General features: G+C 46.7%; 1 long non-coding RNA gene across 1 annotated transcript; it reads left to right on the top strand.

Annotated features, from left to right (window-relative positions):
• Window positions 1-86,572: 86,572 nt before the first annotated feature.
• Window positions 86,573-194,980, top strand: LOC146857860 (uncharacterized). The gene is made up of 4 exons (XR_014979623.1): window positions 86,573-86,668; window positions 97,513-97,643; window positions 106,032-106,163; window positions 194,755-194,980. It is a non-coding gene; the product is annotated as an uncharacterized LOC146857860 (long non-coding RNA).
• The last annotated feature ends 30,015 nt before the right edge of the window (window positions 194,981-224,995 follow it).

Here is a 224,995-nt window from a genome sequence, read left to right as displayed (position 1 = left end):
ACGAGGGCATGGGTAACTGTCCTTCTGGTACCGGGGGGGGATCCAACTGTAAATCTTGCGGAGCATGCGGATGGTCTTGAAACATGAGGAGGAGACGGCGTACACTTGATGGGTCATTGACAATGAGAAGTCTAGGATGATTCCCTGGTTGCGTGCGTGGTTAAAGGGCTTCAGTGCAACTCCTGGTGCGGACGGCCACTATGAGTCATCCCAGGCAGAGGGGGTGGATCCGATGATGAGGAACTCCATATTGTCCGATTTCAGTTTAAGGCGGCTGTTTGTCATCGGTTTGGAGTTGGCCTTCATTCCTTCGTTTTGGTCGATTTGGCGGTGGTGGGGGCCTTGGTGAAGGAGAGGATCAGATGGGTGTCGTCAGCGTATGAGACGGTGTTGAGGTGGTGCGATAGGGTGATGTTGGTGAGAGGTGCCATGTAGATGTTAAAGAGTGTCTGGCTAAGGGACGATCCTTGGGGTTTGCTTGTGGTACGTATTACAGAATAAAATCAATACATTTTCAAGCTAACCTTGAAAATCAACTAATAATAATAATTACATTCAAAATCTTTGAATAAACATCATATGCAACTGCACAACACAAAAGACTGAGCAAAAAAATAGGGGTCTAATAGGATAGCAGAAAAATGGTTGCCTCAAGGCCGGCGGTAGCAACCACCAAGCCAGCGGCGGCCATCCGTCTGCGAGCGAAACCCGAAAAATGGATGGTCACATTAGCATTGCGGTGATAAATTCCACAGGCCACTTTTCCGCAGTTAGCAGTCCTCACGCTTGCATGGTGGGCAGAGATGGACCGCTAAAATGGTGCATATGCAGGGGGAGGCTCTTCCGGCACTATTATGATGACAGCGGAAGCCAGCCTTTCCCCAGCATTGGAACCTCCATTGAAAGGATGGCGGAGACATGTTCCGGTAGGCCAATTGGCTGCCCCAAATGTTTTGGGGGGGTGTGGGTGCGCTGGGGGGCTAATATGTACCTGTACCAGGTGGCAGGCACTGTGCAGTGCCTGCCACACAGTGCATGGAAATCAGGACATACCCCTTTTGATATTGCCGCGGTGCTGCTGGCAGCAGCAAGCAGAGCAATGTTAAAGGCCAGGATTGTACCGCGGAGGTCGGATTTGGACTGCGGAGCGTACTAATTGGACCGTTGGTAATGCCGCGGTCCTTGTGGGCGGTCTTTTTCCGCTACCATGAAGGTCGGGGTGATTTTGCGACCTGCATCCTAATGACCCCCATTGTGAAAAATTGTAGTATTCAATTGACATACATATTTCTCAAATAAATAAGTAATACTATCCAAAACATAATAATTAACTTCAATTCATTACATACCTTCACTATCTATACACCTAAAAAACACATGCCGCTAAATAATCTTTATTCATAAATAACATTTAATTATATAAGCGACAATTAATGTTTATTTATATTTAATAAATTTTATATATTAATAGTTTGCTGGTGAATTATAATTTATTTACTATCCACCCTAAATGGTTATGAACCACACAACCATTCTGTATTTTAACATCACAAAAATAATAAAATGTAATTAAAAAAATTTATTACATTTTAAAAACACTAATAGAGATAAAAATAAGAAAAAACATTTTATAACAGATAAAGTCAGAAAACATATTAAAAAAAAATCTTTAATATTCTTACATTTCAAATTTATGTAAAATATAGAAATAATTTCAATAATACTAACAACTGTATTAATTTCATCAAAAGCAATAATTCTGATTCTTATATTCTAGCACAAATTATTTCTATGTGCCAATATTTAATACTCGATGTTTATGCATGGCAGTATTTTATGTAACATATTTTATTCAAAAAACAAAATATATTGAATACCTAGATTGTAGTGAAGCATACATCTGAGAAAGAATGTGTGTTGCTGTAACTTGAACTGTGTCTCCTGTAACCCGACCAGGAGCCCTTGATTAGGACCAATATACAGTACAAGGCACCAGAGGACAAGCATTGGTTGGGCCACTAACTGAGATTCTATTTGGTATTAGAATGCTGTATTAATTTGCTCTACACAGGTACTCTGTACAGACAGATATTAATCCGTGAGAGGAAATTTGTTGAGAAACTCAACTGCCTGCAAGCCAAGTTGGTTGAAACAATGCAAGTGGTTGACTGACATGATCATTTGCCTGAGTATGGCACATAACAGTTTACCAACCCACTCAGTACATATTGAAATTAAAAAAAACCAAGATCAATAGAATCACTTATTGTAAGGAGTTAAAAGAGAAAATAAATTTTTTCTTCAAGCTGCGAATTTTAAAAAAAGGATAAAGGCTGGATGTTGATTTGCTGCAGAGTTTTACCATGCTCAGTTGTGTGCAATGATAAAAACAATAAAATAAACGTGATATGCCAGTAACTGGCAAGCAAGAAAAATTGCGTAAATATGCAATTATTAGCAAGGCACTTACCTACTTAACTAGGCAATAACCTTCTTTAACAAAACTAGTGTTTCAATAAAATTCACAATTACATTTCCAAGAACGCAACTGTGAAGGACACGGGAAAAAATAAATTTTTCCAATTGCATTCAACGAACAGACTTAAAACATTATAATGCATTTTTAACATCAAAATGATACTGTGTATATCCAGCATCCCAGATAATCGTGCATTATTAAGTAGGGGGCTTATTTCCTTATTTGCATGCCTATCAAAAAATTGATGTAAAAAATATAGATCATTTAAAAAAGGTTAAAATAAAAAGCCAACATATTAATTACCTATACCTTAACAGGTAAATTCGATAAATGTTGGAAAAAAACTAATTGAATTTAAAAATATTGTTCTGAAAATTATATATGTATGTGTATATATATATATATATATCTAATATTTTATATAGATATTTTCTATATATATATCTGTGTGGGAAATAAATTAAATATATATATATATATATATATAATTAAAAAATTCTTTTTTTATTAAAAAATAAAAGTAATAAACTTTTAACAACATATACCTCATAAAAATTAAGGTAAAACAAACATACATAATCAACAATTGTATAGATATTAACTTTAAAAAAAAATACATTTTTGTTTTTTTAGTTTTAAATTTATTTCGAAATATAAACACACACACACACATACACATATATATATATATATATGTATATATATATATATATATATATATATCTCTTCAAACCTTGTTTCGCGATATCCTCTGCCTCAAAAGGGTGGCGGGCTGCCAGCAAGGACGCGACCCTTAGTATTCCATCAATCAATCCTTTGCTCATAAAGATTGCGCCGAGCCCCAATTTGTTTGTAACAGCGTGCTTTATTCCATCAAGTTTGTGGCAAACAACTCCCGACGCGTTTCGAAACCCTACGGTTTCTTGGTCACAAAGAAACCGGAGGGTTTCCAAACGCGTCGGAAGTTGTTTGCCACAAACTTGATGGAATAGAGCACGCTGTTACAAACAAATTGGGGCTCGGCGCAATCTTTATGAGCAAAGGATTGATTGATGGAATATATATATATATATATATATACACATTTCAATAACATAAAAATAGTAAAAAATAAATCTAAAAGTCTTTTAACTATAATATAGTAATACAGTCAGTGCAACAGTAAGGAAAATGTTGAATAACAATGGAGTTCAAAGTACTATTCCCAATCTATGGACTGCAACAATAGTAAAAGTGTTGGATAGCGGAGGTGTTAAAAAAACTTTTCACAATCGAGTACGTGTATCAGCAGGTGAAAGTGTTACATAGGGGAGGGGTAAAAATTACTGTTCACACTCCAGTAAAGGCCCGATTCTGGTGCGGGTTGGAAAAGCTTCCCAAACAAATCTTTTGGGAAAACGTTTCCGACCCACTCGGATCGGGAGAGTCCAGCCGGCAGAGTACGATGCATCCGGATGCTTCCAGATACCATATGGTTGGACTCCCCTGGACTTAAATGGGAGCATATGTTCCTAACCGCATCATAATTGGACCCTTGGTCAGGAAAACACGTTCCTGATCCAATTTGGAAGGAGCAAATGCCATTAGGAGGAATTCCTAACCGCATCAGTGGTGAAAGTGTTGGATAGTGGCGGGGTAAAATGTACTGTTGCCAACAAAATGAGTGCAACAGTAGGGAAAAAATTGAATTTGCGAGGGATAACATTTACTATTCCCACTACAATAATTGAAACAGTAGTGAAAGTGTTGGAAAGCAGAGGGGTATAAATTAAGCTTCACAATAAAATGAGTGTAACAGTAGTGAAAGTGTTGGATAGCGGAGGGGTAGAAATTTACAATTAGAAATGCAATGAGTGCAACAGTAGGGAAAGTGTTAGATAGTGGACTGGTAAAAAATAATATTCGAACTCCAATGAGTGAAAGAGTTGAGAAAGTGTTGGATAGCAGAGGAGCAAAAATTATTATTCATACTCCATTGAGTGCAACAGTAAGGATAGTGTTGGATAGTAGCAAGCTAAATGTTAAAATTCACACTGCAATCAATAAATAGAATTAATATTATCACTACAGTCAGTAACAAATTAAAAAGAATAAAAATATTAAAAACAGCAAACTTATTCACAAAAAATATATATATATAAATCTGATAAAAATTCAATTGAAAATATATTTAATATTACATATTGAGCAAAACATATACTAAGGATAAATGCATATATCACATGACTAAATATTATATTGAATTAAAAAAACTTAAGAAATTGGCTTGACCCAAAAAGAAAGAAAAATATTAATTTTTACTTAAACGTACTTATTTTTATTATCTCCCCTATAAGACTATAAAATTTGAAAAGCCACCTCTAAATTTAAAAAAAAATAGTACTTACCTAATACACTTAGGTGCCGATTCCGACCCGTTAAAAATATTCCCCGTACGAATCGGATCCGTGTTTTTTTACGTACGATTCGTACAAGTCCCGCACAAACTGGCAAGTACGATTCGTATGTGAAAAACTACATATGAATCGCATTGGGAAAATTTCTCGACACGTCGTCGGATTGAAAAAAGTCCCCAACACGTCCCCGTACATTTTTACGTACAATTCGTAAAATTGATGCCCAAGCGTGCAAGTACGATCCGTCCCGTCCGTCCAAATATACAACCGTATGAAAAAAACACCGTACGGAGCGAACTCCAATAGCAACCATGCAGATGTCTAAACATGTGCCCGCATATGCGCTGAACACCCCCCCCGTATGTACGCGCCGTACCCCCAGCCCCCGTATGTACGCGCCATACCCCCGGTCCCCTGTATGTACGTGCCGTACCCCCAGCCCCACCTATGTACGCGACGTACCCCCAGCCCCCCCGTATGTACGCGCCGTACCCCCGGTCCCCCGAATGTACGCGCCGTACCCCCAGCCCCCCGTAAGTACGACCTGTACCCCAGGCCCCTACACCAGCACCCTCACCTAGCATCGTGCATTTACGAATCGTACCAAACCATTGCAAATGTGAGCACTGTACAACAACATGGCCGATGTACGCACCTTACAGACGCAAAAAACACTCGTACTGAACCAGGACACTGCAAAACACCACAAGGAGGGTCAATTCGAATCGCACAACACCACAAAACACGTCCAACAAGCCCAAATACATGGAATACACTGACCTGCAACATCCAAACAGGTAAACAGAGGCCCAAACCACAACCACATCTTATAACACACCCACCCAAATTTCAAACACAGCCACACCCACAAATGGACCAATAAAAAGGGCCCACACACACAAACCATGAGCCTTTGCAACAGACCCACTGCTGACAGACCCAACATACAAACCACTGCACCATACCTGAATCCTGACTACACCTTACACTTGCACACCTTCACACAACCACCTTCACAAACACCCCCTAATCACATTCACACACACACCGTCACAACCACACACCCACAACCATCCACACCCCACACCATGCCCACAGACAAGGATCCAAAGTTCACAAGGGAGGAGCTGGACATCCTTGTCAACGAAGTCATCAGAGTCGAGCCACAGCTCTTTGGAACATTGGTCAGACAGACCAGCATAGCGGAGAAATCAGCCATGTGGCAGAGGATCGTCGATCGGGTGAATGCTGTTGCGGCCATCAGAAGGACCAGGCATGAATGCCAAGCCAGGTGGTACGATCTGCGGAGGGCGGTAAAGAGAAAAATGAATGAATAGCACGCCCAGACAAACATCACTGGAGGCGGTGCCCCCCGCAGACCAGTACATTACCATACCTGGGAGGAGAAGGTGATGGGCACGCTTCCGCCGGTGGGAGTACATGGGCTTGAAGGAGTCGCATAGCCTGGTGAGTACACAAACAACTCACGTTACATGGGGGAACCGCATCCGCAAGCCAACTCCAAATAATACACGCAACTACCTCAAAGCCCACACCAGACACAACCACACTAAAAAAAAACCGCACATGCCACTAACGGGTCCATGCCCCATTCATCAAGCAAGGCCATGCCAAGTCACAGGCCACACAAAATACCAACACAAGACTGGATGTCCGCAATGCCGGGAGGGTGGGCCTCTCAAAACACATTGTGCAACTCAGAAGCAGACACCAATGCCCTCAGCCCATATGGCCTAGGGCAGAGCTTTCCAAACAGTGTGTCCCGACACAGTACTGTGTCGCCTGCAAATGGTGGGCGCGTCGCAGGATGACATCGGTATGAACAGCCATTTTGCACATAACAGCAGCTAATGAAGAGGCATCCCTTTGAAAGAGTGTCAGCACACACCGACGCAGCAGCGCAGACTCAGAGACACTCTGCTCTATGGGGGCCGGGAGATTCAAAACTAAGCCTCATGAACAAGCAAATGGCCTGTGAAAGACCTGCAAAGTGTGTGTGCCCAGGAAGCTGGGCTGAGGTGACAGAGGGTGACAGACAGACGGAGGGAGAGGGAGATAGAGGGAGGGAGACAGACAGAGGGATGGAGAGAGGGAGACAGAGGGAGACCAAATCCCCCTTGGGTGGTTTGGGCTTGCTCGCTCGTCAGCAGGTGGACTATGTGCATGGTTACAAGGTTTGGCAGTGCGTGAACCAGCCCTTCTTGTGTTGTAAATCACTGGGGCATGTGTCAATCTGTGCATGAGTAGATTCTTGCTTCAGAACAAACCTAACCTTACACACAGTTTTGCCACTCACTGTGTTTGTTAAAACTGATTCACAAATACATAAGTAACCTTCCTGCTTACTCTAATTGTTTTGAAAATGCACCATTTGCCCACTTAAAGTGCAAACCGTCAGGCGGTACTGCCTCGCTCGCTAAGCTCGCTCGCTAAACAGACTTACTGAGTCCCAAAATGAAGCATCTACAAAAAGTGTGTCACCAACAGGAAAGCAGTGGCCTAGGGACATACCCATGCACCATGCTCAATGCACAGGGACTTGCCAAGTACAGACAAGGTAGATGACACTTGGCCCTGCTGTAGACAGCACAAGGACCTCCTGTGACCACTGTACACTCAAACACCAACTCCACATGCCTCTACCTACCACAGGAACTCACATTCACTGTCATGCCAGCATGCACCATGAGGGGATAGAGACATCACCTGGTAGACCCAATGACAAATCACACCACACCCAACAGCATGCCCGGTCAAACCCCCCCCCCCCCCCTTACACAAGCACACACCCCCATGGCAGGCAACGGATTTTGACACTGACACAATGGACATGTGACACAACAAGACCAATCCATAGCCAAATAAGCATCCTACCACTCATTAGACAGGCCAAAGACTCAGGAGTACATATCAATCTGTCCCCCGCAACATACCCATCCACAAGTGTACTTTGAGAGGAATGCTAGCCATATCCAACTACCTAGAGGAACTGTGCCAACATGAATATGTATCAATCATGGATGTCGCATGAAACACCATTAACATTGTCTCTCTCTCACACACAGGGCAACGTCGTCGATCTTCCCCCAACTCTGGGGGGGGAAGAATCACAGGCCCAGGCTCCGCGTGACGATGATCCCACCGGCAGCGACGACTCTCACCACTCCGTGGTTGACCCCGACCAACCTGTACCCTCTGGTGCCCAAGCCCCTTCAGCACCTGCATCAGGTACAACTGTGCCAACCACCACCCCCATTCCTGCCACATCCCAGGATACACCCAGGAGCCCTGCTCGCACTGGACAACACAGCCAGTCTGACCAGGAGGGACAAGGTTCTCCGGGCACCCAGGAGGAGGCAGGCGACCCCGCAAATGCCATCCCTCAGGGGTCCCGTAGACCTGATGTGCCCACAACGGCAGGCCAGGCTCGTGTGGGCAGGGGTGGTGGGAGTGGAGGACGGCGGAGGCGAGCACCTGACCAGCCAGCTGAGGGAACCGGTATGGCACACGTACGCCACATCCTCGACACATACCAACGTGACACCAGGGCCATCAGCCAGGTTGTGTCGACCCTCACAGACATCAAGGGGACCCTCGAGGAGATGAAGACCCTGCAGGCCGAGCAACATGCCAGTCAACGACAACACCAAGGACGGATGGAGGCAAGAGTGTCTGAGCTCGTGGCGGTGCAAACGGACATGAGCCGTTCACTCCGTCGGATTGCCGACAACATGGGCAACCCTCCCTGTGCCACCAGGTGAAGATCACCACCAGCCACAGGGAGGGATGAGGAGGAGGAGGATTCGTCCGACAGAGCATCACAAACATCGTCGCGGCCTGCATCTGAGGGTCCCCAGAGGAAGGTGGGTCGTCCACGGAAAAGACCGTGAGAGTCAGCGGACCATCAACATCTCCCACGTCACCTGGCCTGGCACCTGGCCCTCTGGCGCAACAGCAGCACCTCATCCAATGACATTCTCTGCCACATGGACTTGCTGGTCACAGTCTGACCAATGATGACCAAGACTGTGCCATGGACTTTGCTGACTTCCAATGCCAAGGATACCAACTCCCCCTGTGAACTTTGGATTCTAGACACCCGGCGAGCACCTCTTTTCATCCACCCAAACACGTACCCCAACACAAATAAAAATCCTCACAATCATGAGATGATGCCGTCATTTTGCATTATTCCATTACATGTGTGTTGTAATGTCAAACAATGCCTGAATGTTGAAGTAACTCCAACCATCCATACCCTGGGATCTGAGTCTGGCACAGGACACACATGGGTTACAATGTATCATTCAATACAGACATGGAGCACTATACTCACCCGTGATGGGCTCAACCTGCTGAGGGGGGGCTTGCACAACTGTGCGGACAGACCTATTTTGAAGAGCATCATTCATGCGCAGAGGTCAGGGCTCATGTGGAGTGTCCTGGGGTGGGAGTCCCAGGTATATGTAGTCAGGTGCGAGAACTGTGCCCTGCATGCTGGAGTAAGGTGGATGTGGAGAATGGTGGCCAGGCCAAGGTTGGAAGCATGGAGATGGCACAATGGGGTCTTGGATGACAGTGCCACAAGGTTGTTTTGGGCTCGTGGTCGTGGACTGCATCCTGAGTGTGGGTGTGGATTGTGAAGGTCATCCTGCAGCAGACAGTGATCCATTGCAGCTATCTCTGCTGGACGGTGATGTGGCAGGGTCGCCGGATGTTGAAGCACAGCTGTGCAGATGCACCCTGGATGTGGACAAGTATAATGGGAGTGGTAATTTACTTGCTCCGTAGAGGGCAGGGTAGGATTTGGCACGGATGTTGTAGTGGACCTGGAGGATGGTCTGTCTTGCCTTGAGGTGGATCGAACTGGGGATCATGTGCATAATGCAGAGTGCGCTGCAGCATGAGGTACAGATGCTGGTGATCAGCATAGCACATGTGATCAAGCAATACATGATGCACACCAGCTTGTGTGCGTGGCCACTGGGTGCTTGTGCAGGGCTCTTGCGGGTGGGACACAAGCAGTTGACCCAGCTGTAAGGGGACAATCCGCAGATGATCACCTCAGTCCTGTACAAGTCCAGCCTCAGGTGGCTGATGTTCAGCCATCTGCCAATGGATCTCATGCATTATTGAATATGAGAACTGGCAAGGTCAGCGTCTTTGGGGAGGGTGAGGAGCACCTGGCTGTCAATGGCACACGAGATGATGATGAGGTGCTGTGCGCATGTGATGGTGTAGAGGGGGATCCAGGACACATTGTAGACTGACACGCTGAGACATGATACCTCTGCCATGTGTCCGACAACGACACCATACTACATGCAGAGGCCTTGAGTACCACTCCCATGGGCTTGTTGGGGTACATAGCCGGTGCGGAGTAGGAGGGACATGACCTGGTTGGTGTGACAGGGCCTGGAAGGCGTGCCAGCGCTGTGTAGGCAGTTGGAGTTGCACACTCATTATGCAAAGGTGTCGTGTGGGCGCTTACTGCATGCCTGAGTGCAGGGGACAGATGTTTTGGATGGACATTGCTTGGAGGGTGGCTGCAACATCATACTGTAGCATGATGTGGCTCATGCAAGGACATGAGGCTCGTGCAATGTGCACGTAGCATGTGCAGACGGTCCAGCCTTTGGCACCGCGTGGTCGCAACTGTGTCACACACAAGCTGATTACACCCAAATGAATGGGTGGAGGGAGGAAGGGAGGAGCATCTTAGAGGCGTGTGTGTGAGGCCAAATATAGAAACTGTGTGCCCTTGCTGCAGGGCCTGCACCAGCAGGCGGCATGTCCTGAAAACCATGCCACAAGTTTCACACAAAGACAAGGATGTCAGAAAGGACTACTGCAAAAGGTGTATGTTAAGGAAGAAGTGTCTGGTTCAACATGGCACACACAGAGACAATGGATGCACAATCAGCAAAGATGACTGACAATGGATCAGGAAACTGAAGGGCGAGATGCGCAGAGGAAACAAACACTCAGCAGGTGTTGAGTGCCCGTTGTGGGGACAGAGATGCAAAAATACCTACACAGCCATGGACTTCATGCACAATACAGATTCTAATCCCTGACAAACAGCCTGCATCTTGCTACTCTGCACATAGACTCATATGCACAATCTCTGAAAACAAAACAAGAGATGCCGCATGCACAGTGGCAAGAGACCTGCATTGACAGAGATGCGGCACCTTGGAGCATGAGGCACACCTTTATTATTCATGCTCGCATGAAGGCAAATGCATCAATATGAACAGACGCACAGGTCAGGTGGATGAACATGTGGGGCCTACACTGGCACCCCCCTTTGCACCACAGATGCTGGAAATCCATTGAACTGGCACACAAGTGACAGGGTTGAGCCAAACACCCCCTGCTGGTCACAGAGAGGCTGCTATTCACCATTGAGCCTCTAATGGGGATGTCCCACACTATGTCAAGCCGGTGCATCCCGTATGTTTCCGAGGGCAGTGTGACACACATTGATGCCTTCATCACAATCCACAGTCCCATTACAGATGACTGTCACCAAGTGTGACTATCAATTCATGTGAATACTGCCACATGTCATGTGCCCCATGCTGAGTCGACATGTATGCATAGTAAGAAAACAAGCACAGGAGCAGTGCACACACATTGTAAACAAATACCACACCCAAAAAGCCGTGCTGCATCCTATACCCAAAGGAGACTTTTCACCATGTCCTTGCATGTAACGCTGATTCAGCACAAAATGGTTTGAATAATTGGTTGATGATTATTTGTACCAAAAATTATACAAAAATGTTGAAAAAGTAATTAAAAAAAAATTTAAATATAGAAAAATAATTTATGGATAAAATTTTTTTATGTATAAACCTGTATTTCAGGTTCAAGTGATAAATTAAAAAAAATATTATTTAAAATTATAACATAATTTAAGGGATGATTAGCATTCAGCTGTAAAAGCCTCCGACCCTTCATCAGAGCCTTTAAAGATGCATCGTAATATGCCTGTAAGATTACTTTACGAGTGCCTCATTTTCATGATAGCAGTCGTAATGGAATTCAAACGGTCATTCAGGCTAACTTAGAGGCGTAAAAAAAAAATTATGCCAATTCTGTATTGGACACCCGACCAAGTGAGGTATCATTTTACTCGGAAGACTGAGAGGACTCTGTGTGGTAAGACATTTGTGCCAGCATGGTGATCACACACAAAGGTGCTGATTCCGATCCGGTAAAAATAATTAGCGTATGACCCGTATCCGTATTATTTACCTACGAGTCGTACAAGTACCGTACAAACAGGCAAGTACGAATCGGTAGTGAAAAATAACTACGAATAGCGTCGGGAAAAGGGTACGACAGTGCGTCGGATAGTTTTTACGTCCGAATATAGTCGGGAAAAGTGTACGAGAGTGAGGCGGACATTTTTAAGTGCAAATCGTAAAACACAAGTCCGAGCGCGCAAGTACGATCCCGACGTCCGTCCGAATACACATTTGCACGTAAAATGGCCCGTACGGAGCCAACGCAGTAGCACACATGTACACGGTAAACTAATGCCCGTGTATGAGCCGTACAGCCCCCCCACTCCCAAATATGTCAGCACCATACACCACCCTGTCCGCACTGTACCCCAGCCCTGCAACTGTACATGCCGTACCCCCCATGTACGCGCCTAACCCCCCCTGTCCGCACTGTATACCAGCACCGCACCTGTACGCGCCATACCACCACCCCCATGTACGTGCCTTACCCCCCCATGTATGTGATTAACCCCCCCATGTACGAGCCTTACCCCCCCATGTACGCGCCGTACCTCTGCATGAACGTGCCGTAGCCCAGGGACGCACGTGTACGCACCGTACCCCCACCACATGTACGCACCTCACCCCCCCATGTACGCGCTGTACCCCCAAATGTACGCGCTGTACCCCAGGGCCGCACGTGTACACACCGTACCCCCACCGCATGTACGCGCCACACTCCAACACCGTACCCCAGCACCTTCACCCAGCATCGCATATATACGGATCGTACCTACGCGAAAACTAGTCTTACAGAACCAGGACACTGTAAAACAGCACAAGGAGGGTCAATTCGACTCGCACAACACCACAAAACACGTCTACATGACTAAATACATCTCAATGACTGACCTGGCACATCCAAACAGGCAAACAGAGGCCCTAAATCACAACCACCTCTTATAACACACCCACCAAAATTCAAACAGAGCCACACCCAAAAATGGACCAATAAAAAGGGCCCACACACATAACCCATGAGCCTTTGCAACAGACCCACTGCTGCCAGACCCCACAGAGAAACAAATCTACATTACTCATACCTGCACTACACCTCCACTCACACACCTTCACACAACCTCCTTCACAAACATCCCCCTCTTCACATTCACACACACACCGTCACATTCACACCCACACACCCACAACCATCCACACCCACACGCACACCCCAAACCATGCCCACAGACAAGAATCCAAAGTTCACAACGGCGGAGCTGGACCTCCTTGTCAACGAAGTCATCAGAGTCGAGCCACAACTCTTTGGAACATTGGTCAGACAGACCAGCATAGCAGAAAAATCTGCCATGTGGCAGAGGATTGTAGATAAGGTGAATGCTGTTGCGCCCATCAGAAGGACCAGGCATGAATGACAAGCCAGGTGGTACGATCTGCGCAGGGCGCTCAAGAGGAAAATGAACGAAGAATATGCCAACAGTAACATCACTGGAGGTGGGCCGCCCCGCAGACCCGTACACTACCATCCCTGGGAGGAGAAGGTGATGCACCTGCTACCGCCGGTGGGAGTACACGGAGTCGAAGGAGTCGCAGAGCCTGGTAAATACACAAACAACTTACGTAACATGGGGGCAATGGGGTCCACACCACATGTACACCAAATGCACGCAACTTCCCCAAAAGACCTTACCGCACACAACCACACTCAAAAACCAAGCTCATGCCACTAACGTCACCATGCACCCTTCACAAATCAAGGCAAAGCCATGTCCAAGGCTACAGCAACCACAAACACAAGACTGGATGTCCGGGAGGCTGGGAGGGTGGGCTCCACACAACACATTGTGAAAATGAGACGCAGACACCAATGCCGTCAGCCCACATGGCATAGGTACATAGCCATGCACAATGCACAGGGACTGGCAAAGTACTGACAATGTAGCTGACACTTGGCCCTGCTGTATGCAGCACAAGGCCCTCCTGGGACCACTGTACACTCAAACACCAACTCCACAAGCACAGGTATCTAGCACAGGCACTCACACTCAATGTCATGCCTGCATGCACCATGAGGGGACAGACACATCACCTGGGAGACCCAATTACACCTCACACCACACACAACAGCAGGCCCGGTCACAAACCCCCCCTAACACAAGCACACACCCCCTCGGCAGGCAACGGATTTACACACTCCCACAATGGACATGTGACACAACAAGACCAATCCACAGCCAAATAAGCATCATAGCCAACAATCTACAGGTCAAACACTCAGGAGAACATCCCAATCTGTCCCCCGCAACATACCCATCCCCAAGTGGACATTGAGAGGAATGATAGGCACATCCAACTACCTGGAGTAACTGTGTCAACTTGAATATGTATGAAAGATAGATGTCGCATGAAACACCATTAACATTGTCTCTCTCTCACACACAGGGCAACGTCGTCGATCTCCCCCCAACACTGGGGGGGAAGAATCACAGGCCCAGGCTCCGCGTGACGATGATCCCACCGGCAGCGACGACTCTCACCACTCCATGGTTGACCCCGACCAACCTGTACCCTCTGGTGCACAAGCCCCTGCAGTACCTGTGTCAGGTACATCTGTGCCAACCACCACCCCCATTCCTGCCACATCCCAGGACACACACAGGAGCCCTGCTCGCACAGAACAACAGAGCCAGTCTGACCAGGAGGGACAAGGTTCTCCGGGCACCCAGGAGGAGGCAGCCAACCCTGCAAATGCCATCCCTCAGGGGTCCTGTAGACCCGATGTGCCCACAACGGCAGGCCAGGCTTAAGTGGGCAGGGGTGGTGGGAGTGGAGGCAGGCGGAGGCCCGAACCTGACCAGCCAGCTCAGGACACCGGTATGTCACACATACGCAACATCCTGGACTCATACCGGCGTGACACCAGAGGCATCAACCAGGTCGTGTCCAGACTCTCAGAGATGCAGGGGACCCTCGATGAGATAAAGAACCTGCAGGTCGAGCATCATGCCAGTCATCAACAACAGCAAGGACGGATGGAGGCAAGACTGTCTGAGCTCCTGGCGGTGCACAGGCACATGAGCCAATCACTCCGTCAGATCGCCCAAAGCATGGGCAACCCTCCCTGTGCCACCATGCGTAGACCAGCACCAGACACAGTGAGGGAGGAGGAGGAGGAGGATGAGTCTGACGGAGCGTCCCAAGCATCGCCAAGGCCTGCATCTGAGGGTCCCCGGAGGAAGGTGGGTCGTCCACGGAAAAGACCGTGAGAGTCAGCGGAACATCCACATCTCCCAGGTCACCTGGCCTGGCACCTGGCGCAACAGCAGCACCTCATCCAATGACATTCTCTAACACATGGACTTGCTGGTCACAGTCTGACCAATGATGACCAACACTGTGGTCTGGACTCTGATGACTTCCAATGACAAGGATACCATCTCCCCCTGTGAACTTTGGATTCTATTCACCCGGTAGAGCCCCTATTTTCATCTACCAATACACGTACCCCACCGCAAATAAATATATTACTTTGGTCATGAGACGTTCCTGTCATATTGCATTATTCAACCACATATGTGTGTGGAAAAGTCAAACTATGCCTGAGTGTTGAACTAACTTCAGCCATCCATACCCTGGGATCAGAGTCTGCTACAGGACACACATGGGTCACAAGGTATCATTCAATGTAGGCATGGAGCACAACACTCACCTGTGATGGCCTCTGGCTGCTGAGTGGGGGCTTGCTAAACTGTGCGGACAGACCCATTTGGGAGAGTATCATCAAGGCGTAGAGGTCATGGCTCATGTGGAGGTTCCCAGGGGAGGGAGTCCCAGGTATGTGTGGCCAGGTGGGAGGACAATGTCCTGTATGCTGGAGTACGGTGGATGTGAAGAACGGTGGCCAGGGCAAGGTTGTATGCACGGAGATGGCCCAACGGGATCTAGGATGACAGACAGTGATCCATTGCAGCTATCTATGGTGGACGGTAAGGTGGCTGGGGTGCAGGGTGTTGAAGCTGAGGTGTGCAGATGTGGACAACTTTCCTGGGAGTTTGGATGTACTTGCTCCGTAGAGGGCAGGCCAGTATTTGACACGGATGTTGTAATGGACCTGGGGGATGGTCTGTCTTTCTTGGAGTGGATCTATCTGTGGATCATGTGCATAATGCAGAGGGCGTTGCAGCATGAGGTACAGATGCTGTGGACTACCATGGGAAATGTGAGCGAGCCAAACATGATGAACGCCATCTTGTGTGTGTGGCCACTGGGTGCTTGTGCAGGGCTTCTGCGTGTGGGACACAAGCACTTGACCCAGCTGGAAGGGGACAATCCTCAGATGATCACCTCAGTCCTGTACAAGTCCAGCCTCAGGTGGCTCGTGTTCAGCCATTCATCAATGGATCTCATGCATACTTGAATAATGGAACTGCCAATGTCTGTGTCTTTGTTGAGGGTGTGGAGCACCTGGCTGTCAATGGCATACGAGCTGATGATGAGGTGCTGTGCGCATGTGATGGTGGAGAGGGGGGTCCTGGACACTCTGTAGATTGACATGCTGAGAGATGATACCTGTGCCATGTCCCAGACAATGACACCATACTAGATGCTGAAGCCTTGAGTCCCACTCCCATGCCCTTGCTGTGCTACTGAGCCGGTGGGGAGTATTAGGGACGTGACCTGGTTGGTGTGACAGGGCCTGGAAGGCAGGGCAGCGCAGTGTAGGCAGTTGGAGTTGCACACTCAGCATGCAAAGGTGTCGTGTGTGTGCCCAGGGTATGTCTGACAGCAGGCGTCAGATGTGCGGATGGACATAGCTCGGAGTGTGGCTGCTACATCAGACTGCAGTGTGATGTGGGTCATGCAAGGACAGGAGGGTGGTGCAATGTTCACCTTGCATTTGCTGATGGTCCAGCCTTTGGCACCGCGTGGCGGCAACAGTGGCATAAACAAGCTGAGGACAGCCAAATGAATGGGTGGAGGGAGGAAGTGAGGAGCATCTTGGAGGCGTGTGTGGTGCCAAATCAGGATACTCTGTGGGCCCTTGCTGCAGGGCCCGCAGCAGCAGGCGGCATCTCCTTGCAAAATGCCCGAATTTGCACACAAAGACTAGGATGTCAGAAGGATAACTGCAACAGGCGCATGTGTAAAGTAAGGAGTGTCCAGTGTCACATGGCACACCCAGAGACAATGCATGCACAATCACCAAAGAGGCATGACGCCGGATCAGGAAACTGAAGGCCGACCTGCGCACAGGAGACACACCCTCTGCAGCTGTTGATGGCCCATTGTGTGGACCAACATGCAAAATAACATACACGACCGTGTACTTCATGCCCAATATGGAGCATAATCCATGAGCAACTGCATGCATGTTGCTAAACTACACATGGACTCCTCTGCATAATCTTCCACAACTATGCCAGATATGCCGCGTGCAAAGTGTCAAGAGACCTGCATTGACAGAGATGAGGCACCTTGGAGTGTGACGAACACCTTTATTACTCAGCCTCACACTAAGGGAAATGCATCAATTGGAACAGACTCACAGGTCATTTGGCTGACCATGTGTGACCTACACTGGACACCACCTTCAACACAAAGATGTGGCAAGTCCTACAGAGCTGGCACACAAGTGAAGGGGTTGAGCCTAACACCCGTTGCTGCACACGGAGAGTCTGCAATTCCCCAATGAGCCTCATATAGGGATGTCCCACACTATGTCCACCATTAGCATCCCATATGTGCCTGAGGGACGTTTTACACACATTGATGCCTTTGTCAGAATCCACAAACCATTACAGATGACTGTCAGGAAGAGTGACTATCAATTCATGGGAGCCATGTAACACGTCATGTGGCCCATGGTTAGTCGACATGTATGCATGGTAACACAACATGCACAGGAGCAGTCCCCACATATCACAAACACGTACCACCCACAAAATGCCATGCCACACTCCTTCCCCCAAATGACATTTCACCATGTCTGTTCATGTTACTCTGATCCAGCACACGTAGCAATACTCATGAGGAATAGCAGGAGGGCAATGATGACATGAGCAGACGACCGGCGCAATAACCTGTGGAGGACAGACACACAACAAGTCAGCAAAGAGCTAGTAATCCACAAGGAATGATGTTGTGACCATGCTCTTAATAATTTATTGTCCCAGCAAAAAGGTGTGGAATGACATCATCACTTTAATGACATCAGAACACAACTCCAAGTCACTTAGCACACAGTCAGCTGGACACACACATTGCAACACATGCCACACAAGGCTCAAAGACACAGGGACTCACCATAATGAGAAGAAGTTGCAGATAAGCTGACTCCGGATGTCCTCATCCTCATCCTCATCCTCATCTTCACTTGCCCAAGCCCTTCATCCTCCACGGGTGGATGATCCTGCTCATCGGGATCCAGGATGAGTGGCACGGCCTTCTCCACTGCCATGTGGTGCAGCATGCAGCACACAATGAAGATTTTGCAGACCTTCACCGGGGCATATGGGAGGGCGCCGCCGGTCCTGTGGAGGCACCGGAATCTGCTCCTCAGGAATCCAAACGTCCTCTCAATCACGCGCCTCGTCTGCCCATGGGTGTCGTTGTACCGGTGTTCTGCGCCTGTTCTGAGGTTGCGGAGAGGCGTCATCAGCCATGGCATGTTGGGATAGCCAGAGTCCCCTACATGGAAACATCATGTGAAGAAGTGGGTCAGGAGATGCCGTACGATACAAAGATAGCGCTAAACACAGGACTAACAGAGTATACCCACCAACAAGACATGCTCGTTCCGCGTGCAGCTGCAGCATCATTTCTGGCACCCTGCTACGCCTCATGATGTATGCATCGTGTGCGGACCCTGGAAAACGTGAACGGACATGGGATATCAGCATGTTAGCAAGACACACCACAAGGGCATTAATGGAGTGATAATGTTTTCTGTTCCTATAGGCTACCTCCTGTGCCTGTGGTGGTACCAAAGCCACATGTGTCCCATCAATGGCCCCAATTACATGAGGCATCCCTCCCAGGGCATAGAACTCACCCTTGACACGTGTCAACTGCTCACGAGTGGGGAAATGGATGAAGTCATCCAGGTGCACCAACATGGCTTCTAAAACATCATGCAGGACACGGCTGAACATTGTCTGGGACATGCCACAAACATCAGCTATGGTCAATTGAAACGTGCCGGTGGCAAAAAAATGTAGGGCTGCCATCACCTTCATTTTGGGGGTCAGAGCCGTAGGATACCTGTGTTGTGGTTGGAGGTGTGGTGCAAGCCGGCGGGTCAAGTCCTCTATCAACTCTTGCGAGAAGCGGTATCTGCGTATGCAGTCATGTTCACGCATGGCATCCAGGTCTGGCATTCGTCTGGGGAGAGGCGGTGCCCTGCAGAGATTTGGAAGGAATAACAAAGAGTGAGTACATTACCACACCAATGTCACTGAGGTGAGCACATGTTCAACAGCTAATACACATCTGCTTAATACAGAGTCTGGCCTGTGCAATACATCCAGGACACGTAGGCCAGCCAGGTAACTCCTACGAAGTGCCAGCCACAATAGTTGCATGACAATGTTGACGTGACATGCCATTAAAATAGCTGTGTGCCAGTGTAAGTGACAAGCCAGACACATTACATGAGTTACAGACATCCACATATCAGCATTTGAAGGATGTCATATCATACAGACAGCTGCCGGGAGTCTAGACGCGCAGGTCACATGTCATCTGTATAAGGACAGATAACACACATTTCCATGAAGGGGTACATGTCAAAAACTGATGACACAGACATTGAGAGAACGCAGATCTTGCCTCATGTCAGGAAGTCATCTTCGAACCATCATGACATATGCAAAGTGTGAGTCCACATGCGGCATGGTGTGCGTATATGTGTGTCATGCACATATGCACACAGACACATGTTGGATGCTGCAACAGCAGATGGAGTTGACGGAACACCAACGCCAAGCTCATGGGAAGACATGACACACACATGACAGTCACATCGTGGCACGCTGGTAGTCACATGTCAGGTGTAATTATCCATGTACCTTGCATCAGGGGACAGTTGCGGGTATTGCTGACTGTGCCATACCAGTGATGCAGTGCTTGACACGTGTGTCCCACATGCACACATGTGCAAAGTGTGAAGGGGAAGTGTGCCACGTAGTGCCCCATCACACATGACATGTGTAAACAGCTAATCACACATCTATTGTGCCACTACATGAGGACACATGTGCCGCATCACTGCCTGACACACCTAGGCCCTGCACATGAAGGACTGCACTGACAATGACTTGATGTCCAGCCTTGTGCGAGTCTGACACCTCCATTCCTTTCGTGTGCGCCTCCTATCACCAGTGTAAGCTGTGAAACGCATTACACACGCTCTGAGGGCGTGTGTACGGCCCGTACTCACGCGTGAGTACCTGCCGTACACGCTTGAGTACGTGCTGATCACTCTGCCCTACAGTAACACAACTATAGTGATCAGTGTTCGGCACGTACTCACGCGTGTACGGGCCGTACACTCGTGAGTACGTGCCGATCACTCTGACCTACAGTAACACAACTATAGTGCTCAGTGATCGGCACGTACTCACGTGTGTATGGGCCGTACACGCGTGAGTACGTGCCAATCACTCTGACCTACAGTAACACAACTATAGTGATCAGTGATCGGCACGTACTCACGCGTGTACGGCCTGTACACGCGTGAGTACGTGCCGATCACTAGGGCCGACGGTAACACAACTATAGTGATAGGCACGTACTCACGCGTGTACGGCCCGTACACGCGTGAGTACGTGCCGATCACTGATCACTATAGTTGTGTTACTGTAGGGCAGAGTGATCGGCACGCACTCACGCGTGTACTGCCCGTAAACACGTGAGTATGTGCTGATCACTCTGACCTACAGTAACACAACTATAGTGATAGGCACGTATTCACGCGTGTACGGTCCATATCACTGTAGTGACGGTGCCCTAGGGGTACGTGTGTAACGCGCCGTACCTGTGTGGGGATGTAAGAATTACAATGGAGACACATGAGGGACAAGTATTAGGGTCTAAATGCATGCTGGTTGTCATGGATACCGAGTTTCAAGTTCAAATTTTTACATCATGTGGTCTGGAAAAATCAGTTGGCCACATTATACATTGTTGAAAAGTGGTTGTTGACTTGACATGATGCTGCAAAATCGAAAGATGCAAAGGCTGTCACTGGTGTAGGTTTCAAGGGATTGGAGGAAACGTAGGATGCAAATGAGTCTGACCAATCACTCTGTACTCCTGTAAATGAAATAGGCCAGCAAGGCAGATATAAGGCAGGCAGAACCCATGAGAGGGCACTTGCCTGCACAACATGTCAGTCGATACCACTGCTGCTGTATTGTCTACCTCTGGCACCATGTCAAGAACTGTGGAGAGGGCCCAGCCTTTCACACAGGAGGAGAACCAGGCCCTGCTGGATGTGATCCTCCCACAGTACCCCATGCTGTATGGTCGACCAGGGGAGCAAGTGAGTGCTGACTCCACTACCTTTGCCTGTGCACCTTTATTGTGTCTGTCACTTCTGGCATTGTGTCCAGGTGTGACAGACATGCTATGTTGGTTGGACTGGGTCCCAGGGGGAAGGGGTGGCTTATGTCTCTCATGCAGGGCTTGATGTAGTTAATGTGTGCACTCATCACTTGCATTGTGCTTACTGTGACATTCACTGCTTAGTGCATGGCACATTCAGCCAGCCTAATCCTCTTGGGCATTCTTGTTCTATTGTCCTGCGGTGATGCAGTGGTCACCCCGGTGTGACAGGTGACTGCACCCACAAATGTGTGTGAGAGTTGAGTGGAGCTGTGGTGAGAGTGGTGAGTGTCAAAATGATGTGTACGCCCCCTGAACATTGATGTGTGTGAATGTTTCTTGTCATGTGGGTGAGTGTCTATGTGGAGTGTTGCACCACAGCTGCATAGTGGATGCAACTGCTAAATCCATCTGATGTGTGAAGTAAGCCGTGCTGTGTGTCTGACTTGCTGAGCTAGCCCCACACCTGTGACCCCCCCCCACCCCCTGGCAAGTGGCACATGTGCAGAGTGATGTTTGCATCCGCTGTTGCCAATGGCTGGTGATTGATGTGTGCCTGTGTGTGTCTGTGTACTCTGCTGAGGTTAAGTCAGTGGCCTGGGGCATGTGACTGCTTGGAGGTGCTGTCCATCAGCCTTGTGTTGCTTGGGATGCACAGTGTGTGCCATGATCAGGGATTGTTTGGCACCCCTCATGCCACCTGTGTACTTACTATGCCATGTAGTGCATTGTAGCGTCTCCAGTGGAATTAGTCCCTATGACTTAGGTGCTATTACTTGCCAGCATACTATGCCCTGTTCAACAAATAAAAGATGTTCAAATGTGTGTCTCTGTGACATGGTGCAGGTGTAGTGATGTTGTCCCACTTTGTCATCCACACAGGTAACCGCCTACCACAAGGGGAAGATCTGGAAGGACGCCGTCAAGGCCGTGCAATCGGTGGAGGGTCGCAGTCGGCGCCTGGCACAAGTGAGCAAGAGATGGCAGGACATCCGGTGCTGGACCCGGAGGATCGCCCGGGTCATGTTGAAGGATGAGTCTCCTCGCAAGCATGGCGGGCACCGGCGCCTGACCCACCAGATGATGCGTGTCCTGGCGGTGGTCTTCCCTGACCTGGATAGGCGGATACAGGAGTTACAGCAGCAGGAAGGGGGTAGGTACATGTGTGTTTGTTGTGTGTCGCCAGCTTTTGTACATTTATATGTACTTACTGATACGCCATTTCTGCCTACCAGTGGCTGATTTGAATGAGTCTGGCAGCTCCAACAATGACTGTGTACATGTAGTTTGGTGTGCTCATCCTTGTGTGACTTATGCTATACAGACACATGTGTGTTATGTTCACAGAGTGCCACATTCACACATGATAGACATGTCCATTGTGTGAAGGGTTGTGATTCTCCAGGAGTCACAATGTATTTCGTTGGGGTGTCAAAAGTACTCACAGGTCTCTGAGTGTGGGAACACCTTCTGCATTGGCATGTGGTATTTTGCCTTGGGTGCGACAATACTGTTTGGTTCACAGTGCACAAGAGGTGGCATGCCTTCATAGTCTTGCTGTGCTCAAATGATCCCAGACACTAGCTTCTCATGATCTTGGTATTTCTAGTTTTTTGCTGTTGTGCCCCAATTTTCATTGTTCCCAAGTGGCATGGTGGGTCATACAACTGGGGAGTGCAGGGCTTACATATGTGGGGAGTATTCTAGATGTTACTCATGATGCCTTTCCTGTTATGCACTGTTGCCTATTTTGTTTGGACTCATGTGTCAGATGTATACAGGTGACTGATTTCTTCCTGTCTCTTCACCTTGCCCACAGAATCATCGGAGGACACCGAGGGAGACACCGGCACGGACATGGAGGAGGGATCGAGCACTGGTGCCGCCAGTGCTGTGGAGTCGGCGGAATCAAGTGGCACGGAGGGCGAGGGGAGTGAGGCGGAGGACCTGCCCAGTACCAACACTGACTACGAGGCAGACGGGTCTGAGGCTGAGCTCCCAGGGGGGGCGGAGGCTGCTCCCACAGCTGAAAGCAGCAGTACATCTATGGCTGCCCCCTCCATTCCCATCAGCGCCCTCCCACTTGCTCGGGTCCCTTCTGTCCGTGCTAGGCCACAACGTGTCTCCTTCGTGCCAGGCACCGCACCCCCTGCCCCTGTCCCCCCTGCTGCCCTCACTGCAGAGTCTGTGGACATTCAGCGGCAGTTGCAAGTTGGGCAAACATCGATCCTGACTGTCCTCCATGGCCACACCAGACTGCTGACCCAGATGGTGTCGTACATGGAGGGCATGTCATCAGCGATGTCTGACCAACGGATGTTGCTGAGGTCCCTGGACTCGTCACTGACGGCAGTAGCGAGTCACCTGCAGCGCTGCCTCCCCCCCCTACCCCTGCCCCATCCACAAGTCCCACACCAATGCCTGTCCCAAGCACAGCAAGACATCCACACACACGCACCCCACCAGACACAAGCAGCACACCACCACGTATGGGCAAACGCACACCTCCTGACACGCACACTCAGGGGTAAGCAGGCACACCCATTTGGTCTGGGGCACACAGGCAGGCACGCAGCCACAGTCCTCGTCCACATGACTCACTCCCCAGTCCCTCCGATGTCACTCCCCTTGGCTCCCCTGCCCCAGATTTGGAGAAGGAGGCCTACTTTGCTGGGCTGGGCCTCCGGCCCACTACTTCACCTGGCCGGAAACGGTCAAGGCACTCCACGGGTAGGGGAGTTAAGTCCCCCAGCCTGCCCACCACCTCCCCCAGTAGCGCTGCAACACATCCCTCCGACCCACCCCCCCTACTTGGGGCCTGTTGTTTCTCCGGGTGCAGGGGAGACGCTTGAAGAACTGGCAGAAGTGTGCAGCGCCGAGCTCACCTCCACCTTTGGCGCTGCCCCTCCCCCTGTGGTGGAGTCGTCCGTCCCTGCACCCACCACACCTACCCTTCTCCCTCCTGTCCCTGCGGTGCCTGGTCCTTCCCCACATGATGCCCCCCCCCCAGTCGACGACACAGAGTCTTCTGTTGTGCAGACAAGCTAGGGGAGACGCATGGCCATGTGTCCCCCCCCGAAGGACTGATGATATGGACTGGCCATTGGCCTTTGTGAATAGTCTCGTTTCCACATTATTATTTTCATGCTGAATAAAGCATTTTCTATTTTCGTTCGAAATGTCTTGTAAATCAGGTATTGATGTTGATGCTGATGCTACAGGAGTGGGGGTTGTGGGCATGTGTTATGTTTCAGGGAAATGTTGTAGTCTGCTGCTCATGGGGTGGAACCTGGTATCTGCGTGCCATCACAAGGTCTCTGCAAAGATTCTTTGTCGTTTATGCTCTTTGTGTTTGGAGACATTGTCCGAAGGAGTGTTCCTTCCTCTGTGGCACATGTCATCTTCCCTGCAGAGAGTTGCACAATCTTTGTGTCGCCCTGTGTCTACATTTCCTTTGTTGGTGATGGATCCCTTCTACTCTGGCCATGCCTGCTCTGCAATGTCTCCAGCTGCATCATCTGTGCCATCCTTGGTACTCACTGTACTTGTGTATTGAGTATTTTGCCATGCCTTCATGGTGAATTTGTCCTTTTTCCGCACAATGCATGTGTGTAATCCCAGGCTAGCACACATATGGGACTTGTTCTGCTGGGTATTTGAACACCTGCCTGACAATTGTGGGCATTGTATGTGTAGGAACTCCACCCTATTCCTTCCATGAGAGACAACATCTTGGTGGCTGGTCCCGGCACCTGAACATTCCTATCAGTCCTGGGATGTGCGTGACAGTGTGTGTTCGCTTTGGCTCTCTTAGTTTAGTGGGCAGTGACATGAGTATACAGTCTTGTGGCATGATCTCAGTGTGTGTATTGTGCTGCATCTGCCAGGGGTGGGTATGCATGTGTTATTTGTCTTCACACCCACATGTGGTGTGTCATGCAGTGGGGGAAAGACATCCATCATCCTGGGAGTGGGACACTGCTGTCAGTGATGTGTTGTTATGGCACTATCATCATTGTCCAAAGTTAGGGATGCGTACATACACCCATGGAGTTGTGGTCATCTGATAATTATGTACACCCCCCCATGTCCCTGTCCACTGCTGGTATTCCTCTGCACCCACCCCCATGTCTCTGTCCACTGCTGGTATTCCTGTGCACCCACCCCCATGTCTCTGTCCACTGCTGGTATTCCTCTGCACCCACCCCCATGTCCCTGTCCACTGCTGGTATTCCTCTGCACCCACCCCATGTCTCTGTCCACTGCTGGGAGTCCTCTGCACCCACCCACCCACCCACGTGCGCCCTTGCTGTGGTACACTGCTGTCCTGGGCATACTCTACCCCCAATTTATAGCTGGTGTGCTACACCAAGCCGTACACCTACATCCGTGGCGGGTGTACGCCTTGTATCCATCATGTAATGGGACTGTAGGGGTACGTGTGGTACGGCCCGTACCCACGCTCTGGGGGGCGTGGGTACGGGCCGTACCACCATTGTGGCGGTGACGTAGGGGTATGCGTGGTACGGCCCGTACCCACGCTCTGGGGGGCGTGGGTACGGGCCGTACCACCATTGCAGTGGTGATGTAGGGGTACGCGTGGTACGGCCCGTACCAATGCTCTGATGGGGCGTGGGTATGGGCCGTACCACCATTGCAGTGGTGATGTAGGGGTACACGTGGTACGGCCCGTACCAACGCTCTGATGGGACGTGGGTACGGGCCGTACCACGCGTACCCCAATGTCACCGCCACAATGGTGGTATGGCCCATACCCACACCCCCCAGAGCGTGGGTACGGGCCGTACCACCCTTGCAGTGGTGATGTAGGGATATGCGTGTACGGACCGAACCCACGCTCTGGGGGCGTGGGTACGGTCCGTACATGCGTACACCTACATCACCACTGCAATGGTGGTACGGCCCGTACCCACGCTCTGGGGGGCGTGGGTATGGGCCGTACCACCATTGTGGCGGTGACATACTGGTACGCGTGGTACGGCCCGTACCCACGCTCTGGGGGGCGTGGGTACGGGCCGTAACACCATTGTGGCGGTGACGTAGGGGTACGCGTGGTACGGCCCGTACCCACGCTCTGGGGGGCGTGGGTACGGGACGTATCACCATTGCAGTGGTGATGTAGGGGTACGTGTGTACGGACCGTACCCACGCTCTGGGGGCGTACACCTACATCACCACTGCAATGGTGGTACGCTCTGGGGGGCGTGGGTGCGTCCCGTACCACCATTGTGGTGGTGACGGGTACGCGTCCACTTCCATTGTGGCGGGACGTGGGATTGGTGGACACGCCACCATAAGTGACCAGACCATGGAGGTAATTAATGCGCAGGATATATTTGTTTTTGTTGGGGTGTGGGTTATGTTTCATGCCCCTTGCACCCCCCCCCCTTTGCCAATGGGGATTGCTCTGACATTCTGCGGCGTCTGCGTCGGTTTCTGAACACGAGGTCGTAGGCTATGAGGGCCGGGATGATGCGTAGGTTGGGGTCCATCGCTGTCCGTCGCGTACCGGTGCTCCTTGTTCGCGTCGTCCTCAATTTCCCGACAGTTTTTGTCTCCCGTAAAAAATGCTACGTGCGGAGTGACGTAGGCACGAATCGTACTTGCTGGTCCGTAAAACGCTGCCTGACTCCGTCCGGACGTCGCGTATGCGCCGTCCAGATTCAGATTTGTATGTATTTTTTTGCCAGTCGGTCTTTTGTACGACTAGTACGGAAATGGTATTTCTGTGCGAATCGTACTTGCGTGTTTGTAAGGTGTTTTTCCCGGGTACGAGTCGGACGGAGAAAACGCTCCTTACGACCATTTGTACCCGGGTTTTACAGGATCGGAATCGGCACCAAAATATGTGGAAAATGTGATTTTTAAAACTAAAATTGAGGTTTGCACGGAATTCAGGTCAGGAATATTTTTTGGAGGATACACGCAAGCCATAAATCCCTGTATTCGCCCAGATGTCTAGTTTTGAGACATGTTTAGTTTTAAACAATGTATAAATTTGCTAGGTTTCGCTAGGTGCAAAATCCAAAGCTTGGCACTTGGAAAAATAAGGGTCAGTTTTCACTTTAAAAATGTGGTGTGTCTACATTGCATTTTGGGACATTTCCTGCTGCAGGCACTAGGCCTACACACGCAAGTCAGCTACCATTTTTATCAGGAGAATTATGGAATACAGGGTGGGTAGAATTTTGTGGGCCAAGGCAGATTCAATAACTTTACATCCCAGTAGTAAGAGGAAAATGTGTTTAATTTTTTTTAAAGTTTAAGGTTTGCAAGGGATTTTGGGACATAGAACATGAAGAGAGACACAGAAGTGACCCCATACTGGATTTCACTTGGAGGCTCATTAGTATGTCGTAACGTTCGACACCGCCGAGCCTGCAGTGGCGACCACCACCACATCGTAACAACTTAAACCAACCGTCATATTACAATGGCGGGGGTTCCCAGCGGATGCAAAGTGCGTCTGCCGCTTTTGCGCCGTCAGGCAATCATTCCAAATGCCAACTGGGCATAATTGGCCCCTAATATGTTGGAGGTGCCTAGCAGGCACCACCATCCATATTAGGATGGTGTAATTAGAAGACCTATCCATGGCGGCTTCACCACCATGAACAAGCTGGCGGGAATTGCTTTGGGGGTCTAGGGGTTAGAGGGGTGGGGGGCTGCACTTGGGGGCTACCTATGGTACCACCCTCATTGTCAACTACAAGGTGGCAGGCACAAAGAGGTGCATGCTACGTTGTGCATGGCAATGCAAGACATGCCACTTTGGCTTTGCAGCGGGTGCTGCTTACAGGAGATGTGCAAAACACACTGCTTGTAAAAGCTATATTTTGTTTAAGAAATATTTGGCTTTCTTTTGTACCTATATTTATCTGTTTATATTTACCAAATGAATTGCGATAAACACAGTACACAATGAAACAAGTAGAAGATGCAGCTCAGTTTTTGGATCTGTGTTCCGCGGGTTCTTGGTGAACCTATAAGTCCTACATATCCCAAAAAAAGAAGGGTTAGGCGGATTCAAATATTTAGACAAATGTCCCCATTACTTAATTCATAATTTTGTCTACTTTTCAGAAATGTCTAGTTTTCGGGGCTCCATTTTTGTTTTGAAAACCCATTCCTACCACAGAAAGATTTAAAAACTTCAAAGAAAATTTAAATTACTGTCAAAAGTTTACTTGCCCCTGAAATCAGAGATGATGAAGATTTTATCACCACAAGCACATTGTTGATGCCATTTACAGGAAACACAGCAGACCCTTTCGAATGTAGATATTTTTCATTTAAAAAGGCAAAAAATTAAAATATTTAGAAAATGTATGGGTACCTTCCAGGGGAATTAAAAAACCCTGCGTACCTTTCCAATACTGCGGTTGTTGGGAAAAAGTGGAAAAAATTAACATTGATACCTTATGTGGACAAAAAGTTACAAGGGCCTAAGTGCGAAAAAACACAAAAATAAAAAAAAGAAGGATGAGCACAGGGTGGTGGGGAAAGGCACTATTATATTTATGTATAAATATATACATATTTGTAGAAAAAATTATGGCATTACTCATTCACGAATAAACTCCTTTTTTCAAAATCTAAAAATACTTTAAATAACAAAAATTTCGGAAAAATAAAGATGTTCAAATGCCTGATGCATATGCTACATATGAAAATATATTCAAAAGTATTGCCTAAAAAAGGAAAGGTTTTCAGTCAGGTAGGTAAAATAGCTGCAGCGCTTTAGGGGAGGCATAGACTTATGGCCAGGCACCAACAAGCAAAAGACGTAGGGGGAGCACATACCGATGGGGGAGCAGAGCTCGATAGCTTTATGCTATATTTGTAAGCTCCCCTCTGACGTAGGGGGAGCAAATCCCGATGGGGGAGCACTCCTCCTTAGAACACCGGCATGTCAACTACCAAAATATATATCTATAGATTTGCTATTCTTTACTCCTCGTGTATGCAAATTGCAGCTACATATTGTCAAGATGAATATATTCATACATCTGGGTATTATATTTCATTAGCCTGACACAAGGGCATCCCGAAGCCCCCGCTTCAGCATCTTGAGCAGGGGTGGGTGCCACTGGGCAGTTCTGATTGCCGTAACACATTAAACGTTCTATTTATAGGTCTCCGAATAGAAATTCCTAAATACCAGTGTAGGAGGATAGTATGGTAAAGTTGTGGGGTCGGAAAACAAAAGAAAGAAAGCCGGGAAGGAAGGGAGGAATGAGAGAAAGATGAATGGTTGGAAGAATGGATAGGTGGACAGAGCGGTGGATAGGTTGTGAGATGGAAGGCAACATGGATGGATGGGTGCAGAGATGGGTGAGGGATGGATGGAGAGAAGGATTTGATGGATGGAGAGTATGGATGGATAGAAGAGGACTGGCTGAGAGACGAGTGAATAGAGACAGAGAAAGACGAATGGATGAAGGCATGGCTAGCTAGACTGATTTAAAAAAAATACAAGGAAAGATGTTTGGATGAGTGAATGAATGGATGGAATAGAAGGATGAATGACATTCCTCGAGCGGCGTCTGGTACTCCAAGCAAACAGCTTACTCGACATTTGACAATTCTGGTCTTAATGGGTAGAGGCTGCTGAGTGACCTCAGGAGTTAAGGCTTCAGGACGGTGAAGGAAGAAGAGGTCGGTACTGTGGCACTGCAACCACAGTCTTCGGAGAGGAGCCCAGATCAATTGACAGACAGCAGAAGGAGATCGTCAAAGGAGAAGGATGGGGGGGCGTGGCCTGCAGCCTACGAAGATGGCCGCACTCTAGCGCAGCTCCGGAGCCCGGCGCCCGAACCCGCACCGATCCTTTATTAATCCTGCCCCAAACCGGCAAATGAAGCAAGTGACCCACCCTCGCCACACCCGGGACACTTTGAGGTGATGGGGGCCCCCTCCGAGGTAATTTTGGGGTCTCCCGCAACGGACGATTGGCCTGGCAGCATCGGCAGAGCCGGGGCCTCGAGTGATGGCGGCGCCGATCTGAGGCAGTCGGAGGGGGCGTGGCCTGGCCCCGAGGCGTCGGCATCGGAGCGCTGAGCTGAGGGCCCCGCAACGAAGGAGCAAGCGAGACAGCAGGCGCTGGGAGCGAAGGAACGGCAGAGCCCCTCTTGAGGCGAGAATGGGTGGCGCTGAGGCGGAGGGCCCCGCAACGACGGAGCAAGCGAGATAGCAGGCCCGGGGGTGAGACGTCCCCCGGCATCTCTCCACGCCTGCAGCATCTGGCGGTGAGGGCGAAGACACGGCAAAGCCCCTCTTGAGGCAAAAACGGGTGGCCTGGGTGTCTCGACTTTCCCCGGGGCCCCGTGAGGCCTCGCGGCGGTGACTTGAGCGTGCCTGGGACAGGACGCGGCGTGTACCAGGGCGGCAGAAGCAACGAGGGACCCGGTAAGGAGCTGGTGCACGGCCAGAGGCCCGAGTGCTGCAGGGACTCCAGAGTGGGGGCGTATAAACCCGGGGAGCGGCGGATAGGCGGCAAATCGGTGCCCCCGGGGCATACGGCGACATCTCCTGGCCCACCCCACTCACGTATCAGAAGACCCCCGGATCCCCCTGGGCCTGGACAGACCGGGTGCGGACACAGCGCGCGCCAGGCATTATGGGGGGGAAGGGCCACTGCGGGGGAGCACAGGCGAAGCTTGAAAAGTTTGCATTCCACAAGGATCGGAATGTGTCGTCCCCCCCCTGACAAGACTAAAGAGTTTACACTGGCGGATGTCATGGCCACGCTGACCCAGATGCAGGCCTCAATCGGCACGATCTCCACAGACGTTACGCTTCTCAGAGCAGACGTCGCAAAAATTAATTCTAGACTGACCGAAGTCGAGGCTACCACGGCAACCCTCACCCACGACACGGCCCAGCATCAAAAACAGATACACACTCTTGAACTGGTGCAAAAACAGCTGTTGGCCAAGCTGGATGACCAGGAAGGCAGGTCCAGGAGGAACAACGTGCGTGTCGTTGGGGTGCCGGAGAGTGAACGCGGCCCGGCATTAGACCTCTTTGTGGAAAAACTAATCACCGAACAGTTGCAGCCTCGTGGGCTCTCAAAATTTTTCTCAGTGGAGAGGGCGCACCGAGTACCAGGTGGGAGGCCTCGGCCTGGGGCCCCCCCACGCCCGATCCTGGCCCGAATTTTTAACTTCCGCGACCGGGACGCAATCCTCCAGGCGGCGCGTACCGCCCCCCCCCCTGCGGGTGGACAACAGCACAGTCACCCTCTATCCAGACTACACCGCGACAGTGATGCGGCAACGGAGAGACTTCATGGCGGTCAAGGCGGAGCTCCGCACTCGAGAACTTAAATATGCGATGTTGTATCCGGCGAAGCTGCGAGTGGAAGCGGAGGGGCGCACATGGTTCTTTGCATCGCCGGCGGAGGCCTCGGAGTGGCTGGAGGGGTGGCGTCCGGCGAGACCGAAGGGCCGAGCGGAGCGGGCCCCTAGCGGCCATTCCGCCTCCCCCGATAACCTGGATGTCGAAGAGTCGAGAGCGGAGGGTGGCGCGCCTTGAAGCTGAGGATGTGAGGGTACGATCAGACTTGATGACGGTGCGGAGCCTGGGGCCTGAATGCACCGGGCGGCCCGGTGAGGCCCGGAAACGGCAGGGGGATTGATGACTCTAGACCTTTTTGTTTTTCCGGACAGCCGGTTACCTGAAGGGACAAGCATATGGTGCGGGGATCGGCGGCGGAACTGTGAGCGGCTTCCCCCCATACACAAGTAACAAGTTAATGGGAACTAAGCACTCTGCTGAGTTGGGGTGGCGGGTAGTTCTAAATCCGCTGGGCAGGGAGGGGGGTAGGGGGACGGGGGCATTTTTGTAACGTTGATTTGTGTTTTGTTTCAGGTTCAGCAACTGCTCGTAGGTCTATTAGGCTGGCTAGGCTGGTATGGGACCACAAGGGGGACGCACGACCACGCACGCTTCACACATCTGCCCACGACGACGGCATCACATAGCATGACCCAAGGGACCACTGATAGATTAATAGACGTACATACACAGCAGCGCTGTCCCTCTTTCAGTGTTCTGTCTTGGAACGTCAATGGATTAGGGGACAAGATCAAACGGGGGCTAGTGCTACAGTATCTCAAGCGTAGAGGACCTGCGGTGGCACTCTTGCAAGAAACGCATTTAGTGGGCACGACCACCAAAGCACTAGATAGGATGGGGTTCAAGATGGCGGTACATTCGGAGTTCACGACGGGGTCCAGAGGGGTGGGCATATTAGTCAACAAACGTTCGCCCCTGATTCTTGTTGACTCTCGTAGGGAGGAGCATGGCCGCTTTGCGGCACTGACCTGCCAATGGGAAGGGAAAATGTACAATTTGGTGACCGTCTACATCCCCCCGACACTACACCAGACCTCCTTTAAGGCATTGGGTGAATTCCTGCTGGCGCTACCACAAGGGGAGCTTATCATGGGCGGGGACTTTAATGCAACCATGGACCCGACACTGGATAGGTCATCATGAAGGGAACATGGAGGCGCCACCCCCGTTCTGCGAGAATTTACGGAGGCACTGGGCCTCGTAGACACCTGGAGGGCATATATGCAAGAGGAGAGACAGTACACATTTCATTCGGGGGCACACAACACCCTTTCCCGCATAGATTACATTTTCACGTCACCCGCGGGGCTCAAGGGAATGACTGAAGTGTCGCACTTACCCAGGGGAATTTCGGACCACTCGCCTGTGGTCATCACGTTTGCTACCACTGACCCGCGTACACGCACTGTGTTCCCGATCCACCCCGGCTATCTCAAAATCCCTGAAATCAGCAAGGCCCTTAGAGCGACGACCAAGCAATATTTCACTGAAAATACAGATTCCGTCAGTAGCCCGACGACGCTCTGGGAGGCTTTTAAAACAGTCCTCCGCGGTCAGGCAATCTCCATAATTACCGATCACAAGAAAACCCAGCGACGCGCGGTGCTGGAGCTAGAGCGGGGTGGTGAGTGAGGCTGAGGCACTCCATTCAACACAAGCAGATGATGATTCGGCACATAAAGTCCGCATTGCACAGCAGGAATACAGGTCCCATCTTTGGGAGGGAGCACGAGCTAAACAGGTGGCGACTCAACATACGATTTATGAACTGGGAGACAAAGCAGGCAAACTGCTGGCATGGCTTGAGAGGGGGGACCGCACGGCGCGGTGGGTGGCACGGATTCGGCTAGACACAGGGGAACTTACGTCGGAGCCACGGCAAATAGCGGGGGCCTTCGCAGCCCACTACAGAATGATATATACGCCTGCGGCCTCCTCTACCGTTGCAGATAATGAGACCTTCCTTCGGGACATAGCAATGCCGCGGCTGACCCCATCGGGGGCCGAGGCCCTGGATGCGGACCTGACGGCTGAGGAGCTCACACTGGCGATTCTGGCCCTTCGCACCGGGAAGGCGACGGGGCCAAATGGAATTCCGATTGAATTCTATAAGCAGAGCTCCTCACTAGTGGTCCCACACTTACTTGCCATGTATAGGGACAGTCTGTCGGCCGGGATCCTCCCTCGCGATCAGAGGATGGCTACGATAGTGGCGATCCCGAAACCTAACAAACCGACGCACGAGTGCGCATCTTATCGCCCGATTTCGTTGTTGAACGCAGAGGCGAAGATTCTAGCCAAGGTACTGGCGACAAGACTACAGCCTTACCTCTCTACCCTGGTACACCCGGATCAGTCCGGATTTATGCCCCACCGAAACACAGCTCTGAATATACGGCGCCTCCACGGGATTATTGCGTGCCGCTCCTCGATTGAGGAGGACGCGGCCATCCTGTCATTGGATGCACGGATGGCGTTCGATAGGGTAGAATGGCCTTTCTTATTTGCCGTTCTCCGCCACCTGGGACTTGGCCCCAAGATTTGCGCGTGGATCTGGCTTCTATACACCCAGCCACTTGCACAAGTGGTAGTAAACGGCCACGTCTCGGACGCCTTTCCATTGGGGCGAGGGACGAGACAGGGATGCCCCCTGTCCCCGCTCCTTTTTGCTCTGGCTCTGGAGCCTTTGGCGGCGTGGGTGCGTCAGGACCCAGTGATCCGGGGCCTCAAATGGACGCAGGGGTGGGAAGATCGTATCTCCCTCTACGCGGACGACGTCCTACTATACCTGGCCTCGCCTACACGCTCCATCGCCTGTCTCCTCGACATTTGTGCGTCCTACGGGAAAAGGTCCGGCTATGAGATCAACTGGGAGAAATCCATCGTTGTACTGCTCGATTTTCCCGGCCTTATTGTGTTGAAGGGTGATTAATGTGACTTCAGTCTCTTTCCATCCAAGTCTAAGGGTTAGAGTAGTGTATAGAGCCTATTTACTAGGCACTTCGACATGATCCTGTGTTCTTCCCCATAGATCAGGGTTTGCACACATATCCTAGGGGATAGATTTGTTAGTATTAGGGGTAATCTGTTCTGTAGTGAGGGTATTTCATGGAGCCGTGCTGAATTCAGGCCTGGTAGGCCTTAAACGGGAGAGACTCCATCTTTCCTCCTGCTCTGGCAGCTTGGGATGCTTCTAGGTCATAGGCAGTGTTTTAGTTAGGAGGTGTTATTCGCTTGGAGAGAACCGGTTCAGGCCGGCCCTTATCGAAGGATTGTATTTTTCTTCATGCCGAAGACACTACATCAGGCCGGCCGGCTGGGAACGTGTCCTTGGCACGGGGAGGTACAAGAATTTGGTGGGCGGCAGGTTACGGGCTGGAATTTTCCATGAGAAAATGCACATCTATATTAGTGAAAGTCTGAGGCAGACACTGGCACTTGCTTTTAGTCCGTAGGCGGCACCTGGCCGTTAGCAGTAAAGCTACTACTTATTCCAGGGAAGACAGATGACAAACTTGAAGGTGGAGAAAAACCGAGAGACAGATATTCTTCTAACAGAATAGCCAAAGAGAAGAGAGTAGCCGATGAGGAAGAGGTCCCAGTGACTCGGAGAAAAGAGAAGGGAGTAAATCTGTGACTGTGGAGGTGTGACTTCCAGGCAAAGCCGAGGCGCAGACGAGAAGGGAACCTAGATGACCATTGAGTGCAGGCTACATACGACCAAGGTGATGTCAACCCCTTTTTATTAGAGTGTACAACTTAATCTTTCACTTTTCTTTGCAGGTTATATGTCATAGTATAATGTTATGTGGTTACGTATGTAATGAGTAATAAAGTACCCAGTTTGTAGTGAATCAACATGTGCTGCGTGTTCTTGTATAAGAGGGTAGCCTATTCTTCTAGTCAGCTGTGACTTGACATGAACAGATGTTAATCCTGATCAGGTAAGTGGTAACTGAATAAGGGAGAAAGGAGCCCCTCGAACTGGGGAACAGGTTGTGCTCAACTAGCAGTCTTTGTGTGATCTGATACATAGTCCCTTGTTGTATGTCCTGGTAATTATAGGATGAACTCGTAATGTAATGACTGAATAAAGTATCCAGTTTGTAGTGAACCAACATGTGCTCTTGCATGAGAGGGTAGCCTATTCTTCTAGTCAGCTGTGACTTGATATGAACAGATGTTAATCCTGATCAGGTAAGTGGTAGCTGAATAAGGGAGAAAGGAGCCCCTCGAACTGGGGAACAGGTTGTGCTCAACTAGCAGTCTTTGTGTGATCTGATACATAGTAACACTGGTTCCCTTGTTGTATGTCGTGGTAATTATAGGATGAACTTGTGCTAAGGCTGCCGTCTGGGCAGGAAATCCTGGGTCCGTTTGGGACCGCGAGGCTAAGGCTACCGTCTGGGCAGGAAGTCCTGGGTCCGTTTGGGACCGCGAGGCTAAGGCTGCCGTCTGGGCAGGAAGTCCTGGGTCCGTTTGGGACCGCGAGGCTAAGGCTGCCGTCTGGGCAGGAAGTCCTGGGTCCGTTTGGGACCGCGAGGCTAAGGCTGCCGTCTGGGCAGGAAGTCCTGGGTCCGTTTGGGACCGCGAGGCTAAGGCTGCCGTCTGGGCAGGAAGTCCTGGGTCCGTTTGGGACCGCGAGGCTGAGGCTGCCATCTGGGCAGGAAGTCCTGGGTCCATTTGGGACCGCGAGGCCGCCACTTGTATTATAAGAGGTCTTGATATATATATATATATATATATATATATATATATATGAGTAGGAATTCCCTGTCCTTAGGTGGTATATATATATATGTGGTTTCTTAGGTGTGAATAGGCCCTAGGGAGGGGGTAACGTTCTGGCTGGGTTAGAGAGGCTCTGTTGAGCGGGTTCTATCTGATCCGAAAACCCAAGCAGAACAATCGTCTATATGCTCCGAGGCTCCCAAGGGGCTGCGATATTCGGGTGGCCAATGTAGGAATCAAATATCTCGGCATCTATGTAACTGCGGATCACGACAAATTTGTGGTTGAAAATCTAATGAAGCCCCTGCAAAGGCTTCGTACTGACGTCAAGCACTGGTGCTCCTTGCCCCTGACACTGCTGGGAAGGGCTTCTCTTTTCAAAATGTTGGCCCTCCCTCGATTCCTATACGTGCTACAAAATACCCCTTTCCCGGTTGCGCCTTCTTATTTCGCGGCCGTCAACGCAGAGGTCACGGGCCTCCTTTGGGAGGACAGGGCGCCTCGGATAGCTCTCCACAAGCTCACCAGTGGGTGGTACGATGGCGGTATAGCCCTCCCAGACATCAAAACGTATTACTGGGCGTCGCAACTTATGGTTATAAATCAATGGCTGCATATGCCAGGAGCTGACCCTGCGTATCGTATGGATAGGCAGCTGCTGGGGGCGAAGGGGGTTATGGGAGCACTTTATAACCCCAAAAGAGGTCTCGTTCCGGCGGGGCCCACAGCGCACACCCTCCGGATATGGTTTGCGGCACAGCGAACAATGGGATGGGCGGGGAAGATTACTCAGGCTACGCCTCTCTGGGAGACAAATCAGCTTGGGGTGCTACGCACCACCAAGGGGTTCCACCAGTGGGATCTAATTGGCATCTCCAGGGTCGGGGACCTCTGGAAGAAGGGAGAGGTGGTCACTTTTACCCAACTACAGGCAGACTACGACTTGGCAGACACCGAACGTTTCCGGTACTTGCAAATCCGCCACGCACTTCGGGCGGCGATTCCACCTGGGACACGGCTCCCGGAGTCATCGCCGCTGGAAGACCGACTCCTCACAGAACACCTAACTCAAAGAGCGACGTCCCTAACCTACCGGAAAATAATAAATAATCGCCCTGATCCTTTCTCGACCCTTAAGAGTAAATGGGAGGCTGAACTGGGAGACTTAGATGAGGCGGAGTGGCAATCGGCGCTCTCCTCCCCAAAAGAGGTGGGCATATCGTCCAGACTAAGGCTGGTCCAACTTAAAATTCTGCACCGCACATATTACACCCGTACACTCCTATTTAAACTACAACGGGCGGAATCTCCGCTATGTCTTAGGCAATGTGGACACGAGGGAACTTTCCTTCACACCCTCTGGGAGTGCCCAGTCATAGCGCTTTACTGGAAGGGGGTGTTGCACACGATCTCCCGGGTGACCAAAGTCCTGACGCTCCCGGAGCCTCGGAGGTGTCTCCTCAATATCTGGGAACAAACAGACCACAAGAGAATGACACAGCTCTGGGTGACGTTGGGGCTCATGCTGGCAAAACGCAATATAGCCCAGAGATGGGGATCAGGGCAGTCGCCTACCCTGGCACAATGGATCCAGGACATGGACTATGTAATGGTGGTTGAAAAAACTGTATATATGCATAGAGGTTGCCCCAAAAAGTGGTCCCAGGTGTGGGGTGGGTGGAATATATACAGAGGAAACATATGTGAACCCCCGCACGATGCCTCAGATTCTGAACTCAGTGACCGAGAATAGCCATCTTATCGCTGACACCGGTTGGGGATGGGAACGAAGTTGTGGTGCGTCTGGAGGGTCTTTGTGTCTCAATTGTGCCTGTACTGAGCTGTTGCAATACTTTTGGACTAATTTCCTGCTGAGCCTGATACGAGATGAGTTGTGTTTTTGTTTGCAAAAACTTAATAAAAATATTCCAAAAAAAAAAAAAGGAGAAGGATGGGAGTTTGTGAAATAAGACCAGAGTGAGTGGGTGGAAAGAAGAGTAGGGGAAATACCATCTCCATTGGATGGGGAGGAAGTTGCGAGGAGAGAATGAGAGGAGCAAAAGGAAAAGTCTCCAAGAGAATGAGAATGCGAGACCCAACTGTCAGGCGGGCAGAGACTGGATATACAATAAAGGCAGCATAGCGCAAGAGGCAGCAGCTCTGCTGGGGTTTATTTATTTATTTATTGGGTGTTTGATATAGCGCGCACAATACCCAATGGGTATCTGAGTGCTTCACAATTATGTAGTATCAATTTTTATGACAACCAAAGAGAAAGGCATCAAGACATAGAAAAACGAACAGCTTGAGTAGTCTTAGTAAAAGCCCTACGGTCACAAGAAACCTGTAGACACAATGTTGATAATAATATCAAAGTCCACACAAATGTACTTAGAAACAATTATCTACATTAATGACACCGTGGGCATATTCACCTGAATGGTTGTTGTGTGATTTACTCCCAAATAACAGAATTTTCTGTTATGCTCTATTAAGGGCAATATTGTTATGATAGAAGTAGATGGAGAGAGCAGATGCCATAACTAAAGGGCTAGAGGGCAATCTTTACTAAACATTCATTGAGTAAATTGTTCAGCCGTTGGCTATTGGCTACGGTAGGAGCGTGCTCATAAGGAAGATCTTAGAGTCCTTCCTTAAGGCCGAAGTAGTCTGAATTCTTCTGAGGTTGTTGCATTGTAGGTTAATGTAACACATTTTAGTGCTGGTCCCTGCATTAGAACACTAAAATGTAAAGTCACACTTACTACACATCCCTCTGAGTGAATTACTCGAGGCGCTGAAGCCCTGGCAGAGAGAGTTCTCTGCTGTGTTTATGCACCAGGCACAGTGTGAGCTGGGTCCAGGCGCGAGGAGAGGTGGCTGATTGCCATGGTTACTAGTCATCGCCACCTGGGCCCGGCCTCTTACTTTGTATCTGGCTTCCCTTCCTTACATGACATCACACCAGGTACAGCAGGCACCGATCGGAGGCAGGGGGGTGAGGGAGGGTGGGGGGGGAGGACACGTGAGGTAGGGGGGACGATGCGGGGGGAGGGTAGGACGCAGGGGAGGTGGCTAAGAAAACATTTAATTAAAAACTTACCTTTTCGCTGCCTCCTCGCCCGTCTCTCCTCCGTAGTCCTCCCTCGCTCGGAGTTGGTCGTAGGAAGCACACCCAGGTACCCAGCCGTTTTTCGGCGCTAAAAACGCTCAGCTCATTGGAGGCCTGGGCATGTTCTCCATGTAGGCTCCCATGAAGCCTGCATGGAGAACATACGAAGTAAGCATGACTGTTATGGGGGACCGAGAGGACTGTACAAGCAGTCACTGCGGACTTTAGGAGGGTGCAACCACTCCTCCCCTGCCCCGCCCCTCACGAAAAGCTGTGGGTGGAAGTAGGAGAAAATAAAATGATTATAACCTCTAAGTTATTATCATTTTATTTTCTCTGTTTTCAGAGCAAAAAAGTAGTGGGGCAACGCTCCGCCGCCTTAGCGGAGGAGCCGCCACTGCACTGCTTCGGTGAACACACACCGGTGTTTTCGCTGTCCTCTCCATCACATAGTTGCCCAGGAGTGCCCGGGGAGCTGCGAGCTTCTCTACCCCCCCCCCCCCCCCCCCATTCCCTCCCCTTGCAGGATATTCCGAACTGCTCCAGACCCTAAATTAGACCCCTGTGCCGTGTGTTTATCATAATCCTTGCTTTAAACAGCTTCCAAGCTGCTTTTAACTGCCTGCTTCAGTACCTTTTCTGGAGGCGAATCATGCTTGCTGTTGCAACATCCTTCACTTTGGATGTAACTACAGCTGACCGTGCCGGACTTTGAAAACATGCTTGAAATGGAAATGTTAAAGCCCAGCACACTCTGAATAGATGCTTGCAACTCAGCGCCGAAATGTCACAGACTTTTATACATTGCGTGGGCCCCCTGCTGCTGAGAGTTTTCTGTCCTCGTACTGCTAATAAGATGCTTTCAGTTTTACAGGCTAGGTTAAAAAATGTTGTTCTTTATTTATTACATGTGTGTTTAAGATTCATCATTTTGGAACAGTTTCTTTGCTGGTGACAAAACAGGAAGTACTAAGATCGCCCTGTACTTTGGGGGCTAATGTACATATTTGCAATATTCATCAGCTGCTTGAGTTAGAGGGGGCTATAAAAACGGGTACTTTTATACGTTGCAGAAAGAGTTCCACTCTGGCAATTAGATGTCTGTATCCCAGCCCCCCTGATACGGACGTCTAGGTTAAAACTGTCCTCTTTAACTGATCAGAAAAGAAAATGTATATATATATATGTTTTTTTACAAATGCATTGGAAATGATAAAGATAGTATTGCTCCCGTGTAGTGAATGGCACTTGACGTTTGGAAGTGAGAGCTGCATTTCAACCCCACGGAGGTGCCTCCAGGATAGCGGTCGGTCTTTCTTACTGATTCTAGAGCCTTGATCACTTTATGTATATACACGCACAAATATGTGCTCGGGTGTATGCCCGCAGCGCCTTGAAACCAGCTGATTCACTGAGTTGTATTAAAATTATTATAACTTGACACCTGCTGATAACAGAAGCAAAGCTGGCCACTTAAAATACAAATCTGCATTTCATATGTTGGGCTTGGCGGTCGGTACTTTAATCCTCTATGCAATTTATAAACAATGAAAGGAGAGAAACAATTTTAAATACCAATTATGAATCCATTATTCTATGTCACTCAATTACTCCACTTCACAGGCAGATTATGTTTCGTTGTTGAAGAGACTTTTATTCGTTAAAGTTCATTACACAAAATTCTTATTCTCCACATTTTTATGGATCCATCCATGTTTTCTAAATGATCAAAAGCAAATTTCTTAACAATCTCAGCCCACTCATTTTGTCCTAACATAGGACTTTATCAGGGCTGATAAAGTCCTATGTCATTCAAGTAATTGAGTGACATAGAATAATTGATTCATAATTGTTATTTAAAATTGTTTCGCTCCTTTCATTGTTTATATGTTTAGAGTTAGTGGACTTACAGCAGTGGGCCACTGAGAGTGAGCGTAGTAGAGTTAACGTTCAGATAAAAAGTCTAGCTTGTGCACACATAGTTCTATAACCTTGACCGCTGATGGTGTCTGATGAGCCTCTATGCAATTGTATGATGCATAAAACCTGTGACTAGAATCTAGACAGATTTCTCAAGCAAGTGCATGTAGGTTTCTGCAGTGCTTAATTTGTAAAACAATCGGTGCCAGGTCTCTTGTCAAGAGGCCACTGCAGCTTGTATCACCGATTGGCCTTGCGATCGCTGCCAGTGGGAGTACCAACACCAGCACATATACTTATCCAGTCAATCAGGAGCTTGTAAAGCGCGACTACTCACCCGTGAGAGTCTCAAGGCGCTAGGGGTGGGTGGGCTGCTAATCGGACTGGGTGGTGGATCATTCGAAAAGCCAGGTCTTGAGGTCCTTCCTGAACTGGGTCAGTGATGCTGATTGCCGAGGTGTAGGGGCAGGGATTCCCATGTCTTGGTGGCGAGGTAGGAGAACGATCTTCCTCAGGTTCTGGTCTTGTGGATCCTGGGGATGGAGGCGAGTTGGGAGGATCCGAGGATCCAAGTTGGCTGGTGGGTACTTGGAATATGAGGCGGTGGTTCAGGTATGCTGTTCCTTCGTTGTGTAGGGCTTTGTAGGCGTGAATAAACATCACAATCCTACAAGTGCGACAATTCAGACTATTCCAGGTCCTCAAAGCCATAAGAATGGCTTGGCGGCAGAAGTAATTTTTAGTGTATTTTGAATTAAGAGATTACTATTGTTCAATTATTTCCAAATAAACAAACAGCGCCACCATGTGGCAGACTAGCAAAGTGCTGGTTTTAACAATTAAGTGCCAGTGTTGTCAATTAAGTGCCGGTGCCGAGCACCGGAAAAGCACCAGTTCAAAATAATCACTGGCCGTTTCTAATCTTCCATTTCAGGGGTTATGTAGCAGTTTCAAGAGCCTTTTAGAGGTGTTCGATGCCCAAAAAAGGCACTTTGCGATATTTTTCTCTTTTAATGGACTTCATTGCTTGGTTTTACTCACAAGACAGTGGCACTCAAGTGTCACACATTTGACAGTAGAATGTCACACATAAGTACACTGAAAGCATGGAAATGACACACATAAAAAATCTGAAAACTTGGCAGGTATTGACAGGCAATATGGGACAGCGGGAGGGGGGCAGCAAATAAGTAGCCAGAAACGGCCCAGGAAAGCAATGGCAGGAAGAGGAGATGCACCAGTCTGAGAGCGAATCATGTTGATTGGGGGACTGGGGAAAGTACAGTGACTGGGACAACGAGGAAGCAAAGAGCAAGTGAGGAGAATGACTGAGATTGGCAGGAGGTGAGAGGTTGGTCACGTTTCAGAAAACACTTTTTGAATAATGGGAAAATTGTTTAAAAGACAAAAGTAGAGTCTGTAGCTAGTGGTAGTAAGGAGAGAGAAAAAAATCAAGAGAGACATGAAGCAGAAAATGCAAAGGCTACAGGAAAGGAGTACCAGGATTTAGGCGGGGAGATGTATGGCAAATGAACTCCTGGTACACTAACCGTCCAGGCAAAATAGGAGAAAGAAAAAGACAACAAAATGAGGATAATGAAGGGAAGGTGGACAAGAAACTGCCATACATGAAAGTACAGAATGGTTTAGGTGTCCATTTGTTGATAAGTACTAAAGAGAAGATATGGGCGGGTGAATACATTAAGATATTTAAACTATTACACAGAGCAAGATGTAAGGAAGGGATAAAGGCAGAGAGGAGGGAGCTAGCCAAAAGACGCGGTGAGGTCTTATAAGTATAGATAGATGGGCAGCGTTTTTCTCCATCTGCAATGATTAGGTGCGAAAAAAACAAGAAGAAAGTGTTGGGCTCTGGAAGTCTTCAGGCGTGATTAGGATGACCAGTGTCAGTTTTTGCAGCCTTGTATGGCTTCGGTATGATGAAGAGTTTCTTTCCAGAAAAAGTTTGAACCAGGCAAAAGCATGAGGGAATTGGATTATGGGATTGGACAACTATTGCTAAAACAGATGCACCTGTTATACTGTCACCTACACAACACACAGTGAGTAGTCTCCTGCTTTCCAAACAACATTTTCCAGTTTGTTCTACATCAGGAATGTGGAGGGTGGTGGAGGGGGCAGGACGGGGAGTTGGGGGGGGGGGGGTGAAGAGACAGACAAGGAAGGCAGGACCCGTTGGGACTTGTTAGAACTTGAAACTGCAATAAACGGGTTTGTTATATATACCTCTGCACGTTCAAGCACAAATGCCAGAAATGCAGTGGGCAGGACCCTCTAATACAGTGCATTGTGGGACAAGGAGCACAGCAAGGGGGCAGAGGTAAAGGATTACCTTTAAAAGGCAAATGCGCCAATTAAGATTGGAATATTGAAAAGATGGTAGCAATTATACCCTGACCACGAAGCTGCAAGGTATTTGGAGCGGGGTTTCTTGTAAGGTTGCAGGATACCATACAAGGGGGCAAGAATCAGAAGGTGGGTGACTGGACAATTTAAAATCTTGTAGGGGGAATGAGAAGCTAGTCCAAGAGAAACTTGACAAAGAGGTGACAGGGTGTAGGAAGGCGAAGCCATTTGAGTCACTGACAATTGAGTATTTGACTATATTCCAAATTGATCTGTTTCCCAAAATGACAGAAGGAGAATATTGACGGATTCATCATCTGTCATCGACAGAGGGCGGATCAATTAATGATTACATTGATCCAAAATATTGTTTAATAGTATATAGTAGCACTGATGAAGCAGTAGATTTGAATACAATTTGTTGAACTGGAGAGGAAATGACAAAAGTAGACATCCAGTCAGCTTTAAGACTGTTACCAGCTCATCCAGGTGACATGCCTCTGTTTGGAATTCAATTTCATGGACAGTACTATATTGATGGCGCAATTCCCATTGGTTGTGCAGTAGTTTGTGCAACTTTTGAGACATTTAGCTAATTTTTGGAACGGACGGTGAAGAAGCCAGCAAGATAAGAGCATTTGTTGCACTACCGAGATAATTTCTTTGTGATAAAGAAGGGTGAATACAAAGGTGAATGTTTACAGTTATTAAAATCATTTAAAGAAGTGACTAATCATTTGTAATTACCAGCAGCTGAAGAAAAGACAAAGGGCCCTACTAATTGTTTGGCATGTTTAGTCATAGAACTGGAGTCAGTAGTTATGGAATGGCGCTTACCTGCTGACAAGATACAAACTTTACAGGAGTTGCTAGAATATGCATTAACTAAAAGCAAATATGAACTTCATCTAATTCAATAGATACTGGACATCTCAACTTTTCAAGTTGCCCCACGCAGACCTTTTACAGTGAACTTTGCTTTGGCAAAGAGACGGGCATTCCAGACCTCGTCATACGGATCGCATAACAGAGAGAGTGAGGGAAGATTTATTGATGTGACAACATATAATGGGGTGTTTGTGTGGCAACTTGATGGTCGTCTTGACTGGACACGGGGGGCCCGATTCACAGAACTAACTTAAGACAAAATCCTAAACTTACTACCATTTTGGTATTCACTGAAGGCACTTACTATTTTGGTAATCACAGAAGGCACTTACTCATTTTGGTATTTACAGAAGGCACTTACTCATTGATGAGCAAGTGCCTTCTATGAATACCAAAATGAGTAAGTGCCTTCTGTGAATACCAAAAACAAGACACTTACTCATTGATGATTAAGTGCCTTCTGTGAATACCAAAATGAGTAAGTGCCTTCTGTAAATACCAAAATGAGTAAGTGCCTTAAGTGCCTTCTGTGAATACCAAAATGGTAGTAAGTTTAGGATTTTGTCTTAAGTTAGTTCTGTGAATCGGGCCCAAGATATTTTCTGATGCTTCTGGGAAAGGGGTTTGGGCTCTATTGGAAAGGAACATGGTGTGCTGAAAATTGGCAAGCAAACTGGAGGAAAGAGAATTACAGCATTGCTGTTCTGGAAGTTTGTCTATTATTAGTGACAGTCAAATAATGGGGGGGGGGGGGAGAAGTCAAGGAAAAAGTTCTATTTGTATAAACAATGAATGAATACTGCATGCCATAAGTCGTCAAACTATAAAAGACATGCATGCTCTTCATTTGTGAAGAGAGGCTGTCCTACGTTGTTTGCAATGGAACATTTGGTTCATAGCAAAACATATTCTGAGGTTACAAAACCAGAGAGTAGATGCTCTGTCTTGTTCTCAGTGGGACAGGTACTGTAGTTTGCCCCTGGAGCAGATACCAAGGAGACAGAAATCCTAGGCGGAAGGAGCTTGGTTAAGAGCGAGAAGTCTGTTGTCCATTCATTTTCACTTTGAACTTTTTCAGTGCCTTATGGGTTTTGAAGGTAGTTGAGTCACCAGACTTGAAGGGAAATTCAGAGGGAAGATGTGCAGATAAAGTGGGGGAAAATTGATATTTTGAAGGAGTAAAATGGCTCAAAGAGGGACAAGTACATGGCTATCAATGAGAATAAGAAGGGGGTTTGAGAGATGTCCTTTGTGAGAATTGAAAAAATGGTTGAAAAAAAAGGGGGCAAGAAAAGAGCCTGCTATATGTACATGCTGATGGGAATTTGGTGACACCTGGGGAAGCTCTTTGTGTTTTATGACTTTCTTTAAGAGTGGTGGTTTAGAAGACACTGAGTTCGGATCGCAATTTTTTATGGAGAGGCGGCAATAATAGGTTTTCAAGAAGGGATAAACTAGAACGAATTTAAAAATAGCTGAGTAGGTGGAAGAGTGATTGCATATGGGGATATGTGAGACTATAAAGCTATGGATTATAAATGATTATCAAACTTGGCAAGTTTGCAATGGATACAAGGCTGTAAAGAGTAAATATGAATATGTGGACACACTATAACTCATTGGGCTTGAGTGCAAGCGGAACAGTAACTGCATGGAATACAACTGGGTTTAGACCAAGACAAGACCAAAGTCAGATGGTTTGCAAAAGTGGGATGAGTTATGAGCAGTTTCTGTCAGAACTATGGAACATCAAGGAGTTGGGGGTACAACTGGATATATTGATTATACACATTGGAGAAAATGATCATTTGCAGATTATGGGCCTAGAACATTTAAACATGATAAAAAGAGATTTGAGAACTTTCAAGGAGTGTTGGCCAGTAGCTCAGATATAGTGGATCCAATTGCTTCCTAGAAGGGTTTACACAGGGCAAACAACCACGGAGTACTTCTGGTTGTGTTTATAAGAGTGCACAGGAAAAGATTTGAGGTATCAGGGAAGAGTGCAAGGCAAGGTTAAGAGGCAAGGAGTAAACAGATGGATAGCATGGTTGGAGCATGATTGGACAAACCAGCCAGTAGTGAAAAGCATATGGGACCAGGGGAAAAGACAAAGGAGCCTCAGGGAGGCAAAAGGATGGATTTAGTGCAAAGGAGATGAAACAGGGAAATGTAAAGGGTGGATGAACCATTCAGCCGAATGGGAGAGTTTGTAATAGCTTAGTTCACTGTTAAGGACATTTTATTTCATATGGCAAGACGCTGAAGGATATTTGTGTTGTGTTGGCAGGCCTAGCTTACTCTCACTAAAGTAGACTTTTATACCTAAGGAGCACCTGTAATTTCTCTCTCCTCCAAATTGAAGTGTAAAGTCTGATTCTCCTGGGATGCACTCTAATGCCCTGGGTCAAGCTTGAGCTATATAAAACAGTAAAAAAAAAACTCAATGTCGTACAAACTGTCACATGGAATATTCATTACTCAAGGTTCTGCCCCATAAGCCAACATACAATACCGAAGAAGAAAGGGATGGAAAAAGGGAGAAGCAATAATGAGGTGTACAGGAGACTTGGAAATTCTTACAAACTGACAAATATGTAAGTTTCCTAGAGCACATATCTTGAATAGCCAGACACTATACAAATATATCGATCCAGCTCTCCTCAGAGTAGTTGCAGCCATATAGGCAGTACTTCAGCACGGCAACTCATAGGAAGTGTAGAGACATCGCAAAACATTTTTTTAAAGTTACAATTTATACTCTGCTCAGCAGTCTTTAAAAGTCAAAACATGCTGGCTTTTTCAGCCTGTTAGAACCAGGCTGGGTTCATTGTTCTTACTCGTCCGACAGTTGCTAAAGAGTGCCTAAGGAGGAATGTAAAATGTTTGGCACAAAATGGCTCACACAAAGCGCCACAAGAGTGTGAGCTAAGACAGCATGGATTTGGTACAGGCTTGGAGGGCAAAGACGGGCGAGTTGACTAATGGTGGGGGTGACAATGACGCACAAGAGGAGGTTGGGGGGGAGTGCACAATCGGGGGCTGAACCAGAGGGTGGTCAGGAGCCAGTGCGGACCGGTTTTTAAAGTCGTTGGATGGGTACAGACTGGGCGGTGAAAGAAAATGCATAATACATAATGCTGGGGACGTACACCAGACATGGCGGGTTGGGGGGGGGTTCTAGTAGACGGTGGGGGGGAGTTTGGATAGGGGTTTAGTAAATGCTGGAGGGTTTCTAAAGTTTGGAGGCATGGTCTAAGGTAGACACTCCTGGGGTTGGAATCCGACGAGATAGCATGCATGGTGGCAGCCATGTTATCTGTGTAGGTCGATTGTTATACATATGTGGAGTGTACTTTGATCATTGTTCCTATGTTGATAATAAGTTATTACTCCTCTGTAGATGGCTACAAAATGCTACATGCCTACTCTATATGGTTTGTTATAAATGTCAATAAAGATATATTAAAAAAAGAAAATACTGCATTAATTTTACTCCCCGACTGATGACAATTTTTTATAATTTGTGTATGAAATTGGGTTGTTTGTTGACTGGTTTATGAGCTGTGGTTCAAGCAGCAACCACAATCCTTGTCAGGGTGAGCACAAGCCAAACCTAAATTAAGCTGTGCTCAACTCTTTGGTAGCTTGGCACAGAGTAGTCAGGCTTAACTTCGAGGCAATGTGGAAAGTATTTTTGCAACAGTTCAAACAGTTATAAGGTGAAAACACCACAAAAAAGTTAGAAAAACAGAACGTAGTTTAATAAATAAAACAAGACCAAAATGACAAATCCAATTAGTAGAGGTGGAGATGTGCAATTCTGAAGATTTTAGTGAAAGTAACGCCGAATAGCACAAAGAGCCAACTGTGGGTATCTGGTCGCACCGGACCTGGCCAAAGTCACAAGTTCAAGCCAACAGTGAAGGAGTTTGGGCTGGCTCCAGGGACCCAGTTAGGCCCGCTGAACAGAGTACCTTAAATCCTGGTTTTTGGAGCATTGCAAGGATCAGCGTCAAAGATGCATCGTGCAGCTGAATCGATGCGTTGGTTCTGAGATGCAGCGAGGCTGCGAGGCAAGAGCCTGCATTATCATCGAGGATCCCATCGATGGGGCTTGCAATGCAAAGTCCGGCATCGAGCATGCGACACACCGTCAGGGCGATGCATTTATTCCAAGGAGATGCGAGGCTGCGATGCGGAGTCCTTCATTGAAGCAGCCGTCTATGGGCCTGCACTGAAGATGAGTTGCGCAGTGGCATTTCGGATGGGCTTCGGTGGAGATGTTGTTCTTTGTGACAGGTCCAATCCATGCAGCACTGGAGATGCGCTAGTTCTGCTTGAGGTTGCACCAGTTCTGCTGGATCCATAGAGGCTGGCAGAGCACCTTAAGCCCACTTCCAAGGGTCTGGGACTGAGGTGTGAACACTTGGCAGGGTAGACTCACAGATGGCAGAGTCCAGATGCAGGTGCAAGGTTGTTCTGAGCTTGTTGTGTCCCTGAGACGTCAGATCAGGAGATCAACCATCAAGTCATTAGAGTCACTCTGGGTTTTAGGTCCAATTGATGCAAGTTCAGTCCTTCTCACCCAGGCAAGAGGGCAACAGACAGCAAGTGAGCACAGCAGTCCTTCAGAGCAGCAGTCCAGCAGAGTGGCAGTCCTTTCAGCAGCACAGCAGTCCATCTTCCTGGCAGAGTATCCATCGGTCCAGTGTGTCTACTGAAGTGGTGGTGTCTGAGGTCCAATGTTATACCCAGTTTTGCCTTCGAAGTGGGGAGAAGCTTCTAGAGGCATCCCTTTGAAGTACATAGGTGTCCCGTCTTCCTGGCCCTGGCACCAGACTAACTACCTGGGGTATGTACTATAGTTCTTTGTGTAGACACAGAATCCAGCCTATTCAAGTGTAAGTGGAAGAGGTGTGGTGCAGCAGCCATGGCGGCTGACTCTGGAGCACGGGAGGCATAGTTCGATCCCGAGTGCCGGCTGCAAGTTAGCCCAGCACCATTTGACTCTGGTCAATAGCTCGCTTAATCTTCCCAACGGCCCCCAGCGCCTTGACACCCTTAGGGGTAATTGTTCGTGCTTTACAAATACCAGTATTTAAGTGGGACTTGGTCAAGCTCCTCCCCTCCACTCTGCCGGGGATGGTCATCCAGTCACAGCTAAGCTCCCCATTGTGCGTGGCTGTCTAGGAGGAATACAGAAAGCCCAACTGTTACTCACACCCAGCCATTTGACCCAGAGACAGGCTGCAGGCAACAAATGGCTAAGGCAAGGAACTGTAGCTTTCTAAAAGTGGAATTTTCAGAACGGTAATTTGAAATCCAACTTCACCATAAGTTAGGATTTTAAGTTATGGTTCCAGAGACATCAAACATGAACTAGTTCCCATTTGGAAATAAGAGTTATCAAATGTAATAAGGTAACTCCAATGCTATTCTATGGGAGAGGTAGGCCTAGAAGTAGTGAACAACGAATTTAAGAGCTTTTCACTTCCAAGACATTTGAAACTTAAACAGGCATGCCCTACCTTTTAAATACATTGTACCCTGTGTGCTGGGCTGTCCAGAGCCTATCCTAGGGTTCACATATATGTATTACAAAAGAAGGGCTGAGCCTGGCAAAAGGTTTTTTTTCCCAGGCTGAAATGTAAGTTTAAAGTTGCACATACAAGGCTGCAAAGGCAGATCTGAGAAATGTTTAAAATGCTATTTAAGTGGATGGCACAATCAGTGCTGCAGGCCCACTAGTAGCATTTAATTTACAGGCCCAGGGCATAGGTAATGCCACTTTACTATGGTCTTACAAGTAAATTAAATATGCCAATGGTATAATCCAATCCAATATGTTTTAAGGAGAAAGCACTTTAGCACTGGTTTGCAGTGGTAGAGTGCGCAGAGTTCTAGGGCCAGTAAAAACGGAGTCAGCAGAAACAGGAGGTCTGAAGGCAAAACGTTAGGGGGAAACCACGCCAAGGATTCAAGGTCTAACAAATTGCAAACATCTGAAGAACTGGGTGGAAATAATCTGATCTATCTCCCCCAGCATGCACAAAAACATTCTGTCACAAAGTAGTTGATTTTTTTTTATCCAAGAAGATAGTGATCATGCCTAATATTATTTGATATAAAAATGCCAAGGAATGGTGGCTTGCTCCATATCACCCTGGTGAACTTGAATGTGATTACCTTTGAATATACAATTATAAAAAGAAGCAAGAGGCATGCATTATCTTGAAACGGATGTATGACGTTACAACGCACACTTTTACAACGCATGCACTTACAACGCATTTTTTACAACGCATAATCCATTACAACGCATAACATTACAACGCATGACACTACAACGCATTTTTAAAAACTACCTTTACAACGCATTTCCATTACAACGCATAATACCTTTACAACGCATACCATTACAACGCATAATATTAAATTGCATTTAAGGTAAGTATTAGATAGTATAGGGGTAAAAGTTACTTTTCTAACTCCAGGGGGTGCAACAGTAGGGTAAGTGTTGGATAGTATAGGGGTAAAAATTACTATTCTAACTCCAGGGGGTGCAACAGTGGGGTAAGTGTTGGATAGTATAGGGGTAAAAATTACTATTCTAACTCCAGGGGGTGCAACAGTGGGGTAAGTGTTGGATAGTATAGGGGTAAAAATTACTATTCTAACTCCAGGGGGTGCATCAGTAGGGTAAGTGTTGGATAGTATAGGGGTAAAAATTACTATTCTAACTCCAGGGGGTGCAACAGTAGGGTAAGTGTTGGATAGTATAGGGGTAAAAATTACTATTCTAACTCCAGGGGGTGCAACAGTAGGGTAAGTGTTGGATAGTATAGGGGTAAAAATTACTATTCTAACTCCAGGGGGTGCAACAGTAGGGTAAGTGTTGGATAGTATAGGGGTAAAAATTACTATTCTAACTCCAGGGGGTGCAAGAGTAGGGTAAGTGTTGGATAGTATAGGGGTAAAAATTACTATTCTAACTCCAGGGGGTGCAACAGTAGGGTAAGTGTTGGACAGTATAGGGGTAAAAATTACTATTCTAACTCCAGGGGGTGCAACAGTAGGGTAAGTGTTGGATAGTATAGGGGTAAAAATTACTATTCTAACTCCAGTAGGGTAAGTGTTGGATAGTGTAGTGTAATATTATGCGTTGTAATGGTATGCGTTGTAATGGTAGTATGCGTTGTAATGGAATGCGTTGTAAAGGTAGTTTTTAAAAATGCGTTGTAGTGTCATGCGTTGTAATGTCATGCGTTGTAATGGATTATGCGTTGTAAAAAATGCGTTGTAAAGGTAGTGCGTTGTAAAAGTTGCGTTGTAAAGGTTGTTCCCCTCTTGAAACAGACGACAAATCTGAAGATTAGATTTATCTAGGAAAGACATGCAAAAAGACATACAAGGGTTTAAATCTAAATAAGTATAGGAAATTGAGAAGGACCATCATCCTAACTAAATTGGAGAACTGAACAGCAGCAGATGAAAATTATTCCATTTTGTTAGGATTCTAGTGCAATGACTCAACATTGTGTGATAATTACTGTAGAACTTCCTATGTTTAAGTCTATGAAAATTGATGGTCACTTGCCAACAGAATCTGGGTATTCAACACAATGATACTCTGTACAACTTCTAAAATTGAGTTCAATTGGCTTGATGACATCAGTGCTCGAGGTAGCTGTTGCATTGCGCTTTCAGGCTATTCCAATCTACAGAGACCCCTAAAGGTGGTGAAGTTGAAGGCCACTGCAAACATTAAGAAGACCACCCCCCTCCTCTTCAGCTGCATTTGTCCTGAGATGCACTGCAATATTCAGTGTGCATAAGAAAATCAACATTGATTTCTCCACCATAACTATCAAGACCCACCTGATGCACAATTTACCCTCTTCTGGCCTGAGAACTTCAAAGCTAGTTTGTCGTCTTGTGTGATAGCCAAGGTCTCTGCCTCCACATAATGATCATCCCATGTGCATGGATCGATTAAACATCCTTCAAATAGATGGAAAAGACATTAGGAAGCATTTTATATTCCTATCATCAATATAGCATCATGCAACCCAGAGGGACCATGTGCAGACCCACCTCCCTCCAGAAGGGAAGGTCTGGGAACACCAGACTCCAAACCGTGAACGTCTTCCAAGTGTTCACAGAGACGTGTGTGAATTATAATACTGTAAGCAGAATTGAAATTGGGGTTCTCAAAGTTTATCCCAACTGTTAGACTTGTGCATAGGACAGGGCATGGATGTTTGGGGTGCTCGTTCTTGCTGCACAGCCAATAAATGCATCAATGGAAGGAAGAGTAATGCCCAATAAGAATTTGACACAACGCGTGAGGCCTAATGATCTGCAGCTCGTGTGTACAAGAATGCTTTGAAAGGCAGTGTGTGAAGCTGTTTGTCATGGACACGTTTCCTAAACTCTTTCTATCCACTCCTTACATTATGCACGTGTCTGCCTAGAGAAGCCAGTTTCCAAAGAAACACCCTGTAAAGAAGCTGCACGGTATCATACTTACAAGCTACATTGCACAAATGTACTCATGCTGTACTCATGCTGTGTTCGACCTATAGCATAACCTAAAACAGCGATACATGTTCCTTAACCAGGACATTGGTAATAAGCACGTAAGCATTCAGCAATAGTTGCTGACAGTGATCCCCAAGTCTAAGCACTGAATGAATGTGAAGTTTCATGGCTCCTTACTTCAGCTTCTGCCAAGGCCTCAAACTGAAGGCCCTGATTCCAGACTCAAATTCTAAACTAAATGTAAACTACTGCACTGACTGATTTCCTTAAACTGCCAACACTCCTAATCTTCTCATGTTAGCTTGAGTCTAGTCTCAAGTCATCTATCAGAAGGGTACAGAATTACAATGTAAAATGAATACATTTAAAGATAGTTCTGCAATGTCCAAACCTGTGCATTCAAATACCTGGAATTCGGATACAATACTGAGAATTTGCAATACAATGCAAAGCATAAAACAAACCTGGAATGTTTATTAGAGATTCACCTTGTTCGAGACATTGCGGTCACGTCCTTAGCACTAGCCCGACAGAGAGTAGGGATTTCTTTGAAATGGAAGCTCTTTCGCGATAAAACGTGGTGCCCTTTAGTTCAGGAGACAGTTAATCTAGCTGAAAGCCGGTGTGATTTTCTCTTCCCAGAAACCAAGGCCATCACCATCTCCAGTGTCTTTAAATCATCCTACTAAAATATTTGTTTAAAAGTGAAAGGAAGCAAAGCAATAACATTCCAAAGGTTACACCACTAAGAACTATCAAGATGAATTCTCAATGCCTGCCACCAACACACAAACTGAATGAGCATATGGGCGCGGGCCAGGGAGAAGGCTGCAACAAATAATGCAATGAAGCCCAATCCAATGTCGTATATAGCAATCGACAGGTGATGGTGGCAACCAAATCTGCCAATAGCACAGAGAGGCCAAGAAATGAATGTATGGTGTGCTATGGACGAAATATGTAAGAATACAAAACTGCACCACATGTGTAAGACTAGATGCAGAAAATTTGTTATCACAGTTGTTTAACCTTTGAGGGGTGAATGACCTCCATTTCTCTTTCTTTCTTTCCTGATGACATCATACAACTGGCTGTCAATCAAAGAAGATCCTCATAGAGCCCAAACTAGAGCCGTGCATGTCCATGAAATGCGAAAAATCTGGTTGTTCTTGGTGCTGATTATGTCTCACAGATGTCAAAACAAGGGGCCATATTATCAAGAACGGGCAATAAGATTATCACCGCTTTAGCGGCAGGAAACTGCTGCTAAAGCGGCGATAAGGGGCTTGATAATATGCCCTATAGAATTCCAATAGAAGCACATGTTCTGGAGTGAAGGACATCAAACCTGGGCTTCTATTGGAATTCTATAGGGCATATTATCAAGCCCCTGATTGCCGCTTAAGCGGAAGTTTCCTGCCGCTAAAGCGGCGATAATCTTATCGCCCGTTCTTGATACTTTAGCCCTAGATGTCAACAGTAGTTCGATCATGAGTAAAGCTCGCAGTTTGAAACCTTGAAGACTACTCTTAGCGTTGCTTGTATGAGGCTCTAAAGAGCCAATATACACCCAGCGTAGAAGAGGAAAGAGAGGTTTACATGAGAGTGAGTCACTGGAAATCGAAAGTTTTTTCTCTAACTTTTTTAAAACTTTTTTTTTATTGTCCTCATTTGTGCAAAAATTGAGATATAGAAAGACAATAATCCCTCTTATTGGGTCATCATTATCAGCTAGGGATTTTTTCTTACCTCGTCTGGTAGTAGGGAATGCCTTCTCATCTTAAGGTAAGATTGTGTCTTAAGATCTCCAAATTCACCAGGATAGTCACTCATAGTGATACCATGGCGACCGTCCCAAAATTTGCTTTGTTGCATTATATGAAATTATCGGACATCCCTTCCTACCCTACCACTACTCTCCGTCTTGGGGTTTATTACTGTCCCATAAGTCCCAGAATTTTGTCCAGTTACTTTTCTCTCTGGATTGGTCCAGCTTTCTAAATTTACCTACAGAAATCAGCCACTCATTTAGTGTTGGAGGGCAAGCAAGTATCCACTTTATACGTATCTCTCGTCTAGCAAGTAGGAAAGTAGCGACTCCTGGAAGGAGTGCTGGGGGCGGTGGGGTGGGGCGGGGGAGGGGCAGAGTGGGGGTAGTAAACTCTGGCATACGGCCGAACAGAGGTAAGTACATGAATAATTAAATAAAACAAATTATATTGAGCATGCTGCAACGCCAAATGGCGATGCAGCGTGTGCAATGTAATTTGTTTTATTGAATTATTTATGTACTTACCTCCGTTCGGCCGTATGCTGGAGTTTACTAACCCCCACCCTACCGCTCCCCCGCCCCGCCTCACCGCCCCACACCACTCCCTCCAGGAGTCGCTACTGAAGTAGGATTAGTACAAACAGTAAATGTTTTTGTTTATTGTTTAGGAAAAGAGGAGAACCATTATTTTCCACCGTGCCAAAAATAGTAATATTTGTGCTTAACTCGATGTCCTATCCTAAAGCTTTATTTATAGTCTTACCCACGTTGGCCAAATATAAACAGAGTTGAGGGGACTGATGAAACATGTGGATGTCGTCCACTTTTGTTTCACCACATTTTAGCCAGCTTCTCACCACATGCTTGTTCATCTTAGTTAATCTTTCTGGGGTCCAGAATGCCCTGTGTAGAGTAAAGAGATGGTTCTTCCTGAGAGGTGCAGATACTATTACACGCCATAATAAAGAAAAGGATACTTGCCATAGATGTTGCAAGTCTTGTGTTGGCAGGTCTTTCTTCCATAAATCTAGTGGTAGAACAAGATGGATCATGAGCCAATACCATTTAGATATTTCTTTTCTCGCTGGGTCACTTTGTAACTCTTCTTCCATCTCCATGTTCTCCTTTTGAAAGTTCCCTAGGCCTCTTGTCCAGCTTATGAGTTGGTAATATTTGAAGCCAGACAGTTTCCCAGCTGTACTTATTAATAGAGAAGCCCAGTTTATCGGCGTTCCTGCTTGTATCAGCTGTCCCATCTTTATATTAATTGCTTTCTTTATAGGGGATGCGAGAGCATCTTTCAAACATTCAGGAGTTCCAGGTGACTCCCAGATAGGTGCTAGGCTGCTGTAGAATCGAATATTTAGTGTTTTCCTTATCTGATACCAAAGTTTGCAGGCTAAGCCTGGGACCTTTAGCTTTATTTTCTTAAAGTGCTTTGGGTGGCCAAATTTGTATAAACAAAAGTCCCCCTCTGTTACTACTTTAAAGTAAGGAGTGTAGATAGAGTGTGTTTTAGGAAGAACTCTGATGTCCTTGAACTGGAAGGCTCTATAATAGTATAGAAGGTCAGGGCTAGCGATACCACCTTGGTCTCTCCTCCTGAGTAGTTTTTTCCACGCAATCCTAACTCCTTTCGAGGCCCAGATAAACCCATCAATCTCGCCATGTATCTTCTTAATCCACTGAATTTTGAATTCTAGTGGAATAGCGTTAAAAATAAAAGAGAATTTAGGTAGAATGGCCATCTTTATAATGTTGGATCTACCCATGAATGAAAGCGGTAAGCCACTCCAGGATCTTAGTAGCTTTCTTGTCTCTTTCACTTTTAGGACGAAGTTCACTTGAGCAATATCATCGATGTTTTTTAATATCTCAATCCCCAGGTACTCAATTCTGCTTTTTACTATTGCGGTTGATAGTGGGGAGTTCCATTCCATAATCTCTGTTTTTACGATTGCGGTTGATAGTGGGGAGTTCCATTCCACAATCTCCGTTATTTGGTGGTTAACCTGGTACCCCGAAACCTTTCCGAACTCATTTAGCAAATTGGTGATGGTATTAACATGTAATTCCTTCAAATTACATGTTAATACCATCAGATCGTCTGCATATAAGGCCACCTTTTTTACCCAACTGTTTGTTTCTCTGTTTGGCGACACTGTGTGTTGCGATTATGAAATGATTTTTTCATGGCACTACATTATTTTTGCATAATTACTTGACTGCTTTATTATTATGTCCTTTTCTTAGAGTCCGACACATGATCCATACCCTTTAGAGTAGGGACTCACTTTTTTCCTTCTTACTTTTTTTCACCTTTTTTACCCATCATTTAATATAAAGAGGATAACACCTTGTGACTTTCTTATAGAGTTGGCTAGTGGCTCTATGTAGAGGTTAAATAAGTAAGGGGAGAGTGGGCAACCTTGTCGCGTGCTTCTTTTAATTTGGATTTCTTTAGTGAGGCTACCATTTATGAGTATTATTGCCACCGGAGCTGCGTATATGTTTGTTAATGCTTTTAGGAATTTATCACCTAATTGATATAGGGATATTACTTTGCGTAAGAACATCCAATTTACTCGATCGAATGCATTCGCAGCATCAAATGTGAGAACTGCGATCGGGATGTTTTCTTGGATGGCTATGTCAATAGCTTCAATCAGTTGGTGAGTGAGGTCATGCATTTGTCTCCTCTTAATCAAACCTTTCTGGTCTCCATGAATGAGATGACTTGTAATGGAACCTCATCTTGTTGCTAAAATCTGTGTGTAAATGTTTAGGGTCATTGTTTAAGAGAGATATGGGTCTGTATGATTCACATTTCAAGGGGTCTTAACCTGGTTTTAAGATTAAGCTGATGGTGGCATCATTCCAGGATTTTGGAAGAGGTAGGTGTTGTAATTAAATGAAAGTCCGGTAGCCAGGTTAAGTATAGGTATGCTGTAGGTTTATTCTCAAGTACAGCCTTAAGTAGATTACTGGAAGTCCAGGTGTTGCCCCACCAGGAGCAGCCTCCCTGCTGCTCAGCCTGCTCACTCCAACTGGCACTCACAGCCTCACCAGGCACCCAAGCATTCCACGACATCATCAATCATCCAACATTCCAGACATTACCAAGCACACTAACTCTCATTCTGGCTGAGCAGTAGGGAAGAGATACATAGGCAAAGGGGAACGGCAAACAGTAGATTATAACACATCCCCCTTTCTAAGGAAACCAAAACACAATAAAAGCAAATGGAAGTACATCAGGCAATCAAGATAGGAAATACATTAGAATATCAAAAATGCATGAAAAGACAATGAGCAATGAATCAAAGACATATCAAACAAATTAAATGCATGACAATTCATTTAGTCAACAATTCACGCACCAACCATCACTAAAAGTCAAATTAATATCTCAAAGGTAAAACCAGAGAAACCACGTTAGACTCATATCAAAGTAAACGCAGAATCCTCGTAAGACTCATAACAAGATAAATATAAAGAAGCTTCATAAGAAGGTGTCTTCTCAAACCAGGAAAAACATTCACCCACACATTCCAAACAGTGAGGGAACTAACAAAGTCATGTCAACCATTTACCACAAATCAGTGGCAACACAGAGAAGCTTCATAAGAAGGCGTCTTCTCATAACTAAGGAAAAACCACTCACCCACACATTCCAAACAGTGAGAGAAATTGACAAACTCATGTCAACCTTTTACCACAAATCAGTGGCAACACAGAGAAGCTTCATAAGAAGGCGTCTTCTCATAACTAAGGAAAAACCATTCACCCACACATTCCAAACAGTGAGGGAAACTGACAAACTCATGTCAACTAATTACCAAATAAGAAGTAACACAGAGAAGCTTCGTAAGAAGGTGTCTTCTCATAACTAAAGAAAGACCATTCACCCACACATTCCAAACAGTGAGAGAAACTGACAAACTCTTGTCCACTAATTACCACATATCAGAGGTAACACAGAGAAGCTTCGTAAGAAGGTGTCTTCCCTTAACACAGTCCAAACAGTGAGAGAAACCTTCCACTCACACAGGTGACACACTAATCTCAACCAAATAACCACAAAAATGGTTAACCAAAGGCTAAAAGAATACTAGGGGTGAATACTCTATCCCCTAAACTCAGGATCCAAATAGTGAGAGAGACCTTACACTCACACAAAGTATATTGACTGCTACACACATAAAAATAACCTGGAACACTACACACTCACCTCCCCTTTTCCATACAATAACAAAATCAAAGACAAACCACAACTCAAAAGGAAGACATTCCCATCATAACAAAACCTAAATGAGACATTCGAGTAAGTAAATAGACACATCAACCGGTGAGCGATATCCCACCCTCGTCGCCAGTGTTGTAATTAAATGAAAGTCCGGTAGCCAGGTTAAGTATAGGTATGCTGTAGGTTTATTCTCAAGTACAGCCTTAAGTAGATTACTGGAAGTCCAGGTGTTGCCCCACCAGGAGCAGCCTCCCTGCTGCTCAGCCTGCTCACTCCAACTGGCACTCACAGCCTCACCAGGCACCCAAGCATTCCACGACATCATCAATCATCCAACATTCCAGACATTACCAAGCACACTAACTCTCATTCTGGCTGAGCAGTAGGGAACAGATACATAGGCAAAGGGGAACGGCAAACAGTAGATTATAACACAAGCCCTTTAATGAAAACCGTGTTTAGTAAGTAAGGCAAAGTTTCTTTTAGAACCATGTATAGTTCATTGGGTAGTGCGTCCGGACCTGCTGCCTTCCCTCTCTTCAATCTTTTTAGCCATCCATTACTTCCTCGATGGTTATATCTGAGTTCTATGTTTCCCTATCTTCTGCTTCTAATCCTGGAGCCGCTGACTTACTCAGATAAGAATCAACTAAATTGCTAGATACCACTAGGTCTTCGTCATATAACGACTGAAAAATATCTGTGAAGGCCTTCTCAATCCCCAGGTCATCTACACCTGTCCTCCCAGGTTGTCTCCCTGTTTTGCCACAATTTTATTTCTGTTTGTTAGTTTTAATATTCCGCGCAAAGGTTTTTCCACAGCCTTCCCCATATTCATAGTCTGCTAATTCGCTCGCTTCCAATCTTTTCCTAACTCTTTCATCCAATAAATTAGACAGGTCATTTTTCTTTTTGTATATTTCTTCCTCCGCTTTTTCTTGTTCTATGTTGGACACTGCGGCCTCCAGGTTCCTATGTTGGTCTAGGATTTCCGCCTCTAACTGGCGGATTTTGTCCCTAATCTCTTTGTTTCTTGAAATCACCAGGCCAATGAGTGCCCCCCTAATTACTGCCTTATATGCATCCCAAACTACTTGGATGGGGGTTTCCTCGTTAATGTTGTTTTCAAAGTATTCCTCAGTTATAGTTTTCAGTTTATCTGTGACCTACTTATCTAAAAGGAGAGTGTGGTCTAGGGTCCATCTGTAGCCACCTGGGGAATCCCTTGTTTTATTTCTATAAAGACTGGGGAGTGATCAAGTAGATGTGCAGGTGTGTGTTCGACCTTGTTGACATTATTATTTATTGTTTTCTCTATCAGGAAAAAGTCAATCCTTGATGCATGACAATACTTTTTATTTTTATAGGTAAATCTATTATTTCGGTTACCCTTAGTCTTCCACGAGTCCACCAAGCCCAAGTCCTCTGTAAATCTGTTCAACCATTCTCTCATTTTAAGGAGGTTTAAAGCTTAACCCGGTGGGCATCTGTCACTTTTTGGGTCTAATAATAAATTTAAATCTCCTCCCAGGATAATTGGAGCAGATACTTCTATTAGTTGGGAATATAGAGCTTGGAGCGTAGCTGGATCATCCGTGTTAGGACCATAGTATCCAGCAATAGTATATGGGTTTCCCCATATTTTTACTTTGACAACTACCCATCTTGCCTTCAAGTCAGTTACCTCTTCTAAGATTACCCACCGCAATGGAGCGCACACCGCTAGCTCCTCCTCCGGGTTGCCCCATGGGAAGCTGGTACATGAAGTTCTTGAGTGGTTCACCCCAGTGGGTGCAAGTAAGTACTTGTTAAACGGATAATCTCTAGACCCGATACATGTCCCGGGTTTTAAAATATCGCCCGAGACATGGCTCGGGTTTCGGGATAACTTCCCTCCTCAGTAGAGAAAATAGTTAGGGGTGGAAGAGAGGGCCGCCAAGCAACCGTCAAGGGCCTCAGTGCCCGCACAGGCACGCAGGTGCGTCGTCCAGGAGCTCGTCAGCTCAAAGCTCAAGGGAGCCATTTAAATAAACCACCGCAATGGAGCGCACACCGCTAGCTCCTCCTCCGGGTTGCCACTACATTAACCACAGTTCCTTGGGGCAACTTGCTGGTGTGACGAGCAGGGTGCGGCCTATTGGATTTGATTTATTATGGCTCCCTTGAGCTATCGGGCTGACGAGCCTTAGACCTGCACCTGCGCGCCATGAGAGGTACTCTACCTGTTTTAATTACTTTTTGGCAGTCCACGCAGCACCCCTATACACTTACCTGCTCCCTGCTGACGAGAGGCAACTACCTCGAAACACGTGTCCAGGGATGGCTAATGCGACACATACTTTTTTGTAAACACTGTGGCACAGGCGTACTCGCCGTCGCCACTACATTAACCACAGTTCCTTGGGGCAACTTGCTGGTGTGACGAGCAGGGTGCGGCCTATTGGATTTGATTTATTATGGCTCCCTTGAGCTATCGGGCTGACGAGCCTTGGACCTGCACCTGCGCGCCATGAGAGGTACTCTACCTGTTTTAATTACTTTTTGGCAGTCCATGCAGCACCCCTATACACTTACCTGCTCCCTGCTGACGAGAGGCAACTACCTCGAAACACGTGTCCAGGGATGGCTAATGCGACACATACTTTTTTGTAAACACTGTGGCACAGGCGTACTCGCCGTCGCCACTACATTAACCACAGTTCCTTGGGGCAACTTGCTGGTGTGACGAGCAGGGTGCGGCCTATTGGATTTGACCTCTTCTAAGATTGTTGCTTTTGCTGATCTTTTAAAAAGGATTGCTACACCCTTAATACAACAAGATTGATTAGTACAGACACAGCTGTCAACCCACTTTTGATGTTTCATTATCTTACTCTACTCTGATTCTAAGAGGTGTATTTCTTGTAAGATTATGACTTCACACTTTATTATTTTTACATATTCCAGATTTTGTTGATGTCTCTTCTTTACTCTGAGGCCGTTTATGTTCCAGGACATGATGTTTATTGTGTTGTTACCCAAAATTTTGGCCATTGAATTTATTTTTTTCCTTTTTTGAAAACCCCTCTCGTTTTGTCGGGATCTTGTCAAACCTGATGTTCAACACATCGAACAACATTTTTTTGTTTTTTTCCCCCAAATGCTCACCACCTAGTAGAAAAAGTGTGCAGAAAAATAAAAAAACCTCCCCCCATCCTCCCCCGAGAACCCTCCCTGTTATCATTGTACAAACCTGGTTTGTCCTATTTGAGTACAGTCATCACGAGGTACTGGTTGTGCTTCACTAGAGTTGACCCCTAGATTTGTCTCTACTTCTGTTGCGATCTAATTTGCTCTATGAGGTTAACTACTTCTTTTGGGTCTTCGATGTTATACATCTGATTCCTCCACATGATTCTCAGTGAGGCTGGGAATTTCATTTGGACGGTTGCCCCTTGTGACTTGAGTTCCTGCATGTGGTATCCCAGCTCCTACTGCCTATCCTGTGTGGCTCTTGATAGGTCGGAGCAAATTCTGAAGTTGTAATCTCTTTTGGCAAAGGTGCCCACTTTTAAAGCTTTGTTCAAGATGTTTTCCTTCAGAGTGTAAGTTTTGAACTTTACTAATATTCTCTGTGCATTTTTCCTTAGTTTACCTAATTTAAAAGGGTCCCTATGGACTCTTTGGATATCTTCCTCGAGCATTTTATCATCCATCCCAAGGATGTAATCTTTCAGCAGATTAATCAAAAAGCTTTTATGTTTTGTCATTCCAACCCCTCTGGTATATTTAATATTCGCAAGTTGTTTCTTCTTGCATTGTTTTCCAGCGTTTCAGTTCCTTCTTGTTTGTCTTTAAGGTGTAAATTTCTCCCTGACAGTCTTTAACGTCTTTCCCGATTTTTCTACTATAGTTTCCACCACAAATACTCGGTCCGTGAACGAGTTTACTTTAGTTTCGAGCACTTTGCAGGATGCCTGGATCTTTTCTTGGTTTTTCTCAGATTTAGCGAAGTTTGCTCTCTTCTCGTCAATCAGAGTCCCCAAAAGGTTTCCCATCCCAGCTTGTATGGATTGTTCTGGAACATTTTCTTGCCTAGTTTGAGGTGTGCTTTGACTTATTGTCTTCTCGACCTCTGGACCCTCCTGGGGAGCTGTTTGGGGGACCGCTCTGACCTCGTCTGGGTCTTCCATCGTTAAAGCTTGAAATTGGTTGTGCGTGTCTACTCTTTCATCCCTGGGGGATAGCACCACAGTTTGCATATCTTTGGGACCACCGGGAGGGCGTCACCTTGATTTTCACCCCTTGTTTGGTTTGAGCAGCCTTGGTCACTAAAGAGGTAGTATTCCCCCCCCTGCAATTTCTGAGTGCCCTGCTTATCTCCCGAATTTCTGCTAATGTACATTATGGGTTTGTGAGGGTTAAAACTTGACTATCCCTTGAGGAGCTTAGACCCGCTTCCTCTGCGATCTCGGTGACAAAGTGCCTGCTCCTTAAACAATAACTAATGCCGTGATTCTGTATTTTGGAGGGGTCTCCTACGGATGGGCCTTTGGTTCCCTTGTGTTTTTCAGGGTGATTAAGTGTGTTGTAGCCTAAGATGAATGCTCTGCTGAGGGTCTAGCTGCATGATCACTCTTTTTACCCCTCCCCCTTCCCTTTACCGGTGTCATGCATGCTGACTTCTTTACTTCCTTGTTCTCCGTCTCCTTGGTTTTGTTGCAGCAGCCCTTACTACTTAAGGGTAGGCGGTCACTCCAGTCACTGGTGAGTCCACAGTGCATGATTCGAGCCGTAGCTCTCTGGCTCCAGTGCAACTCCGCTGCAGCTTCTGCCCACACACTGCCTCTGTGCGTGCGCATCGCTCTCGGGAGTTCAGGACGCTGTTCTCTGATAAGTCTCACTCCGTGGTTATGCGAGTGCCGCGGTCCCGGTGTACCACATATCATGGGCACGACTTTGCTTCCTGAGTCGCTCCTTGAGCTAAGGTGAGGATTCTTTTCTTTTCTGATGTATTTCCAGAGGATTCAAATAGCGGGGTCTGTTACGGGCTTTGTCATGCCTCGCTGTAGACAGTGCTCGCGATCGGACCGCTTAGCCGGCTGCCATGTTCTCCCCAATGGAAGTTTTTTCTCTCACTGTAGCATTACCACATTTAAAATAATACTAGATGGCACAAACCCAAGTTACAGAGACACCTGGCACACGTGGCAGACTTAAGAAGCAATTGATGTTCATTCTGTTAAAAACACATGTCTCCCATAACCAGTTCCTTAATTTGTACACCAATCTATTCTCAACCTTTGTCAGTTTAGGACAGCGGTTAATTTCTAAAAAAACAGAAGTGCTGGGGCTCTCGTCAGGAGGCAACTTGCATCAGCCAATTTCTCCTAAAACAGAACCAATTACTAACCATGAAAGTTGGGAGAGGATGTGGCAAAGTGGCCAGAGCTGCCTACTTCGGAGCTGGGGAACAAGGTTCGAGCCTCCCCGTTGGTTCAACATCCTGTGTTTTTGGACAAACCATGTAATCTCCTTGTAAATGAATGTGTCCTTAACTGGTGCTCATGAAAAGTGCAGGTGTTGATGATTAAGTGCCAGTGCTGAGCAACGGAAACCACCGGTTCACGTTAAGTACTGGTTTAGGACTAATGCCTTCATCCATCATTCAACGTGTACGCTGTGCATCATGGGGCTTATTTACAAGTCTCTTGCGCAACTGGCGGCACATTTTACTGCCCCATATTTACAAGGATAGGAAAAGCCACCCTGCGTGGCTTTGCGTGTAAGGGGCATTCCATGGGTGTTGCTGTGGGTGTTTGCACACAACACCTATGGAACCTGACACATTTCCAGATTTATGGGATATCATAAACTTGGAAATGCATCTGAATGCTAAGCCTCCCTTGGGGAGGCGTGGGGAGGGGCAACAAGAAGAAATTTATTAATTTCTCCTTGTTTTTTTCCTCTTTCTATGCGTGCTGCATTCTGCAGCACACATAGAACAAGGTAATCCCCTCTGGTTATTGTTTATGTACAGGAAGGTGTCCCTTCCTGCACATAAACAATCAACCCCGAGATGCATGCATCCTTGCACCATGGTGCAAGGGTGCCTGCGTCGGTACACGGCAGCCCATGGTGCACCATATTTTGCAACCCTGTGCTTTGAAAGTGCTGCAGTGTGGTGCAGCCAAAGGGCTTGTGGTGCTGCACTGTGGCATTTTCTTGTAAATTAGGCCCCCTATGTCTTATCTTAGAACTTGTTATTGTTAATGTGTTTTCTCACTTTCATTTTATCTCTTCACTTCTCTCATTAGTCTACCTACCTTTCCTTGCATCCATTCTGCCAATCAAGTGTTTTCTTTTAATAATCCTTCTTGCAAACTTAGGACCTTTAACATTGCAACGAATTGACCCTCCTAAGTGTGGCAAAGTTTTAGCCCATTCCTTTGATATTGTTTCTTTAATTTTTAGTTTCTGCAATATATAACTGACTTATGGTAAAGTGCCCTGTTTTGTGAATATCTTTTTGTTGTAATTTTTTAATCTTCCACCAGTCAAGCCTTTTGATGGGAGCTTTTAGTCAGCCCTATTGATCAACTGGTCTGGCCAGCTGCCATTCAGATTTCTCTTCTGACCACAGCAACATGGGGGATGGGATAGCCAACTTGAGCCACTGGTTGCTTTCTCTGCGAGTTATGGCATTCTGCCCAAGCACACTTTCTTCACCAAAGAGAGGGAGGATGGCCAACTTTGAATGTTCTTAAAAAATGTTATTACTAAACCATTCAAGGCAGACGGCCTGTGGGTACACACAAGTGTGCAAATTCACAAGGGACCTTCTTTAAATGCTTTTGTGAAATTTTATTAGAACACTATTCAAATGTGAGTCTTCATGTGTGTAATGAAGCTTTAAAATAACATTTAAAAAACATTAGCAATGTCAATAGGGTGGTGGCCAATGCCAATCCCATTGACTTTGCCAATGCTTCTTTATTCTTCAGAACAGGTAGGGCTGTGCTCTCATTGAACCTGTCACTTGTGTTAGTGTGTTTTGCCCAAGTTTATTGCTTGTATTGGCTTGGACCAATCAAGCGTTCTTTCATGTTCGTGCCAGTGGGTAACGCCATGCATGTTTTAATAATGTAGTTTGATCCCTGTTATTGGTGTCTCATATTGTGTAGTGTTCCACCAGACACTGTTCTCTTACACAGAATATTATCCAGTTTGCCCTGATATTGCTGCCCCTTGCCTGCTGTTTTAGATGTAATTGAAGCCCATGTTAGATGTGAAGGACATCTAACATGGGCTTCAATTGGAATTCCATAGAGCATATTATCAAGCCGATTATCGCCGTTTTAGCGGCAGTTTTCTGCCGCTAAAGTGGCGATAATTTTATCGCCTGGCTTGATAATATGCCCCCTAAAGTGAGAGAGCTTGGAGTGATCTGGAAGGCTATTCATAGAAAGGAGCTTGGCTACTTGGCAAATGAACTTCAGTTTTGTAAGCCACAGAGTGCATCTTGCTCATCTTGTATTCAAACCTTAATGTGTCTAAGTTGCATCGAACTTAGGGGCATATCATCAAGACAATTATCGCCGCTTTAGCAGCTGTTTTCGCCCGGAAAGCAGCGATAATTGTAACGCGGTATCAACAAGGACACGCTAACAGGGTTTAGTGTGTGTTTCCTTGTATTATCACCCATTTCACTAACGCCTTGCATCTCATCGCTAATGAGATGCAAGGTAGGCGTTTCCGACTGAAATTCAGCGAAAATAGTCGCTAACACAGCTCCTCTCTATCAACAAGGATATCGCTAACCCGCCTAGCGACATGAAAAGTTGCGCTAACCGCGTATATCGCCCGATTCTAACACCTGCTAATTTTCTGACTTACCTATATGTATCATGGGAGGTGAATTGTGAAGCTAAGTCCACATCTCCCTATCAACAATGTTTTCCCTATCACTGTTTTTTATTGCTGGAAATCCAACGATATTGCCACTATTGCTGGGATTTCTATCGCCTCGGCGATGCGAGTTGTTAAAAGTGCGCTAACCGGGCGATACAATCCGTCGATAGACGGCGATAGAAATGTTCACGCTACACGTGGCCAGCGATAATTATCGCTGCCACTTGATGATATGCCCCCAAGACAGGTAGGCGAATGCACGGTGTAGTTGAAACCATTCACCGGAATCAATTGTCAGTGCAACACTGGATAATTTGATCTGTTAATATTTTAAATGTAAGCCGAGAACCAATTTAAATTTATAGACATTGGGCGGTTATGGTAAAGTCTTTTTGGGGGATGTCACTATTTTAAAGTAAATGTATTTAATTAATTTTGATTCAGTTGTTTTAAATTGTATAATTTGTGTTGTAACTTTAGGTACTAGGCACTGTTGTAGAGTGCACTGTTTTGTCTGTCAGCAGCGAAGAGCTGATTTAATACTGACATTGTTTGTACTGCAAAAGTAAATTAATACAAATGCAAATTTGCTTCGAATGTGTTTTCTGCTTTCATTGAGACCTCACTAGACAGTGTGAAGTGCTAGCCTTGTTCTCTCACAATGAGCCAGATCTGACCGATAGGCTTTCGCCTTTATGCCATGCTTTCTGGTAAATTTATGAACAGAGAGCCTTATTTAGAGTTTAGTGGAAGGGATATTCAATAACAAACATATTGATGCCCTGTCTCACGTACTACAGAAAATGTACTATGGCAGACAGGATATTCCCTAAATAAAGCTCTGAGTTTTTAAATAAATTCACAGCCAGAAAAAATCTCATTGTTTCTTATAGATCCTGCTTTGCCCAGGTAGACTTAGATCTCAAAGCTTCAGGTAAGATCTGTGGTTTTCCCAATGACGATAATAGCTGCCCGTTGGGCGGCTACTCCAAGCTTTTGCACAAAGTATCTTCACTCTGTTTTCACAATCCTCCATATTATTTTGAAATCCTGTTACAAAATGTTCATTTTTTTATTTTTTTCAACAATTCAATTCCATGAACAAATCATGTATTGCTTTCAAATCAAGAGTTCATCAGAGCAATCTTTGGAGTAAAACATTCCATTGAGAACTTCTCAGTCATACATTTTGCAAATGCATTTCTGGCTCTTCTTGCCGTTCATCAGGGGTGGGGGGGGGCAACTGTAAACAAACCAATAGACCACTTTTCTAAGAATTAAATGGACCATAAAGGACACCGCCTTATATATAATGGAGCCTATTTAAAAAACACCACTCTGGGAATATACACTCATGCTCACTAGACCAAGGATTGAAAAGAATACCCAAGTGTTAAAAAGAAAAGAAAGAACAGAAAATCCATACTAACTGCTACCTGTGAGTTTGTTCTGTTAATAACCGAGTTGAGTGACACAGTGCATTTCGCTCCATACACCGTCAGTCTAGACTGGACAATTAGATCTGTTAATATTTTAAATGTAAGCCAAGAACCAATTTAAATTTATAGACATTGGGCGGTTATGGTAAAGTCTTTTTGGGGGATGTCACTATTTTTAAGTAAATGTATTTAATTATTTTGAATTCAGTTGTGTTAAGTTGTACAATTTGTGTTGGAACTTTAGGCACTATGCACTGTTGCAGAACGCACTGTTTTGTCTGTAAGCAGCGAAGAGCTGATTTGATACTGACATTGTTTGTACTGCAAAAGTAAAATTAATACAAATGCAAATTTGCTTTGAATGTCTTTTCTGCTTTCATTGAGACCTCACTAGACAGTATGAAGTGCTGGCCTTGTTCTCTCACAATGAGCCAGATCTGACCGATAGGCTTTCGCCTTTATGCCATGCTTTCTGTTAAGTTTATGAACAGAGAGCCTTATTTAGAGTTTAGTGGAAGGGATATTCAATAACAAACATGCGGATGCCCATTCTCACGTATTACAGAAAATGTACTATGGCAGACAGGATATTCCCTAAATAAAGCTCTGAGTTTTTAAATAAATTTACAGCCAGAAAAAATCTCATTGTTTCTTATATATCCTGCTTTACCCAGGTAGACTTAATTCTCAAAGCTTCAGGTACGATCTGTTGTTTTCCCAAGGACGATAATAGCTGCCCGTTGGGCGGCAACTCAAAGCTTTTGCACAAAGTATCTTCACTCTGTTTTCACAATCCTCCATATTATTTTGAAATCCTGTTACATAAGGTTTTTTTTTTAAAAATTTTTTTTTCAACAATTCAATTCCATGAACAAATCATGTATTGCTTTCAAATCAAGAGTTCATCAGAGCAATCTTTGGAGTAAAACATTCCATTGAGAACTTCTCAGTCATACATTTTTCAAATGCATTTCTGGCTCTTCTTGCCGTTCATCGGGGGGGGGGGGCAACTGTAAACAAACCAATAGACCACTTTTCTAAGAATTAAATGGACCATAAAGGACACTGCCTTATATATAATGGTGCCTATTTAAAAAACGCCACTCTGGGAATATACACTCATGCTTACTAGACCAAGGATTGAAAAGAAAACCCAAGTGTTAAAAAGAAAAGAAAGAACAGAAAATCCATACTAACTGCTATATGTGAGATTGTTCTGTTAATAACTGAGTTGAGTGACACAGTGCATTTCGCTCCATACACCGTCAGTCTAGACTGGACAATTTGATCTGTTAATATTTTAAATGTAAGCCAAGAACCAATTTAAATTTATAGACATTGGGCGGTTATGGTAAAGTCTTTTTGGGGGATGTCACTATTTTAAAGTAAATGTATTTAATTAATTTGAATTCAGTTGTGTTAAATTGTACAATTTGTGTTGTAACTTTAGGCACTATGCACTGTTGTAGAACGCACTGTTTTGCCTGTAAGCAGCGAAGAGCTGATTTGATACTGACATTGTTTGTACTGCAAAAGTAAAATTAATACAAATGCAAATTTGCTTTGAATGTGTTTTCTGCTTTCATTGAGACCTCACTAGACAGTATGAAGTGCTGGCCTTGTTCTCTCACAATGAGCCAGATCTGACCGATAGGCTTTCGCCTTTATGCCATGCTTTCTGTTAAGTTTATGAACAGAGAGCCTTATTTAGAGTTTAGTGGAAGGGATATTCAATAACAAACATGCGGATGCCCAGTCTCACGTGTTACAGAAAATGTACTATGGCAGACAGGATATTCCCTAAATAAAGCTCTGAGTTTTTAAATAAATTCACAGCCAGAAAAAATCTCATTGTTTCTTATAGATCCTGCTTTGCCCAGGTAGGCTTAGTTCTCAAAGCTTCAGGTACGATCTGTGGTTTTCCCAATGACGATGATAGCTGCCCATTGGGCGGCTACTCCAAGCTTTTACACAAATTATCTTCACTCTATTTTCACAATCCTCCATATTATTTTGAAATCCTGTTACATAATGTATATATATATATATTTTTTTTACAATTCACTTCCATGAACAATCATGTATTGCTTTCAAACGAAGAGTTCACCAGGGCAATCTTTCGAGTAAAACATTCCATTGAGAACTTCTCAGTCATACATTTCGCAGATGCCTTTCTGGCTCTTCTTGCCGTTCATCAGGGGTGGGGAGGGGGCCACTGTAAACAAACCAATAGACCACTTTTCTAAGAATTTAATGGACCATAAAGGACACCGCCTTATATATAATGGTGCCCATTTAAAAAACGCCACTCTGGGAATATACACTAATGCTTACTAGACCAAGGAAAACCCAAGTGTTAAAAGAAAAGAAAGAACAGAAAATCCATACTAACTGCTACATGTGAGTTCGTTCTGTTAATAACTGAGACACAGTGCATTTCGCTCCATACACCGTCAGTCTAGAAAAGATACAAAACAAAATTGCCCCTGATAGTAATCACCACCAAACATCAAAACTATTAGTAGGGACCAACATCACCATGAAACAAATGTCTCTGTGTCAGTTTTTGTGGAACTAAAATATATTGCTTTCTGAGCTTGATAAGTGCATGAGAGGTGCTCAAAAGACTCACCCGCGGTCAATGATTGAATGACACTTATTAGAAGTCATCTTTTTGCCCTGTTCACCCCCATTCTTTTGCTGAATGATACTGGGGTAACTGACTGTGACTTTACCCTGGAGTTTACTAACCCGGCCGAGGCCAGCGCTATGTGTAAGAAGGTACATGTAATAGGGTGCACTTACAATTGACAATGACAGACCATATAGGTCCCTAGTAGATAATAGGGTCAGGGGGTGCAACCTACCTATAAGTCCCTAGTATATAATAGTACATTGAGGTTTAGAGGCCCAGCAGATTTTCTGCACTTGCATGTGTGCACTGCTGAGTGCCTGCTGTCATTTTAAAGGCAGCCTGGCCTTGCAACTGTTTGAAAAGTAAAATTGTGTGCAAACTCGACTTTGGTGGTATGGCCACGTTTAAAAGTGACAATCTACCTTATTTGTACATTTCAGGTACCTCCAGCGTTTCCTGTTGGTGTCCCAGGAGTGGGGAGGGGGGTCATGTAACTATACGCAGGGGCTGGATAAAAGATGATTTATATGGCCTGGTGATGTAAAACTGCTCGTTTAAGTTTTCCCCATACTAGTTACCTAGCTCCATAGGCTAACATTGCAATATTTAATTTAGTTATAAATATTGCTAGGAAAAGGAGAAAAAATATCATTCATGTACTTAAATGATTGGTATGGATAAATCCATTAACTTGCCATTGTTGAATCTATCATAACTATACAGAAGAGAAGTTATGGAACTTTCTTTTCTGTAAGCCAAAATTCAGCCTCCTAGTGCTCTCTGCTGATTGGTCAGCTTTAATAGGCTTAGCCAGGCGGCTTTGATTAGGTGATAAGTGACCTGGCAAGAGCAGAGGTTATCTGATGGAGAGAGCTCTGCAGCTTGGAAAGATGGGGCCTGCAGAGGGAGCTGGGTAAATCAAATTGAGCTCAAAGAAAGAGCAGATAAGTAAGGAATGCAGGCGTACCTACCCCCACATCCTGTGCCGGAGCCAGATGGTAGGTTTACAACAGGAATTTGCAGAGGTCAGGGAGAGGAAAGCTAATGAAAATGAGCCACACTGTAGATTGGTTTAGCCAGCTCTTACTCCTCTGGAGGGAAATCATCCATGTTGGGTTTTGGAGGTGCAGTGCTTTGTGGGATAAAAAGACGCTACACTTTGGAGGAAGTTAGCATGCTCTTGGTGGCACCCAGCATCTCAATGGACAGAAGTGCTCCCTGCTTGCTGCCACAGAACACTGAATAAATATGTGAGAGATGCATAGTCTCTCAGATCTGCTGACTGAACCTACAAGGAAAAGAAGGATTGCCCTGCTGGAATCTTGATTTGCACCTAAAGGCCTGCACTCTGAATGTGAATGACTGCGCCTGCTGCACAATCTGGTACTACAGCCCTAGGGACTTGCCTTGCTCTAAGAAGTATTAAGGGGTTGACTACCTGCAAGCTACAGGTTCACAGAACCCACTTGCATCAGCTCCACCAAGAATCCCCATCCTGGAGTGCTTCCAGTGGACTTTTAATGACTTGGCCGTATGCATGGGAATTGTCGTCCAGACATCCAAAAACCATCTAGGAGATTCCAGACCTTGTGATTGGTGATTTTGACAATTTTAATCTACAAGGAGACCTTCAGGAAGCACCACCTGAAGTTTGGAGAACTTTGGAGAAATTTTATGAAAACGCTCCATGAGGTGACAGACCCAAACTCGTCAAGCCAGCAACCTTGAACCGCAGCCCGGCCAGGATTTCTAGTTCATCCTGCTGAAAGCTCTGGAGCTCCAAACTTCCAGGATTTGACTCTGGTCTCACGAAAAGTCAAGCTGGTGAACCCTCTCTGAATCCCGCCTGCTGTCCAGCGCCGTCGAAAAAAAAAGCTCAAGAAGTTTTTTAATGTGAAGGTAAAATTTTGACCGGGGCCTCCTGCTTAGTGTATCCAACCAGGGCTCCATCGCGGTGAGCCTCCAACTGTAACTTTGTCCCGGTCACATGCGACCACATGTCCCAGAGTGCCGCTTCATGCTTTAAGCTCTATAACTATAAAGTGGCTAATCTTCAAAAATTCATATCTCCGCTTTCCTACGTTGGATTATTGTCATTTTCGTGTCTAATTACTTTGCCACTGCTGATCAGTGCTAAAGTGCAAATGCTCTCCATGTAAATTGCTATGATGTATTTGTGATTTCATGATTGGCTTATATGATTTACCGGTATGTCCCTAGTACAGTGCACTGTGTGTGCCCGGGGCCTGTAAATGAAATGCTGCTAGTGGGCCTGCAGCACTGATTGTGCCACCCACATGAGCAGCCTGTAAATGTAACTTTGACCTGCCACTGCTGTGTCTGCGCACAGTTTGGTACTGCCATGTCGACATGGCCAGTGCTCCCACTTGCCAGGCCTAACCTTCTCTTCCCTTTTAATACATGTGAGTCACCTCTATGGTAGGCCCAAGTTACCCATGTGGGCAGGGTGCAGTGTATGTGAAAGGTAGGACATGCCCTAATATGTGTGGCATGTCCTGCTAGTTAAATACTGCCAATTTCGTTTTTCTCTTTTGAAAGGCTATCCGTCCCATAGGATAGAATGGGAGTTTATTTATCACATCTTATCACATCTTATAAATATAACTTTCCATTGGTACAAGATAGGAAGATGAAGTTCAATATGCCTGAACTCAGAATGTAAAGATGCATCTTTTTTGTGAGGGTGGTTTTTACATTCTGTGTTTGCAAACACAATTTTTAGAAAGTAGGTATTTTCTTGCTTAGGCGTTGTGTGTCACTCTGCTGGTTTGTGTATTGCCTATCTGGCTTAGATAGGCAATACACAAACCAGCAGAGGGACACAGAATGCCCAAGCAAGAAAATACCTACTTTCTAAAAATGGTGTTTTCAAACACAGAGGTGCCGATCACGATCCGGTAAAAACCGGGTACGAACCGTCGGACGGAGCATATTCTCCGTCCGACGCGTACCCGGTCGTCAAAATTTACAAACAAGGAATTACGATTCGCATGGAACACCATTTCCGTACGATTCGTAAAAAAGCCCGACCGAACAAAATAAACCTACCAATGCGATCCGGGAAAGCGCTGACCTGACGTCGGGACGCTCGCAGCCTGCCATTCACGAACCAGGAATCACGATTCGCACCGACATCATCCCGCACGGTGAATATTTTCCGGCTGCCAAAAACTGCCGGGAAATCAGGACGACGCGAACAAGGACCACCAGTACGCGACGGACAGACAGGACGACGCGAACAAGGAGGACCAGTACGCGACAGGACGACGCGAACAAGGAGTACCAGTACGCGACGGACACACAGGACGACGCGATCAAGGAGGACCAGTACGCGACGGACACACAGGACGACGCAAACAAGGAGGACCCGTACGCGACGGACAGACATGGACCCGAACCTACGTGTCATCCCGGCCCTCATAGCAGTCCACCTCCTCTACAGGTTACGACGCAGACGCCGCAGAAGGTCAGAATAACTAAGGGAGGGGGGAAAGTGGGGTGGGGTGGGGGTGGCAGGACCAGGGCAGGCCACAAAACCCCCACCAAAGTCACACACCACACATGCCCAGGACATACCTGACACCCATGCCCTGGTCACTACGAGGGGGTGGGGGCGTGTCCAGCTAAGCCAGCGACCGCCACAACGGAAGTCCGTCACCACGCGAACCGGCAACACAACCAGACCGGTACGTCCCGTACCCACGCCTGAAGAGCGTGGGTACGAGACGTACCACGCCCACACCCACGTCACCCCAACAATGGCGGGACGGATCGTACCCACGTGGCAAAGGCCTGGGTATGGCCCGCACAAGCATCACATAGCGTGGGGAAGGATATGTACGGACCCTACCCCCACCCGCGTACGTATGGAGCGTACACCCACCCCACCAGTGTAAGTACGACTCGCACCCTCACCTGCGGACGTACGGACCGCACCCCCACCACACCAGTGTAAGTACGACTCGTACCCTCACCCGCGTATGCATGGAGCCTACCCTCACCCCAACAGTGTAAGTACGACTCGTACCCTCACCCGCGGACGTACGGACCGTACCCCCACCACACCAGTGTAAGTACGACTCGTACCCTCACCCGCGTATGCATGGAGCGTACCCCCACCCCAACAGTGTAAGTACGACTCATACCCTCACCCGCGGACGTACGGACCGTACCCCCACCACACCAGTGTAAGTACGACTCGTACCCTCACCCGCGTATGCATGGAGCCTACCCCCACCCCAACAGTGTAAGTATGACTCGTACCCTCACCCGCGGACGTACGGACCGTACCCCCACCACACCAGTGTAAGTACGACTCATACCCTCACCCGCGTATGCATGGAGCGTACCCCCACCCCAACAGTGTAAGTACGACTCGTACCCTCACCCGCGGACGTACGGACCGTACCCCCACCACACCAGTGTAAGTACGACTCGTACCCTCACCCCCGTATGCATGGAGCCTACCCCCACCCCACCAGTGTAAGTACGACTCGTACCCTCACCCGCGGATGTACGGACCGTACCCCCACCACACCAGTGTAAGTACGACTCGTACCCTCACCCGCGGACGTACGGACCGTACCCCCACCACACCAGTGTAAGTACGACTCGTACCCTCACCCGCGGACGTACGGACCGTACCCCCACCACACCAGTGTAAGTAGACTCGTACCCTCACCTCGAATGCATGGAGCGTACCCCCACCGTGTATGTTCCAAGCATACATATCCAGAAATAGGAGGTGTGTGTGCAGAGTCCTCCCAGCAGTGCCCTGAGACAGGAGGGGTGGGTGTGGAGTCCTCCCAGCAGTGCCCTGAGACAGGAGGGGTGTGTGCCTATCACTACCAGCAGTGCCCTGAGACAGAAGGGGTGTGTGCCTATCACTCCCAGCAGTGGCCTGAGACAGGAGGGGTGGGTGTGGAGTCCTCACAGCAGTGCCCTGAGACAGGAGGGGTGGGTACAGAGTGCTCCCAGCAGTGCCCTGAGACAGGAGGGGTGTAACACATGTGTGTGAGGCTGGAAGTACCCACATGCATACTGCCTACAAGGGAACATGTCCCCATGAACTCATGTCAACAGACTCCACACACAAGTACAGTGATCACCAAGGATGCCACGAATGTTGCAGGTGGAGACATGGCCCTGCATGCATGGCCAAAGTAGAAGGGCTCCGTCACACACACAGCTCATGTAGACACAGCTCTGCGCTAAACATTGGGAACACCCTGCAGGGAAGATATCAGGGTACACAGAGGAAGGAATACACCCTGGGACAATTGCACCATGCAGTAACTGCTTACATGAACAAAGAAAGTAAGCTAACACCTTGTGATGGCACACAGATCCCAGGGTCCCCCCAATGAGCAGCACACTACTACATATCCCACACACCCAACACATAAACACCACCCAAAACCATGTAGCAGCCCCACCAACACCAATACCAGCATAGCAGTAGTGTTATAATGAAAAAAAAATTAAGCTTTATTCAGCATGAGCACAATGTCCGTGGATCGCAGGCAGTTCAATATTCACAAAGCCCATAGGGCAGTCAATGAGTCTCAGCTGGATGGGGGACACAGTGGGATGCGTGTCCCCTACCTTGCCTGCACAGTTACATGCCATCGTCTTCCACAGGGGTGAGGGCATCATGGGGGGGGAAGCAACAGGCACCGCAGGGACATCAGGGCAAAGGGGAGGCGTTGTGGGTGCAGGGATGGAGGACTCCACCACAGGGGGTGGGGCAGGGCCAAAGGCGGAGGCCAGGATGGCACTACACACCTTTGCAAGGTCCTCCAGGGATTCCCCTGCACCCGAAGGATACACAGGCCCCAAGGAGGGGGGGGGGTCAGAGGGATGGGTCGCAGCGCCACCGGGGGAGGGTGTAGACAGGGGGGGAGAATCAACCACCCTGACCGAGGACTTCCTTGACCGCTTGCGTGGTGGTGTCACTGTGGGGCTCAGGGACAGAGCGGCCATGAAGGAGTCCTTGGGGGAGATGTGGCCAGGAGAGCTGAGGGGAGGGGATTTGGAGGGAGTGGACTGGGTGGAATGCGGACTCCCACTATGGCTGCGTGTCACACGTTTGCCCCCCGACCCAGTGGGTGTGCCTACCTCACCCTGTGTGTGCGTGTCAGGAGGAGTGCGGTGGACCTTCCCTGCTGGTGTGGTGCCTGTGTCTGTTGATGTGGGTGCATGCCGACATCTGGGTGTACGTGGGACAGGCATGGGAGTGGGAAGTGTGGATGGGGCAGGGGTAGGTGGGGGGAGGTCGCGCTGCAGGAGACCCACTGCTGCAGTCAGTGTGGAGTCTATGGACCTCAGCAAGTTGCGTTGGTCAGCCTGCGATGAATGAATGCCCTCCAAGTATGCCTCGATGTTGGTGAGGGTTTGGCCGTGGGCATGGAGGACATTAAGGATCGCAGCCTGACCAACCTGCAGTTGCCGCTGGATGTCCACAGACTCAGCATTGGCGGCAGCAGTGGAGACAGGGGCAGGGGGTGCGGTGCCTGGCATGAAGGAGACATGCGGTGACCGGGCACGCTGGGAAGGGACACGAGCAAGTGGGAGGCGGCTGATGGGAACTGAGGGGGCGGTGCGAGATGTTGTTCCGCTGTCAGCTGCTGGTGCAGCCACCGCCCACTCGGAGACATCCTCCTCGGACCTGTCAGCTTCGTATTCTGACGTGCCAGTCGACAGGTCCTCGGCCGCACTATCCTCCGCCTCTGTCCCACTCGATATGCCAGCCCCGATGTCACGGCTGGCACTGGTGCTCGGTCCCTCCGCCTTGTCTGTGTCCATGTCTCCCTCTGTGTCCCCCGACGATGCTGTGGGCAGGGTGGAGAGACAGAAATTAATCAGACACCTGTACACATCTGTCACATGAGTCCAATCTACATAGGTAACATTGCATAGCCTGAAAAAGAAGATCCCTAACATCTACTAAACAAGGTACCGATGTAGGGCATGAAACACACAGTTGGTTGAGCCACCATGCCACTGAAATACCATGGAGAGCATGAGACAATAGCTAAAGACAGGAAACGGAGTCTGACATAGCACCCAGGCCCTGGGGACAATCCAGCACTGCATCTGCACCACACAGCGTTGTCGAAAATACCGATGACCAGGGACCATATCCATGAACTTGAGACACATGCTGCATAGGTAATGCTGAAAACATGCCCAACATGACTCGGTCACTGCACCTTGCGTGTGTGTCCAGACAAACATCACACACTGCCCAGACCCAGCAAGTAGAAATCTGGATTTGACATATAGGCTTTGCCCGCCCCAACCACCCCCTACACGAGGCAAATAGTTGAGACACAGGTGGCACCAACATCTCATAGTCTGGGTGATAAACACAGGGGCAACCAAAATGCAAGATTGGACGCCAAACAGCCAAGGTGCGCCTGTACAAATAATGAGGTACCAGTGCCCATCCTCAGATGAGTATAACAAGACACACAGGCACTAGCAACTGTGAGTATGAAGAAGGACATTCAGGTCAGGCTGCACAGTGGACACCTGTACAAAATAGCACGTCTATATACATGGTGCCAGGGGACAATGGCACAGAGCACAACCTACGCTGTAGACACTGAGAGTGTCCACGTTTATGATGACACATACAACACTGATGAAAAGGTGCCCCAGGAGACAGTAGTGGCCACGCAACTCCATGCTCCTGAATGGTAATGACTGCAACACACGCCACCATCCCTGCACTATGCGTATCGCACACTCATGCACATCATGTCACAGGCCACTACATAGGACATGCGCGCTGTAAGGCATGACACATGAGAGACCAACTCCCATGTCTGGAGTCAGCATCAGTGCCAACTGACATGGAACCCACATGCAGTGAACTTGACAGGGCACAGCCAAGGTCCCAAAACCTGTTACACACCACCCCCACACATGATGCTACAGGCATAGTTCTCGTGGACAAAGCGCCAGCCTACATTACCTTGTGAAGGAGTGACTACACACAGACCAGGGAACACATTGCAAGGAGGGGAAGGGTGGCAGGGGCGCAGCGCTATACTGGGGCAAACTGGATCTGCACAGCACCTTTAAACCCTGGCAGTGAATTCATGCTACTGTGCTCTTACAAATGCCGGTGACACACAACAAACACACATGTACCTACCCCCTTCCGGCTGCTGCTTCGCCTGTAAGCGCCTCTCCAAGTCTGGAAAGACCACCGGCAGCACACGCCTGTGGAGGTGGCTCAGACGGCGGCGGCCGCGGTTCTTGTGGCTCTCAGGTGAGTCCCCCAGCAGGACCCGTGCAATCCTCCGCATCCAGCACCGGATATCCTGCCAGCGTTTCCTCACCTGGGACAGGCTCCGCCTCCGACCATCCACACCCCTCACGGCACTGACGGCGGTCAGCCAGATCTGCTCCTTGGCAGTGGCGCCTACCTGTGAGGAAGAACAAGTGACACCACATCAATACACCAGCCACATGTCACAGAGAGACATATGAGAACAAATTAGCTGGTAACAACAAGGCATGTCATGCAGCCAACGCATTGCACCTTTGTCATAGGGACATGATCCTCTGGTGAGGGAAAAAGCAGTACGTGCCATAGTGGGTACACAGGTGGAATGATGGCAATGTCACAATCAATGATCAAGGCTCACACTGTGCATCACACCCACCCCTCCTGTCTCAGGGCACTGCTGTTAGTGATAGGCACACACCCCTCCTGTCTCAGGGCACTGCTGTGAGGACTCCACACCCACCCCTCCTGTCTCAGGGCACTGCTGTTAGTGATAGGCACACACCCCTCCTGTCTCAGGGCACTGCTGGGAGCACTCTGTACCCACCCCTCCTGTCTCAGGGCACTGCTGGGAGTGATAGGCACACACCCCTCCTGTCTCAGGGCACTGCTGGGAGTGATAGGCACACACCCCTCCTGTCTCAGGGCACTGCTGGGAGGACTCCACACCCACCCCTCCTGTCTCAGGGCACTGCTGGGAGACATCAGGCATCCCCCCCTGGGACCCCCCCAACAGTACATGGCATGTGTGTCACACCAGGACACAATGCCAGAAGTCACAGTCACAACATAGGGACAGTCTGTGCCAGTGGCCTATGCACTCACCTGATACCCTGGTCGCCCATACAGCATGGGGTACTGTGGGAGGATCACATCCAGCAATGCCATGTTCTCCTCCAGGGTGAATGGCTGTGACCTCTCCACAGCCCTTGACATGGTTCCAGGGAATCAGTAGCAGCAGCTGGGTCGACGAATTCAAAGATGTGCAGGCAAGTACTCCCTCATGGGACCTGGCTGCCTTATATGTGCCTTTCTGCCCTGTCTCATGCACAGGAGTACAGAGTGATTGGTCACTCACATTTGCATCCTATGTTTCCACCAATCCCTTCAAACCTAGCAGTCTGTGTGTACTCTATCTGTTTCATTCTCCTGCATGATGTCAGCTCCACAAACACATTGCAACAAAGTATTTTAATTCCAACTGACTTCTGCTGTTCACCTTCCAGAAGAAATTCGAATTTTGAAGTTGGTCTCCATGACAACCAGCATGCATGTAGGCCTTAATACTTGTCCCTCATGTGTCCCCTATGTAATTTGGAGCTTCACACACAGGTACGGTGCGTTCCGGGGCCCTAGGGCACCCCAAATGCATTGCAACGGCCCGTACACGCGTGACTACGTTCACTATCACTATAGGTGGCCTCGCGTATGCGTACTCGTAGTGGTACGGGCCGTACACACGCCTGTACGCTCCCTATCACTATGAGTACGCATACGTGAGGACACCCATAGTGATAGGGAGTGTACAGGCGTGTGTACGGCCCGTACCACTATGAGTACGCATACGCGAGGCCACCCATACTGATAGGGAGCGTACAGGCGTGTGTACGGCCCGTACCACTATGGGTGGCCTCGCGTATGCGTACTCGTAGTGGTATGGGCCGTACACATGCCTGTACGCTCCCTATCACTACGAGTACGCATACGTGAGGACACCCATAGTGATAGGGAGCGTACAGGCGTGTGTACGGCCCGTACCACTACGAGTATGCATACGCGAGGCCACCCATAGTGGTACGGGCCGTACACACGCCTGTACGCTCCCTATCACTACGAGTACGCATACGTGAGGACACCCATAGTGATAGGGAGCGTACAGGCGTGTGTACGGCCCGTACCACTACGAGTACGCATACGCGAGGCCACCCATACTGATAGGGAGCGTACAGGCGTGTGTACGGCCCGTACCACTATGGGTGGCCTCGCGTATGCGTACTCGTAGTGGTACGGGCCGTACACATGCCTGTACGCTCCCTATCACTACGAGTACGCATACGTGAGGACACCCATAGTGATAGGGAGCGTACAGGCGTGTGTACGGCCCGTACCACTACGAGTACGCATACGCGAGGCCACCCATAGTGGTACGGGCCGTACACACGCCTGTACGCTCCCTATCACTACGAGTACGCATACGTGAGGACACCCATAGTGATAGGGAGCGTACAGGCGTGTGTACGGCCCGTACCACTACGAGTACGCATACGCGAGGCCACCCATACTGATAGGGAGCGTACAGGCGTGTGTACGGCCCGTACCACTATGGGTGGCCTCGCGTATGCGTTCTCGTAGTGGTACGGGCCGTACACATGCCTGTACGCTCGCCATCACGATGGGTACACATACGGCAGCACTCCCATAGTGATATGGGAACGTACACAGGCCCTCTTGGCAGCAGTACAGCGGTTTTCACACATCACAGTGGTGACAGGCGGCACACAGGTAGGGATAGGGCGGACATACTTGTCCATGGATGGACATACTTGTCCATTAATTGACATCGAGGCATCGTCTGTGCATCACTACATGTGTGGGGCACAGGTGTGACGGCCTGTGATGTGGAACATTACTCCTGAGTCGAGAAGGCACCAGATGTATGATGAGATGTGTACAGATGTACTGTGTGATGGTGCGATGTGTGCCAGGCATGCCCTTGACTCCTTTGACATGTGTGCATGTCGTACTGCGCACTTGGGGTGAGCGTCACTGGCATGGCACGGACACCAACACACGGAAGTGTCCCCTGATGCCCGGTACAGGGGTTATGACACCTGACTTGTCACTACCCACGGTGCACAATGTGACTATGTCATGTATGTGTGGGGGCTTCCCATCAGGTTGATGTTGGAGCACCCTCAAATGCTGCAGCCGTTGCAGCAACCAACATGTGTCTGTGTGTAGATTGTCATTGCACACTGTTCCGCACACCATGCCACATGTGGTATCGGATGTGAGGTGCACATGTATGCATGGGACACGGAGTAGCGTGACAAGGACATGTCAGCATCCTCACAAGGTATGTGTGGTGAGTCATGACATGTGCACCTTCATGGCAAGGTGTGTGGGCTGTCCTAGTGTAATGTCATGTGACCTGTGGCTCCAGTGTTCCGCTACCAGTCTCTGCAATCGGCATCCTACTGCTGCTGATGTGTGGGCGTATGTCACTCCTGTGTTGCGTCTGGCTGTTCACTTGCACTGGGACACAGCTATTCCCATGGCGTGGCATGGGGAGGTTCTCAATCTCCGTGTGTAGCTGGGTCTTGGAAGGAGTGTCACCTTGCATCCATACGTGTCCTGGCCATGTAGCACATACCTGACTCCCTATGTCGCATGTGTGTATTGACAGATTAACATGTGCTCAGTACACATGAGTTGTTGTCGTAGTGCACTCACTCTTCCTTGTCACTTCCAAATTACTGCAGAGCGCCGCCTCTTGCCCGAAGAATTCCAGACTTGGCTGCCATGCAGGAGAATGACAGCATCCGGCTCTACCGCTTCACCCAACCGTTGATTCTGGAGTTGACGGCGAGACTGGCACCACACCTGCAACCGCAGCACAGGTATCCCACGGCACTGACACCCCAGCTGAAGGTAATGGCTGCCCTACATTTTCTTGCCACGGGTACCTTTCAAAATACCATAGCTCATGTTGGTGGCATGTCCCAGAGCACGTTCAGCGGTGTGCTGCATGATTTCTTAGAGGCCATGTTGATTCACCTGGATGACTTCATCAAGTTCCCAACCCCTGAACAGATGACTGAGGTCAAGCGTGGATTCTATGCCCTGGGAGGGATGCCCCATGTCATTGGGTCCATAGATGGTACACATGTAGCTTTGGTACCACCACACGCACGGGAGGTGGCGTACCGCAATCGGAAGCACTACCACTCCATCAATGCCCTTGTGGTGTGTCAGTCCAACATGGTGATTTCACATGTCTGTGCTCTTTTTCCAGGATCAGCACACGATGCCTACATCATGAGACATAGCGGGATGCCTGATATGATGATGCAGCTGCGCAACGAACGGGCATGTGTTGTTGGTGGGTACAGTCTGTCTGTCCTGTATTCTGTATAGCCTACCAGCACGACCGCTTCACCACTTCTAACGATGACCATGTGCTTCCCATGTAGGGGACGCTGGCTATCCCAACATGCCTTGGCTGCTCACACCTCTCCGCAACCCCATCACGCCGGCCCAGCTCCGCTACAACACCGCCCATGGCCGGACAAGGCGAGTGATAGAGAGGACGTTTGGCATGCTGAAGAGCCGATTCAGGTGCCTCCACAAGACCGGCGGCGCACTCCCATATGCCCCGGCGAAGGTCTGCAAGATCTTCATGGTCTGCTGCATGCTGCACAACATGGCAGTTGAAAGAGCTGTGCCACTCATCCTGGATCAACATGACGAGGACCATCCACCCGTGGAGGACGAAGGGCTTGGCAATGGGGCTAGTGATGTGGAGGATGTTGAGCCGCAAGAGGACATCCGGACTCGGCTCATACGCGACTTCTTTGCTTAGTGGTGAGTACCAGTGTCTGAGTGTGCACGCATTTGGCCCCGTGTGGCATGCGTTGTGATGTGTGTCTCCACCTGCATGTATGGCACGTGAGTCAGAGGTGTGTGTGGGTGTGTCACTGGAGTGATGGTGCCAGTGATGGTTGTACTTCCCCAGTCATAATTGTGACCTAGCATGTTGTCATCCATACATGTGTCGAGTAAATGCACATGCAAGTGGCTGTGCTTTTTGTGGCTGACTTCTTGTGTGTCTCTCTTCCCCAGGTACTTGCGCATGCCGTCTGCTGCTTGCATTGTTGTGGCACTGCTATTCCTCATGGACACGTCATCGTGGGATGACTCAGCGTTACAGGCACGGACACGTTTGGAAGTCTCCATAGGGTAAGGGATGCATCAGGGGTGTATTGGGTGTGGCAGTTGTTCACGATGTATGCACACTGCCCCTGTCGATGTTTGGTTCCTCTGCAGCCATGTCGCATCCCCATGGGACACGACATGCAGCTGTGTACACCTGAATAGATGGTCTGCCTGGTTGACAGTCATCAGTGATGGGATAGGGGATTGTGATGATGGCATCAATGTGTGTGACACTGCCCTCGGACACATACGGTTAGCTTTGGCTTGACATGGTGTGGGACTTCGACATCAGCGGATCTATGGTGTATGGCAGGCTCTCCGTGTGCAGCTGTGGGTATTTAGCTGTTAGCCGACGCTTGTGTGCCAGTTCCATGGCGAACACGCATGTGTGCTGCTGAAGGGGGGTGCCAGTGTTGGACCCACATGTTACTCCACATGATGTGTTCATGTGTACTTCGAGTTGCCTCTGCAATCCCGAATACATGACTAATAAAGGTGTCCCTATGCCTCCAAGGTGCCTCTTCTCAGTCAATGCTGGTGTGTTGCCACGGTGCATCCTGCTTGTCTGGCATGGTATTCCCTGATTGTGGCTATGTGTCAATGTGTCGAGTGGCAAGATGCAAGCTGTGTGTGTGGGCTGAGACTGTGTTTTGGGCATGATGTCCATGACTGTGTGGGTATTGTGACATGTGAATTACTGGGATAGGGATGCACACCTTTTTTCCTTTTCACAATTTGTCCATTATTCAACTGAGTACGTTAAATGATGTTGAGCAGTTCAACTTATTAGCATATCAATTGATGAATATTCGATGCAATGAGAAGTGTAATATGGTAATATTTGCTCTTTTATTTTGTCATTGTAGTGACCCCCGACGAAGGGCACCCAGTTGCCCGAAATGCATTGGGTTTTTTAAAATAAATAACACTGCCTCTGACGAATTTGCATTATTCGTGGTTTTTGCTAGAGGTTCGGATGGCCCAGCATTATCATTAGAAATTATGAAAATTGGCAAGCACCACTCCTCGTGTGGCGAGACTAACAATGTTGATAACGAGTTCAGTCAGCATGTTGTAAATATGGAGAACATTTGGAATACATGGAGAAAATGTTTTGAAAGAAATGACTGCCTAACAGGCGAACTCAGCTGTGCATTTGGTTGGGACAGAGTTCTGCTCCTATTTGGATCATGTTATTTACTTGGTGCAGTTTGGGCATGGCACCATACCAAATAGCACGCACTCAGTTGAATAATGGACAAATTGTGAAAAGGAAAAAAGGTGTGCATCCCTATCCCAGTAATTCATGTTGAAACACATGCCCTACCTCGGGATAGCACCCATTAGAAGAACCGAAGGATAAAAGAAGATAAACAACGGACATTGCTTTTACGCCACACGGCAGGCGAAACATTGTGGATCGTCATTATGGACAGTGTAGAAAAATATATGAACTGGAGAAACCTTCATGAGCACTCGAAGACAATGAACGTGGTTTTGTTTGAATCAATGATACTTTTCCAAGTGCTTATTATGTGTAATTTGAGGCTTTAACAATAGCAATGGTTTATGGGAAATGGAGTTCTGATAACTGATTTATGTTAAGCTGATGTCATTCTGCCGGCGGAAAAAGAGTTGACCAATAGGGTGAATCACACAGGTTTAAATGACGGTTGGGAAGGTGGGAGTTTATTACCAGAAAGGAGAGCAGAGGATGTCTGCGTGGTAACGGTTGTGGCAGGTAAGGAACGGTGCGAGAGTAGAGCTGAGATTCTAGTGATGGCAGTGCACGGTTGGGTGAGAAAGATTGGATGAGTTACGATAGAGGGTAGAAAGGGATGGGTTTGTTGGTTCAAGTGTGAAAGGGGTTTGAAAGATGTGAGAAAGTGAGTTTGTTTTAACACTGTGTGTGTTTAGTTTTGAGCGTGATTGAGCAGGTGGCTGTAAGGGGGTGCATGAAAGTAGATAGAGGTGGGATCGTAAGAAGTTGGTAATGAAAAATGAGGTTTGGGTGAGTGGGATATTGCGAGGATTATAGTTCAGTGGGCGTAACATATACATCAAAAAGCAGAGTATATATACGCAAAGTCGAACGGTGACACGCTAATACAAAGTAAGCAGATGGCTGAGTTTAGGAGCTGCGTGATTGAGGGAAACAACATTACGGGTTGAGAGTTTTGGAATTCCGTTCTTTTTCAGTTTTCAGACACCCTCTGTAGCAGTAAGCATTTATTATTATGTATGTTAAATGATGTTGAGCAGTTCAACTTATTAGCATATCAATTGATGAATATTCGATGCAATGAGAAGTGTAATATGGTAATATTTGCTCTTTTATTTTGTCATTGTAGTGACCCCCGACGAAGGGCACCCAGTTGCCCGAAATGCATTGGGTTTTTTAAAATAAATAACACTGCCTCTGACGAATTTGCATTATTCGTGGTTTTTGCTAGAGGTTCGGATGGCCCAGCATTATCATTAGAAATTATGAAAATTGGCAAGCACCACTCCTCGTGTGGCGAGACTAACAATGTTGATAACGAGTTCAGTCAGCATGTTGTAAATATGGAGAACATTTGGAATACATGGAGAAAATGTTTTGAAAGAAATGACTGCCTAACAGGCGAACTCAGCTGTGCATTTGGTTGGGACAGAGTTCTGCTCCTATTTGGATCATGGTATTGTGACATGTGCCATCCCCATGCATCCAACGTTGGCCAGGCCCCCATTCTCTGCTTCCACCGGACTCAAGCTTGCAGGACATGGTTCTGCCACCTGTCTACACATACCTGGGTGCCCCCCAGGACACTGGACTGGATCCCTGACCTCTGCGCATGACTGTTGCTGTACTCAATGTGTGTGTCAGCACGGTTGTTCGGTAACCCCCTCAGCTGGTTGGGCCCATCACGGGTGTGTATGGTGCTCCATGTCTGTCTTGCCTAATACACTGTGACCCATGTGTCCTGTGCCAGACTCAGGCCCCAGGGTGTGGGTGGTTGAAGACAAAAGATGACTCAGGCATGTTTTGACTTTACAAGACACATGTTAGGTAATAATGCTACCAGCAGGCATCTACTCTTCATAGTGTGATTTATTATTGGGGGGGAGGGGGGGGACAAAGTGAGGGTCTTTCCGGGATTTTGGAATCCAAAGTTCAGTAGGGGAGTTAGTGTCCTTGCCATTGGAAATCCTCAGAGTCCATGCCACAGTCTTTGTCAACATTGGTCAGCCAGTGACCAGCAGGGCCATGTGGCAGAGAATGTCTCTTGATACTGTGATGCTGTTGCTCCAGTGGGCCAGGTGCCAGGCCAGGTGTCCTGGGAGATGGTGATGTAGCGCCGACCCTCACGGTCCTTTCCGTGGACGACCCGCCCTCCTGCGGGGAACCTCAGCAGCAGGCCGTGACGACAACTGGACTGCTCCGTCGGATGTTTCCTCCTCCTCCTCCTGATCCCTCCCTGTGGGTGGTGATGTTCTCCGCCTTCTGGCACAGGGAGGGTCGGCCATGTTGTCGGCCATCCGACGGAGTGTAGCGTGAATCCCCTGGAATGCCGTCACTTGCTCAGCCTGTCTGTCCTCCATCCTCCGTTGGTGTACCAGTAGACAGGCATGTAGCTCCGCATGTTGCTGGGCCTGCTGGGTCTTTATCTCATCGAGGCTCCCCTTGATCTCATTGAGGGTGGACACAACCTGGGCCATGCCCGTGGTGTTCTGCCAGTATGAGTCCAGGATGTTACAGACATGGGAAAATACCGGATCCCCAGCCAACTGGTCAGGCTCGCGCCTCCGCCGTCCTCCACTCCCACCACCCCTGCCCACTTGCGCCTGGCCTGCCCTTGTGGGCACATCGGGTCTCCGGGACCCCTGAGGGGTGGCATTGGCGTTGTCGCCTGCCTCCTCCTGGGTGCCCGGGACACCGTGTCCCTCCTGGCCAGCCTGGCTGCATTGTGGTGTTGGGGCAGGGATCCTGGGTGTCTCCTGGGATGTGGCAGGAGTGGGGGTGGTGGTTGGCACAGTTGTACCTGACGCAGGTGCTGCAGGTGGTTGGACACCAGAGGGGCCAGGTCGGTCGGGGTCGTCCACAGAGTGGTGAGAGTGGTCGCTGCCGGTGGGATCGGGCTCCTGCAGATCCAGGTCCTGTGAGTCTTCCCCCCCTGTGTTGGGGGGTTCACCACGATGTTGACCTGTGTGTGAGAGAGACAATGTTAATTTTGGTCCATGCAACATCCATGTTTCATCAGTTTCAAAGTTGGCACATTTCCTCTTGGAATTAGGATCTGTCTTGCATTCCACTCACAGTGCACTTGTGCATGGGTGTGTCCCTTGGGCACCACTTTGGCCCCTTTAACTATGTGTGGCACAGTCTTACTTGCTGCGTCAAGTGTGACTGCAGTCAGCAGTGGAGTGGGCAGGTGTTGCGAGCCATGCATTGGCGCCTTCCGTGTAGCACTGTACATGTGCACATGGAGTGGATCCACACACTTATATGATCCAGGTAGCTGTCGTTGTGCTCGTGAACAGGTTGTGACATGGCCCTGTGTTTTGCCATGGTGAAGAGGGGGGGTTCTGGGACTGGCCACCCTTGTCTACATGCACGCAGTCTACCTGCTGACGAGCAGACATTCGCACACGCCACACGGCTGATTTGCTCTCCCTGTGTCTCGCTCCCTCTCTGTCCCCCTCTCCCTCCCTCTGTGTGTCAGCCTCCTCCCTCTGTCCGTCTCCCTGTGTCTCCCTCCCTCTCTGTCCCCCTCTCCCTCCCTCTGTGTCCCCATCTCCCTCCCTCTGTGTGTCAGCCTCCTCCCTCTGTCCGTCTCCCTGTGTCTCCCTCCCTCTCTGTCCCCCTCTCCCTCCCTCTCTGTCCCCCTCTCCCTCCCTCTGTGTGTCAGCCTCCTCCCTCTGTCCGTCTCCCTGTGTCTCCCTCCCTCTCTGTCCCCCTCTCCCTCCCTCTGTGTGTCAGCCTCCTCCCTCTGTCCGTCTCCCTGTGTCTCCCTCCCTCTCTGTCCCCCTCTCCCTCCCTCTCTGTCCCCCTCTCCCTCCCTCTGTGTGTCAGCCTCCTCCCTCTGTCCGTCTCCCTGTGTCTCCCTCCCTCTCTGTCCCCCTCTCCCTCCCTCTGTGTGTCAGCCTCCTCCCTCTGTCCGTCTCCCTGTGTCTCCCTCCCTCTCTGTCCCCCTCTCCCTCCCTCTCTGTCCCCCTCTCCCTCCCTCTGTGTGTCAGCCTCCTCCCTCTGTCCGTCTCCCTGTGTCTCCCTCCCTCTCTGTCCCCCTCTGCCTCCCTCTCTGTCCCCCTCTCCCTCCCTCTGTGTGTCACCCTCTGTCACCTCAGCCCAGCTTCCTGGGCACACACTGTTAGCAGATCTTTGAGTGGCCCTTGGCTTGTTGATGTGAGTTTGTTTCTGATCTCCAGGCACCCATTGGGTGTGATGTGTGTCTGTGCGCTGCTGCTGTGGTGGTGTGTGCTGCCACTCTTTCACAATGTTGGCTGTTCATTAGCTGCTGTCATGTGCAAAACAGTGCCTTCACCCCCATGTGTTGATGCAAGGCGTCCGCCATTTGCTGGCAAGTCATTCCTGTGTTGGGACACACTGTTTGTCTGGCTGTGACCTAGGCCATATGGGCAGAGTGCATTGTTGTCTGCTTCGGAGTCGCACTATGTGATTTTTGGTGCCCAGCCTCCCGCCATCCGGGTTACCGTGTCATGTGTTGTTGTCTTCTGTGGCCTGTGACTTGACATTGTCCAGCTGGGTGCATGGGGCATGGTGGCAGCAGTGGCATGTGCGTGCTCATGGAGTGTGGTTGAGTCATGCGATGGCTTATGGTGGTTGCGTGCCTGTTAGTGATTTTGGTTGTGGATGCCGTTCCCCCTATGTGAAGTGCATTGTTTGTGTACCCACCCGGGTCTCGGAGTCCTTCTAATCCTTCGACTGCCTCCACCGGCAGTATGGCCATCACCCTCTCCTCCCAGGGATGGTAGTGTATGGGTCTGCGGGAGGGCCCTCCTCCGGTGGCGTGGCCTGGTCGTGTTCCTCCTGCCTCTTGGCTCGGACCCTCCTCCGCAGATCGTACCACCTGTTCTGGCATTCCTGCCTGGTCCTTCTGGTGTCCGCAACAGCATTCACAGCATCGACGATGGTCTGCCACATGGCTGTTTTTGCTGCCAGGCTGGTGTTTCTGACCAATGTTCCAAAGATCTGTGGCTCGACTCTGAGGATTTGATCAACAAGGACCTCCAACTCTCGGTTACTGAACTTTGGATTCTTGGTAGTGGGCATGGTGAGGGGTGTGGGTGGGGATGGTGGGGGGGGTGTGTGGATGTTGGGGGGGGGTGGATGGTTGTGGGTGTGTGTGTGTGAATGGGATGAGGGGGTGTTTGTGAAGGTGGTTGTGTGAATGTGTGCAAGTGTAAGGTGTGGTGTAGCTTGTAGTATGGTTCTGTGGTGTCTGGCAGCAGTGAGTCTGTTGCAAAGGCTCATGGTTTGTGTGTGTGGGCCCTTTTTATTGGTCCATGGGTGGGTGTGACAGTGTTTGAAGTTTGGGTGGGTGTGTTATAAGTAGTGGTGGTGTTTTGGGCCTCTGTTTGTCTTTGGCAGTTGCAGGTCAGTGAAGGTGTTTTTGTAGTGTTTGTTGGCCATGTTTAGTGGCTTTGTGCCATTCGTATGGTGTATTCTTGTGTTGTTTAGTTTTGGCCTGGTTGCGTACGTGCGTTTTGAGCGTGTGTACGGTGTGTACAAGGGCCATTTGGTTGTACGGTGCTGTCCTTGTGTGTGGGTTGGTACGACTCGTACATGCGGTTGTGATGTTGGGGCCTGGGGTGCGCTCCGTACTTAGGAGGTTGTGTTGGGGGTAGGACCGGAACGTACTGGGGTGTACATAGACGGTGGTACGACACGTACAGGGGTGGGGGTAGGACTCGAACGTACTGGGGTGTACATGGACGGTGGTACGACACGTACAGGGGTGGGGGTAGGACTCGAACGTACTGGGGTGTAGGTACACGATGGTATGACACGTACAGGGGTGGGGGTACGACTCGAACGTACTGGGGTGTGGGTACACGGTGGTACGACATGTACAGGGGTGGGGGTAGGACTGGAACGTACTGGGGTGTGGGTACACGATGGTACGACACGTACAGGGGTGGGGGTACGACTCGAACGTCCTGGGGTGTAGGTACACGATGGTACGACACGTACAGGGGTGGGGGTAGGACTCGAACGTACTGGGGTGTGGGTACACGGTGGTATGACACGTACAGGGGTGGGGGTACGACTCGAACGTCCTGGGGTGTAGGTACACGATGGTACGACACGTACAGGGGTGGGGGTAGGACTCGAACCTACTGGGGTGTACATAGACGGTGGTACGACATGTACAGGGGTGGGGGTAGGACTCGAACCTACTGGGGTGTACTTAAACGGGGGTATGACACGTACAGGGGTGGGGGTACGACTCGAACGTACTGGGGTGTACATGGACGGTGGTACGACATGTACAGGGGTGGGGGTAGGACTTGAACGTACTGGGGTGTGGGTACACGGTGGTACGACACGTACAGGGGTGGGGGTACGACTCGAACGTCCTGGGGTGTAGGTACACAATGGTATGACACGTACAGGGGTGGGGGTAGGACTCGAACGTACTGGGGTGTACATAGACGGTGGTATGACACGTACAGGGGTGGGGGTAGGACTCAAACGTACTGGGGTGTACTTAAACGGGGGTATGACACGTACAGCGGTGGGGGTACGACTCGAACGTACTGGGGTGTACATGGACGGTGGTACGACACGTACAGGGGTGGGGGTAGGACTCGAACGTACTGGGGTGTAGGTACACGATGGTACGACACGTACAGGGGTGGGGGTACGACTCGAACGTCCTGGGGTGTAGGTACACGATGGTACGACACGTACAGGGGTGGGGGTAGGACTCGAACGTACTGGGGTGTGGGTACACGGTGGTACGACACGTACAGGGGTGGGGGTACGACTCGAACGTCCTGGGGTGTAGGTACACGATGGTACGACACGTACAGGGGTGGGGGTAGGACTCGAACGTACTGGGGTGTACATAGACGGTGGTATGACACGTACAGGGGTGGGGGTAGGACTCGAACGTACTGGGGTGTACTTAAATGGGGGTATGACACGTACAGGGGTGGGGGTACGACTCGAACGTACTGGGGTGTACATGGACGGTGGTACGACACGTACAGGGGTGGGGGTAGGACTCGAACGTACTGGGGTGTAGGTACACGATGGTACGACACGTACAGGGGTGGGGGTACGACTCGAACGTCCTGGGGTGTAGGTACACGATGGTACGACACGTACAGGGGTGGGGGTAGGACTCGAACGTACTGGGGTGTGGGTACACGGTGGTACGACACGTACAGGGGTGGGGGTACGACTCGAACGTCCTGGGGTGTAGGTACACGATGGTACGACACGTACAGGGGTGGGGGTAGGACTCGAACGTACTGGGGTGTACATAGACGGTGGTACGACACGTACAGGGGTGGGGGTAGGACTCGAACGTACTGGGGTGTACTTAAATGGGGGTATGACACGTACAGGGGTGGGGGTACGACTCGAACGTACTGGGGTGTACATGGACGGTGGTACGACACGTACAGGGGTGGGAGTAGGACTCGAACGTACTGGGGTGTAGGTACACAATGGTACGACACGTACAGGGGTGGGGGTACGACTCGAACGTACTGGGCGGTGGGTACACGGTGGTACGACACGTACAGGGGTGGGGGTAGGACTCGAACGTACTGGGGTGTGGGTACACGATGGTACGACACGTACAGGGGTGGGGGTACGACTCGAACGTCCTGGGGTGTAGGTACACGATGGTACGACACGTACAGGGGTGGGGGTAGGACTCGAACGTACTGGGGTGTGGGTACACGGTGGTACGACACGTACAGGGGTGGGGGTACGACTCGAACGTCCTGGGGTGTAGGTACACGATGGTACGACACGTACAGGGGTGGGGGTAGGACTCGAACGTACTGGGGTGTACATAGACGGTGGTATGACACGTACAGGGGTGGGGGTAGGACTCGAACGTACTGGGGTGTACTTAAATGGGGGTATGACACGTACAGGGGTGGGGGTACGACTCGAACGTACTGGGGTGTACATGGACGGTGGTACGACACGTACAGGGGTGGGGGTAGGACTCGAACGTACTGGGGTGTAGGTACACGATGGTACGACACGTACAGGGGTGGGGGTACGACTCGAACGTCCTGGGGTGTAGGTACACAATGGTACGACACGTACAGGGGTGGGGGTAGGACTCGAACGTACTGGGGTGTGGGTACACGGTGGTACGACACGTACAGGGGTGGGGGTACGACTCGAACGTCCTGGGGTGTAGGTACACGATGGTACGACACGTACAGGGGTGGGGGTAGGACTCGAACGTACTGGGGTGTACATAGACGGTGGTACGACACGTACAGGGGTGGGGGTAGGACTCGAACGTACTGGGGTGTACTTAAATGGGGGTATGACACGTACAGGGGTGGGGGTACGACTCGAACGTACTGGGGTGTACATGGACGGTGGTACGACACGTACAGGGGTGGGAGTAGGACTCGAACGTACTGGGGTGTAGGTACACAATGGTACGACACGTACAGGGGTGGGGGTACGACTCGAACGTACTGGGCGGTGGGTACACGGTGGTACGACACGTACAGGGGTGGGGGTAGGACTCGAACGTACTGGGGTGTGGGTACACGATGGTACGACACGTACAGGGGTGGGGGTACGACTCGAACGTCCTGGGGTGTAGGTACACGATGGTACGACACGTACAGGGGTGGGGGTAGGACTCAAACGTACTGGGGTGTGGGTACACGGTGGTACGACACGTACAGGGGTGGGGGTAGGACTCGAACGTACTGGGGTGTAGGTACACAATGGTACGACACGTACAGGGGTGGGGGTACGACTCGAACGTCCTGGGGTGTAGGTACACGATGGTACGACACGTACAGGGGTGGGGGTAGGACTCGAACGTACTGGGGTGTGGGTACACGATGGTACGACACGTACAGGGGCGGGGGTAGGACTCGAACGTACTGGGGTGTACATAGACGGTGGTACGGCTAGTACAGGGGTGGGGGTATGACTCGAACATACTGGGGTGTACCTAGACGGGTGGGGGTGTACATACACGGGGGGTACGTGTCGGACGTACGGGGGCTGGGGGGAGTGTTGGGCGCGTATGCGGGCACATGTCTCCATGGTTGCTATAGGGGTTCGGTGCGGACGGTGTTTTTTCCATACGGTTGTACCCTCGGACGCACGGGATGGATCGTGATTCCTCGGTCGGACTTGACTTTTCACGTTTGTACGGTAAATCGTCCGAGGACGTGTCGGACACATTTTCCGACCCGAGGACGTGTGGGGAATGATTCCCAATGCGGTTCGTATGGACTTTTTACCATGTGAATCGTGATTGCCAGTTCGTACGGCACTTGTACGATTCGTACGGTTAAAAGACCGGATACGAGTCGCACGGGGAAATTTTTTACCGGATCGTGATCGGCACCAGAATGTAAAAATCCCCCTCACAAAAATATGCATCTTTACATTCTGCACATACACAGGACTGTGGATGTGCATTCTCTCAGACAGCCACTGGGGTGTTGGTGTGTGCCCTGCTTTTACTGAATGACTCAGGGCTGAGAAAAATAAACCTGGACTGCATTCAGAGTCGGAGGAGAAGTTCTCACTAGCACCTGATTAGGCTTGGTCTGCGTTTAGAGTAGTGGGAGGATATTTCCTTTGCACCTGAATAGGCCCTGTCTGCCTTACACAATGCTGTCTCCACCTCCTGCCAGGAAGCTGCACCAGAGAGAACATAACTGGTTTTGGCTGGGCAAAGAGCTCCTCTGCCACTAGAGAAGAAAGGATATTATGCTATAAAAGTGGGGCCCAGACCCCTGAACTTTTGATTACTGCTGAGCTAAGGAACCTGCCAGGAAGAAGAACTGGGAAAGCTGGAGGAGGAGTACTGTCCTTGTGCTGTGTGCTGTTGGGGTTGGCCCGCAGTGGTTGCAGTGGTTGCTTCTGTCTTGGGCAGGGAAAGGACTGGGCTGTGCTTTCATCTTCCTGCTGTTAGAGTTTTCTTCAAGGGCTTGAAGTAGAGCTTGCCTCCTGTTGGAAGTCATTTGGACAGAAAATACTTCAAAGATTACTTTGAAGAAAGGAAAGGAGAAGGACTTTGCTGTGTCCCTTACTTGAGGAAGTTCTCCAAGGGCTTGAAATAGAGCTTGCCTCCTGTTCTGAAGTCTCAGGGACCCAAAGACTTCATCCCCAAACCCCCTGAACTCCTTTGTTGGGAGTTCTGACGCGCTCAGAGGTGCCTGCCAGTGTTCTGGACCTCTGGAGGTTGTTTTTGGACTTAAAACTGCAAGAACTATAAAAATAGATGCATCCCCTGTTTCTGACTCATCGCAGCGGTGCGAGAAGAATTTTTCAATGCATCGCCGGTGCCGAAGAATCAACACAGTGCTTGCTCGCGGCTAAAGTGTTTGCCGTGCTACGAATTCTGTGCTCCGACGTCCGAGATCACCGCACCGATTCTGAAGCAGGTCCTGTTGTAGAAGAACTGACACATCGAGGGGATGCAGCTAAAATCATAGCAGTGCATCCCGGGTCTTAACACATTGCATCGTACCAGATTGTCACGCATCGCATCGAAGCATCGAGTCTGTTGTTTCGTTGGGGGATGCAGTATGTGTAATGCGGCTGAAACCGATGCATCACCTCCTCTCCAGTAAGGAACCGGAGCATCCCCTCCCCTGTGCAGCAGTAAGTAACCAACACATCACCTCCCCTGGAGCAAGGTACCAACGCATCACCTTTCCTGAGTGTAATGAACGGACGCATCACCTTCCCTGCGATCCTTTTTTCTTGCTTTTTCCAACACATTGAAGATACGTTGTGTAAAAGTTTTCTTGGAACAGAACGGTTTTGACCTTTTAAGAATCATATTTTTAGTACTGTATTGTGGATTTTTGTCATTTTGGTATCGTTTGGTTTAGATACAGATTACTTATTTTTCTAAATTGGTGTGGTGTCCATTTGTAGTGTTTTCACTGTATTACTGTATGTGTTCAGAAATGCATTACACACTGCCTCTGAGATAAGCTTGTCTGCTCGTGCCAAGCTACCAAGGGGGTGAGCAGGGTTTATTTTAGAAGTGTGTGTATCCCCCTTACCCTGACTAGGAAGAAGGGTCCCTAATTGGACAACGGTGCAATCCATTGCCAGCTTTCTAACATTATCCGTATATTACTTTTGTGTTTGGTCATTCTCACTTATATCTTCCTTTCAATTTTTCCTGCATATTTAAGGCTACAAGGGCACTTCAAAGCATAAATGTAATTTCTTGAATCAAAACTTGCAGAATGTGTAAGGGCTATTTTATTGCATTGGCATGAGATTATCACTGTGTTGCCTAGAATTGTATTATTGCAGTGTAAACAATTTCCACATTTCATAGTTCCTTTGTGTTCACATTTATTGGGTGTCCATTTTTTTCTCTTCTTTTTTTCCAGTGACTATACTAGTTGCCAGGATTTCCTGTCCCAGTCTGAATCAATCATCATGAACCTGGCAGTTACAGCCTCCTGTGCCTGGTACCTGAAAGGCTACACTTGATGAACTAGAATTTTGGATCATTCTAAAGGTATACTAAATTTAGGAATACCTCATATCAGACAAACCTATTCCTATCAATGGAAGAGATCAGTCATTTGTTAAGGATTTGTGTGCATTTATGCTTTTGTGCATTATTAACAGCATGCAAAATGTGCTTTTACACTCAATTAAATATGTACACACCAACATAACTACTTTATCAGTCTATTTGTCTTACCCCACATGAATTTCTTATGATGTAGAAATGTGTTTTCCTGATCCTTGTTAACTAGGCTTCAATGGGGGCCTAGAAGTTATCTTGTTTAAAAAGGAAGCCCTCCCTGACTTCAATGGTGACGGATATCCCATCTGCTGAAATATAAATCCCATAGGATGTTATGGGATTTATATTTTTGCGGACAGGATATCCGTCACCGTTGTGGCAGAGAAACCCATCTAAATCTAAATGGTTCCTAAATTATAACTTATGTCAAGTTCTTTATGCTAGCTCACTGTACTCTATTCATTCATAATAGCTGCATGTTTTTCATATATCTACTTTTTTCTACCAATTCCAGACAACATTAGCATAGAGTGGGCAGAAGCAATATTAATATGGTTAGCTACCACTTCTGTGCTAAGGCAACATGGCCCTTAGTAAAATTGTGTTCTGATTTACATAGAATGTAACACTTTTGATCATGCCACAATAATTCTGCGGTTAGAGTAATTTAATATATGAAAAAAGTGTATATACACCCTCTATTTAGGAGGTGAATATGAGCACTTTCCAATTCTAATAGGGGTGATGTCCATTTCCGTTCTGATTTTGTTGCCCACTCAGGAATTAGAATAATTTTTGCTTTTGTACTTTTCTGAAATTTCCTATTTGCTGAACAGCCTTCATGGCAATAACTATGTACCACATCTTTTGAATTTTGTAATAAAATCCTTACATTTGTTCTGCTGATCTAGAACTCATTTATAGATTGGACTCTTTATCTAATTGTATTTGTGATATTTCTGGTGTATTGGAAGGGGCCTTATTTCATGGACACATTGCTTCATGAAATTGAGGTTTAACACCATCGAACTGGGGGCACTATGTTGAGGTAGAGTTCTGGGTGTCAGGATGTTGAGCCTCTTCCCTCCCACACACACAAATTGTCACAGAGAAAACCCTTGCAGAGTGTACATATTGTAAGTATTTCAATCAGCTAGGGCAGTTACCTAGTCACTTCAAGAGATAAATTGCAACTTTGTGCCATTACTTTGGATTAATATGCAGAAAAATCGTTCTGCATTGTGTCAATGGTAAAGTGACTAATGAAAAGTTCACGTGAAGCAACATCGCTTACAAAAAACTATTATATAATAAATTGTTTAAAAACCCGTACAAAAACTGGCATGAGTGACATGACCATAAACACACTTTAATGTGCAGAGTGAGGAAAGAAAGAAATATCAAAACAATTCGATGTCTCTAATACTCCCCAAACCACAGTTTTATCGTCCTAAGACTTATAGTTGTCAAGTATTGGCTTCAAGGGGTTGAATCCCCACATCTACTGCCCAAACGAACCTTTGTTTATTGAAAAGACATTGATACATTTTTTTTTACATATTAGACTTTAATTCCTGCTTGCTGCTTGTTTCTGTTTTGACAGAGCGCTATTTGTTTCTCATTTTCAACATACTACGAAATTTTGTGCAATACACTACTTCTTTATGCTCTCAATAGAGATCGTTGCATCCACCAGGAAACTCCATGAAACATAAATCTACTTAACTGGCAATTCTTATGTAGTTTACCTTTAATGCAAACTTGTGTTTCCATATTCGAATCCTTTGTATTTATGTAACAAATCATTGGTTTCTGGGAGTTCATTGCATTATTTGAGTCAAAAGAACCAACTGGACAACTGCAATCTAATTTGATATATATTGTAAAAAATCAATTTCTGTGCTATTCTACAAGGATGCAAAGTGGACTTCTGTGCATACCTTCACATGCCTGCCAAGTTTATCTTGCTAGAGATTCTATAGTTTCCATCCTGTCAGGTTATTATCATTGCTCTGAACACGTAATTTAACAATATGTGTCCCATACTTTTCAGTGATAGATGTGAGATAACATGCTTGTTCACGACTGCTATTTTATCAGCACCGATGGAGGAACAAGTGTGAGTGTAAGCCCCTATAGTGAAGTGGTGACAGAATACTGACTGCTAATGTCTCCTACCTATGAAGTCAGAGATGCAAAAAGTGAAGGTCTCTCCATTCGGGCATCTACATATATACAGGGAATTATTTAGGTATTCGCCAATTACTGCAGAAGTTGCACGTGCATCTCATTATATATTCATATTTCATCTTGAGCAATATAAAAAGGCTGCATTTACCTGTAAACATTTGTCTCTTAGTAATCAAAGTATTTTCCAACCTTTCATTATACACAAGTATATGTAGATATATGCACTTTTGTCCCTTTCAAATTGCTTTACAGCAACCACTACTAAGAATGTGTAGTTTTGATCTAAAAACGTTTTGTAGAGTTGTTACCCCATCAACAATACAACACTCCAGGACACACTTTTCTCCACAATAGGACCCAAGGTATGTTTTACCTTTGTAAAAGACAATGGCATGGCATAGCATGGTGTGTTTCAAAAGCAGTTTCAGTCTAAGCGTTAATGGCGTAAGCAGTGTCTAAAACCGTGTATACCACTGCGACACATGACTGCGGCCCTCAAAGCTATGCGTGGAAATCAATGCGCACATGCTTTTGACGCTGAATGTGACAGTTATTATAAAAAATTGTTTACCTATTTCTTGCATTCTTTGCCCTGGGTATGCGGTATTAAATATCATCATTCTGAAGTAAGGTTCTGATGATGACATTGTCTGTTGCACAGTCACAGATGAATCAATGTTTGATAACACTTCTTATTCAGTTGTCTCAGTTCTAAAGAGAGCAGTGGAGAGGGCAGTGGAGAGGGAAGTGGAGAGGGAAGTGGGCCTCCTTCTCATTTTCTCTCCTTGTCTGAGCCCAACTACATCTCCTTTTCACTCATGCAAAGCCATGATTAATTACCGATAATCATTTTAGTGCAATTCTATCTTCCTCATCCGAGTCCTTACTAATCATAGGTGAGGTCAGCTTATCGATATTGACGAATCACAGACACAATATCAAAATCGAAAATATTGTGTAACACGTATATATTGCGTTAAAAATATTGTTTTAAAAATATTGTGGCCCTTTCCTTATATTGGAAGTACAAAAATATTGAAAACAACCACCCGGTAATTTCACACTAATATCATTAAAAAACATACACAAATATTGTTTCTAAATATATACAAAGTTTAAAGTAGTACATCTTAAATATATTTATAAATACTATGACTATGTTAATTAAAAACATCTAACTAAATGTAATATCATATATAAATATATTCTTACATAATCACACTTACTTATATATGTGTGTGTATCTTTATATATACTTATATACATGTACATCATATATTTATAATGTAACACTATTATTAAAATATATATTTTACATTAAGTTATATTTTTTTATTCATTTTTCACATTTACTACCATAATAAGCACTATCTATAAATATAAATATATATATATATATACATATATAAACATAAATATCTTAATATGAAACATAAAAAAATTAACAATTCAGTTTCAAAACATTAAATAAATTACCAAAGAAATAATCTATAAAAAAATAAAATAATTTATACAAAATATTATAAAAATGTAAAAACAAATAAAAATGTACACAAATAATATAAGATTCAAATTAGAAACTAATATTAATAATAACTATATTTAGCCAATATTAGGAAACGCATTGGAGTCTGGGAGTAATAGATATAGTATTCCCTCTCCCGTTTATACAACATTAGACAAAGTGTAGGACTTCAGAGAGTTTACATTTATTATAACAGCACAATAGTAGGGAAAGTGTTGGAATTCAGAGTGGTATGATGTACTATGCTGACTCCAGTCTATGCAACAGTAGGGAAAAGGCTGGACTTCGGAGGGGTTAAATTTACTATTCCCACTCCTGTCTCAGCAACAATAGGAAAAGCATTAGATTTTCAACAGTTTACATTTACTATTCCCACCTTAATCAGCAGAACAGTTGGGAAAGTATTGGACTTCGGGGTGTTAGATTTACTATTCTACTCCAAGCAGCACAACAGTAAACAAAGTACTGGACTTTGCAATGGTTACATTTACTATTCCCACTCCAAACAATGTAATGTTAAGAAAAGTGTTGGACTTCAGAGGGGTAATATTTACTAGTCCCATTAAAGTCTGGGTAACTATTCGATTCTCACATAGGTTGGGTAGCAAGTCCATTGAAGAAATGCTAACTCTGTATAACGCCAAATGTATCTCAGCATGACATATGGGGCAGGCATATGGAGGTATTCAAATTTCTTTATCCTCCAATGGGCAGAGAACAGTTTCATCCGCAGATTACTGAGGACTCCACCGGAGACTGCCATGCTTGTCTATCATGAAGAACTAGGACCTGGGTACCTAGAAGATAGGTTGGGACTTGCCCTGCTTTTATTATGGACTAAGATGTGGATTAACCCGGAGGCCCACTTGGTTAGGTCTTGTATTCAGGATTGTTTCGCCCTAGATGGTGTGGCCCGTATTCCATAGATCATATACCTGAAACAAACTTTTGGGGCCATTGGGCTGAAAGAGCTGTTTGAAAACCCTTGTCAAATTGCTATTAAATTTAAGAGGAGGCTAAAACACGATTTCTTACATATTGCTAAGACATAAGACTAAGGAAAGCACAGTCTATGGTTTCTTTGAAAAGATATGTTGAGCTTTCCCTCAGAAAAGTGTTTGAATGCCTGTTTTATCTCTGTAATTCTGATCAAGTTTCCACACGAAGCACAAGTCCCTATATATAGTTTTGACCCTTGTATATTGATTTAAGGTGAAATGATCTAATACCTGATTTAAAGAATTCTAAACTGAGAACGCATAAAGAAGGCGTGGTCTTCCACACAGAAACTTTCCATCTCAGAGATATGCCATGCTGAACTATGGGCCTCATTACAATGTCAATCGGAAAGCATTCTGACAGACTCGGTTTCGAAATGGTTTACAACAGACTAGGTTTACGGAAGTCCAACCATACGATTAAGATTTTTCCGAACACCATTCAGTCGGACTCCCATTGAGTTCAATGGGAGCCTGTGTTCTGACTGACAACACAGGCTCCTATTGAAAAATTGGGTTAGCGGGCAAAACCTTGCACCCTGTGACGGGCACCCCATGGTACCTGCCACACGGTGCATGGTTGGAAAGAGGGGACTCATGGGTACCCCCACGGGCCCCAATGGGATTCCGACAGCCGATCTGTGTCAGACAGACCGATTCGGAAAGGCTGTCCGAATCCGACATCATAATCGCTCGGTCGGAAACGCGGCCCATAGTGACGTACGAGTTGGCTCCGACTGACTCAGTTTCTCCGAATGCGGTTCGGACGCAAGTGGAAACCGAGTCGGACAGTCTGAACGGTTTCTGACCATCGTAATCAGCCGGTTGGAAACGTTTCCGAGTCAGTCGGAAACAAAGCTTCTGAATCGGATTCGGACCAATTGAATGCCGTGCGGAGCCCTTCTGACCGACATCGTAATCAGACCCTAAATGTTATCAGGAAGGCTCTTGAACTAAGGAAAATACATGAAATGGTTGCACTATGATAATACTATATTCAAGTATCTTGTGAAGCTGGGGTCTCTCTGTTGATTTACCCCTTGTTATTCTTCATATGATTGTGCTCTAGATAATACCAGAAAATGCATAACTTGGTGCAATATGAGTCTCGGTTTATTTTTATTCAATTGTAAATGAGTTTAAATGCTTAATATCTAAGAACCTTTATGTATGTGTATTTATTGACTTTTGTGGCCAAATGGCCGCATAAAGTATAGCTTGATTACTAGATGAACACCAGGGGAAGAATACCCTGAAGCACTCTTGTGGAACTGGGTTGTGATCACATAAACTGCAGGTCTCAGATTGATCAACTTTGCAATACCCCCAACACACAGGACCAGACACATTTAGATCAGACTCCAAAGACCCCCACATAGGACAGACTGTTTGGAAATTACAGGAGGCCCTCTAGTTCACAGTGAAGAGCAGAGACCATCATTAAAATAAGGGTGGAAATCAATAACTAGAGCCACCTTGGTCTGCATGACCCTGAACCCATCTAAACATGTTGTAGAATGAAGTGCTTTATGGAAGTCATTCTCAGGGTTGCCTGTGATGCAAGCAGTGAATGCAGAGAGGCACTCTACTCTACTCTTTCAGACAACTAATGTTTATAGAGGCAGCGGGAAATGCCAAAATTAATCCTGGCAAGAGGATGCAGAGTCATAGTGGAAGAATAAACATGCAGAGGCTGAATCAAGAAAGAGATGTCCCTAATAGCAAGAGTACGCCCTGAACCACAAAGAACCTGGTATCTTGTGCCTACTTAGAAAACTCCAAGCCCTGAAGGTAAACAACACAAACACTGCCCACTGAATTCTTCCTGTAGATCCAATCTCAAACTCAGCCCCATAACCCATCCAAACCTGTTTACTATGACAGATGAATAACAACATCAGAGTGATATCCAGTCAGCAAACAAGGAGAAACTAAGGGATACTACCTTATGGATTACTGTGGGGTAATTCACCATCAAGAACAAATTGGGATGAACTTGAAAGGTCATTGCAAGCTTGCCTCAACTCATCTCAGAGTCCAAGGATGAGCAGGAGATTTTGGAATAATCACTCCATCCTAGGAAAGTTATCAAAGCGTTTGAAACATTTTATGAGAAGCTGCAAGAGCAGCATCCACCGTCTTCAAAAAGAGACTCAGCTAGTTACACTATGGTACAATATACTGGAGCCTCAGGAGAAAATGTTGGAAGTAGACACTGTATTAAAGTACTGGCACTTCTTTAATTGAAAGAGACATTGCTAGCATCTCTCTGCAGTGTAAAACTTTCAGTGGGAGGGTATCTGCACTCCTCAGTTATAAACAGGTCCACTGGTAGGTTAACATCTGCACTACTCACTCTGAGATGGAGAGAATCTGTACCTTAATATTATTCATTCCAATTACTGGTAGTAGAGGGAGGGTAACAAAAAGTAGACAAGACCACATCTTAAAGGCAGGGTCAAAGGGCTCTGAAACCATACCCTCCTTAGATAAATAGGGAGAAATGATCTTAAGACATGGGGACTTGCAGGTGCATCAAAGAGAAGCTCCTAACAGGTTTCAAGAGTGTACCTGTACAAGATACATCAGAACAGGAACGTCTGTGGGGAGAAGCAGACAGAAGGAAGGAAACCAAATTCAAATGCATGAATCAGGGGCCAGACGGAGATGACAAAGAAGTTGTAGATCATCTACAGAGGAGGGAGAGGGACATCATCAGACACGTAAACAAACATGGCATTGCTCCACACAATCTAAGAATGGAGGAGCATCAGAAAAAAAAGAAAGCAGCTAAGGCCAAGATGATTTCCGCCATACCTGTTGGGACCCTAGCAAAGGAGTCGGCACAACACCTGAAGCAGCATAAGTTACTCTTGGAAGGCCAATCCATGAACAGGAAGCTGCTGAGAATTATATCACACCTGATCCCAGACCACCTGAAGTACAGAAGCCCAACCGTCTGTGCTCCTCATTCCAAATGGCAGAGAGAATGCCATCAAGCAACTCACACCCTCCTGCCACAATGAGAGGAGATTTGCCCTAGCATTTCCATCTTCGGGTACTTTCCTGTGGAGAATGAAACAGCTGCTCCCACCACATAGCCTCAGATGGATGTGTACTACTGACAGCAATTCAGAAAAGGGGAAGAAATTACATTTAAAACTGCTACCTCTAAAATAGCAAATAAAGGATACATATCACCAAGAAATCTAGGAAGAAACCCACAAAGTGTCAGGGACATCAACACAATAAACATTAGTTGTGGTCAGGGCAGGAGAGGATTCATCATGCGTCAAGATAGATGGGCATAGGCATTAGGGACATTTATGGTTCCTTACATTTAGTCATTCAGAAAACGTATATTCTGAATATTGATTTCATGTATTTAATTTCAAATGCAGATTTAAGTAACATTTTATACTCCTAAGAAGGAAATGAAAATTGAGGGCGTCTGGTATGTCCTTCCCAAAGCAAGACAGCATCTACAGGGCGAGAGTCACATTCCAAAGGTAAACAAATGTGAAAGAGAATGTGTCAGCCATCTTTGAACACTAGTATATCGAGGCTTTCCCTGTAGAACCTTTCTTCCCTATGTCAATTTTTTTATCTGCTCGTGTATTGTTTAGTTTGGAGTCTGAATTACGCTCTGATAATCTGCAGAAAATCCTCTTTGGGGTATCATCTGAATGTCTTCGGTGGAAATGACTGCTGTTGGAGTATTGCCATTTGTATTTCCTTGGACTTGGACATTTCTTCCAAGCAGGCATTGTTCCATGACTGATTCTATTGAAGGTATGTTTTCATCTGTGGAATGTCAATCTCTCATTGTTTCCAAAGTCTTTGAACTACACAATTGATTTGGTTTTCTGAGAGTATAATAAAGTGCATTCACTATTTCTCAAGGTAGTTGTTGGATTAGATTCATCACACCTCAGAAGAGTTAGACTTTGAACTAACATTTCATATTATATGTTGCAAGCCGAATGAGCCGGCCAAACATTCATGCGCACTTAGGAGAGTTCCACCACTCCTCCCCTCTGCACAGCCTATCCCCGCCCCACAAAACTGCCCCGGAACAGAAAAATAAAATGATAATAACAACTTGTTCTCATTTTATTTGTCCTTTTTTGCCATGCTGAAAACAGGCAATGTGGCTTAGTAGAGGAGCTGCCCCAGGTATCTTCTAAAGCTAGACTGGCCGTACTGGGCATGGGAGTTTCCCCAGGAGGCTGGAAGGGGGATGGTGGGTCTTGTAGCAGTGCAGCAGATTTAAAAGCAGCGTAAAGTTCTTGTTTGTCAAGTAGTTTTTGGGCCACAATAAAAGATTCAAGATAACTCTGGTGATTAATGTGTCTTCTGGAGAGAGATGAGAGTTTTGTGTAGTGTTAGTTTCAATTCATCTAAGGTAGTGTAGAGTGTTAATATGCCTACTACAAAGAAAGTGTAATATGCATTTCAAAGAACAGTATTGTATGTGCACAGTTTACTGGGTTACTGCTTTTGTAACAGAGATTATTTTTTTACTGTACAGTTCAGAAATTGCAATCATAATCTAGCACAGTGAACTATAAACTGCTATCAAAGAGCTGCATGCAAACTGCATGGTACAGGTTAGAAAGTTATGTTTTTTCCTAGTCTTTCATTCTCATGATGTTGCTAAAAATGGTTTCTTTGGGTAGAAATAAATACTTATTAAAGTCAACCCTAACCACTGTGTTAGGTTCTGAATCCTGACTTTGTGCATCTCCACACCAAGCACTCTTAAACAATGCCTACCAGTATGGATGGCATTTGAATCCTATACCTTGTAGTTCACTTTGCCTTATGTAACATTTTTCTATACACTGGTTTCCACATGTATGATTCATTGTCTCTGTATTTGTGTGTGATGTAAAGTGCCTCGACAACCTACACTGGTATGAGAGATGCTATATAACAAATTAATTGCAATTGAAAGAGGGCCATGGAGAGATGAGAGGCACTGTTGGAGGGTGATAGTGAGAGTCATTGAAGAGTCCCAACAAAGATTGTTGTATCCTGGTGTGCAGTAAGGTCTTCATTTACTAGGCTTTAAAAGCTAATACAATCGAATAAATAATTACATGTATAGTAGAATGCACCATTTGTCTCCAATTTCTTTGGGAAGGTAACCCCCCAAACCCTTGTAGTGGTCAAGCTCTCTCGCTGCACTCGTTTTGCGTCAAATGAGGGCAGGTCTGACATAATTTGCCAGGGCTGCTCTGGGATCCCAGTCTGGCACTGGTGCTTTCTCTATTCCTTTCCAGGAGATGGGGGGCAGTACTGGAGGGGTATATTTAAAAGCAGGTGTTTTCACTGTTATCTGAGTCGCCAATGGAAGAGTGTTATTGAAGAAATGTGCCTTAGAAAAAACTGATGCCACTTATTTAACCATCCTTGTAAAATATTGCAATAATTGGCATTTCCAAACTTGTCCCCATTCAACCCCAACTATACGCCACCCATGCAGTCTATATAGAAAATGCCTCTCGTTAGGCACTAAAAGCAGTAACTTGTACATAGTCATGTGGACTATGCTGACGTTTAGGACTATTTTGTTCTGGCTCTTTTGTGTGGATGAGTCACTATTTTCTGGTAATACAATTTTCCTAAAATTAAAAGCAATAAAGTGCATTGAATTAAAGGATCGATTTCTTGATGTTGTTCATATTTCTTGAATCTTATTCTTGCGCTCTCAAAAACCAGCACAGGAAGGAATATCTTGCGCAGCTTCTAGAAATCTACCATTATTTTTAAAACAGTGCTTGAGGAGAACAACTAATAAATCTGTGCCATATTGTGTTCTTGTTTGAAAAAGAATGGCTTTATAGTCCCATCTGCTTCTGAAGCTTTAGGCTCATTCTTTCCTCACAGACTCGGATGTTTCAGAAATCCATCTTTTCTTATCCCAAAATAACAATTTCCAAGGCAAGCTGCAGATCCCACTGCAGACACCGCATTGCCCCTGATCAGAGCAGGCTGTCGTGTTCTCTTCTCAGAGAGGGCTCGAGGCCTCCATGGTTACAAGGCCTTTCATCTCTGCCTAAGTCATCGGTGGTCTAAGTGTGTCAGATTCAGTATTCATGGATGTCTGAGTCACTGGCCTCAGCTCAGTGCCTAGTGGCCTGGAGATATCAAGAGATTGCAAATAAGCCAACTATCAATGTTGATAACATTAATGGTGGAGAGGTCAAGTTTCGTTTGTGCATGCCATAAAGTAAAATTCGAGTTTGTTTTATATGGCGCCTGGAACCACAGATTAGCCCATTTCTAAATGCTCCAAATTTTTGTAGCTAAAGGAAGTGAAGCACTGAAATATCAAGTTATTGAACAAACTCAGACAATTTGTTATTGGTGAGAACCCTCGGTTAACTATCAGGCCTCCAAGATTGAGTTTTGGCAACTTAGGCATGCTAACACTACTCCACCGAAGGCAAGTATTCACTTCATTATAAAATCCCCCTCACATTCCAAACTTTGTGATGGTTTGATTTTTAAGTGATGCTTAAGAGTTTACTGCAGCACTACAAACACCCATACGGTTTCGTGGCACTGAGTAGGTATCTTGGACTGGAGACGTAGAGGATCTTACAGATATAGTTGAAAATGCCAGGCCTTCAGTTTCCTGCGAAATTGAAGGAGATTCGTAAATACCATCAAGATGATGGGTTGACCGTTTCTCAGGTTAGGATCAAGCAAGGAGAAGGCAGGCGTCCTGAATAAAAGAAATTATTAGAACGAAGTGGGCATTAGGGGTGTGTCTCTTTAATTAACTCTGTGGAAACTAGAAAGTGACACCAAGGGCAGCACAACCAGAAGTAGGCATTGCGATAAAGTAACACCATGGGGCAGATTCATGACGACTGGCGCATCCCTGCAAATCAGCAGGGATGCACCAGGTAAGATGCGTCACGCAAGTTTACCCTTGCGCCACCACAGATGCGCCGCATTTACCATGCGGCGCATCGTGGCGCAAGGATAAACAGATGCATCTCCCATCGGAAGGGTGGCGCATTGCTGGAGTCGTGTCGCAAGTGCGACGCAAATCCAGCAATGCTCGTGGCATGCCCATGCATAACGTGGTGCGTCATGCCCTACGTCTGCTTCAAGCAGGCGCAAGGTTTTGACGCAGCGGTGACGGAAAAGGGACTGAGTGGAATCTTGTAGATTTCACTCCGTCACTTTTCCGAGGCTTTACTGCACCGGAAGGCCCGCCCCTGCGCCGGAATGCCCACATGAAACCTGACGCAGGTTTCATGTGGTGCAGGGCTTTACAACGTGACGCATCGCCCTAGATGCGTCACGTTGTAAATAGGGCGCAACGTGACGCATCGTTTACGCCGCTGCTGCGTCACAGAAGTGACGGTGGCGCAAAAGTGGCGTATGGGGCTTGTAAATCTGCCCCCATGTGATTAGTGGAAAACACTGCGACCGTCTAAGGTAAAATATGTCTGTGAACATGTCTTGCCGACATTTTCTGGCTGGCCAGTATCGGAGATAAAGCACCCTTTGTAAAACCCAGATTAAAAAGGTTACCATAATCTACACTGATAACCGCGGTAAATGACAAGTGGATACCTTTTGACATAAAAAAATAAAAGACTTTTTGAACAATCAGATTTGAAGACCAAGTTGTGAAATGTCTGTACTGGCATTAGGCAGATTCCAGGTTCCACAGGTCAGAAGCTGTGCAATTTAGGATTCTAAGGACCATCAACCACTATGAGTTCCATTTTGGATAAATTTATCTCCAACCGGTTTAATCGCATTTACAGGTAGATATCTTTCATACATATACAGAATATCTCAGCAGTAACAGTCTGGGTTCCCTCCAACTACAATAACAGAAGAATACTCTCAACACACATGTAGAAACACAAAACATGAGACTGAATTAGGGTCCCAAAGCATTCCATACACACTTTAAACAAGAATGGTGATGAAGTGGAACCTGAGAAACTCAGGGAGAGTTGAAGGGAGAGTTGAAGGGAGGGATCCGGGCTTGCTGGGTGGTGTTCTTTATGAAGGATTGAACTACCCCGGCACACAGTCCTCTATGCCCAGGGCCTTAATAAGTGCAGTCAATAGATCTGCGTGAAGCATCTGTAGATCAGAAGATGGAACTGTTCAATTGTAACTAATTTGCAGTGTGAGGAGAATGTGGTACCCACATATGGTACCCTAGAAAAGGCAAGTGAGCTACAGAAATTAACAAACACAGAAACATGACATTGAAAATAGAATGCAAATTAGGATATCCAACTTCTTGGTGTATCATGAGGTCCTTTCTAGATTTGAATGTGGTAACACATTTTAAACCCATTGATTTTGCACCATTTATTTTATAGTCTTAGTTTGCTGAAAAAATAGAGATCCTGGCAACTCTATGAGCTTAACGTTTATTCAATAATTCGAGAATAAAAGAACACTCTGGCTTTTCATTGTAAGATCTAGACGTGTTTGTGGCCATCATTATAGCGTGACAAGGATTTTAGGTCCTAGTTTTCTCATTTTAAAACCTTCCCTGAGCAGTAGTTTAACATGAAAGAACAGAGTGATTCATAGGGCAAGCTATCCTGTTATCTTTGCCGGTTATCAATGTTGCTTGGTTGGAGCAGAGCTGTTTTAAGATGTGGGCAATGTGGGCAATCGTACAGGGCCCCACCTTCCTTTGATAGGAAGTTTAGTTAGCAAGTCTGACCTACCCAAACTTAACCCTTGCACTCTCATGCAGTAAGCAGCAGCTAATTAAAAAAAAATGTCTCATGTTCCTCCTCTTAATTTACTACATCTCTTCTAACGGAAAAATGACCTTTACAACGTGGTCAAAACACCGCAATACATTTACATCACAGTTTTTCCAACGCAAGTCGTTACAAGGACTTGCGCTGGATTGCACTCTAGACTAAGAAATAGTGCGATTTACTATTGCAACACCTTCCATTCTGTTACGTAGGCTGGAGTTGAAATAGTAAATCATACTATTCCTAAGTCCAGCGCCCTCCAGCGCAAGTCGCTGTAACGATGTACGTTGTAAAAACAGCGATGTAATGTACCGCTATCTAAATGATCGTGTTGTATCAATCAATCAATCAGGGAATTGTAGGCACGCTACTCGCCCGTGAGGGTCTCAAGGCGCTGAGGGGGGGTCCGCAGATCTGTTTAGCCAAAAAAACAGGTCTTGACGGTCTTCCTGAAGGTGTTCAGGGAGGGGACACGTCTGATATCTGCCGGTAACTCATTTCAGGTCTTGGCTGCAATGTGAGAGAAGGATCTTCCGACCTGCTCTGGCTCGGTGGATGCGTGGGGTTTCGGCCAGTGCGAGGTTGGAAGATCGGAGGTTTCTTTTGGCTACGTGGAAGTTGATTCTGTCATTGAGGAATTTGGGTCCGTTGTTGTGTAGGGATTTGTAGGCGCGAGTGAGGATTTTGAAAGTGACTCTTTTCTCCATGGGGAGCCAGTGGAGACTTCGTAGGTGTTGACTGATGTGTTCGTGTTCTGTATTGTCTGGAGTTTGTGGAGTAGGGACTTGTTGATGCCGACGTAGAGCGCGTTTCCATAGTCCAGTCTGCTGGGGATGAGTGCGTGGGTGACTGTCTTCCTTGACTCAGGGGGGATCCACTTGAAGGTCTTGCGGAGGATGCGGAGGGTGTTGAAGCAGCTGGAGGTGACGGCGTTGACCTGTCGGTTCATGGTGAGTGATGAGTAGAGTACCATGCCGAGGTTCTTGCCATGGTCTGAGGGGGTAGGTGGGCTTCCGAGGGCAGTCGGCCACCAGGTGCTGTCCCATGCAGAAGGGGTGGTACCGAGGACGAGGACTTCTGTCTTCTCGGCATTGAGGTTCAGGCAACTGTTGGTCATCCAGACTGCAACGTCTTGCATTCCTTTCTGGAAGTTGAGCTTGGTAGTGGTGGGGTCTTTGGTGAGGGACAGGATGAGCTGGGTGTCGTCGGCGTGGGATACGATGTTGAGGCCGTGTTGTCGGACAATGGCTGCGAGGGGGGCCATGTAGATGTTGAAGAGGGTGGGGCTCAGGGATGAACCCTGTGGGACTCCGCAGGTGATTTACGTGGGGTCAGAGAGGAAGGGTGGGAGTCTGATCCTTTGGCTTCTTCCGGTAAGGAATGATCGGATCCAGTCCAGGGCTGTTCCTTGTATGCCTGCGTCGTGTAGTCTGGCGACTAGTGTGCGGTGGGAGACGGTGTCAAAGGCCGCTGATATATCGAGTAGGATGAGGGCTGTGGAGTGGCATTGTTCCAGGAGGGTGCGGATGTCATCTGTGGCGGCGGGTAGGGCGGTCTCTGTGCTGTGGTTGCTTCGGAATCCGGATTGGGACGGGTCGAGGGCGGAGTTCTCTTCAATGCATCGTGACAGTTTCCTGTTGACTGTTTTCTCTGCAACTTTGGCTGCGAAGGGAAGGAGCGAGATGGGCCGATAGTTCTTGAGGTCAGTGGGGTCAGCTGTGGGCTTCTTGGGCAGAGGTCTGACTTCTGCGCGCTTCCAGTCGTCTGGGAAGGTGCCTGTTTTGAAGGTGGGGTTGATGGTGCATTGTAGTTCGGGTGCGATGGCAGCCGGGGCTCTGTGGTAGATGTGAGGGGGGCAGGGGTCAGTGGGGACCCCCGAGTGGATGCTTTTCATGGTCGAGGTGGTGTCTTCGGCCGTGATTGGTGTCCAGTTGAAGATGGTGGGCTGGCTGGTGTTTCTGGGGAGCGGGGGCTGTCTGTGGCGCCTGGTGGATGGTCGATGATGTTGTCTTAGAGGTTTTTGATTTTGAGGTGGAACTAGGTTCCAAGCTTGTCGCAGAGGTCTTGGGATGGGGTGATGTCTGTGGCTCTGTGGAAATTTAGCTTACAAACTGAACATTATCTGTGCCATCTTGCCTCTCCCCAGCGCCACGCACAGCGAATGCACGGCTGCCATTTTAGGCACCCCACTCTCTCCCCGCTCATTGTCAATCGCCAGCGCGTTCCCCTGACGCTGCAAGCATCCCCCGCGCGCCGGCCACCCCCGCTCTCTCATACAGGCCATAAACCCTCTCCTTCTGCGCGACCCTGCTACGGAACCACTTCCGACCGACAACCCATACATGGTCATGCCTCTCCCTTGATAACCCCCTTCCTCTGCGCCCCATTGTCCGAACTGGTCCCAGGCCATCACCTAGCCCTGCGGATGCAGTTTATTGCCCCTACTGTAAGGGAAACACCCCACATCAAAGGGATTACAGTAGATCAAAGCCCCTACTCCCTGAGACCCGACCGGTCGCACACACCCCCAGGAATTGGCGGAATACCCTGCTGCGTAATAGCCATCTCCTACTGTGGGTGGGGTGGGAACTTCTACTGTATCTATGTGTGGGAACGGATCTGAACCGGGGCTTCAGGGGATATTCCCCCGTACATCAAGGGAATCTCAAGAATGTACTATGTGTAATAAAGCAATAAACCAGTGTATAAGAGACCAGGTCTCAGAGATGCAGTTAGAGCACCTCGTGACGATACCTTGCTGTCTGATCTGATGTGTTCTGCTCCGACGGAATAAAACTTTGTTTCCTGCCTTCCAGTCTCCGGCGCCTGCCTCTTTTATTGGTAAATTATCGAGTGGTATGAGAGGCGATTACCGCCGGGCAAATACTTGAAAGGTTATCGACTGAAACTGCCGCTACCATTTAACAATTGGCGTCCCAAACGTGGGGCCCATCAGCGACACGTGGATCCAGTGGGAGAGGTCCCGACGACAGAGTGAACGACTGCAACGATCGGGAGAGCTCCTGCCCAATAGACCCTCGTCTGGCAGCCGATCATCCGAACTTCACTGGTTCCGAGCAGACCTCTCTCGAGTGATCTACGGTCCTGACTGGGAACCATCAGGAGTGCCGCGGCAAATACGGAGAGTAGAGGACGATCGGGCGCTGGAGGCGGAAGACGCGAAACTGTCCACGCGGTCCGGGTAAGGTCGTGATACACGACAAATTGAGAAATAATTGATTGATTGTTTGATGCTTTGGAAATACTAGTATTGCTCATTGATTGTTCTTTTTGAGATATTCGCTGTCTACAAACGGGGAGGAGTAGAAATACTCTCTCTCTCTCCCTTTGCAGATAGTGAAGGGTAGGTAACGCAGACTTTTGTCCCCGTTGAAACCCGTCGTGCCTATCTTTATCTCCCCATTGATTGATTGTCCGAACATTGATTGTTTTGAAGAATAGTGCTTTTTGAGATATTCTCTGTTTGCAAATAACGTAGAATAGGAATATTCTGTCTAGTCTTTGCAAATAGTGAAGGGTAGGTAACGCAGACTTTTGTCCCCGTTGAAACCCGTCGTGCCTATCTTTATCTCCCCATTGATTGATTGATTGATTGTCCGAACACTAGTTGTTCGATATTGGTTCTTTGGAGGTATTCTCTGCTCACAAATAACGAAGAATAGAGATATTCTGTCTAGTCTTTGCAAGCAGTGAAAAGATAGGTAGTGCTGACTTTTGTCCCCGTTGAAACCCGTCATGCCTATCTTCTCCCCACTGATTGGTAGTTGGTTCTGCCCGGACCGCTTATTAGAGGTGAACCACCCGGCTCCACTGGAAGGCACCCCTAATAAGGACATGTTCACTAAATATGGACTAGTCGCCGTAGCTTATAGCAAGCTGTGGCATAAATATACCAAGAAGGACCCCAAAAGTCAGTGGCCACTGATGGGATCCTTCGACGACCATAAGATAGAAGCGCTAGAAATAGCTCTGCGTAGCAATAAGACGACGCCTACTATGCTTGACAGTATCGGCATGTGGCGCAAAGAAGCAACGCAACGGAAAAAGAGGGAAGAAGTAAAAGCAGAAAAGGAATTACGAAAGGCAGCTCACCTTGCCGCTAGAAAGTTAGAGGAAGACATAAAGGAGAGAAGGGAAACTAAACTAAGACAGGAGCCCGAAACCTCAGGCCAGTACGCTGTTAGGACCCCTTCTTTGCTCTACCCTGAGTTGTCCTCCAAGCAGCGAACGAATGACGAATTACTGTTAGGTCCCCCGATCATTTACATGCCCCCTCCGTATGCACCCTCCCAATCAATAGTGCAACACCCACAACCCCCGAACACGAGCGAAAGCAGTACAGGGGCCTCGGCCCTCACGGCCTCCGCGCCGGCTGAGCCTCTTGTGCCGAACCCAACGTCGACTACAACGCTAGACGACCATGAGATAGGAAAGAAAGAGTCCACCAGAATGAATCGATTAACTAAGGATGAACGAGCAGGAATTGACAAGATAGTAGGGACGCTGGTGGAACGAAAAGAAAGTGAGGAGTATATAACAGACGTGTATAACTCGTACGCCGACAGCCGCAGACGACACTTCGTCGTACGGCTCTGTTATCACGCCCTGAATGCATATGAGGATAGGTACCACGATAAAGGTCCCGAAGGCTTAGCGGCCCTATATAGGAAGGTAGACATTGGGGAAGAAAGAGAGGGCGATGTAACGAACCTCTTCACTCGTACACTCGAGGTCTACCGACACCTTAAAGAACATGGACAGACCACCAAAACAGAAACCCCCATAGCAACTAAGCCCCAGGGAGGAAGGGCCGATGCCATGATGCCCATTAAAGAAGCTGCCCCCTACTGGGTCCCCCCACGGGGTCAGGGAACACACGACGACATCAACAACCCAGATGCGAAGGGAAGGGTTGTATATAACTGGGTCTATCAGCCGTGGGACCGGCAAGATATTTTGACTTTTAGAAAGACTCTACCCGACTTAAGAAAGAACCCGACTGCCTTCTACACGGAATTGGGTACAGCCTTAGGCTCAACGATAATGACGTTAGCAGATATCGACTTGTTCTTTGGGCTATGTCTGCCGGCTGATGTGTGGAAACAAATCCGGAAAGTTGACCACGCTGAGCCGTTCGGATATACCTGGGTACAACTCGATACCATAGATAAACAGCGAGAACCAGGACAGAAACCCCCGAAGGCCATCTTAGAGCTCCCAGACAAGATTGTACAAAAGCTGAAGACTCTAATCCCAGAAAGAAAGGTAGACTGGTCGATAGTGACGGCTTGCCGCCAGAAACCCCAAGAGGATGTGTCTGAATACTTCTCCCGATTCGAGACTGTGTTCTCCGATTACAGTGGCCAAGACATGACCACCGCAACCGGACATCACCTCTTTGTCCAGAATTATGTAAAGGGTCTGTCGCCAGAAGTTTCCCAGAAACTACAGACCAGCGAGAGTAGTTGGGCAGCCTCCAAACCCGCAGCAATTCTCCAGATGGCCCAGTACTACGAAAACCAGAAGAACAAGAACGATAGGGCATCAGAGAAGAAGAAAAAGGAATTAAAGGAGAGGGTGATGATAGCACAGTTGCAAGGGGTGACCATAGGAAGGGAACCCCCAAAAGAGAATTACCAACCAACCGCCCCTAGAAAGCTACCCCCTAGAGACCATACACCTACACCCTACAACGGACGGAGAGACTTAGATGGGAATCAATGCGCGTTCTGTAGAGGGTTCGGACACTGGAAATCCCAGTGCCCGGTCCTTCTGGAAATGAACAAGAATAGGGACCCCAGAGACACAGCATATGACCCCAGAAATAGAGGACAGGGACGAGGGCACACGAACAACACCATCAACGACAGGCCAGGCAGACCAAACACCTTTGATCGCCCCCGACAAAACCAGTATCAGCAGTCCGGCTACGAGAGCACCCAGGACTTCGCATAGGACCGCCAGGGACAAGGGAGGGATCCAGTCGAACTCCGTGTTGACCAGCAAGGTCCTTACGTCACCGCTAAGGTCTTGGGCACAAAATCTCCATTCCTGGTAGATACTGGGGCGACACGTAGTGCGTTATCTAAACGACTGATTCCTAGGGCACCCTTGTCTGGCTCACACGTAACCTCAATAGGCTTTGACGGAACGCCCTCCACTAACCCCTTATCAGCACCAATCTCCTTTGACTTAGAAGATAACACCACTGACACGACCTTTCTGCTCTCCTCCAACACCCCCGATGCTATTATGGGGCTCGATTTGCTAAAACATTTTCGAGCCACCATCAGATGCTCCCCAGACGGAGTTCGAGTCATCCTACACGATAACCCAGATCGATCCAGACCCTGTCACACACGACGTATGCTCTCTATAACCGATGCTGATACGTCCCTACTCGACACATTACCTTCACATCTATGGGCTAAAACCGACTCAGATGTAGGGCGCATGGTGATCGACCCGGTACACATAACCGTCCGACCGGATGCAGTGCTCCCAAAGCTTCCACAGTATCGGATATCACCCGAAGGCGAGAAGGCATTGGTGGAAATCATCGAGTCCCTGGTCGAGGCAGGAGTGGTAGAAGAAGTAGTCAGTAATGTTTGCAACAGCCCTATCCTACCCATTGTAAAGAAGCAAGGCGAGGGGGATGAGAAAGCCTACCGTTTCATTGTTGACTTGCGAGAGGTTAACAAAGTAGTCATACCCCAGTACCCCGTAGTCTCAGACATCACCACCATCCTCACCCTGATTCCATCCACTGCCACCATCTTTACTGTTATTGACCTCAAGAACGCATTCTTTTCCATCCCCATCCACCCAGACAGCCGCTACCTGTTCGGCTTCACTTTAAAAGCCCGTTCGTACAGATTCTGCAGGGCACCCCAAGGCTACACTGAGAGTCCCAGTATTTACAGCCAAGCCCTCAAGAGGCAACTGGATGCAGTCCAACTACCCGATGGAGTGGTGTTGATACAGTACGTTGATGACATTCTTTTGGCGGCCGACACCACTCCTCTTGCCGTCACAGCCACCATTCACCTCCTCCGCTTCCTTGCGGAGAACGGTCACAAGGTCTCCAGAAAGAAATTGCAATTCTGCCAGCCCCAGGTAACGTATCTAGGCCACCTACTATCCAAAGACGGGAGGAAACTTACCCCTGACCGAATTCAAACCATCCTAGAAACCCCCGTTCCCAAAACTCAGAAGCAAGTACGATCCCTAGTGGGCCTCACCTCCTTTTGTCGACAGTGGTTGCCAAACTTCAGTCTTACCATAAAGCCTCTGCTTTCCCTGCTGGCTAAGGATGTCCCCTTCCCCCTCCCCTGGACACCTGAATGTCAATCCTCCTTCAAAGAATTACGAAACGCCCTCTGCTCGGCCCCAGTCCTAGGAACCCCAGACTACACTAAACCTTTCTCCCTCTACACCCACGAAAGGGAGGGATGTGCGTTGTCTGTCCTAACCCAGTCCATAGGCCCTAAGCAACGCCCTTGTGCCTACTTCTCTGCCACCCTTGACCCCGTAGCCAGAGCTCTGCCCGCCTGCCTTCGAGCAGTAGCCGCCGCTGCTGTCTCTATCCGACAAAGTGAGGGGATCGTGCTCTCGAACCCCCTCACGGTATTGGTACCCCATGCTGTTGACACCCTCCTGAACCAAACCAAGACTCAACACCTGACTAGCGCACGACTGACTGGTTATGAACTGACTCTGCTTGCACCCCACATCACATTGAAACGATGCACCACTCTGAATCCAGCTACACTACTGCCTCTCCCTGACGCTGACCCCAATGCATCCCCTATACATGATTGCGTGACCCTCACCGACGAACAAACCAAGAGTAGGGTTGACCTCCGGGATACTGCCTTCCCGGACCCTGACGGAGAACTGTGGGTGGATGGCTCATGCATCAAGCTCCCCGATGGCACCACCTCGGCTGCCTATGCAGTCACCACAGCCCGAACAGTTGTTGAGACAGCCCGCATCACACAGCGATCCGCACAGGCGGCGGAACTAATTGCTCTTACACGAGCTTGCATCCTGGCAGCAGGGACAACCGCAAACATTTACACAGACAGTCAGTATGCCTTCGGGGTAGTTCACCACTTTGGGCTCTTATGGAAAGAAAGGGGATTCTTGACTTCTCATGGCACACCCATCCTGCATGGAGATCTAGTCTCTGCCCTGACCGAAGCAGTCCTCCTCCCCACACGGTTAGCTGTGATCAAATGCCAGGCACACAAGAAGGTGACAGACATTATAGGATAGGGAAATGCACCAGCTGACATTACTGCCCGGACCACAGCCGAGAATAGGTCCACGACCCGTATGTACGTGACCAGGTCACAAACTGAAAAATGGAAGGATGCTAGGGAAACAATTAGGGATATCCAACTAGCCAGCACACCACACGAGTTAACTGAATGGGCCCGGGTGGGATTGAAGGACGATGACGGTTGCTGGCGAACCAAAGACTTGAACAAATGGTTGTTACCAGATTCATACTTGATCCCCATGCTGACCATGGCTCACTCCCCCGCACACATAGGGTCTGCCCCCATGATCGAACTCATCTCTAAAGTCTGGCACAATGACAAAATACCAGACTCGGCCAAACGTCTAGTCCAACAATGCCTAGTATGCCTCCAACACAACCCTGGGAAAGGAACTGCTGTACCCCGGGGAGGGTTTGGGGTCCCCAATCACCCCTTTGAAGTCCTACAAATGGACTATGTCCAGCTAGAAAGGTGCCAGGGTTTGAAGTATGTACTCGTCATTGTGTGTGCCTTCAGCAAGTGGGTGGAAGCCTACCCAACCCATGACAACACCGCTATGACTACCGCAAAGGTACTACTGAAGGAATTCTTCCCCCGATACGGCCTTTGTCGAATTTTGTGGAGCGACAATGGCCCCCACTTCGTAGCCGAAGTTATCCAACTCATCTTAAAAGGGTTGGGTGTAAAACAGAAGTTCCATGCGGTTTTCCATCCCCAATCTGCAGGCCTGGTTGAACGACACAATGCCACATTGAAGCTTAAGATAGCAAAAATAGTCGCCACCACAGGGCTAAGATGGCCAGACGCTCTCCCACTAGCCTTGCTATCAATGCGTTCCACCCCCACCAAACACCACTTAACCCCCTACGAGGTCGTCTTTGGGCGGCCCATGAACCTTTGGACTGCACCAAAACCAACATCCATCCACGACGTCCCGGACGTCCTCATGTCTGATTATCTGTACAATCTAACTAAAACGTTGTCTATCATCCACCAGCAGGTGCTGCACGCCATTCCCGATGTTTCCAGGGGCCCCGGGCACGACATCCAACCAGGTGACTTCGTCTTAGTGCGTAACTTCCAGCGCACCAAGAGTCTGGAGCCCCGGTGGACGGGCCCCCTGCAAGTCCTGATCACCACCCGAACAGCTCTTCGAGTGGAGGGGAAACGCAATTGGCTGCATGCACACCACTGCAAGAAGATATCACCGACCCTGACAACCACGGACAACGTCACCGCCCAAGAGGAACTCCTGAACAAAGACCGACCATCCCTGAGCCGCTGCCCGGATACAGAGACACTTGAATTGATTGAATATCCCGATCCCACTGTGCCATCCAAAGAAGGGTATAACTTGCGACGAAAGGAGAGAACTTCGGCTAAGCAGACCACAGGCTAAGTGGAAATCTCAGAGCGGTAGCCTAGTCACTTCAAAGGCCACCAGGAGAGAAACTAAGCAAAGTCTGTGGTTCTGCCCGCTACCGAGTCTCTCGAAGGTGATGGAAGCGCCCGACATGAAGGTGATGGAAGCAACCGGACGTCCGAAGATCCCCTACAGAAACCCAAAGACTGACCGAATGCACAGCTTTAAGACTATAACACTTTTTATTACCCTTCTCTTTTGCCTTCTCCTCATGGTCACCTTCTGGATCATGGAGGAGAACACACCCGCTCATAAGACATTGCTGACCACCGTTCAACCTACCACCACGAAGGAGCACCATATGATCTCACTTTCACCCCAACTCCGAGAAAGGCGTAAGGAGTTCTGGAATAACTCTTTTGTGCAGTTGCTCCACCAACACAATCTTGCCACCAACGCCACTAACTGCTGGATCTGTGGATTGCTACCGCATGCCACTGGGCACTCAATCCCTTTCATCCCTTCACCTTTTTCTGTCCATGGTTCCTGCCTCGCCTGGCTGATCCTTCTGCAGGAGAGCTACAAGGACAATGCCACTTCCGGCAGAACCATGTCACACTTCTACCATGGGTTCTGGATGAACAAAACTGGTAGAACTTCCGCCCTCTTCTGCCCTCTGAGATCGAACACTTCCTTTCACATGGACATCCCTGCCAAAGAACGAGTTGAAATGCAAGTGTTCAACAATCCAGCCAGACCCACCTTCTCTTACCTCCGAAAACGGACGGCCGCCACCCTAACAGTGGCCCTGTCCGTCATCAACATCACTGGATCTGTATGCCTCGAAGGCCTGGGGGCACAGCTGGTGGGCCACAGCTCCTGCCTCATCACCCGAACATTGGATTCAGTTGACCCACCCTCCTTTGTTGCCTCCCCGAATATGTACTTCGTCTGTGGTACTAAGGCCTACACCTGGCTCCCGAAAGGTTGGGGAGGCACCTGCTACATCGCCTTTGTCCTTCCTCCAACGTATGTGGCCCCAGCAAACCATCACCGACAGAAACGGGCCAAAGACATTGTGCAGGCCGACTCCACCGGAGCACAGTTCATGGACGCAGTCAAAGGCCTTGTTCCACTCTGGGGCCCAATGGCAAACAGCCGTGCCATCCGCCACTTAACCCAGGCAGTCGAAATGGCAATGAACATTACGGCTGGCGCCCTCGCCAACAACACCGCCGAGCTCCAGGCCGTCCGCTTAGTGGCCCTTCAGAACCGCCTCGTTCTAGATGTGGTTCTGGCTGATCGTGGAGGAGCATGCCGCATCATTGGGTCCAGCTGTTGCACCTACGTACCAGACAACTCACCCTCAGTCTACAAAGCAATTGAACACCTCCACAGACTGTCCACAGAGGTCCATCAAAAGCAAGAAGAATGGTCGCTGGGGAGTTGGTTTTGGGACGCTATTAAAAGTTGGGGATGGAGGCTGTTTTCATTTATCCTAATACCGATTGTGATACTATGTGGATGTTGCTTGGGGATTCAGTGTCTGCCACCTTTATGTTCGCTTTTTATGAACTGCGTCTGCCCTAAGACTTTGAACTTTGAAACAGAGCGGATGAAAACCCTTTATGAGGTGGAGGTCCGTAGTATTATGGGGATAAATCCGAACTAGACAAGCTGGCGAGATATGTTAAAAGGGAGGACTGTGGAAATTTAGCTTGCAAACTGAACATTATCTGCGCCATCTTGCCTCTCCCCAGCGCCACGCACAGCGAATGCACGGCTGCCATTTTAGGCACCCCACTCTCTCCCCGCTCATTGTCAATCGCCAGCGCGTTCCCCTGACGCTGCAAGCATCCCCCGCGCGCCGGCCACCCCCGCTCTCTCATACAGGCCATAAACCCTCTCCTTCTGCGCGACCCTGCTACGGAACCACTTCCGACCGACAACCCATACATGGTCATGCCTCTCCCTTGATAACCCCCTTCCTCTGCGCCCCATTGTCCGAACTGGTCCCAGGCCATCACCTAGCCCTGCGGATGCAGTTTATTGCCCCTACTGTAAGGGAAACACCCCACATCAAAGGGATTACAGTAGATCAAAGCCCCTACTCCCTGAGACCCGACCGGTCGCACACACCCCCAGGAATTGGCGGAATACCCTGCTGCGCAATAGCCATCTCCTACTGTGGGTGGGGTGGGAACTTCTACTGTATCTATGTGTGGGAACGGATCTGAACCGGGGCTTCAGGGGATATTCCCCCGTACATCAAGGGAATCTCAAGAATGTACTATGTGTAATAAAGCAATAAACCAGTGTATAAGAGACCAGGTCTCAGAGATGCAGTTAGAGCACCTCGTGACGATACCTTGCTGTCTGATCTGATGTGTTCTGCTCCGACGGAATAAAACTTTGTTTCCTGCCTTCCAGTCTCCGGCGCCTGCCTCTTTTATTGGTAAATTATCGAGTGGTATGAGAGGCGATTACCGCCGGGCAAATACTTGAAAGGTTATCGACTGAAACTGCCGCTACCATTTAACAGCTCCACTGCGTGGGCTGGTGAATTCTTGAATGACACTGAAAAGTTCCTTGGAGTTGGTGGAGTTGGCCAGGATTTTGTTGTGGATGAAGTTCCTCTTGGTGGCTCAGATCTGGTTGTGGTAGTCCGTCATGGTGTCCTTGTTGGTGGTGTGGTTTTCGGTTGTCTTGGTGTTTCTCCAGTTCTTCTCCAGGCGTCTGCAGGTGCGTCTGGCTTCTTGGAGAGCGGTTGTGAACCAGGCGGCTTTCTTGGGGCGTTGTCTGTCGGGGTTGTGTAGCGGGGCGAGCTCGTCTGCGCAGTCGGAGAGCCTGGTGTGGAGTTCTCTGGCTGCGTTGTTTGCGTCGGGAGCCCAGGTGTGGTTGTCTTGGGTGAGGGTGGAGTTAAGTTGCTCATCGGTAACCTTGCTCCAGTTCCTTCGTGGTGGGAGTGGGGCTGGTTTGGGTTCCTTGGGTTTGTTGATGGCAAAGTGTACGCAGTGGTGGTCGGGCCATGGCGGCTGCGTTGTGTGGCTGAATTGGATGCTGTTTCCTGCCGCGAATCGTCATATTGTATCGTCATACATTCCTTCTATCGTTATCACAACTCTTTCTGTTTCACCTCGCTCTCTCTCTCTCCCAGCTCTCTACCAATACGCCTCACACTCATCCACATCTCTCTACATCTATATTTTACAACCTCACCTCACCACCATATTCCTTTCCTACTAACTCTATTTTGCTTCCTCTTTTACTCAATCAAAACTTTTTCTATGCTGTGGTGTGCTGTGTGATACTACAAGTGCAGTACAACCAAATGCAAAAAACCTAAGAAAAATTAATCAAGAAATGGTGTACAACACTTCATAGGCCCTTGTTCCGTTTCATCCCTCCAACTTCTTAGTACCTGAGCATACCCCAAACCAACAGTGATTCTTAGCCACCTTGTCGTTCTTCATTTTCAGAATCCTAAGAGAGGGAAAAACATGGAAACCCGGCAACTTCTATGCCTCAACAAAGAAGAACATTTTTTGGTTTCTCCTCCAACTAACCCATAATTCTGAGGCAACATGTTTTAAATTTACACACAGTCACATCTGGCCTTTTTCTGGGATCTAGTATTTTAATATGTCTGTGCCAAAAAAGCTCCTATGTGATTGCATCCATGGTGCTTTCTCCAGCCCTTTCTAGGAGATAGGGAGCAGTCCTGGATGGGTATATTTAAGTCAGATGTGTTAGAAATGGTGGTCTCTAGTTGGCAGGAATTAACTAAGTGTGTAATCCCTGCTCATCCACTTGGTAGCTTGGCACCAGACAGGCTTATCCTAGAGGCAGTGTCAAATCAAATCAAACCAAGGGACATTTATAAAGCGCACAAATCACCCAAAAGTCTCATGGCGCTTGCGGACAGCTCGGGGGTCTGCTTGAAAGGGAAGGACTAGTTAGTTGTCAAACAGCCATGTCTGTGTGTAAAGTATTTGTACAAAACACGAACAGGTACACAGTGAAATACTACAAATGGACAACGCACCTGTTTTGAAAAATTAAGTATTTTTGATCTAAACCAAACTAGGTGAAAATGACAAAAATCCAACATACACACCCAAAAATATGACTTTTAAAAGGTTTCAAGCAATTCTGTCTATAGAAAACTATGGGTGCAGGATTTTTACAAAAAGTATCTCAAATGCGTCAAAATCCACAAGGCAAAACAGCTTCAGAGAAGGGGAGCATTGAAAAACACAACAATGCGTCAGTTCCTGAGTCCTTGGGCAGGTAATGTGACAATTCTGTTGCATGCAGGTGATGTGTCGAATCCGGACTGTAGGGGGAAGTGATGCGTCGATTTCCCAGGCAATTCTGGTCTGCGGGTGTTGTGTCAGAAAAACCTGCTGCACAGGTGCAACGCGTGAAAAATTTCAGGCGCTGCGCGGATTTCCGTTGACACTGACAAGTGATGCATCGATTCTTTTAGCCGCACAGCGGGGCCTGCATTGGAGTTATGTGTGGTGGTTTCTCGGGCCGCAGGAAGGGGCTGCATCGATTTCTTCATCTGCATGGGCTATGCATCCGGAATTTTTCTCGCACAGTGGTGCTGCATCAGAAAATTCAGCCGCAAGAAGAGCGAAGCATCAATTTTGTACATTTCTTCAGTTCTTCACAGCTTTCTGTAGCAGGAACAAACTCCAGGGTCCCAGAACTGGAATAGGCACCCATAGGCAAGTCAGAACTACCAGCAGTGTAGTTCAAGAAGGCTGTAGGTGAAGTCTTTGTGTCCCTGAGACTTCAGAATAGGAGGCAAGCTCACACAAGCCCTTGGAGACTCTTCTCAAGCAGGTTTTGCAGCAAAGTACAGTCTTTGTTCTCTCCTTGGGAGAAACAGCAACTGCAGGCCAACTCAGCAGAGCAACACACAGCAAAGGGGTAGTCTCCTCCTCATAGCTCTTCTCCTCGGCAGAGGTTCCTCTTGATCCCAGAAATAATCTAAAGTCGTGGGGTTTTTGGTATAATACTTAAACCCCTTTTTCACATTGAAGCCTTTGTTCAGGAAGTCTCTCTTACTCAGTAAAACCAGTTCTGTCCTCTCTGGTACAGTTTCACTACAGGAGGTGGAGACAGCATTGTGCAGAGCACCCACAGCCTATTCAGGTGTCAGAGACAACTCCTCCCACCACTCTAGCCCAGAATGACCCATCAGCATATGCAGGACACACCTCAGCTTCCTTTGTGTGAGTGTCTGAAATGAATGCGCAAACAGCCCCTTTCAGTTTAAAACCAGACGGTGAATCCACAACCAGGCAGAGGCACACAGAACGGTTAAACAAAAAAACGACTTTCTAAACACACAATTTAATAAACATCTTTACTAAAAGGTGTGTTATTAAACTCTGAATTCAGATAGCCTAAACTCCAAATATCTAGCTATTCCCAATTGACAGCAACACTTGTAAATTGTTATAAGGCCGCTCCTCCAATGATAGCCAATGGGAGATCTAGTCCTTGCAATAGTGAAAAATAAAATACACAGTGGCAAGTCTGAGACACATTTGAAAGTCTACTGGTGTGGGTGGCACAATCAGTGCTGCAGGCCCACTAGTAGCATTTGATTTACAGGCCCTGGGCACATACAGTGTACGTTACTAGGTACTTACCAGTAAATCAAATATGGCAATCATGGCTAACCAATCATGTTCACAATTTACATTGGGGCACTTGCACTTTGCACTAATCAGGAATGGCAAAGTGTCCAGAGTACCTAAACCAAGAAAAACAAAATCTAGGACACTGTCAAAAGTACAGAAGATAGAGGCAAAAAGTTAGCGGAATCCACGCCAAGGATGCCAGGTCTAACAAGGTGTTTTCACAGTTTTTGAGGAAATGTGCGTTAGAAAAAAGAGATACTACTTCTGTTGAACAATCCTTGTTACATATTGAAATAATTGGCACTTCTAAATGAGGTTCCACTCACTCCCAACTACATTCCACCCATGCAGTCCACATACAAATTGCTTCATACTTTTTTTATAATTATGTTTTTTTAAACATATGCATCGTACAATCCATCATCAATAGACATGGCAAAAGTGTATAACAAGCAAAACAATGCATGGCTGAATCATCAATGTCAATCAGGTACAGCATATCAGCGTTTCACATAATATGATAAGGTAACACGCTTAATCATGCGTTAATCACACACTTAGTCGTCCGAGTTCTTTGGGGACTTAGTTTGCTCAACTGATCTCAAGTACTGTAGCAACAGTTCCCAGATATCATGCGGCTTAGAGGCAGTGGGCAGTTTCTCCGCATAGAGTACCAAGTTATCGCGGCAGGCAGCCAGATCTCGGAGCCACGGTACTCTCGATGGTCCAGCTGTGTTTTCACACACCATCGCTACACACCTCTTAGCCATGAGTGGAGAACTTTTTACCAGGTTACCCGCAGCACCTTTCACCGAGGGTACAAGACCCAGTAGGCACACATGCGGTGAGCATTGTAGTTCGAGGCCGATAATTTTGGAGAGTGTGCAAATCACACCCTCCCAGAACCGTGCCACTTTGTGGCATTCCCAAGAAAGATGCCAGAAGTCAGCACCAGCCCCGCCACACCTCTTACACATGTCAGTGTCCCGGAGCCCATATTTGAACAGCTTGTGTGGGGTATAATACACTTGGTGTATATATATTAGAAGTAAATTATCCGGAGATTACCGTTGGATATGAGGGGCCCCGTTAGTTGGCAACAATACTCCCAGTCCCTAGGAGTAAGCGGCGGAATCAAGCGATCATTCCACTTGTCTAAACTGTTATCATGTGGCATTTGTTTCTCCTCCCTAGGAGAGCGGTATCATTTGGTGAGAAGTTTGTGATGCGTGGGGCTGACCAGTAGGGTGTGTAGGGTTTGCAACGTAAAAGGCTCTGCAGGGAAGGTATGGTAATGAGCTTGTATCGCCTTTTTGAGTCTGTGGAATTGAAATATGAATAGAGGTGTTTTATTCTTTATGAAACTTAAGTCGCTGTCAGTCAGAAAGACCCCGTTTGGAAAGAAGTCTTGCATCTTAACTAGTCCCACCTGCTGCAGAACACGTAGAGCCCCTGCGTCATGAGTCACTGATAAATTTGAATGATATGCTAGCGGCAAAAGGTGGTAGTACAGTGGTAATTTCCAGCCATATGGCCTAAAGCCTGCCAGGCCCCTATTGTGGCATCCACTGTGTTGATCGCAGAGCGTGGAGTCTGTCGTCTGCAGTGTGTTAACATAGATCTCAGCGGGATGGGATAGGAGTCCCCATCCTCCACTGCTACGTGTGAGATGAATTTGTGTGTGCCAAGCCAGTAGTGTGTGTATTGTGCGTGAGCACACAGATAATACAAATAAAAATCTGACACACTAAATCCACCATGTTTGTAATCCAGTGTTAGTGTTACACAACTCACCCGGGCCTGCTTGCCTCCCCAGACAAGCCTAAGGAGCAGGGATCGCACTGTTTTAAAAAAATGTTTCGTGAGAGTGATCGGTATGTTGCTGAATAGATATAAAAATTGGGGAAGCACCACCATTTTGATTAGAGCAATACGGTCAGCCAGCGAGAGCGGTAGTTTCACCCATTTGTCTACCTGTCGCTCCAGTTTCGCATATGCAGGGCCATAGTTTTTGCGTATAACCATGTCGGGATCTCTCTGTACCCACACCCCGAGATATTTCACTGAGTCCGTTGCCCATTCCAGCGGGAAGTCTAGTTCATACAGAAGGGTGCATTCTATCAGCGAGACCACTACCGATTTGGACCAGTTAATATGTAGGCCGGAGAACAGCCCGAAACTGACATATTCTCGGAGTATTGGCGCCATGTAGGTATGTGGTTCACATATAAAAAGCAGCATGTCATCCGCATATAGTGAAATGCTGATAGGAGAAATTGCTTCATACTTGCTACATGTCTTTCTCGTCTTCTTTTTCTCTATTTGAACTTTTCTATGTTGTTCAGTAATACTACAAGTGAGGTACAACTCAATGCTAAATAAACCTAAGTAAAAGTAATCAACAAACTGCGGAGACAACACTCTGTGTGCACTTGTTCCATATCATCTCGCTAACTCCCTAATTACTTGATTGTTCCCCAGTACCAGACAGATCCCTTGTCAGCTTGTCCTTCTTCCTTTTCTAATTTCTGCACCCATTTTATTTATTTACGGAGTTTTATATAGTGCTTGCCAGACCCGAGGGTATCGGAATGCTTTACAACAGATTATAATGCAAGAGACCAAAAATAAGGCATAGGTATACAAATTGGTTCATAGCGTCTCGGCGTGTGATGCGACAAATGAGGTGAGGCAGTCCTGGGAGCCTCGCACCCTGTCATGAACGGAAACCAATTGCAGGGAGGGGGGTAACAAGGAGGGCGCAGGGGCACTTGGAGGAGGTAGATGATGGTGAGAAAGTGCCATGGTGCTGCAGAAAGTCGGCAAGTGTCCAACAGCGAGGGTTAACTGTTCGGGAAGGCGCGGTTGAGGAAGAGGTCTTTTAGGAGTTTTTTTTATTTTACAAAGGACGGGATAGCCCTAATGTGTGCTGGGATGGAGTTCCAGATTTTGGGTGCATTTCCAGCGAAGGATCGAGCAGCGGATTTTTGTTTGCGTGTTTTCATAGGGATGAGCAGTAGGGAGTTGGAGCTCCTGAGGTTCCTTGTCTGGCCGGCCTTATTGAGTTTGGAAGCCAGGTATTCCCGTTTCCCTGTGTGGAAGGCTTTGTGCGTGAGACAGGCAGTTCTGAAGCTGGCACGCATCTCTACTGGGAGCCATTTTAGGGGCATATCAACAACAACCGGCGATAATTATCGCTGAGCGCACTTAGCGCCAGGATAATTATCGCCGGCTAGCGCTGATTTTTATCGCTGAGATAGCGTGCTATTAGCAACGCTTATCTCCTCAGCGATAAAAATCCTGGCGCTAACTGGCTAACGTGAGATTATCGCTGGAAACCCAGCGATAATCTCACGTTAGCTTGTTGATAGGGACTCACAAACTTAGCCATGATATCCTCCTTCCATAGGATATCATGGCTAAGTCAGTCCTGAAGCAGGTATTATGAAAGTAGCGATAACCGGTGTTATCGCTACTTTTCCTGACGCTATGCTTCATAGCGTTAGGCTTGCTGATAGGAGAAATGTCGCTTAGCGACATTTCTCCTGTCATGCCAGGTCAGGAACACTCACTTTGCATCTCATTAGAGATGCAAAGCTGGGCGTTAGAAATCCTGACGCTAAAGCAAGGTTTCACGCGTTAGCGTGACCTTGCTGATTAGGCGATAAAATTATCGCCACTTTTTTATCGCCTGCTTGTTGATATGCCCCCAAGATCTTTGAGTGCAGGTGCAATGTGCTCAAATTTCCTGACTCCGGTGACCATTCTGGCTGCTGCGTTTAGAGTAGTTTTGAGGGAGGGCAGGTGGAATTTCGCTGTACCAGTGAGGATAACATTTCCAAAATCAAGTCTGGATATCACCAAGGATTGGGTGGCTTGTTTGAGGTCTTTGGGTGGGATGAAGGTTTTTATTTTGTGGAGAAGCTTCAGATTGAGGAAGGCACTTTTCGCGGAGTTCTTGATGTGTCTGACCATGTCCAGTTTAGGGTCTAGGGTGATTCCTAAAGATTGTATGGTGTTGGCCGGGATGAGATTACCGTTGAGAGCATCGATTACTTTTATCCATTCCTTGGTTTGGGGATTTTCTTCTTTGTTGGAGATGAGGAGTATTTCGGTTTTGTCTTGGTTGAGTTTGAGGTGGTTTATGGCTAGCCAGTGTTGGACTTCTTTGAGAGTGTTGTTTAGTCTCTGAATATCTTCAAAGGAGGAGGTTTCCAGATAGATCTGGGTGTCGTCTGCATAGAGGTGGAAGGTGATATTGGCTTTTTTAAGTATGGAGGTGAGGGGTTCCATATAAATGTTGAACAGTTGAGGGGAGAGCACTGATCCTTGTGGGACGCCTCTGTTGACGGGGTGTGAGTCGGATGTGAAGGATTTGAGTTTTATGTTTTTGGGAGCGGTTTTGTAAGAAGGAGGAGAACCATTGTAAGACCACCTCGTCAGCACCTGCTCTGTCTTGCAGAGCCTTGATGAGTAAATTGTGATCCACTGTGTCAAAGGCTGCCGATAAGTCCAGGAGGATGAGTAGGCAGCATTTGTCGGTATCTAGAGATTTGTGCATGTCGTCCACGATGTTTAGGATCACTGTCTTGGTGCTATAGCCTTTGCGGAATCCCAATTGGTGGGGATCTAGAAGGTTGAGGTTGTGAATGTGCTGCGTTAGTTGTGAAAGAACGCATTTTTCAAGGATTTTAGCAAGGAGGGGGAGGTTGGAAACGGGTCTGAAGTTGTACAAATCATTGGTATCAAGGCCGGGTTTTTTCAGGAGAGGTGTGACTTGGCCGACTTTGAGGCAGTCTGGAATGACGCCGGAACTCAAGGAGCTGTTTATGAGCTTGCACCAGAATGGAGCTATGGAGAGTTGCAGTTTTTTGTTCAGTTGGGTAGGTAAAGGGTCAAGTGCATGAGATGCGGGTTTGGAGGTGGCAATCAGTTTGAGAATCTCGTTTTCAGGTACAGGGTTGAAGGATTTCCAGGATTTCGCAGGGTATTTGCATGTGTTGGCTTCGGTTTAAGGGGGAGGGATTGTGCATAAGGGGTTAGGGTTGATGTAAAGTGAGAGCTCGATCTTGGAGATTTTGTCTTTAAAGAAGATGGCGAAGTTGTCGCATAGGTCTTTGTAGGCTTGGCCAGGGGCAGCTGAGGGCTTGGGTGCTTGTTGTCTGATGATGTTGAATAGTTCTTTCGGTCTATTTTTCGCGGAGTCCAGGGTGGTGCAGAAGAAGGTGGTTTTTTCATTGTTAATGTGCTTTTTGTATTTCCTTCGGTTTCCTTGAGTTGCTCGAGGAGGAAATTGGGCACCTCCTTCTCTGTTTCAACTCACCCTCTCTACTTCATCTCTTTCTCTTTACACATCTCTCTCCATCTCTTCTGTGTGTCTACCTCACCTCTCTCTCTTTCTGCCCCCTTTTCTATATCCCTCTACCTCACCTGTGTTTCTGGCTATTTCTCTACCTTTCCCTCGCTCCACATTTGTATCACCTCCACCTTTATTTTTCTACCTAACCTCTGTCTCTCAACATCTTTCTACATCTCATCTAATTTGCTACCCTTCACTCCATTCTCTACCTTCTTCTCTGTCTCATTACTGTCTTTACATGTCCTGTCTTTCTTATTATGCCACTCTCTCTACAATACCATTCACTCTCTACCTTACACACCATATTTCTCTCACTACCTCTTCTCTCAATCAATCAATCAGGATTTAAAAAGCATGGCTAATTATCCTATAGGGTATAAAGGTGCTTGCAGGCCCCTGAGGCTTATTCAAGAAACCATGTCTTGAAGGCCATTCAGAATTCCTAAGTAAGGTGATGGTCCGGTGGTGCGTGGGGAGGCTGTTCCAAGTCTTTTCTGCAATGTGGGAGAAGGAGTGTCATCCACTTCTGGTTTGGTATATGTGGAGAGTATGGGTAAGTGAAGGGAGAGAGAGTGTAGTCTTCTCGATGGTTGGTGGAATTTCAGGCGGGGGTTAATGTAGGCTGGTCCATGGTTTTGTAGAGCATTCTGTATGTGGATCAGCAGCTTGAATTGCCATCTCTTCTGTACAGGGAGCCAGTGGAATTTCCTCTGGTGGGGTGCAATGTGGGTTTATTGGGGAAGGCTGAGTATAAGTCTGGATACAGCTTTCTGTATGGTCTGAAGTCTCTGTAGAAAGTGTGCTGTGATTTTATGTAGATGGCATTGCCCTAGTCCAGTCAGCTGGTGATGAGGGCTTGTGTCATGGTGCCTCTCTTGTGTAGTGGTAGCCACTTGAAGATCTTACTTAGCATGCAGAGAGTGAGGAAGCAGACAGAGGAGACAGCATTGATCTGCGATTTCACGGTGAGTTTCCTGTCAATGATGAATCCGAGGTTTCTGGCGTGGTTGGAAGGAGTGGGTGCGGGTTCTAGGTCTGATGGCCACCAGGAGTCGTTCCATGTGTTGCTGCCTTTGCCAAAGATCAGTACTTCCATCTTGTCTGTGTTCAGCTACAGGCAGTTGTTCTTCATCTATTTGGCGACATTTGTCATGCCTCTCTGGAAGGTGGTTCTGGTGGTGGTGGGGTCGTCGGTGAATGAGAGGATGACTTGGGTGTCGTCTGCGTAGGAAATTATGTTGAGACCTTCAGATCTGACGGTGTTGGCCAGCGGGATAATATATGCGTGGAATAGCATGGGGCTGAGGGTTGAGCCCTGGAGGACACTGCAGCTGATCTCCTTGGGTTCAGAGGTGAAAGGTGGATCCTTTGGGTTCTTCTGGTGATGACAAAGGTGATCCATCTGAGTCCATCCCCTTGTATGCTGATGTGGTGGAGTCTTTCAATCAGTGTGTGGTGATATACAGTGCCTAAGGCTGCCAAGAGGTCGAGGAGGATCTAACCTGCTGTTTCTCTTCAGTCGAGGAGGGTTCAGATGTCATTGGTGGCTGCTATCAGGGCGATTTCAGTGCTGTTATTGCTGCAGAAACCGGATTAGGAGGCGTTGAGTAGCTGATCTGCTCCAGATGTGTCATGAGTTGATTGTTGATGATCTTTTCTAGTTCCTTCACTGGGAATGGGAGCAGGGAGATTGGCTGGCAGTTTTCGAGTTCACTGTGGTCGTCCTCTCTCTCTCTGTCTACACTTTTCTACATGCTACTTTCTTCCTCTCTCTGCCTCTGCATCTCTCTCTATGGCACCTATCTTTCTACCTTACAACTCGCTATCCTGATCCCTTGACGTACCCCACCCCTCTTATTCTCTCTATATTTCCTTTTCCTATCCCTCTGCCTACCTCTTTACCAAGTCATAAAACCTTACCCATCTCTTTACTTATCTTTACCAGTCTCTTCGTACTTCTTTAACATTCCTTTTGTCTACTTCAACTTTCTTTACTCACCTCTCTACATACTTCACCTATTTCTCCTCCTCATCTCTATCTTCCTTCTACCTTTAATTCATCTCTCTTGCTCTAGTTTTCTGTTTAAGTCTCTATCCTTCTCCCATCACTCTCTGCCCAGCAAAGTGGACACATTGAAAGAGGATAAGAGTGAAAAGGCAGATGATGCAGCTTAAACAGACAATTATCACATTTCATCCAACAAAATTATGAAAGCCAAGTTACAGTCCTTTGATTTTCACTGTTGTACTGAGAATACCAGCTGTGACAGATAATTTATTTGTAATTTCGAATATCTGGCAATTAAAGCTTCAACGCCAGTTACTTTGTCACAAATTGTATTTTAATAATATTCTCTAGTCCATTAAGCATCCACCAAGCCACTCTTACTGTGTCTTTCCTACAGTGGGCGGAACATGTTAATTAGACAGTGAATTCCAAGAAAAATAGTGTTATTGCAAGACAAAAGAAATCTAGACTCAAGGGCAAAAATAAATGGCTTAATCAATGCATGTTAAAGTTTTCATTTGGTACTGTTTGGCTAGCAGCTGCAGAGCAACTTTAGCTTTCAGCTTTCCTTATTTGAGCCCGTTTCTGAAACTGTAACAATTACATTCTGTTTGGCATCACACAGGTCTAAATTAGCTGAAAATGCGTTGTTCCAAACAAGGGCCAACAAATTTTTCTTGCCTGGGGTCCTAAAAATCACTCTTCACTCTAGCATGTGCAGGATCCTGCCCAAATCTTTTTTTGTGATATTGTTGTTTCAGGTTAGATAGTTTAGTTTTCTACTCCAAACTACTGATGGGACTCCATCTCAACTCGATCATAATGAAAGATGGTATAAAGGGTCTCTTTTATCCATAGCCTGCATGAAATGCAGGTGCTGAGGACAAGTAATGCACAACACAGTTGCATCTTCTTGTTGCCCATGATGACAGTATCAAGAATGAACGCTACCCACATATGGCGAAGCAGAAGATTAGATTGGAGGGAAATACAAATATTTGAATTAGGAGAATAAGAAGATGAAGAAGGGAACCCCTAGAAATTACCAGTAAATTAGGCACATAACTAGGGAATCATCAGAAGAAAGAGCACAGAACACCTTTCATCCATCAGTGTGGTTTTAGGGCCTACTGGTGGCAGTATATGAGTTTGAAAATATGTTCTTACTATGCGCTTATTGAAAATATTTTATTACAGTTTCATAATCTAGGTTTCTTGATGTTGCAGAACTTGAATATAAGAGGTTGGCTAAATTTGTTCAATTAACTAGTCTCATAACACAGACATGCACATGTGCATAGATAAATGATTTTGCTATTGTGCTAATTAAACTTTATTATTCCAATTCCTCATTACCCATGCATGCCCCCCACTGTTTTTGGCATGGCAAGCCTTTCAATCTTATTGGTGAGTTGCGAAGGGCACCATCACATTTTCCAGGGAAAATGCTAATACGCGCAACTCTGAATGAGTGGATTCAGGTACAATTGTCATATAATTCATATAATTACCTCCCCATTCACAAGATGGTACTAACAGACCACAGCACCAGTTTACCCGCAATAGCAGGTGCAAAAAATATTGCCACAGAGGATCACCGCAACTATCGCTAATGAGATGCAGAGTGGCCTTTCCCGTGCCAAAAGCCTCGACCACACCTCAAGATTCTCAACGACCAGACAGATCGGCGATAAAAACACAAAACAGGCGATAATGCGCGTTAGCACCAGGAAATCTACACCTGCTCTAACTTGGTGTTAAGTCAGATGGCAGCTAGCAGGAAAAAAGGGAGACCAGCCCAGGGCCACATCGGAAGGGCAACAGATGCCATGGAGCCACCCATCATGTGGCCCGGACACCCAAGAGGGCCACAACACCCACCAACACCACCTACCTGACCACCCCTCCCTGGCACCCCCCCAACAAAGACCCCCATCAGCTACACAAAAATATGTACAATATATTCTGCATGATGTCGCACAATCACAACAGTTGAAATGCATATGTCGTCACAGAAATGAGCATCACACATTCACTTTCGAAGAAACAAATAAAACTTTATTAACATGAACACCGAAATTAAAAGACACATGGCGACTCCCGGCGGGCCAGTCCGTAGGTCACAGCCTGAAAGACAAAAAACATGATGAGAAGGTGTGTCCTGCGCTCATCAAAGGACAGAGAGAGAGCGAAGGAGAGAGAGCGAGAAAGAGAGAGAGAGAGAGAGAGAGAGAGAGAGACGCCCTGGTGCACCCAGGCCACACTGCTCACCTGCTGCCACCGGTGTGTCTCCAACCACGTGCTGGTATGTAGAGCAGTACACCAGGACACACATCTGAGTCAGAGCCGTCATCTGAAACAGAGATTCCAGACACATGACTGACACAGTACACACACTTGCACAAGACAACAGCGCCTGCCCGCCCATGCACACCCAGGCAGAGGCATCACAAAGTCACCCGCCGCCCACGGAGCATGCCCACCCATGCACACCCAGGCCTCACTGCTCACCTTCCGCCACTGGCGTGTAGACTGGATGTCCCACCACGTGCCACTGCAAGCCACAAGCCTGGGGTCCACAGACATGGCACCCTCCACACCATGCAGCCACGGTCCGCAGGCCAACAGGTCACACGTTTGGTGCTGGGTCATGAATACTCCATGGCAGAGGACATACCAGTGCACCTGGCAACATTGCAGGCTGCACACCCGCTCAGTTTTGATTTGTTCAGCATTACGTACATCAATTTTGTGTCTTTTGCACACCCGAACAGCCCAATGGGTGCCACAAATTCTGTGCCCAGAAGTGAGGCCACGAGGCGGTAGGCCCACGCTGCCTGCTGGCTTTGGCCTACACCACGGTCCAGCAGGGCACCTGAAACCTGAGTTGCCCAGACCGCCGGGACGGGGCATCATCGCAGGGTGCCCACCCGCTCAGCAGCTTAAGGTGCCACTGACTCAGTGCACCCAAAGTCACCGGCCCGTGGCGGGGTGCCTGTGCCGTTCGCAATGCGCCGGGTGCGGCTAACCCTGTGCAACCCTAGTCAGCGCCACATGGTGGTCGGTCCGTGCCTTACTCAGGCCTGGTTTTCCACTAACCCTGTGTGCAAACAATCTCTTGGGCCCTTCATGATTGGGAACCGTGGCGTCCCTCATCCAGTCGCCACGGTCAGAGGAGAATGTGACGTCGTCGGACCCTTATGTTGGCAGAGTCACATGGCCTGTGACGCCTGTGCCCGATGGGTGTGGTGTGCGTGCAAACCTGCCCTCAGGGAGTGGCTGTGACATGCTGACAACTAGACCAGTGACCTGCACACCACCAGCGAGTACGCCTGTGACGGGTAGCAATGAGCGTAAGCAAAGTGGTCTGGACTGCCATGCACCGGACCAGCGCAGGGCTTGCCACAATGACACGTGGGCTCTGGGCGTGGTTCTCTCCATGTCTGGACATGGAAGTGAGTGATGCATGTGTCCCTGTTGTAGTGTCCAAGGGACCCGGTACACAAAATGCAATGTAGCACCCTCTGACTGGCATCCCACAGGATGAGCATCATTGACGCAAGGGTAATCACTGCCCCTACATTCATCCACACATGCATACATGACTGATGAAAGACGTGACACAGCAGTGCGTCAATGGATGTTTATTGCACATCCAGTGCAGTTATGCAGCTGGAGTTGTTCAGGGCAATGCCCAGCACACCACACAATATGGGCCCGTGGAGGGCCAGCTAGAGTCTATGCGGGGATAACAAGTCCTGCTGAAGGGAAGGGTACAGTCCACAGCCTGGTTGCCGTGTCATTGGTCACCAATCCGGAAGTGGCGGCCCATGTCGCTGTCCAAGGTGAGTGCAACGGAGTGTGTCATGGGTCAGTGTAAGGTCATGAGGCCATGTGCGGGACCAAGCAGAAACAGGCCAGGTGTTGGTAATGAATGCTAGTGCCTGGTCCTTCTGACCACAGTCCCATCCGCATCCTCGTCCCTGGGTGTGTGCCATATCCCACCTGTGGGTGTTGCAGAACCGGCTGCCGCACTGTGTGCCACTGACACATCAGGGGCCTGAGTGGATCCGGCTGCCGCACTGGGTGGCAATGACACACCTGGGGGCGGGGATGTGGATGGTGTGGGGACAGCAGTATTCATTCACCTGCGCCACGCCCTGTGCCGGCAATGCCATGGTGGAGGTCAGTAGGGCATGATAGATACCAGCTACATTTCGATGATGTGCAGTGGTGGCTGCCATCCTTTCCACCTCCATACGCACCATGTCCTCCATGAGCCTCCGTATGTGTGCCAGCTCACGGCTGGCATCGCTGGAGCCACCCTGAGCGGACAGGTGTTCTTCTCTCCACGTCATGACTCCAGCGATGTCAGTCAGGGCTCGTTGGAGACCATGGGGCAGACATAGACACCCAAGGATGGCGTCCAGTTTGGCAACCATGATGCTGAAGCCCACCCACACCTGCTCAGCCGTCTCCATCTGGCCCTCCAGCACACAGTGTTGGAAGGCCATGTGTTGTTCCTGGAGGTCTTGGGAGGGTGCCAGGGCTGTGGATGCCTCGTGCTGGGTGGTTTGGGTGGTGGGGGGGGTCTCATCGATGTAGCTGGTCTGCCCTGAGCCTGGAGGTGAGTGGCGGATGATGTCAATAATGCCTTGGATGGTTTGGGTGTCGATGTTGGCGTTGTCCTCCTCGTTATCCGTGAAGAGTGGCTGGGACTGCTCTGCTGGAGGTGTTGATGGTGCCCCTGCGATGTGAAGGGGAGACGGTGTATTACAGTGTGTCCACATGTGTTTAGACGCATGGTACCGGTTGACATTCTGACAGCATGTCATTGAACATTGTGAGAGTCTGTGGATCTGGGCAATGACCCAGTGTCATTGCGGGTGTGTACTGTGCCCTGCTTGATTGTGCATGTGTGCCATTGTGCCCATCTCCACACGTCCCCCCAGTACCTGGTGGTCACTCACCCTGTTGCGGTTGTGTTGTGTCCTGTCGAGCAGTATCCGGTCCCCTGACTCCGGCCACAGTCTCCACACTGAGGACTGTCGACACCAGCTCCTCCATGTCATCCAGCTCCAGTTGTGGCACTGGGCCCCCACCTCTAGGCTACATTGCTGCCTTCTGGTTGGTGGAGAGTTTCTCCTTGGTCTTCCGCTTGATGTCATTCCATCGCCTCTTGACCTCGTCCATTGTCCGCTTGTGCTCTCCGACGGCATTCACCTTGTCGACGATGTCCTGCCATTTTGCAGTTTTGGTGCCCAGTGACACGTTGGAGGTGATGAAGTGACTATGATCCTGTTCGATTGCGGACTGAACTTTGTCTTCCTTGTCTTCTTGTCCTTGCCCTTCCCTGTCCCCGAGCTCCCAGGCTGGACATCTGGGGTGCTTGTGGGTTGCGCTCGTCCTCTGCGCCTGCTTCGTCTGCCTCCATGGTCCTTGGGTGTAGGTCAGTTTGTCTGTAGGTGTTTTTTCTGCTTTTATGAAGATTTTTCCCACCCGCCAGGTGTGTGCTGCAGGCCTGGCACTGGTTATTGCTGATTTCCTCATCGTGCTTTGGCCCATCGCAGGTTTTTTGGTGTTGTGGTTTGTGTTTTTATCTCCATCAAGGTGGTTTTATCGCAGACATTGTCCGCGGTTTCGGCAGACTATCGCATGCTACCGCCTTGTTGTGAATTCCACATTGTCACAGGGTATTTTCCCGCGATGGGCTGCGATATTGGAAGTTGCGTTATGCTACTCTTGCGGTAGTTATCACACGTTCTTGTGAATATACCCCCAAGTTGTCAAACATTTGCTGAGAGTCTTAGCCAGGGACACATATGTCCTATGATCTCTGTCTCCTGGGTGCCACTCCTGATGGTTTCATTGATAGCGGCAAACAATGAGGAAGACACATCTGAAATTTCCTTTCAAACATCAAGTCAAATGGGCACATCAATATGAATTGTTTCAACATTACTTTAATACCTGACACAGTGCTTTCTCCATGAAAAAACTTTGGTCTACTTTACCACTTCCATTCCCAGCTCGCACTCTTGCTGTCGGCCACCGAACAGCCAGATTCTCTCCCACCTTGTCCCTCGTTGTTCGTTTATCCAGATTCTGCCTTTTCTGCCATTTTCCGCTACCTTTCATGTCTTACTCAATGCCTGTGCCTGTATTTCCTTCTTTGACTTTGCCTTTGTGAGCCTTTTGTGGGCCTTGTTTCACTCCTTTTCTGCCTTGCCCTTTGCACCTTTTTATTCCATATCATCTGTGACTCAATTTTCCCTCCTTTTTCTCCCACTTGTTTTGCGGCCTCCTGTTTCCCACCTCCTGCTAGCCTTGCCTTCCACCACCCAGTGCCTACTCCTCCCAGGCTCTACTTAATGGATGCCAACAACGTGCCGAAGGCAAGCCCATCTGCATCTGTCCACACCTGGACCGCGTCCAGTGCCAGGAACCCTGTTTCTCTTACACCCCCCACAGGTGAACTCCTATCCCTGGACCGGGAACACCACATCAACCAATGCTGCAGCATCTTCCCACAACCCATGGTTGGTCCATTCTCCTGCATTCATTACTCTTTCTCCTGCATAATCATATCACCCACCAACATGCCATCCACCACCATGCAAACAGACCAACATATGCGCCTACTTCACATCAACTTGCTTGCCTCCTCCACAACACCTGCTTGCTTGCTAACACACCACCAAGATCTGAGACCTCATCAGCAGCCTCACCCCAGCATCATGTTTGTCATTGAAACCTGGCTCAACCTCGCATCCGTTCCTGACATTACCACAGCAATATCAGACAGACACAAAATCACACCGAGACCGCACCAACAAATCCGCAGGAGGAAAACCATCAATCACAAAGAAAACATCCACTGCACCACTGAGACAGAAGACACCATCCAGACCAAGAAATACCTCAACTATAAACTCCAAACAGAGGCACCGTCACCAACAGACCACCCGGACCATGCCCCAGCTTCTGCATCATCATCCCTGACTTCATCACCCCTCTCGCCATTGACTCCAAAGACTACATCTTCCTCAGAGATTTGAATTTTCACCCTGATGACCTCGCTGACACCAACAACACCACCTTCGTTGACAGCATGAATAACATCAGACTCACCCAACTGATCACCGACCCCACCCACATCGAAGAACACATGCTGAACCCCTTCTTCACCTCCAGCAACAGGGTCAAGTACAGCCAAATCACCAAACTCACCTGGACCGAACACTCCATCATACAGTTCAACATCTCCAGCCCCCATACCTCCAGTGCTGAAACACACAGAGCCCCCCACCACAGTTGGAGCAAAGTATCAGAGAGCTAGGAGATATACCAAGCTGGTAAAATGGTACACCAGGGAACTAAAGACAACAAAACGGAAAGCAACTGGAAAGAAGATGGCACACAAGCAAGGCACACAAGCAAGGGCACCTCAGATAAAACCCCCTTCATGACCTCCCTCAGCCTACATCACTGGCTACTGAGAGAGACAAAGTGGAAAGCCTTTGCCAACTGCATCAAGTCCAGCTCCAATCACAGCAAAGAGCTCTTCTACATTGTCAGAGAGTTAGACAACCCCGCAGCCACAGAAAACAGCATCACCCCCTCCCAAGAACTATGTGGCAGACTTGCCAGCTTTTTCCACAACAAGATTATCACCATCTATAAGAACTTCGAACCCCAGCTCAAGCCATCAGGCTTCTTTCACCTTCACACACTCACTGAAACCAACATGGATCACTGACTGCTCACATGGGACCAGCTCACACCTCAGGACACCACCACCATCGTGAATTCTGTTTACACAGCAGTGCCCAAGGACCCCTGCCCACCCCAAATTTTCAACCTCAAAAGATGCAGGGTCAGCAGTGAGCTCACCACCCTTTTCACCTACTCACTCGCCGTGGCCACCTTTCCCGAAGACTGGAAATATGTAGAAGTCAGACCACTCTTCAAGAAACCATGTGCCGACCTATGCGAACTACCATCCCATCTCCCTTCTCCCCTTCCCAGCCAAAGTCCTGGAAAAAGCCATTGACTGACAACTCACAAAATATCTGGCGCAGAGCCTTCTCCTAGACACCTCCTAATCTGGATTTCGTGCCAACCACAGCACTGAGACTGCCTTGATTGCAGCCACTGATGACATCAGAGCCCTCCTCACCTGGGAAGAAACAGTGGCTCTGATCCGCCTCAACCTCTCAGCAACCTTCAACAACATATTTCATCACACCCTGATCAGAAGACTGCATCACATCGGTAGCCAACGTAACGCAATCTAATGGATCACCTCCTTCCGCACCAGAAGAACACATAAGATCTGCCTACCTCCATTCACCTCTGAACCCAAGGACATCATCTGTGGTGTTCCTCAAGGATCCTCTATCAGCCCCACCCTCTTCAAGGCCTACATTACGCCTTTGGCAAACATTGTCAGATCTCATGAACTAAACATCATATCCTACGCAGATTACTCTTTGCTCATCCTCTACATCTCTGAAGATTCCACCTACACAAGAACCAACTTTCACAGGTGCATGAAGAGCATCGCCAACTGGATGAAGGACAATTGCCTGAAGCTCAACATGGACAAACAGAAGCGCTAATCTTCGGTGTCAATACCACATCTTCGGAATGACTCCTGGTGGCCCTCAGAACTAGCATGATCATCCAAACTGACCAAACACGCCAGAAACCTCGGCATAATCCTGGACAGCAAACTGACCATGAAGTCTCAGATCAACACAGGCTCCTCTGCCTGCTTTTTCACACTGTTACAACAAGGCTTCAAATGTTTCCTCCTAAAAAACAGACGTACCGTAATTCAGGCCCAGATCACCAGATGATTATACTATGGCAGCACACTCTACACTGGGATCATCGCACACCTTCTGGAAAGACTCCAGACCATACAGAACTCTGCCGCCAGACTCATCCTCAACCTCCACAGATGGACCCATATCACTCCCACCTCAGAAACCTCCATTGGCTCCCTATACAGAAGAGATGCCAATCCAAGTTGATAATCCATGCCGAGAAAGCACTGCACAACCAAGAACCAGCCTACATCATCCACCGCCTGGACTTCCACCATCATACCAGACAGCTACGCTCCACCTTCCTCTCACTCATCCACACCCCTTTAATCCTCCAAAGCAGCAGCGGAGGATGCTCCTTCTCCTTCTTCTCAGTGAAAACCTGGCACAACCTCCCTCCGCAGCTACGGACCTCAACCTCTGTACTAGAATTCCGGAGAGCACTTAAGCCATGGCTGTTCATTTGAGTCACCTGATCCATCATGATCCTCAAGTGCCTGGGTACCCTCTTGAGTGATTAGGTGTGCAATATAAATTGACTGATTGACTGACCACCCTCTTCTACTGCCCCATGATTCCCTCCACAATGTAATTGGCTTGAGGCACATTGGTGTGATTTTCCTATTTCTGAAAGTCACATTCTGTCCAAATCCTATAAACCTATGGCTGGTGAGCAGGGGACCATTTTCTATCTTAAATGTGATGGCTGTTTCCAGCAAAGAAACAATGTTGTCCGGGGCTGGAATTCTTTTTTCTGCATTTGTAAAAGATATAACTTAGATATGTAACAACCAGGAATATTCATCCATTAAGACGTGACCCAAAGAAGTCCAGTGCATCTAATTCTCATGTGCCCCAGGCAGCTCAGACATTTGCTGCGGATTTGGATGACTGTCTTTTGGTCCCATTGACACAAGTTTTATTTTAGGTGTGGTTCTCCCAGAATATAAAGAACATACCTGCTACCGCAAAGCTTTTTTTATGTTAACTGCACCACAGTGTCTCCTGTATAACAAATGTAAAAGTCTTCTCCATAAGCATTTGGCGCTAATTAAACCATCGCTTCTCAATATCAAGCTGAAGACACCACTAATATCTCATGCACGTTTGAAAGCTGCATTTTCAGCCAGGTTTACATCTGACTGGTGTGCCTCTAGTATGTCAAGACCATGTCATGTGGATGAGTTCTATGAAACGCGCTGTTTCATCTTCAGTGTTTTGCAGTGGCACAGTGAGGGAGTGTCCTCCTGAGAGAAGAAGTCATGATACTTTTCTGCCACGTTGGAGAGTGTCCCTTATTTCCTCATAGAGTGAAATGATACATAATATGTCAGATTCTGTTCTTTCCTATGTTTGTGGATGATTGTACCATCTTACTCATGTAGTCAGATGCCCCATGTTCTTCATTTCTTGCAATGTAATGTAGTCAGTCAGTATACCGTTTGCGATGATCTTGCTTCCTCTTACTTTGATTTAGGGTACAACATCTATGCTGCTTTTGTTTTCAGGCACACCGCTCCAAGATGTCTGCTTGTGTGAACACAGCCCACCCTGCTTGATCCAGTGATCTTGCTCTAATTAATGTTGTATACATAGATTAGTAAAAAGTCAAAATCTGAAATGCTAACTCTGTTAAAAGGTTCGTTCACTAAAAAGCTCTCTCGCATCAAAACTACCAACACAGAATTGAGTGCACAAAGAGAAAAAGGAGGCCAGTGCAGGAGATAACACTACAACCAACAGCAACATATTCATAGAGCAACCACCAGGAAAGCAGGTAAATAAATATTACTCTTCATGTCTTTCCTTTTTGCATCATGCCCTTTGAAGGTGGCCTGCTGAGATGGAATGGATCCTTCACAAAGTTTTGTGATGCCCTTGTCTCTCACAACCTGGGAAAGGCCATGGGACAACTAACTTCTCTTCGCTCAAAGATACTGCCAGACAACCTCCACATGCAACCATCTCTGCAGACTTTGCCAATCGAAGCGGCCTCCAGAGAGGTTTTCTTTCCCATCTCTAGATGGACATTGTGCAGGAAAAAATTGGGATCCCCTGGAGACTCATTCCTGCCGACAGTGTTCAAGAAAATCCTAACTTATGGCACAAGTAGCATGGACAATCACCAATGCTTCCTTGATTCCTGGTGCGCACTATAGGACCTTGAGGGTGCTTCCATTGAACCACTTCTAACGGAGCCCAGTATTTGCTTTAAATACACTGCAAATTACAGCCAAATAGAAAAAAGATGATCTCTAGTCAACCAAACTGATGCTGGAATGTGTTGCAAAATAACCCCTTTCCCAGCAGATGCGCTGAATCTATCGTAGTCTCAGCTGCAGATGAGCTTAGAACCAATGGTCTTTGCAGTGGGTTAGGGGCGCCTTTCCTGCTAAAACTAACTAACTAAGTAGAAGCTGTCCATCACCCAACACCACTGACCAGATTGGTACCAACGTCTTTGATGGGCTTTCCTCTTTACTCACAAACCATGAGAACATCGTCTAATTACCCCCACAAGCTTATGCCCCATTCCACCGAGATATTTGTTTTCTTCACGGCACAAATATCTCCTCCACCCTCCTTTTTAGCATCTACCTTAGCCCACTGCCAGAGCTGATGCAATGCTTTGGCCTTACTTGTTTGGTGTAACTTGGGCTTTTTGATTTAGATCTCTCTCTCTCTCTATGAAAGACCAGGTCAACACAGTGGGGGAGATTTATTAAGGTTTTGCACCGTGTTTGCATCATAAAAGTAATGCAAATCGGTGCAAAATATTTTTTTTCCAGTTTACTTTGCAGCAGTAAACTTGCTTAGGGCTGGAAATAACGGAAAAGTAACTCGAAGGTATTACTTTGTGCCATGGGGACGTACCAGGGGGGGAGCATGGGCATTCCCATGCAACCACCCAAGGTTTCTCACGCTAAACCAAATTTACTAAGTAAAGTAGATTGGGTTTAGCATGAGAGAACTGTGGCCTTTTCAAGTAAGCGCAAGGAAGGAGAAATGCTTTCATTTCTCCTTCCTTTCCCGACTTTGCATGTGTGCTGCACCGTGTAGCACACATGCAAAGAGGGAAAAGGTTTGCAGTGAGTCTCAGCATAGTATTTTGTACTGGAAGGACAAAGACTATGCTAGACTCACGGAGACACCCTTCCAACATGGTGCAAAAGTGTCTCCGTGGCACAGGAGCTGATTTCAGCACCGGCGCAAGTGAAACGGGGAAGAGTGCCATTTTTTTTTGTAAATAGGTGCGCTCTCCTCCTCTCTCCTTTTCACGTAACGCAGCGCAGCATTTGCGGCTGCTGCAGTGCGTTACGTGAAAAGTTGGTAAATATCCCCCTGTGTCTGAAAGCTGTGTTGGCCTCTTGCACTCACTCAACAGGATTTTCTATTGGATTCAAACTCACTAGTCTAAAACTGTCATACAGGCATTCATAATGAGTCGACTGGATTATGGTAATGCACTGTATGTAAGGATGGCCGATTTCCTCTTCACTTGGTTGCAAAGCATAAAAAAATCTGACTGCTCCACTAACTTGTAATCTTTCTGCTAGTATTCTTCTCAGTGGCAGCTCACCCAGGGAGTGCTGCGGGGTGGTGGGCCGGGGTGGGGGAGGACCAGGGTGGGTGGGGTAGTGGCGTCTGACATACGACGGACAGGAGTAAGGTAAGTAATTAAGTAAATGAAACTATTTACCTTGCGCACCAACTCGTATGTCGGACTCCACCCGCGAGCCGCCACTGACTCTACTATTGGCCAGCTTGAACTTTCTTCATTGGCTGTCCATCCCTAAGAGAGCCATTTTCAAACTGCTTTGTCATATGCATCGGGCAGGCTACTGGACAGGTCCTGTGGCCCAAAGAAGCAAAATCTCATTTTAGATGCCGTCGAGAGCACCTATCAGGCCATCATTTTGCAGAGGCACATCACTAGGGCACATACGGCAGAAGCTATTTTACTATTTGGGGGTCACCCACTGGAATGCCCTTTTTCTCAAACTGCGCCTCACTTCTGATATTATTGTATTAAAAAAATTACTAAAAACTTGGCTATTTCCTCTCTAGAGGTTCTTCTGTTGGTGCAGTTCCATTTTCTGTGTGTTCGTATTTGGTCAGGGCTGCTGTCTAGCGCCAGGATCTCTCTTCCGGGATGAATGTGCACTATATAAATGCTGGCAATAAAAAATATTCACATTACACGAAGATCATCCTCAAGTTGCAGAACAAATGCGGCATAAGTCACGTTCAATTTCTTCTCACATAAACCTTAACACTGAATTGTATACATGCAGTGAGACGTTCGCTGTGACACGAACAGAACATGTGTCGGGACTAGTCCCAGGAGAATTTTTTTATGCATGCGTGATTTAGTGTAAATATTGATTATTGTATTTAAAATATTTCTTATAGAATTAGTTTTTTTCTTGCTTACCTTTTTTCACATAATTTCACCCACGGGAATCTGCTTCAACCAGGAAGTGCCTTGAGGGAATTAGTAAACTAGATGTGTGCCATGGCTTCAAGCGCTGCTCTAGCAACGGTGCCAGTGTGCCTTTGGAAACAGTGTACACATACAAGTAGATATTCACTCAATCTACTGCACCAGTACACAATTATTTGCGAGATCTGCCTTGTCCATTTAACCCTACTAGAGCTGAAACCAAAGAGTGAACGTGTAAGTATAGCCATTGGTTAAAAAAACAGTGATGTTAGACCTGGCGTGTTCAGCGGGTTTATCCCCCAACTGTTTGCTTTTTAGCCTTCCGTATCTGACTTGTCTTTGTTGGTTTAAGGACTCAGAGCACTTTACCCCTGCTGATCAGTTCTAAAGTGCATATGCTCTCCCTGTAAATTGTTGTTATGTATTGGTGATTCCATGATTGGCCTATTTGATTTACTAGTCAGTCCCTAGTACAGTGAACCATGTGTGCCAAGGGCCTGTAAATCAAATGCTGCTAGTGGGCTTGCAGCACTGGTTTTGCCACCCACACAAGCAGCCTTTTAAAGGTAACTCAGATCTGCCACTGCAGTGTCTGTGTGCAGTCTAGTACTGCCATGTCGACTTGGCAAGTGCACCCACTTGCCAGGCCCTAAACTTTCCTTTTCTTACATGTGAGTCACCCCTAAGGTAGTCACAAGATACCCCTGTGGGCAGGGGGCAGTGTATGTGAAAGGTAGGACATGCCCTGATGTGTGTGACATGTCCCGATAGTGAAATACTGCCAATTTTGTTTTTCACTATTTTTTAGGCTATCTGGCCCATAGGAAATCATGGGAGTTAATTAATAACAGGTTATAAGTATAACTTCCCATTGGGACCAGATAGTAAAATAAAGGTTAGTATGCCTGAACTCAGAATCTAAAGATGCACCTTTTAGTAAAGGTGATTTTTACATTCTGTGTTTGAAAATGCCACTTTTAGAAAGTAGGTATTTTCTTGCTTAGCCATCCTGTGTGCCTCTGCTAGGATGTGTATTGACTGTCTGGCTTTGGGGTGACAGGCGCTGGGGATGTGCAGTGGCTCACAAGAGTCTGGATGAGTCAGGGCGGTTTGAATAGACCAGGGCTGCATTCAGAGTACAGGGAGGAGTTTTCACTAGCACCTGCATAGGCCTAGTCTGCATTTAGAGTGGTGGCCAAAGATTTCCCTTGCACACAAATAGGCCCTGTCTGCCTTACAAAATGCTGTCTCCACCTCCTGCCAGGCAGCTGCACCAGAGAGGACAGAATTGGTTATGTCTGGGCAAAGAGCTTCACCGCCACTAGAGAACAAAGGCATTTGTGATATTAAGAGAGGGGGCCAGACCCCTCAACTTTAGATTACTGCTGAACTAAAGAACCTGCCAGGAAGAAGGACCGGGAAAGCTGAAGAAGGAGTACAGCCCCCATGCTGTGTGCTGTTGGGGTTGGCCTGCAGTGGTTCCTTCTGTCTTGCGCAGGGAAAGGACTGGACAGGGCTTTCATCATCCTGCTGTTAGAGTTTTCTCCAAGGGCTTGAAGTAAAGCTTTCCTCCTGTTGGAAGTCTCAAGGATAGAAAAGACTTCAATGATCACCTCTGGGAAATCAAGAGTAACCTTAGCCAAGGAGAAGAGCTGGAGAAACTGAGGAGGAATACTGCCCCTGTGCTGTTTTCTGTCTAGGGTTGGCCTGCAGTGGCTACATTCCGCCAAGAAAAGGGGAAAGGACTTTGATGTTTGCTGTGTCCCCTGTTTGAGGAAGATCTCCAAGGGCTTGAAACTGAGCTTGCCTCCTGTTCTGAAGACTCAGGGACACAAAGTCTTCACCACCAGCTTCCCTGAACTTCCTTGCTAGGAGTTCTGACCTGCTAAGAGGTGCCTGCTGTTGTTTGAGCCTCTGGAGGCTGTTTGCCGCTGGTAGCTTTAAAAGTAACGCAACTTCAAGAAGCACAGCGCATCCGCACCTGTTTCCGATGCATCGCTGAAAAAATCATCGCCTCGTGTTAGAAATGGGATTTCTGGTTGACTAGGGCAAGCGCCTAAGCCAGGCAGAAACCACCACTCTAGTCAGGGAAAGGGAGTTACACGCTGAACATAACTCCTGCTCACCCCCTTGGTAGCTTGGCACAAGCAGTCAGGCTTATCCCAGAAGCAATGTGTAAAGCGTTTGCTCAACTCACACACAGCAACACACTAGGCACATTACAAAAGAAACTCCGCACAAGGTTATATAAAAATAGCCTTTGTATTATCCAAAACAAATTAGAATCATAATCACGCATATACACTGCGCCAACTGGCACCAGGTAACAATTTACAGGGGACTATATACAGGACCAGGCCAATCGGGCCACGGTCAGAACCATCAGAATGCAGGTAGTAAATATAAAACACAACCAGTCATTACTGGTACCATAATGGCATAAGCATTATCACATTAGCATTAGACACCATCCTAAAATATCATATCATGACATTAGGCATAAACACATTAGGCCCAAACCTCATTAGCATAAACACTTTACGCATTAGGCTTCACCAGCATAAACACATTATGCAATAACCTCATAAGCATAAACACATTACGCATTAGGTATCACTGGCATAAACACATTATGCAATCACCTCATAAGCATAAACACATTACGTATTAGGTATCACTGGCATAAACACATTATGCATTCACCTCATAAGCACAAACACATTAGCGTAAATACCACGGGCAAAAATCATATTTGGCATAGACGTCCTAAACAAACAGGGCATCACAGTAACACGGGGAAAGTGCGCACAGCACCTTAGGGCCTTGCGCCCTATCAATAGAAAGAAAATGACCCCCAGGTCAACTGGCCTTTCTCTGGGGCTGAAATGCCCTATGTCCAGAAATGTCAAGGTCTGTAGATAGGGCTTCTCAATTAGCCCTAAGGCTGCCAAAGCAGCAACAGGAATGGGGCGCAATGGGCTGGGGCAGGGCATGAGTGTATCTCACTCCTTTCTCATCACAAAGAATCTGGCCCCCAAAAACGCTGCTGCTGCCCGTGCTATCGCAGAGCAGCTGGGAATCCGGCACTGGCACTCACTGTGCAGCGGCACAGCTGTGAAGATGCCACAAACAAGCACTGGGACCACAGTGCCTCAGGGAGCACTCACAAGGCACAATGGAGGGGTCAGGCACCGACAATGTGCCTCAAACCACCCCTCAACAGCTCACGTCTTAGCCCCACTCACCGGGGCTGTCGTGGACTTCACTGGTCTCCGGGTGAAGGCCGGTCTTCAAGCACCAACAATGTGTATTGTAAGGCCCCGCTCACGGGACCTCCCCGGCCTTCCTGCGGCCACCGGCAATCTGGGTGAACTCACCTCCCTTCCTCCAAGACGGGGGGGGCGGAAACAGAGCCCGCAAGACTCCTGACTCGCCTGCAGCACGTGGGGCTTCCCTCACCGATATGGGAGCCCAGCCTTACCTCCGGCACTGGATTGTCTGGCTTCCTCTTTGCCATGTGCTTTGGATTAATCGCAGCCGTAGTACTCCTCCACGCACACCATTGCGGGGTGGGCTCCCTCCAAAAGCGGCATTACTACGGGGTAGGCTCCTGCCAAAGCGGCATTACTGCAGGGTAGGCTCCCACTCCAAAGGACCACAAACGCGGGGTGGGCTCCCGCTAGTAAATAAGCATAAATGTGGGGTGGGCACCCACCAGAAAGGCATAAATGTTGGGTGGGCACCAGCTCAATAATACGCATAAATGCGGGGTGGGCATCCGCAAAAGTAAAGGCAAACGCGGGGTAGGCTCCTGCTTGATCAGCAGTGCAGGGGGGGAATCCCTACGCTTGGAATTCCCTCGGCACGCACTTCAGCAGCACGCTGCCAGACGCCAGCTCCTCTTAGCCATAAAAACATAGCGCTCTTCAGAATAAAAGTAAAGCGCTCACAAGGCGCTAGAGTACAAAGTACAGGGAGAAAAGACTGGGCCCAGGCAGGCCAGCACACATGGCCGTCCAGCAGGGAGGCAGTCCCTCGTGGCGGTTCCTTCTGGAGCTCAGCAGCAGCAACAAGCCCCCAGTCACAAGAACAACACACAAAACATGGGGTCACAGCCCCTACATTTATACTCGGTTTTCCTTTGTCTGCCCCGGCACAGGACTTGGGGGAACCAGTTGCAACTGGTTCTGGGGGTGTAGAGCACTTTGCTTACAGGGCTCCCACCCTCGTTTGTCAGGTTGGGGCTCTATCATCAGACACACCACAGGGGGGCGCAGCCAGCATTCACCCAGGCAGGCACAATCCCATTCAGGGTCAGGGGACTACTCCTCCCACTACTCTAAATGCAGATGCCCTATTCAGCCAAGCGCTGACTCACCCTGCCCCTCCTGGAGCCACACACACCTCACCAGCCCCTGTCACTAAAAAGCCAGACATGCAATCCACATCAGGCAGGCAGACACATAGCACACAGAAATGCCAACTTGTAAAAGTGGCATTTCTAAAATAGTTATAATAAATCTGCGCACACCATTGCATAGCATTTATTATCACTATTTCAAACATACCAAACTTGACCACGCTGCTCCTCCCATATCAAGAATTACCACTGAAACACTTATCAGGGAATCTCCAATGCATTCCTATGGGAGGCAGCCTCACAGCATTGAGAAACCAAAATGGCAGTTTGTCACTACTAGGACATGTCACACACTTAAGGTACATGTCCTACCTTTTACCTAAAATGCACCCTGCCCATAGGGCTAGCTAAGGCCTACCTTAGGGGTGACTGACATGCAGTAAAAGGGGGGTCACAGATAGGGCAGACACTTTAGGTGCCACGTCACAGCGGCAGTAACATTGAGCACACAGGCCCTGCAATGGCAGAGGCCTGGGATAGGTTTGAAAGGCTACTTTGGTGGGTGGCGCAATCAGTGCTGCAAGCCCACCAGTAGCATTTAATTTACCAGCCCTGGGTATATGAGATACCACTTTACAAGGGACTGACAGGTAAATTAAATATGCCAAACAGATGTAGACCAATCCTTACCATATTTAACACAGAGAGCACACACACTTTACACTGGACAGCAGTGCTAAAGTGCCCAGAGTCCTAAAACCACCAACCCATGTCAGAAAAAAGGCTAGGTGGAAAGCAAAAAGTTTAGGGATGACCCTGCAAAAGGGCCAAGTCCAACACCTTGCCTGCCCGCAGCTCAAGAAATTGCCACAAGCCACATCGAGATCCACTGATCTCGGAAGCCCAAGATCACTGTACCAATTCCGACTAAAGCCCTGCTGTGCGGCTGCAAGAATCCACTCATCGTCCCAGATCGTCGCATCGCATTGAGGCGGCAAGTCTGTCACATCATTGGGGAATGCAGTAAGAAATCGACGCATCACCTCCCCACACAGTAAGAAACTGACGTATCACCTCCTCTCCAGTAAGGAACTGACACATCACATCCCCTAAGCAGCAGTAAGGAACCGAAGCATCACCTCCCCCGGAGCAAGGAACGGACGCATAATCTTCTCTGAATGTATGGAAACCAACGCATCACTTTTCCTGCAGCCTTTTTTGTTTGTGTGAGTGAGGCATCCAAGGTACTTTGTGTGAAAAGTGCTGCATCTGCAATTTGCTTTGAACTGAACTATTTCTATCATTGGAAATTCATATTTTTATTATTGTATTATGGATTCTTGTCATTTTGGTCTTGTTTGGTTTAGATAAAGATTACTTATTTTTCTAAACTGATGAGGTGTCCATTTATAGTGTTTTCACTGTATTACTGTATGTGTTCACATAAGCCTTACACACTGCCTCTGAGATAAGCCTGTCTGCTCGTGCCAAGCTACCAAGGGGGTGAGCAGGGGTTATTTTGGAAGTGTGTCCCCCGTACCCTGACTAGAAGCAAGGGTCCCTATTTGGACAAAGGTACCTCACTCTGCCAACTAGAGACTCCAATTTCTAACATTGGTGGCCAGCGGTGAAGATCTAGACGTGCATTTGTGTCTTACATACACTGATTGTTGTACACTACTAGTATAGTGCAGAGCATTACGCGACCACATACTGCTTTTTCTGTTTTCTGATGTCCTCCTGGAAATATTTTTGATACTGAGACTCTGATTTGTTGTTGCACCTGTGAAGTCTTGAGAAAATGAAACATGACTTCTGACACATGTTCCTCTATACAATGAGGGAGCTACGTGTGTTCTGCAAGGAAAGGGGGCTGCCTATGAAGAGAAGGTCCAGGCAGGATCTAGAGGCAGCTCTATTTCAGTATAAGTTACCCAGCTGGGGGCCAACATTACCAGTTGAGTCTAAGGATGAGGACTTCTCTGAAAGTGAGGAAGAAACAGAAAAAGATGTCTGGCTTCTAGCTTGTGAGCAGAGGCTGAGAGAGCTTGATGAGGAGCTCAACAGAGCTAAATCCAAGAGGGCCTTGACCCAAGAAAAGGAAATGTGTGTAGCTCAGGAAGTGAGCTTGGCTGGGCTGGAGGCGGTGTCCAGCTCAGATGGTGGCAGCAAGAAGGTGTTATCTAGTGCTGAGGAAGAAGTACACACACCCAGAGATATGGCGTCTGACTTGAAGGAGGGGGTTAACATACATCAGGGGGTTCAGGTTTATGAGGTGGCTCCAGTTGTACGCAGTGTCCCTGAAGTGGATTGGGGAACTGGCACAGGGGATCATAGTGGTGGGAGAGATACTCTACTGACTGTAGATGAGAGGTGCTGGGAGAGGGGTTCCCCCATGGTATAATTCCTGGCCTGTGAGTGTAGTGCCGCCCAGAAGAGTGTGGGTTGAGTAACAGAGACAGTCAGACACTGTCTTGTCAGTCTAAGGAGGGTGGTGTGGGGTACGTGTGCGAGGCACTGAATGGTAAAGCAAAGGGTAGCTTGGCTAACACCTGTGTGGGGCTGTGTGATTCAATTGTTGGAGAGCATATTTTAAGTCCCCGTTTTCCGGGGCATATGCCAACACCTGGTGGAGTGTGAGTTCTCTGACCCCAGGGAGCTCACCCTGGAGGCAGACCTTTCGGTGGATTCCAGAGGGTCTGAAAGAGCATCTGGAGTGATCGAGTGGAGGTGGCTCAGGTTGTCCCCAATCAAGTGAGGTAGGGGAAGGTTGTGGTTGCCCAGAGAGGTCCCAAAGTAAACAGAGGGGTGTAGGGTCCCATGTCCTGTCTCAGAGGATAAGGAGTTGGTGTGGACTGTGTCCCGAGGTGCCCAAAACCCATTCTCAAGGCCTGGTGTGTTCAATGAGGGAACACCAGGAGGGAGCCCTGACCTGTACCGGGAGGCCATTCCCTGAGGAGGATTCCAAGGTGTCAGTTGAGCTGGAGGAGACTACTGTTACCAGCATTCCACCAGCTCTGGTGTCTGGCAGAACCTCTCCAGTTGGCAGAGGGCATGAGTCCAGAGAGGGGATGAGAGGGGGACATAGTCCCAAGTGGAATGACCAGTGAGTCAGGGGTTGCCAGCTCTGAGATCAGAGCACCCTAGGACTGACCCTGGTAAGGCCACTTCTGGCCTGGGGATCTTCATGCTCTGTCAGGTGGACAGGAGGCTGGAGACCTGCACCAGGCAGACTCTTACACAACTCCAGAGGAGTGTGTTTCCCTTGACAGGGTGGGTGTACTCCCCCAGAAGTCCTAGTTTGCCATGCACAAATCCAGCCTAAGGGACAAACCCTAGGTTGGAGGGCCAGGTTCAGGGTGTCCCCCCTGACCTGGAGGAAGGGGAGACTGCCAACAGTGCGCCTACTGGTTGGTCTTCTGGGGGCACTGCTCCAGGTGGGAGGGTGCAGTGCCCCAGTAGGGGAGCAGGGAGAGGGTGGCCTCACCCCTGACCTCTGCTCAGTCTAAGGGTACAGACCCTAGGCTGGGATCCCAGTTGCAGGATAGAACCCCTGAACTGGTGGGCGAATTGAGCAGGACACATGCCGCAGGTGCCCTGACAATTCTAGAAGGGTGTACCGCACAATATGAGAGGGTGCCAGGCCCCAAGGAGTAGGACCAGGTGTGGGAGAACCCACCTCAGTCCCCAGTCCAGTCTCAGGGTACAGACCCTGGGCTGGTGGGTCAGTGTCAGGATTTCATCCCTGACCTGACATGAGGGAGAGTGGACAAAGGGTGCCAGGCACCTGAAGCTACTGCCCGACTCTCTAATGTCACAGACGTTCAAGAGCCCTGAGATGCATAAGGCCTGGGTCTCATCACTGACAACTGTCAGTGGCCACTGTGGCTTGCTGTCCTGCTGGACTGAGTGGCCCCTGTGGAGGGGACAGGAGTCACACCCTGGGGGTGGACTGGGCCACACCACTGTGTTGGCCATGTGGGTACTGTCTGACTGTTGGGACACACCTGTGAGCAAGTTAAGATTAGGTGCTGCACAGATGGTTTCCACAGGTGAGAAGAAGGGTTCCCCATGGGTTAGCGTAGTGGGCCCTGAGAGTATGGACAGAGGGGTCCAACTGGGTTCAGAAAGGCGTGGAACCAGAACTTGCCCTCGCTGTTGTGGACCAGGTCTAGGTTCTATCACCTCAACCAGGGAGGTCTATCAAGGGATTGATTAGTCTACCCTGGCTTTAGGCTGGAAGGGAGTTGTGTTGGACCTGGCTTGTCCAGCAGTTTTATCCCTAGACTTTTTGCCTTTTGGCCTCCTGTTTCTGACCTGTTTTTGTTGGTTTTATGACTCCGGGCACTTTACCACTGCTGATCAGTGCTGAAGTGCATATATGCGCTCCCTGTAAATTGTTGTTATGGATTGGTGATTCAATGATTGGCCTATTTGATTTATTAGTCAGTCCCTAGTACAGTGCACTATGTGTGCCAAGGGCCTGTAAATTAAATGCGGGAATTGGGCTTGCAGCACTGGTTGTGCCACACATACAAGCAGCCTTTCAAAGGTAACTCAGACATGCCACCACAGTGTCTGTGTGCAGTCTAGTACTACCATGTCGACTTGGCAAGTGCACCCACTTGCCAGGCCCAACATTCCCTTTTCTTACATGTGAGTCACCCCTAAGATAGGCCCAAGGTACCCTTGTGGGCAGTGTCCAGTGTATGTGAGAGGTAGGACATGCCCTGATGTGTGTGACATGTCCTGATAGTGAAATACTGCCAATTTCGTTTTTCACAATTGAAAAGTTATATGGCCCATAGGAAAGCATGGAAGTTAATTTTTAACAGCTTATAAATATAGCTTCCCATTGGGACCAGATAGGTAAATAAAGTTTAGTATGCCTGAAATCAGAATCTAAAGATGCATCTTTTATTAAAGGTGATGTTTACATTCTATGTTTGAAAATACCACTTTTAGAAAGTAGGTATTTTCTTGCTTAGCCATCCTGTGTGCCTCTGCTAGGAAGTGTATTGACTGTCTGGCTTTGGAGTGATAGGGCCTGGGCATGTGCAGTGGCTCACGAAAATCTGGATGAGTCAGGGCAGTATTAAATAGACCAGGACTGCATTTAGAATAGTGGGAAGAGTTTTCACTAGCACCTGAATAGCCCTGGTCTGCATTTAGAGTGGTGGGCAGAGATTTCCCTTGCACACGAATAGGCCCTCTCCGCCTTACACAATGCTGTTTCTACCTCCTGCCAGGCAGCTGCACCTGAGAGGACAGAACTGGTTTTGGCTGGCCAAAGAGCTTACCTGCCACAAGAGAACAAATTAATTTGTGCTATAAAGAGAGGGGGCCAGACCCCTGAACTTTAGATTACTGCTGAACTAAGCAACCTGCCAGGAAGAAGGACCGGGTAAGCTGAAGGAGGAGTACAGCCCCCGTGCTGTGTGATGTTGAGGTTGGCTTGCAGTGGTTGCTTCTGGAATGGACTGAGCTGTGCTTTCATCATCCTGCTGTTAGAGATTTCTCCAAGGGCTTGAAGTAAAGCTTGCCTCCTGTTGGAAGTCTCAGGGATAGAAAAGACTTCAATGATCACCTCTGGGAAATCGAGAGGAACCTTAGCCAAGGAGAAAAGCTGGAGAAACTGAGGAAGAATACTGCCCCTGTGCTGTTTTCTGTCTAGGGTTGGCCTGCAGTGGCTACTTTCTGCCAAGAAAATGGAAAAGGTCTTTGATGTTTGCTGTGTCCCCTGCTTGAGGAAGGTCTCCAAGGGCTAGAAACTGAGCTTGCCTCCTGTTCTGAAGACTCAGGGACACAGTCTTCACCATCAGCTCCCCTGAACTTCCTTTCTGGGAGTTCTGACCTGCTAAGAGGTGCCTGCTATTGTTTTGGACTCTGGAGGCTGTTTGCCGCTGGTAGCTGCAAAAGTAACGCAACTTCAAGAAGCACGACGCATCCGCACCTGTTTCTGATGCATCGCTGAAAAAATCGTCGCCTCGTGTTAGAAATGGGATTTCTGTTTGGCTAGGGCAGGCGCCTAAGCCAGACAGAAAGCACCACTCTAGTCAGGGCAAGGGAGTTACGCGCTGAACATAACTCTTGCTCACCCCCTTGGTAGCTTGGCACATGCAGTCAGGCTTATCCCAGAGGCAATGTGTAAAGCGCTTGCTCAACTCACACACACACAGCAGCAACACACTAGGCACATTGCAAAAGAAACTCCACACAAGGAACTGGAAAGGTAACACAACTTCAAGAAGCGCGATGCATCACACCTTTTTCAGCTGCAAAAAATCATCGCAGCTCCTGCCTGCAGCACAAAAAATCGCTGTACGCCTCATCGAGTGCACTTATCTCCGAAGTCCGAGATTACCGCACCGATTCAGACGCATCTCTGCTGTGCAGCTGCAAAAATCCACGCATTGTCCTGATCATCGCAGGGAGGCACCAAGTCTGTCGCATCGTTGGGAGAACGCAGTAAGAAACCAACGCATCACCTCCTCTCCAGTAAAGAACCAACGCAGTACGGAATCTAAACATCACCTCCCCCAGAGCAAGGAACCGGGACATCACCTTCCCTGAGTGTAAGGAACTGACGCATCATCTTCCCTGCGGGCCTTTTTGTCTGTGTGCGTGACTCATCCAAGGTACTCTGGAGCAGATTTACAAGGAACTGACACATCTGCATAGATGCGTCAGTTTCCTTGCGCCAGCAGCAAATGTCCTTGTACCACCATGGATGCGCTGTATTTTCAATACAGTGATTCATGGCGCAAGGATTAACAGATGCGTCAGAAATTTTGACTCATCCCTTGGCCCAAAAGTCACGCATTACCAGAGTTTGGTCGCAAGCACAACACAACTCCAGAAATTTATTTTGGGGCCTATACTTACTGTACTGCATCACTCCTTATGCCTGCTTCAAGCAGGCGTAAGGTTTTGACGCAGTGGCGTCCGAAAAATGGCGCAGTCAAATCTTGTAGATTTCACTGCGCCACATTTACGAGGCCTTCCTGCATGGGAACGCCCACCCTGCATACATTATACCTGATGCAGGTATAATGTGACGCAGGGCTTTACAATGTGATGCATCTCCCTAGATGCATCACGTTGTAAATAGGCCGCATTGTTATCGCAGCCGTTGCGTCAAAAAAAGAGACGCAATGGCAGCGCAAGGATTCGCAAAGAGCTTGTAAATCAGCCCCTTTGTGTGAAAAGTGTTGCATCTGCAATTTGCTTTGAACTGAACTATTTCTATCATTGGAAATTCATATTTTTATTATTGTATTATGGATTCTTGTCGTTTTTGTCTTGTTTGGTTTAGATAAAGATTACTTATTTTTCTAAACTGGTGTGGTGTCCATTTGTAGTGTTTTCACTGTATTACTTTATGTGTTCACAAATGCTTTACACACTGCCTCTGAGATATGTCTTTCTGTTTGTGCTGAGCTACCAAGGGGGTGAGCTGGGGTTAATTTAGAAGTGTATCCCCCTTACCCTAACTAGAAGCAAGGGTCCCTATTTGGACAAAGGTTCCTACCTCTGCCTCTGCCCCAATTTCTAACAAGTGATGTGCATAACAAAATGTTTGAGTCTTTAACAAATGGTGTGGTATATGAGCTCCTATCCTCCTCCATTTTACCCCAACCCAATTACTGCTCAAGCTTGGGAATGAGAGAGCGTGCAACTGCTGATGGATAGCATGGCATCTGTGCTCAGCTATCGGCAGGAGTCTATTACAGAACAAGGATCCTGATATGCTGACGTTGGATACGCAGAAAAGTGGTTGCTTTCGAACACTGACTTATTGCACATCTAATGCAGTTGTACAAACTGACCTATGAACTATTAGATCGATTCACAAAATCACAATTCAGAGTTGGTCACGATCTGACCTGCCTAATGAATATTAGTAAGGTAGGTTGCAAATTGCCACTTTCTGTGATTGGATGCCTAAACAATGGTGGTGACTTGCTCTGCTCAGCAGACCACCATGCCTGTGATCACATTTAAATAAAGCAAATCTTTTTAAATGCAATCACCATTTCCTTTCAGGAAATGGGGACTGCATTTAAAGTAAAAAGGTAACTGTTTTTGAAAGGTTTGTTTGAGAGTTGGCAGTGGTCCCTTGCATCACTGCCTACACTCCACAAAACCTTTTTTTAACATTCACAAAGGGGAAGGGGACCCATGAAAACCAGTTCCTCTTTGTACATGGGTTACCAACTTATTTGAGGAGTCAGTAACTTTTCAATAAATGTAGGCCAAAATTACAGTTAGAAACCAATGATAAATCACAGTGTGAATTGAAATTTGGAAGGAATGCCCTAAACACATCCATACCAAAACTCCAATTCGTTAAGTATTTGTAAACCTATTTTTTGATTCGGTAAATGTGAGAGATTGGATTACTGGTTGAGGAGGGTAAAACCCTACTCAAGCAGTGACCACAATGCTTGTCAGGGTGAGGCACAAGCAAACCCCAAATTAACCTGTGCTCAACACTCTGGTAGCTTGGCACAGAGCAATCAGGCTTAACATAGGGGCAGTGTAAAGTATTTATGCAGCACTTCAAACAGTAATAAAGTGAAAACACAACACAAGAGAAATCCCACACAAGTTTAAAGAAATAGAGTAAAGTTTACCAAATAAAAAAATAAAAAAACAATCTGTAGAACTGGAGATATAAAATTAAAAAACTTCTGTGAAAATACCACCAAAAAGCACAAAGTGCCAACCGTGGATATCTAATCTGAACAGGACAAAGTCACAAGTTCAGGGATCCGCCATGGGGGGCAGGTCAGCTGCAGCGACCCATGTATGCCTGCTGAACAAGAATACCTTAAGTCCTGGTTGCAGAGCGTTGTGAGGTCCTGCATTGAGGATGCACTGGTTGCATTGAGGATGCGCTGGCTCCGAGGAGCTATGGTGCTGCGATGCCAGGTCCTTCATCATCGTTGAGTATCCCCTCAATGAGGGCATGCGTTGTGAAGTCTGGTGTCAAGGATGTGTTACACAGCTGAGCAATGCGTTAGTTCTAAAGAGCTGGGAGGTTGCAATGTGAGAACATTTATTGACGTCACAGCTGCCGTCGATGAGAAATTGGCGATGCGAGGGCCTCTGTTAATGAAACTTCACACAGCTATGTTTTCGATGCAGGCTGCGAGGCTGCGAGGCTGATGCGGAGTCCTTGTGCTGGGAAAACCCTTGCAGCAGAGGCAATGAGTTGGTTCTGCTTAGGATTGCTTTGGATTGCACCAAGCATCAGTGGTGATGTGTCAGTGGTGCTGGATTTACAGATGTGTTGGTCCAGCACATTCAGGCCAACTTCCAAGGGTCCAGAACTGGGGTGGCATCCATGTTGTGATTCTCCCCCTAACTTTTTGCCTTCAATCCTCCTGTTTTGCTGACTTCACTTTCCCTAGCTATAGGACTTTGTGAACTTTATCACTGCTAGCAAGTGTTAAAGTACATGGTAGAATTGGCATACACCCAATTGGCATATTTAATTGACTTGTAAGTCCCAGGTAAAGTGGAACTACCTATGCACAGATCCTGTAAAGTAAAAGCCACTGGTGGGCCTATAACACTGATTGTGCTACCCACTTAAGTAGCCCTTTAAACATGTCTCAGGCCTGCCTTTGCAACCTGTGTGTGTAGTTTTTAAACTGCCATGTCATCCTGTCAAAAGAAACCTTTTGCCAGGCCCAAACCTTCCTTTTTACTACACATAAGTCAATCCCAGGGAAGGGTGCCATGTATTTAAAAAGTAGGGCATGTGCTTTTACGTTTTTAAGAGCCACCAACTGTCAACGCATCCATTGCCACAGTAACCTTTCCTGACACATGCAAACATGCAAAAATCAGATCTATCCTCAAGAAACCCTCCTCAGACACCAACAAACTCCAGAATTACTGCCCCATCTTGTTGCTCCCTTTTCCCCGCCAAAATTCTGGAGAAGGCCATTAATTGGCAGCTCAAAGAACACCTGGGGGTGGGGGGACAACCTGTTAGACGCCTCCTAATCCAGTTTCTACACCAACGACAGCACGAATGCCTCCCTGATTGCCACCATGGATGACATCCGCACCCTAGTCGACAGAGGAGAATTGACGGCCCTGATCCTCCTCAACCTCTCCGCAGCTTTCGACAATGTTTCCCACCACAAACTCATCAAAATACTGCACCAGATTGGGATCAAGAGAGACGCACTCAGATGGTTTGCATCATTCTCCACAGGACTCATGCAGAGAATCTGCCTTTCTCCTGTCACCTCGGAACACACAAGCACCATCTGTGGCATCCCTCATGGTTCATCTCTCAGCCCCACCCTCTTCCACCAATCTGACGCTTCTAGCCAACATCGTCAGAACCCATGATATCAACATTATATCCTACACCGATGGCACCCCGATCATCTTCTGACTAACAATAAACCCCACCACCACTAAGACCAACTTCCACAACTGTATGAATATTGTCGCAGCCTGGATGAAGGACAGCTGTCTGAAGTCCAACATGGACAATACTGAAGTGCTAATCTTTGGCAACCACGCCTCCCTCTGGAACAACACTTGGTGTCCTGTCAAACTCAGATCCACCTTCATACCAAAAGACCATGCCCACAAACTTGGCATCACCCTGGACAGCAAACTCATCATGGAATGACAGATCAACACAGTCTCCTCTGCCTGCTTCCACACTCTTCACATGCTCTGAAGAATCATCAAATGGCTCCCCATAAGAACAAAAAAATAGTAATGCAAGTCCTAATCACAAGCTGGCTGGACCACAGCAACGCACTGTATGCAGGAATCACCACCAAACTCATGAGAATGTTCCAGATGATACAGAACTCTGTGGCCAGACTGACCCTAAACTGCTCAAACGGAACCACATCACGCAGGACTTGAGGAACCTTTACTGGCTTCCCGTCCAGTAAAGATGCAAATTCAAGCTACTAATCCACGCCTACAAAGTCCTCCATGACCAAGGTCCAGCATATATATACCACCGCCTTAACTTCCACCAACCATCCAGAAGCCTTCGCTTAGCCTCCATCACCCTCGCACAGACACCGTGCATCCACCAAAGCTGCAACGAAGGCCGCTCATTCTCCCACCTCGTCGCCATGTCCTGGATCCCCCTCCCTCTCCACCTATGAACATCACTCTCGCTGACAGACTCAAGACCTGGCTTTTGAACTGAGCCCAGCAACCCAGCACCTGGATACCCTCACGGGAGATAAGTTGCGCTTTACTAGTACCGATTGATTGATTGATTTTACATGTCCTGGTAGTGAAAAACTCTTACATTCATTATTCACTACTGCAAGGCCTGCCTTTCCCATAGGATAGTATTGAGGTTATGTTTTTTCGTTTAATAAGCTGTAATTTCAAACCAGGTCATGTTTAAAAATTAAAGCAGAGCAAAGGAACTGGCAATGGCGACAAAGCAAAAGAAACTACCCTTGGAGGAAAATAAGTTGGCCATGGAGGCGGAGGAGAGGAAAATGTCTCATGAGAGAAGCCTCAGAGAACTGGACATAAGACCTGAGCTAGCAGAGTCCAGCGGTTTTGATGGCAGCATGCCTGTAGTACCCTGAGGATCCGTATTCCTTAAGGTCTGGTGCCTGATTTTTTGTGGGGGAGGACATTGAGAAGTGGTTTTAAACTTATGAGGTGGTTTTACAGATGCATAGGATCGCTGAGGAGCTTTGGGGGCTAGCCTCTGGAAGCCTATGCTTAGCTAAGGGAGTGATACCCTACTGGCTCTAGAGAAAGAAGACATGATAAAGTATCCACCCATGAAAGCAACCCTTGTATGGAAATATGGCCTCACTCCTGAGAAATACAGGGAGAAGTTTAGGTACATCAAAATATACACACAATCTCGCACTAGCCTTTAAAGAATTAATCCACAATCATTGCTAACCCACGGTTATTTCAAAAAATATTTCAATTTAATTTCTTTAGCCTACATTATTCATGAAAAATTTTAATTGTTATTTAGAAAAAAAAATAATAATAATTTTGAAAAAAATCAAATTTAAATATACATATGAATGAAGTGTGTTCATGTTATTGTTATGAGGTTTTCATGAATAATGTAAGCTAAATTAATGAAATAAAAATATTTTTGAAATAACAGTAGGTTAGTAATGATTGCAGATTGATTCTTGATTAAAAAACAATAGGCTGGTCGGTTTTTGTATACATAGTTTGATGTGCTGTTCCCTGTGCCTCAGCCTGTAAGGAATACTGGGGGTACCCTTAATAAGATTAGAAGTTTAGGGACAGCCAGAATATACCCCACCAGTCCTGGGTGGATTTTGTGGATTCCTTTGCAAGGAACTGGATGGTTGGGTGAAGGGAAGGGAAGTAAAGAATTACCAGGGTCTGTACTACTTGATTGCAAGAGAGCACATGATCACCACAAGGGTGGTCAGGGTCCATCTCAGAAGAAGGAGGGTGGAGACAAACCTAAAGACAAGGAACTCTCTAAAGGTCCCCCAACTTGTTCTAAGGGTCAGAACTCCCAATCTCCTCATGAAAAGAACATTTTGTGGTTCTTTAACATTCAGCCCCTAGGGAATCCACTCCCTAAGTGCTATGAGTGCCAACAGGCTGAGCACTATAATGGGGATACCACGTGTCCCAAGCAGGCACAGCCTCCCCCTGGTGGGCAGGCACCGCCTTTGGTTAGTGTAGCACTTGGGGAGGAGATTGCGCTAGATAATATGGGGATAGCGTAGAGTTCACCCTAGATTCCCTGGGTGACCGAAAGATGATTCAGAGAACTCACATGCCGAGTAACGCATGGAAATATAGGCAGTGGGCCACCATCAATGGGTAGAGGGTTACGCTCTGAGTGACACTGGAGCCAGCATGACAACTGCTAGAATATCATCTAGTAACCTCAGAGTAGGTAATCCATAATGCATTCCACTAGGTTGTTATGTACCCCCAACCTAGGCCTAAGTAGCAAAATGATCTTTCACCTACATTTGTCCTACCTTGCTCTGCATAACGGTTCTAGCACTGACTTTTTACCCAGTTATGTGCTGAATAAATGTTGATTGGTTTCCTTGAAACTAACTTCATTCATTATGCATGAGGATTCTTAGAAAAGTCCCCTGACATGACGTAAAGAGCAGGATCAACATACTCTTTATAAAAGTCATGGTCATCTTCACCCTAGGGTGGCAGAACTACTTTGCATAATTGCAGGTATTGATTTGGGCTCATTTACATAATCATACTCACAGCATATTGATTGTAGTAGGAACCCCAAGCCTATCTTTATGGTATAAAAGAACCATACCTTTACTAGATAAGCAGAGGAGATGCTTCCACGCTGACACAAGACACTCAGGTCCTGGCCTGCTACAAGTTTCAACACACAGCGGTCTGCGATTCCTTGTGGGTTGTTCAACTCATGACCAAGATGGGATCCTTCATTCTCTCCGATCAGGTAATGGGTTCGGCTCTTTCCGAGGAGATTATTGGCTTTACACCCACATACATGCTAGGTACACGTAGGTAAACTTAGGTAGGGTCCACATTGTAGGAATACGCTTGAGTACTGTCATGTATATATGCCTGCATATATTCACTGTTTCAGCACCATGGTAGAATTCTACCTTCCATTTACTCTGTTGGTGCTTTTAATGTTATACATTTGCTTCTGTCTAATGATTGTCACAGGCAACATGTTTTATACTAGAATGACGCTGTTTCAATAAATGCGTATTGAAAACATCCCCACCGTTTATTTTGTGTATCTCTCTGAGACTAAGTGTGCACGATTGGCTGAGCGGAAATACTGTACTGTTTCCACGATCCCTGAAGGATCAAGTATTGTCATGTTCAATTGTTGCCACAAACTATTCACTTCTTGGTAAGGTTAGGGGGCTTATAGAGGCACTGTGAGCTAGCTGGTCTAAAGGCTAACATATCCTTTGGGATTGACGGAACCAGTCTTGGCCCCAAGCCCTTTAGTTTATGTTGTCAAACAAACATGTGGATCCTATGTATTTTTAGGAACTACACAACAAGGTTATTGCAGACAACAACCATGACAGTCACTACCCATTGGCTCTGGTTCCCTGTGGGTGGAGGGGGGTCTCAGGTTCCTTGACGGTAGCTTTGAGTCCATCCATGCCTGTGGATTATCTGCTTGCCAGTGATCTAGAGCTCACCATCTGGAAAGAGGCAGAGCTTAGGTCATGCCTGGAGATGCTAGGGTTGCCTGAGAGGGTATGCTTGACCACACGGTCCATAGTTGACCAAGAGGGGAGTCAGGACAGCCTGGAAGAATGGTTCAGGTGCTTGCCAAAAGAGAAAATACAAGGGGCACAGGAAAGTCGCTTCAGAAACTCCCACTGTCCAGAAGGAGGCAGAGCCTGAGGGCATATCCTCGGAGGCTACAGATGAGGACATGATCACCCTGGAGAACCAGCCTGAACTGACCAACGGGGCATAAGGAAGGGGGTCCCACCAGAGGGGATTTCTGCAAGGCGCAGATGGTGTGCTCTACTTTTGAGGGCCTAGAACAGTAGGCCAAGACCCGGGTAGCTGGTGACATCTCTGGTGTAACCTGATCTATTGGGACAACAGTCTACTTCTAAGGTTCCTAAGCCTGGTGCCTCCTGTGTCTTGGTGGTCTCCCAGGGTCTTCCTGCTGGAGCTGGCTCATGATGTTCCCCTGGGAGGTCATCTGGGGTAGGACAAGACCTTTGAAAGGCGTGTCACCCACTTTTATTGGCCCTGGATTAGGATGGCCTCAGATGCATTCTGCAGGTCATGCACTACCTGCCAGGCCAATGGCAAGTCAGGAGGTAATCACAAGGCTCTCCTGCTGACATTCCCTTTGAATGGGTGGCATCAACATTGTTGGACCTGTAGACCCCAATACAGCCCTTGTAAACAGGTGCATCCTGGTTTTGGTGGACCATGCCACCCGGAGGCCATACCTCTGAGTTCAGTGACTGTGCCCACAGTTGCAAGGATACTGATAGGTATCTTTAACCATATGGGGTTCCCCAAGGGGGTAGTGGTAACAAAGTCATGTCTGCATACATGAAGTCCATGTGGAAGGAGTGTGGAGTAACCTATACAGTCTCCATACCCTACCATCTCCAAACAAATGGGCTTGTTGAAAGGTTCACCAAGACCCTAAAAGACATGCTCATGGGTCTATCAGAGCTCTAGAGGTGAAAGTGGGACGTGCTCTTGTCATGCCAGTTGTTTGTGTACAGGGTGGTAATACAGAAAGGGTTGGGTTCAGCCCCTTTGAACTGTATGGTCTCCCTGTGAGAGAGCCTATCAGCCTTCTAAAGCAGGGGTGGGATGAAGCACCAAAAAAAGCCCTTCAGAATGTGGTCAGCTACACGCTGGCAGTCTGTAACCAGATGAGGTGCTTCTGGAAGATTGTCAAAGAGAATCTAGAAGCCAGCCAGGAGATCATGAAATGGTGGTCTGACCAGAAGGCCACTCTAGTTGAGTTTCAGCTAAGGGTGGGTGGAACTTGTGGAGTTTAACTCTACAGAATTCTGTGGAGTTACACAAAAAATCCACCCACCTCTACATACATTTTTTAAGCGCGACAATCTGTTTAGTAGAATATTATATTTAAAGGTGGGTTAATGTAGGTGAGTAGACAAGACGGGCCCATGCCTTTGCCTTGAGCAGCCATAGTACAGGAGAGCCAAACCTCTAGTTTATGGACTTGAAGCAGATTGCATGGAGTAATACGCAGGACAGGACTTTAGTTTTAAAAATGATGTTTAAAGGTTACTGAAGCATCATTCACTGCTGCCTCCGGAAATATTTATTGCTCTATCTGATATTTCTTCATCACCACATAGTGTTCATGAGAAATGACAGGTAAAATGCAGGAGTTAGAGGACTGAAGCCTGCACAGAGTGGGACACCTGCACAGAGTTGTGAAAGTGCATTCGCTGCATGAGGATGTTAGACCACAGTATCGGCAAGGCGCCTTGAGAGCACCAACTCTGCAGAAGGTTGTAAGAGAGTAGACTGGGCATGAAGTTATGAAATGTCATCCAGTCTGCGTGAGGAGTTTTGAAGTAACAGTACCTGCAGGAAGAACAGTACAGACAGGAAGTGGTTGACACTGTGGGCAATAAGAGGGAGGAAACCACATCAGACTCATGTGAGGTTACTGCCAAAAATGTCATGTTAATTTCATGTTATTAAAGATGAAGTGCTCCAATCCTATTCCTTTACATACTACCTTAATGCATTCTGGAAGTTGCAGTCCTGGTCCTCTTAGTAGTGAGAGAGCATAATTCCTGGAGTTGATGCAGTTTTGAAAGTGTCAATTCTACACAGATTTAGGAAATGATAGCCATGGTATGGAGTCGTAGAAGGGCAGTTAGTTTGTGAAAGGACTTATGGGAGTGTTGTTCCTGCAGATGGAATGGCATCTACTGACAAATTTAACTTTGTGTACTTTATGTGTTTGAGAGGATGGAGGTCCCGTAAGATTCTTGCAAGGTATGCACAAGGTTATGGTATCCACCCTCTTCATGCATCTCCTTACCTGGACAGGTGCTTCAGGATCTGCTTCTTGCTGATCCCTGCCATGGTGGGCCAGTGAGGAGGATCGAGACTCCGGGCTCCAAAGAGCACTGCTCCGAGGAACTCTGCCTGCTCCTTTGGCAACCATGGATCACACACCCAGAGAGAGACATGGAGCAGAGCCAGCCACATCCAAGATCTCCAGTATCCTGGCATGCCTCGTGGTGCACACAATCAGTATGATGAATTGACCATCGACACAATGTCAGAAATGGGAAGCAACAGACTGTTAACTCTCTCAGACCATGTTCTGTGCCGATGGATTCAGGGTGCACGGGGTCACTGCAGTACAAGAAGAGACTTTGCACTATGGGAGAGCGCTGCTAATGTTACGAAGTCACCCACCTGTACTCCGGTTGTTTTCTTCTTTGATGCTGCTTAATACTGACTCCCTCTGAAACCAATCAGAATGGCAAGGAAAGGCACACTTGCCACTCTCACTGATTTCCAGGGGACGGGGGAAACGGGAATGAGAAACAAAGAAACACCGGATACTCGAGAGGCTGCCTCGCCGTCAGGGCTCTGCGAATTGCCTCTCAGTTGCTGATGAGGATAGGGTTTTCTCCAGGGTTATTCTATTGTATTGTTCGGATATATTCACCTATGTGAACAAAACCACAATTAGTAAATCATAATCTTTTACTAGATGTTCCTGTCTAGAAAGCCCCACCCCCCCTCCCCCCCCCCGGACTTCCTAATTAACCTACTGAAAATGTTCTGCCATGATCATGCTCTTGATTACTTTATATCAGAAGTGTTCTTGAAATGGTGCACACCTTTTGTGTACTATATGCTAAAAAGAGAAAAAAACAATGTGTCACTTTTTACACTATTGTTCTGAATTGCATTTGCTCGTGGCAGAGGACAGCATGCCTTTAAAGAGTAAAATCTGCAAAGTATCTGATAAGATGACAGCAAGCCTGAAGGAGAAAGGCTCCAAATGGCTGGAGCTATAAGTTACTGAGCCCACAAACAGTCCTTAATCCAGTCTAGTGGTGTTGGTCCCCAAGGCTGCTTTTCCCAGTACCACCCTAGAACTTAGGTTCTGCATTGATTGTGCCGAGCTAAATTCCTTCACCAAGACTGACACACACCCCATCCCCTGAGTTGATGAGCTCATAGATCAATTGGGAGCTGCTAAGTTCCTCAGCATGTTCAACTTGACACCTGGGTATTGGCAGATTGCCTTGACCTAGCAGGTCAAAGAGAGTTTCACGTTCTCTACCCCAGAAGAGAACTTCTAGTTCCAGGTAACGTTATGTTAAAATATTTCTAAAGCACCAACAGATAACCACTTAGGGTTTCCCAGAGTTTTGGGCAACATATAAAGATTATCCAGGCAGCGGTGGTTCAAAACAGCCACGTCTTAAGTAGTCTGCGAAAAGTGGGCAGTGATATGCAGATGGCAATTGAACTGATGAGATTTTATTAAACCATTGGTGCTGGGCCATTCATACCATTAATTTGAAGACATAGCACAAAACCTTGAACTGGATGTGATTTTCAACCCCTAGCCAATAAAGTTCATGGCAGAGAGAAGTTACCGAGGCATTTTTTGGCAGTCTATTGATCAACTTTGCAGCTGTATTCTGCACCACCTGCATATGTCCCATGAAGGCATTGTCGTCCCGAGGTGGGGATTTTACCATTGTCCATGCAATATAGAATGAGAGCCTGGATGATAGTTCTTTGGGCAGATATGGACAGGATCCAGATGAATTTCCATAACCATTTCAGAGTAGCAAAGCAGGTTCCGGATATCTTTGCCACCTGTGGCTTCATGGAGAGATTGATGTCTAGCAAGAAGCCTAAGTTCTTAACTTTGCAAGTGGGAATAGGGATATCACCCAGTAGCACTGGCCAATGTTGTGGTCCCCAGAGGCCAGGGTTTTACCAAGGATCAACACCCCAGTTTTTCCACCATTCAGTTTTTATTCATCCATGATCCTACAAGCAGGAGTTCAAAGACACAGAGCTGTGATCTTGAGTGGATGATGATAAAAAGATGATTTGCATATGATCCACATAGGAAAATAGGGTGAGGCCATAGCGCTTCACCAGCTTAGCCAAGGGTGCACATAGATATTCCAGAGGTCGGTCAACCAGGTCCTGGTTGGGTTGGAGAACTTCAGTGCAGCCTACCTAGATGACAATGCAGTCTTTGGTTCCAGCTGTGAGGACAATTTGAACCACCTCAAGGAAGTGTTTCAGGCTCTGCAGAGGGCAGGCCTGACTATCAAGGTTAGGGCAGGGTTGAGTGGTCTACTTAGGACACCAAGTAGGAGGATGCAAGGTGCAGCCCCTCCAGACCAAGACCGGAAACATTCTGGCTTGAGAACCCCCGAAGACCCAGACAGAGGTGAGAGCCTTCCTAGGTCTCACCGGATACAACAGGAGATTTGTCAAAGGGTATGGCACCATTGTTGCTCCCTTGACAGATCTAACTTCTGAGAAGCAGCCCAGACAGGAGAAAAACATTTACAGATCTGTGAAATGGGTTTTTGCATTATCAAATGAATTAAATGGTATTTGAATTGAGCAGAGGTTACCCCCAAACAGAGTCCTGGTGCTCACCTAAGATCAGCCTACATCATCCAGAAGTGCAATACCTGGAGGAGAGAGCAGTGTATTCAACAAAAGCAGGTTGGTGAGGAGAATAACCAGGGGGCATATTATCAACAAACGGCGTTAAATTTATCGCCGCTTTAGCGGCAGAAAAGTGCCGCTAAAGTGGCGATAATGGGCTTGATAATATGCCCGTGAGAATTCCCATAGAAGGTCATGTTCTGGTGTCAACATGGGCTTCTATTGGAATTCTCTGTGGCATATTATCAAGCCCATTATTGCCGCTTTAGCGTGAGTTTTCTGCCGCTAAAGCGGCGATAATTTTAACGCCGTGCTTGATAATATGCACCCAGGTCTTAAATGTTGCCTGAAAATGGCTTAATTATTTCCAAATCTGAAGGGGATAGGGAATGTATTTCAGGACTTTGCAGTCAGCACCAAAATGGACCGACCTCTTTTATAACCAGTCTAAATTTTGGTATGTTGCATGTTCTCCGTGTTTCTCTATTTGAATCTCTTATTAAGGTTTTTTGGGTCTCATTTCAAATAAGACTCTGTGGACGAGGCAGGAGTTTTAAATAGGATTTACTTGTTCACTGGTAGCCAGTGCAGTTGTTTTAGGTAGTTAGATACAGAAGTCTGGACTGGGAGTTTAAGCGACAGTCTAATTGCAGCATTCGGGGCTACTTGCAACCGGTTAATTAAATATTTTGGGATACTCAGAAAGAGACAGTTACCATATTGTAACCTCAAGGTAATCAGTTCATGTGCCACTGTTTATCAAGTAGTTATTTTATCAGGGAGAAACACGTTTCTGACACTGCAAAAAGATGTGGTAAGAACGACAGGTCCTTGTCAAATTTAATCCCTAGCTTTCTTGCTACCACTGCCTGGGAGGGGAAGGGGTGAGGTTGTCTAATACCTCCAGCCAATCTTCAGCAGCTACAAACAAGTTATTTATTTCCAAAAAGTAGAATCTCTGTTTTGTCAGTGTTACATTTTAGATGGTGAAAGTTCATCCATTCTTTAACCTGACTCAAACACGCCTTATATTTCCATTTTATGATCTCAGAATCTTTGTCAAGGGACAGGACCAATTGGTTACAATCAGCATATGAAATAATTGTGATCCCAAAAGATTCTATAAGTAAGATTAATAGGGTCATAAAATATTGAACATTGTTGGACTTAAAGATGATCCCTGCGGGGCTGCGTACTTCAGAGTTTTTTCACCTGAGCTGAATGAGGAGACTGTCACTGTCTGTTTCCTATGAGCAAAACCATCTCAATGCAATGCCGCAGATTCCTAGATTGGCAAGGTGCTGTAACAGAGGGGAATGTGACACAGTATCTGTTAGAAATGGGATTTCTGGTTGGCTGAGGCTTGCGCCAAAGCCAGGCAGAAACCACCACTCTAGTCAGGGTAAAGGGGAAACACACACTGTTGTTAACCCCTGCTCCCCCCCTTGGTAGCTTGGCACGAGCAAACAGGCTTATCCCCTAGGCAATGTGTAAAGTATTTGCACCAACACCCACAATAACACTGTGAAACACCACAAATGGACACCCCACAGGTACTTTATAAAAATAGATTATTTTATCTAAAATTAGGCAAGACCAAGGGCCTCATGTAGGTAAATAAATTTTACCGGTTCTTAAATACCGAGCCGTACCGAATCGGTAAATTAGAATCGGTAAGTTATATGTAGGTAAAAATTCGGTAACAGTTACCGATTCGGTAACAGTCGGTAAATACGAATCGGAATTCACCGATTCGGTAAATACCGAGGTGATAATTACCGAATCGGAAAATACCGAGGTGGTATCTACCGAATCGGAAAATACCGAGGTGGTATCTACCGAATCGGAAAATACCGATTCGGTACGTACGGATTCGGTAAATAACATCACATGACTTGACGAAACAGCTAATCCTGTGCAACGACAGCCCACCCAACCAGGAACTGCCCACACCCAGGCAGGTGTACACAATTAGCCGAAGTGGCCACACCCAGGCAGGTGTACATAATTAGCCGACCCTGGAGAGGCTCGGAGTGCAGAGGAGAGGCAGGGAGCAGTTGCATGTGCGAGCGGGAAACGAACAGCATGTCCAGCCAGAGCACACAGAAAGACGGAGGGGAAAGGAGGAGGAAGCTCAAATTCAGCCCCAAGGAACTCCAGGTGCTGGTGGAGGAGGTGGTGAAGCAGCACCAGAAGCTGTTTGGGAGGCAATCCCTGCAAGTGCCTGAGGCCGAAAAGCGCAACATATGGCTGGCCATCCAGGCGCAGGTCAATGCTGTGGGAGTGACCCACAGGGAAATTGAGGTCCTCAAAAAGCGCTGGTATGACCTGAGGATTGTGACCAAGAGGAAGATGGGCGACATCCAGAAGGAGGCCAGCCAGACCGGAGGCGGAACCAACAGGGCACCTGCCCTCACCGAACTGGAGGAGCTGGTGGCGGCCACACTCGAGCAAGAGAGCGTCGTGGGTCTTGGGGACGCCGACAGCTCTGCCAGAGCCGCAACACACCAAGGTAAGACGAAAGCACAGCAATGTAGCCGCCCCTACCCCTATCCCACATCCCCCATTGTGAAACGAGAATCACACTGCAGTCCACACGTGTCAGTGCAGACAGGCAATGCATTCCGGGAGATGTAGTCAGGGCAACACTAACCATGACGTAAATGTCACAGGGCAACAAGGCATGTCACGCACTCGAGGCACAAGGAGACAGAGGACAGATTGGAATGTGAAATGATTTATTGTGACGCTTGCAATGCAGCCCTTCGGGGACACTGAGCCAATGTTGTTTTTCTGTCCACAGATGTGACATCATGCAGTACAGGGCATGCTGCAGGGGAGACGGCACACCGGCCACAAAAATCACCTCTAGCCAGCACGAGTGCAGACCAGGGAGCAGGCCCACTTGCAGCTGCACCACCTACGCAGCCAGCCTCGCCGCACACAGAGCCAGCATCACCTCACCGAGAGCCAGCATCACCACCACCAGAGCCAGCATCGCCACTCATGTTCGATTCACCGGCCACATCTCCGCTTGCAGGTGTGAGAATGAGGAGGCGTCCAGCAGCCAGGCTACGAGCCTTAGACACCTCGTCAGACGACAGCATGGGCCCAGAAGACCGCACCGGGCCCCAGGAAGGGAGCCATCCCACTGTGCCCCACACCTCACAGGCAGCACAGACGGGAGCAAGAGGGCGCCGCAGGTCGCGTGTCCAGAGTCCACCAGCACCCACTGACGGCCATGGTGTCTTCTTGGGGCTCGAGGGCCAAATGTTGAAGCAACAGCGCCTGCAATCAAAGGCAGTAATGTCAGTCCAGAGGCACATGCGGGTGATGAGGACAAGCTTAGTCAACATGGACACAAACATTGGCGGCATGGCTGCGGGCATTCGGGACATGTCCCAGTCAATCCAGCAGTTGTGCAGCAAATTAGATGCTGACATCGAAGCACGGCGCCGGGAACGCCAGAGAAGGGACACTACCAGCAGGGCACTCAACCGTCTGGCAACTGCGACTTCCCTACTTTGCCGGCGCTCTGTGACGATGCAGGAGGGCCTAACACAGTGCTGCAGCGACCTGTCACGGGGGATGGTGCAGGTGACAAGTGCACTAGGGGTGCTATTGACAAGTCAGGCGTCGACAACTGCTGCAGGGGATGCTGCGGAGAGCATCGACACCAGCAGCAGCATCACACCCCCCGTCCCAGAAGCACGCAGGAGCAGCAGGCGGCTTGGGGTTGGCTCTAGTGAGGATGCACAGGCCGTGCAATCCACCACTGCAGCGCGTATGCGCAAACATTGATGTGGCCCTGCTTATCCACTTGCCATTGGGTGACGTAACCCTGGACATACTCATTGTATAGATGGCATGTTGCCAGATTGGCCTGTTCATGTGTTCATGGCGTGGTGCCACATTAAACTACGTCATGACTTCTCACGACTCGCTGTGTCCCCTCACTTACTCAGAAATAGTTGCATGTGATCTCTGCCCGTCTCTCTCTCCCATCGATTGCAGTTGGCACTCTAGCTGCGCTGCCCTCTGGCTGGCCTGACTCATCCTCGTTGTCCTCAAAATATGTTAGTTCCACATCTGTACCTTTTTTCGTGGCAAGGTTGTGCAGCATTGCACAAGTGGCAATTATCTTGCAGCAGGTGATGGGTTTGTACTGGCGTGCGCCTCCGCTCTTGTGGAGGCAGCGGAACCTGCTCTTCAGCAGTCCAAACGTGCGCTCCACCACATTGCGTGTAGATTTGTGGGCCACGTTGTATCGTCTCTCACTCTGGGTTGCTGGGTGTAGGTAGGGAGTGAGGATGAATGAACGGCATGCATATGCACTGTCGCCTGGATGAGTAAAAGGGAACCATCAGTTACATGCCTCTATACACTCTGATTTGCAGGTTTCAAGGGGCGTCACTGTTACTTACCCAGCAGGTATCCCTCTCCGAATTCTCCGGCTCTCAGTCGTGTGTAGATCCCACTATTCTGGAAGATGTAAGAGTCGTGGGTGCTCCCAGGAAACTTTGCAACAATATCTGTGATGATGTTCCCTGCATCACAGATCACCTGCACATTGATGGAGTGGGTGGACTTCCTGTTCCTGTAGATGTGCTCTGTGTCAGCTGGAGGACAGATTGGGATGTGTGTACCATCAATACAGCCGATGACATGGGGGAACTGTGCCATGTGATAAAAGTCTGTTTTTGTTTTCTGCAGTGCAGCCTGTGTGTTTGGGAAGCTGATGTAGTGGTGCATTCTCTGCATCATGGCATCCAGGAACTTCCTGAAGAAACGTGACAGGCAACTCTGGGATACCCCACCCACCGCAGCTATCACCACCTGATAACTGCCGGATGCCAACAGATGTAGGCTGCAGAGCACCTGCACATGTGGGGGTATGGCGTGCGCCCTTCTTATTGGCTGGTCCAGGAGTGGGTGAAGGTCCCTGATTAAGTCCATGATGGTTTCGGGGTGTAGCCTGTACCTCTCATGTATCTCTGCATCAGTCAGCTGGAATAGTGTGATGCGCTGTCTGTAGATTTGTTCCTCCCGTCGCCACACCCTCAGTCCTGCTGCCTGTAGACGTAGGCGCCTTGCAATGACGTACATGGCGGCCATGTTGTCCACGCTGTTGCATTTTGGGGTTGCTTATGTGCATTGTTGATGGTTACCACCTGCTTTCCATTCGTGTTAATTACCGACTCTTATTTACCGATTTTCCTGGATTTCTTAATTACCGACTGCTCCTACATGTCATTTTAAATTTTTACCACTTCATATTTACCACTTCATATTTACCGATTCGTTAATAATGTATTCGGTAAATATGAATCGGTATTTTAGAATTCGGTAACTATGAATCGGTATTTACCGCCTCATATTTACCGAAAGGTGGTTTTTGGACTCCTACATCTCACTTATCTGAATACCGGTCGGTAACGGCATATTTACCGAAAATCGGCCGTTACCGACCGGTATTTGGCTACCTACATGAGGCCCCAAATGACATAAATGCCAACATACACAATAAACTTTGGTTGCAAAAAGGTTCTCTTGTAGTGTTCTCTTGGTTTACAGTTCCGTTATTATCAAAGATCTTTTGTAAAGATATAGTCCCAACCAAGGGGACTCAATCAAGATAGTTCTGGCAATACGGGCATCCTGGTACCGCAGCTGATATCTGGAAATGCTGCTTGTGATATCAGAACGGGACTCAGACCTTTACTTAAGCCCCCGATGCCCCTCGCGTTCCAAGTTATCTTAATCTGCTACCAATATCAGCCAGGCAACCAGCGCAACGCACAGCCCGCCGTCAGTGCACTCGGTGAGCACTTTGGTAGGCGCGAGCTCCAGCAAGGGATCGGAGCCAGTTACCGGAGGGACGTGGGCAGTCTGGGCGCTCAATGGGGCTTCCCGGCGAGGCAGGATCCTTCTTCCTGACACTCCCCGGCCTCCGGCACAGCTCTCCTTGTCCTGGCCAAAGCGTGGGGAGGCCCTCAAAGACGGGTTCGTTTTCTTCACGCTCCCCAGCCATAGGCGCAGCTCTGCTCTTCCGGACAGAACGAGGGGGAAGCCCTCGAGGCAGGACCAGTAGGAGCGCGGCATGCCGGTGACGCTGCAGAACTCCTGGGCTGCTGGGACCAATCCCAGCACGGCCTCTCCGATGACAATGAGGAAATCCCTGGAGGCTGGGGCCAATCCCAGCGCGGCACAGCGGTGACGTCAGCGGACCTCGGGACAGCGGCGGTGAAGCTCCTCTCTTCATGGCGAACCCGCCCTCGGGCCATTGGCTTGAGATGCGGTGGTGAAGACAAAGAGAGGTTACGCAGCACGCTTGGCAAACGGAGGCCGGTGGTGAAGAGATACCAGCCCTCAGTGCGTGTTTCTCGTCACGGGTGACTTCTCTTGTGTGCCGACTGCACACCGAAGAACAGACCACCCACAGGCACCGACTGTGCTCCGCAACACGCACTCAGCTTGCAATAAAGGTTGTTTCTGGGAATCTTGATAGCCCTGTGTTCCCAATAGGAGGCCAGCTCTTCTCAGGCCCTTGGAGACTCTGGTCAGACACAGCACACAGCAAAGTCTTGGTTTCAAGCAGGTGGGCGGAAACACAGCACACAGCAAAGTCCCCTTTTTCTCTCCTCCAGTTGAATTAGCAAAAACTGCAGGTCAGACCCAGAGCACACAGCAAGGGCAGTCTTCCTTCTTAGTTTCCTCAGCTGTTCTTCTGGCAGAGGTTCCTCTTGATTGTGGAAGTCTTTGTCAAACTTTTATATCCCTGAGTTTCAACAGGAGGCCAGTTCTTCTCAGGCCCTTGGATACACTTAATCCTGGACACGGCACACAGCAAAGTCCTTTCTTCAAGCAGGTGGGGGGAACACTGCACACAGCAAAGTCCCCTGTCCCCTTCCTTAGTAGTAACAGCAAACTGTAGGTCAGCCCCAGAACACACAGCAAGGACAGTCTTCCGTGCCAGTCTCTTCAGCTGATCTTTTTTGGCAGGGATTCCTCTTGTTGGCGAAAGTAGTCTAATTTTACTGGGGTTTCAGCTCTTAATTTTATACCCCAAAATTCTTTGTTCTTACATGTGTGAGGGGTCCAGGATCCAGTCCAAACCAGTTCTAGGTACCCTCTGCCAGGGCATGTCTTCTTCCTTTGTGAGTGTGGGCCAGGGCCATCAGACGCACCGCAGGAGGTAGAGCCAGCATTGTGGAAGGCAGGCACAGTCCCATTCAGGCCCAGGTGCAACTCCTCCCACCACTTTAAGTGCAGATCGGTCTATTCACCTTTGTGCTGACTCACCCAGCCTCCTGCAGCCACCCCCAGCCCCTGTCACACACACAAACCAGACAGTCAATACACAAACAGGCAGAGGCACACAGAAATGGTGAACAAGAAAATAGCCACTTTCTAAAAGTGCTATTTTCAAACACAGAATTTAAAAACCATCCTGCCTAAAAGATGTGTTATTAAATTCTGAGTTCAGGGATACCAGATTTCAATTTTCTATCTTGCTCCTATGGGAAGATATGCAGGTAAACATTATACACATTCCCCATTCTAGCCTATGGGCAAGATAGCCTTTCAATAGTGAAAAAATGAAAATGGCAGTATTTCACTATCAGGACTTTTCACCCACACTAGTACATGTCCTACCTTTCACATTCACTGCACCCTGCCCAGGAGGGTACCTTGGGCTTACCATAGAGGTGTTCAATGTGTAAGAAAAGGGAAGGGTCAGGCCTGGTCAGTGTGTCTACTGGCTAGGACAACATGGCAGTTCACAGTCTGCGCACAGGCACTGCGGTGGCAGGCCTGAGACACCATTTTAGGCTACTCAGGTGGGTGGCACAATCAGTGCTGCAGGCCCACTAGTAGCATTTGAATTACCAGCCCTGGCACACTCAGTGCCCTTTACTAGGGACCTTACAGGTAAAACAAATATGCCAATCATGGATAACCAATCATCATATCAATTTAACAGAGAGCATATGCATTTTAGCACTGATCAGCAGTGGTAAAGTGCCCAGAGTCCTATAGCCAACAACCACAGGTCAGGAAAAATAAAGGGGGAAAAAGCAAGCTGTTTTGGGATAACCCTGCAAAAAGGGCCATTTCCAACAGTATTGAACATAGCAGACAACTTCAAAAATATCACAATGTTATTCTGACCATTGTCCAAGGTTATTTTGATGTATGCAGACACTTGAAGATGGACCACTTGTGTGCAATTCAGCAGCCTGAATCCTTACAGGGAGATATGAAATAACCAAAACTGGTTTAGATATTCTGCCAGTTAAGTGTTCACCAAATTCTCCAACATTTTGGAGAGAGTTGGAAGCAGTAAGATTGGTCTAACATGAGATGCAGTGCTTAATTTGAGCCAGTGGTTTCCAGTGCTTGATTGTTTCACCGGCTCTACTGATTGCGCACCACATGGTGGAGCTGTCCGTGATGTGTAAAACAACCATGTTTATGAATTCAAATGGCATTGAAAATGAATAATACCAGACTCTGACACCATTATAGCTTTGTGTGGTCTGAAATAGTCTTTATTGTCATACTTGTAGGAGTGCGATAGATAGGTGTTATGTTGGTTCTCTCATTGGCAGCGCTGGCAGGGGCAATGCAAGGAGCAGGCTGCAGTGGCCTTCTGAGCAGGTCCCTGGCACTACATTTTTTACAAATTAAGCACTGATAAGATGGATTCTTCAGGTCAGCCGTGGGTTTTTGGCAATTGTTTAGCCTATGCCTACTTCAATATCTCTGGGACCTGGGAAGGGCTCAAAGAAAAATTAAACAGAGGATTGAGAATTGGATTAATAGTCGGTAACGCTCTGACTAATATATTAAGGAGACATGGGTCTGCAGGTACGCCCGATTTACAATTCAGGATCGCAAGTGACAAGTTATCATTCTGAAAGGCAAACATTTGTCAAGGGAATGTGCCAGCGGATCACCTATTTGGGCCCCTGCACAGTTGACCATGGTTGAGTTCATCTGGTGGTTATCACTTAGCTAGATGTGGGAAGGACACTGATGATAAAGCATGCCACAATGAACAGTGGGTGAGGTGTCCTTATCCAATATTTTGCTATACCGGTGGCAAAGTCATGAGATAAAGTTGTAACAACTGCATTCTACTTGTGTAAACATTTGAGTATATCAGGTGATTGTATGCAGATGTTTTTTCCTCCCAGTATCCTTTATGTGTGATACACAGTTCAAGTTTGCATCAAAGGGATGGTTGATGGCAAATTCTGCCAGATTCTTTTCTTTTTTTTTATTCACAGTAACCAAAGCGCTTATCACAAATCTCTAGAGGGGGTAGAACTTCGATATTGCTTACTTTGGGCTGTAGAAACTCTTTGGTGAATTGAAAAATACCCTGTGGTGCCTTTTCAATTTCATTATCAAAATAAATTAGCCATTTGCAACCTATATAGCAATGTGGTATTGCTTGGTAGCAATTTTGTATTCATTTTTATCCTTGGGGTGTTAATACCTTCTCCATTTTCCATATAGGATTTTACAGAATGTTATCTCAATAATAGCTCCAGCATGGTAACACAGGTGAAGTTTAATATATAAACAACACCAATCTTTTTTTTAGGCAGAGTAGCATTTTACTGTCACTGTTGATGTCACCCTATGCTAGAATTCAAGCCCAACTGAATAATGCTTACCTTCTTGATAAGGGCTATGGCCTGCTCTGCACAAGAATTGGCTCGCAGATTAAACATACACGCATGTAACTGGGGAGTTAGATAACCCTAAAGTATTCTGGCAGATTTGCACTTCCTAAGCCCACTAGATTAGGAAGTGCTAGGTAGGACCATATATGTGATCTTAAGTATGCATATATTCAATGTAACATCTCAATGGTTGAATTGTTTATCTTCTTTACCATTCTCATAATGCTGCTTACTCTGTTCTGTTTCCTTCTATTAGTCATTTCAGCACATGTATTTCACACAAGAACCTTATTGATTCAATACATGTTTGAAATGCCAATTCAAGCATTTCCTGTGTCTCCCTTTGGGCATGCATGACCTATTAACGAAATGGACTGATCTGTTTTCCACGATTTCCTTTAGGAATCAGGGTTTTCATTAGGCCTGGGCAGAGCTTGAGGCTTTTCACTCTGCGGAATTCCACGGAGCTACTGAACAACTTCACGAGATTACACGGAGTTCCACGAGCGGGCAGAGTATGGTTTTATGGTAGCTAAACATCCGTGTCTTCATCTTTACTTATATATATTGGCAATGTGTGCTTAATTAATTTGATACAAATTTTACATTAAAAACATGGTGACCTTCATAGAAGAACTGTGATGGGAAAGTTTCTCAGATCCACCAGAAATGCTGTCAGACGCTTCCTCGTTTTGATGAAGCCCAGAAGGCCATGAAGAAAGAAAATATGTCATGCCACGCAGACCAGAACAAGCCTCCATCAGCAACAATTTGGGAAAAGAATGTGCTGAAAGCTAATGTTACTACTGGTCCATTCTTCTGAAAGATGTGGTGGTGGTTATGTAAGCACGGGAAGCGCTGTCTATCATAGGAGCCACACAAAGGAAAGAAGATAGGGGACATATAATCACCCTGCCTTCCTTCCACAAAACCAATATTCAGAAAGAGACAGCTCCTCTGTAACACCCTTCTCCGCCAGATCGGCGCAGCCTGAGACCACAAACAAATGTCAGAACTCTGACACAGAGTCGGAATTTTCCAATCCATCTCCTGAAATAATGCTGTTTACCTGGGTGAATTTACAGCTTACAATGGAGCTTTCTTGGTCTAATTTCATACTGATGACTGGATGACAATCCAAATGTATGGACAAGGATATGAAAATCCTCTCTGCTTATTGTGTGAATGGAGGCAAAATCTACAGCAGCAACGGTGAAAATTTACACTAATGCATCCTAGACCAGTTCGAAAACTGATGAGAAAAGTACACAAGACTGCACTTACTATATTCACTTTGAACCCTGAATAGTTAGAAAACAAAAGTATTTAAATCTGTTCGGGTCTTCCCTCAGGTGTACTCACTGTTCAGGTACACTTTGTGAATTCTCATGGCAAAATCTCTGTTTCCCTCCCGAAATTCCCCCACTCATCTCTTTATACATTTTGTGTGACCAGATACCAGGGAAACTGCAGCCTTTCTGCATGAAGCACCCTTCACACATGTGTACACCTAAACTTGCTATATTTAACTCTAGAGTAGGACTAGGTGGCAGGGAGTCCCTGTGTCACCCGAGCCTACTGTCTTATGGTGCAGGTAAAATTAATTACAAAACATCTTAAAAGAACTTATTTACATCTTGCGTGGGATCTGGAACTTCTCGTAAGGAAGGGACCCCAGAGTCCCGAAATGCATCGGGCTTTTATTAATGCAATGACATAAGCTGTGTTTGCAAGGATTGCAATTGTTTGTATACATTTTTTTTATACATTTTGGTTTGGAATGTAAAACATGACTGCAATGTAAATGCGACTTGATTGTTACTCATTGAACACAGGAAATTGTATGATTTGTTAAATACGATTTGTTCAACAATAACATTTTGAATGATATACAACAAAATGGAGCTGGTTTATTGATTGGATTGAGTTTATTTTAGATTGAATACATGAAAATTGAGCAAAACATAATATACTATGGGCATTTCAAAGTGCACATTCTGGTTTCTAATCCTGTTAGATTTCAGTTTTACTAATGCACGTGTCACCAACATGTTCAGTGGTGAGGCCCAAATAGATTAAAATCAAATATAAGTAGTATAGCCATAACACGCAATTCAGTATCAAAATGATTTATCGAGGAGTGCTCCACCACCATCCACATACATCTCGTAAGTATCAGGCCGTACTTCATTATACACCAATACCTAAGCAAAGGGACTGTTGTCCGATTTTTATTTCAGAGTATCTTCAAGGATTCATTTGTCCTCTCTGGCACATTGATTGTCTCAAGATGAGTTGCATTACTTCGGTCATATATATTGTTAACCTCACTGTGGGTCTCATTTCTACTTCAATTAGTTTTTGACAGTACAGTTCTTGTTTAATAAAACCCAGTGGAATTTGCAAGCGCAACATGCAAATATTTTGAGTTTTTAACCTTGAAACATGAGAAGTATCACCCCTGCTATTAATAATTATTGCACTACATTCGCAAACTTGGTGCCAGATATTAATGGATGGAAATCAAGGTTTATCAGATGTAATCCCTACAGAAAATGATTTGAAACAAGGCTGCTTGCTAGCACCACTGCTATTTTCTCTTTATATAGCAGATTTACCCGATTGCTTTGCTCAAACTGATGGAGATGCACCAAAGATAAGTACCCGGCCTTCTGCATGTCTTTTATATGCAGATGATATAGTAGTAATGGACCTAACCCCTATTGGGGTGAATAGAAAGCTGGTATCCCTTCAGAAATATACAGTGGGTCACTTTTTGAAAATAAATGTCTCTAAAAGTAAAATTGTAATTGTGCAAAGTATTAAAAGTAGAAAATCATGTAACTTTAAGTGGCAAATTGGTCCTGAAAAGCTGGAAGTGGTTGACTCATACCTTTATTTAGGGAAACTTTTAACGGGCAGTTCGAAGAACAAACCTCATATTGAACACAGCTGTTTCCCCCCCATAGTGAAGACCACAATGGAGAACGCGAACGTTGTCTGCTGCGAACGCTGACTGCCACAGCGATTCCAATACTGGCATACCACTGTGAAAGTGCTGAATATTGATTGAGGAAAGGCTGTGGAATGGTCGCGTATGGACGAGCGGCAAGGATCCAAGGTCGCATTTAAAGCTCCGTCGGTGAAAGCGTGGTGTAACGCACTGGCAGTTACAAACTATTCTGGCAAGAGGCGAAGCAGCGAGGCTGTTTCCAACAGCGAAGCAGTGAGGCTGTGCAGCAAAAGGCAAGCACTGATGCTCCCTTGAAGCCGGTAACCTAACTGAAGGTAATGGGAGCAATGAGGGGAGACAAGGCGGCAGCATGGCAGCTAGGTGCCTGAAGCTCTAAAGATCAAAGCGGAGTGCTAAAACTTCAGTAAAAAAAATAAAGGGCAAATTAATTGTGATAGCCGATCCCATTAGGTGCTGACAGAAGCTTAACCCCATTATATTTAACTCTCACGCTTCATGTTTCCAGTGCTGGGGGGATAAAGTCAGGCTTACCACCTGAAAACTCATAATCTGATTGCTGCAAGGAACTAAGACCTAAGATATCTGTTGTGCAGTCTCAGAGCTTAAGGAAACTAAAGCAAGATGGGGAGACATTCGAAACAAGTAAATACAATAGTTAAAGTGGAAACAGCAACAGCGCTGAAAGCAAAGAAGCGTCTAATGCAAGTAAAAGGGGCATTGTCTTCAGCTAAAGCACCTAGCCCAGAAAATTTCCCAGGCCTGAACTCACGTTTTGAGAGCCCCGCGGAAGATCTGTCTGAGCCACAGTCCAAGTTACAGCAAGAAGGAGGGGACCCCACCTGCGTAACCGAGGGACATAATGATGGGGAAAAGGGACAGACACCTGAATCCTTGCCAGGAATAAAAAAAAACGATCTCAAGAACTGCAAAGATTTCCGGCTATTTACAAAGAAGAGTATTCAGCATGTAGCTGCTAAAAGCTCACAACATCTGCATGTAGCCCTGCCAGTGACCCCAGAAGAAGATGCAGCAATTAATTCTCTCTAGATGTTGCACATATCTCCGCCTGCTCGAGCCCAAATCCCAGCCTCGTTACCCTTGACATCTATTAAACTAGAGGAAGGAAGTCTGCCGCACTGTCAGGCAAGCCCACTGGCCTCTCTGGATCAGCCTTTGCTCCCTGATCGATCTTCCGCTGTAGAAAACATTGTAGAATAACAGCTAGAGAGCTGGCCGCAGTCTCAGGAAACATCCCGTTCAATAATGGATAAGGGCCCGGAATCACTAGGCCAAACAATCAATTTGGAGAATATAATCTCACAAGATTATTCGGAATTTCCAACCACCGGAGCTAATAGGCAACAAATCGAAATTAAAACCTTACTTAATCTCATACTGGATGAGATTAGAGATAAGAAAAAATCCCAAGAACATGAGATAGCCGCTCTGCATCTTCAGCTTGAGAAAATTGAAGAATCAGTTGCCGGCATTCCCGCAAGACTGCAAGAAGCTGAATCAAGGATAGCTCATCTTGAGGATCAGATGAACTCTATGATCCAGAAAATTAACTCAGTGACGGCAGACAAGATTGTCCTTGAAAGCAAGCTTGAAGACTTGCAAAACCATTCACGCCGCTCCAATCTTCGATAGTTAGAGTGCCCGTGGGAAGTGAGGGAACCAATACCCTCCTATGGGTTGGAACATTCATCAAACAAAAAGTGCTCCTGGATTTCACTGGAGATTTGACACTAACCAGGGCACATCAGGTTCCTTCTCATCCCATTCCTAACTCTGAGTACCCTCATACAATTTTGACTAACTTTGCTGACTATAGAATAAAAGAGAACATTTTGGCTCAAGCAATTCAGCAGCGACAGTTCTCTATTAACAAGAGCACTAAATGTTGGATTTTTCCACATATGTCTGCAGGGGCGGCCCGCAGACGTAAAGAGTTTGTGAAACTTTTGTATTTATTTAAAGTACAGGGGTCTCAAGCATCCATTGCGCAGCAATCTAAGCTGAGGGTGTTGGTGAAAGGGAAATTCCATAAGTTTTCACGCTTAGAGGAACCTCAGGAGCTATTGAGAGAGATTTCCACTGCAAAATGAATTGGTGGGAACGATTGTTGACTGATTTATGTTTGTTAGGTCTTTACTGTTGTGTGGGGGGTAGATCACCTGGGGTGCAGAAACAGGACACCCCATAGTACAGAAGGGGGGGGAGATTTGGTTTGCGGGGATTACCACATTTCTAAGGGGTGGGTTTTGGGGGTAAGGGTAAAGTGTGTCGGGTGGGGTTTTAGAAGGGGTAGGTTTAGCAATAGTAATAAAATGAACAGGAAAGAAATAAACTATCTAGAATTGATTTGCAAGGGACAAGAACATTTCAGGGATTGATCCTGAGCCGAAATAATGAGAAATTCAAGGTTGAAAGTCTGGGGGAAAATTTGGGAGGTCAAACAAGCTGGAACCAAAAATGCAGGATATAACAATTGTAACATGTAATGTTAATGGATTACTTAACCCGTGGAAAAGTGCTGCTCTTTTAAACTGGATAACGTCCCTCTCTCCCGAGATTATATTTCTACAAGAAACGCATCTCAGGACTGACATCCCAAAGATATCACTTCCTAAGGAGTATCTGCAGGTATACTTCTCATCCGCTAATTTAGCTGTTCGCTGGGTAGGGATCTTATTATCTAACACCATTGATTGGCAGGTTAAGGATATCTGTCGAGATGGGAATGGTGGATGGCTTTAGGTGAAAGTACAGCTGCAGGAAACAGTCCTAAATTTGGTTAATTACTACGGTCCTATTGAGAATGATACTGCAGCACTCGCCCAAATCTATCAATTAATAGTGCCAATGGAAGGTATATTAATTTTCGGTGGTGATTTTAATTTTACTCAGAACTTGGCACTTGATACATCAAACAAGGCAAAGCGCCAACTAAAGCATAAAACCGCAAAATTAATAAATAGGCTCTCTAATGATTTCTCATTAATAGATCCTTGGAGACTAGGGCACCCTAGTCTCTTGCAAATTGCCTGTTATTCGGCGAGATTTAGATCAGACTCCTGTTTGGATTACTTTCTTGTAGATAAGCTGGTTGCCAATGGCCCGGCAGAAATATTGGCCAATTCTTTTTCAGATCACTTGTTAGTTTCATTCATATTGAAATCAGGAAGCGCTACAAAAAAGAGGTCAAGATGGCAGTTTGATAAATCCCTACTACAAGATATTATGTGGTTGACAGAAGCCAGAGGGTTTATCAAGGAGTTCTACCAGCTTAATTTAAATACGGCTCCTTTGTTTACGGTATAGAGGCATTTAAAGCCACCTTCAGAGGCCAGATTATATGATATAAAGCAAGAATAGGTAATATACGGAAACTAAAGATTCTGGCATTACAGACTGCCGTAGAAAAAGCTAGACTAAATGTAGTCCTAACAGATACACCATTGCCTATCATAAAAACTCAACAGCAATAGCTAGATAGAGCCAAGGAGAAATTGAAGGATTTTTTTCTATTAGAGAAAATTACAAGCAGTAAGGCCTATCAAAAAACTGTATGAGGAAAGCCAACAGATGGGTAGATTTCTGGCTTGGTCCATGAAATGTTAAAAAGCTGCTCAATTAATTACCCAAATTAAAAATCCATCTATGAGTACATTAGAGGATGTTAAAGGGGCAATTGCTGAGGTGTTTCTTACACATTTTAATCAAATCTACGCAGAAACTCAGGCAATAGATGAGCTAGCATTGAGGAGTTACTTCGAAGAATTATAACTACCTTTGCTATAACAACAGCTTTTGGAGATATTAAATGCTCAAATAGGAATTATAGAGGTCCGAATCATTTTAAATAGTATGCCCAACGCCAAGGCCTCTGGACTGGATGGGATCCTGGTGGAAGTATATAAGGCATTCCAAGAAGAATTGCTTCCCTTTTTAACAAAATTGTTTAATCAAATTATAGAATCCATAGATATCCCCAAAAGTTTTAAGGAATCAGTGTTAATAGTTTTCTTAAAAAAAAGATAAAGATCCCTCCGATCCCAGCTCTTATCGTCCTATCAGTCTGCTAAACACAGATTATAAATTGCTTATGAAGATTTAGGCAAAGAGGATAGCACCCTGTGCACAACAAGTAGTTCATAGTGACCAAAATGGTTTTATTCCAGGATGTTTCATGGCTTCTAATACATATTTTCTAATGCAAGCTATTGATTATTCTTCTATTAATAAGATCACTGCGGTGATTATGATGATGGACGCCGTAAAGGCTTTTGATTTGGTAGATTGGAGAGCTTTATTTTTTATTTTGGGTACATTTGGTTCTCCGTCACAATTCATACAGATGCTAAAAGAAGTATATAGTTATGCAGAAGCCAAAATCATCATTAATGGTTCAGAAGTTGGCAAGGTTAATATTAAATGAGGCACACGTCAGGGATGTCCGCTATCCCTCCTTCTGTTTTCATTGTTTATTGAACCCCTGGCTGTCAGGAACCGGAAGAGCTTAATAATTTTGCCTCCTATTGAGGGGATGGCAAAAATTAAGCTATATGCGGATGACATTTTCCTATATCTTAGTGCAGGGGCAGTTAATATACAGAATGCTCTTGATGACATCCAGAAATTCACACAGGTTGGCAGGTATAAAGTAAACCAAGCGAAAACTGAAATTTTAACATTCAATGTGATTCATTCGGATATTCCAGCTTCCATTCAATTAAAGCCATTACATCCAGTCAAATATTTGGGGATTCACGTTACAAATGAGTATGGGCAATTATTTTTCTTAAACTATGCAGCATGCTCACGAAAGTAAAAAAGCTATTAGACAAATGGTCTATGCTTCAACTATTATTAACAGGTAGGATCTCTATGGTCAAAATGTTGGTGCTCCCTTTGTTTCTGTTTCTTTTTGTCAATCTTCCTTTGAAAATCCTGAATTTATACTTTAAGGAGTTAGATCAAATAATCAGGAAGTTTGTATGGAATAATAAACATCCCCGGGTTAAGATAGCTACATTACAATTGGATGTAACATCAGGAGGCTTGGCTCTCCCACATTTTCCAACGTATTATGAGGCTTCTTTAGCTAATTTACTCTCCCAACTTGGTGAGGAAAAGCCGGTTTTTGATAATTTTCTGCTAATTCATATGCTGAAGAAAAGTACTATAACACTCCCCGTTTTTTTACGTTTGGCGAAATTTCCTAAATAAACAAGATACAAGGTGATACTGACATTAGCAGAAAGAACTCAGATATTTTTCAAATCTCGTGATATCCCTACATTTCATGCATACACCCCTATACAGGATTGTGAGGCAGGAGGACTTATACTGTCAAGAGGGCTTTATCAGGTATGGCAAGAGCTAGGTTTTTCCCAGCTTGGGAATTTTTATAATCACGAAACATTGGCCTCTTTCTCAGTTTTTTACAGTTAGTTATTTTTCTTAAAATTAATTATTCTATGATGGGCGAAATGGCAAGTCAAATCACTGGAGAAACTGTGGGAATATGTATATCTTTCAGCTGTATCATAATATGGACCGTTTGGAATCATGGTTTAAATTCTTCAGATAAGAATTTTTTATGAATTTCTTACGGAGTGAGTTTTATAGTTGCCATTAAGTTTGATTTTATAATCATTCTGTCTTGGCATAGTTTGTAGCTCTCCAATATTTCTGTACTATATCTGATGCTATATACCTTGTCTGTTTGCTCTCGTCTTTGTATATTTTCCTGTTCAAATAAAAATATTTAAAAATATATATATATATATTGAACACAGCACTTGTAAAGCTACATCTCAGGCAAATGGTTTGCATATTTTTTACAGTCTATAGGCAGAAGACACTTTTTACATCTACTGATGGTTTTCAAGGCAAAAATTCCTCCAACCCTGCTCTATGCGATCGAATAAATCCCTGTTAAGGACTGGAATTTTTTTAATAGAATTGAAGGTCAGATACTATGTAAAATATGCAATTTTAACACGTTAGTCCTAACGGTAGCAATTAGATTGGATTGGAATTTGGCTTGATAAGCTCCTTTATCCAAAGGTTATCCAGGGTTATACGCTGGGAATAGCAGCTAAAAAATAGTGAGATTCACTAAGAGGTTTCATGTGTCATGAAATCTTCGATGTTAAGGCAGCTAATCACATTTTTTACCGTGATTTCTCATTGGCACTAAAAACCTTTGGTATACAAGAAGAATCAGTGTTCACACTCTCACCATTAGGATTTAAATCTCTCCTAAAAACCTTAAGTGGCAAAATAAGCTTTATTAGAGATATTACACTTAGCAATTCTAAAGAAAGATTAAAAGTAATAGCCAGGACAAACTCCCCGAGCATTGCACAAAAATACTTATTTTGGAATTTAGAACACGGAATTCGACGTTTGCTCATTTTATGTCACATGAATCACTTACCTCTAAATGATTTAACAGCAAACTGGTCCCAGAATTTGAATAATGGAAAAACGTGTAACTTGTGTAAGCTGAGCATTCAGACCCTAGACCATGTTTTGTTTGTTTGTCCAGTATTGGCCTCGACTCGTTATCGTTGGCTTCGGCCGATGTTTTTACAAAATTGTGTTAAAAATGTAGCATCAGCCCGGGACTAGCTCTTTTGTTCAAAAAACGAAGCAGTGTGTGTAAAACATTTTAATTATTTTAAGGAGTTTATGTGTTTATATTACATTTTTAACACATTCTTTTAATCGGGGGGCTAACCCCCTTGTTTGTCATCCTCTTGTGAAGTATTAGTATTTTGTCCTTTATCAATTTGTATTTTGCACACTGATTGGTTGCTATTTACTGCTTTTTGCACCATAGGGATATGTTATGTTTGTTTCCCACTATGTTGTTAACTTCAAAACTTAACTGAAGTAGGATTTTGGATGTATTTTGCACATGAACTGGCTGCTACTGAATTGCTATTTGCACAGGTTTGGAAATGCTTAGTCATTCCTTTTTTCGCTGCTAATCCCAAATTGAATATTTTGGATGAAGTTGAACTTTGGACTTTGTTCTGCATATGAACTGGCTGGTACTTACTGCTCTTTGCACATTTTAGGAGATGCTATGTTATTCCCTTCTTCTTGCTGATAATTCTAAATTGATCTTCTAGTTGAAACTGCACTTTGGATTTTATTCTGTATACGATTTAAAAATGGTTGAAAAACTTAAGTATTTTACGTACTGGGATAACTGATAATATTGACTGCTCTTATTTAAAGGAATTCTAGCCTTGTTAACGCAGGTCCCTGATAATTTTATGATGGTTCGTGGAATGAGCTCTGTTATGTTTTATTACTTGTAATAATATGTATGTACTTTTATGTGGACCTCCTAGGAGTTCCAAATCTTTAATAAATACTGAATTGAGAAGTATCACCCTGTGATGATACAGTGCACCTGTGACTTTCAACAGTCTATATTATGCAGTTCAGTTGGGGTTCATTTCTCCAAATGATATTAATGGAGAACAATAAAACTTATTGTATTCTCAAAGTATAGTTTGTTCTGTCAGAGCAAATCAAAAAGATGTGCAAAACAACTTGTACCTTCTACACAACTGATCGTGATTTCACTAACAAACTGAGCAGAATAGCATTGTCAGCCAGTTTGTATGATGATGCCCTCGAGGGATGCCAAACATTCGTTGTGGAAGACAAAAAATAGACTTCTCTTTGTCTTCATCCACGCATGTTTTAAAGGAGTTACATTCCTATGAACTAGGCTTTGTAATGTTCACCATGTTAAGGAAACTAAAAGTCCCAGAATACAGCATGCTGTTGTCTAGAAATAGGGGGTTCGCTGACTGTATGGCTCATAGAATGGGATCATCTCATTCCAGCCGTGCCGAGTGCTGCACTTTGTAGTTTGCTCGGTTTGGTTTTTGCTGCGGCAGGCCATAGCTTTTTGGCCCTACGACCTTCGCAAAATGAACACGACTTCCTCCTACAGCACAGTTGTAAGAATGAATGCAGCCAACATGAGCCTTCATATTTGGTTGTGGGAAGTAAAAGAGAGTACTTCTGCAAGTCTACTCAAGTAATATATTCCGGAGAATGCAGCAACCTGCTTTGTACTCACCACCTCACAGACCATGTGGCACACAGCTCCTACGGCAGCTCTTGGGCTAGGGATTTCACTGCAGCACCAAAACTTCCTGTCACTTGATGTGACCTTTTCCCAGTACACTAGTTTCTCAATACTTGCCCCAAGGCCAGCGTACAAAGAAGGTGGGGGTGACAAGGCAAAGAGCCGGCACATCCTGTACTTAACAGAATGCAGCCATGGAAAAGATTCCATAAACTAATGCGCATGTGTGCGGCTGGTGGTGGATCTGTGTGATTCAAGTCTCACCTTCACCCTTTGGCAGAATTATAGGTCATAAAAGTGAAAGGAAACAAATTAGACTGAAAACAAGGCTTGAATGTTCACACACAACGTCATGCCACAGGGATACCCATGGATAAATTGCCAGTGCTGATTAATTCTACCAATGGAGTGGAGCAGCAGAATTTATTAGAAAATTTCACATTACGAGAGTAACATGGACTTGCTAAAATCTTCCAATTCTGCCAGCAGAATAAAAAAAATCCGCCCACCCCTAGTTTTCATGTCCTACGGTTGAACGTATCATCTAGTACCTTGTGAGGTTAGAGGTCCAGATGGTGTACTGTGAGCTAGCCAGGTCTAAGGCCAATATATCTTGATGGTGTGCATGGACTCTATCTCACACAGTTTTGAGGTTTATGTTGTCTAAACACACAGTCTTACTGCAATAGTATGAACCACACAACATGGTGCCCTACATTCTAGCTTGGGTAGTTATTTAATGGGTCTCCTGAATAGTTTTTCTTTCTGTGCCCAAAGACCCAACTCACCAATTAACTGTAGATATCCGTGTTGTTAGGGATCAAATCTTCCTCAGCAAAGTAGAAAACCCCTATTTCTATCTGTAGGTTGTTCAAGCTTGAACCTTTAAAAGGATCACCCCACAAAGGTACCTTCTCTGAATTCCAAATATTCAAATGGCTGATCCAGCACAGGTGGCTTTACCACTAAATTGCAGACATGCAGTAACACAAACGTTATTACAACATAGGCTCACCCTTGCCGGTGGGGACCTTACCGTCATGGTAGAGGCTCATGAAGTGTTTAGAAGAGAGGTACTCTATTCATGTGTCATATTCCCGGCAGCATAAGGAATTTTCACACATACACTGAAGAAGTAGTACCTGACAACCATAGGGCATGTGAGGATTTAGAATTCCTATTGACATATCATCAATACATGCATTGGTTCTTAGGCACCCTTCCACATACAGTAGAAAATGTCAGACTGAGTTCTCTCTGTAATGAGGGGTAACATGGCCAGTGTTAGCCAGTTACATAACTTATCCAGATATAGGAAACCTTACAGCTCCAGAGCTTTGTACACTATCCGCAGATATAGCCACACTAATAAGATGGCTAATACAATTTGTTATGTGAACTATAACAGCTAACAGGGATGTTCAAGCTGCTCAACCACAACTGGTGATGCCTAAAGTTAGTACAGTGACTAATAATGCAATTATGGGTAAAGTTCCCACCAGACGGGGTAAGGTTCCTTTCTGGATTGCACAAAAAACAAATCAGCTTGAATTCTCACAACATGCCTACCATTAGGGATGGTTCCCTCGGTGGAAGACTGTGCCACTCAGGGCATGGTTTTTGCTGCAGTCTATACCATAATACTTGGTACACCATCATTGGTAGGGGTGGGCGGAGCTCGCGGTGTTCTACTCCACTGAATTCCACTGAGTTATCTTAAACCTCTGTGACATTCCGCGGAGTTCCGTGTGTGGCGGAATGCCAGTTGCCGCCCGGTCCTAGAATTTATTCCAGCCCAGAACGGCTTTGAAATATTTTGTCAGGGTTATATATGTGAGGGGGTCTCTCTCTCTCTCTCGAAGGCGAGTCAGAAGCTGCCTTTCATCCTGACTGTCACCTCTTACCCAATCCAGAAGATTTACTTGCGTGTAAACTATTGTCCAAAAGCTGGAATGCATTCAGTTTAATCCCTTATTATACACAACAGATTCACCACTCAGACACACAGTGTTCAAGGCAAGGATGCCAGGATTTATATGGCAAGCTGTTATGCGGCAAGTAACTGGCAGATGGTCAATAACATCTGTGGATCTAAATCTGACTCATCACATTAGCTCATAAAGTAAAAATATATGGAATTGTTTGGAAAGTGCAACGAGTAAAAGAATCTATAATTCTATCAAAGAGATGGTCTGCATGCACAAGTATTAGCCAGGTGGAAATATGTGAAGGGTGGTGCTCCGTCAGGGGAGTCCTTGCGAACGTTGGGGTACAGATAGGTGAATGCTGCATGAAACATCATAGAGAGGAAAGGCGCGCAGGAGTTCTAAAACCATAGAGAGGAGATGGCAGAAGGGGTCATCGACTATGAAAGAAAGGTTCATGTGTTACCGGTTGGTCACTCCAGAATCTTTGATTTCCTGCCAGTAGCTTATATTGCTTATTACAGTGACCGAAATAGGGCAGAGGAAGCCTTGGTTCAGAATGAAAATCAAGTGGCCCAATAATTATGCGTCCATTGCTTTTGATCACACGTCTTATTATAGCTCTCAGTTTGGCAATGGAGAGAGTTTGTCTGATAGAACACATACCCAGTGCATAGTGGCTTTGGTGCCAGGCTTACCGCTCAAACACTAGCTGGATCATGCAGATGCAGAATGCCAAGGGGAAAACGAGGTACAGATCCGCCTGCGGAAAGGTAGCCAGCTCGATGTTCTTTAGATGTACCCAGGTAGCATTGTGCAGCAGCCAGAACCTCTCATTCTAGAACCAAGCTAGGATACCTGCCATCTTCCCCAATGCTCTTGTCTGAGCGAACTCCGCCAGTGGAGCGGTGTTCACCGCCCACCCCTAATTATTAGCTGTTGTGCCAGAGGTACTCAAACAGATTCAAAATGAATATGGGCGGCCCTGTCCTGGATTTGGGGATGAAATTAATGGGCAGTTTTGCAGCAGCATCCTCAATGATAATAAGTAATATAAAAGGGGAAGCAGCAGCTCAGGCAGGTTGCTCCAGGAGACCAGGTGCTTGAACTACCTAAAATTATTGCGGAAACCTATACATCAATAGGTCGAAATACTTTGGGGGGCAGACCTAACAAACTACAGCTAAAAAGTAAATCTGGGAAGGATATCTCGAAACAGTAACCAGTTTCTTCTAACAAAAAATGCTGGGATAATAAGAGAAATCTAAAACACGATGTGGATGTCCTCAACAGGAATACACCGAGAAGCTCAATAACTTGCATAGCAATGATACAATGAAACAGCCTGATAGGTATCAGGATACTGATTCACGTCCTTCTTGTTCCTTTCAGGAATCACCCAAAAAATGCTTGGAGAGAGGAGGATGATCGGAGCGGAAATCGGAAGAGTACATGAAACCAAAGAAGGACCTACAACACTCTTCTGACTTCATAATAAAAAAGGAAGAGAAAGTCTCAATTTAAATAGAAGAAGGTGGCTGGTATTAAATTAAAACATGCCACAAATATTGAGGACTCGGCTTCTGAATGAGGAGTGGGCTCTGACTCTGCTGGGCAGTGCGTTAGATGTCATGATAGTTCATTAGAATCCTATGGAGTGGCTAGTGGCAGTAGCAACAAGTGACTAAGCCCAGGTGGAAACATCGGACCAGAAACTCAGTGTCCAAAGTCAATTATATGAATTACAACTCCAGATGGAGAGGGATATATCATGTACTATCAATGTTCTCTTTTGGAAGAACTTATCTTTTGGCTATTACATTCCTCTGGCTGAAATAAATTGGCCACCTGAGTTTGTTAGTGAATGCCAACTAAGAGAAACAATAATATTACCAGTTTTTTCCAACCTCGTTACAGAATCAGTAAAGCACACATACACCAAGGAGTAGGCCCTAGCACAAGCCCCGGTGTTATACAGGCAACCATGTGGGTAGCCTTACCACATCATACCCACAAGTTCCAGACCACAATTCCCCATTAAACATGAAGCAAAATGAAATGAAAGAGAAATTCTTACTCATCTTGAATATTATGGTGTAGTGGAGAGTTGTATCTCACCAATGAACAATCTTTTGTTTCCAGTAATGAAACCAGATGATCCATATTGCTTAGCCTTAGACTACAGACAATTGAACACTGTTATATGCATATTAACAGTGCACTAATGAACATTGTGCATAAAACATTTAAAACCACATTAGATATATCAAACTGTTTTTCTGCCAAAATATAGTGCCTGCTAGAAGGTATCTGACTTTATTTAGCACAGTAGGCTCTCAAAAACAATTTTGATGATTGCCACAAGGGTGTAAGAATAACCCGGAGCTGTTCTCTGCCCGTGTAACAGACCTGTTGTAACAATTTAACGGCCAAGCATTTCCCTATGTCGATGACATATACTTGACGGATGATGACTTAGCAATACATTTGGCCACTTAGGCTAGAGGTTCAATTTTAAGAAACAAAAAAATGCCCACTAAGTGTCCTCCTGTTCCTGGGATACAAGTTGTCAAATGAAGGCAAAAGTCTAGCAACACCTTTCCTAAAGAAGTGTGCGCTTTTACAAACCACCAAATACACTAAAAAACTCCAATCAATGTTGTTTTTTCTAAATTTGGTAAAACCTATATACCCGAGTATGCACAATGTGTAAAATCATATTCTGATTTTATCCGTGCAGACTTTTTAGGCTCACTTTGGACACCAGAACACATAAAGATTTTGCGTTCAGTACTAGCTGACATGCTTGCTTCAAAACTCTTACGTACAGTGTTGGAAATGGCTCTTTCTAGGATGCTTTCCCTTGACGTTTTGCTATTCTCCTTCCCAGTTTTCTACTGGTCTATGTACAAGCCTTAGGACTTTGAGCGCATTTGGCACTGGCATTCAGTGTAAGGGTGGGCGTAGTTCGCGAAGTAGCACTTCGCGAAGCTACGCAAAGTGAAGTTCGCACTACGCGAGCTACGCGTAGCACTTCGCGAACTGCGTAGTAACATGTTCGCACTGTGCAAGATGTTGTTTTCAATGATTGCACAGTGCGGACAAGCAACCGGCACTGTGCAATCATTGAAAATGGCATCTTGCACAGTGCGAGCTGTAGTTTTCTGCTGCTCGAGTAGATTTTTACTCGAGCTTCAGTTTTCTCAACGCGAACTGGTAGTTTCTCATCGCGAGCGGTCGCGAGCATACGCGACCACTCGCAATGAGAAACCTGACCTTCTCGCGTTGGGAATCTCGCCGGGAGGTTTATTTTCCATGCTCGCGATCGCCAACTTGCAGTTGCTGATCGCGAACAAGGAAAAAGTCTCGCCGGGATGTCATTTTGCTTGCTCGCGGTCGCCAACTTGACGTTGAGGACCGCGAGCAAGCAAAAAATGACCGCAGCACTACGCAACACTACGCTACGCGTGTTCGCACTGTGCTACGTGCAGTTCGCGTAGTGCGAAGTAGCGCGAACTTCGCAAACTACGCGAGCGTAGCGTAGTGCTTCGCCCAGGCCTAATTCAGTGCCAAAGGGCTCATATGCATACTGGCGATTGGTGTATACATGATTGGCTGATTTGAGTTAGCTGTAAGTCCCTTGTCTAGGAGTGAGACATATACCCAGGGCATGTAGATTGAATGCTTCTCCGTGGGTCTGCAACATTGTTTGTGCAATCCACGGAGGTAGCTCATTGATCATGTCACAGGTTTGCCCTGGTGGGGTCTGTGTGCGCTGGTTACTGTTACTCGGCTTGGCATTTAAAAAGCTACTTATCAAGGGTCTGCATGTCTCTTGTTATATCAGAGTTCTCCCTGGGGACAAGGTGCAGTGTTGGAAAAAGGTAGGGTATGTGCACATGTGTGTTACATGCAAGGGTCATGAATGGCACCGGAAGGTGTGTTTTGGTATGATGGGGCCTGCTTCACACATTGGATTAGCATGGGGAAATGCAAGGAACAGCTATTGAGAAGTATTTTGTATGTGCAGAATAGTTGCAGTATAGTGTTTGATATCAATGAGATCATAATGGCGAATCCTCTCCGGTAGCGCAAGTGGATCCGACATTACATTTGTGGAATAGTCACTTTGGGAAAGTAGCCCACCTGAGGTGCCAGGGTGTGAGGAGTTTGAAAGAAGCTTAGAGAGCTCGACTGACATATGCTTGCGTTACCTTGTACTCCAGAGTGTGTGGTGTCTGAGTGGTGTTGGGGGACCTGAGCTGGGAGCTTTGACCTACAGGGAGGACAAGAGTGCCTGACATCACTGCCTCCATACGAGGTCGCTAGCTTCCTCTCCCTGGACCCACACCACAAAGTACTTTGTTGTGGAGAACATCGTGATGGGGCCCGGGGAGTTCGTTGTGCCTTGTGGGCACCTATGTTGGCTGTCAGGAGCCATGGCAGCTCACACCTCCACTTGACAGGAAACATTTCACAATACTTGAAAGCATGCCTGCTCCTTGAGTCATAGCCTTTATCTATGGGGGTAGCGTTCCAACACTCGTGCAGGTACTGCTGGGCACCTGGAGATCTAATCCAGATGGATGAAGCTAAGTAACAGTTTCTTTCTATTTTAGGTGGTTTGACAATTTAATCAACGTAGCGCCAGAAGGGGCAATGTGTCTTGTTGGCTGGGGTAGTTGAGTGAGTGTGGAGATGGGTCATGAGGCACAGTCAAAGACCTGTGATTGGTTGGTCATTGCAACTGTTGGAGGTAGGCGATATTGGGGAATGTTGAGTTAAATGAAAACGAAATGTATATGCTCATGTTGTTCTGCTGCTAATAGGAAAGTTTGACAACTGCGTATAACTGTAAGGTGCATATACAATATGTATACCGTTTTGATTTCAATGTGTATGTGTATGGAATACAAAGACCACTCTTTATGCACACAGTGTGGAGTGCACAGTGTGCTGCGAGGGTGGTGTTGTGCCAATACTTTACACTTGGTCCCTGAGGAGAAGCCTGACTGCTCGGTACAAGCTACCCAAGTGTGAGCACAGGTTATCGGACATGTGTATCTTTCTCATTCTATCTAGGACAGTGTACTCTGGATAGCTTCGATGTGTCCCAGCCAGCCAGAAACCACTGAGCCTAACATACATGTGACAACATCACAAATTTGGTGATTGGTGTAAACTCTGGAACCTCAGTTTACACATACGTCACATTTAATTAAGGTTACACTGTACTAATTGCATATAAAATATATTTATATACAAATGAAGAAATGCATTTTGCACCAAGAGAAAAGATACAGACGGCAGTATAGACAGCTGTAGTGAAAGAAGATCATTGGCAAGGGGAAAACAAATTATTGCTGTGACCCTGATTTCAGCATTAGAGCCTGTCACGAAAGCCAGTGTCCCTAATGCAAAAGCTTTACATCCTAGATGGATACAGTGGGCCAATTCACTAACAGCGACCGATGTAGATTATGTCTTTGAGTCTAAACTACAAACACAAGCATTCCTACGTTATGAACACAAAAAACTTCTGCCCAGTGAAGAAATACCTTTATATCAGTATGATTTCATAATCTATACTGATGGTTTTGCCCAGACTGCAGCCGGAACAAATATCAATACTCAATCCCTTGCGCAGCGGTTAAGGGTAAAAAGAGGAATGGAGAATTCCAACCTCATAAAGCATTCATGCAGTCAGTAGGTGTCTGCACTGCACAGCTGGCTGAATTGAAGACTCTAATTTTGGCACTTGAGAACACAGATCCTAAATTCCCCATACTTATAGTGTGAAAATCGTATTACTGTGTCAAGTCTTACAATGAGTATCTGTACTATTGGAGTCAGAATGGATTCAGAGATTCTAAAGGGAACACTATCAAGCATAAAATACTTTAAGGGCAAGTGAAAAAACTTTAAGCAGTTTGACAGGGCTCGTGTTATTCACCACGTGAATAACACGAGTGAGCCAACGAGTGTGCTACACTTGTGAGCCACCAGCGTGTAGCAATACACGTTGCAGGGAATTTATTGCCTGATGAAGCAACAAAGGCAACAGTGCAAACTGCTGCCATAACTGCAGTGACTCATACTAACACGAGAATAGATGGCGACATTATGAAGGCTGTCACAGCTTTGTGTTGAGGAACCTCCTTACCAAAAGGTTTTCCAGAAAAATACTCCTACCAGCAAAGTGTGCAAAACATTCCATTTGCTCATCTTCCCAAATTCAGACTGCAGATTAGAATTATTTCTTGTAGCAAATGCGGGTCTAGCATCTACTCATGCAAGGGTGAAGGCTACAATTTCACTGTTCTAGCAACGCTACCGGTGGCCAGGTGTATACAAACAGACAAATTACTATTGGCCTGGTTACGAGTTTGGCAGGTGGGAAACTTCATCACAAACATGACGAATTTCCATCTGACGTATTACAAGTTCCATGGAATATAATGGAATTGTAATTTTGCCAACGGGATATCCATCACATTTGTGATGGATAAGCCCTGTCCGCCAACCTCGTAATCAGGCCCTATATCCTGAAATGTGATATTTGTCAAGAAATAAAGGTTTCCACCACAGCTCACGCACCACAGACACCTCTATACCTGTTGATATCAGTGAACCTTTGGCTGTCCTTACAGGAACTGAACAACTTCTGAGACAAGCAAAGCAACGAGCTACAGAAACATTCTGCCAATGGTGAGGTGAAGGCATCACCAGCAAGTCCTGGCTGGATTCCAAAAATCGGTGATCCAGTGCAGTAAGAAACAGGCCATTGGGCCTGTCCTGGCTGTTGAGGGTACCAGATCTGTACTTTTACTGCCTCTTGCAAAAAGAAGGGATTTGTTTCAATTGACTTTATCATACCATACTGTGTTGCTGGTCCTACATAGTAGGCTGTGAGCGCTTCTGGGAAGTTACCTACCTCCTCACACTACCATACAGGAAATCCATTACAAGATTTAACCAACATATACTTTCTTCTCCTTGGCTGGGGACAGCTGATACTGAAGTTTCACTACTTCAGTTACGTCTACAAATACCATACAATTTCATGTATGACTTCACAGAGTTCAACACAACAAGCAACCAATGAAGTTGTTTAATATACCCCACAACTGGAGTTATCTGTCAGTTCTACAACGCTCCACAAGCCCCCCACATTTGCACAAACAGTCTCAGGCCATTTTGTCAGCTTTGATTACTTTTCTTCTGATTTGTCAGACCCACCTCTACAGCGTGGAAAACATCAATTTTTAATTTCTATCAAAAAGATGTTTTTTATCTCACCCTTGATATACACTTGGATTAAAATGTTGTTACTTGTCGTCTTCCTTTGGATTAGATTTGTGACTGTCTTTTTCATTCTTCTGAATGTACACTGTCTCCTAGAACGCTCTGCTGTTGAAATCGTAAATGAGGTATTGACACCTCATTCTTTATCTAACAAATAGCTAAGAGACCTGTCCCTTGTTAATATTTCAGCGGTTCGAGTTCCTGATGGAACTGTTTGGGATAATGTCCCCTATGATATATTTGGACCAACAGAGATTTCATATGTGTTTTGAATTTCTGTGAACAATGTTATTACTTGTGGCAACATCTCTGACGATTGGGACATTTGTATAGTAAAGCAAATGCTTGAAGATTTAGAACTTATACTACATTTGAAAGTGAAGATATGTTTACTGGTACATCTAATTATGATTAAATGGTTTGTTTTCACCATTATAATCACCATTATTTACATAAAGCAAGCACTCCATGTGCAGTATGTAATTCCACACAATGGCAACACTGGCTACACACTGGTGGTGGGTAGCTCAAAAACATTTGAACAGAAGTTTGCATTTTTTTTCTGGTCACAATCCCATAGACCAAGATTTATATTACTATAAACTCTTCGTATCCTGGGCAAAGAAGAACATGCTAACAACCGCAATGCTGATTTATTCAGCCCCTTTCATTTCACAGTTGTCGAAACAAGGGTATGACTTTTGAAAAGATAACATTGAGTTGAATTTCATCTGAGGCACTGAAGATTGGCAAGTTCAGGGCAATGAGGCTTTGTTTAGAGAATGACTTATACCACAATAAATCATTTTCATGAACAAAACAGTGCAGCATATCTGGTGATGGTTTCTAAGGTCATGACCTGTTGTACACAAGTGCTTTTCCACCTGCCCTCACAGTTAGGGAAGTGACAATTTGGCCTTCAATTCCAATCTAAAATGTGAACTTTCATGCTTTAAGCAGACTGAAAGCCTAATTTCTTCAGCAGGACGTTGCCTCAACATCTGCACAGGAGATGTTTGATCTTCAAGTTGCAAGGTCTTTTTCTCAGACATAGTCGTTACTATGCGCTATACTCCCTTGCCACTTTGGGTAGCTTGTGCATCGAATTTTTAATAGCTTGAATACTGCAGGTGTAGTACCGTTTTTAAAACAACAGGTTGGTTAATACTTCCATATTGTCTTTGAATAATTCCATCATTCATACACTCCATGCTTGGAAGCATTTTTGGAGGCTTAGCACTTGTCCTGTTCCTCATTGTCAGGACTTTGCTTTTATTTTATTTGCTCCGTAATGGATGCTCCATCACGCGACCAAATGGGGATGGCACTGCCACACTGCTGGTGGATCAGTTAAAAGCAAACTTGCAAAGTTACCTTGTGCGATTGCCAGTGCTACAGAATGCATATTATGAGCATTCCTGGGATGCCTCTGCTCCTGGATTTTTGGATCCTGGCTCATCCTCTGTGGATGCACTACTGGCTGTCTCACCTTTATTGGTTCCTGAAGGGGCTGGATTTGACCATGTTTGTTTATTGGAACTTGTGAGAGGGATGCCAACTGAAACATCATCTGTGGCAGCTGGGAACAGAATCATTTTGTCTGCTTCTCTGAACATTTAAATAATCTGGCAGTTTCAAGCAGTGGAGATTTTTTTTATTCGGCAATGTTTTTATTTGCAAAATTTCTTTTAATACAGCCTTTCATCGCCTTTTTATATTAATTTTTAAATATCTTTTAGACTTTCCTTATGCTTTTAGTATTAAAGAGCACATTGCTTTTAAGATTTTAGGTTTGATTACATTTTTGCACTTACATTTTAGCATATCATTTAGGACGTTTTTAGTCGTCTCACATCCAAGGAGTGTGTGTCGTTTGGTTACATAGGCCTCAGGCAAGGAACTTCACCATTTTACATGTTCACGTTTAAAGTCGGTATCTTTCTTAAAACGGCCACTCTTGACATACATTTACTTCCTCGCTCATATGGGATAATATTCTCTGAAATGGATTTGCTCACATTTACACTTCGCTGTAGGTATATGATCAGGGCCTTGAATATTCTGTACCAGGTTTAAGTTCACTTCGCAAAATGTTGAGCCTTGCTGTTGTCTGCTCTGCGACAGCTCTGCAATGATAGAATCAATAATGACAGCCTGACTAGGGCTCCGGCATGGTTGCATAGGCAAAGACTATTATATCAACAAAACCAATCATTTTTGTAATCATATATTCAGTGCAACAGCAGCACAATGGTTGAATATTTTATCTTCTTTACCATTTTTGTAATGCTGTTTACACAATAACCTTACCATTTAATATGTCAATAAATGTTCTAAATGCCAATTTGAGTATTTCTTGTGTCTCCCGTTGGACATGCATGACTTATTAATGAAAGGGACTGATCTGTTTCCATGATTTGTCTGGGGAGTCAGGATTGTCAAGTTCTGAGGTTGCACATACCATTCGGTGCCTTATAAGGATACAGGTCCAGATGGTGCATTGTGAGATAGCTAGGACCACGGCCAACATATCCTGTTGGTATGCACAGACTCAGTCTTGCACAGTTTTGAGGTTTACTTTATCCAAACACATAGGGTTACTGAAATAGTATGAACCATAAAACAATCCAAGTGAGTGGTAAATGAGACCAATTGTGGGAGGTTGAGCATGCAAAATGTTTCAAGCAATCCTTGTGCTGTCATATTATTAGCGTTGTTTGACTGCAAATTAAATCTCCTAAATCCATAAAGTTGTAGAATTGTAAACATTGACGAGTTCGTGCCTGTTTGGGGGAATTAACAAATTCGGTGCTTGGTTATGGCGGGCGGAACATTAACAATCCTAACCACTTGCGCAGAATAAAAGGCCATTTTAGTTCATTGCAGGATTGGCGACCACTAAATGACTTATGACATTAGGCCAAGGTATCTATAGTGGATGAAGCCAGATTAGGTTTTTTACAGGTGCGACAAGTCTAGTTTAGCTGGGCCAAGTAAATGGCTCGTGACAGGTGCTAGTGCTGCTAATTCCTCGCTGTCCACGGTCTGCGGATTTACACATGTGCATGCATGTACGGGCTGCACACATGCACGCCTGGTAAATGCTCTCGTTTCTTTACATCTTAAGGAGCACCGAAAATGACACAGACAAACAGCCAACATACCGCGCGCGCAACCTTCAACTTCTCCTCCAAAACGGTACACAGCGGGTCGCAAACACTCGCGAGAAGAGAACATCTGCGTGGCATTTCCCTGGCTCAGGGGGCGTCACGCAGCGCGCGATCTCTGCTTTCCTGTACTTTGAGTGTTTTGAAGTGTATTCCGCTTCTCACTTGGGGAAATGCCAATCAAGAAGAGAGGGAAGAAAAAAACATCTGACATCCTTATTACTCTGTCAGAGAAAGACGATGGCTTCAGACTCCTCAAGGTCTGTGCGTCTCTCGGAGTGACAGGCTAATATGTTCTATTCATAAAGTGTGAGTACATTCATCACAAGTCGAGCAATTTGTCTTCAAAATGCGCCCCAACAGGCCGCACGTGCTTGTGGGATGTGTGCGTCAAGGTAATCAAGTGAGTCGCACTTTTTTTTTACTTCATGCAGCTTCAACGCGTGCTATGCCTTTATCTGCCTTTTAAACGTGACCTATGCCGTGCTTCTTCCAGGCTATGAATAAATATGCAGCCACCCCTCTCTCTTTTGGGTCAGGCCTTTTAACTGCGGAGTGGATTTACCAAGGTGCGATGATTCTGGGCCTTGGTAAACGGGCGGCCGCTCGGCATGTGAACCGGGCAGCATTTGAGAAAGAACTGAACACTAAACTCTCTCCGTTAAGAGAGCCAAGGGGTGTTAAGGCCCAGGGAAGCCTCACATTTAAACAGATCTCTACGAGATATTTTGGCAATATATTTTTTCTAGGTCTGAGGTTAACTGAGACCCTTCGATTTTACAGCAATTACTCATACAATGTTAGCCCTCTTCTTCCATTTGTTTGTTTTGGTGTCATTCCCGTTTTTCCTCTGCCTGCTACAATATGCTGCATGGTCCTGAAGGAGAGCCTACAGTCAGGAAATTGTCGGACTTCACTGTGAATGGCATGGAATGGCCTCCCTCAACACATCAGAGCCTCCTCCTCACTGGCGGAAGACCTGGCTCTTCATATAAGCACCTTGGAGACTACACACCTGCTCAAGCGCCTGGATACCCTCTCGGGTGAATAGTGCGCTATACAAATCAATATAAACATAACATACAATGTGCTCTTTCACAAGGATGACATCTGCATACAAAGTTCTTCCCTTCAGGGCCAAGGATTATTAGGGTTACGCTTGCTTGTTGGGCCCCAAAAAAAGATTTTTGCTTTTAGTCAATTTTTTAAAACTATTGGCAAGGGTCCAGCGGCACCCCCAAAATAAGGCTGTACAGAAAACCACGAAAAAAACTAATGCCAAAAGACGGGCAGGTAATGCCAGAAGAGTGCCCATCCTGGTGGCGACCTCAGTGGCTGCTTAAGATCTCTTTGTCTTAGAGGAACCTTCTTCCCAGAAAAACGAGGGATGTTTCTTCAGAACCATGCAAACCTTGTGAATGTAGAGACCACCACCAGTGCTTCACTGTAACAGTCAAGTCCTCACCTTTTTAAGTAAAGATGTGTCCGTTGTCATGGCTGATTATCTCATTTGAAGTTGCTCGGATTTCAATATACATGCATAGTCCATTTCTTTCGTAGATTTTCGACCTGTGGGCGCTTATTTAAGTCTTCTCTACAAACTGGAAGTGCCAGTATTTCCTTGCATGTGTTGGTGTTGAAAACTGAGGCACCACTTTCTTCCGAGTTAACTTCCAATCCATTTTCCTCTTGACTTTGAAACTGGTTGGAAGATAAACTTCTTTGTTTTTCTCTTTTAAAAAATGCACATGTGGAAACGCACATGCTTAAACCTTTGCAAATTGCAGGCACTAAGTAAACATAATATATGCAAGAATTATAGGGATTTCACGAACGAAAGTCTTTGCAGCTTTGCAGACAACATAAAGACGTAAGCGTATCCAGAATGCCAGGACTGCTCCACTTACTCACCATAACAGGACAGTATTACCGATCTGACTGCCTCCCAGTGGCTAGCGGAATTATACTGGGCAGTTCATAGCCAAGGCCTTACTTTCAATTGCTTCATATCTGAGCATATTCAGGGCAACATCTTATCTGTAGTTTTCCTATAGCTAACGCACAAATCCTAACAAAACAAGGGGACGGCGAGTTTAGTCCAACTAGGTAATCTAGAGGTGACGTTACTGTAGGGTGACCAGAATTTTAAAGCCAAAAACTGGGACATTTCATGAAAATAGAAGAAGGACTACAATGTTACTTCAAGCGAGCGCACAGAATGACAGCGCTCCTCAGCAGAGAATTACAGAACAGGCAGCAAAAACATACATAAAATGCAATTTTAAAACCCAGTAGCTTGCCTGTTAAATAAATTGCTTTCTTGAAACAACTGCTAACTCTCCCTGCTTTGTAAAACATAAAAAAGCACCTCCTGCCTTTTTCAGTCGACCCTCTTTAAAAACCGGGACATGAGCTAAATTTCTTGAAATCTCCTAGGACAGCTGGTGTAAAACTGGGACCGTCCTGGCAAATCCGGGACGCCTGGTCACCCTACGTTACTGGAAATGATGTAATGGGAAGTGACATAATTGAAAGTGAGACTATGAGTACAGTCAACATCACTTAGAAACCAAGCCCTTCGCAGTTTTAGTTTCCATGGCACAGTGTTTTGGTTCTGATTACTTTTTAAAAGTTCCTTCTTCTAAGTAGTTTTAGTTTCTGTGGCACCGTGTTTTGGTTCTGACTACTTTTTAAAAGTCCATCCTTCCTAGACGAGAGTGCACCAGAGCCTTGCAATCAGTGGCCCCGCTTGTGGCAGCAGACTCCCATTAGTCAGGAAATTCCGCTTCATGAGATCTCATACATCTAATGCCCCTTTTACAATGAACAATCCCTGAGCCTTAGATTTACTCTGACATATGTCTCTGATTACATTTTTAGGTCTCGCCTAGGCAGTGCTTGCGCTGTCTATGTGAGACATGCTGTATTCAGGATATGGGCTTAAAAGCTCCACCCATTTTCAGGGACTGCCCCGTCACGTGTTGTTACTCCGAGCGGTTGAGCACTATTTCTTTCTTTAACATGGAGCACTGGAGACAAGTGCTTATGGTTTACAGAGCTCTGTTTTAAACAGGGCTGTAAAAAATGCTCTTATCTTGCCCCATTTGCTGTTCATTGAAAGAACAGGTCTGTTTTGGCTGCGGTTGCCTCCTCCTCCCTCCTGCCTATGAAACACATGGCCTGGTGCCATGGTTCCTGCTTTCCTGTGGCTGCTGTCGCTTCAGTCTCAGAGCTCAACAAACATGGGAGCTCCTTCTCAGTCAATCTGGAAGTGTTATGGCACAGGGATAGTGAATCAGTGACTTTCAGAGGTCATCAGTGATCTCGCCGACAGAAAACAGTAACTGGTTGGTATTTACATCAGTGCTCTGCTCTCGAACACACATGTATTTATTTATGGCTTTGTGCTCATCTGATTCAAGCGCTTTCAGATCAAATCAATCTTTCATGACTTTGCAGTTTTAGGGATGGGAAGAGCTCCTAATTAGCTGTTCCAGATAAATTCTTGTAAACAAACGTTTACTGCTGAGTCATATCCTGTGTTACAAGGCGCGTGTTTTGCCATAGATGCATCAAGAAGGATAAGGAATAACTAACAGACTCATGCCCCGGAACTCTCTTCACCAGATATAATGCACCAGATTGCCTCACTTCATCTACCTCAAGCTCTGTGTTGCTCTTGAGCTGTGCGCATTGTTTCAAAGAGAGGCTTTCTCCAACAACAGCAGCACACTTTCTAAAGCAATACTCAACATCGCATTCTGTATCCTTTCATTTGTCTGCTCAAAGCGCTCCAGAGCCTCTTTCAGTTTGAGACACAATACCGATGTTAATATCCCCAAGTTAAAATGCAATTTTAACTTGCAGTCTCCAGTGTGGAGAGGAGTCAGTGCCGCCCCCTCAGCTGGGTCCAGATATAAAGAGGAGGCTGGAGGGACGTGATTGACTGTCCACAGTCATGCTGGACAATCACCCTACCTGCTTATCTTATCTCCTTTTAAAAAGGACCCTTTCTGAATGACATCGCAGCAGCATGACGCTGATAAAAAAGCACTTTAACTAAGGAAATCTGCCTGGCAATGCATTAATCAGTATAGGAAGTTCATAAGGATGAATGAGAACTATCTCCAGCTGAATGCAGATAGGACCGAGATCATGCTGTTCGGTAAAGCCCCTGCCATCTGGGCTGATGATTGGTAGCTGCAGCAACTGGGAGCCTCCCCTGTGCCCAATCAAGCAGTAAAGAATCTGGGGATAACATTTGACCAAGCCTTAACTATGAGAGATCACGTTCAGTCCATCACTGGCTCATGCTACCATTACCTACGCCTATTGCGCAGGATCTTCCCTTACCTCCCTATCTCCGCCTGGAGAACGCTGGTGCAGGCCACAGTAATAAGCAGACTGGACTATGGCAACACCCTGTTGGCCAATGTCAGTGAAACACTGATCTCTAAACTACAGGTTGGTCAAAATACGGCAGCAAGGCTTGTGCTCAACTGCCCTTCGGGCACCTCTTCGGGGCCTCTGCTGAAAGAACTACACTAGCTCCCTGTGAAGAAACGCTCTTATTTTAAAATCTGCTGTCTCACATATAAATAATGCCTTAAAGGGCAAATGCCAACTTTACCTTCAGCAAAAAATAAAAGCGCATGCCCCTTGTCGTAATCTAAGATCTGGCTCGAAAGCACTACTGTGGATCCCTCGCATCATTCTAAAACGCAGAGGTGGAAAGGCTTTTTCCTACCTCGCCCCCTTGTATTGGAACAAGCTCCCTCTTCACGTATGCTCTTTTGCCGAGTTACTATAAATTCAGGAAACAACTCAAAGCCCACTTATTTTAAAAACACCCTATTTGATTCCTGTCTTTGATCCACAAGCAGCGCCGAGATGTCCTAGGGTGATTTGTGCGCTATATATTATCGATTTAACATAACATAACTTAAGTATTATTGGGCCAAAGGGGGGCACAGCACAGACCACAAAAAGCTCTATATGTGTGGAAAAGGCCGCTTTATTGAAGACAGGTGCACCTTACAATAAAACATTTCCCTTTGCCGTACAAAACAAAACCTCACTAAATATTTTTCCTCCTACCATGCCTCCCATCCCTAACATTTACCCTTTTCCCTTCCTTTGCAACAATTTATAACCCCAACTCGGTCGTTCCATGCTGCCATACTAACCCTGTAACCTTTTCCTAAGATAACTATCTAACCAAACATTTCCTATGCTACCTTCTCCTTCCTGTCTGCTCCCGGAGTAACTTTTTCCAAACCTAAACTTAATCTGTAAACAATATAAACCACTAGTTACCAACAAAAACGCCAGTACCTGCTTCAAGCGACAACCAATGTACAATTTTTCCCCCTAGCGCACCTGTGTCCAATGAAAAACAGCCTCCTGCAGGGGATGGGAAACCACCACCCCCTCTAAACAGGGAGGGAGGGCGGGTGAAAAAACCATGCAACCCACGACCCAACTACCCCAACCGGCCGCTGTGTCACCTTACTGAAATGGTGACACTGCACTGTAAAATGGCCGGTTAAATACCCACACACCCCAAATGTAGCCTAACGAGCTCAATTTGGCCCTGGGCTGCACCAAGGCCCAAAAAACCGCGGGGGGGGCAAGCCTTCCGGTGGTTGGCCACCCCCCAAAGCCCTATTGGGCCAAAGGGGGGCACTGCACAGACCACAAAACGCGCTATATGTGTGGAAAAGGCCGCTTAATTGAAGACAGGTGCACCTTACAACAATGCATTTCCCTTGGCCTTAGCTGTACAAAACTAAACCTCACTAAATATTTTTCCTCATACCTTGTCTCCCACCCCTAATGTTTCCTCTTTTCCCTTCCTTTGCAACAATTTATAACCCCCAACTTGGTCATTCCATGCGGCCACATTAACTCTGTAACCTCTTCCTACATCCTAAGGTAACTATCTAACTAAACATTTCCTATGCTACCTTCCCCTTCCTGCCTGATCCCGGAATAACTTTTTCCATACCTAAACTTAACCTGTAAACAATATAAACAACTAGCTACCAAGAAAAACGCCACTCAAAAAAGTCCCTACCTCTTAGACTTTTTTGACCCCCCCCAACTAGGGCCTAGGACTTCTTCGAATACCTTCTAATGTCCAATGATCTGTCTAGTACCGCCTTAATTTGGATAATATACAATTCCAAACCAAAACGTGACAAGTGCGCCCCATCCTGTCTGAAAATATATATTGCTGCGTATCTTAGCTTGGGGTGTTCCACTCTCCCGATGCCCTCTTTGTCGCAAAACAGTCTCATATCCCTGTTAATTTTCTATCTGGCCTTATCTATTGCTGCAGGTCTCTCTGCTCCCCTCCAATGCCTTTTCGGAATTAATTCTGACCATATGACATAACACCCAGAAGTCCCTCTTCATTTGTTTCAACAGGGCCAAACCCTTACACAAAACCAAATCATTCTTGCCCAAGTGAATGATCAAAACATCTGGGCAAACGCTACCTCTAATTAGCTTATTTAACACCGGAAACAACTCATGCCATCTCATGCCACCGTTCCCATCCCAAGAACACTTAAACAATGCTGTGTCGAGACAGTGGTGAATCCTTTCCCTTTATCCCACTCATGACGCTCGCCCCATTTAACGAAGAAATGACCAACAATCCAAATGGACAACTGCGCTGACACTGGTCCAGCCACCGCACCTGAAAAGACACATATGTGAGAAATATACTGGAAAAAATTATACCTCTTCCCCCAAATTGCCGCGACTGAATGTTTTTTTTAAAGCAATCCGACTTTCATCCTCCCAAGCGCATAATCCTGTCTCTCCCCCAACCTTTCTTGGCTGCATCCGTTGTTACCCCTATGCGAAAAGAGTGAGTACCAAATTTGCTCGGCAATTTCCCTACACACAATAGCGCCACCGTAACCCTATTGCCCATTCCCTTACAGAAAACCACCCATAACCTGGAACTTGTCACCTACTCAAAGCCCTTCCCCAAAGAACTGGATATACCTCTCTGTCATCTTTGGACCTCATTACCACCCTCCTCCCCGTTCCTCTTTGATCTGTCTTGGATTGTTTAATCCTCAATGCCACCTTCTCTTGCCCATTGTTCTGATCGTCTCAGAGACCCCCTCTAGGAATTCCCTCCATGCCTGAGTATATGCTCTCCAGGTGGATGCTGCCAGAGACCCTACCACTAGGTGGAGCATCCTTTGTCTCCTACGGACCACATCCCTGCTGGAACCGACGTCTTGCATTCGTCCACCTCCGTGACTAGACCATGGAAGCTTTCCCACTGTGAACAAGACAAAGCGTCCGCTATGTTATTGTCCACTCCTGGCACATGTCGGGCTTGAAACAAAATATCGTGCTTCAGACAGCTATGGACAAAAACCCTCATCAACTTCAATACCTGCGCATCCCTTGCTGATTGCCTGTTTACCACTTGAAGAACTGACATATTGTCCACTTTAAAAATTACCTTCTTGTGTGCCAAATCCTGCGCCCAAACTGCAACAACCACCACTAGCGGAAAAACTTCCAAAAAGGCAATGCTCCCCCCTCCCATTCTTCCAATGTCGATTTCTGCGCACCATCTCTCATCCCAGTATAGCCCAAGACCGCTAGCTACCGCAGCATCAGAGTATATGGTGACCTCCAACTCTTTTGGTATTGCCATTGGGATGCTATTAAACTCCTCCAAGAATGTGCACCACATGCGTAGATCTTCCTTCGTCCCTGCGGACAGACGCATGTGATGGTGTGGCAGTGTTAAACCAGCCAGAGACATCCCCAACCTCCTGCAGAAAGTTCGTCCTGCCCTGACTAACCTACATGCGAAGCTCAGATGTCCTAGCAGTACCTGCACCTCCCTGACCGTCACCTTTTTCCTGGCCAATATGTCGTCAATCAAATGCAACATTTGCATCTTTTTGTCATTCGGAATGCGTGCCTCCATTGACTCCGAATCCAGTTCAATTCCAAGAAATGACAACACCGTACTTGGACCTTGTGTCTTCTCTGTTGCCAGGTGCACTGCCAAATGGCCCATGAGCTCTTGAAAACTTGCCAGCTGTTGCTGATAGTCCGTTAAACCGGGCTGGCCCACCAGGAAGAAGTCATCAAGGTAGTGTGTCACCGTCTCTTTACCCGTGTGCCATGTGAAAACCCATTGCAAAAATGAACTGAACCGCTCAAATAAAGTGCAGGCTATCCAGCAGTGCATTGGCAGTGCCTTATCCACAAATATGAGCCCCTCAAACTGTATTCCGAGCAGCTGGTAATCGTCAGGGTGTATAGGCAGTAAACGAAAAGCCAACTTCATGTCGCATTTTCCCATCGTGGCTCCCTTCCCTACTGTCGCCACCAACTCTCTGGCCATGTCCACTGATGAATAAGATACTGATGTCAGGTCGTCCACTATGAAATCGTTAACCGACGACCCTTCCGGCCATGAGAGGTGGTGTATCAGCCTAAACTGCCCTGGGTCTTTCTTTGGCACGATCCCTATGGGAGAAATAATCAGATCCCAGATTGAGAACGGGCCTGCCAGGTGCCCTGCTGCTATTTATTTAAACAGTTTGTCCCTCACTATCTCTGTGTGTGTGTTAGCTGATTTCAAATTTTCGGCCCACCTGGCAGACCAAGGCCCCTCATATCCTAGTCTAAAACCCTCTCTGAAACCTACTTTCAATAAATCTGCGTCTTCTTTGAGTGAATAGTCTGGCAAAAACTGCTCTAAATATGTCGGTGTAATGGGTGTATGAGCCTTTTCCCATATTCCCCTGTGCTTCTCTGTCCCCCTACTCCCTGCATTCTGCTGTGCCCCTATGATTAAACTGCTGTCCCTGTCCTATGAAGCCCGGCCCATAGCATTGCACCAATGGGTGCCTGCCTGACCACTTCGACCATTTGTGTCTGAACTTGCAGTACTCCCTGGAACATGTACCCTTGTACATGTTCCAGCCTGGAACATGTACCCTTGTATATGTTCCAGGGAGTACCCTTGTACCCATGTTGAAATCCCAACATGCCCCCTGAACGTTTCCTGTGCCTTTTTTCCCCTCGGGTGGGGCAGCTCTGAAATGGGCGATAAACCAGCGGCAGACCACTGGCGGTATATGTCTTCTTCCCAATCTTCACTGCTCCCATTGTCTGCTGATATAAATCTGAATCTATCTCCCCCACTTGGCCTCTGTGTCCCAATGCGAGCCTAGCCCAGAACTCCTCATCATAGTGTGACCATGCATAGCCCCGTATGTCAATTGTGCTCTCCTGATCATGTCCATATATTTGAACAGGGCCACGGATCTATCCTGGTATTTTTCGCAGTATATCCTCCTCCTTCGACCCTTCTTTGGCCCTCAGCTCCCTATGTAGTAGTTTCAACATATCTACAAACTCGCCTTTCTAAATCTTTTCTTAGGTTGATAACATAAGGTGTGCTTCCAGCGGCTTGGTCAATCCCATGTATGGTAGACGCTTGAGCTTAATTTCGTGGCTCTCCTTAGTCCCCTCTACCTGCGCCCCCTGATCGCCCTTGTCCTCTGTAGCTGTCACCTTCCTGGACCCGTCCGTCTGCTCTTCCCCCCACCCACTTGCAGTCACCCTCGTCTTCTTCTCCTCCCCGACTAATTCAAGTGACTCAGGACCTACCCCTGTATCCTTTGCGTATAAACTCCTCAGCAGGCGCCCCTACCCTTCTTCAGCCCCAAAGCATCTGTCCCCACTGACACTTTACCTTTTACCCGACTAACCATGTTTGTCTCTTTCTTACCTGGCGCCAAGGTCAGCGTCCTCACCAGATCCCGCTGCCTAACCAGTCGTGCAGGGGGTGGCACCACGTAACTGTGCGCCGCTCTTCCCGGTCCATCTGTAACACACTAGGCACAGCATTATTTGAGACCACCCACCGCCCTCCTGATCTCCCTCCTCATCTTCTAGAATTTCCCCTTCTTCAACGCTATCCTCTTCGAAGTCCAGTTGCAAATGTCCCCCTTCAAGGACACCCGCATGTGTTACTGTGCCGCTTCCCTTCCGCTGCGTATGAAATCCTCCAAGCCCAAACCTGTACAAAACTGGCCTGGCCTTGATCCCTTATCCCTGTCCCAATGCATTTGCCCAGAGCCCTGCGCCACTGCCCCGGAGGCCGCATTGATCCACCGGGGTTTTGGCACCACTGCTCGCGTCTCTGTCCTCCAGTTTGCCGCATCCTGTAGGTCCCTCACCGGGGTCCGGCTGCCCGATCGTAACAATGCCCACGCTTCATCTCGATGCTGCGGAGCCGCATGGGACTCACCCAAATTCGTGGCCAGTTGCCCCTGCAATTTAAAAGTAAGGTCCAACATGCCGGGGTTAATGCCCTCACCTGCTCTTGGCAACCCCCCCAGCCCTTCCTCTGTAATGTCCCTTGTCCCCTCAGCCTGCTCTGCCCCGCCCCCTCACCCTCTTCCTGCCTAGCCTGGTGAGTACCCCCCTGCAGTGCCCGGGGTGCCCCCAGCCCTCCCTCCGGCGCAAATATACAGCAGCAGGGGCCCAGCGCCCCTCGCCTGTGCCCCACCTCCCCCTTCCTGCTCCACCCCCTCAGTCCACTCCAAAATGCCCTCCAGCCTGGCGGACGTGTACTTCAACCCCCTTCTTTAGCTGGGGGCCTTTCCATGTCCCTAACGCCCCCCTCAGTACCATTGGGATCTTGTCCTTTGTCCGACCCCCCTCCTCTGACCAGCTCTGCCGGAGCCCCGCAAGGGCCCTCTCCAACCACCCTCCCAATTCAAGGGATGGCATCTGTCCCCACCAAACCTCACTTTGCCCTCCAAATTTGCTGAGCCTGTCCGTCTGGTTCCTCCCCCCACTTCCTTCAACCCAGAAATTGCTCCCCATGGTGCCTGGCACCTCCTCCTCAATCATGCTGCTATTTGCTGCCTTGTGTGCTGCCTGGGCCCGCCAATCAAACCCAGCCCCCGGTCGCCCTGCTGAAAGTTCCATCCTGCCTTCTTCTCGCCCTCCTAGCTCCTGCCCTGGTGTAAGACCCCTAATAGCCCCGCCTGCTCCAGCCATGAAAGAAGAGCGGGATGCCACGAGGCACCCCCCCGCTGCCTCTTTCCTCGTACGGCTGCGCTGTTAATGCAGCCGCACACACTCACCGGCTTCTTTCCTGCTGCTATTCGGGCCCGCGGTGTTGAACAAGCTAATATTGCCGCAGCGACCCCTTTGGATGCCCGCCCCGCGGGCCTCACAGCGGGCTCCACCTGCAACAAATCCATGCGGGCTGCTTCTGCGAGCAGGTGCATTGCTTCAGCCACCCGCGGATCCTCCACCTACACCATCTCTGCTTTGAGCTCCAATCCAAATTCTGAAAAGATCTAGGAAAACCTCCCTTATCACGACACAATGAAACAGTTGCGCACAGGAAAAGCTAATTCCTAAAGAAAAAACCTTGCAACCCACGACCCAGCTACCCCAATCGGCCGCCGTGTCACCTTACTGAAATGGTGACACGGCACCCTAAAATGGCCGGTTAAATACCTACACAGCTCAAATGTAGCCCAACGAGCCCAATTGGGCCCTGGGTTGCACCCTGGGGGGGGGGAGGGCAAGCCTCCCAGTGGTTTTCCGCGTAGATGCATTAAAAGAAGGAATGACTAACAGACTCATGCCCCGGGGCTCTCTTCAACAGATATACTGCACCAGATTGCCTCACTTTGTCATTTCTTTCAGCCCTTTCACCAGGCACCTGTGTTTTTTCCCATGGCACTGTTAAAACATAATCCACTGAAATATCTAAATCCGAATCACGCCAGAAATGATCAAATGAAGTTTCCTATTTTTATTGAAGGCAGCTAACAGATGCATTCATACCAGAATGGAAATACATCTTGGAACGTTATCCTTTCTATGGAAACCGCATATATATGATTCTCAACATAATTTAAGTAGCTTCCAATATTGTGGCATCTAAATAATTGGATAATTGAATTATATAATTGCTATGCAGTTTGTACTCAAATACTGAATTTTATCCTGTTTACAAATAATTTTACATACACAGCACCAAGTGGAAACCAAAAGAGTTATTCTGATTAGGTAGTTGACCACATATGGCCACCAGTACAACAAGGATTGATGGACACAACAGGCCTAACTTTACCTCTGTACATTATTTAAATCACCACTATGCGCATTTTCGGGTCAATGCAGTTGAAAATGTTTTTCAGCACCACACTCTTTGTATTATGTCCCTACTGCACAGGGGTTTACGTACGGACTCAGAGGTCACCAGGCCTCCCGGAACAAGGGCTGAAGTAGAGCTCTGTCAAACATATTTCTTATATGTCAAGTATTTCTAGTCAACATTTCCTGTCACGTGACTTGTATTATGACTTGTATTATGACGCCAAGGATCTACAATAGCCAATGTTGTAGTTGGCCAAAGGATGTAGCCAAGAATTAAAGGATGTATCTGCAGGGCTAGTGAGATGATCTGTGCTGGAATTGTTAATGGGTGTGTTAAGGTGTGAGACACCTTTGCACAACTTAAATTAAACAAAAAATGTTCAACGAGTGAGAGGACGTTAAAATACTAATTAAGTTACACAACGTACTTGGCTGGCAAAGCCAGCAAGCATTTGCAATGCAATTGGTCTCCCATTTGCGAGAGTTTGAGCTATTAGCATTGTAAATGACCTTGCCTTTTATTTATGTGTTTTGAAAACCTGCAAGCGGTGCTAAACACGCACTTTGTACTTGAAGTCCTTGCTTACCAGAAGCAAGGCTGGCAGTAAAAGAGGTGCAGTTACTGCCAGCCTTGCATCTCATAAGTTACGACTAGAAGTACAAAGTGCATGTTTACGCACAACTCTGCTTTACTCCATGCCACTCTGCTTAACTCTGCTTAGCTCCACTCCATTCTAGTTTACATTCTACTTTACTCCACTCAGATTTACTCCATGCCACTCTGCATTACTCCACTCCACACCACCTGCTTTACTCCACACCACACCACTCAACACCACTCTGCTTTACTCCACTATGCTTTATTGGACTCCACTCCTCTCAATGCCACTCTGCTTTACTCCACACCACTCTACTTTACTCCACTCAACAACACTCTGCTTTACTCTACTCTGCTTTATACTCCACTCAATGCCACTCTGCTTTACTTAACTCCACTCAACACCTCTCTGATTCACTTACCTCCACTCTGCTTTACTCCACTCTGCTTTGCTTTACTCCACTCCACTTTACTCCACTCTGCTTTGCTCCATGCCAATCTACCTTGTTCCACACCACTCCACGCCACTGTGCTTTACTCCACGCCACTCTGTTTTACTCTGCGCAACTGCACCCTGCTTTACTCAATTCCACGCCACTCTACTTTATTCACGTCACTCTGCTTTACTCCACTTCCCTTTGCTTTACTCTACTCTGCTTTATTCCACTCCTCTTTTCTTTACTCCCCTCCCCTTTGCTTTAATTCACTCTGCTTTACTCCACTTCCCTTTGATTTACTCCACTCTGCTTTACTCCACTCTCCTTTGCTTCACTCCTCTCTGATTTACTCCACTCTCCTTTGCTTTACTTCACTCCACTTTACTCCACTCCACCCTGCTTTACTCCACTGCACTCCACTCTACTGTACTCCACTCCACACCACTCTGCTTTACTCCACTCCACACAACTCTGTTTTACTCCACACTACTGCTTTACTCCACTCCACTCCACTCTCCTTCACTCCACTCCACTCTGCTTTACTCCATGCCACTCTGCTTTACTCCATTCCACGCCACTCTGCTTTATTCAACGTCACTCTGCTTAACTCCACACACCTCTGCCTTACTCTATTCCACTCCACTGTGCTTTATTCAACACCACTCTGCTTTATTCAATTCTACATCACTGCTTTACTCCACTCCACACTGCTTTACTCCACTCCACGCCACTTTACTCCCCTCCATTCTGCTTTACTCCACTCCATGCCACTTTACTCCACTCCACTCTGCTATACTCCACTCCACTTTGCTTAACTTCACTCCCCTTTGCTTTACTCCATTCCCCTTTGCTTTACCCCACTCTCCTTTGCTTTTCTCTACTCCACTTTGGTTTACTCCACTCAACTCTGCTTTACTCAACTCCACTCAGCTTTACTGCACTCCATGCCACTCTGCATTACTCCACTCCACTCTGCTTCACTCCACTTCCCTTTGCTTTACTCCACTCTACTCCACTCTGCTTTACTCCACTCCACGCCACTCTGCTTTATTCCAGGTCACTCTGCTTTAGTCCACTCCATGTCACTCTGCTTTACTCCATGCCACTCTGCTTTACTCCACTCCACGCTACTTTACTCCACTCCCCTTTGCTTTACTCCACTCCATTTGTAGGTCTCACCTACGCAGCGCGCATGCGATGCATAGGAGAAAGACCTTTAGCCATCGATTTTGCCTTTTCAGCCATTAACGTGCACGCGTTGCATTGCTTTTAATGGCAACGCGTGCATGTCTGGCGATTCCCTTGCGAGAGCGAGCTTTGACACTATATGTTTGTAATTAACTTGCAAACATATGGTGCTCCTGCTCACTCCCACAAGGGAAACAGGCGCAGGCCCCCTCCTGTCACTCCTCCCCCTGCTGACTCCTACTTTAGCGCGAGGCGCTCGCGCGTTTGTTTTCCTCGTTTCATTGCTACCCATGATTAACTCTAATATTCTACTTAAATGCACATGCAAAAACCTAAATTACTTTTCATAATTATCTGTGCTTATTTTCGAGTAAATACACATATAAATGTAAGAAGCTGTATTCAGATTTAAACCTAAGCATTGCAAACGTGCTTGGAGAAATTACTAAAACAAAAAAACAGCGAGGTTCCTCTGATGTGGAGGCGGTACCTTCTTGATCGGGTGAGTTTAGGTTGTACATGTGTAGCGCCCAGTCTCCTCGGTGAGGCTTCTCGTTGTTATTTGAGGTGCAAACTACCTTTAGCTAATTAGAGAAAAGAGGCCCTAAGAACGGAAACGGGTGCAATTCTGCAAATAGGAAAAGTCAGAATGATGCTCCTTCAAAGCCCAGTTTCAGGCGGTCATGCAGGAGTAAAGTGTGTGTCCCATGGAGCAGATAGACTTTTGATGGCATTGTGTTGTTATGTAGCGTATATGGCATCATATGGTGGTCAGGAGCTCCTGCACCGAGCTCCCGAGACTGAATAAAAGCACAGGATCTCTGCCACCTATCCTGCTGCCTGTTTGCAGCTGGCAGCGAAGGTGCCTCGCACCCCTTGCCACTCCTGGATGACCCTTGGGGCCGTGAAGTTGTCTCTCGCATTAGCAGTATCTAAGGAGGGCAGAATCTGCGGCGAGCTGGGTTGCCTCTGTCCTCGCCAGTGTGATGCACCTCACTAATGGGACCAGTTATCCAAGGTCGCGGTGGTACGCACTCAGACGAGCTAGCCCACCAAATATTACCTTTTAAGACTGTTTGGTTTGCAGTTTTCTTTTTCACTCAACACAGTTCACGAGCACAGTGCCATTGCCTTGTTTGATAATATTAGCGCCTCTGTTTGTCAATCTTACAACACCAATATAACATGCATGAACCGATCTGTGCTTGGATAGTTGCATACTACTTCTGCGCGATTCCTTGCCGCACACTCGATTCTCAATTCTCCACCATCTCTTTTGTTCTTAACACACACACAAAAGGGACAGCCAGGCAAGAGACGGAGAAATGCAAAACAAACAATAGGTATCGCCTTTGGGACCTTATTAGCTATGCAACAGTTGATGTTGTTGCACCAAGGATATTGTGCTGGATAGCTAAACACTTATAAGGTTCCATAGGCGAGACCTATTGGCTATGCCAATGCTTGTTTTTAGTCCACTCTACTCCACTCCACTCTGCAAGCTTTACTCCACTCCACTGTGCTTTACTCTACTCCACTCTGCATTACTCCACTCCACTCTGCTTTACTCCACTCCCCTTTGCTTTACTCCACTCTGCTTTACTCCGCTCCATGCGACTCTGCTTTACCCCACTCCAGTTAATGCCACTCTGCTATACTCCACGCTACTCTGCTTTACTCCACTCCATGCCACTCTGCTTTGCTCCACTCCTTGCCACTCTGGTTTAGTCCACACCACTCAGCTTTACTCAACTCCACTCTGCTTTACTCCACTCCCCTCCACTCTGCTTTACTCCACACCATTCTGCTTTACTCCACTCAATGCCACTTTTCCGTAGTCCACCCCACTCCACTTTACTCCATGCTACTTTGCTTTACTCCACACCACTATGCTTTACTCCACTCCATGCCACCCCACTCCATGCACCCGCACTCCACTCTACACAACTGCACTCCACTCAACGCCACACCAGTCAATAAACTCAACTCTACACAATGCCACTACATGCAACATAGCTCAATACAATACCAATCCATGAAATGCCACTTCACTCTACACCACTCCAAGCAGCACCACTCTATGCCATGCCACTCCCCACAATCCCACTGTACGCAACTGCACTCACTTTATACAATTCCGCCCCGCCCTACACAACTTTACTCCATACAACTGCACTCCATCCACTCTGTGCACACCACTCCATGCACGTCAATCAATGCAGCGCCATCCACACTATGCCATGTCTTGCAATACCACTCTACAAAACACCACTCCACGCAACCCCACTCCTCTCCAAAAAATGCCACTCTGCTCTATGCAACACCACTCCAACCAACTGCACTCCACACAATGCTACACATCTGCACTCCACTTTATGCCAATCCCCTCAGTGCCACACCTCTACTCTATGCAATGCCACTCCACACAACACCACTCAATACAATGCCAATCCACACAACCACACCACGCAACATAATTACAATCAACATAACACCACTCAACACCACATAATTCAACTCCACCTAATTACACACTATTCAATAAATCATAAATATGCCCCACATAAATCCACTTTATACCACATAATATTCCACATAAAACACACCACACCATGCCACATACTTCCACTCAACATAGTTTCACTCTTTACCACAAATTTCCATGCCAGACTATTCAACTCCACACAAATCCATTCCACAGCACATAATTAAAAAAAACATTATTCCACTGACAACACAATTCCACTACACACCACATATATTCAATTTACAACACATAATTCAACATCATACCATAAACTTCAACAGTACACCACATAATTAAACTCCACTACACAACACTCAACAACATAAAATACCATTCATCATAATTACACTCCATTACACACAATCCCACTCCACATAATTCCTATACACTCAAAAACACATAATAATTATCCACATATTACAACAGCACACCATACCACCTAATTTCACTGCACAAATCCACTCCATGCCACAACTAACAATTCCAATCCAACCCACACCATATGCATCCACTTCAATTCATAACATCAATATACATTGCCAATAGCTCTAATTCTGTCTTTTTGTAACACACACATGTGAAGCTTAGCTTCTACCTTTTTCTTCTTCTTCATCACCAAACAGGAAAAGCTATCCACACAGTTCCACATCACACAATTCAACTCCAAACATTTGCAATCCATACCACATCATTTGAAACCAAACCACATAATATAACTCTACACAATTACACAACACAGCACATACATTTAATCCACACCACAGAATTCCACATTGTGCCACAAAATTCAACCGCACACCACATAAATAAACTCCACTACATACCACTCCACAACCCAAAATACCATTGCACATAATTACATTCCATAAAACCCAGTCCCACTCCACTTAATTCCAGTACACTCAATACAACATATTTACTACCAATTTAATTTTACAATACACCATACCACTTAATTCCATGACATAAATCCAATCCACACCACATCATCTCATGCCACACAATTACAGTACTAATAATCTAATCCAACACTCATCATTTCACTACTCATTAAATACATACTTTCCATAACACCTAGGTAAAATTGCCATTTACATCGCCAATAGCTCTAACTCAAACAAATGCGAGACCGATTGCATTTTCAATGCTTGTTCTTCATTGGTCCCTGAGTTAGTGCAGTGCTGTGGGATTTAAAGGCGGTCCCATACTAATATGGGTACCTAGTGAATCAACATGTTGCACAGAGAGCATTTCTAGCTTCCATGTGAAGTGCAGTGAGCACAGCCTCAGCCTAGGAAAATGGTTTGTTCTCGAGATACAACAGATCTAAGTATGACTTCTTTTAGGTAGTGATTTCGTTCAATGTGGCTCCACCATTGTGCGAACATAGTACACCTGTTTTTTTTCCAAACAAACCCAGTTTACTTGGGTTTGTTTTACACTGCACATTATGACGGTCTGCTACTTTGGAAATAAGCTGACAGGTGACAGTAGTTGCTAGCATAATGTAGCCATATTGGAGAAGGGTTGGGAGCACCGAGTGTGCAGGCAATAGTGCTGCCAGGGGCACGCACAACAAGTATGGGAGTTTGATGACTGAAGACAAGAGCTGACATCTCTGACTCTACAAAGGAGAATAGAACCCTTTGCATAAACCAAAGATTGCTCAATCCAGGTTAAAGTACATTCCCAGACAAGCACAGTCCTCTGTTTTATTATATACTATACTATCATGGATAGCCACCAACTACAATGAACTGAACAAAAACTCACAATGAGTAAACTAAATGAAAATGGTGCCATATTAACATGATAATCACCAGCATTGAAACAACTGGTAAAGAATATAGTACACCAAAATATTCAAGACCTAGTCATTAACTCAATAAAGAGGAGAAGGGGGCTGAGAAATACCAACCAGTATGGTGCAGGTTTTAAAAACCCACCTATAAGAGTATTCTTTATTTTCTGCACATTTACCACATTTAAATGATCAGCTCCATTAGCTAATGAATGGAGAACACATTTCGGACCTGGCTTCATTGCAAATTCTTCAAGTACCTCCATGCTTTGCCATGAAGTTCACAGTCAACTCTCTGTCTGTCTCTTCATAGTGATACATTCTCTGTCCACCTGGGGATCTGTAAGGATCATGGACTTCCCCCTTCTCATAAGCTCAGTTTTTCAGACAATTGGGGGTATTCCGCCACACCCAGGATATGAAGTTCTTTTTTAGGACCTACAAGTCTTGTATTCGTCACAGAGTCTTATAGCTGAAGTCAGGAAATATGGGCACTCTGGAGTCAGTGACTACCATGTTGGGTTTCGCGACTGATGCTTCAAAATCTTGTTTGCACCATAGTGGGTCCAATAACTCGGAAAATAACAATTCCCATATTTGCCTCCTCACTTTGGTGCTCTTTGGTGGAGAACATGTCAACTCTCTGCATTCTCTGATCGTCATAAGAACCATCTCATCAGGAGTGATGGGGCAATAGTTGTAGTCAGGGGGCTGTTCTGTCGCATTAGCTCACTGGAGTTTATAAATTCCAAAAGTTACTAAATGAGAGAGTCATGTGAATAAACAAAATACCTTAAGTGCATGTTTGTGGGTTATAGCTGGGAGGTGGTTACGCATAAATGAGGTGTCAATCAGAAATATTTTATATTAACATCTAAAATGAAAATAGACGTGTGACAGCAAAAATCTTTCCTATTAAAATACTACATTTCAGAGGAAGTAAAACTCAGCCTTTGTAAGATGCTGAGTAAAAAATAGCCATTAGCAATATTATTTTGTGATAAAAAATGGTTAAAACACCGTAAAAACATCGACAGGAAAAACACTGCAATCAAACATAACGTGCAGCCAGAACAAAATAGTGTGTACTGTACAATGTTATAATGTCACTCTGAATATTGAATAGACAATGCCAATTGATAACTCGACCGCATGAATTGAGTTAACAATACGTTAAAGCAAAATAAAGTCATTTTTACATTTTTAATATGAAATATATGTCTATGGCAAGTTTTGGAACATTAATGTTAATAGATCTGTGTTGTAATGTTGATAGGAATGTTACATGTAGAAATCTGAAATGTCATAGAATGCTCAATGCTGGAAAAGGATTGTAGCAGGGAGCTGAGGTAGAGAGCGGACCGTTGATGCTGATCCTCTGTATCTTCTTTGAATAAACCATGTTTCACACCATTTCATGGAGAGAAGATCTTATTTTTACACTGGCGACGATGGACTTACAAGCTTGATTGTGGACAAGCGAATTTCAGCATCAACTCCCCTAAAGAAACTTGGACTAACCCACGAGCCTTGAAACCGCATTTATTTTCCTTCAAGATCACCTGACTGTATGTATAGTTTATATACTTGTATTTCTAGACTCGTGCTCTGGTTGAACGACAGAATTTTGCTTAGCAAGATTAGAAGACACTGTGGTCATAAATTGACTGTAAATGCACAAGATGCACAAGATTGTGACATTACTTGCCTCAATTGAAACGTTCTGCTGATTATCGTGTTAAAGAAATATGCGGTTATAACTGTCAACTTATTGTGTATTTACTTACAGTTGTTTCAAAGAGTGACCGCTCTCGGCATCATTTGAATGGTGGCATTGTTCTGCGAGGTATCCTTGGAGCTGACTCGCGGTAACTCAGCGCGCTCTTCTGTTCACGTGAAGAGTCTCCTTAAGCTGTCATCACGCCCGGGGGCACGCAGCATGAGGTAACCCAGTGCGCTCTTCTGCTTACGTGAAGGGTTTCCTTAAGCTGTCATCACGCTCGGGGGCACGCAGCGTGACCTAACGTGGCTGCCATTTTTTTTATTTGAGGAAAAGCAATCCGGTGGATAACACGATCTTCAGGAAACATTTGAAACGTTCTGAAGCACAGTTTCTAGAAGCAACTTGTACTGGTATTTACTTACTCTACATTATTCTATAAATACTGACTTTGATTCTTCCAGACTACGGTGACTACTTTATTTTTTTAGTTTGTTGTGTTAAATAACCTTTGTTTGTTGTTCTATTATTAAGTAACACTCCTGCTTTTCACTCCTAGACTACGGTGACTACTTTTCTTTTTTTCTTTTTTTTCTTTCATCTGGTATACTTAAACAGTGATACTTTTATTTACAGACTAATTTTACATAGGACAACGTAACTTACACTGTTTTAATTAGCAATGGCTTCTGCAACTAGCATGTCTCAAA

This window comes from Triturus cristatus, chromosome 3_2 (genome assembly GCF_964204655.1).
Source record: "Triturus cristatus chromosome 3_2, aTriCri1.1, whole genome shotgun sequence".
NCBI lineage: Eukaryota > Metazoa > Chordata > Amphibia > Caudata > Salamandridae > Triturus > Triturus cristatus.
This window is presented reverse-complemented; position numbering and strand designations above follow the sequence as displayed.